The sequence below is a fragment of the Haliotis cracherodii genome, unplaced genomic scaffold (assembly GCF_022045235.1).
Source record: "Haliotis cracherodii isolate W230 unplaced genomic scaffold, xgHalCrac1.p SCAF_2, whole genome shotgun sequence".
NCBI lineage: Eukaryota > Metazoa > Mollusca > Gastropoda > Lepetellida > Haliotidae > Haliotis > Haliotis cracherodii.
Genome location: NW_027266275.1, coordinates 26,625,271 through 26,913,628, shown reverse-complemented (window position 1 = coordinate 26,913,628; position 288,358 = coordinate 26,625,271). Strand labels below are relative to the sequence as shown.

The following is a 288,358-nucleotide window of genomic DNA, read 5'->3' as shown; positions in this document are numbered from 1 at the left end:
TGTATCGTTACAATGGGCGAATCGTGACGTCCCTCCTGTATTCAAATACCATGGAAGCAAGCCCAGAGGATCCCTGGTCTGAGGATGCCCTTTTACAGTAAACTACGGTTATAACAAACACGCATATAACGAACTGACCGATATAACAAACTTATTTTTTAGTCCCGGCCATTTGTTGTATATATGCTGTATCTATGCTTATAACGAACTACGGTTATAACGAACTTTGAGTTTGTTATAACCGTAGTTTACTGTATTTCGAAAACTACCATAACATTGGGGTAAAATTTGGAGTTGTATCATATTCATAAGTAAATCATTGGACTCCTGCAATATTAAATCAAGAAAGTATTGGACCATGACTTTTCATTAATCAGTATGTTGGGCATTGTGATTTTGCAGTTGACAGCCGTAGGGACACAATCTTACTGGGAAGCTGAGCTCAAGCAGAAAATGTTTTTATACATGTATTCAATTAAGGATATTCATAATAATTCCTTCACCAGCTACTCGAGCATGTTAAGTGCATGTATAACCCAGAACTATTTACTGAGACTGCCAGGGTGGATTTAATTGTATACGTCTCGTTCGAACAGGACTAGACACAAACTTGGAGGACTAGTGAAATCAGGTTTACATATGTCCACTGGTCTAAGTCTAAGTCTTGAAATAACCTGAATTTCTACGGCTGCATCTGTCTCTCCTTGTGGGGCTGCATGGGCCGAAAATGTCCCAAGAACTGTATGCTTCGTGGTGGTGACCGGGGTTAGATGTTAATTAATATTTTCACTTGTCCTCAAAACTGATCTGCTAATGGTAAAAGTGGTACTCCTCAAGGAATGTCACCACTTCCTGAATTATGTAAGTCATGGACTAGCCACTACGGTAAGTTCGATCTCTGCAATGTTCTGGTGGCCACAGTGACAAATCCTTGTGAATGTGTATCTTCAAGTGACATTTGGAAGCTGTATTTTCAATGACATAGCAGCATTTTGATACAGATGCTAGTACTTTATCAAGCAAGCATCCTCATGTATCTGTGCCAGCTCCTGTACCAAAATCTGTGACGTGCTTGATGATGGTACTTTCACTTCACCTAAATATTGCATCCTTGTCAAACCTTTTCTTCACCTATGGATGTGGGGACACAGATGGCCTTGTCTAAAGCACGGGTTTCCCTGTGCATCGTTGCTACCTGTTGAACCCCGGTTCACCATCAGCACCATACCCCTGCTTGTGGCTTTCACCAAAGTGCTAAACAATTAAGACCTGCATGACTTTGGGCTTGTTTCCCACATTAAGCTGACATGCCATGATATGACTGAAATACTGTGCAAAGCTGGGTTAAAATGCTGTTCAAAGGAGCTTAGCTGCATTAAATTCACTCACTTTTGGATTTGGTGCAAGGCGCAGTTGAATGTTTCAGTGTATTGGAAATTTGTTTCACAATATCATACACAATATTAAAGCCTAGTTGTTAAAACTCTCTCTCGTTGTACCACAGTACAGAGTTCGATTCCCCACATGGGTGCAATGGTGAAGCTCATTCTGGTGTCCTCTGCCTTGCTATTGCTGGAATATTGCTAACAGCAGCATAAAACCATACTCATTCACATGTTTGGAAGCCATAAGCCATTTATTCGGGAGGAGGAGAGAGATTTAAATGATAGAAGAAAATCAACCACCGACGCTCTGAACTGAACTGAGGATATTTGTTCCTGGTTATTACGGTATATGTAATTTTGCTTTAGATTTATGATTCAGATAGACCTAGTCCTCCGCTTCCTCCAGGATCGTAATGTTTATTGTTTGCTTTATTCTCAGTTTGTGTGTGTATAGGACGTGATACTCTTTTGTCCAGTAAAACCGTGTCAGGTGGTGAAATTGGTCCAATTCCCCTCATGGGAATTCTGAAACTCTGGGTATCCCCAGTGATGATGTGACACAACTCTACTTGATCCCTCCGGCTATTTATGGAGACTGCTCAGAGGCCAGTTATGATTCAAACCCAAGTCTGCTGCACATGGGAGTCCAACTTCCCAAACTGGAAGTCAAACATTCCTAATTCATGTCAGCTGTATATGATGTGAAGGTTTGGTCAGGTTGACTTGTAGACAGTTGATATCAGGACCAATCAAGACGAAAAGGCATTAATGATGAGTTTTACATTATTGAATGTATTGTGAGTATTCAATGTTCAAAGACCTCTGAATTTAAGAAAATAGGAAATGTAGATGATAGTAACCTCTATACTTTAGCATGGGTTTACGATGGTCGTAGTGTTGACATGGCTTTGTGTGATGGGATCACTACCTGATCTCTGTTTCCCAGAGAATATAATAAAAAAGGAATCCAACTCAAGTCTAGAAACATTTGGCAAATCTAGATTGCCTCAGCTCCTGAAATTAAGCATTGTCCTGTGCTCCATTTGGATCTTATTTTTTATTTTGTAGATATATATTTTTGAAAAAGTCTATATTAGTCTATACCTGACTGTGGTATATGAGATAGAAGGCAGCCCATCTCCAAGTGAGAACCAGCTCACTATGTTGAGATCACCTTATTATTGTGATGATGTAATCTGATCCCAGCGCCACACTGGACTTGGTGGGATGTAGACTTGGGTTGTGATTGGGCATACAGCGTGAAATAGTTAATGGTTAGATTGTGGAGATTATTGGACAGGAGTCAAGTTGTAGTTGTGTAAGTTCAGTGTGGTTGTCACATTCCTTGTTATATGTCCTGATGCCTTGCACTTCCTGAGCCAAGAGTTCCGATTACAACATGATGCACGCAGATTAACATTCTGCTAATTTAAGTTGATTGATTGACAGACTATCTATAACCGTAGGTGTTGTGTTGTTTCAGTAATCTGGCTGTGGTAGACATGCAGATGATAAGAATGGGGAGAGGTGAAATGGGGTGTTTTGTTGTTCAAGATTATTTCACTTATATAGCGAAGTGCATGCACATGTGCGTGGATGTGTGCATGCGTGCGTCTGTGTGTCTGTGCGTCTGCGTGTCTGTGTGGCTGCTTGTAGTAGTCCGGACTAATGTTGTTTGTATAGTGCTAGCCCACTGAGATACCATGCTGCAGTTTAACATGGATACCCCACTCTGACCCAGTACACTGACTCTGAGCTGACCAGTCTTTGATTAAATCCCATAATGTTGAGCGCCAGGCAGGGTAAAGCAAGTACCATCTTTCGACATCATTTGGTATGACATGGCCATGGATAGAACCACTGACCTTCTACTCTCTGAACAGATGCTCTACCACTAGCGATTCGCTGTGTCTGTCCCTTGGGCACACCAGAAACCTATGATTATGGGTTCGAATCCTGGTCCCACTCGATGATGTTTCTAGGTTTGTCAGCACCATACCCATGCTCGAAGGTTTCACCGAAGTGGTAAACGTCTGAGACGTGCATCACTTCAGGCTTTCCTCACACATTAAGCTGACATGCAGCGATATAACTAATACAGTCAAAAATGGCGTTAAACCCAACTCACTCACTCTGTAAACTTCCCATTGTCACCTAGCTGCCATGACTGGAATAATGCTGATCTTGTTAAAGGTTGCACAAACCCCAGCCTGCTCACTGTTCGGGGAAACTGTTGGATGAAGTTGTGGATGTTCTACACTTTGCAGGGACCTGGTTTAACTTAAGATTCCATGAATTGAAATCAAGTGTGTCCTGGAGTCTTTGAGGTGTGCACCTGTAGTATTTTATTCTGGGGACTCCCCTCAGTCTTGTAACATTAGGGCTATGACAAGGACCCCTTGACCCTTGTCAGGACTCAATGTTAGAAATGAAATATGTAAGAGGTCAGCAAACATGAAGGAACCAAGAATTCCCTTAATGTCTAAAAGAGGTCTGGTTATTGCGTCAAACATATAATTACATTGTCTTAGCTGAAAGGTTCATTCTTCAGCGAACATGTAGATATGTACTTGACTATTCCAAGAAATTTAGCTGTGAATGATGTGTATGTGTGTTCCTAATCATTTTAATCCTTGTAATGGCTATTTTCCTCCCAAACCTGACTTTTCAATTTCCTCTCTAGTGCATGTGACAACTGATTATTGTGCTTTATGCAGGCCTGTGATAGGTTTCAATAAATCTGATCAGTTTCATGTCAATTTCTATGGCTGTCGTCCATTTCGGTCCAGACGAGACTCAGCACTGGCAAAGATAAGCATGTTTCATTGATTTCTGTGGCATTTGTGGATCAGCGGATGTTTGTTCGCCATTGTGATTTAGCATAAAGGGATTATTTTGTGATTATTGTAATCCATTAAGTCGACCGTTGTCTCAGGGATTATTATTTACTCTGGCTGGCGATGCTGATTACCTTGTTTGTCAAGAAGAAGAAATGTAGCAAATCTGCCTCATGGAGTGAGTATACTTTACATACAGACTGAGAGCGAAGAACATCTCTGCCCTGCTTCAAGCTGTGGTCAAGGTAAATGACATTTCAGTGCAACTTAGGGATGGATGTATTTGTATATCGTCATATCGATGTACCGATAAATTTGTAGTGTGGACATTGTATCTACACATTTTTATGATTATGAATACTAAGTTAATCACTGTGCTTTGAGCATACTGGTTGTGTGTGGAGTCTAGTTCTCTATGTGTCTGTGTTAATATTTATTATTAATATTACCACGATTTTGATGGACAATGAAAAGGCAGAAAATTCAATTTGAGACATATAATGGATCATCCAAGTTCATATGTGGCATTCAGTTTTATTAATTGCCATTCTATTGAGGTCATATCTTGTCTATTAACATACAGAATAATTAATGTTATTATTAATCAATATATCAGGATATTTTTGGGTTTACATATCGGTACTCAAATCAATGACACCCCTAGCACTTTACAATACCGGTACTTTGAATTATGTGAAAGATGTTCATAGCATTAACAAACTATATAATAATATAGTGTTAGGAATTATGTAATGGAACATGTCCATGTTGTCGTAATCCTAAGTTAAGACATTGTTTTATTTCTGGGGGTATGGGTTCTAGTCCACAGGCCTCAAAGTTGCAACTAAAACAGTAGCCAATGCGGCCTAAATTTCAGTTTGTCTACTGTCTAAAATTCAGATGTAGCCAAATGACTATCTAGAAATATATCTTGTGGCGACTAAATTCTATTGCTACACTTCTGTAGACACCAAAAATAAATAACAGCTGATATTGGAAAACACCTCTGCTAATAATTGTACTCGCAAATAATTCCTTCTAAAGTGGACAATGAACCAAAATACAAAACAAAATTTAATTGGTACTTTATTTTAGTTGACAATGCTCATTTGATAAGCGAGGATATACCTATATAGTTTATGGAAACATAAATTGCATCATTGTTGAAGTCACAAGTAACAAAATTCAAGTTCCGTTTCCATTAAGATACAATTTCAAGACTAGTGCTGTAACTTGTACATATCATAAATGATAAAGATCATTTCAAATGCTTTTGGCTGCCTACAATATTGGCTTGACTTCTTGATTTTACTATTGGCTACCTGGAAAAAAATACTTGTAGCCATATGTCTATTTGGTAAAAATTTAAACTTTGAGGCCTGGTCTGTAGATTAAAATGTCCTTTGAGGAAGATGTATGTTATTTCCATTCTATTAATTCCAGAGAAAAAGTGAGCAAAAGCAATGATTCATTCCTGTTGCCTGTGGCTTTGTTAAAATCGTTCAGATTTAATCCCATCTCTGCATTACGGGGACTGATTTGCTTGATATTAATTCCAGAGAAAAAGTGAGCAAAAGCAATGATTCATTCCCGTTGCCTGTGGCTTTGTTAAAATCGTTCAGATTTAATCCCATCTCTGCATTACGGGGACTGATTTGCTTGAGTGAGTGAGTGAGTGAGATTTTATGCCTCTTTTAGCAATATTCCAGCAATATCACGGTAGGGGACACCAGAAATTGGCTTCACACATTGTACCAATGTCGGGAATCCAACCTGGGTCTTCAGTGTTAACGAGTGACGAGTGAACGATCATGATTGAACATCGTTCACAACATTGGTAAACATCTACCGCCAGCATCACTTTGGGCTTACCTCCCACATTATGCTGTCATGCCATGGAATAATGGAAATCCTTGTGAAAGCATTGTCGAAGCAACTCACTCACTCACTCACTCACTCACTCACTCACTCACTCACTCACTCACCAGTAGGTGTTGTTCTTTGCCGCTACTCTAATTTCTGAGCCGCTAATGCTACCTATAAGCCGAGCTGCATTCCGAGCCACACCGCCACAAGTCAAACCAGTTGAAGTTCCTCTTCTGTAGATAAGACTGATTAATGCTATCTCATCATGTTCTTTATAGATTTTTTCAGCCCAAATTCAGTATCTTATTGCCCTATTGCATGATAGGGAAGTGATAAATCTGATTTCAGGGTGAGATCAGCTCTTGGTTTTGAGTGTGTGAAGCTTAATTGCAAATTCTGTTTGTTTTGTGTGAAAATATTTGTGAATTCAAATGAGATAGCTGTGAGTGTCTCAGATGGGTTGATCATGATGGCAACATTTAGAAAGTTTGTCTGTGTAGAAACAAGTGGTTGAATGTCCCAACTATTGTGATTACAGTTGTAAGGGTTGTAAATGTTTGTATAGATTAAAAGTTAAAGAGTGCTTCAGATTTGGTTAATGTCATTGGCAGAATTTCTTGATAATTAAAGAATTAAAGAAAATAAAGACGCATTCAGACAGTACAAATATTGAAAAAATTGGTAAATATAACAAACAAGTCACGTCTTGATTCAGTTGAAATAATGCTAACAATTACTTGAGAATCTACGAGGAGTTATAAAATTGTGTACATAATTTGGCTCAAAATTATCTGCCAGACAGTCGGGCAGGTAGACGAAAATTTCATGCATCCCGACAGAAAGGTTACCAGCTACGGTCAGATGGGCAGGAAGTTATTTCGGATAACTGGATCTACTCCTTGTGGTTTCATAATTTTCACAGGGTAGTGTTGTAGTCCCGTGATAAATGTGCTAGCTTTATGTGTCAAAGACCCGGGTTTGATTGTCCAGCCCACTTGTATCACGCCAGTCTGTAAATGATCAAGTCTCATCTGTAAATTATCCTTGTCTGGGCCTGATGAACCAGTGGTTGACAGCATGAGCAACAATTCTCATGAACTGGAGAATGATGACACACAGTGAGTAAGGTCGTACGTTCCCTGCAGTCACCATTTGTCATTCAGCTCTGAGAGAAGTTACAATGGACCTTTTCTGTTCCAGAATCTCCACAGGAGATAAGCATGGGGGTACTAGGGACCTTACCCCAAGGATAAGTCTCTGAAAATATATAATCTTGATAGAAACAATTAAATCCATTTAAACTGAATAGGACCTCAGTGAGATAGGAGATTCAGAACCTGAACCCTGACTAGTGAGGAAAATCTAGACTTGATTCATTAAGGGCTATATCATTGCAGTAAGGGCTGGGCAGAAGGGGGAAAACAATTGGTTCAGGGACTGTGAGCGAACTATAGGGACATATTCTGCCCCAGAATCCCCATACTAGAAAGCATGGGGTACAAGGGACCTGTTCTGCCCCAGAATCCCCACAGGGAGATACGCCTAGGGTAGTGAGGACCTATTCTGCCCTGAAATACCCAGCGGGTTACCAGAATCATGGTCTCATGAATGGCTGTTGGTTGTGGCTAGTTAACTTTCTTTCAGTTGTTCCTTCTGGCTACAGAATATCAGACAATACTAAGGCACTCACCACTACTTTATCATACAGATGGACCATTCCTGAAGAGAGCCGTCCCTACATTTCTATGATAGACCTGAACACCAGCCCACCAGCCTACCAGCCCTGCAGTTTCTTTTGTTACTGCTGCCTTGTGGGCCCAGGAAATGCTGGCTTTGGTAGTGTTGTTTGGATGCTTGTAAGGGAAGCTTGTGGGGGTTGAATCATGTCCCTGCAAAATATGTCAAATTTGTAAGTGTTTAAAATCTGGAGAAATCTGGTAGTTTTTTTTGTAAGGTTTAGAAAGTGATGAAGCTGAAATGTAAGCCTGAGGAAGCTGCGCCATTTTGCTGTCTTTTCTTGGTTAGATGTTGACATGGGAGTTGGCAGGGTTTCAATGCACACCAAGTTTTGATCGAAGGATTTTAAGTCTAGTTGAGCACCATTTGAAGTGGTAGCAGTGATGACATATATGAGAACGAAGGCTGCGAGCATTCAACAGATAGTGTTAGACAAGTAAGAATGAAAGGGTCGTTGCTGACAGTATCAATCACTGGTTTGTCTGGTCCAGATTTGATTTTTTTACAGGCCGTCATTATGTAGCAGTAATATTGCACTGCAGCATTAAGCTACAAATAAACAAAAGATGCTTTCAGACGCAGGTTTGTTCGGTTCAGATTTGATTGTTTGCAGGTCACTGTAGCAGAAATACTGACCGACTCACTCACTCCTGGCGTGTACTGTGGACATTGGTCAGTTACGGCCAAGTCCGACTACTGCTCACCACAAGAAGACATACACACACATTGCTCCCATTTCTAATTCTTAGTACATGTCAGCACTTACCTATGCTTAGCCTGGCTTTGCCAGTTGTTTGTATTGAGATAACCTTTTGCCATGTTGGATGTTTGGTATAAGGCTTCAGGCTCTCCCTGAGAGGATGGCTGTTGGAAGACGGAGCTGTCTGCGCCTTGACAGATGGTTGTGCTACAAGTCTTAGTTGTAGGATAAGTGATGTTGCCAGCAGTTAAGCTTGTTTGGAGGTCATACTAGAATGACTGTGGATATTGTTTCGGGTATGCTGATTTTCGCTGCATAGTATGTTTCTGTAAACATGGCGGTTGTAAGAATGGAATGTTGATGACACTGTGATGAAATATTGATGACCATAGTTATCAGCCATGAAGAAAACAACAAATGCAAATATTGATGGAAATATATGTTGGATATATATATATAGTGTGTTAACACGCATACTCTTTGAGGTTTGCTTTCGGGGTTCTTTTGACGACAGCTTGGTAGACCCTGCATTAATATTTTGTGTTTTCTGTGCAGTGATTCAGTTTATGAGATGTTTTTTGGAAAGAACAAATTTTTTGTGAAAAACTTGCTAAAGAGACCAGTAAGATTGGAAAAACAGCTGAGTATTTTTTTCACTAGTATGATAGATCCTTTAATCAGCCAGGTATTCTTAGGCTTTTTCTCAAATGGCCATTTAATATGAATAACTTAAATATTGTCCTTTGTACTGTTTGTTTAACTGTTGCCTGCTAAATATGTGTATTAATTAGCATTTCAATAAACAAACGATAACATACACGTGTGTGAGTGAAGGATTTGCGCTGGCCAATTAATGACTGTCCATCAGCTATCAGTTATTTCAGTTGACCAAACTAGCCCTTAGGTGTTTCACAAGACCTTATGATGTTTAGACACTGAAATGATTAAATGTGATATGTATGCCTGGAAGTAAGAAGTGTTGTATTTGTGATGGAATGCATAGCTATGGACCTGTGTAAATTCTTAATAAAAAAAGATTCAAATATTTGAAAGAAAGAATAACATTAGTAGTAATGTGATGAAGTTTGCAGATGGACAACACTGATAACATTGTACAAGCACTTCTTAATTTCGCTTGCCTCGGGCTAACATGGTAGCATATAGATTGTGTGAAGGAATTTCAGAAGAGAGTAAATTCTTGGTTCCTACTGCTTGTTAGAAATGGTGATTTGGTAGTCACAATTTCGAATGACTGGATAGAATTGATATGGTTTCCCAGTGAGGAACAGAGTTGGAATAGGTCTACAACACAGCCTTCATAATCTGTGCTAGTCTGCTAGTCCGGGACTGCTAAATTGTGCTGAGTACAATTAAAGATCCAATGATCATAGTCCTCATTGACCACATGGACTAGTGACTGCCTTGGTGGTCTAGTGGTAGAGTGTCTGCCTGGAGAGCAGAAGGTCGAGGGTTCAATCCCCATCCGCATCATACCAAGAGATTTTTAAATTGGTACTTGTTCTTCTGCCTGGCATTCATGATTAAGGGGCTAAAACAAGGAGTGCGATAATCTTGAATGCTACGTCAAACCCCATTTCAGCTCACCTCAATGACAAGTATCAGTTCTCAATTCTTTCATTTTGCTTCAAATTGGAACTGAATGAAACTGACAGAAAATGTGAATTTAGTGATACTTTTTGTCTTGTTCAAGCAGTACATATTCTGAAGACTAGTGAAACATTTCTTCTGGTCCTTAGTCTGGACTGATAAGGTGTCAGGGTCCTCTGGCCTAGTCATTAAGAAAACAAGTTTCTAAGCTGGTAACACATAATTGCTGTTTGTAAGAGGCAACTATGTTGAATCGTTGGTCAGCCTCTGGCATGGTTCCCAGATGTGCTTCAGTTCTCATTTGCCTGGTGAGGACTAGTATTTCAGGCCACCATCTAACTGCTGGTTGCAATGATCACTCACTCACTCACTCACTCTCTCTCTCTCTCTCTCTCTCTCTCACTCACTCACTCACTCACTCACTCACTCACTCACTCACTCACTCACTCACACTCACTCACTCACTCACTCACTCACTCACTCACTCACTGTGACCTATCTCACCATGTGTCATGTAGCCAGAGAGTTGGGATCAATTTAACGCTGTGTTGCTGCAGTGCATGTTCCAGGCTTAATTACATCCCATGCTGCTGTGATACAGATTAAAATGCCATTCTCTTCCTGACGCTTGTGTGTTTTGTAAAACTGAATCAATATTTGACTTTTGACAAGCCAATGGTAGTTTAAGTGAAAGATGTTTCAAGAATGTGACAAAATAATCTTGCACCACTCTGAAGGTAATGTGTTTAGAGTGACAGTTTTTACATCACGTTCATATATTTCATGATAATGTTATGTTAATGGACATTGTGTGAAGTGTTCCACTGGCTTGTCTCCTACATCATATATTGTATCTAACAAGGTGGAAGACGGTAGGTATGTTGAGAAACACGCTGACTGAAACCGATTTCCTGACAACCCAGTAGCGGTAAGCAGATCAACGGGCAATCTTGTATGTACTGCTAGGCTGCTCATACCTGCTGACAAGCACTGCTAAAAATTTCTCAGAATATCTGAAAATCAGGCAAATGTGTTTTGTATTTCTAGTTGGAAAATAATCTGGAAAATGTTTTAAAAGGAAAAAAGGAAATACCCAAAATGTACTGCGTGAATTATGGTTGTGTCTGAAATAATGCATAACATTTCCTAATTAAATTATTGTGCATCTATCCATTGATGGTTGTGTAGAGAATACTCTCCTAGCAACTTTGAAAAATCTGGGAAATATCAGGAACTGTTGCATTATGATAATGGGCACTGTGTAGACATATGCAGCTTTCACTGTAGTGGCGCAGTACTCTGGCCATTACCTGGGACAATCCTCCCTGGAGGAGAACATCGCCTCACGGGGAGACTACTTGCACTACACATACTCCTGCTTTAGGGCGACTCCCACGGACTTTCTAACACTTCCCCTTGCCAGATGGACATTTGAAACTCTCGGAACAATGCAGGAGTATTGAGATCCCTCAGTGGTGTAAATACCTGCCATCAGGAGGTAGCCTCCCCGCCACACGGAGGTTGGTAGTGTTGTTACTGATGCTGTTTGTTTGTATTCCTGTACATGCTGTACACTGAGGCAGCATTTCAAGGTAGGCTTTTACATTACGTTTGTTCCGTGGTGGTCGTGTGTGGAATTATTAGTTCAAGTCATCTTGTTTTTTTGATTGAAATTTTTTTATAAAATTATCTTGTCGAGACAGAGATTGTTAAATGGTAATCAGATAAAAATTGTTCTAAGTTTTTCAAGATTCAAACATGAATTATAAAAATATATCATTTATGATGAAGAAGTTTTATTTTCACTGAATATACATTTAATAAAAAGAGCAATTTAATTGTGAGTTCAGTGTCTGATTAAAAGGTTAATATCAAAAATTCTTTTAAGAATATTTGTTTTTATAAGTTTGATGGTTTTTTTCTAAATTATCTAATAATACCTGTTTTTATTTATCAGGTTATATTTTTCTTCTGCTAATGTTTCAAAAACTTCATCAGAATAGATAAAAGTAGTTTTTGCCTGAAATTTGGCAAAATCTTCCTTGTTACCAGGGTGTATCTGTAGTGTTAGCCATTCTGGAAGTTAAGAGTTGGAGTCTGAGAGTGTAGGTAGTGTTTAATTTAGCGTGGGAGGAGAGAATGCCACGCTCACGTGTGCTCCTTATACTTGTAAAGTTGTTCAACTGGTCACAAGGCCATGACTTAATGGATGGTAGAAGAAAACCACCCTTTTCTCCAAAGGATGTTGTTTTTGAAGAAGGCCAGATGGCTGCACATCCCTGCATGGATGAGATTGTTTAATTGATGTCTAGCAAGCTTGGCAACTTATTCCATGTCGCTGTTTTCCAGACATGCCTGTGCTATTTTCATGTTCAGGGAGAATCGTACGATGCACAGCTGGTGTTTATGGTCAGTGAGAGTACTTTCATATTCAGTTTGAAAATTAATGAGTGTGATGTAATATATCTTGTGACTAGACAATGACAATTAAAAATGTGGTGTCATCCTGTTCTCATTATATTTGCATTAGGTAGGACATCCCTTGTTGTATTTGATGTATTAAGCCTCTGTAGCCTTAATTGGAATGGGATGGTGGTGTTGGTGATTAAAATGCAGAATTTTACAGCTCCCTGATTATTCACTGCCTAAATTACCACTGATGCACTTTTAAAATCTTCTCATCCCATAGATGACTGTGATGATGCACTGAAAGTATTATGGTGACTATGCTTGTCGTAAAAGGCGACTAAGGGTATCGGGTGGTCAGGCTCGCTGACTTGGTTGATGCATGTCATCGATCCCAATTGCATGGATCGATGCTCATGACATTAATCACTGGATTGTCTGGTCCAGACTTGATTATTTACAGACCGCCGTCATATAGCTGGAATATTGCTGAGTGCGGCGTTAAACAACAAACCAACCAACCAACCAACCAACTGAAAGTATTATTTACAATATTATGGTGACTGTGAAAATGTGAAATTGATCCACTCGTACTGTACATGCTGTATGCGGACACTTTAAGTGTCAACAATGTTTATTTTCTGAACACAACTCTGGCATTATGACTGGAGGTTAAGTGAGCTGATGGAGTGGTGTATTGTCTTTTGTCAGGCCATCATTAACGTTTACATTTTTTACATCTCTGTCACTATAAGGTCTATGGAGATGAATGTTTGTATGAATGATCACAGCTGTCCAAAGTGTCCAAAGAAATCCTTACTTTAAACATGGCTGTCTTGGTGGCCATATTGAATTTTTAATGTAATTTCTGCCCATTACTCAAACATTTCTGCATGTATCATTATGAAATGTTTTTATGCAGCAATTATTTGTATGTGATTTTGGTATATATATCTTGGTATATTTCGACTTTTGATCAAGTTGCAACCTTTGACCTTCCTTTCCCCCTAGTTTTCTAGTGTTACCACATTTTCGACATCTCTCTGACTCTACACAGCTGAAACTTTGTATGTATCCCAGCTATTTAGTCTGTAGTTACATGTATTTAAGTGCACACGGAATTCCAATCTGACTTAAAACAAGGCCGTCAATATTTCTTCATAATTCTTGAAGGTACAAGTTCTTATGGCGCTATTTTTAGCAAAATAGCAAAAGAATAAACCAGTGCAACATATTTTATGAATAGGTCTGTTAATGATTTTTCAAGGTCTCGGGGTCAGAAATGGGGAATTGGTGGTAAGGATTTGTGACTTTATGGCTGTGTTGTGTCCAAAAAGCGTGGTTGGTTGCCCATACATTCTCTGGACCCATGTCTGACAACTCCTATCAGGCTTCTATTACCTGCAGTATATAGTATATCATATGCAGTGTACAGTGTCTCACATGCAATACAGTGTTCAAGTAGAAGTTGAAGCAAAAGATGTCATAGAGTGACTTTATGTATTTCTTTAGCAGTGGGGTAGCCTAGTGGTTAAGGTGTTTGCTCGTCATGCTGTAGACCCGGGTTTGATTCCTGACATTGTTACATTGTGTGAAGCCCATTCAGCGGTAGAAACTAACAGTTTAAAATCGCGCAACAAAATGAAATCCGGTTCATAAAGTGTCATGCAGATTTCGGGCGATTGCAGGATTTGCAAAGCACGTGCACCGCCAACTTGTTGTCAACAGATATTTTCCAAACCTTTTCATGTTTTTGATCAAGGTACTCATGTGATTTGATGTACTTTGCAATGTAAGACCCGTTTTATCACAATATAGATATTGATGATCGATCAGATCGTCTTGACTGGGCGCCAACATTTTGTTTGATGCAAATGCAAATGGATTGGTCCATAGGAGAGGCTTAGAAGGGACATAACCCGTAATAACCACTGGTGGCGCTGCGATTGAGCCGGCCCAGGAACTCCAGCCTAGTTCGGCAAGGGCGGGAACTGGACTTCCTCTGGAAGATGAGCATTTAGTTGTAAGATTCATGACTTTTACTGTGGATGAAGGATATAGTGGCATCTGTCCAATTCTCACTTGGTTGGGACTGGTCAAAAAGTCCAGTTTATGGTGAGGTCTGGAATACGCAGAGTGTAAAAAGTTGGACTGAAGACGAAAAAACCCCAATCATTCATCTTTATTAGCATCAAATATATTGTATGTTGTACTTGAATAACTGACTTGCATTAAATACACAATAAAACATACTTGAAAAAGTAATTGAGAATGAACTGCTTTTGTTTCTGAAGATTGTTTTTCAAAATTGTGTCCTCAGTCCAATTTTTGAGGTGAGTATGTGGTTCACCATCGAGGGATCATTCTCCGTGGCAATGACGGTGGCAATGACGGTGGCAATTTGTGTTTATTGTTATTTATAGACACACTCATGACACTGGGTTAATCTAAATTGGCGGAGTTTCTCATTAACAAGAGAGGACGTTGATCATGTTGATAATTGATGCCTCCCGCGTGGAGGATTACATGCAGGATTATCATTGTTGTTTTAGCTGACAATAACTGAGCTTACTTCATAGAGAGAGAACCTCTGGTCCAGTCCAATTTAGACAGCTTTTTTTCAATAGTAAATTGGTAGTTGGGAACGTAGTTTTAGTCCAAAGTGTGAAGTGTAAATTAGAAAGTTGTGTGTAAGTTTCAGTAATGATAATATATTAAGGAACTAAGGGGACCAGAGTAAAAGTCGGTTTTTCACCGAAATCCGAAATTTGTCAGAGTCTGATTTGGTCAGATTCCACTGTATATCGGTATCCAATAGAGCCCATGCAAGTCTATTACAGCTGGCAAATCTCCAAAAATGAATAAAGTCTGTGGGCTCCTTTTTATTTATGATTTATTCAAATAATTTAACAACTGTTTTTTTCTCGTTAAAATATTTTCATTTTAGAAAATAGATGTTTGTCTAAGCCAATTCATGAATGGTTACATATTGGAAATAAATTGATAACAATTAGCAAATGCTTAATAATTCAGAGTGAAAGGAAAATGACATGCGACACCCAGCATTTTTAGAAAATGTCAGTTTAACACAGCCAATTGTGTTAGATATTCTTGTTTGATTGCTTGTAAGTAGCCTAAATGGCGGATCTTCTAACATGTTTAATATAGTAACATATGTATATCCAGATATATTTAACATTAACAAATGTCAAAAATGATTACAGTATGATAGCCTCATAACCTTATAACTACATTATGTGAAAACCCATGAAGATCCCGGGAAGAACTGGGCATCGTTGTACAAAGCGATATTAGCGCTAAGGTAATTGTAATTCCAAAGCATTAACATAGACTTACGACAGTCTTAGGGCCAAAGTTGTTTGTTCAACGGCAGCCAGGAAATACGAGGCGACTAACGGGATCACATGGTCAGGCTCGCTGTCATTTTATCCCAATTGCATGGATTAATGCTCATGATGTCAATCACTGGATTGTCTGGTCCCGACTCGATTATTTACAGACCTCCGTCATATAGCTGGAATATTGCTGAGTGTGGCATTAAACAACAAACCAACCAACATTGTGTGAAATAGTGTTGAAAAGCTCTCACTTGCAGCATATTATTCAAATAATAAGGCATACTTTAAGGCATGTTTACTTTGGCAGGACAAGTGTCAGTGATGGAATGGCAGGTGAAATCTCCACAAAAACCTCTCTCAAACCATGCACTTTTTGTAAGATACCTACCAGTTCAGCTCTTTATACCTTGATAACTGTGGTCTTATATTTTTATATTTCAGGGTTGTATGGTTCTGTGATAATGATTAAGAAGAAATGTGATAGGGGAGGATTAGAATCATTCCAATAGTATGTGTGCATAATTCATGTATTGGAAGTGTTTTGTGTTCCTACTGAACATCAGGGGGCACGGGTGGCCAGCCGTCGAAGGCGCCGCAATTCCCTGTGCAGAGTTGCTTCCCTTCAGCATGCCAGAAACCTATGATTGTCGAATCCAGGTTCACCCCGATTATGTTTCTAGGTTTGTCAGTACCATACCCGTGCTCTTGGGTTTCACCGAAGTGGTAAACGTCTGAGACCTGCATCACTTTGGGCTTTCCTCCCACACTAAGCTGACACGCCGTGATATAGCTGGAATACTGTTAAATGCGGGGTTAAACCCAACTCGCTCCTACCGAACATCAGAGATGGGAGTATTATTTCATGTTGTATCAGAAATGTTTTGAAAAGTCATGTCATGTCAAGTTATTTCAACTGAATCAATTCGCAATTTAATTTGTCTCACGATATTTCAATATTCTTAATGCGGGCAGGTAACTTTGAAGATGGGCAGGCGACACTTGTGGGTCACCTGACTGACTGTCTTGTTGGGTTTAAAAAAAATTCAAACACTGCTTTCTACATGTTCTACACCTGTACTGTGTAGTGTTATGTTGATGATGATCCTTGTTTATTGTCAAGCCACTGATAGTTCATGTTCACTGATCAGACAGGTATTGTCATCTTTCACCACTTTCATCAAAAGCTAATTATGAAAGCAGTGAGATCCTTGTCCTCGTCCATGTTCTGAAGGAAACATATCATTGTTCATGTTGATTTGGGAGAAGATTCATAGGAGTGAACGTCATAATAAAATACATGTTATTTTTTGTCAAATGTTATGTTGTGTCTTATGATAAATTTTGTTTTTTTATGTACCTCTGTATTGTTCTCATGTGGATTATGTCTGAATGAAATTATATTTACAGGCCACTTGGTCTTCTTGACCAGAAAGGTGGGTGAGTGAGTATGGTTTTACGCCGCTTTTAGCAATATTCCAGCAATCATGATGGCAGTGGACACCAGAAATGGGCTTTACATATTGAACCAATGTGGGGATTTGAACCCGGGTCTTCGGCGTGACAAGCGAATGCTTAAACCAGTCCGCTACCTCAGCCCTGTCTAGAAAGGGACCATTTGGGTAGTCTTGTAGTTATGGGGGCAGTCGGGTAGCCTAGTGGTTAAAGCGTTTGCTCGTCACGCCGAAGACCCGGGTACGATTCCCCACATGGGTACAATGTGTGAAGCCCATTTCAGGTGTCCCCCGCCGTGATATTGCTGGAATATTGCTAAAAGCGGCGTAAAATCATACTCACTCACTCACTCACTCACTTGTAGTTATGGATTTGGTTCATCAAGCTTAAGATCTAGGTTTGAATCCCATGTAAGTACCATTGGCATAAGCAGTGTTATGGTGTTTAACTGCACCATGCACTGCTGTGGAGGCTCCGGTCTACTCCACCCTCCAGACAGTGTTGTAGTGTGTTGCTATATGACTGCACCATGCACTGCTGTGGAGGCTCCGGTCTCCTCCAACCACCAGACAGTGTTGTAGTGTGTATCTGTATGACTGCACCATGCACTGCTGTGGAGGCCCCAGTCTCCTCCACCCACCAGACAGTGTTGTAGTGTGTCTCTGTACGACTGCACCATGCACTGCTGTGGAGGCTCCGGTCTCCTCCACCCACCAGACAGTGTTGTAGTGTGTCTCTGTACGACTGCACCATGCACTGCTGTGGAGGCTCCGGTCTACTCCACCCTCCAGACAGTGTTGTAGTGTGTCTCTGTATGACTGCACCATACACTGCTGTGGAGGCTCCGGTCTACTCCACCCTCCAGACAGTGTTGTAGTGTGTTGCTGTATGACTGCACCATGCACTGCTGTGGAGGCTCCGGTCTACTCCACCCTCCAGACAGTGTTGTAGTGTGTCTCTGTATGACTGCACCATACACTGCTGTGGAGGCTCCGGTCTACTCCACCCTCCAGACAGTGTTGTAGTGTGTTGCTGTATGACTGCACCATGCACTGCTGTGGAGGCTCCAGTCTCCTCCACCCACCAGACAGTGTTGTAGTGCGTATCTGTATGACTGCACCATGCACTGCTGTGGAGGCTCCGGTCTCCTCCACCCACCAGACAGTGTTGTAGTGTGTTGCTGTATGACTGCACCATGCACTGCTGTGGAGGCTCCGGTCTACTCCACCCTCCAGACAGTGTTGTAGTGTGTCTCTGTATGACTGCACCATACACTGCTGTGGAGGCTCCGGTCTACTCCACCCTCCAGACAGTGTTGTAGTGTGTTGCTGTATGACTGCACCATGCACTGCTGTGGAGGCTCCGGTCTCCTCCACCCACCAGACAGTGTTGTAGTGTGTTGCTGTATGACTGCACCATGCACTGCTGTGGAGGCTCCGGTCTACTCCACCCTCCAGACAGTGTTGTAGTGTGTCTCTGTACGACTGCACCATGCACTGCTGTGGAGGCTCCGGTCTACTCCACCCTCCAGACAGTGTTGTAGTGTGTCTCTGTATGACTGCACCATGCACTGCTGTGGAGGCTCCGGTCTCCTCCACCCACCAGACAGTGTTGTAGTGTGTTGCTGTATGACTGCACCATGCACTGCTGTGGAGGCTCCGGTCTACTCCACCCTCCAGACAGTGTTGTAGTGTGTCTCTGTATGACTGCACCATGCACTGCTGTGGAGGCTCCGGTCTCCTCCACCCACCAGACAGTGTCGTAGTGTGTCTCTGTACGACTGCACCAGTGGAGGCTCTGATCTCCTCGACCATAAGGAGATAAACCACAAGTAGCTACAATGTCGGACCTGTCGGGTGAGAGCATGTCTTATTTCTGATTTATGCCCACTTCAGGTATGTTGGGAGTCAGGAACATCTCAAGATTACTTTCTAAACTATAACTTATATCCTACCTACATTCTCAAGGCTACTTATGACCAATCTCTCCTGTTGACTTTACCACAGTTGGACAATAAATGGATGCATGCCTATGAAAGTTCAACAACACTTTTAAGTCATCCAACGTCACAAGATTGCTCAAATGTTGTGAAGGAGCCCTTCTGAAGAACCATGGTTCATATTTTGAAATTATTGGTTTAGCTTCACATGACACTACAAGGGATTCTGAACCCAAGGCTTTTCAATCCATCATGATGATAATGACTGCTGTTTATGAAGAGTACTTGGAGGGGTAGCCACCAAGGAAGTTTGTGAGTTATTTTGTGATTTTGCAGGAGACAATTTGCATTAGGACATGTACTGTTTGCCTAATTTTCATTTTCATTTTACAATCTATCTATTGTAACATCAACCAACATTGATTCACTCACTTGAAAAAGATAATGTAACTGAAAATGATGTGATCTAAAGCCTTGGTTATTCACAGTGCTTCAACAGTTTGAGGTGTTGGTGCTCGTACTATTACCCATCAATTTAAGTGTCAGCTGATCACCAATATGTTACAATGATGTAGCTAAAATATAATGAAGAAAGTGTTAACACCATTCATAAATCAAGGCAGGTTTGGTTCCACAGTGTAACATTCTTGTCAACACAAATTGATTATTGCTTACAGCAAACTACTGCTGCCTTAACTTGTAGTGGAAATGCTGTCTCAGTGGGCAGTGTCATGATTGCAACTGTCAGATCTAACAGTGTTCCTTCCCTCTTAGCATGTTAAGTCACAAACTAGATATATTTTTTAAACCTGAGCCTCAGTCTTGATGTGAACTTTTAGTTAAAAGGCTTGACTCCTCTCAGACAGTCAGGGGGCATTGGTGGCCCAGTCATCTAAGGCGCTGCGATTTGCTGTGCAGAGTTGCATCCCTTGAACACGCCAGAAACCTATGATTGTGGGTTCGAATCCTGGTTCGCCCCGATTAGGTTTCTAGGTTTGTCAGCACCATACCCGTGCTCGTGAGTTTCACCGAAGTGGTAAACATCTGAGACTTGCATCACTTCGGGCTTTCCTCCAACATCAAGCTGACACGCCGTGATATAACTGGAATACTGTTGAAAGCGGCGTTAAACCAACTCACTCACTCACTCACTCTCAGACAGTCAGTCATTGCTTGTGTAGCCATCCTGAGATGTGGTTACCTTTCACAGTACAGGATTGCCAGTATGATTTATTTTATCTATTTTCAAGTACTGTATTAGGGTACCTACAAACATAAGACCTGTGAAGAGCTGGGTTAGAATTGGTCTTCAGCAACTCTGATAATGCTGGTTGTAAGAGGCAACTTTGCTTGTCAAAAGAGGTGACTAACAAGATCGGGTGGTCAGACTCGCTTACTTGGTTGATGCATGTCATTGTATCACAAATGTGTAGATCGATGCTCATGATGTCAATCATTGGATTGTCTGGTCCAGACTTGACTATTTAAAGACATAGCTGGAATATTCCTGAGTGCGGCTTTAACAACAAACAAACAAAACCAACATGATAAAATGCTAGAATATTCCTGATCATGCTGATTGCAGCACAGAACATCATTCACTCATTCACACTGACAATATTAATGGTTGTGTTCAGGATTAGGATCACTGATCCAGTTTTGTATCATGGCACGTAGATCTGAAATAATGGTTGGTGTTGTCATACATGCAAGCTGTCTTTCAATACAAGACAACAGTTTCCTCTGATGGTCAGCCAATTTCCTGTCAACCCTATTCACAGGCACCCCGTGGGTATTCTGGGCTAGAATTGGTCGCCATCAATCTGTGCTTGTTGTAAGAGGAATAATTTAATGCAGCCCTCTAAATAGCGACCAAAATGTATCTATTGTTTGCCACTTGGTTTCCTAAAACTACACACTTAACTGGCGACAATAATTATTTCGGATATGAATAATGTTGACACATGTAATATTGCATGTTAAATGTTCTGGGTATTTTGTATCCTGTTGAAAATTGCATTTCCACCAACTTAAATCATTATTAATGTACAAATGGGAAATATTGACATTATTATTCAATGTACAATTGAATGCCCAACTCTAAACTTCTCACAATGAAATCCCTGCGAACATATGTCCTATCTCAAACTCTAACAGAGTCAGACTCACTCATTGGAATATAAAGGTTGGCCCCTAAAACTTACATTTGGCTCCTAAAATATTCATGTTAGGAGACACTAGGCTTTCTGGTAAAAAAACGAACTTAGAGGGCTGTGATAGATCAGGTGGTCAGGCTCGCTGACTTAGTTGATTGCATCAGCCCTGATTGAGTGAGTTGTTGCTCACAATATCAATCACTGGATTGGCCCAGTCTCAATTATTTACAGGCTGCTACCATATAGCTTAAATATTACCCAGCGTGGCGGCGTTAAACAACAGACAGACTGGTAGCAAAATGTATTTTTGGTTTAAGAAAGATCTTTTGAGGCTATTTTTTATGTATAAATTGTACTTGTTGCTTGGAGTCTTCCAGCTGAATTTAGCTCTTATCATTATTTACACTGTTATATGGAATTTATAAGCTAGGCTTACTAGACAAACAGAAATTTACTAGACTCAGGCTTTGGATTAGTGACTAATGTTACAGTGTAAGGCGACATTTTTTTTATTTCTTGGTTTACGAATGTGCTGCTCTTTCAAAGTCCAAATGTTAAAACGAAAATATAAACGAAAATTACCCTTTTTTAATTACTGCCCAGAGATCCAGATAAGCTGCGTATCTGCGTAAAATATGCATCAGAAATGCAGAAATATGCAGTAAAATAAAATCCAAGCATATCAGATACGCAACGAACATTACAGATACGCTACGAAAAAACAAACTTGTGCGTATCATCAAAATATTGTGAAGTAACCCTGTGTGTTCGATTAGCTAATCAGCATCTTATTTTGAAATTATAAACGGGCATTCCGTCAACCTTGCCAAATTCCACGATGACAGTTACATCATGATCATTTGCCATCACACTTTCTTGTGGAAGTATTGTGGTATTTTTGAGTCCTATAAAGCTCTCAAACCCACATGACAGTTTGCAGGGACTAGATGAATAGTGTTTTTAAATATTTAATTAAATACCTGCATGTGTAAAAACTAGTTGGTAACAGAAATTTGAATACCCAGATAGAATTACTGATACCCAATGATTTTAAAATGCATGGTTAAAATACCCACAACACCAAAAGCTTATCTGGAGCTCTGACCGCTGATCTTTTCGTCAAAAAGTTCAAACAAAAAAAGATTTCATTTCCTCGTTGAGCGTAAAGCAAAGGGAAGTCACTCTGATATTTCTCGCTGGGATCCTTCCCTAATACCATCAAAGCTTGTCAACGCAAAGCGGAGTGGTGACCAGTTTAACTCGTTTAACACTTGGCCCGTACACCGGCCAAGAGGCCACGATCAAGTCACCAGACACCGCAGGGTAGACCATCTAAGTCACGTCAAAATAGTTTATATTTTTATTAACCTACTTACATTATTTTTTATTTAAAACTAACTTTATTAAGTTGCTAATGAATGATTTAAATAATGTAATACACATAACTTTCATATTTATAAACAATCGTATTAATTACACCTTTCAAATAGTGTATGGCCAAACATGTAGTAGCAAAGATGTTTTACAAGCAGATAATTTCTTTGAAAAATGTTGGCTTCATCTATCACACAAGATTCTCTGGGAACTTGGTGTCACAGCAGTAATCTTCTGGTTGGCTCAGGTGTTGAAAGAGTTAAACGGCGTTCATGCTGCCAAAATAGCAGTGTCTTTCATGCATTTCCGCCCATGACATGAATATTGTTATATTGCCATTTGTGCACAAGCTGAGTGCCAGGGATATGATAAAATGTTCTTGAAAAATTGAGTTGTTTTAATTTTGTTACTCCAGAATATTTCTTTTATACCTACCTAACTTTTTAGGACAAAATGCAAGTAAAAAAAATCTCAGTGGGTTTCTTTTTTCTTTTTTAAAAAAAAATTGGCCTACGTCATTTTTGAAATGAGTTTGATATCCATAAACCAAGAAATAAAAAAAATGTCGCCTAACAATATGACTGTAAAATCCAATTGACTTACGCTTCGGACAAGTGGTTAAAGTTACAGTGTAACAACATGACTGTAAAATCCACTTGACTTACGCTTCATACTAGTGAGGGGCGGTCGGGTAGGCTAGTGGTTAAAGCGTTCGCTCGTCACGCTGAAGACCCGGGTTCGATTCCCGACATGGGTACAATGTGTGAAGCGCATTTGTGGTGTCCCCCGCCATGATATTGCTGGAATATTGCTAAAAGCGGCATAAAACCTCACTTACTCACTCACTCATACTAGTGACTAATGTTACAGTGTAACAACATGACTGTAAAATCCACTAGACTTATGCTTCATACCAGTGACTAATGTTACAGTGTAACAACATGACTGTAAAATCCACTAGACTTACGCTTCATACTAGTGACTAATGTTACAGTGTAACAACATGACTGTAAAATCCACTAGACTTACGCTTCATACTAGTGACTAATGTTACAGTGTAACAACATGACTGTAAAATCCACTAGACTAACGCTTCATACTAGTGACTAATGTGACAGTGTAACAACATGACTGTAAAATCCACTTGACTTACACTTCATACTGGTGACTAATGTGACAGTGTAACAACATGACTGTAAAATCCACTCACACTTTATCATATGTCTTTGTCATATGTCTATTTGGAGGGGTACTGAACATTTAGCTATGAAGAGCAAGGTAGTGTGAGCTTCTGTAAGGACAAAAGCAGATTGGTGGCAGCAGGTCAGCTGATGTGCAATATTCCAGGTTGTGAGGGAGGTACTGGATTAGTAGGGTAGGAAGCACTAATTGCAAGAACTTTTAACTTGATTAACAGAAGGAGTTTCTGATGTTCTCAACCAAGTTAACTTAATCAGAAGCAGCTGATGTAAGTACTTGTCTTTAACATACTTCAGCTGACGTCATGAGACGTCACAGCTCACAATTGCTAATATAAACACCAGATACATTTGGGAAATTGGGGAATTATCTGCTAAGCTTTTGGGCACCATTTGGCTAGTCTATTGGTAAGAACATTTGCTCATTTTGCCTAAGAAATGGGTTCGCTGCTAAAATGTCAATTAAATGAAGCCCTTCTTTGCCAGTTCAGCATATTTTTAAGCCTGCTTAGCATAACACCTAACTGTCTCTCTGCTTTTTGTTCCTCTCTTATACATTTCATCACAGAGCGTTTCTTATTGCGCCGAGAGAACATAGAACTCTGCACCATCAAAATTGTTGTCGCCACAGATCAATTTGGGATATTTATTCTTTCTATCAACTCTTTTTTTCTTAGAAAGTGATCTTGTCCACAAAAAAAAGCATTGCTAACAACTGAAAGGCTTTTTAATCCCATTAAGAAAATTTACACAAAGGATTTGATGTTTGCTGTATTGATTTCTTCAGCCTAAAAAGTCTTGGGCCTCCTCTCTAACATAGAGTGGGAGGACAGTGTTGATTTTAATGTTGTCTGAACAAAGAGGCAAATACAAGAAGTGCCTTCTTAATTAACGAGCCTTTGCCCCCACTGATAGCAAGATGTCTTGTTTTTTAGGTTAGTTGTAATATTCTTTACACATTACTGAGATATCACAGTAATTGGTCTGCTTTGAGGCGGAATGTTTCTGTAAATGCATGGCTGTCATTGTTCAGCGTTGCATGAGAAGCTCTTCTCTCTTCAGTTAGGCTAAGAGGATGAAGGCAGTGATCCAGTGCTTACTGGAAATAATTGTTTTTCCTTTATAATGACACAAAATAGTTTCTTGCTCAACCTTGCATGATTGATGAATGTAGAGTAAGTACTTATGTTCCAGTGTTTTGTGTAGCCATGAAGGAGAACAGAATTTTGAAATACGCTTTGGAGTATACGATGAAATACTCCCAGCTGCTGTTCTTTGGGAAGAGGAATAAGGTTTCCTTTAACTTGTAGGCCATGTGCTGTTCAGTCTCCTGGTGTCTCTTGCCTTGTATGTCCTGTACTGGAGAGTTTCCCTTGTTTTGAAGGTCGTATAAGTGAAGGGTTTTCACTACCTTGTAGGTCATGTCGTGAAGGGTTTCCCCTACCTTGTAGGTCTTGTAGTGAAAGGTTTCCCATACCTTGTAGGTCTTGTAGTGAAGGGTTTCCCCTACCTTCTAGGTCTTGTAGTGAAGGGCTTCACCTACCTTGTAGGTCTTGTAGTGAAGGGTTTTCTCTACCTTTTTGGTCTTGTAGTGAAGGGTTTCACCTACCTTGTAGGTCTTTTAGTGAAGGGTTTCTCCTACTTTGTAGGTCATGTAGTGAAGGGTTTCCCCTACCTTGTAGGTCTTGTAGTGAAGGGTTTCCCCTACCTTGTAGGTCTTGTAGTGGAGGGTTTCCCATACCTTGTAGGTCATGTAGTGAAGGGTTTCCCCTACCTTGTAGGTCATGTAGTGAAGGGTTTCCCCTACCTTGTAGGTCTTGTAGTGGAGGGTTTCCCATACCTTGTAGGTCTTGTAGTGAAGGTAATTTCTCTACCTTGTTGGTCTTGTAGTGAAGGGTTTCCCCTACCTTGTAGGTCTTGTAGTGAAGGGCTTCACCTACCTTGTAGGTCTTGTAGTGAAGGGTTTTCTCTACCTTTTTGGTCTTGTAGTGAAGGGTTTCACCTACCTTGTAGGTCTTTTAGTGAAGGGTTTCTCCTACCTTGTAGGTCATGTAGTGAAGGGTTTCCCCTACCTTGTAGGTCTTGTAGTGAAGGGTTCCCCCACCTTGTAGGTCGTGTAGTGAAGGGTTCCCCCACCTTGTAGGTCGTGTAGTGAAGGGTTCCCCCACCTTGTAGGTCATTTAGTGAAGGGTTCCCCCACCTTGTAGGTCATGTAGTGAAGGGTTCCCCCACCTTGTAGGTCGTGTAGTGAAGGGTTCCCCCACCTTGTAGGTCGTGTGTAATAGGCCTTTAAAATCTGAGGTTACCTCTTAAGATTCCTCAGCAAATATATTGCTTGTCAAATTAGAATTTTAATAGTTGTTGTAAGTGCAGCTGAGTGAATGATATATTAAGTTTACTTGACGTGTGTACAGGTTGTATGAGGACACATGTTAAGCTGAGCTTCTATCCATAAATTGCTGACGTCTTTTCCAAATATCACAAGCCAAATGAACACCCACATACAGAAGAATTATATACTTGCATCAAATGAGACACTGGCAATGATTGTAGGAGTTGCCTTATTTTCTTGTCAGTGTCAACTCTTCAGGGCTCCTGTAGCAAGGAAGATCATAGGTCCCCAACTTAGCTGACATCACAGAATGATCTCAGGAGAAAGGCTATGTGTGCCGTACATCACAGATCTGGACAAGAACACTGCTATCTTAGCTACTCTAGTTCTTCAGAGAACTATTTCTAGGAAACATTTCCTGTTGGAATAGGAACTAGCTAGTTTCCTGGTCAATTTGTGTCAGGAAAGGATTTTAGGATTAGGGAAAACAAGTTTTCTTAGATATGAGGTTTGGTGAGGTGAAATTGGGTTTAACGTCGCGTCCAAGATTAATGCACTTATATAGCGACATGCATGCACGTGTGTGTGTGTGGCTGCTTGTACTAGTCCGGACTGATGCCAATTTATAGTGCTAGCCCACTGAGATACCATGCCGCAGTTTAACATGAATACCCCACTCAGACACAGGAAACTGACTCCGAGCCGACCAGTCCTTCTTTTAGCCCCTTAATGCCAAGCGTCAGACAGGGTAACAACAAGTACCATCTTTTAACGTCTTCTGGTATGACACGGCCGGGGATAGAACCCCGGACCTTCCGCTCTCCGGGCGGAGGCTTTACCTCTAGACCTCTAGGTGGTCTTCTTAGATATGAACAATCTAAATGTCACTATGCCTTTAATAACTTGATTTATCATATAATGGGTAGGTTTCTCGGCAGGATAAAGCCAATGTATAAAAACGATATCCGTTGGGGTCATATGCGGATAGAGATGCAAATATCAAAGGTCAAGTAGGGACTACTTTCACTGTTTATAAACAAACATGGCGTCGCCCTTGTCATTAGGCGATCGAGTCAGAATTAACCATCGAGAATCTGTGTAAACCACAGGGATAATTGCTATCATTATTAGAAGAACAGTCTAATATACTGAAAATCAGTGTCTAACTGTGACGTAGCGAAGGCATTTTATAAGTTTTGGCAACTTTGGAGAAACAATTTTGCGAGGGCACGAGGCCTAGCCAAGCGGGATCAGTAGCCATATCTGTGCTTGTAGACCTCTGCGGCTTGATCGAGACCTTCTCCACAAATTAAAATAGTTGGATTTGGCCGAAATATGTTTGAATTGTTACCTTGTTTTGTTTTGTCGCTGTGTGTACATCTGACTACACTGCTTAACGTTATGACAGGACAGACCGACTGTCAACAACGTCTGACTGTGGCCGTGACGTCTCGTAGACTAGGTTTAGAGTAGCTTCCCTTTGACAAAGGGCAGTTACTCTAGCGGGCAGACCGATGGATTGCCGCGAAAGGCAATTAAAAACAATTGTTGTTTTGCGTATATGTTGCTTCGCCACTGTATAAGAAACATATTTCAGTTGGAACTATATTGCCTACTGTCACTGTCCGACTGACACACCACTTACCCTGTGACGTAATAAATATTAAACCCTATGTATTTAGCTCGCCAAGGCTCGCTAAATAAAATGTTTATTCCTAATGCAGGATATTTACCATCCCCAAACACACTCGTGTGATAACCTCTATATACTTGCCATCGGCCAGGGGTTAGTGTTCATTCTTATATTGTTTAAGATCCATGTATGATTTGGGTGGTATTAGAGCAGATAGTCAGTGAGATTATCGTTTCTGTTGTTTATAGATAGCATAGGGAAAGAATGAAATTTGCTTTGTAAGCCTGCCCATGAAGATCCGGGGTAGAATAGGTCTTCAGCAACCCATGCTTGCCGTAAACGGCGACTATGCTTGTCGTAAAGGATCAGGTGGTCTGAGGCTCGCAGACTTGGTTGATGCATGTCATCGATCCCATGGATTGATGCTCATGTTGTCAATATCTGGATTGTCTGGTCCAGACTCAATTATTTACAGACCATCGTCATATAGCTGGAATATTGCTGAGTGCGGTGCTAAACAACAAACAAAAGCTTTGTAAGCCTCAACTCACAAGTTGTCCTAAAGAAGGTAATTCAAAATTGTGTTGGAAATTGTAAAAGATTCTGCTGTTGGGTAGGGACCCTCCAAACTTTTTTTGTAACATTAGGGTTATGAATTTTATCCATAATTTCTTGTTTCAAACGCTGAAAATGTAGAATGCGATGTCCAGCTGTCGTGATTTCATCGAGTAGTGAATGAAGGTGATATCCTGTGATGGAGAATTATGACGTTGATGCCACTTGTGTGCAGTAAACACCAGTCATGCTTGGCCATTGCTCGGGGGGGGCTGTCTGTGAAGATGGCACCACGATGATGCTCTCTTATTCGCTCCAGGCTCAGACATGATATCCTCAGGCATGGTGCACACTAATTGATTCTGGTTATGGCAATTTAAAGAGTTGAGGAGCTTTGGGAAAAATTGTTAATTCTGAAAGTCGAAAGAAATTGTTCTCCATCATGTGTAATGATGTTTGCACTGACCTGGCTGATAGTTCATTGATTATCATTGCTGCCAAAGGATAATATGTCATTTAATCAGATCAACCTTTGCATTTAAACATTTTGCCATTTGCCAGGTGTCAGTCTTTCATTATAGTGGCTCACGGCCTAGAGGGATTGCTATGTTTGTGTGTTAACACCCCATTCAGGGTCACAAGTGGTGTCCTGTACCTCCCACCTGCTTGAGGATGACAGCTGGAAAAATTGTCACTTTTGCATGGTATAAACGCTATTGTAACACTCTTGCACTTGTCTGACTATAACAGTAAAATGAGAAAGGATGTATTCATGTATTTTTTCCACAGTGCCTATTTCCAGCTACATATGTATATACATGTTCTAGTATTAGGAGGTTGTGTAGGGTAAATAAAAATGTTTAGTTAGAGGAAAAAGATTTTATATGCTTGCTAGAGTTGTGAATAATTGGTATTTTTCTCTTTTTTTCCCCTCTATTGAAACTAGTCTAACACAGATAATGTCTTACTGTTGGTTAAAATACTAACACAGTATGAAGATCTCATTTAGAAATGGTCCTCATTCTGCGTAAGAGTCAAACTAGCGGGATCGGTAGGTCAGGCTCGTTGACTTGCATGTCATCATATCTGAATTGCATAGGTCGATGCTCATAATGTGACTGGATTGTCTGGTACAGACTCTCTCTATTATTACCGATAGTTGTCATAGAGCTGAGTGCAACAAATATTGTCACCTATTGATGTTTGAATTTGTCACCTGTGTATTGTCATTGGGTCAGCATCAAATAGTTGTGCTGCATTGATAGTTGGATCGATCATTATATCTGTAAATACTTGGGTGGATGGTCAACAGGAACTTGGTCACAGGCTGGTCCAAGTTGCTGCAATTAGCTCTACAGAGTTGTGTCCCATAGCTGTGCTTGAATCCACTTGATGTGGGTTTGCCCTAATATTAGGTGAGGTGAAATGGAAACGTCGTGTTCAAGATTATTCCACTTGAATATATAGCGATATGTGTGTGTGTGTGTGTTTGTGTATGTGTATGTCTATGTGTGTTTGTGTGTCTGTGTGTCACTGGACTAATGCTAGTTTTATTGTGCTGAGCTGCATACCAGTTTAACATTGATACCCTAATCAGACCCACTAGAAACTCCTAGCCGACAAATCCTTGTTTTATCCCCTTGATATCGAGGGCAGCCAGGGTAACAACAAGTACCATTTTTTGATGTCTTTTGGTATGATACGACTGGGGAAAACAAAATGTGAAAAGTCTAAAATGGTTATCCATGCAGTAAAATAGATATATTACAATCATTTTGTTCTCAAATAATGACATTTGACAATCGATTTGTCTGTAACCCTATCAATATATAATATTGTAACATTGGTGTGTGGACTTATATAATATGTTGAATGTTTATTTCAATGTACAAATTGAGCTTTTCTGAAATTAGACAAAGTAAGATTATCTTAATAAATGAGGGTACTTACTGTTAGTGTTGAAAGTAGTTATTGCCTTGATAAGACCCCATGAAAGGCCATAAAAATGTCTCACATTTGGTGGCTCCAGTTTGGTATGCATCATGGTACTTGAGACAGCTAGTGCACACCATTGGATTGCCAAGTCCAGTCCTGGTGAAGTTGCAACCTCAAATGCATCAAATACACATGGACTTGATTAGAATGTAGATAAGATATAACATTGGTCTGAAGGAGATGACCAAGAACTCTAAGTAATATATTTTCTGCCAAAGTTTTAATGTGTGCCCCGACTACATGAATGAAATGTCAGTATCAGGGGTTTACAGTTTTGACTGGAAAGAAATTGTTTTATGTGTGATCAATATCTTATTTGATTTTGAGTTTTTGATGAAAATGTCTACACGGTTCAGTTCCAGAGCTTGGTTTCAAGATGGCCGTAATCCATCAGCAACTATTTTACATCGTTAATGTTTTTGTCGGTGAATATAAATCATCATCCTTATTGATAATATGCCAGGGTTTCATTTTACACTCTATGATCAAAGTTCTTTTCCTTATCAATGAACATTCAAACCAATTACTGTTTCTTGTTTCAGAGTCCAAGTGTTCATCCTGACTGCCTGTTGCCAGCGTGCTGAGCAGCTGTATCTGGCATCCCTTGGTCACCCTCCTCACCATCCTCGCCATCATCTTCACTGGTGACCACTCTCGTGGTCATCTCCTGTGGTGGCCACTACCTGTCCATGGTCGGTGGAGCAGCCAGGGTGTGAGTGGGACTGAATGTTGGGGCTGGCTATACTCTCGTGTAGGTGCCTCAAGCAGCCGTAGACAGATTGCAGAAAGAAGTGAGTCATGATGTTTGTCGCCTTGGTTGTTTGTTGTTTAACGCTGCACTCGGTTAAATAACGCGTCCTGTAAACATCCACTCAAGACCATACACACCAGTGATTCATATTGTTTGTTTGATGTTTTGAGCGCTGCACTTGTTAATATTCCAGCTGTATAACATGGCATGGAAACAATCCAGTCAAGACAAACAAACCTTTGATTGATGTTGTGAGCAACGTGCCGCATAGTGGTTACGACAACACGCCGTGAACCAAGTCTGTCCACCCAATCCATTATGTCAGCTGTTAGACCATCAGTGCTGAATATGGTATTATGAAGTGGTATTTGAAATGGTTTAGTTCCTGTGAATACCATAGATCTACCTCTGTTACATCATTGCCATTATCCTGTATTTTGGTTATCAATGTATATTTTGGATGGAAATAATTTGATGAATAATATAGAAATGTTTGTCTTAAGATAACAAGTGGTCGATTTGTTTGGTGTCATTTCATTTCTTTTCTGTTAAATTCAAAATTTTACATGTCTGACACTGACCATGCTGACCCAATTCGGAGATGTGACAATTATGTACCGAGTTGCATCACTGGATTTGGGAGGCAAAAGTGTGAAACTGAAGCATTGCTTCATCTTGTTGCAGGTGTGGCCCCTCTGAGTTGCTTGATGAGGGTGTCTGTGTGCCGAGTGTGTGTGTAGCTCTATCTAGGAAATGAAGTATACCTCTGTACCAGGACCTCCAACTGTCAATATGGCTGAATACAATGTAAGTAAAATATGTTTACTTGGCATGTTTGAGGATTGTTGAAAGATGTCACACTTATTTGCACACAGGTTGAATTCACCCTGGGCAAGTGACTTACCCAAATAAATTTAAACAATATTAAAAGGAATTTTGAATAAAATTAATCAAATAGGTTACAAACATAAGTCCAGATATGCAATGAACACTTTTATAACCGGACAGTGTAATTACAAGATTACATTGTATACTCCAGTACGGATTTGTTGACATGGTATTTCCAGTGTTACATGCTCAGGGTAATGTCTTTGCATTGGGGGAAAAAAACTTCAAATCTCATTATGGCGTGTTTAATGCACCCCCTTCTACACTGCTGTGTTGTTTTTTTAAAACAAAGTGTGCACTATACTCAAGAAGATATGGTAGTTCAATGTGCCTCTGTTCACCCAGGTGGATGTTAAAACCCTCTGGCGCCCGTTGGTAGCTTGGGTTGTATACTCCCCAGGGATTTGAGAATGACATCTGGAAGGCAAACATATCCACTGGTCGGGAACAAATAAACTGCATTTGAGCAAATCCTAGTACCTGGATAAGTAAGGTATAGAAATGTATAATATAATTATAATAAAAATTGGTAACAGGATCGAGTGGTCAGACTCGCCGACTTGGTTGCTTGCTTGCGTTTCCTTGTATTCTGAAGGCGTGGATCATTGTGGACAATATTGATCACTGGGTTGTCTGGACCAGACTTGATTATTTTCAGGCTGCCATCATATACTTTGAATATTAGTTTCACAATAATAGTTCACACTGCTCCTCCTGCGCTGCAGTTAACTGCTTTTTGTTATGGACCTGGGAATCCATTGATTGCTAAGCAGTGTAATGAGTATTGGGCTAATTCATTTAGATTAAAAGTACTTGGAACAGCTTATATTCAGCCAAATCTCCCTAATCAAGAAAGTTGTCAGTCATTTGCCCTAGCCTCATGTTTTATAAACTGCATTAACTTGTTAATACTTGGAAGGTTTCTGCCGTGTTGACAGCTATGAACTATAATACTGCGTTGATTTCTTCATCTTTACCTCGTGTAAATAAACGCTTTCCTGCAAGTACACGCTCGGAAGCTGCGCAATTTGAAACTTTTGTTCGAAAGTGACTTTGGTATTTATTATTGTCGTGACTTTCTTTATTTTGGGGCCAGATCTATACCAGTCTTATTTGCCACACAGTTTTACTGTAAAGACAGTACGTCCCTTGTAATCTGGAGGGTACCATTTTCTGTGAAATGAAAATTCCAGAGTAGTGTTTCATTGGTAGGTAGTAATGCACCTCTAGCTGTATGTATATATGTGCATATACATATTCCCAACTGTATTTGACCGGAAGAAGAGGTAGCAGTTTAACATAAGAGCAACAAAAACAGAGAGGAACATATTTTTTGAAGGGTTTTCAAATTTTAATATTTTTGTGTTTGAACTTTATTATGAGAGCTTTAAAGAAACAATAAGGTTCCCTTATTATCAGTTGAAATAAATTTGTATTATGATATGCTATGCTCCTAAGTTCTCAGTTTCTAATTTCCAGTAACTTTGTGTAGCTGAATTTTATTTTTGTTTCCTGCATCTTGTAATATATAATTGGTATAGATAATCTGTATTTTGTGAAATTAAGAATTGATCTTGTCTTATGAGAATAAATTCAATGGACTCATGCAAAAAAATTTTGTCAACAGAAATAAGGTCATTTTCTCATAAGAAATGAAGAAAGCTTGAGCGAACTGAAAACCTGACCTGCCGAGGAGAGTGTTAATACTTGCATATATACATTTAGTTTGGTATCATGTTTTGTCCGATTGTCCAGCCAGAGCTTGCAGCTCCAGACTTCTTCTTGTCGGCCAGCCTCACTTTCAGACTTGAGTAATGTGAGTCGTGCCACATAAGGCTCACAGGGGCTTAGTGTAAGCATATTGAGAAAAATCAATGTAATTTCCTTGCCTTGCATTTAATCACCTTGTAAGTATGGTAAGGAATAGGTCAGCAGCTCATTTACTGGAGGATTCTGAAGGTGGTGACGAGTGATTGGGACAAGTCCTACGTGTTGTGCCTGCAGATTTCACAGATTAGGGCTCAGATGGTACATAGGGGAAGTCGACTTTTGATTTCACAGATGATGGGGATAGCTAAAGTCATTGTTATTTCAAATAATAGGGATAGAGAGAGTCACCATTGCTGTAAGGAAAGGTAGAAGACAGAGGGCAGGGAGGGTAGAAGACTTGTTGTCCCAGAGGGTAGGCAGGGAAGAAGACTTGTCTCAGAGGGCAGGGAGGGTAGAAGACTTGTTGTTCCAGAGGCTAGACAGGGAAGAAGACTTGTCTCAGAGGGCAGGGAGGGTAGAACTTGTTGTCCCAGAGGGCAGGGAGGGTAGAAGACTTGTTGTCTCAGGGGGCAGGGAGGGTAGAAGACTTGTTTCAGAGGACAGGGAGGGGTGAAGACTTGTTTCAGAGGACAGGGAGGGTAGAAGACTTGTTGTCTCAGAGGGTAGGTAGGGAAGAAGACTTGTCTCATGGGGCAGGGAGGGTAGAAGACTTGTTGTCCCAGAGGGTAGGCAGGGAAGAAGACTTGTCTCATGGGGCAGGGAGGGTAGAAGACTTGTTGTCACAGAGGGTAGGCAGGGAAGAAGACTTGTCTCATGGGGCAGGGAGGGTAGAAGACTTCTTGTCACAGAGGGCAAGGAAGGTAGACTTCTTGTTTCAGAGGGCAGAGAGGGTAGAAGACTCCATTACTGTCTCAGAGGTCAGAGAGGGTGGAAGACTTGTTGTCACAGAGGGCAAGGAAGGTAGACTACTTGTTTCAGAGGGCAGAGAGGGTAGAAGACTCCATTACTGTCTCAGGGGTAGAGAGGGTAGAAGACTTGTTGGTACAGACAGTAGGACTGCAGTTCACTTTTCAAACTATACATATTGCAATATATTGTCTGTGTTCCTTTATATTGGGTAAAACAAGTTTCATTATTATTTATATCGTTTAACCTAAAATATGCACAGAAATTCATTGACAAATGATGTTTCCGCCTGAAATTGATTGTTAAAACTGGGGAAATGCAGAAGTGATTTAGCTCTCATGATGCTATCTCCCCTGTGTCCATGACTACAAAATGGGGGTGACTGACCATACTGTGTTTGAAATCATAATATTCACTTTTGTATGTAGCAAATGAATCTGCAGGTACAATCAGGCCAATCACTTTCAAACACTTTGGCTTCCAATATATTGCAATACGTATCGTAATACGGTACATTTCAATACGTAGCACAATACAGATACATGTTTAACAATATATTGCAATACAATTTTTGCCAATATACAGCCCTTGCATTCATCCACTCATTCCCTCACTGAAGACAAGAGGACATGTATGGCCATGTTGACAATGTAGAGTTGCCTCCCCTTTCGATGCAGGAAGCCATTGATTGTGGGTTCAGATCCGTGATAAGATATGGCTTGAGTATGATCCTTGCATCATCAGCCCCACCATGACCCATGCTTGTGGGTTTCAGGAAAGCAGGTAAATGTCAAATACCTGCATGACGTTGGCATTCCTTCTGCAGCAGCTGACAATGTCTGTAAAGCAAATTTTAATAAAAGTCTGGCCTAAGGAACTACCGTATTTTCTTGAGTATAGTGCGCACCCATGTATAATGCGCACCCCCCTCTAGCGGGTTTAATATTTTGGAAAAAAAGAAATTTGAATATTATGCGCAGAAAAAAAATTACACCGTACCCTTTCAGCGAAGTCTGGCAAACGAATGGGTGATGAGAAACTTCGTCAGTACAAATTCGAAATTTGAGATAAAAAATCACCAGACTTGTTTATTTACTGATTAAATAGTATTTATTGTTCTGCTAGGCATTGTTTTATATCTAGGGAAGTAGTATAGGTATATGCTGATCGCTATTCCCGGGTATTATTTTTTACATGGAACCAGTCTGACCAGTCACCGTCAAGGCTCAAGCTCAGGCTCGCGAGAATTTCATGTTGACATAGAACTGTCAAACAAAAACAAATATGACTTTTAACGAGTCAAAGTATGTCATTTATGATATATGTATCCATTCTCTGTCACCTAAAGTTTGTTTCAAGGCGTCAATAGCGGTATTCTGACCGTGGTTGCTGTTAATAACGGTGAGTTGTGCGATCTTACGGGGGACTTTCTGTGCTAGCAGTACCAGTACATATTTCTTGAAGCTTCTGACTTAGTTGAAAAGTTTGGCAAGCAATACCAGAATTGTAGAGTCACAATGGCTACTATAACAACTTCAAAGGTAATTTTGTAGGCATTGATGGCAATGTGCATCATTATGATATGTAAAGAGTATAAATATGTGTATTAGTTGATAAAAAAATATTTTGTTTTACATAGGAAAACCTTGACCTCATTGTTTTGTGTTTTTATGTCCGGCATTTTGATTTTCTCAAAATTGGCTGTCACTTACACAAACATTCATTGGCATCAACAGATAATTAAGTAACCTTGACTGGAACATAAGTTTGTGCGTCTACGACTGATACATTGTCAACATGATGAAGGGCAGGCTGCACTGCAGCAGTCTCAGGCCTGCCTATCTGTTTGATTGAAAAGAATCATTATTGGAATTAATGTAAGCAATATCATGTGTATAGCTACACATCTTCCCAAGGCAAGGGAGTTAACTGACAATAAAAGTCCAGTTTCCACCCTTTGGCTTTCCGAACTAGGCTGGTATTAAGGAGTTCCATTTTAGCATCGGCAAACAAACACATTTGGTCATATCCCTTAAATTTCGCATTATGCTGAACAACAATAACACTTACTGTTGCCACAGCATTTGAAACATGGCTGACAGGAGTGGAGAGAAACGGGAAAGTGTTTTAATCAGTGCTTGTTTCCAGAGAATGTAATTCTTATTAAGAAGTTAATGCACATTGAATGTAAAGTATAATTCCCCTTCGATACAGATTATTCATTTTCATCAAAAATGTATTTTGTATGCATTATCGATGTATATTGATGGGAGTCAAATGGAAAACTTATGAGTCATAGAGCTAGAGAAATTACTTCGCCCATAATTTCATTTGCTGTTAACGTTTTACTGCTAGATCTTGTATTTGCCCTATAATTGTTGATATGTAATAACAGGGCTGATAAAAAATTCTCTCAGTAAATATCAACAGTAAGGAATTTGTTTGTGGCTGAATGGCACTTAAACAATAATATTAATTTATATGTATTTTATTAACATATACCATTGCCAGATCCCAATGTTTGTGTTTTGGCTACCACTAAGTTACCAAGATTGTGGGCAACTGATTGGCAGATGGGCGAGATGTCGGACATCTTTCAGCGTGTTCGGGGACCATACCTGACTACTGCCCATTTATTTGCAGTAACTGATACCAGAATTCACGCCTCCCACTTAACAAAACAAATGCTGATGCATTTGAATACTTGCTCAATGCAATGGATTTTATGTTTTATAGTCAAAATTTTGAGTTGTTCTAACCTAAAGAAATTCCTTCGCGTGTCGCTTAGTTGTTTATCGCAGCCATTTCCAGCACGCTGTTTTTCCGGAAAAGGCGTTGTCATTTAACTATGATCGGCTTTTGACAGATACAGCCAAAGTTATTCCGCTGCATTTGACCGAGCTTCCCATTGCAGCTGTGCACATATTCCTCTAACAACCGCTGTCAGATCTGATAGTGTTTCTTTTCGTTCACATAATAAATACATTTGGTTCCAATGCGGTAGGTTTGCTACCAATATGCCTTCATTTTAAACTCATTCAACGCTTTTTATTCAAATAGATAGGAGGGCCTGAGTCTAAGCAGATATTTTGAAGTCATTAATATGTGTTGTCCATGCAATAACAAGGAGTTGGCACTGGTCCATCTTTGTAATAGTGAGGCTGTAAAACCCATGAAAAGTAAGTGAGGCATGGACACTCTAGTTTTCTTTGCCTTGTACAGTGGTAGTACTCGAGACTGGGAATCACATCTACAGTTTGGTTATAGCTTGGCTGAAGTACAACCAAACTGCATCAACAAACAATCTTGATCAGGTAGTGGAATCTCATCTTGAAGGTGTTTACAGTTAGAAAAAAATAATTACTCATCTACACATCTATTAGAGTCGCTGTGTTTCACAAAATATAACAAGTGCTGTTGAAACTGGCAGTGCTCATCCCTTTTGATGGACCTTTCCTAAAGAAGTGACTGGGCTTGAGCTAGTGCTGGTGCCAATTTCCAGTGCAGGTCTAGATGTTGTAGGGATGGGACGATATACCAACTGTGCGATTCGATACGTATCACGATACTTAGCTCACAATCCGATACTTGCATGTGCGCTTCTCTGTGTTGTGTAAGCAATCTTTTTTATAGACAGGATTGCCAAATACCTGGCACACTAATGATAAACAGTTGGCAGTGTCAGGTATGGTGCAATGGATGAAAATATTTGCGTTTTCACTACTCATTTTCACTAGTAATAAGTGTTTGGTGTAACATTTATTCAAGAAAACATATAAGATATGAATCGATACTTTTTACTTTATGTGCGACTGTGATCGATACTTGTATCGAGAAGTAAAAAATCGCAATCAGCTGATGCATCGGTGTTTGGTCCCACCACTTATTTGTTGTGATTAGTAGTACCTTCTGTGAAATGGAGTCACTGAATCTTGTCACACCTTATCAGCAGCTCCATGAAACTGGACTCACATTAAGTTTTTGTTGGGATTTGACAGACTGCCTCCACCACCGCCAGTGAGTTTTTGATTGACTACTACAAAAACATTATTGACATCAGAGGTTAGTCTTCAAAGGATCTGGGGGGCACGGGTGTCCCAGTTGCCTAAGGTGCTGCCATTCGCTGTGAAGAGTTAGTCCCTTGGACATGCCAGAAACCTATGATTTTGGAGTTGAATCCCCGTTCGCCCCGATTACTAGTATATTTCTAGGTTTGTCAGCGCCATACCCGTACTTGTGGGTTTCGCCAAAGTGTTTAATGTCTGGCACCTGCAGTACTTCGGGCTTTCCTCCCACATGAAGCTGACACGACGTGATATAACTGGAATAATGTTAAAAGCGGCTTTAAAACCACACTCACTCACTCACTCACTCACTCACTCACTCACTCACTCACTCACTCACTCACTCACTCACTCACTCACTCACTCACTTCCATGGACATCTTTCAATTGGTCCTGGGGATTTGTTTTGGCACTGATGAAAAGTCAAAGGTCAAGGCCATTATATCAAGGTTTAAAAAAAAACCCACCAAGAAAGTAGACCTTTAATATGGACAGAGGCTCTAATAAAAGCAGGCCTTCTATAAAAGCTGGTCTCCACTATGGGCCAAATCTACAAGTGACCGGAAATTAAAGAAGGGCCTTGGATAGTAATAGAGGAAATACAGTAATTTTGTATTCACATTGTTCTGATTTGTAAGTGTTTTTTAAAATGCCTGACTTCAATTTGGCCTGAGTGTAGTTTCTCCTCCCATGTCAAGTGAAGGGATGTGGTTCTTCTCAGACCTGGTAGCATCGGCAGATAACTGTTTACACTAATGATTCTGATCAAAACTAATCTGTTCCTCTTACCAAAGTTCAACTGTAATTGCCATTGATGTCATGTCATTTATGACAAGTGCCATCACGCCCACGCACGAGGTTGACAGCTGACGAGTTGTTGGTCATCTACTTCCAAAAGCTCAGTCTAAGCTTGAGTAGTTTGGAGTGACTACATCCGTATTGCATCCGGAAGGCTGACCACAGAAGAAGCTTTTCTCTACTTCTCCTTGTGCTGCTTTCTTAGACCAGGTTGCGTCTTTGGGGACTAAAGATCACATTCACAATAGACAGATCAACAGCGTGGGATGGTGAAATATGTTCATATGAAATGTTAGAATTAAGATGTTATGTGTGTTCTTGTGTTCGCAGGTTAAAAGTTAACGAAAGGACTACTTAGTTAAGGGTCAAAGACATACTTTCAAATGAACACAGTGTGATTCAAGTGCATATGTAGGAAATAAGATGTTTTGTTTTCTTTGACAAGATACACCTGTTTTCTTCTTTTATTGATTGTCTTGATCAGAAACCTAACATATGAAATTTATACATCCCCACCCCCAAAACAAGAACAAAAGCATGTTGGAATTTATTGACGTTACTTGAAATAAAAACTGTAACAAACAAGATATTTTAAATGAGCATATTTTCTGTTAAACACTGCCTTCCGTTATGAAATATGATTTATACAGTTACTAAATATAAGGTATCTTCATTTATTAATATGGGGGGAAAGTGGCCTGACAAAGTCGTTAAAACAGACATGAGTGTTGAAAAAACTTTTGTTTATTAGGTCGCTGCAAAAACATCAGTCATTAAACCTTTGTGATAACGATGCATATTTCTGTTTAAGACATTTAAGATAAAAGCTTCTGGCAATAGAAGTCCTATTGTATCAGTGAATTGGTTGTAATAGGGTAATTGTGTATGTATCGTGAGCTGACTACTTTCCCTATTGTGTGCAGATATATCCAACTTGCAGTTGTTATGAATGACGTGCTCTAGATAGCTAGATAGCAGTGGTCCTTTCACTGACATCAGCAGGTAGTACATGCATGCCTGTCTGCATCTCGTCTCCTCGGACAGTCCCGGGATGGGTATGTCAGGTCATCAGGATACGCAATGGTATGATGCTCGCCATGACCGGAGCTGGGTATGTTGTACAGCAGGATGTTTCAGTTGTTAACTGGATGCTGTTGATGATGCTGTTGTTAGAATTATGATGGATACACGTCCGGTAGCAGATGAAGGAGATAGATTGGGAGATATGTGTATGTCTGTCGCTGATGTGGTGATCGAGGAGGGATGGAGACGAGGAGAGGTTAGTTTTCATTAGAACATGGCTGTAAGTTGTATTTCATCAGATTCCTTGTCTTTGTAGTCATGTTGTAAAATATTAAGACAAAAAATTGAGTTTGATAATTTTTAAGAACTATTTGTGTCTCTCATGTTATTTTTGTAATGCATTTTTGAGAAAAACGGTCACAAAAATTCAAGGGGTTGTTATAGTCTTACTGTTAAAAGGTAAAGATTTCGGGTGTCCTTAGATTCAAATAATTTTGGAGCAAACCTGAAGGGCCCAATGACCCCCTTAATATCTCATAGGAAGTTATGTTGTGAATGATATGATCACAATAGCTCACACAGTGTATTACAGTAACATCTACACTTGCTCTTAATTTCAAAATATGTCATTATCTGAATATTTGAGTATGGTTAGTTGTAATTTATCATTGAACTGAAATTAACATTTGATTTGTTACCCTCATTGCACTGTAATTAAAAATAAACAACTTTTGAGTACATTTATTAGTCTTTAATGAAGTTGAATGATTAGTTAAATTTAAACATCAGTGTAGACTAAATTGAAGTTCCACAACCAGATGCTTCAGTGGTCAAGATTTTAACAAATAGAAACATTCATTCAGACCTTACTGGAGATAGTAATTTGAAACAGGTTTAACTTGATATATTTATGATCTTATTAAATTAAATAGAGATTGTCATCATGAAACCTTAGAAACTGATATCACACAGCCATGAAAAACAATCTCAATGCATTTTACTCAGTCTCATATGCCTGAAGCTAACAAGTGCCATGTGGTTCTCTATCTGTTCATCTGGAGAGATATAAAAGATTCTCTCAGATTTTAAATCATTTCATGCTGATTGAGACACTCAGCTCAGATGTTTGGGACATTCAATAATTTTAGTCGTCTGATATATTTTTACATCTCTGCTATGAAAATTGTTTAAAGCAGTGTTTCCTATGAGCCAGGCACACTGAATCATTAGTGTGAGTCACAAGGAGAGAGGTTGGACTGACACAGACAATTTCCCAGCTTGCAAACTACAGGTTTAATAATTTTATTCCAGCTTCCTGAAAAATTCTCATTTGTCATAATTTTATTTTAAGCTAGTTTCCAGGATGTCTCATTTAAAGCATGGCCCATCCTGATCACTGGTGCCGTAGCCTGGCTTCTGCTATATGAGGCTCTATGATTAGAAGGACTTCTTGTCTTAAGTGCTGTCATCATTTGTGATTTTATGTAAATGTTTGTGTTTATTTATGAGGAGTTTAGTGTGATACATGTAAGTATGTGATTTAAATTTAGACAGGTGTATGTATATCATTATGGCCCTACATGTAAATGGTGAATGTTTCATTTTTTTTATATTTATGGATATTTTATATTATTGAAATACTTTAATTTTATGATGATACAATTTGTGGAATATTATGGGCAGTGGAATATATGGGATGAGGAATGACCATGTTAAATATTGTTTTGGTGCCAATTTGTCCTCAACTAAATTACTATAAAACTAAAATAAAATAAGACTTGAAATGCCTAAATACAGTCCAGTTACATTCATTGGTTCACTTTTCACGAACTAACAGTGAGTACTAATAGATGAAAATTACAAACAGTTGAGACCCGTGAAGATCTGGGTTAGAATAGGTCTGCAGCAATCCATGCTTGCCATAAAAGGCGACTATGCTTGTCGTAAGAGGCAACTAACGGGATCAGACTCGCTGACTTGGTTGCATGTCATCTTATCCCAATTGCGTGGATCGATGCTCATTATCGGATATCAATCACTGGATTGTCTGGTCCAGATTATTTACAGACTGCCGTCATATAGCTGGAATATTGCTGAGTGCGGCGTTAAACAATAAGCAAACAAACAAACAGCAAACAGTTGAGCTAAAGAGCAGATTAGGACCTGCTGTGTCATTGTGAGGGAGCATTACAGTGAGAGGTTCTTAGATGGCACTTTTACTGCTTGCCGCCACATACTCAGTCCGGGAGGTAGAATGTGCTCTCTCAGAGGTTCTGTGGCTGTGAGCCTCAGTGACATCATTAAGCGACATGAATGCCAGACTCTGACAACAGTGTTTTGAATACCTTTCATTTCACATACGGGTCATATTTGACATTTTGCATTTCCCATGTCAGTTAGTTTGAATGAATGTTTAAAGGTGGCCGGCCTGTAATTGTCACCCCAGGGGACTCCCTCCTCTCCTCATGGTCTGCCCGTAATGGTGATATCCTGTTATGGACGTAGAGTCAGAAGTTGTTGGTCGAAAAATGGTTTATGAGGTAACAGTGTTTGGAAAGTTTTGGTTCATTGCTCTACGAAATAGAACCAAAATCTCACGAAAAGAAATTAGATGAAAATATTTATGATTTATGTTATTTCCCTGTCTTTTCTAGTGCTTGAAGGTGTACTCGAAAATAAAAACAATAAAAATAGTTTTTCACTGCATCATATTATATATTGTCTCTGGCGACTGCAAATAAAACACCTAATAAAGGTCCTTGTCTGACAGGAGGGTGTAACTTCTTGTTACAGTAAAAGTAGAAAACATTCTTAACTTGTATTAAATCTGTGGGTATATCGGCTTAGATATCCCCACCAGCCTATGCTGGTGAGAAGATCTGTGGTCAGGCTAGGTGATTTTATTGATTGTACAGCGATGGCATGTATTTTTGCTCATAATATCAATCACTTGTTTGTCTGGTCCAGACTAGATTATTTACAGGCTGCAATCATTGGGTTGGGTTATTGCAGAGTTAAGTATTTCAACATCATTTTGAAATATTGAGAAACAAATAGTATGATAAACAATTTCTCTTTTTTTGGGCACCTCCCCAAAACTATTTGTCAGTCAAAACTAGTTACCCATAAATTGTGGCCTGTCACAAATTGGATGTCATCATGGACAGTGTTTTGCGAATTCCAAACACTGACAGATTTCGTTGTGTCATTAGATCAAGTTCAGACAACTTTTTTGAGATGTTACTGTGATTACAGTGAACAGTAACATAAGCAGTTTTTCATGGATGTTTTGTGTTAATCCTTTACAATAGAATTTTGACTCAATTTACATTTACGATATTTTTTAATTGTTTACGCTAAATAATATGCCCATCATGATCCCCCAGACAGTCAAGTAATTGCATGTGACTGTGACTGTCCACATAGTAAACGTCATGCACCTGACAGAACAGGGCCCCGTTGTACAAGGCGATAGAAGCGCAATGACAGTCATAAGTCTATGTTAAAGTATAGGAGTTGCAATAACCTTAGCGCTACAACAGCTTTGTGGAATGGACCGTTTGCATTTGATATTTCCCACCAAACTAACTGACCCAAGCAAATTTATACCAAACAAATATAGATATTTAACTACCCAAATTTTGTTTTAAAATCGACGTAACCAAGTTATTTGTTTGGCCAAAAAAATATGTAACCCATACAAATATATAGTGTGGCCTTTCTGTCCTAGTTTTGATAACATGTAAGAAAAGTACCACCCTGAGAGTAGTAGTATCTGTTACTTGATTGCACTTAGCTAAAGAAGTTATGAATATGCACACTCCCTCTTCTTTCGGATGAAAGTTTCTGCAAACTGATATACATACATTCAGAACCTGTTATTCTATTATTAGAAGAGTTATAGTGTACAACATATATTTTGTAAAAAAGCTTCTCAAGCCATCACTCCCTTCAAATGACACAGAAAGCTCATATATTTTTATTTCATTTAAGAAATTTCGTGAAATAAAGCAGCTTCTCAGCTTCTGCTTGTTCATAAGTGTGTTGTATCGTGTATTGTATCATATGTTGTATCGTGTTTTATATCGTATATTGTAAAATGTGTCGTGTCCTGTATTGTATTGTGTCGTATCGTGTATTGTATCATGTGTCATATCGTGTATTGTATCATGTATCATATCGTGTATTGTATTATGTATCATCATGTATTGTAAATGGTATGTCAAATCGGATATTGTATCATCTGTCATTTAGTGTATTGTATCATAACCCTCACTGTCGAGATGTGTATTGATCGCTGCTTTGTGATCTGATTTATAATGAGATTGAACGTTGTGTGATAGGATAAGTATATATAAATGTACAATTTAATGTAAAATTTGCAAATATATACAACAGACTATGCCAGGGTGGTTTATAATTCTTTGACATCAGGCCCTTTAGGAGTTAAAAACTAATATCTCCCTCAAAGTGTAAACACTATCAATGTAAATTCAATGTTTTTTTGGCAGAGGTTGTACATCTCGTCTTGCTCAGGCTTTAGTTATTCTGTCAATTGAGAGTCATGGGGTATCAAATCACCATAACATGCCTCTTTACAAACAGCTGATATGAGAAACACTTTGTCGCCTTTGGCTGACTGCAAGCACTTAAATTATCATTTGACATGCTGGTGATGCATAGATTTCTCATTGAATTGAGCATCATCAATTCTATGGTTAATGTAGCCACAGCAGGTTGATTTCCCCGTTACAGTTAGTATACTGCTATTAGTGCTCAGTTGTGACAGGTTTGCTAACAATACAATACATACTCATAATACTTCATACATGCTGCATGAGTTACTGCACAGCTTGTATGTCAATAATGTATGTTATAACATAGCAGTGCTATAATGAATAACAATGAGAATTGAAGTACCGGGGTAGGCACAGTGAAAAGTGTGGGACAGACAGGGACTGCCTCAGGTTCAGATGAACATCTAGATCCTCTTCTGTAACCACAAGCTTTATAATTGCCCAGGCATCAATTAACTGTGGTAGGTTTATAGTGATGGAAAATGGCACTTGATATGTCCTGAGACATTAAAGTCCTACCATACTGTCCACTAGGTATATAATCATAAGGATTAGTAGAAATGTGCCATTTATAAAGGTTTTCATATATACATGTTATTCTACATGCTAGTGGACGAAAAATGTTAGTTTCCATCCCTGGGTCTTGTTTACAAAGGCTGAGATGAGTCAGATAGTCACTAATTCTGAGGATTACCACTCTCTGAGGTTGGGTGCTGCTGCTGCTCATGATTTTGATGATAAATCTCTTCAGCCTATGTTAAAATGGTGATGAAGTTTTAATGATGATGATGATGATGTGAAGTAATTATTATGGGTTGGAATAGGTTCCCTGAATGAGCAAGCTATGCCTGTCATAAGAGATGACTCAATACATCGGGCTGTCACTTATATGTCACATCATAACCTGATGGTGTGGGTCATGCTCACAATATCAATCACTGGTTTGTATGGGCCAGATTTGATTATTTATTGACCGACATCATAGAGCTGGAATATTACTGAGTGACCTGCTACAAGACAAACATTAAATGTAAAGTATTGTTCAGTGATGATGATGATGATGATGATGGTGGTGGTTTTAAATAATCTGGGGGTGATTATGTTTAGTGAGCTTTTTTAATGATGATGTTGATTTTTTTATGATTATTTTTTTATGATGATGATTGATGATGATGATGATGATGATGATGATTGATGACAATGGGTTGAAAAAATAATGATTCATAAGTGTATTTAGTGGAATAATTGATTTCATTCCTCTAGATTTTGTCATTCCATACCATATTTGCTAACAATGCTTATTTTATTTACCCAGTTGTTCCTTTAACCATGTGACACTGTTTTCATTTGATCTGATATTAACACATATCTACCCATGCATTTACCTGTGAAAATGGCTGGCACTGAGTGCTGTTGACATTGTGTGTGACTAACAGGCTAAATATTTCGTTTCAGATCATGTCATAATATTTCTAGCTTGTAGAGATCTCCCCATCATTACAGACAGGTTTGTTGATTTCCCATTGACCCTTTCGAACCCACTTGATGGTGGTGGCATGTCTAGTATATATATAGTGTATATTGCTTGGTGGTTAAGGTGGTAACTAATCGTCATGCAGTTGGAGAGGAGAGACATTCTGGTATGAAATGTTTCATTTTTCCATGCCGCTAGTTTGATTTAACTATCTTTTGAATGCTTGAGTATATGGGTGGGTGATTTGTTTGTGGATTTTTATAAGTTTAGACTGTCATATGATCAAGTTATGTTACTGACAATCTGTATGGCTGCTGACATTAATAAGGGGGCACGGGTGGCCCAGTCGTCTAAGGTGCCGCGATTCGCTGTGCAGAGTTGCGTCCCTTGGGCACGCCATAAACCTATGATTGTGGGTTCGAATCCCGGTTCATCCCGATTATGTTTCTAGGTTTGTCAGCACCATACCCATGCTCGTCGGTTTCACCAAAAGTGGTAAACGTCCAATACCTGCATCACTGGGGGCTTTCCTCCCACATTAAGCTGACACGCCGTGATATGACTGGAATACTGTTAAAAGCGGTGTTAACCCCAACTCACTCACTCACTGACATTAATGACACCCAGTGTCACTGACATGGTGGGAAAGTCTATGTTCACATGCTTTGTTTGTACTTCCTGACAGTTAAATCAAGTTCCATTAGCATATACAGAATGGCTAAAATCTCTCAGTATACTTGGAAATATTGGATGTTTGTTTATTTGGAGAAGCTGTGTGAAAATTAGAATTCTTTTAATGTAAGGTGAATACACTGTCTGATATATTTCTTAACAATTCTGCCAGAGATTTGAGGTGTTACACCAAAAGAATGTTCAGCCATTAACACCCATTGCACAGCCAGATTCAATTAAAACCAGAACAATTCTTCTCGACATTGAATTATTATTACATCAGAGAAGCATGTTGGCAACAGAGAGTAAGTAAAAAGAAAGTTCTGAGGTTAGTGGCTTGAACTAGAGCAGCTGTTGGCATACAGTTTCATTGCATAATGGGAGAGTTGACTAACCTGCTTCGATCCTGGCGATCACCAGGCACCCCTCATACCTCGGAACCACTTGTAAGGCAGAGGGTAGCCCGGTGCTTAAAACATGGCCCTGTCCAAAAAACAAAACTAATTTCAGTTCCCCTCATGGTTCAATCTTTGCACCCCACTCATGGTGTTTCTGGCCCTGATATTGCTGGGATAAAACCCCCACTCACTCACTAACTCACCTGAATGTTGGCTCAGTACCTGTATCTCAGACTTTGAGATAGAAAATCTCATGGTGTCTGTGAGCCACGTGTTGGTCCCAGTGTGTAGAAATGCTGCATAATTTAACCTTTGTCACTAAGGAGATATTAATGCCTCATAAGACATCTATTGATTGTGAAATAACTCTCACTATTTTGATTTGGGCATAAGTACGACAAACGCTCCTTAAGGTTCCCAGTTTTTTCTTTGATTGTGACATTTTACTGGATTCCGGGTCTTCGCTAACATTATATATTTAATCTATGAAATATTTTTTTACAAAAAATGTTTTTTTAATGTTAATGGAACATTGCTAGCTATGCTTGCTTATTTTTATCATCTTGATTTTGGACCTACTATTAAGTAAAATGCAGATATTTAAGATGAGACAACTGTCCTGTCATTCTGTGGTGGTAAACTAAATATAAAAACAGTTTTTTGAGGTTACGTATTTTTAGAGAACAGGCTGTGTGTGTAAATACAAGTAATATAACCCTGACATTGTTACCTTATTTGGAATAGTTTCTCTAGCGTGCATGTTGATCTCCGTGCCACCACCATCCCCCGTCTGTTTCAGTTAGTGTTGTTAACCATTGCTGTAGGTGCAAACTGTTGCCTGATGTTGTATGGCATGACGCATGCTGCTTGGTTCAGAGCTTGGCATTAGTTACTCTGAAGACATTATTAGATTTAATTCCTGCAAAATGTTTAGTTAGTGTTGCTGATTAAGGCTTGTTTATTACTTTTGGCATGCCTTACTTCATTTGCTTTTGTTTAAATTTAGAAACTTTCTTTGTTTTTATTTTTTGTTGTAAAGTGTTGCACTTGCACATGCAGAGTTAAGAAGGATGTCTTCTTATTTTTGCAGAAATACTGAGAGAAACTTTCATGATAGTCAATCTGATGCTAAGATTTATGTTGGTTATGGTAATTTATAATTAACAATATGTCTCTTCCATCCAGCATATGGTTATAATGTGCATACGACCAGTTGTTCCTCACAACTAATATTATATGCCACTGCATGGTCCATGCATGAAACTATATCAATGATAGATTTTCCAGTTGAGTATTTCATGCAATATTCGACAGATTGTCAGACTTTGTGTTTAAGATCACCATTTCTTTAATTTTAGTATCTGTGATTGGTTTCTTTATTATGTATTTCTATCAAATCATCTTTTACTAACACAATTGCATGATGCTAACCATCAAGTACCTCTGTTTATTTTATAACAATTATGTTTAATTATTTAAAGGGCAAGTAAAGTCTGCATAGCAACTTTGCAGATTTTAATACTTTAAGGCATACTTAATAACAAACTCTTGACGAACATTAAATTTAAAAAACGGAAAATAGCGTAAAACAGAGAATAAGAAACAACAATTGAAATCGTCCCAAAATGAAAAATTCCGCCACTGAGGGGATTCCCCTTTCTGGGGTTAAAATGGGTTCCCGGCGTTTGGCTCGTTGACACTAGGTTGGTCTCCATTATTTTGCTGTAATATTGCTGACTGGCATTCAACAACATTCACTATCTGAGATGTCTGTATAAACATCTTGTTACATTGATGCAGAGGACAGGAGAATATATATGTTTCTATTGCAGCTAATATAAGATAGGTACACGATGAATCACAAAGAACAATGAAGAACTAAGTGTGGTTTATTTTCCAATAAAGCAACTTTCTATCATGACGTCATTTCTGAAGATTCAAACATGCGCTCTCAATTTGATGACGTCCTAAAATGGATGGTGTTATTTTTTATAGGGAAGTGTCTAGTGAGTTGCTCCCCATAGATGTAGCTGGTCATTGCAGATAAACGCAATGGCAGAATGGTCACATCCCTAAATGGGAGAGATATGACAATCGGTATTGGGAGAAAATGTCCAGATAATCGACATGAATATTATGAGAACATTTGGAAAAAACAAAATTACTCCCCTGTTCATAAAATCGACAACTAATATTGCTGAGGTCTGATTCCTCTATTCAGGGAGTCATCATTATTTAAATTCGGCTAAATATGTTTTAAGCTTGTACATTGTATTAAAAGATCCTTAAAACGTCTGTACATAATATTGATATCTCATTTGAGGTTGCCCCTCATGTTTTATTCTCCTTGCAGTGTTTTATTGTATGGTAAACAAGTCCCACTTGTTGTTTATTTCTTAAAATGTTTTGTACATATGTTCAGAGCCTTAGTAACTCTAGTCTAATGATATTTAGTTCAGAGGGCCATCACTGCTATGATGATTGGTCTGTCTGGTGATAGTGTCATCATTGCACACTCTCGTTACGACCAGTTGCAAGTACAGAACAATCTGTTATTTAAAACCTTGTGAAACTAGGAATATCTGCGAGTTGATGCCTCGCAGGACTCTTTGAGACTTTGCCTGCTCATTTTCAGATGAAGGAAATTTGAGACAATGCTTTACATTTGAAGGCAATATGAATAGAATTAGTCTTTAAGACGCATTCAGAAGTTGGAAGAACATGAAGCCATGACGATTTTATGGATAATTACTTCTACATTATTTGTAATGAGGTTTCAGGGCTACTTCTTGCCCCATCATCAGGTGAATACTTAGTGAGAGTGTTGAGTTTTGTAGTGTATATGTTCTTCTTAAGACAAACTTACATCCAACACTGTCTGTGTGGTGATCTGTTACCAATGATCATCATCACAGTGTCTCCACAACAACATTGTTTTATTTAGCAGCTAGGAGGACAGAAGTATACATATTGTGCCAGTTGATAAAGAATTGTAATTGTTCTTTCAATGTTATTTTCCAAATTTCCAAGCAACAATTCTGATATTTGTCAAGATTTCACATAGGTGTATGATTAATGTTTTAAAAATGTGTTTTTTTTGGCTGTTACTCAAATGTAATTTTTTTAAATGAATGTATATATGACACGATTATAAGCAAGTACTATCCACTTTAACACTTTAAGGTAGTTTGTTTTAGGTGAATGGCAAATATTCTGTCTGTGATACAGGGCTTCATATTCCTAGCAAATATATCCTGGCCAACCGGTGTGGCGCACTATTAGAATCAACTTGCCAAGTTTCAATACAACCAGCCTTAATGAAAATGCACATAACATTGCAATATTTTCATCAGTGATATACTCTTTTTGGCATTGTCCTGTGTTTTTTTTATCATTTTACCATATATCTGAATAAATAAAAAACCTAGCTGGTCTAAATTATGTATTTACAGTTAACAGCTGTCAGAACTTATTATCGACTAGTCAAGTTGTTTTAGTCCTTAGCCCTTAGTCTAACGCAACACTTTCTAAAAGTAGTTTTCAGGTCAATGCCTTGTCCCAATAATAGCACTCGCCATCTGACCGCCTCAGTGGTGTAGTGGATAATGTGTCTGCCCGAAGAGTGGAATGTTGGGGGTTTGATCATACCAAAAGACATTAAAAGATGGTACTTGTTGTTACCCTATAGGTGCTACGACAATGGCATTATGGGAATAAGACAAGGGCTAACCAGAGTGGGTATCCACAGAGCTCCAGATAAGCTTTTGGTGTTGTGGGTATTTTACGCATGCATTTTAAAATCATTGGGTATCAGTAATTGTATCTGGGTATTCAAATTTCTGTTACCCACTAGTTTTTACACATGTGGGTATTTAAGTTAAATATTTAAAAACACCATTCATCTAGTCCATGCAAACTGGTGTCGTGTGGGTTCGAGAGCTTTATAGGACTCAAAACTACCACGATACTTCCACAAGAAAGTGTGATGGCAAATGATCATGATGTAACTGTCATCGTGGAGTTTGTCAAGGTTGACGAAATGTCCGTTTATAATTTCAAAATAAGTTGCTGATTTGCTAATCGAATACGCAGGGTTACTTCACAATATATTGATGATAGGCACAAGTTATATTTTTGTAGCGTACCTGTAATGTTCGTTGCGTATTTGATTCGCTTGGATTTTATTTTACTGCGTATTTCTGCATTTCTGATGCGTATTTTACGCAGATACGCAGCTTATCTGGAGCTCTGTATCCATGTTAAACTGCAGCAGTGGGCTAGCACTAGAGAACTGGCATACATCCGGACCAGAACAGGCATCCACACACGTGCATGCATGTCGTTACATAAGTGTTCATGAATGCGACGTGAAAGCCCATTTGACCTCACTCACTATCACGGCCAGTAGCAATATGAAGGTGGTGAACAGGATTGAAGTACACCAGCAGTTGTTGAGTCAGCCAGGATGTTTGACCACCCCTGCACTCAAAGGTTGTATTGTGTTATTCATAGTAAAACAAGGAATATAATCTACCTGAATTCAAGGTAGGTATGTTCTTTGTCTTCCAAAATCTTAATGAATTCAAAATTATTTTCTGTGCCCGAAACTGTAGCCCATATGCCTTTTAGTTTACATACAGATTACTGTGAGGTAGCCATGGCCAATCGCATGGCACATTGGTTATTCTACCATGACATTGATGAATGCTTGATTCTGATTGGTTAAAAAGAGGTTTCCTTTTTGCTACGGAAACCCCTTTCAAATATATTAAGCCTTTTCACACAAAAAACGTGCGTATGAATACAAAGATAGCCTACATATCGATTCACAGAAAATGGCTGCCGATCGATCACCCCTATATGAACTGTAAAACATATCTATATTTCCTCTAAAGCGCTCGGTTCAAAATGATAATAAAGAGGTATCTATTCTACAGTGGGACTACATCAAATTTCAAAACACAGTAGGTTTATCTCCTTAATGATTATCTACTTGTCCTTATTTATCTCGTGGGGATTCTAGGTAGGAATAGGTCCCCAGCAACCTATATTGGCCGTAAGAGGTGGTTGTACAGATGAGGGGATCTGGCTCAGTGGCTTTGCATGTCATTGTACCTACCTGTAGGTTGCTGCTGATAATATCAATCACTGGATTAATGGGTCAAGACTCAATTATTCACAACAGCGTTAGAAATTGGCACTAGTCCTGTAGTCCTTACCAAACTGGCCAATAGTAAAGGTATCCTAAGGACGAGTAGAAATTTGCCCATTTTAAGTGTTTTGCTATATGTTATCATTATAAGGACTAGTGGACAAAAACTGTTAGTTTCTAACCCTGCACAAGCCGCTGTTATATAGCTGGAATATTTCTGAGTGCAACGTTAAATTAGATGTAAGCTTAGATACACTTCCAATCAAAAGGTAAAGAATTGTTTGCCTAAATTTTGTTTTGATCAGCAGATGAGCAAATTAATTGTTCGGTATGAGTTTCCCAGTGTGGAAGTGAGAGAATCACTAATGCCCTCCTGAGCTGGGTCCCAGAGTCTGCTTGTACTGCCATTCATAACTTTGATCAGATAGATGTCTTTTGAAGGGCAACAAATTAATCATCAGGAATAATCACTCCTATTTTAGCCAAGATGCCCCACTCAGTGAGGCTCCCTGCCTTCATAAACTGTCCTGAGCTTCCAAGAGATACCATTAGACATAGCTATTTATGTAGCTGATGCTCCTTTGATGTGTGTTAGTTGCTTGTAACGTATTTATCCTGGTCTTGTGTGGACTGACTCGAGTGTGGAGACTCGCACTTGTCAAGGCTGCTGCCTGCCCGTCACAACAGCTTGTAGAAGGAGGTGGTCCAGGACTTGTGGAGTTGCTGCTGGAACATTGATCATGGCAGTTTTCAAGGTTTTACATGTGGAGCAGCTGTTGGTTCTGAATGTTTGCATATTATGCTCAAGTCTATTCTGTGGAATTTTAACGAATTTTCATGAATTATGGCTTATTAAGGTACTTTTTCTTGAATTTCCCTTTATTGTACAGAGTGATGTATAGACTCGATAAAATGTTGATTGATTTCAAATTTGGAAATAGCATGGCTTTTCAATTAGAGCTTATAATAATGCCAGGGATTACTATGACAACAGGGTGATTAATTTGGTTCGTGAAAAACCAGTCAAATGTCTATCTATACTAAAACTAAGCCAGTAATCACTCAACACAACAGAGTGTTTTTTGGGACATGTTTTGAAGTTGATGCCAAATGGCTTAGCAGATAAACATTAAAAAAAGTTTGATGACATAGGCTTTATCACTGACTGTAATTTGGAAATATTTACGTTGTTTATTATGCCTTGATTCTTTAAGGAAAACAATAGATATCAGGCATCTTTTTAGCTTTGTAAAACATGCACCAGTGTAACCTATTATTGATAAATGCAACTTAATATCTATGTCAACATGCACCCAGTGCATGTCAAAACATTTCAAATTTGTGTCTGCCTAATCTTTACTTGTCCACACAACAATGATCTTTGAACAGATTCAATGCCTCTAAGGTCCACCCCCGGGGTCTAGAGGTAGAGCGTCCGCCCGGAGAGCAGAAGGTCAGGGGTTCGATCCCCGGCGGCGTCATACCAAAAGACGTTAAAAGATGGTACTTGTTGTTACCCTGTCAGGCGCTTGGCATTAAGGGGCTAGAGCAAGGACTGGTTGGCTCGGGGTCAGTTTACTGTGTCTGAGTGGGGTATTCATGTTAAACTGCGGCATGGTATCTCAGTGTGCTAACACTATAAATCGGCATCAGTCCGGACTAATACAAGCAGCCACACACACACGTCGCTATATAAGTGCAATAATCTTGGACGCGACGTTAAACCCAATTTCACCTCACCTCAATGCCTCTAAGGTATTGATGCTTTCGTGGGCTTGACGTCATCACTCTTTGCGTACTTCAGTATTGTGTGCACATATTCTGATTATGTTTGATTACGTTTTACAACAATATGCCATTAATCAATGTGACAGTGGCAGCAACCGGCTTTTCAACTTCCAACTTTGATCAGTTTATGGGACCAGAGTGCAACATGGCTTTGGCTGGTGCAACTGGGTTTTCATAACAACATGCACCTGGGGCAAGTTAAATCAAGTTGCTTAAACCAATTCCTGGAATGAGTGAGTTTGGTTTTATGCCGCTTTTAGCAATATTCCAGCAATATCACGGTGGGGGACACTAGAAATGGGCTTCACACATTGTAGCCATGTCGGAAATCGAACCCGGGTCTTCGGCATGACGTGCGAACGCTTTAACCACTAGGCTACCCGACCGCCCCACCAAGCCCTGGATATTCTTAAGATGCTTCTGTTTTTGTCTTCAGAGTGTTCAAAATTAAGAATTGAAATCATGGGGTCTTCATTATCAAATTTGAAAAATCAAATAGAATGTGGGTCACTGTACATTAAAAAATTGTCAAGAATGTTTAAAGAACCCTAAGTACCCCACTTAATAACTCTTAGTCGGCTTCAGATGACTTGTTAAGCGGATGTCAACCCTCCAGCATTTGCCGCCTTGGGGATACACTATTGTGATGAGCACTTCCGTGGCATCTGATAACATTTTGTGTCAAGTCAAGTATAAGACTTTCTTCACAAAACTTGCACACAGCATTCCAAGGAAGCAATTTGACCCCCAACAAACTTAGAGGATTGTTTCCAGAAATTGTCCCAAACCAGGTCCACAACAGAGTGTTATAAGGGTGATCTGTCATCTCATGGTGAGTCAGAGCAAGAAGTTGCAACGGAATAGGAGGAAATTAACTGTTGATCAGTGCTGAATATTATACACAACACCTTGACATCTGAGGCATGGACCAGGTCAATGAATAGGTATATACAGGCCTGCCAAAGAACACCCCCAGAGAGCAACCAAACTATGAAACGTACACACTTTAAATAGAAATAGCCACGCAAATTACAAACAAGAGGCAATCCCCATAAAGTGTGCATCATCATGATTGAAACTCACTACATTTCCAATGGAGACCGCAACAAACTGAACTGAATGCATGCATGGTGCAGGAAGATTGGTAGCAGGTGATAGTGAAGGGAATGGGAATTAGGGACGAAGAGGCCACAGATATTGAGTGAGTGAGTGAGTTGGGTTCAACGCCGCTTTTAACAGTATTCCAGTTGTATCGCGGCGTGTCAGCTTAATATGGAAGCAAAGCCCGATGTAAAATCCACGAGCATGGGTATGGTGCTGACAAACCTAGAAAGATAATCGGGGCGAACCAGGATTCGAACCCACAATCATAGGTTTCTGGCGTGCCCAAGGGACGCAACACTGCACAGCAAATCATGGCGCCTTAGACAACTGGGATTATGAATTAGGGAAGAAAAGCACAAGGGATTGAGTGATGCAGGTAGATTGGTGGCAGGTGATTGTGAAGGGAGTGGGAATTAGGGAAGAAGAGGCGCAAGGGATTGAGTTGCAGGTAGATTGGTGGCCGGCGATATTGAAGGGAGTGGGAATTAGGGAAGAAGAGGCGCAACGGATTGAGTGATGCAGGTAGATTGGTGGCCAGCGATTGTGAAGGGAGTGGGAATTAGGGAAGAAGAGGCACAAGGGATTGAGTTGCAGGTAGATAGATTGGTGGCAGGTGATTGTGAAGGGAGTGGGAATTAGGGAAGAAGAGGCCCAAGGGATTGAGTGATGCAGGTAGATTGGTGGCAGGCGATAGTGAAGGGAGTGGGAATTAGGGAAGAAGAGGCCCAAGGGATTGAGTTGCAGGTAGATTGGTGGCCTCCGATATACCTGCTCCCTCCCTATTGGCTTTCTTCACTTATGGTGTTTCCTTTTAATCTCTATATGTTTTACACATTTTAAAGACTTTATTCACACTGGCCAGGCATTGTACATACCTATCCGAACTACATAACACTTTTTGTGCTGTACAATGCGTGACACTTAGATATAAATTTTCTTCCTAATCTCTACACCATCACGTGCCTCAAATCTCAATGCTTTGGGGCTTCTTGTAGAAGAGCTCCTTCACCTACTCCTCCAACCATCATCTCATTTTTAATTCTTCCTCAAATTCTTGGACTAATTTGACTAATTGCTGTTAAAATGTCATTTTGATGGTGAAAGTCTGTTTGGAAACTGATATACTGGTTGAGGATATCCTACTGCCTGTTGTCTTGAGATAAATCCCTTCTGTATCCCCCTCATCATGGACGACCCTGAGTGTACTCCCTGTCCCACTCTCATCCACACATCTCCCTTGCTTCATCTGCGGGGGTTCCCCTCCCAACACCTCGCTGTTCCTTACCGTTCCTCCTTCCCATCACCTTACCAACAAATTCCTCTGATGAAGGTCACTCCGTTGACTGGAGGTGTGAAGGAGGAATGTGAGACTCAGTGGGGCACCTGTAGATTAGGGAGGGGGATCGAGAGGGAGGGAGGAAGGATGGAGGAGGAGAGGGGATATATACCGATATAGGAAAGGAATATATCTCTGCGTGGTTTGTATCAACAAAAGTATTTGTGATGAGTTGGGGGTGGGGGTGGGGGATATCTAGAAAGAGGTGTGTATATCCCTTGTGGTTATTTATCAGATTACATTGTATGATTATCCGAGCGACTGTCTTGGAAGGTCCAGTTCAGAAATAGTGTTCTTAAAGCAAGTTTTAACACATATCCCCAGGAACAGTGATTACCGATCAGACATTCTGATATTGATAATGGTGTTGAGGGGATATACGACTATAGTTATTAAATGAAATATGAACAGACAGATCTTGCAGTCAGTTCTGTCTAAGATGATTGTGGTTGGTTGGCAACATTCCCACCCTTAACGAGCTTAATGAATGCTTGCTTAATGGGGCATCAAAGCCTTACTTCAGCCGCGCTAATTCTGTTAACTGTATTGTTTACAGAACTTAGAGACGATTGAGAAAAAAGTTTGACCCCAATTAGCATGGAGTGGGCGTTAGCATTGTTTTGATGTGAGCAGAATGGGGTTGTAGTTGGATGCTTTGTGAAGTTTAGAAGTGATATGCAGTTGTGAGGTTTGGTAAAGAGATTACGCAGCTCTTAGAACAGGAAACCTTACCAATAGATGGAAAGGCTGGCTTGGTGGAAATACTAATGAGATTACGCCAGAAATTTCAGGTAAGAAATTTGTGACTATAATGAAAACATTTTGGTGGATTCACATTTGTGAATGTCAGCTTGACACATTCCTTCGGGCTAGAGATTTGGGAAATATAAAGATATCTGGTTTCTGGAGGGTTCTTGATGATACATCCTTGCTTGTAACAATCTATTAAACATACATGCCTTTTGAAAATGTTTACATGATGTTAATTGTCTGTAATCACATAGGGCATTTTGTTCCCAGTGCGTGGAATGTTCCCAGAATTGTTTATGTATTTACAGAATTAAAAACAAGACCTCTTCATTGACTGCCCAGCTATCAGATTACTTGCATCTTTGATATTTATTTCTGGCTTATGTGAGTGCCCTGCAAAAGTACACTGCTTCAAGTCGGATGCACAGAAGTAGAGCAGAGGGTGGTTATATTTCTTCCTTGCCAGTCTTCCATGTTATTTTGTTCCCATCAACACTCATTCAATCTTTCCATTTCTGCTTTCCCATCCTTCTATCTTCCCTGAAGTGTATTTTGCCATGTCCATGACCCAGCAATTTATCATTTGAACAGTGTGACTTTGGCCACAAATCCACCAAGCCTTGGTCAAGTCAAATGTATTTCAGGTTGAGCAACAAAGGTTCACAGATTAACACAAAAATCTGCTGGAAAGGAATATTCAGTGACAAGTCCTTGCTATGTCTTTGAAAGGCCATTTAGGAGTGATACACATAAGGAAGAGAATTTGTGGATGTCAACTTCTTTATTATGAGGAACACAACGCTTCGGAGTATATGCTTACTCCTTCATCAGGTGAATGAATTACTCTGAAACATTGTGTTCCTCATTATATAGAAGTTGACATCCACAAATTCTCTTCCTTAAGTCCTTGTTAGTACACACACACAGTTTAAATTTAATTTCACCACCCATCCTTTATTTTATTTTATAATTCATTTTCATTGTCTAACAGACACATGTCGAAGTATCTTCCTGCACGTGGGGGCACGGGTGGCCCAGTCGTCTAAGGCGCCGCAATTCGCTGTGCAGAGTTGCGTCCCTTGGGCACGCCAGAAACCTATGATTGTGGGTTCGAATCCCGGTTCGCCCCGATTATGTTTCTAGGTTTGTCAGCACCATACCCGTGCTCGTGGGTTTCACCGAAGTGGTAAACGTCTAAGACCTGCATCACTTGGGGCTTTCCTCTCACATTCAGCTGACACGCCGTGATATAACTGGAATACTGTTAAAAGCGGCGTTAAACCCAACTCACTCACTCACTTACTCTTCCTGCACGTAGAACCTGTTTACTTGTTATTTGGAAACAGGTAGACCTAATACTCTTAAACACTTGTGCATAGGAAAACAACATGTGCAGTTCTTATGATCCACACTGATTGGTGAGCTTCACAGCCTCCAATAACTGCACTTCTCTGCACCGTTGCCTGTATGGAAGTGACCCGACCTTAGAATACCTTCACCGAATTTTTCCTTGTCATTTCAAGGATATCTAAGAAGAAATTGGCTGCACTGTGAATAGATTTTAGGTGTATTTCCAGAGGCCCGTTATCTATCCATGTCCCAGTGTGTGATAGTAGTTAGCAGGGCTAGCTTGTAATGGGAGGCGGAAATATCGGGTTGTCTGCCGTGGGCTGTGGGAGCTAAATGTTAGGATGACATTGCCCAACTTGTTATTTATGGCTGTATCTGATATATTGTCTGTTACTTCTGTGTTCATTTATCATATTTTATGTATTGAATAGAAATGAGTTGCCATGTGTTACATGAAATAATGAGAGCTTTATTAATACTTCAATTATTCATAAACAAATAGTACTTTGTTTAGTAATGGAATGAACAAGATAATATCCGAAAAGGAAAATTTCAAATCTAAATATGAGATGAGACTGATGCAATTATGGATATTCTCATCAAATGTTGACATGTATGCTTTGAACTTACAGGGTTTTACATGCGTATTTGACGCTAAAGTTTCCTGAAATACTTGTAAAAGTATTTCATATGAGTCATAACTGACTCAATAAATTTGCTGAGGAAATCTAAATTCTAACTTCAGTATTTACAGTGTTTAAACAATATACTGACCGCTACTCCGCTAGTTGTTTAAAATAAAACAAGTCTATAAACTTTCAGAATTAAATGAGACTGCAATTTCTTTCATATAATAGAAAAATTTGGAATTTCTAGAAAGTCTATAGTTCCCCAATTTATACAATGACCCCCCCCCCCCCCCCCCCCCCCCAAAAAAAAATTTTTTTTTTATTAAAATGAAATGAAATGAATAAAAAATAAAATTAAATAAATAAAATGTGGCGAGTTATCATGACTCCCATTTTTCAACATTTATTTCTTCAGCTTGTTGCATACAACTCTGATATATACTATTATTCAATTGAATTTGAGTGTTGTAACATGATTTATTAATGGTATGAACATTTATTTCTAAATGTGGTTCAAAGATTATCCAATTTTAGTTTGAGATCCGTTATGAAAGTTTTTATAGATCTTGCATGTCATAAATAATTGTTTCAAGTGGTGTAAAAGGCTATTAGAATTACAGGAAATATTTATGTTTTTCAGTTTGCCATTTTAGACAGCACCCACACATTCAATATCCACAACCACCACAAACGTCACACAGCGCCAGAAGGCATGGTTTGAATTAAGGTTTATTTACATAACCATCCCTCATAATAAGTTAAATCATGTGGTGATTCTGTGTTAACATATCCTCTTCTGTTGGGCCTTTGAAGTTGGCATATAGGTACATGAGAAGTCTCCAAGCCTCCTCCCCTTTAGACAAAGGAAGTCTTAATCTCCTAATTTCCCACTAATCCCTTAATCCTGCTAATCCGCTTATCCTTCTCAATGCCTCCCTTGGTAATGAAGCTATTGTCTGGATTGGGAAATTCAAATGAGCTGCATCAAGTGGTTCTGCTTTTGCTGCCTTGGCAAATAAAATGTGAAAATGACTTTTCTTTTCTGAATGTGTAAACTGATATTGGGATGTGATGTGTGTAAATAATACATTTTGTTGCCTCTGTATGTTTTCTGTCTGTGTGAATTCTCTTAAAATATTCATATAAAACTAAAGTGGTGTGGTTAATTGGTTGATCATGTGGGTTCGTCACCAAACCATATCTGATAAACCAGGAGATATAAGTTATCATATACTTTATAAATATTTCATTTTCATAACAGATGCTAGTTTTCATTTGGTTTTGAAGGAAATTGAAATGGTTCATGGGTTGGCTTTGCCTGCATCATAGGTGGGGAAACATTGGAATGTAAAAGTGAATGAGTGAGTGAGTGAGTATTGGCACCAAGACAAGAAATATGACAAACAAGCAGTTTTCCTGTTAACATTATTTTTACTTTTCTCCAACTAGTCTGTACACTGTAACTTCTGAATGTTATATTACATTGCTTGACCATTAGGTTATTAAAGTACTTTCTATATGGTCAGTGTAAATGAAAAAGTACAATTTATTTTTTGGTTACAAAAATATTGAACAGATAAACGTTATCCAGGTGAATTAAATTGTAATGAAGAAAGATTGAGACAGCTGTTGGACTCATTAAATTGTCATAATTATTAATTGAATGCACATGAGCCCCCAGAACCAAGTTATGAGAGATTGTGTTAAGAATTGAGTCATGAGAAATTGTGTTAAGAATTGAATCATGAGAAATTGTGTTAAGAATTGAATCATGAGAAATTGTGTTAAGAATTGAGTCATGAGAAATTGTGTTAAGAATTGAGTCATGAGAAATTGTGTTAAGAATTGAGCCATGAGAAAATGTGTTAAAAATTGAGTCATGAGAAAATGTGTTATGAATTGAGTTATGGGAAATTAGAACAGTGCAGATGCAACAGTGAAATTAAGTTTATGAATAAGTTGAAGTTAAGTCACTGAAGCAGAGACACTTGTGTATAATGAAACAATTAATCATCTGTAATCCCTTCAATTAGCTGTTGCTCTGTGAGTGACCCTTGCAGTTACCACATAGAGAACATGCACAGTACTTACCATCCTCGACCCATCATCTCCCACCCCTGCTCCCCGTCCCCATCCCCTGCCTCTCCAACTTCCCTAACTCCCCTTCCAAATACCCCCTTGTCTAACACTCACTCCCTCTCCGTCTTCCCTGCTCCCCGTTCCCACACCCCCTGCCTCTCCGTCTTCCCTACTCCCCGTCCCCACACCCCCTCGTCTAACACCCCGTCTCTCCATCTTCCCTGCTCCCCTTCCCTGCTCCCCTTCCCAACACCCCTTGTCTCCCATCCCCTGCTTCTCCATCTTCCCTACTCCCCGTCCCCACACCCCCTTGTCTAACACCCCCTGTCTCTCCATCTTCCCTGCTCCCCTTCCCTACTCCCCTTCCCAACACCCCTTGTCTCCCGTCCCCTGCCTCTCCATCTTCCCTGTTCCCCGTCCCAACAACCCTTGTCTCCCACCCCAGCTTCTCCATCTTGCCCCTACTCACCCTCAAGAGAGCAGTCCTTCCTTTCCCAAGATGTTTATTCAACACTTTTCAGTTAAAAAAAACCTTGTAGGAAGTTAATTGTGAGCTTGTTATTATAACGGCCATTATATCTTATGTCAAGGAGGGCTTCCTGTCTGTGGGTCTGGTGAGAAGTGAGTAGATCGTGGTTATGTAACAACAACAGTTAAGCATATATTAAACACGGTCTGGCATTGGAACGACTGCTGTCTTGTCACTGGCCACAGACATTATGAAGTTCATTATACCTGATAAGTTTTTGGCCTGTGCTCCCCTCTGGAACAGCTATCGTAGGATAAAGGTGAATGCTTTTTACTGATAATTTTGGCATATCGAAAGCAAGGTGCAAACATTTCCTTTTATCCTTTGATAAAATGATGTTCAGCAAGTGTCGGTCTAATAATTTCATTGATCTCCTTTATATCAACAATAAACTATTGGAAGAAGGTTGTAATGTGTTATTTTCAAGATAAAAAGATGGGAAAAAAACCTGTTTTCATCCACTTAGTGTATTAGTGTAGGTTTGTTGGTTTGGTGTCTTAAGATATTCAGAGGTTGTTGTGCATGTTAACCTCTGTGTTACGGTAGTTGGAATATGATTTGCGAAGGCTCCATGGGAGAAAAAGACAACATCTATTTTGATCTGTCATCTTAAAAATATATGTCATTACAAAATTTGTTATGTTTTCATCAGTAGTGATTTCTCATTTTCTAACTTTGAAATTTAATATTACCGTTTTCGACATAATAAGCGCCCAGGGCGCTCTCAAAATTAGAATAAGGGGGCTCTTATTAGAATATTATTTTGGTGAAAAACAACAGAGTTGAAAGATCGTAAATTTCGTGGTTTATGCTGACAGCCTGAAATGTTTATATACGACAGATATATTTTTCCAAAATTTAATTGCCCATAATTAAGGGTGCATATAACAAACGTATTATGCACGAATAAATATGTCTTGTGTACATTGATCAATCGGAAGGGTAGCAATTAGGATTGTTCACTAGCAAGTATATTGGCAAATAGAGCAGAGCGTTTATTACGTCTAATACGGTATGGCTTTGTATTGCTTTATATTATGTAGCCACGGTGATTCGGGGTAACCGTGAAGTTATAGTGTTCACTCGTCACACCCATTGCCTGTGTTTTATTCCTCACATGGGTAAAGTGAGTGAAACCCAAATTTTGATAAAACAATACTTGCTCACTGTATATATGTGTAGCCAATGTTATTTCTCTGTAAACTTGGGCAGTCATTATATTAGGTGGAGCCTCGTGGTTAAAGCGTTAGATTGTCTTGCCCAAGACCCATGTTTATACCTGCATCGGTAAATTGTGTGAAGCCATTCTGGTGTCCCACCACCTTGATGTCGCTGGAATATTGCTAAAAGCATCGTAAAACCATTCTCCCTCACTCGGCAAAAGGTCAGTGTAGTATTTGGTGTTTTCATTGTAACTGGGCAATTTGGATAAGAAAAAGTATGTCTTTGAAATTCTGTCATAAGTTGTTTTTTAATGTTCTTTGTGGTTAAGATGAAAGCATTATCATCTTCATATTTTTGCTGAGGACTTTGACATTTGAGTACTTTCTAATCTAAACATAATTGCAAATGCCAAATCTTTGCTTACGGTTGAAACAAGTGTGGCAGTTATTATGGTGAGGAAAGTTTTTCGTTTTCATACTTTACTTGGCAGTGTTGAGGTTGTTACCCAGGAGCCAAATAGAGTAGAAGTTATGGCATGAATATGGGAAAATAAAATATTTTGTACAGACTAAGATGAGTGGGAGGTTGGACAGTTACACAGTTGTAGGATGTTGATAACTGCATGGAAGCACAATGAAAAACCAAGCAGTCTGGTGTCCAGTTCTGGTACAACATTCTTGGCACTTAGGGTTCGTCCTCAAACGAGGATTTCATCAGTCTAGACTCACCTAGGTTTGAGTCAAGGCCCTCCTACATCCCCACCCTCAGTCCAGACCACCTACATCCCCAACCTCAGTCCAGACCACCTATATCTTCACCCTCTGTCCAGACCACCTACATCCCCACCCTCTGTCCAGAGCCATCTTTGTCCCCACCCTCAGTCCAGATCCATCTAGGTACCCACCCTCAGTCCAGACCTATCTAGGTCCCCACCCTCAGTCCAGACCTATCTAGGTCCCCACCCTAAGTCCAGAGCCATCTATGTCCCCACCCTCTGTCCAGATCCACCTACGTCCCCACCCTCAGTCCAGATCCATCTAGGTACCCACCCTCAGTCCAGACCCATCTAGGTCCCCACCCTCAGTCCAGACCTATCTAGGTCCCCACCCTAAGTCCAGAGCCATCTATGTCCCCACCCTCAGTCCAGACCACCTATGTCCCCACCCTCTGTCCAGATCCACCTACGTCCCCACCCTCTGTCCAGATCCATCTAGGTACCCACCCTCAGTCCAGACCCATCTAGGTCCCCACCCTAAGTCCAGACCCATCGAGGCCCCCACCCTCTGTCCAGATCCCCCTACGTCCCCACCCTCAGTCCAGATCCATCTAGATACCCACCCTCAGTCCAGACCATCTAGCCTCCCCCCCCCTCTGTCCAGATCCACCTACGTCCCAAACCTCAGTACGTCCCAAACCTCAGTCCAGACCCATCTAGGTACCCACCCTCAGTCCAGACCCATCTACGTACCCACCTTCAGTCCAGACCCATCGAGGCCCCCACCCTCTGTCCAGATCCCCCTACGTCCCCACCCTCAGTCCAGATCCATCTAGATACCCACCCTCAGTCCAGACCCATCTACGTACCCACCCTCAGTCCAGACCATCTAGCCTCCCCCCCCCCTCTGTCCAGATCCACCTACGTCCCAAACCTCAGTACGTCCCAAACCTCAGTTCAGACCCATCTATGTCCCCACCCTCTGTCCAGATCCACCTACGTCCCCACCCTCTGTCCAGATCCATCTAGGTACCCACCCTCAGTCCAGACCCATCTAGGTCCCCACCCTAAGTCCAGAGCCATCTATGTCCCCACCTTCAGTCCAGACCCATCGAGGCCCCCACCCTCTGTCCAGATCCCCCTACGTCCCCACCCTCAGTCCAGATCCATCTAGATACCCACCCTCAGTCCAGACCATCTAGCCTCCCCCCCCCTCTGTCCAGATCCACCTACGTCCCAAACCTCAGTACGTCCCAAACCTCAGTCCAGACCCATCTAGGTACCCACCCTCAGTCCAGACCCATCTACGTACCCACCCTCAGTCCAGACCATCCATCTAGCCCCCCCCCCCCCCCTGTCCAGATCCACCTACGTCCCAAACCTCAGTCCAGACCCATCTAGGCCCCCACCCTCAGCCTGTGGCCCGCTCCTAAACACCGGCTGTTTACTGAAGGACCTGTCTGTTGATAGTGATGTTACATGGCTGTTTCCCTAGTACTGAGTCAGTGGTTGTCTTGCCTCAAAATATTGACATTAGATAATCATAGTGTCAAGCAATACATTGTAAATAAGCAAATAGTTGAGTAAAGGCAGATATTTGATGCTTGACTTTTTATCTGGGAACCATATTTCCTAGCAGGCTTGCTCTTGATTCTCACTTATGTTTGGATGACCAAAAAGCTGATGATATTTATCAATGTGTACTGTTTAGTTTGAAAACAATATTTGTCCTAAGTTGGACTCTTTATTATCCCCCCTTCATCCCTAACACTGCTTGACTTTGTATGTCCCTGTCTGAGTGATAGGAACTATGAGCTGGTCTCTTCGCTCCTCATGCCTTGGCCCATGGGTAGGACCCCATTTTCCAAAGCAATCTTAAGGCTACGCCAAGCATAAATTTGTGTTAGTGTATAGAAGATGGTCATAATGCAAAATACAGATCAATATATTCTTGCAGGTTTCATTGTTCAACCTTGATTTCATTCATTGTATGCCAGATTACCTGTTCATTCATATGTACCTGGTTATTCATGAATGTACCAGCTACTATCTGGTACAAACATGTATGTTAGCTGTGATTGCACTGCTTCGCACATTTTGTCATTGTTGTCCTCGTGAGCCAGATAATGTAAACACTGTGAGTATCTGTTGTCCTTCATTTGCTTACATTTGTTGAAGGAGCTAGCTCTTGGGTGTATGTACACTGAGCTTCAGCTACAAGCTAACCCTTCTTGAAGTAAAATAGTGGATACTAACACTTCAGAAATATGCTGGTATTAATGATATTAACACTATATGTTCCTTACAAGCTGGACATGGGTGGTCCAGTCGTCTTAGGTGTCACAATTTGATGTGCAGAGTTGCGTCCCTTTGGCATGACAGGAACTTGTAATCGTGGGTTCGAATCCTGCCTGATTATGTTTTAGGTTTGTCAGTATGATACTCATGCTCGTGGGTTTCACCAAATGGTAAATGTCTGAGACCTGCATGAATTTGGGCTCTCCTCCCACATCAAGTTTGCACGCTCTGATATAACTAGAATACTGTTCAAAGCAATGTTGACCAGTAACCTCACTATTATCGTATACAATTCTACATGTTTACAGTACATTGTACATTGTATATGGGTGGTGGGGTAGCCTATTCGTTAAAACATTCCATCTTCATGCCCAGTTACTGGTGGCCTTCCATTGACAATGCTAGAATATTAAAAAAAGGTGCAAGTTATTTGTGTGTATTATATAGTGTTGGACTTAACAGGGATTTGTATTGATGTTGCAGGTAACTCCAAAGGGGCCCGATGCAACTGGTGTCCCGATGGATCGCGTCAAGAAACTTTTGAGCCCAGCATCCAGGAGAAAGCTGGTACCAAGCAACAATGTCAACAAGACATTTGGTGCCCCGCTTGACGTTCTCGTCAAGAGGTCTCCTAACTGTCTTATTCCTTCCATTGTGAAGAAGACATGCGACTTTATCTCCAGATATGGTAAGCTATGTGTTATCTGAAGACCTGGATAATGCCCAGGTCAGAACAAGATGTCGGGTTCTTAAATTTTAGAATCTTCATTGTCCTGATTTCAAGATATGCAACATATCTCTAGATATGATAGGCTAGGTCTTATCTGCAGACATGTATAATATCCAGGGGCATGTCAGCATAGTGACTGTCGTCCAATACTTCACACAGCCTGATGATGGTTGTACTGCTAATATTTCTTTGTGGAACAAGGCCCTGGCCAAAAAAGAATGTTTGATGTTCAAGTTGGTCACAGCATAATTCATAAGACTTGAATATTTAAGATGGGGTAACACTGTTAGAGTTCATGCAGTAGCACAACTTTCAAGAGACTGACGATCCAAGGAAGCCCTGGTCACTTTTGCCAGTGGGGACATTGGATTAGAATGGGTCCCAAGCCACCTATGCTGGTCGTGAGATCAAATAGATTGAGAGGTCAGGCTCAATGACTTGGTTGATAGTGTGTCATAGTACTTGGAGGGTCATGGATTGATGCTCACAATATCAATCACTGGATTGTGTTGCCCAGACATGACTTACTTACCTGGCTGTCATATAGCTGGAATATGGTTGAGTGAGGTGTTGAACAACAAAACAAATCTGTTCACTATCCTGCAAGCTTACAAGCTCAACTGCGCTAAATTTGCCACTGAGCAACTCATTTTGCAACAACAGGAAAATCTTTATTTCAAAACCAAAACTATTTTCTGCCCATTGATTTGCAAATTTAAATCATTAATAAAATCTGAAAAAGTTATATCTCAGTGATCTTCATTGACTCTTTTCGTTTTCTGTTTAGGTATGGACCAGGAGGGTATTTTCCGTGTCAATGGAAACTCTCGTGTCCTGGAGAAGCTCCGGTACTCGTTCGACCAGCACTGGGACACAGATATTGAGGAAGACTGCGATGTGATGGCTGTGGCTGGTCTGTTAAAACTGTTCCTGCGGGAACTACCTGACACTGTCATACCTTTACACATGACGCAGGACTTCCTGGATATACAGGAAGGTAACACACTTCAGTATTTACCTTAGTGCCATACCAGTTAGTTGGTTTGGAGTGGTCAGTTGGAACTAGATGGATGATTAGATGCAAATGGGGGCATAAGGATGTGTAGTTTTGGAGAAGAGTTTTCATAAAAGGTTCTGTGTAGTCTGGCTACTCTTGACTACTACGACCCGTGAAGATTCCGGGGTAGAACAGGTCTTCAGCAACACATGCTTGCCATCAAAGGTGACTATGCTTGTCGTAAAAGGCGACTAACGGGATCGGGTGGTCAGGCTCGCTGACTTGGTTGATGCATGTCATCAATCCCAATTGCGTGGATCGATGCTCATGATATCAATCACTGGATTGTCTGGTTCAGACTCGATTATTTACAGACCGCCATCATATAGCTGGAATATTGCTGAGTGCAGCGTTAAACAACAAACAAAACAAACAAAAACCAAAAAAACTCTTGACTACAGCTTTGGCTGCTACAGTTTTCTGCATACATTTTTCAGACAGTTGGATAGCCTAGTGGTTAAAGCATTCACTCGTTTTGTTGAAGACCTGGTTCTATTACCCACTCTCTCTCTCCAGGCAACAAGGACCAGGTGGTCCAGCAACTGAAGTCGAAGCTACAACAGCTGCCCAATGAGAACTACGACCTCCTGAAGTACCTGTGTCAGTTCCTTGTGGTTGTGACACACCATGAGAAAGACAACAAGATGTCCGCTATGGCTCTGGCCATTGTGTTTGGACCAAACCTTTTCAAGTAAGTCTCATGTTATTCTATGATAGTGAATCCACAAATTATTTTGATGACTAAAGCAATCAAGCTTTATTTGCTTGATGTTAGTGTAAGTAAAAAGTGTCGTAGATATTATATAAGCGAAAGTTTAGCAATTAGATACTTGTGAAAGGAATGGTTCCTGCACAAATTTCCTCATTTCAGGTGTGGTGATGGCATATCTGGGCTTCGCGACCAAGGTACCACAAACCAGATTGTGTTCAAGTTAATCGCAGAGTACGACACAATCTTTAAGCAGTCTCATGAAGATGCTCCTATTGTGTCATGGGTACGTACATTATGTCATTGTAACTGCTAGCCGGTCGGTCCGAGGTGTCCCTTATCTCAGTGCTTCACAGCTCTGTGTGTGTGAACTGGGACAGATATCTGTGATTGGTTGTAATCAAACATGTCAAGGGTAACGGATAAGTTGGACAAAGCTTGATAAAGAGATCTAAAGCATTTGAAAAGAATGGTCTACATTGTCAAGCGTTAATGTTTTCATGTCTTGGGTTTGTATTTATGGTTATATATGTTGGCATATTATACCTAAAGAATACAATTCTCCAAACTTTACAGACAAAACTGGTCCACCTGCATTCAACAAGGCATGCAATAAATCAGTTTATCACACGTGGCCTTAAGTAGGGCTGGTATGCTTGGGGACAGCAAAGATTAATTTCATGGCTGTTTCCTTGTGTATAATTGTTCTTTCATTATTAAGACTCTTTAACTTCTGATAAATTGGATCATTGAGGGAATATGTTGCTAAGAAATTGTCTTCTATAAGAATTGCTGCTTTTGTGATGCTGTGATGTGGTTCTCATTCACTCACTCACACATGCTGTTGTGTTCCAGGAGAAACGGTACAAGATGTCTGCTCCACCTCGGCCGCCTCCTCCCAAGATATCTGCATCTGCTGATGATTCTCTCAACTTGTCTTCCCCTAGAAATGTAAGAGTGCTTCCGTATTCACCGTAATATGCACCCCGGGCCTTAAGATAATGAACAAATGGGATGCATATATAATCCAACAAACCCTAATGAAAGAACTTAGTTCAAACATCAATAAAACCAAAACAGTTTTGATAATAGTTATTAGACCATTATACACCCTTCAGCTCTGCTGTTTACTGTAAACTGTACTGTACACAAGAAAATGTGGGATTTTCATGTCAATTTCGGTCTTATTCGGGGTGCTAATAAAGATAATTTATTGATTGGTCTAGAAGTTGTCAGGGGGCTCTTATTGAAGATGGGCACTTAATATGGCAACATACTACCGTATATCGCTGTGTATAAGGCGACCCCACGTATAAGACGACCCCCCTGTACACGCCTTAAAAATCAACCCAAAATCCTATACTCCGTGTATAAGGCGACCGGGAATGAAACACATCACAAGTCTGACTGATACAGAAGATTTAACGTGCGCTTTCAGACTGTAGCGTATTTCGCACACGGACATCACAAGTTAGTTAGTTAGTTACTTTGGAGATTTAACGTGCGCTTTCTGACTGATGCGTATTTCGCACACATCACAAGTGCGCACACAAACCTTATATATGCAATAAAAATATGTTTATCTTGCGTTGTTTTTTTTCTACAATGATAGGTCGCGTTTGTAACTCCAGCATACGTCGCCATTTTGTGTTTACACGGTACGACACCAAATTGGTGCCCGTAAAATAATATTCATTTATGAAATAATAACATATAAGAGACAATGGTGAGTAATTTAATAGCCAATTAACTATGTTGTAACTACAGCTGTAACTAGGCTAATGTTTGCTTCACGTTAGGGGTGACCCAGTCGCCAGAATGTCGCAAATCATCATGTTCATTGCGGCTCCTTTGATCAAGGCTTTGATTCCAAGATTTGCCCTGATTATGTTTCGTGGTTTGTCAGCACCATACCCAAAATGGAATATGTCTTACTGCAGCGTAACAACATTCACACTCTCCGATCCTGTACGTAGGCGTTCTTAATGAACTCTGCAGGAACTCTGTGTGAGCAGAAAGAACATGTTGTTGAGGAATATCATTGATGTCCCTGATTTGCAGGTTAGTATGAGGAGTTACGACAGCAGTCAGTACCATGATATGGAGGAGATGGACCACAGCGACACCTCCCTCATCATCCCCCACTCGGGGGGCCGATCTCACCTGTCGGGTATACAGGGGCCGTATGTCCATGATGCCGAGGACTACCCAGACAGGAGCGCCTCACCCTTCATCACAGACAGGTACACCAAAAGACGTTAAAAAATGCTACTTCTTTCTTACCCTGTCAGACGCTCAGCATTAAGGTGATAAAACAAGTACAGGTTGACTTGACGTGATTAAGTGGGGTATCCGTACTAACCTGTGGCATGGTATCTCAGTGGGCTAGCACCATAAAATCGGCATACATCCAGACCAGTACAAGCAGCCACACACCTGCATGCATGTTGCTACATAAGTGCAATATTCATGAATGCGACGTGACAGCCCATTTGACTTCACTTGCCATCTGGGAAAGTAGCAATATGAAGGTGGTGAACAGGATTGAAGTACACCAGCAGATGTTGAGTCTGCCAGCATGTTTGTCCTTCCCTGCAATCAAAGGTTGTATTGTCATCCATCTTTACATCCAGTGCATTGTGCAGTTTTATGGAGTTGTTGCCTGGTCCTATGAATCCATTTGATCAAGATATCATTTCAAGTTTTGATAAGATTGGTATTTTTGTGAAACTGTGTCTTCTCTGTTGCAGTGAGGGTCACAGCATTATTGAATCTCCAGTAGTTACAGCTCGGACACATGAGTGAGTACTGGAAACATCAAACTCAATCTATTGATATGTATAGTGTAATGAAGCAAACTTTGTACTGGATCCAAGGACACCTGTGCAGTGCAGGTTGGGAATATTGGTCCCTAGCTTCCCAAGCTTGTCTAGGAGATCAGAGAGGATTGAGTGGTGACTTTGTGTCATTGTGCCAGGATGGCTTTGAGGAATGTTCATGCTTTCAGTCACTGGTTTGTGTGACTGCTGTGACATTGGTGGCACAGTGCTAACCTTGGCGTTTAACAACTATCACGCATTCTCTGTGTATTGAGTTTAGGCAGTTTATTATTTTGCCAGGATTTTGAAAGTGTCCTACAGTTGATATCCTTCATTTAGGATTCGAAAATAACATTGGTCCGCTTGTCCTAGAATAGGACAATTCAGGAAGGACTAGTGACATTAATTGTGGACTACCACTTTCGCCATGAGGTAGATATTGAACTAGTGAAAATAAAAGTTAATTTCTAACCCCGATTTCTTTGTCAGCCTGCTATTATTATTATTAATCAGGCCTCCGTGATAATGTGACTGTTGAGAAGGTAAGTTGTTCAAGTACCAGCCACAGTGATGTGTGTTCCTTTTGCAGGCTGGTGGATAAGACTATCATTCAGAGCATCACCCAGCACATCTTCGGAGACCGTCTCAGTGTCAGCCCCGAGAAGGAGGCCAACTCCCACAGCACAAGTGGCTCCACAGGTAATGCTGATGCTGCTACTGCTGCTGCTGTGCTCATTAGGCCATTTTGTATTTTTCGTTTCATGGGCCCACTGCCCCTACTGGAAAGCATCTGGTAAAGAAATAAATTAATCATAAAAATATGTCTGCCTAGTAATATAGACCCTCTTATGCAATAAAAAATGTTATGTGTAAATTCTATGTCGTCCTCACTATCAGTGATTCAAGAGGCCACCTGCAGTTTTAGCTCCACTGCAGAATGACTTTCATATAAATATAGATATGATTGACATATATCTGTTTATTAACCGACTGTATAAAAAAGCTCGAATAAATCTGTGAAACACAAAATTTAATAATAATGGTCTTAGCAGGAAGGATATGATGTTATCAGTTTAATATTCTCACTGATTGGCCACCCCACACCCAAAGCCAGTGACACATGTAACATGTTACTTGTTCATGAGTGGAACTCTTATGTTCGTAGGAAAAGTATGGAACCTCAGTGTTGGAAGTGGAATGTATGCTTGTTACTGCCCACCAGCTTGGGTCAACATAGAAATGTCAGCGAGATATAGCAAGGCGATATATATTCCGCTTAGGCATTGTGTTTTTGTAACCACATGAACTATCTTTTATGGAACTATGAACTACTTCATTGACATTTCAGGATCTGATGGCAATGTGGCTAACAGTGACAACTCTGAGAGGTTAGTTCTAGATATGACTAGTGACATTATGCCCAGAATAACTAGTGTCTATGCAGCCACTATTCCTAACATGGAAGCAGCAACATTGTTGATGACAATTTGAATATTGTTCGTGAGACAATTTTCCATGTAGTCAAAAAAAAAGATTGTTGCACTGCTGTTTTTCTTTTATGAGTATGTATATACCTGTGCACTGACATGTATGATACTCCTGAGTATCCTAACCTTGTTCCACTCACAGCAGATCTGACAGTGAGCCTGCGGCGGCTGTCAAGGACAGGATCTCTGTGTTTGAGGCCCATATTAAGGAGGATGGAGTCGACGGATCCCAGACACGCCCGAGCAAACAGAGGCCAACGTCTGCGGCGTTTGACTTCTTTGAAAACAAGAGCATTATCATTTCCAAGGTAAGCTATGAAACAGCTTGCTGCCTAGGCCTTTGTGATATGGCTGCAATATTGCTGACATATTCACTCAATCTCTGTTACACAAGAAGACCAGTGGGTATTTCTGGTTAAAATTGCTCCCCAGCAAGCTATGCAGGGCCTACATGCACAAAGCCATCTTAACACTAAGATGATCGTAACTCCCATACTCTCACATAGACTTAGGATAGTTGTAGTGCTAAGATGGCTTTGTACGAGTGGTTCCAGGGTGCCGTTGTACAAAGTGATCTTAGCACTAAGGTGATCATAACTCCCATACCTTAACATAGACTTACGGCAGTCTTAGCGCTAAGGTTGTTTTGTACAATGGCACCCTGGTCATCAGAGGCAACATAATGGATCGCGTGGTCTAGCTCGTTGATTTGGTTTATTGCGTGTCATCGTAGTCTGACGGTGTGGATTGTTGCTTGCAATACCAATCATCGGATTGTCTGGTCCAGACTCTATTGTTTACAGCTGACATCTGGAATATGGCTCAATGTGGCTTTAAATGTTTGCTGATCATGATACTGAGGCTATTCTGTTTCTGTTCACAGGCCCCTAAGTCAACTGAGCTGAGGCAAGAGGAGTCACCTGACAGGTACTGTACTGTCTTGTACTGTCTAGTAATGTCCTGTAATACATTGCCTACTTCTAATGTTGTGGTTTACCTTGTGAGTGAGTGAGTAAGTTTGGTTTTATGCTGCTTTTAGCAATATTCCAGCAATATCACGGTGGGGGACCCCAGAAATGGGCTTCACACATTGTACCCATGTCGGGAATCAAACCCGGGTCTTCGGCGTAACGAGCGAATGCTTTAACCACTAGGCTACCGACCGCCCCCGGTTTACCTTGTGACATCTTGGAGAGGCATTTAGGAGTTGGAGAACTAAGTAAGGATAAGACACATCACAAGTAACTTGCTCGAGTGTTAGAACCTACACCGAAACGTCGCTCCTAATTGTAATAAAGAAGTTGTTCATCCATATATGTTATCCTTACTGTTTACCTTGTGATCGTGTTTCAGGGATTCTGACAGCTCAGACATGGGTGTGGAGCGGGATACGGAAGTCCTATCTTCAGTAAGTCTATTTTTTGTATTATATGTCCATCTGAACACCATCATTATATATTATCTTACCATCTAAACTAATCTAATATTTTAGTGTGTCATGAAGAATCATGAAGATACGGGTTAGAATAGATCTTTAGCGAACCATGCTTGCCGTAAGAGGCAACTAACCGGATCGGGTTGTCAGACTTGGTTGATATATGTCATCGTATCCCAATTGTGTAGATCGATGCTCATGATGTCAGTCATTGGATTGTCTGGTCCAGACTTGATTATTTGCGAACCGCAGTCAAACAGCTGAAATATTGCTGAGTGTGGTGTAAAACAACACACCGACAACAAGTGTTTCATGAGCCTAGCCTTTAAACCGGAACATTTTCAGTTCAAGAAGCCAGTGGGACCTCCAAGACGATCACCAAGTAGGAAGTTCCGCCAGAGTGTGGAAGGCTCTGACCTTATCGTCCTTGATGCACAGATTGGTGAGCTGTTACAGGATACAGAGCCCAATCTTGATGAACCACCCCAACTGATTCCCCATCCCGCATTGGATCTCCAGCCTCAACAAACAGCGGAGCCTCGTCCCCAGCCTGTGCCCAGGAAGCAGCCTCTCAAGCCTCGACAGGAGGCCAGCTCCTCATCAGATGATGACGAAGACATGAATCACAACAATGAGTTTAAGTCAAGGATAGCCTTCCTCGACATCCACCAGGACAAGCAGTTGAAGGCCAGTCAGGCCAACTCACCTGACCACTCACCGGTCAATGTCAGGAAGCCCTTTGTCCCACCACTAGATCTCACCATCCTGCATGAACATGTCGACAGCTCAGGTGAGGGGACCCTTGATACCATCATCTGTCAAATTCTACAGCATATGGGGGTACGAGTGACCTAGTTCAAGTGCTGCAATTCGCTGTACAGAGTTGCATCCCATTGGCATGCCAGAAACCTAAGATTGTTGGTTTAAATCCCAGTTCTCCCTGATGATGTTTCTTGGATTATATGCTTGTGGGTTCACCAAAGTGGTAAATGTCTGAGACCTGCGTCACTTTGGGCTTTCCATTCACTTTTAGGGGCATGAGTGGCCCAGTCATCTTAGACGCCTGATTCACTGTGCAGAGTTGCATCCCTTAGGCATGCCAGTAACCTATGTGGGTTCGAATCCCGGTTTGCCCCGTTTCTAGGTTTGTCAGCACCATACCCGTGCTCGTGGGTTTCACCAAAGTTGTAAAGGCTGAGACTTGCATCACTTCGGGCTTTCCTCCCACATTAAGCTGACATGCCGTGATATAACTGGAATACTGTTAAATGTGGTGTTAAACCCAACTTACTGACTTACTCACTTTTCTCACATTTAGCTGACATGCAGTGATCTAACTGGAATACTCTTCCAAGCAAGTGTTAAACACTCACTCACTCTAAAGCGTGTTCAAATGGCTGACTTGATTTGATGTCAGAGAAGCTTTACAATTAATGAATTCAGATAATTATAGTTAGTTTCCTCTATGGAAAGGCTGACCAACCAAGGATGCCATTTGGATGTTAAATGTTTCTGTCCTGGAAAACAAAGAATTTACTTATCACAAACATCTTGTTATAGTGAATTTATTTACTATTTGATTCAACTGACGATATTAGGTATATGCCTGTCAGTAAGAATGTTTTAACTCCAGATCCGATCCCAGCCCGGGCCACTCAGTCCGCCATCTACATGATGAGGAAGCCCGTGCCACAGGACCCAACAGAAGATCTGGAAAACGCTGTCATCGTCTCGCCGAGATCCGTCAAACTCAAGAAGAAAAATGGGTGAGTTAGTTGAACCGCCATTGTTGATGCATCATGATGGGCCGCGTAGCTTTCAGCGTTGTGTGGACTGGGTCAGGACATCGGAATGATAACAACTGGTATGCAGAGATTTATCCCAATGCTTCGCTGAGACGGGTGTAGTTGTGCTAACTCATGCATGCACTACTGGAAAGCCATGTTTTATCCATAATGATTTGATGTTTCGATCATTTTTAAGCAGGTTTGAGGCTGAATTAATTAAGGGTTTGGGGCACATGGTACTATTTGTGGAGTCCATTCATGCAGATGTTGCCAATCATGATATTCCTGTTACTGAAAGTCATGAAATTAATTCGAGCATGAAATTAATACGAAATATGTGAGTGTCCCTTGCTTACAGGAAGTTATTCATTTTTATCTGAATATGAGTTTGTTGTCATGTCTGGAAACAATGACATATATATAACACAGCTCACAATAAACAATGTAACTGACTGCTAGATTTAGTGCTTCTGACCAAGTTCAAAGGTGGTCAGTTCAGTGTCAGGTTGATCATGCAATTATAACAGTCTTTGTCTCTGGGGTCTTTGTTCTAAGTAATTTTGTGAAATTATCTACAAGCAAAACACTGCTCACTCATTCCGTGAAATGTCCAGTAGAGCAACAAGCAGTTGTGTTGAGTACGTAGACTGCTCATATACGTTCAAAGGAATGTGCTAATTTGTGAAACAATGCACTTTTGGAACCTGTACAATCTTGGCGGTGAACCTGACTTACATAACATTTTCCCCTATTTCATGGGAGTTCAATAACATGTTAAGCATTTGAAATTAAGTTTGAGATCAATGGACTGCTGTCATGCCATACTACATCAAGCCTTGAGTCTTCGTGCTATCGTTGCTGATTGGTTCAAAGATGGGGCTACTTGCATTAATTTCATTGTACATTTTAAGCCAAGGGTCGAAACTCACATAAATATGGCAACATATTAATGTCATGACTTACAGCATCCACTCAATACCTTGCTCATGGGTGAAGGTCACCAGCTGGCTAACTTGATGTGTGCGGGAGTTCCATCTCTCAGCTGCGTAGATCTGTGGACCAGGGGTCCAGGGGTCCAGATCCACATGTACACCCATTGTTTGGCTTATTTGCTATGTCAGCACCATACCACTAGGTTCCTCTTACATCCACGACTTGTCTAAGGCACCGCGATTTGCAGAGTTGCATCCCTTGGGCACGCCAGAAACCTGATAAATAACTGAGGGGGTTGGATTACAAGCTATTGTGAAAGAAACAGGCATTGATAAATTAAATTGATATTGAATTCATCTTGCAATATATTGATCTACAGAACTTGGTTATATATGGGCCATTATTCACTAAGTTGACATTCCACTATGGGATGGAATTTGGCTTTGAAATAGAAACGGTTTGTTACAACCTTCAACCAGCAAAGTATCATTTGATAAAATATGTGTCTGCAATATACCGATATAATAAAAGTTTAATAATAGTTTACAAGAAAATATAATGTTGAATACATAGACCTGAACAAAACAAGTACCGGGTAACCACATGTCCGTGATGTACCATGCTGTTGGTATCGTACCAAAGTTGGAAGATGCCGCTCCAGGACACATTGTATACCCAGGCTTTAGACGAATGCAGTTCTTCCACTTCCAGTTGTCTGACGTTGCTTCAATTAGTCATGACTGTCAGTTGAACGGTTGCTAAAAGGCAACCTTTGGAACCGAGAACACCCACTTTTAAAAGCCTATACATGACTGAACCCAGCATATGAAGCCACAAATCAAAACCAGCAGACAGTGGGTAGTACTCGGTTCATGAGTCACTCCAAACACAGAAAACAAATGCCAGGTTGCATTCAGGACCCACAGACTTTTGAAGCTGCAGGCTATGACTAAATTCTTCAGACCTTCATTTAGGCAAACTGGGACAAATAAATCGACATATAAATTTACTGCAGGCCATAAGGCCCCATACAAATTTGAAACTACGTGCCAGACACGAGATGTACCTACCACAGGCCAACGGGCAGGTGCTTATTTCGAACTATGACTTCACAGCCGAACATCTTTGTGTACAGGTGGAATCGTAGCCATCGAAAGTTCATACTAGTGAGGGGCGGTCGGGTAGCCTAGTGGTTAAAGCGTTCGCTCGACACGCCGAAGACCCGGGTTTGATTCCCAACATGGGTACAATGTGTGAAGCCCATTTCTGGTGTCCCCCTGATTCATCATTTTTTTGTATTTTTCAGTATTTATGAATTGAATTTTTGAGTGATATCTTTCTATGTTTGCCAACACCCTACACTATGTTTACAGATAAAGTTTACAGATAAAGCCTGTACCCCAGACCCTATAACTAGTCTGTACCCCAGACCCTAGAATAAGTCTGTACCCCAGACCCTAGAATAAGTCTGTGCCCTAAACCCTAGAATAAGTCTGTACTACTGGCACTAGAATAAGTCTGTATCCCATGCCCTTGAGCTAGTCTGTACCCCATACCCAAGAACTAGTCTGTACCCTAGAACCTAAAGAATATATTCCAAAGTCTAGAATGATTTGGCAAGTCTGGATTGCCTCGGCTCCTGACCTCCATTTTGATTTGAATTTGTATATTGTAGATATTTATTTTTAACTCTATTTCTGGACTAAATGTTAGCCTACCGTGTCTACTGTGTAACTACTGACATCTTTGTGGCATTCAAGAAGCTGTGTAACAGTGAAGATGGTTTACTTATGGGTTTCAACTTCTATATTCTTTCAATGTGAAGTTTCAGTCCAGATGCCAGCAATTGCTTGATAAAGTTACTGGTATCTGTACCAAAATGTTGATTATGAAAGAAAAAGAAGTTGACCTGTTGTCTAATCTGTCCTCACTGACCCCTGTTGTACCATCAAGCACCAGCTAACCCATGTTTCACTACTGTAGCTAGAGACCTGTGTATTCCATACTCTTCTATGATTGCACAGCTGGGCATCTAGCGACGAAGAGGACGCTAAAAACGAAGCGCCTCCTTCTCCCAGCGCCAGAATGTCCTTCCCGGACGAGAGGTGATCACTGACTCAGGTGGAGTGGACAGCTGACCACTTCACTCTTAGTAATGTAGAGCATTTATTAGGATTTTATGGCCTCATCGAACAATTTTCAATGTAGTCTTCAAACTTGTGTAACAGAAATTCAAGTGGATTGTTATCTATTTTAGGCTATTAATAGTAGTGATGCTTCAGATTTTTTATGTTAGCCTTAAATCTTAGCATAGAACACACTTTCGTATGTAACAATTTCATCAAAATTCAAAACAAAGTATATAAAAAAATATTATTATACAAGATATTTAGATTGACTTTATTTTGCTGGAAACAAGTTTTCCTTCTACTGGAAACAAGTTTTCCTTCAAGAAACAATGAACAGACACACTTATCACTGTGGTATGATTAGAAAACAAGTGTGAAAGAGATTTTTGTAGTTTGTAGACTTGTTAGTTTTTGCAGGCTTACACAAGTACAAATGTTGAAGTGGTCAGTTTGTGCTGTACTGCCCTCCCAACACTACCTCTCCTACTTGCTTTGTCTTTAGCACCTGTACTGCCTCTTCACCTCTGATTGGTCAATACTCTCACATTGACACATCTGACTGGTTTATATATTAGGCTTGTCATATCTGATTGGTTAATTATCACATCTTGTTCAGGCTGGATGTAGAATGCAATAATGGGTATGATGTAGCTCATTATAGACATGTAGTTATTGCACAGCATTTGCAAGTAACAATTAGCACTGTGCTACACTTACGTTGAATTTCATTGTGTGGTTTAACTAATAATATTACTGAGTGTTTTGTTATTTAAAAGCTCTGACACTATTCAGCACTTGATACCCTTGTTTGACAACCTTCTTCCGATGAGTGACTTTTTCGCATATTTAAATGCTTTTACCCGAAATGGAAGGTTCTTCCTGTGACCAGTACTTAGTATGAGTGAACTAGTGGCCAGCTTGTAAGCTAGCAGCTCAATGCATATGATGGTGTGACATTTCTATGGTGTAGGATTTGTGAGTGGCGTAGTACATTGGTTCTCTTGCTTGACTTGCTTCTAAAATGTACTTACTACATCTCAATTTACAAATAAACAAGCTTTATCTGCAGTTGTCTTTAAAACAGTATCGCGATCAGGGTCATTTATAATGGTAGATTTGGTACCAAATCATGGCCCAACAATTTTATGTATTTTTGAATTTATGTAGTGTTATAGGATGTATTTTCTTAAAAATACATGTTATTTGAAAATGTATTGAAAAACATCAGTGTCGAAAGCAGTTCAGTAGAATAGGTCTTCAGCAACCCATGCTTGCCGTAAAAGGTGACTATGCTTGTCGTAAGAGGCGACTATAACGGGATCGGGTGGTCAGGCTCACTGACTCGGTTGATGCATATCATCAGATCTCAATTGCGTGAATTGATGCTCATGATATCAATCACTGGATTGTCTGGTCCAGACTTGATTATTTACAGACCACGGTCATAAAGCTGGAATAGTGCTGAGTGCGGCGTAAAACAACAAACAAACAAACAAACTTCATGAAAGCTGCATCTGTTTGGAAGCTCTACAGCGTGGAAACTGAAGTTGATCCCCTTGGCATGTTGGTACCCTCACCTCCACCCTGTAATGCATGTGATCTAGACACTGCCTGTATGGATGAGGGTTCACTTGCAGTGTCAGGCCCTGGTCCTTTGTCTTGTTTGGCTGTCCTACTACCTTAGTTTAATATGGACGTTGATGAAATGTGCTTTATGATCAAGCTTCTAGTTTCATACTGTATAGCAGTGATACAAGGTTCTAACACTAGTCTGTCATTTGCGCTTGACAACATGTATAGATAGAGCCGAAGTGGTTTGAGGTAAGGCAAAAAAAACCTAGAGTGTTAATTGGCAAGAAAATGAGGAATTTTCTAATTTTATAATGAGAACTTTTGTACCCAAAAATTGTTATTTCAGAATTGCATAATAAGCATACTTATACCGAGAACGAAGAATTTCAGAATTATGTGATCATGTTTGTACCAAATTTCAGAATTACATAATGAATATTCTTATTCCAAAGTTTAGGAGGATCAGAATTGTATAATCATTTTTATACCGAAAATTAAGAATTTCAGAATTATGTAATGAGTATTCCTTTGTACAAGTTAGGAATTTTACCATTATTTTGGACTTTCTTATACCAAAAGACTGTAAAGATACTGATAATGGCATTGTCGTGAAAAGAATGTGTTGGAAGAAGTTGTGATGATAGAAGCCATGCATGTTGACATGTTTCTGTGTGCACATTGGTAAGATGTATACACTGAGCTGGCTCCTAGCTCGATCCGCTGCATGTACAGGGTTGCTTCACTGGTGGATGGTTTGTGCCAGGGTGGTGTGGTGGTAGTTTGTGGTTGAATAATGGAACATATCATAGCTTATGTACAACATGTCACAATGTTTAGACAAAAGTATAAGTTTTTAAATGAAAAAAGTTTTCACGCAAATAGAGGTTTTTGATATCATCACTTTGATAGGGAGAATATTCTATTTTCACGTTGTTCATGGTACTTCCATATTAAATTTGAATTGTTAGGTATAATTTGTTTCCTCCCGATGTACTTTGTACAATGTTTCTCTGTATTGTTCCAGTGTGGCCGTCAACACGGACATTCCCCCTTCCCCCCCGGTGGAGCAGGATCAGTACAAGAAACACGGGTATGTTACCTGTCCTGAGTGAGTGAGTGAGTGTGTTAAAATTTAACCTCACATTGGCAATATTTCAGCCACATTGTGACGACACAGAATTATTCATTGATAAGACATATATTTAGATTGAATAAAAACCTGTCATTGATGGACAGTAAAATAACTAGATTATCACAGTTTCAATTTTTAAACTAGCTGATCACATTTAAAAGAAGAAAATATCTTTCAACAATATAAAAAATGGGTTTTGGATCGCCAGCAGCCAAAGTAAGGTCACCAAACTAGGGACCATGGGTACTGACGATACTTCTGCTACCTTCAGGGTTCCCCAGCGGGATTTACACCATCCCTTCAGCCACTGGCAACGGTACGCAATTTAGACATCACTTAGAATAAACAAATATACTGTGTTTAAAACTGTAGTATGAATAAAAATACTTTGAATGAAGTGCTATTACACTATCCACAGGGGTGGCTTATCCCACAGTTACTTGTCTGAGGTATCTGTGGAAAGAGAATGGGCAGAATACACCAGCCACTATGCTTGTTTCTAGATAAACAAACTTGACAAAAAACATAACCTGATGTGTTAACATAACCATGTGCACCTTGTCACACTCCGCTACAGTCCCTGGGTGCCATTGTACATAGTCATCTTAGCGCTAAGGTGATCGTAACTCCCATACCTTAACATAGACTTACGACAGTCGTAGCACTAAGGTTGTTTTGTACAACGGCATCCTGATCAATGGAAAGGTATCTCCCAACTATCCAACACGTGGTGTTCACACCAATGTTTCTTAAGTTAGTTCAGCAGTTCAGCTGACCAGATTGATCCTATGATCGCAATGTATGACTGACCACACGGAGTGTTGCCAACCTGGTTTGCCTGGCACCGCCTCCACGTTCCAGTGGGTAGAGGAGAGAGAAGGGTCGGTTGTTTCACTGCCTGGTGCTCTGCATTTATGTCTGAGTGGGGCGTCCAGGTGGCATGGCATCTCATGAGCTAGATTGATGCTCATGATGTCAAACACTGGAATGTCTGGTCTGGACTCGATTATTTTCAGACTGCCATCATGTGTTAAACAACAAACAAACCTACAAATAGAATTTGACAGACAGGTGTGAATGAAATATGATTGTTGATTTGGGATGTAATTTATTGCAGACCTGATGATGAATCCAGTCAGAAGCTCAGACAACTTACAAAAAGAATACAATGTAAGTAGTGCAGACCAAGAAATTTTAAATATTTATGTTTTTGTCAGTTATCAGATGATACCCTGTTTTCAATGTATTTGTTTGTTTATTTCAGTGTTGAAGAAGAGAATCAAAATATTTGACGAGAACTTTGAGAAGGAGCATGGCTACAGGGTGAGATGTTGTCCATTTTACCTTCGTTATTATAGATAAATACAAACTGCAAAAGCATTAAGGTGTCGACAATCATTTATGCCCACCTTTTTCACAGGAACACAAATCTGCTTGTCCGAGACTGGTATAATTTAGGAAGGACAAGTGACATTTCCTGATGGACAACCATTTTTACCATTACTCTGTTAGGGATCACTTTTCTGGACTAGCGAAATGAAAACCTAATTTCTAACTGGGATTTTCACAGACATCTAGCGTTACTTCATGTTGCCAGCTGTGAAGATGTTTTGCTTCTTGCTTCTGTGTATGCCTGACAACATCTTTTAATGGTCGCTGAAGAGAAACATAAAATTAGAATAATAAAATGCCTGCTGCTCACTTTAGTAAACAATTTATATGAAAATGTAACAAATAATTGATCATGTCATTAGACTGTATATTGCTATTTCAGCCATCTCACCATGACAAAGCCGCCCACACGGAGATTAAGAAATACATGACAGAGTTGTCACGTGCCAGGAAGGAACTGAAAAGTACGCACACACACTCTTTAACATTTACACCTTATAAGTTGTATGTGATGATCATGCTGCAACGAAGCTGTTATATGTGCTGACATTAATGGAAATGTTCCATGTCGTTATGAAACATGAACAAGATCCTACTATGTAACAGTCTCCCTTAGCAATGGTGGAGCAATTCTTCACATTTCAAATGGCTGATAAAATGCCTGGGCTACATCTGTCGTCACTACCATACCCAAAAATAGTCTTATGGGAGTTGTAGCCCTACAATTGCTTGGAGAAGTGGGGCTCAGCATCACACACTGAGTCTTGACATGGTATACCATATTCAACGTAATAAGCGCCCAGGGCGCTCTCAAAATTAGGAATAGGGAGCCCTTATTAGAATATTATTTGATGAGAAAAAAAACAGTTTTGAAAGATCGTAAATTTTGTGGTTAATGATGACATACAAAAGAAAAGCCTGTGCATATTATACACGACAGATATATTTTCTAGAATTTAATTGCCCATAATTAAGGGTTCATATAACACACGAGTGCATATTATACATGTATATAAATGAGTCTTGTGTACATTGATCAATCGGAAGGGGTGCTAATTGGGATTGTTCAATAGCCAATATATTAGCAAATATCGCCATGGGCGCTTATTACGTTGAATACGGTAATCCATTTGAACCAATGTGCAAGATGATTATTTATTACTTCCCGTGAAGAGATCAACCGTTTAACAAACGTACAGCTCTATTACACATTGTGTAATACCAAAGTATGTGCTTTTGTACTGCGGGAACAAGCTTCTCTAACATTTTGAGACTCCCAACATCCCTGGGCTTTTTCAGTGACATTTCGTGTAGACATGATAGATCTTGATGACCGCTGCAACCCTGTTACTAGGCTGACGTTACATTGCATTATTTCGCCGGTGGATCTTGCTACAAAATTCCACAAATTTCGTCATAGGGCATTGTGACTTGATTGTAAACCTGTAGGGCAGGGCCCTGTTCCACAGGGCAACCATAATGTAATGACAGTCGTAAGTCTATGTTAAAGTGTGGGAATTCCAAAGGTGGGCTGTATCAACCTGTGACGTGTATGAAATATTATTCTGTTAAACTTAATTAAAGTAAGCTGTGGATCACATAGATGTCTGCCTGTTCACACACGATAGGGAAATTAAAAAAATAATAGTAATAAATAAAATACTAAATGAGCTCCTGTGTAAGACCATTCTATGAAACAAGTGAATAGTTCTGGTATCTGAGGATACTATGCGCTAGTCTATGAGATCAGTGTTATTCTTTTGATATAGAATTGATTCCTATGGTACGTTTTTATTTGCAGAATTGAAAGAAGAGGCTGAGATGGGAAGTCGAAGTCGCCATGGTAGTGGGGCATCCTCATCCGGGGAACGTAGCGACATTATTCCAACGATGCCCCCATCGATAGAAGACACCCTTGATGTCATCCTGAAAAATCTGCAAGAGAAGAGGCGTGAGATGAAGCGACCTCGGGAGATCTCTGTGAGTCAATCTGTGTTATAGACTGAATTTCTGCGTAACACTGATCTGAGGGTTGATATATGTCCAGGATAGCACTGATACCAGTCCTGTTATACGATATAAAGAGGCAAGGGTTGTCAAATAACTACTGCCATAGACAATACAATACATGACTTTAGATAACCCAATTTCGTTTTCTATATTCGATATGAGCCACAATATAAGCATAAATAAAATAATTCTTTCGAATACCCTACCTCTATGACATTAAAGCCTTTAATTTCCTGAGTACCACACTAAAAAAAGGTAAAATGTTCAACAAACGTTGAAACGTTGCCAAGATATCTTTTAGTTGTGAGAAAAAAACAATTATTTTGTCATAAAATTAATGGCTTCACACATTGTACCTATGTGGGGAATTGAACCTGGGTCTTCGGTGTGACAAGCGAATGCTTAACCATTAGGCTACCCCACCGCCCCCATAAAATTAAGCACAGATGTGATTTAGGAAAATGACTAGTTTATATGGACGTCTTTAGCAAGTGTTTATCTTATGTCATTGTGTATAATTATTAGCAGTATAAAAGTGATGAGGGGAATTATGATGATAAATGGTTTTGCAGATGATGAGCTATGAGCAGGTGCTGGAAGAAAAGCTGGCTGTCCAGAAGGCCTTACTTCACTTTGAGAGCATTCATGGTCGGCCGGTGAGTTTGCAAGAACAATACAACTGTTAACAACAAATGGTCTCTAATCAAGTCTTTAATATGCATATAGAAGTTGAAAAAACGTGAAGAGATCAGGCATCCCTGAAACATTGTTACAAACTATAAGGATGCTTTCATCAAAGTACCATGCCTTCAAATGATCTCTGTTGTTTGAAATCTGCATTTCCTGTTCTCACATACTAACGTTGATATTTTGTTTCAGAGTTCGAAAATTGAGAAAGATCTGATGCGTCCCCTGTACGACCGGTACAGATCCATCAAGAGGCTGCTCGCCAAGCCCACTTCGGTGAGTAGTCTGATACTGGTGTTGTATAGGGATAAGGCCCACTTCAGTGAGTAGTAGTCTGATACTGGTGTTGTATAGGGGGTAAGGCCCACTTCAGTGAGTAGTAGTCTGATACTGGTGTTGTATAGGGGGTAAGGCCCACTTCAGTGAGTAGTAGTCTGATACTGGTGTTGTATAGGGGGTAAGGCCCACTTCGGTGAGTAGTAGTCTGATACTGGTGTTGTATAGGGGGTAAGGCCCACTTCAGTGAGTAGTAGTCTGATACTGGTGTTGTATAGTAGGTAAGGCCAACTTCAGTGAGTAGTAGTCTGATACTGGTGTTGTATGGGGGATAAGGCCCACTTTGGTGAGTAGTAGTCTGATACTGGTGTTGTATAGGGGGTAAGGCCCACTTCAGTGAGTAGTAGTCTGATACTGGTGTTGTATGGGAGGTAAGGCCCACTTTAGTGAGTAGTAGTCTGATACTGGTGTTGTATGGGAGGGGGTGATGTTAAAGCTGGTCCGATGGAATTACCATCTATATGTTACTCCATACACCTAGAAGTATTTCCTGTCAGTAAAGCATGCAGTACAACACAGGAATCTGAAGGTCTAATTAACGCAATGAAACATGCAGTCATTGTTGTGCCATGTATTTAGGGAGTAGCAAGTAATGCTGTGTTTCTCCTCCAGCCTCGCAATACAATTGACCTGGAGACTGTGCCTGAAGATCAGCCTATGCAGATTACTGCAGCAACAACATCCACCTCCAAGTTTGTAAGTACATCACATTGCTGCTAGAGTGCATAAGGCGTGCAGTAGATAGTGAGTTGGGTTTGATGCCGCTTTGAACAATGTTCCAGTTATATCACGGCGTGTCAGCTTCCTGTGGGAAGAAAGCCCGAAGTAGTAGTGGTAAAACCCACAAGCAAGGGTATAGCGCTGACAATCCTAGCACATGAGTGAACCAGGATTCGAACCCACAATCATCTGTTAAAATTATTTATGTCTTATGTATTGTTTGCACTTATGTTTGCTTGTAGAATAGGAGTGATTTATTGATTATTGGAATGGATAGGTAGCATGTTGTTCAGTTCTACAAACTGCTTCAGATTGTTTATTTTGGAATAAAAGCCAAAGGGTTGGTATGCCACTGAGTGTAATGCTGGTTTTTGAGTCTTCTCACGACAATGAGCCATATTCTGATGATTAACAAAGCGGAGATTTCTATCATTTCAGAGAAATGCTATTCGAGTGCCAACAGGGAGCCCTGACTCGGATGAGATGGGTGACCTGGGAACAATGGAGTTTGCCGTAACACGGGACTTCTCCATCTTACGGGAGACGGGTCGACACGGAGGCTACAACAAGAACAAGCTCTCCACTGCCAATAAAAAGAGTGACTCTGATGATGAAGACGACACACAAACAACAGACTTCAATGTCAACGACTTGTCCATGTAAGGAAGTTACTTGACATACATAATTATTTTTTTCAGGGACAACATTCCTAAAAGACTTAAATTTCCAATCCTCAACTGATTTAACAAAGAAATAATCAGACAAGCTTCAACAAAAAAAAATGTGGGTTCGTGTAGAGATCCGATCCTGCCTGTGTTTTGGTGAACTTTACTGTGTTCATCAGCTGAATGAAGGTGTAAGAATCTACATGCAATACATGCAATACAGTTGTATGTTTTCTCATTGACTCAACTTCTAGAATGCCAATCAAACAGTCACCTGTGTTTGCTGATGGGAAGATATATATACTACATTGGTCTTCTCTATAGATGTGAGATCTATACACTGTGTATTGTTTTTTTGTAGACCTGAATTGCAGGATGAAGTTCAGAGAGCAAAAATGGAAAAAAAGAGATTACGGAAAGTGTTGCGGACATTCGAAGAGGACTTTGTTACTCAGCAAGGGAGGTAAGTGGTCTGTGCAAATAGCACAAGATTGTATACATAGGACGTAAGGACCGATAAGTTCATCAGTATGCAGGTTGACTTTCTGACTGATTCTTTATTTATTATTATTGCAGAAGAGTGCAGAAGGAAGATAGATCACCAATGCAAGGAGAATATAGCCAATATAAGGTGTGTATGACAATCTGCAATCATGTCGACTAATGAGTATTGGGTGGTTGCAATATTCGACCTGTACATAAATGTGTGTCATCGTGACCTGACATCAAGGGTTGTTGCACATGCGGTCGACCACTTGTTCAGTTTTATGCAGATGTGATAAGATGGTATGTAAAATACATGATACATCCGGCATTCATTTGGCTCTATGTCTTGTTATACGGAAGGGGAGGAAGATGGTTATTTGTTTTCTAATCTGAGGGCAAGTGCAATCTCAACAATAAACACCTTTTGGGCTGCTTCACTTAACCGGCCATGTTATGATGTTGGTAAAGCCTCAGAATTTTTTAATTTTACATTTCAAGACTATTCCAGAAGACTAATGGAAGTTTATTTGCCAGTCTTCTTAGTTTGTAGCTCTTCCTGCTTGACTGAGACAAAAATGTTTACTATATTTACATTTTATGTCAGTTTTGTTCAGTTTCGATTTCTACCAAAATTAAAGCACAGTTTAATAGTCACAGCTTGTGGACTTGTGTGAATTTCCAAGTCTGAATGCAGCAATAATCTTGAAGAAAAACATCAATGCAAAACTTACAAGTGTTTTCCTTTTCAGCAAATAAAAGCAAAGTTACGTCTGTTAGAAGCCCTGCTAACAAAACATCACCAGGGGTTTACAGATCGTGTTTAACACACAACACCAAGTACTCGTAATACCAGCACTGAGGGTAGAACCACTTGAATGGGACAACACAAGACCACAGCTCCCTTCTTGGAGATGATAGTCAAGGGAGGTAACCAGTGTGGACGAGGATGTGACTTGGTCGTCTCCGGGCATCATGGTGACAGATTGTGATTGTTCATATGTGTTAATGTGTCTTCAGAAACAGGAGAGCCCAAACAAGATTTTTGACATTTTGTGGTTTCTGTTCGTCTGTTAAAATCAAAGCTGTTGGATGTGATTTCGGCAGTGCCATACTGTTGTGTGTAAAGTGCGATATGACATGAACATGGTTGTGATGTCACACAAGATGTGTGTGATGGTGTGGGATCAAGTGCACAGAAAGGACTGTTGCAGCATGCTGGGAAGCTGGAGTTTACTGGCCACCCAGTGTGGAGTATGAGACTGATGATGAAGTGTCCTTCTTGTTTGTTATGATATGACAGTCTCTGGATGGTTTGAACTATTTTATATAAAGCTGACAAATCAGTATTTTTTGAGTGCCATAGCCGAGTGATAGCTCATTAACAATGTCTGAAAAGTTTTGAATTTGCTTTTGAAGTGTTAATGTAAAGGAAAGAAGGAAAGGGTTTACAAACTCTCTATGATAATCTCCGGTTATACAGTGACACCTTGTTAGTCCAGAGCCGAATGCCCAGCTTCAGGATGGTTACTGTGTGGAATAACTATTTATCATTAGAGGGACATTACTTCAATGATTTGTTGAAATGGAAATTTGTTATCTGGACAGTTTCACCAGGAAAGTAGCATCCGGATGAACAGGGTATCACTGTATTGACAGTCCTGTACAGTGAGGAAATGTGTGAGTCATTGACTAGTCAGGACGAATATGTTTTGAAGAATTACAGTTGACTCTCATTAAGTGGACCAGAAAGAAAATAGGGATAAATATTAATAAAATATCCCCAGGGTGTAATTGTTCACAGATGTATCAATGCATTGTGTGTTTACTAGATACAAGATACATCTACTTCATGTTTTAAGGCAGTATAAATTTTCAAAAATAATATTTGCAAAGTTTTTCACTAATCCAGTCTGATAACTGGTTGGGATAGCATTACCTTTCAGGCCATCATGAACAAAACGCTAAGTTAGCCCTGATTGCATAATGCAGAGATGTATCTAGGACTCGAAACAGAGCAAATTTGGTCTTTTTGCTTGTTGCTTTCAAATTGGAATTTTTCAAGTTTAATTTTCTTTAATTCAGAGGTCTTTTAACATTGTATATGAACCTTACATCCAGTTATGTAGACCTAAACATGAAAGCCTCTTACGCGTTATTGGTCCTGATATCAGAGAAATACAAGTTGACTCAACCCATCCGTCACATTTCATGGAACTATATCAACATTAAGTTGGCGTGTTTGTATTCCAATTTAGGAATATTTACTGATATTTGCTGCTGACTTGGAGCTGAATACCGGACTCGGAACAGGTGGAGACACATCCCTGTAATACTGTAACAAGGCTAAAGTTACCAGTCATTTGAATTCAAAACAAATTGGTTGACAGCAACATACCATACATAGAGAAGTTCATACACAAATTGTATTGCAAAATGTGTCTTATTGCCACTCCAGTATTGTATCGAAGTGTGAGGTAGGCAAATCGGGACAGCATTAAATTATACATTTCTAGCCCTGCTATATTTTTTGTCATTTGACACAAGAATCAATTAAGGAAAAATTCTGGAAATGTGGAAACACTTATCTTAGACAATTTAATATTTGAATTGTAGAGAATATTGTTGTAAAAGTAATTAGGTGGGAAACCGTTGATCACTTGCAGGAACCCTCTGACGAACTTAAGATGAATGAGACCATCCCAGTTTGATCTATGTACATTTTGACTGAATTATTGTTTTGAACCTAACATTCATGAATAAATCTTGATCATTTTGATAGCAATTGCAATTATTAGATATTCAGTCCGTTAATCACCTTATGGCTGTGTGATTGATTATTTGACGTATTGTTTGTGTTGAATAAGGTTGGAATCCAGCAGTGGGTTAAGATACTGAATAAGTAGACACCTTAGCTTGGTCCGTTCAATGAGAGTTGACTGTAGTTGGCAGAAATGTGCTGTAGCCATTGAATATGGCTGTGAAAAATCAGTTTGGGTATGGTGAGAGTTTTAGTTTGTAATTGTCTTAATATCTAGGGATGCACTGAACATATACATGGAACTATTACTTGGTATCATGTGATCACTGTTTGAAATCAGATCAACCTGCTATAGTTTTATGTCAGAGGCACTGATGATTTTGTGGCAATAATTTTAAGAAATTGTTAATAATTTCTGTTACTGTCAGATGTTACTTTATTTCTGAATGGTTGTGAATATTTGAGAATGTTAAGTTTTGCTTTATGGTGTTTTTAGCTTTGTGTAGCCAAGTGTATTTTGTGTAAAATATAGGTGCTTATGGGGGACCTACCGTTTAGGAGGGGGAATGGGGAGTTGGAGGGAGGAACAATTTAAATATTTTCACATTGGTCAGGATATCCATCATGTCCAACACTTTATTTTTCCCCCATTATTTCTGGAATAATTTTTTTCAAATGATCCCATCCCAACTCTTTTACCCCCCACCCGCCCCCAATATCAAATGGTTGGTCCCTAGGGTTTCAAAAGACACAGCATGTATACTGTGTGTATGCTGCATGTTTCAGCACAAACTACCTTCAAAACCATTCGAGTATTTCCCAGTGCCGACTCCCCATGCATGACACTGCTTGCTGCTAATCAAACATGCTTCACACAAATACTGCCACGTTACGATACAGCTAAGGAATTCTGTTGCAGAATTACAGATGCTCATACGTAGACAGGCATTCAAGGATGCAGCTGTGCTTATAGTGAAAGGATGAAACACATGCCCCCAAAACAGAATGGCTGCATATGAACTAAGGCCACTATTAGTTGTTAGTAGGATTCCTGATCTAAATGTTTTTAGTGGAATTATTAATTAATAAGGTTTAGTATCGAGATGAAACTTTTGCTCTCATTCTTCCAGGGTGCATGGGTGCCCAGTTGGCTCAGATAGGCAATTAGCTGCGCTGAATATGTGCGGCAGAAAACTAGGCTTCTGGCATTGTCAGCACTAAACCCATGCAGTTGATTTCACCAAAGTGATGAATGTCAACTAGCATCACTTTGGGCTTTCCTCTCAATCAAGCTGACACACCACGATATGACTGAAATACTGTTCAAAGCGGTGTCAAACCCAGCTCACTCACTCATTCCCTTCAGATGAGGCCAAGTATCGTCCTTTTGGATTCCCAGATAGAAGTTTATTTACAATAGAACATTCCCTATTCCCACATCATAGTTCAGCAGGAGGGCTATGTACTTTTGGTGTGTCACAGTATCATTGTGTAGCTCAGCACATGGCGTGAGTGACTACCTTATTTGACCATGGTGCAGTTAGATATTTGGGTTGACATCACACGTTTCAGATTTGTAACATAGGATTTGCAGCTACAGGTTTACAAATGTGTTAAAATCTTGCTATAATTGTGTTATTTTTTGTTATTAATTTTGAGCTATGGTAAAATAAAGTCTTCATTCAAACAGAGCTTCCTGCATCTCTGCTGACCTGCAAAACTGTCATACAATAGAGGTGAAGAGGTGTCTGTATTTGGCTCAATACTTCAAATTTATTAATGATGTTATCAGTGCTGGTCAGGACAACTTGCATAATAAGTAGTTTGTACATTACCTTGATATTACACAAAGGGTTTTACAGTTTCATCTCAGGTTACTCTTTGCAGAAACAGCTGATCTAAACATGAGGTAATGTTTGCAGAAACAGCTTATCTAAACATGAGGTAATGTTTGCAGAAACAGCTGATCTAAACAAGAGGTAATGTTTGCAGAAACAGCTGATCTAAACATGAGGTAATGTTTGCAGAAACAGCTGATCTAAACATGAGGTAATGTTTGCAGAAACAACTGATCTAAACATGAGTTAATGTTTACAGAAACGGCTGATCTAAACAACAATTACTGTTTTCAGAACAGCTCATCTAAACATGAATTAATGTTTACAGAAACGGCTGATCTAAACAACAATTACTGTTTTCAGAACAGCTCATCTAAACAAATTAACGAAACCCTTAACAGTCAGTGTTTATCAGGTATTATCGCCTCAAGACCCATAAATGACAGTTATTGATTATTAAAGTTGTTGATTTTGAAACAATGTATATAGATTGTAAATTTGCGTATATATTTCCACGTGGATGGATGTGATATACTTATATATACATGCCAGGCAGCTAATTGTGTTTGTTAATGCCAGACAGCTTCGTTTGTTGAGAACCTTTGTATGATGGAGATATTTTGTAGACTTTATATTATTGATAGTTTCTTCAGATACCTTGAACAGGCTCAGGTTCTTAGAATGGGCTGTAGGATGACCTATTTGAAGTAGATTGAAATTAGAAACATTGTGAAAATAAGTAAGGATCATATAATGTATCCAAACTCAATTGTATCTTTATCACTTGTGATACGAGAAATGTAACTGAATGACATGTGGCTTATGTGAAAACTGAACAGTTGATGGTAGATTTGCCAGAGAAAGGGTCAATTTTGAAATATGGTTCATGGCCAATTGCTCTTAAAAAACCCCAGTGGTTTTTATTTTATTTTGAAAAAGTGCTACCCACGTCATTATTATAGCACCGTTGTTCACCAAAGTTTCCTGAACACTGCTGAACAAGATCTGTATCAATATGTCACTTGTTTTGCTCCCAAAGTGGCATATTCATAGGTGACTGGAAAAGAAATTGGATTTATAATTCTATTATTAGAATTTTGTGAGAGCATGCAGAGTAGACAAAGATACTAAATGTACCAGCTTTGCGTTATGCAATCAATAACCTTATGTATATTTTACTGTTGATTATTTATAGCAATGGTAGTTTAGTTTGTTCTGCCAGTGATGACATCTACACAATTGTTGTTCGTGAATATCTCGTCTCTTAGTGTATGCAAAGATTGTAGGTACCTTGTGATCACTCTAAATGTGTTGGTGATTACTGTTTCATAATTCAATAATGTTTGTTGGACTTGAATCTGTGATGTGTTTACGTTCATCTGTGTATGGCATTTTAGTACATTATGGTTTGCGGATGTATGTTTCCCAAACCATTGTGATAGGTTGATAAGAATATTTGTTGATTTTTGTGATCTCTCAAAGGTAATGTGGATACGGTGATACAGAGAAAACATTAAATGGAAGAAAAGCGTCTGTTATAATGACACATAGCGTCACATCCATTCCCTTCATTGACCTTTAGATTTTTAGGGTTTTTTTATTATTGAAATTAATCTGCTATGTGTCAGAAAGAAAAAAAATGTTTTCAATGTTTTGAAATAAGACATTGATGACTTTTCTGCCATCACATCCAAAAATAGAATGCATAACTTGAAATTCTTGATCAAGTTGGTTATTTCATAGGTAGCAGTACCTTATTTCATGTAATGCCTCCCTATGGTATATGTCATATGACACCTATTTAATAATGTAGGAGGCTATTTATGATGATGATAATGATGATGATGATGTTGACAGTTACATGACTATAATGACTATGAAATTGCATTAAGTTTCTTGCATGCAATGTATCAAAATTGATCCATTTTTTGCAATTGATTCATTACTTAGTTGTGCACTTTAGTTTGCAACTTATATTTTGAAACATATTGTGTATTTTTAATTGAAGAATCTTTGTTCTAAACAAAAATGCCTTTTTGTATATCAGATTTATTTTTGTGTTACGATGGGTGTACTTTAAGTATGATGTGGCGATACACTAGGCTAGTAGTGGAGTGCCTGTCATGCACATGTATATAACAAATACTTATATTGATGTGAGCAAGGGGCTCTGAATATTGACCTTATTTATATACACTGGCTTTGTCAATATTGTCTGTACATAGGAGATCTTGTCAAAACTGATATTTTCATAGAGAGCATTACTGACAGTGAACCAATCATTGTTGATTTTCAATAAGTTAATATGACTGTCATTAAATTGTTTCAGTCTAGAACACTCTTTGTTTTTATTGTCTGATGACATTGCTGCTTTTAGCATTTTTCCACATTTGGTTTGTTTGAACAGAAATGGCAACTATCATTTGTAGGAACACATCTCAGAACTTCAGAACAGTTTCCTTATTTCGAAAATGAGCACTTGGCACTGACTTCTACCCCCTTTCTGAGACTGTCGGCAAGGCTAATCATCTGCAGGGGCGATCGGGTAGCCTAGTGGTTAAAGCGTTTGCTTGTCATGCTGAAGACCCGGGATCGATTCCCGACATGGGTACAATGTGTGAAGCCCATTTCTGGTGTCCCCGCTGTGATATTGCTGGAATATTGCTAAAAGCAGCGTACAAAAACCACACACACACACACACACACTCCACGGTGCTGGAATATTGCTAAAAGCAGCCTAAAACCACACACACACATTCTCCAAATCTACCTCTGCAGCGTCTTCCTCTCTCCTTTATGACAACTGATGTTCTGAGTTAATCCAGTGGCGACGTCACCTCACCATCCCCATGGTTGAGGACTTTCTCCTACATCTCCGCCAGGATAACCATTTTCGTCAGGTGACAGTTTATCGATCGGCAACAATACTATCTTGAATCAGCTTGTGCGTTCGTTTTTCCTAGAAGAAATCCGCATTGCTCGTACCTTCCCGAAATGGAACCTCTCACCTCTAGCAATTAAGATATCTACTGTATTATATTTGCTTTTGAATAAAATGATGGAATAGTTCAAAGCAATGGAACGGGATGTGTATTGAAAGGTTTTTTTTGTGTTTTTTTAAAAATCAAGAATTGTTTGTTGTTCTACAGATGATTTCTTTAGCCAGCACCTGACTCACTTGAGCTTACAATGTATGACTGGCGTTCGTAAGACAAGGTGGCCGTGTTGTACCGCCAGGACATCTATCTTGAACTTAATTGGTTTCTTATTCAGTTCAATTTTCGCCATGAGTTGATGGCCTGAAGTCGACATTGCAAGATGTCAGAGTACTCATGGTTGGCGCGATAGTATCTGGTTCCCGGCCGTTATGAAAAATGGAGTCATCAAGGACAACGCCACTGAGGTTGTTTAGATGGGGCAGAAGCTGATGTTCCAACCAGTCAATGAAAACACCACCATTCATTTCCTTATGTTTGTTTGTTTGTTGTTTAACGCTGCACTGAGCAATATTCCAGCTATATGACGGCAGTTTGTAAATAATCGAGTCTGGACCAGACAATCCAGTGATTGACAGCATGAACACCGATCCACGCAATTGGGATCGATGACATGTATCAACCAAGTCAGCGAGCCTGACCGCCTGATACCGTTAGTCGCCTTTTACGACAAGCATAGTCGACTTTTACGGCAAGTATGGGTTGCTGAAGACCTATTCTACCCCGGATCTTCACGGGTCTCATTCCTTATGATAATCATCAGTTTTCTTTTTCGTCTCGAAAACTAGCTCACATTCATCAATAAGCTGGGGATCCCGGGTTCAGGCGTGCAAAACAATGGCGCGATTACCTTCACCTGATGGTGCCATGGATGCTTTTCGTCCATCTGACTTAAGACACACGTACTCGGCGGAATGATTCTTATTCAACCAGGTTTCATCAAGATTAATGGTCTGGAAGCCCTGACTGCGATAGTCATGAATGGTGCTGAGATAATGTGACCTCATAGACAGGATGGAATATATTCCCCTGAAAGCTGGTCTGTCACCGCCAGTGTGTCGAAATTCTATCTCGTGCATGGAGAGCATATACAGTCAGGTCTCATTAATCCGACAATCGGCTTTATCCGACACTAATGATTGGAACCGATTAAATCAGTGCTATTTAGACCCGTTAATCCGACAGTCTCAAACTCCGACTCCGACATACCTAATTTGCAACGAATTACCGAAATCACTCATTAATCAGTCTCGTTAATCCGACACAGTGATCAGCGTACTCCATGGTCATATGCCCGCGAGTACACAGCCCGTGTTTTGATGCGAGACGAATCGGCTGGTAGATGCATATTACAACAGCTGCAGAGATAAACTTATTTAACAATAAACAATTAATGCTTTTAAATAAAGAAAACAGGATAATTCACATGCTTATATTACCTAGTATTACTGTAGTCCGGGAAGTGGTAATTGTGCCTTTAATTTCCTCCGGAATTCTGCTTCATCTCCTGTTAACATGTATGTTTCATAAAGCTGTACGCCTAATCACCCCTGTATCAAAGTCGTCTAATATAACTTTTCGTCCCAGGTTTTGGTTTTTGAGACGACCCCTACCTTCTTCGTTATTTATTATACGGTAGACTTGGTACTCCAGACTCCATGTCGTGCACCGTGGTTGTGGCTATGCAAATGTAATGTAACATGCATCATACGGAGAGCAGTGTTGACAAAAGAAATGCAGCGTCATTTTGTTATTTTATATGATGCACATCTAGAATTTTCTCCTATTGACTTTTTTGTGTGTGGATAAGTTGTTTATGAAGACTACATTATTATTATAACTGAGTCATGCGAATGTTTCTATAGTCCGTTTCAGACTTCCCTCATTGGAATAAATATGAACTTGCTGTTTTCGTTCGGTTTCTTTTCCTGTAAAATGTCGATAGGACTCCTTGTGGTTGAAATACTTCAAACCACAGGTAGATCGGTAGTTGCTCTATATTTAAATGGCAAGTCTGGGAAAAATTCTATCCTCCTTCAACGGGCAAAAAGCATGTTCTAGCATTTCCGACAGTACTTTAGCACTTTTAAACCGGCATTAGTCGAGATCAGCTGGACCACACACACGCACGCACGCACGTACACGCACACACCACACACACAAGTCGCTATATAATCGGTTTCGAAGTTCGAAACATCTACATTGAGAACACACAAGTTCATCTTCATTCTACCATGACACAACGACAAAGCAAACGTGAACTCTTCGGGTACAGTGGAAATGATCAGTGATGTGACAAGGGTTGAGCCTAAATTTTACGAGGCTGAAAGGCGGAATTCAGGGATCAGTGAAGACCAACTCAAGACACGCTAGGGGGAGACATTCTTCTTGTATTGGAGGAATAGAAAGAGAATGTAATGCAACAAGCAGATACAAGCTGGATATAATGACAAGTCTTCTGTGGGCGTTTGCTGTTTCTTCAGGCTCACGTTTCCAAAAGGTCAAACAGGTTATCGTCAAGGCACGTACAGTTTGTGACATGTACACAAACAAGCATGTAGGTCACCCAGAGGGTCCGAAAGGGTCACTATGCGCCGCAAGTCTCTGAGCAGATTAACCCTAGGCATGCCGGCACCCGATGATCATGAGTTCGATTCCCAGATACACCATGATTATGATTCTAGGTTTGTCTGCACCATATGCGTGCTCGTGGAGTGAGTGAGTGAGTGAGTTGGGTTTAACGCAGCTTTTAACAGTATTCCAGTTATATCACGGCGTGTCAGCTCAATGTGTGAGGAGAGCCCGAAGTGATGCTGGTCTCAGACGTTTACCTCTTCGGTGAAACCCACGAGCACGGGTATAGTGCTGACAAACCTAGAAACATAATCGGGGCGAACCGGGATTCGAACCCACAATCATAGGTGTCTGGCGTGCCCAAGGGACGCAACTCTGCACAGCGAATCGCGGCGCCTTTGACGACTGGGCCACCCGTGCCCCCGCGTGCTCGTGGATTTCACTAAAGTTGTAAACATCTAAAACCTGCATCACCTCGGACTTTCCTCCACCATCAAGCTGACACGCCGCGATACAACGGAAATTATGTTTAAACATTTAAAGCAGTGTTTAACATACTGTCCCACATTGTATGTATAAGAGTATCTCCATTCTTTTACATACATTACATACACACACCATGAATCAATGTTCCCAAGACAACCACTCCTTTCACATAACACAACCCTTATAACCCACTCTGGAAATATACCCTTAGAAAAAAAGAAGCGCAGGACGGATGTAACAAATGTTATATTTGGGATAACACTTTTTTAGTAAAGTACATATACTTTGTTTTCGTATCCCGGACGGGACTCAACCCCAAAAAGTACGAGAATCTGTACTTTACTAAGAAAAGGTTATCCCAAATATAACATTTGTTACATTTGATCACTTTCAAAATGGTATTGTGAATTCAACGCAATATGGATTGTTTTTGCCATAAAACAAAAATTGCGGACCAAGAGCTTCAAAATGAAGAGGTTTAATGTGTTATAGTGACAGTGACAAATTTCCCGGATCAAAATGATCACAACAAGGACATGCAAACCATTAGTCGGGAAACACGTATGATCCGAAAAACCCCGCACCCAGTGCATTAACATAAGGGCCATGGAGCTACACGTACTGCACGTGCAGCAGCAGTCAGAACGGTATTAAAGTACAGGGTTTTTGATTGCCTGGCATCTGCGTCAATCGAACAGTGACAGTTCAATAACATGCAAAAATTAACAGTAGTGCAAAAGAAACAACGTCATAGGCCGCTGGCAGGCAGGGGAATCCCGATCAGCTGTAGCAAGGGTTGTCAATGTAGCGCCCAGCGCCATCACAAGGCTATAGGATCGGTTTCAACAGCACGTCAATACGTGATCGGCCAAGGTCGGGACGAGCAAGAGTAACCAACCCCACCCAAGCTCGCTACATCCGACTGCGCCACCTACGTGAAAGGACGACCACGGCCACCTCAACCGCATCCCAAATACCCGGACTGCGCAGAATCTCCGACCAGAGCGTACGAAACCGTTTGAGAGCAGCAGGTCTACGAGCAAGAGGCCCTGTTCGACGCGTCATATTGAGTCGACAACATCGTCAACGACGACTGCATTGGTGTCGTCAACACAGGGTATGACCTCAACTGCGATGGAGAGATATCTGGTGCAGCGACGAATATTTTTCCTCCGTCGAGGGGATGGAAGAGCACGGGTCAACATACGTCGGGGAGAACGCAACGCCGGAAACTGCGTACAGCAAGTGGACAGGTTTGGTGGGGGTAGCGTTATGATGTGGGCGGATATCTCTCATCATGACAGGACAGGTTTGGTCCATATCCAGGGCAATCTTCCGGCTCAACGATACATCAACGAAATTCTCTTACCACACGTCCTCCCAATTGCAGCCAACGGCAACGGTGTATTCCAGTAGGACAACGCTGGACCGCGTACAACACGTATCGCAAGAGCCCGTTAATACAACAACAACGTTGATGTTCTCCCCTGGCCATCCAGATCCCCGAATTTGAACCCGATAGAGCACCTGTGGGATGATTTGGATAGAGGACTACGTCGACGTCAACCACAACCCCAGACGTTGCAGCAGTTGGCTTTTGCGTTGCAGGCCGAGTGGGCTACCATTCCCCACGATGTGATTCGCATACTCGTCTCTTCCATGGGCAGGAGATGTCAGGCCGCTATCGATTCCAACGGGGGACATACGCGTTATTGATGGTAGCTGACCTTCATGTTGGACTTTTCCTATAGATGTACCGATAACTGAGATGACTACAATCAACAAGTGTTCTCTCTACAACATTTTGGCTCAATACCTTGTACGATTCCTCGTATAAATGTATATTCCTACCTCACACAAGTCTTGCTTTGCGTTTCTTTTTTTAGGTGTATATTTACATATAAATATATACTGAACCAAATTAAAAACTTCAAAATCCTAAAATTTTAACATTTTGACCAGTTATCATTGTAGGCCCTTATTCTGTATTTAAACAGTAATGGCCACGTATTGTCTTCAGATAACACCCGTTTTTCTGCAGGTGAATTGATCAAAATCATGTGCACAGCACTATAGTGGCAAAAGTGGTTTTACACGTGCAACTGGTCACGTGGCCATAATACCGCACGTGTTTTCAGCCATACTTGTTAGCAGTCATTAATAAAAAAAGAAGAAAAACACAAGAAAACAAAAGTCTTTACGGCCATTTGTCATGCCACGCCTTTCAAATGTGCAAAGTGAACGTGCTATCGGCATGTTGCAGACGGGAACGTCCGTAGCTGAAGTCGCAAGGACGATGGGTTGTAGTCGACGGACTGTTTATGATTTACAGACGCGTCTACAGCAAACGGGTACCACCGTTGATCGCCCTCGGCCAGGTCGACCACGTATGACGTCACATGCAGAGGATCGTCAGATTGTCTAAAGTCACCTCCGTAACCGATTTGTGACGGCTCCATGAACCAGAAATGAACTGTTTAGGGGTAGACTGAGTGCGCAAACTGGTCGAAACCGTCTGAGAACTGCTCACCTTCAAGCACCACGGCCATACTGCGGGCCGATTCTGACTTTATTACACAGACGTCAACGTCAATTGTGGGCACAGCGACACTTACGATGGACTCAAGTCGTCTTCAGTGATGAATCCCGATTTAATCTTCGATTTGCTGATGGTAGGGCGAGGGTGTGGAGGCGCCGTCACGAACGTTACGCCCAGTGTTGTGTACAGGAAGTTGACAGATTTCGAGGCGGAAGTGTCATGATTATGGGGTCTTTTCTGTGGCAATGCACGTTCCAGGCTTCTTGTCATCCGTGGCAACCTCAACGCTGCTGCTTACCGCGACCAGGTACTGGCACCAGAACTTCTGCCTTTTATGGCAGCACATGGACCCGGATTGATCTCCCAACACGACAATGCCAGACCCCACACAGCAATTTTGACAAGGAATTTCCTTCAGAATGCGGGAGTCAACGTCACTGACTGGCCGTCAAAGTCTGCCGACCTCAATCCCATCGAACACGTCTGGGATGCTCTTGGCAGAAGTCTGCACGCTCTCCAGAACCAACCACAGAATTTGCAAGATCATGGCACCATTTTGCAGCAACAATGACGTCGTCTTCCCAATCATGTGTTCACAAGCATCACAAGGTCCATGTGGAGGCGTTGTGTGGCAGTTGTCAACAAACATGGTGGCCATACACGCTACTGAAGTTGTGTGCCATCAGATTCTCGTGCTTGGGACTTATGATTTAAACTGTTAATGTTATTACCGAATACCGTAGGTGCTTGGAACAAATTATGGTTACCACCGTTAATTAAAATTCTTCTTTGGACATTAATGATTAAAAATTACCTTCTCTGAAACATTTGTCCGTTGTATATCATATATGGGATTACTTTTAAAAATGTGAAGTTTTTAATTTGACTCAGTATATATCATTTGACGAATTTCAATTTTTTTTACCTATTGATTGCTTTATAATTGCTTCGTGCTCGATGTAACAATGTTTCATTGTCAAATGATTGCTTATCAATGACAGCTCTTGTTTCACATTTCATAAATCACATTATCGGAGCATGGTCATTGCAATGTAAACAACACGTAAAACAAAACACAATACATATTATTTAAATGTAATGACTACTCTCTTCACCACGTTAGTCATCCAAACCCTACACCTTCTGTCAATATGGACTGGACAGATTGACGCGTATTCAAATCGAGGCTACACTCTTGTATAACTCGCGTATAACTCTCGTGTAACACATATCAAGAGCTCCCGAGTCAAGGTAGGTGTGTAGAAGTCTGCTAGTCAAACTGCACAGGACGATAATATGTTGGCGCACACAGGCACTACATAACGATATTGGGTAGGCTGTGAAAAACGAATCACTAGAGGTGAAGGCACAAATCATATACATTGCCTGCACAGGTTGTGGCTTGAGAAATAGGAGTCTCCTGTTGCTAACCTAACATACAGGTTACAACAACTTGTAAGGTGAGAGCAAGGCCCTAAGGGTGTAGAGTACTCAGACAGCCTATACTTCGCGGTCTGGTGCTCCAGTTTAGGCAAATAAGTAGTTGCTGAAATGGCTTCGTATCACTAAGGGGCGTCGAGGAGTGGCGTCACAAGATAACGCGAGTCCCACCCGGTCTGTCTGTTGGCGATCAAGCACATTCAGCCCGGATCTACCCAAATTCACCTGACAACGAGACAGAGGACCCAAGGACATATATATAACCAAGTTTGTGTAACAAGGGCATAGCTGTCTTATAAACATGTCAACCGAAACAATGAAATATATCTCGTGATATATCGAGTCCGACGTTATGATTTTAAAACCCATCACGATGTTACGATATTGTTGTCGAAGCTGATACTACGCCAGGAACTCATTGGTCTTTCTGATCGAGCATGTAAACTAGTAAAACTGGCGTTATATGTCCATTATGCAGAATTATCGAGAAATCATATATCAACCATAACACGGTTTTAAGTCGGAGAAATCACACGAATCTAGTTCATGATTGAACTATGTGTGAAGTTGTCAGTCGGAGAAATCACATGAATCTAGTTCATGATTGAACTATGTGTGAAGTTGTCAGTCGGAGAAATCACATGAATCTAGTTCATGATTGAACTATGTGTGAAGTTGTCAGTCGGAGAAATCACATGAATCTAGTTCATGATTGAACTATGTGTGAAGTTGTCAGTCGGAGAAATCACATGAATCTAGTTCATGATTGAACTATGTGTGAAGTTGTCAGTCGGAGAAATCACATGAATCTAGTTTACATCCGGAATCAACAACTTCTAGTGATTTCTCCATTACAGGTTCAACTGCGATCGAGGGAATGTAGGTTATGACAAGTAGCACACTAAGTGCAGCCAGCGTGTCCGTCCAACACTAACCGAGGTATACCGTCACTCTGGTTTATTGTTGTAAGACAGTCACCATCACCACCTTGTGCTGTCTCTACGGAAGACTAAACACGTGTGAGAGAGGGAGAGAGTTAAGCACAGGCTAACGCTAAGTCGCTGAACAAATATAATATGTATAGACACAAGTAGCCCCACTGGATGGGAGTTTCAGAAACTGGAAAATCTAGACTTGCTTCATTTAGGGATACAGCAATACAATAAGGGGTGGGAGGAAGGGAATATTTAGAGGTTACTTAATGACAGTTGTCATATCATACCCTCTTATCAACTCGAGATCCCCATGTCTCGAAATGGGGGTCGAGGATTTATGGGGTATGATTTGAAAACTGCCTTATTGTTTATCGCGTTTATCGGTATTCTAGCCTTGTCGCGGCTTAGGAAACTCAAAACAGGCTTTGCACATCGTACCCAGAACCCATCTGTCGACACTCGATATGTCATGCCGACCTCTTAATAATCAAGAATGGGAAGGGCACAGAAGTGGTTGACCTCTTGGGTAATGGCCGACACACATATTTGAAGTGATCCATTCCTATGTATTTCAATTTCAACGACAATGGTATTTTCTGTACGCTGAAGGAACACGTGAAAATTGTATTTTCTGTACGCTGAATGAACACGTGACAATGAAGTTGTCAGTCCGCTGAAGGAACACGTGACAATGGTATTTTCTGTACGCTGTATGAACATGTGACAATTGTATTTTCTGTACGCTGAATGTACACGTGACAATTGTATTTTCGGTACGCTGAAGGAACACGTGACAATAGTGTTTTCTGTACGGTGAAGGAACACGTGACATTGGTATTTTCTGTACGCCGAAGGAACACGTGACAGTGATGTTTTCGGTACGCTGAAGGAACACGTGACAATGGTATTTTCTGTACGCCGAAGGAACACATGATAATGGTATTTTCTGTACAACGTGACAATCATGTTTTTCTGTGCGCTGAAGGAACAGGTGACAATGATGTTTCCTGTGCATTGCATGAACCCGTGACACTGATTTTTTTAAGGAGAATATATGTGAGGAACTGACGGTTCGTGAATATCAATCGCCGAGCCCCGCAGATATGTTATCGACACTTCAAACTAATCCCAACGTTTTCAAACTGGAAATACATCCCTACATTTCGACTTTGACAAAACATTCTTTCGTGTAAATATTTAAAAACTAAACCAGCGCTCTTTGTAGTCTGTATGTATACTGTGTACGTCGCGTGTGGGCAATCATAATGCACCTGCAACTCTGCGATCTTTACGATGCATGGTCCATGACTCTGTACTATGTCATGGGGCCAAACGAGTATTTTATCAGTTGCGTTTTAGAACTTGTTGACGGGGGAAGCGGATAATGGAACGTTCAGAGAACAATAACATATCTACTTCTCCTGGTTATATTTTTCTCATCAAAAGGTTATCTAATGGTTTACTGTGTCAAAATACATAATAGTTCCTTCAACTCCAAGCGTACACTTAATTGAAATACAGATTGAACATAACTAAGTTATGACTATAATTGACAAGCACCTTCCCAGTCAAGATGTATAATCGATCGTTTAAACAATAATGACGTCACAGATATGTTGTCTGTGCACTGAATGAACACGTGAAAATGATGTTTTTTGTGCATTGAATGAACACGTGAGTATGATGTTTACTGTGCAGTAAATGAAAACTTGACAATAATGCTGTCTATGCACTGAATGCACACGTGACAATAAAATAATTTCAGCACAATATGTCAACTTCTCTTCCTGAATGAACACGTGACAATGATGATGTTTTCTGTGCGCTGAATGAACCTGTGACAATGAACGATTTCTGAGCGCTTAATAAAAGTGTGACGATGTTTCTGTGCGTTGTTTAAAACACGTGCCAATGCTGTTTTCTTTGTGCTTTTAATGAACGTGTGACGATGTTTCTGTGCGGTGAATGACCACGTGATAATGATGGTTTCTGTGCTTGTTTCAGCATGAAGGTTTTACTTGTTGTTACGAACCATGACCAGCTTGGAAACACCGGCAAGAAGACCGGGTGGTATCTACCGGAAGTGGCTCACCCATATCACGTGTTCAAGACCGCTGGACATGACATCGTGTTTGTCAGCCCTAATGGTGGCAAGGCACCCATGGTGAGTCAAGCCGTTTATGTAAAACTGAATTCTACTTTTGAGATAATGTGTCGAGGTTTATGCTATGTTGTATATATGCTGTTCAACGTCGCAAATAGTCCAGCTATGTGACGGTAGCCTGTAAATAAAGGGGTCAGACAAATCAATAATTGACATCAGGAGCATCGATCCACACAATTGGGATACGATAACATGCAATCAACACGGTGCTGCGCCTGTCCACCCGATACATTAAGTCTCCTCATACGGCAAGCACATGTTGCTGGAGACTTACAGTAAACTACGGTTATAACGAACACCCTTATAACGAACTAACGGATATAACGAACCAACTTTTTAGTCCCGACTATATGCCGTAGCTATGCTGTATACATGATTGTTACGAATTACAGTTATAACGAACTAAAATCAGTGGTCCCTTTGAGTTCGTTATAACCGTAGTTTACTGCATATTCATACCCGGGCGCTCTTCATCACACAGATTAACCCGCTTTTGAATCGAATCATCCATAGCGATAACAGACTTCCCCGGGAACATAATGAGTGACATTGCAGCCATATCACGACGTCCTGCAAATAACATATCCTGGCGAGACAAACACACGCCGTTGTATTATCTGCAAACATATGTTTTCAGTATCAGAAGCATCACGTTTTGAAAATTGCACATGCATATACAGGCGATTGGTTATGAAAATATACGTAAATCAACCTTTATCTTTGTAATTGTAGGACCCCGGCAGTTACGAACCAAGCAAAGACGACCCTGTTTGCAACAACTTACTGGAAGATAAAAATATCATGTCCCAACTGGATAATACTAAATCTCCTTCCCAGGTGAATGCAAGGTAAGTGTAGAGTCATCCTGGCACATGGTATATGCTAGAGACTAGGTCACTGTATATTCGGATTTATCTAAGGTAAATGTAGGTGTGTGACGATTTGAATCAAAGGAGCAGATCTTTGACATCACCAATAGACGTGTGTATACTGCCAAGAAGGTGTACATGTGATTTCCTCAAAGCCCGAAGTCTCGGGTTCGAAGCCTGAATTGTTCATAGACTTGTTCATAGACTTGTTAATAGACTTGTTCATAGACTTGTTCATAAATAGTCGTTTTATTAATTCTCAATTTAACTAAAACCAGTTCTATACCTTTTCTAATGTCAATTTCTGTACCTTTAAGTAAAATTCCTTCTACTAGAACGATTATGGTAACCGTGAAATCGTCCGTATTAATCATTTTCTGGATTAACGAATCACAAGAACGACCAACGTTCCTCAACTACAACATAAATCCTTTCCAACAGTAATCCTCCAGAAAGCCGGCGTTATAACGAGCTTCTGATTAACGGGATTCTTATATCGGTGTTTACAGTGATTTCAAGGTTATATTTTACGCTGGTGGTCACGGCCCGATGTTTGACCTCCCTAAATGTGCAGCTCTGGGGAAGCTGGGGGCGCAGATCTACCAGAGCGGAGGCATAGTCAGCGCTGTGTGCCACGGAACCGTCGGTGAGTTCACGATATACTTGTATGTTAGTGTACACGTCTGGGTGATTGGTAGCTTTGTGCTTGATACGACATCGAGATTAGCTTGAAGACAGGAAGCCCAGCATCTTCTCGAGGCAAGGGAGTTACCTGACTATAAAAGTCCAATTTCGACCCTTGCCGAACTAAGCTGGAATAACGGAGTTACATTTTGGCTCGACTAACGAGTCTATACATTGTACAATAAAAATGAAATCGATATTCGGTTCATAAACAAAATGGCGACTGCCGTGTCGATTGCAGGATTTGCAGAGTATGTGTACCGTCAAATGGGCGTCAACAGATGTTCACCAAAGCTGTTCACATCTTTAATCAAGGTTCTCAAGTTATTTGATGTACTTCGCAAGGTAACAACCATTTTATTACAAAAAAAAGATCTTGCTGATCGATCTGATTATCTTGACTTGGCGCCGGCATTTTGTTTGAATCAAATGCAAGTGATATGAGAGTGATCTGATTGGTCAATGGGGAGGACATAGAAGGGACATAACCCGTAATCTCCACTGGCGGCCCTACGATCGAACCACGAAATTGCAGCCTAGTTCGGCAAGGGTGTAAACTGGACTTTTATAGTCAGTTAACTCCCTTGCCTCGGGAAAACAGGAGGCCCAGTGGATCAAGGTGTAGCCCAGAGAAATGATACACGTCTTAGCCGTGCCAGGATCCGTTAGTCGTGTGTTCGAATCCCAGATACTACACCTGTCAGTACTATAATGGTGCTCGTGGTTTTCACAACGACCTTTTTTATAATTGTATATTTTGTGAAAAAATATGTATTTTAAAGTAGATAAAGACTACTCCCCAAAACATGTTTCTTTTCTTTTTGTTTTGAATGTATTGACAACCGTCAAGAGAATAAAGGACTCATTTAACAGAATAGCATTAAACATATTTGAAAAACCTATGGTTATGGAGTAATGATCCGTAAAACTACTAGTTAAAGTCGCATGTGTCTTAAGTCAGGTTACACTGAATAGTACATTCCTCTACCCATTTTCAGTATAGTTCTAGGTGCATTGTGCCTGATCAGTTAGTGTGTTCATCACAATCGGAACCTTCTGACGGTGATGTTGCCGCACTCTCTCTAAGCCTCTAACGCTAGAGTTGCCACTCTCCCTCTAACCCTCTAACGCTAGAGTTGACACTCGCTCTCTCTCTCTCTCTCTCTCTCTCTCTCTCTCTCTCTCTCTCTCTCTAACCCTCTAACGCTAGAGTTGCCGCACTCTCTCTAACCCTCTAACGCTAGAGTCACCACTCGCTCTCTCTCTCTAACCCTCTAACGCTAGAGTTGCCACTCTCCCTCTAACCCTCTAACGCTAGAGTTGCCTCTCTCTCTCTAACCCTATAACGCTAGAGTTGCCACTCTCCCTCTAACCCTCTAACGCTAGAGTTGCCCCTCTCCCTCTAACCCTCTAACGCTAGAGTTGCCCCTCTCCCTCTAACCCTGTAACGCTAGAGTTACCGCTCTCCCTCTAACCCTCTAACGCTAGAGTTGCCCCTCTCCCTCTAACGCTAGAGTTGCCACTCTCCCTCTAACCCTCTAACGCTAGAGTTGCCCCTCTCCCTCTAACCCTCTAACGCTAGAGTTGCCACTCTCCCTCTAACCCTCTAACGCTAGTGTTGCCACTCTCCCTCTAACACTCTAACGCTAGTTTTGCCACTCTCCCTCTAAACCTCTAACGCTAGAGTTGCCACTCTCTCTCTAACCCTCTAACGCTAGAGTTGCCCCTCTCCCTCTAACCCTCTTACGCTAGTGTTGCCCCTCTCCCTCTAACCTTCTAACGCTAGAGTTGCCACTCTCCCACTAACCCTCTAACGCTAGAGTTGCCCCTCTCCCTCTAACCCTCTAACGCTAGAGTTGCCCCTCTCCCTCTAACGCTACTGTTGCCCCTCTCCCTCTAACCCTCTAACGCTAGTGTTGCCCCTCTCCCTCCAACCCTCTAACGCTGGAGTTGCCACTCTCCCTCTTACCCTCTAACGCTAGAGTTGACACTCTCTCTCTTTAAACCTCTAACGTTAAAGTTGCCGCTCTCTCTCCAGGCCTGATTCCAATACAGCTGGACAACGGGGACTGTATCCTGAAGGGCCAGACAGTGACAAGCTTCACCAATGCTGAGGAGGCCGCGGTCAACCTGACAGAGGCTATGCCGTTTCCATTGGAGACCAGGTTGAAAGAAAGTGGGGCTAAGTTTGTTGGAGGGGCCAATTTCGCTTCAAACGTTCAGGTACGCAACATGGTGATATTGAATAAAATAAACAAGGAAAGGGCTAAGGGCTGACCAGTGGTACTGTAACATGTATGTTGCTCCAGAAGATCCGTGTTTGTTGTTTAACGCCGCACTCATCAATAGTCCAGCTACGACTACTTGTAAATAGTCGAGTCTAAACCAGACCAACAAGACCAGACACTCCACTGATTGATATTAGCACAAACAAACAGTCTACGACATCAGGGTACGGTGACAGGCTAGGAACCAACTCACCGGGCCTGACCACCCGATCAATTTGGTCGCCCCGTAATCCTATTGGGGTTGTATGTACATTCGCACTGCATGTGAATCATAATGAAGATCCGATCTTTACACTTTTCAGGTGAGCGGAAGAATAGTGACAGGTCAGAACCCAGCCTCGGCCTCGCCCACTGCTGAAGCCGTCATCAAATTACTTAGCTAACTCTGGCGGGACGCCGCCCCGGAGGGAGATGTACCAAACGTCAGCTATGACAACCCCCATCATATGCTAATCCGCGATGAAATGATTAGTAATTAATGTCATTCCTCACGCTCAAAGCGGCTTTCGGCTATAAGGAGTTCTTGACACAAAGAAATCTTTGGAATCACTTTTTCATTTTGACTTTTATTCTTTGACTCACAAATATAGATGTCCGGACTAGCGACTCGTTGGTGCATTGTGCCATTCTTCTTAACAGCAGAATAGACTTCCTTCCAGTAGTTGTCGTGGAGGCAAGGTTTCCAGATTAACCTGGTTTCACTGTACCGGTCTTGAGTTAACTACTTATAATGATGACTGGGATGGTATTTTCAAGCAGACAATGAGATGGACAGATTGTGTCAATAAAAAGTCACCAGCACGATTGCAATCATTGAATCTTATTGTTTTCTGCATACAAAGAGTTCTGTTGAACCACAGTTGTAGCCTCTGTACTTTGTTTTGTTTTGTTTAACGCCGCACTATTCCTGCTATGTGACATCGGTTTGTAAATAATCGAGTCTGGATCAGACAATCCTGTGATTGCCATCACTTGCATCGATCTCCGCAGTTGGTGTATGATGACATGCATCAACCAAGTCAGCGGGCCTGACCACCCGATCCCGTTCAGCGCCTCTTGCGACCGATTCTAGCCCGGGTCTTTACGTGGGTGATATTATGAGGTGAGATGAAATGGGGTTTATCACCTCGTTCAAGATTGTAGCACTTATATGGAAACGTGCACGCTCGTGTGTTTTATAGTTCAGCCCACTGAGTGCCATACCTCTCATGCCCACTGAGACTCCGAGCCGACCAGTCCTTGTTTTGTCCCCTTAAAGGCGAGTGCCAGGCAAGGAAACAACAAGTACCCTCTTACAACGTATTATGGCATGACGCGGCCGGGGATCGAACCCCCGATCTTCCGCTCTCCGATCACGGAGGCTGTCGTTGAGATCATGAGCAACGATCCTAACTGTAGAGGTGTGTTGACACGCCATCATCCACTCCACCAAGCCTTACCAACCGACATTTCCATGTCTAAATCACAAAACAACGAATGCGCAAAGTTAAACTCATGCAAGTGTTACATGGTTTGCTTTCCTTCCACACCTCAAAATAAATAATTATTCATCACGATGATATATTTGTACAGATAAATGTTTGTTTCAGTGATATCCATTTTAAACAGATAAAGGCATTTGCTTAATTCAATTAACAACAATATTATTATGAGATTATCTCCCAAACGAAAGATACATCAATATCTGAGCAATGTAACTCCCCCCCCAAAAAACAGTGCGAGGAACTAAACAAGGGAATCAACACAGTTAAGACAAGACCCTTCTTTGTGGCCCAATTCACTGTATTGACGAAACATCCAACCCCTGCCGTGGACACATCCACTGTCATGTTCCTGGCATTAGCAGATATTTCGTAAGATAAAGGAAATGGTTTTATAGCTTTTATATTAATTACCCGTTACAGCAACATTTGGCTATTTCGGCTTCGGCTTCTGCTTCTGTGATGATGTGGCCTTCTTAACGCCAGAGAATAATCAGTCCCGATTATCTGCCGAAATAAATTCCATTCCAAAGCAGTGATTTGAATGTAACGTAAATAAATATATGCATGAGGTATTGTTATTTATTTATGATGTAGTTTTAGACATTGTTTATGGCACAATCCGTATACAAATAGAAGCTTCGTGGAATTAGGTAAAAACAACAAACATGTATTGTCGACTGAACGTGTTGCGGTTTATATGTTAAATGACAAACTTTTGATTATTGTAATTACTCTTTTGAATGCATGCTGGGTTAGTACAAAATCTCTCATGAAAGAAAACCAACGTGCCCCTCGTGCTTCAATGAAATTGTGTGAGAGTTAAGATTTAACGTCGCATCTGCAATAATTCAGCCATGTCATGACGAGATAAAAGTAAAACACTGACAACAAATACATTTAGACTGATTAAAACCTGTCGCTGAAGGACAGTACAAATAACTAGATTATCGCATACTGTATTTAAAACTAGTTTGAGAGCATGCAAAAGTATAAACTATGATTCAACAACACAATATAAAAACGTGCTAGAGATCGCCATCAACCACAGTTAGGCCACCATGCTAGGGACCGTGGGTACTAACGATACTTCTGCTACCTGCACGGTTCCCCAGCAGGATTTAAACCACCCCTTGAGCCGATGGCGATTGAAGTCTATTTTAGCCATCAATTAAAACTATCAACTATACAACGATTAAAAATGTGATAGTTCTAAATTTACTTTGAAAGATGCGGAACGTATGTATCCTCTCAGGGGCAATAATTGTACACTACTTTAACTGACATCAGTACTCGGGATTTTACGAGGGGACTTTCGTTGATTCAGGGATCGTCTATATTATGTACGAGCAGCCGTCAGATAGGTGGAATATTGCTTAGTGCGACGTTTAACAACAAACAAGCTTCAATATTCAAAGCTCGTTCAAGTGTAAGGTGCTCAGAGACAGAATTACAATCTTATCATCTAATGTACTAACGTGTAGCTGCGTACAGTATATGTGCTGGATATAACATAAATGGCTTTGGTAAAGTTGGTATTTAACTGTTTAAATTGTGTGGGAGTATCCTATGGTCTCTTACAGGTTTAATATACCTAAGTTCTGATCGTTTCATCGAGTGTTTTCTTATACTAATTTCGAAATAATTTATACGAATCTCATATTTGTCTTTATTTTTTGTTTAACACCGCACTCCGCAATACCCCAGCTATACGACGAGGGTCTGTAAATAATCGAGTCTGGACCAGACAATCCATTGATTGACACCATGAGCATCTATCCACGCAGTTGGGATAGAATGGCATGCATTAACCAAGTCAGCGAGCCTGATCCCCCGATCCCGTCAGTCGCCTCTTAGGACAAACACGGAATCTTCACGGGACGAATCTCATATATCTTTGCGTTTATGATTTGTGGCATACAAACCATTTTGTTGTGAGTGTTTATTGAGGAATCGATTTTTTTCCAGGAACAAGTAATTTGTTTCAGTATCGCTGACATGTCACAGATGTGTGTTTGTGTATGTCTTAGCAAATCATATAATCACCAATATATATTTGTAGCAATAAAATCCGTTTTAAATATATTATAACTTCTCCAATATTGATATTCATAATCCATCTACACAAAATCAACCGTTAATATCTAATAAAACAAAGATAAACATCAATGTTATAGCACTAGTTATAGACGTGAGTTGTCTCTTTATATGTCAGTGCCAGCAGGTGTACATTACATTTGTACCCCAGAGTAATGTCTGACGAAGTCATGTATAGATACATGTAGTTAATAAAGCTATCATTTGGTACACATGTTAGGCTGACATAGACTTTGATTATGTCCTACCTCAACAACTAATATCTATGATTGAACTTTGTCATATATGCTTAGATAAAGCGATGATCATGGTGTACAGTAAATGCAAAATGTAATACTGTAATGGTATGTTTGTTTAAGTATATATTCTCGTAATTGTATACTTGTATTTTAACCTTACTATATTATGTTTTGAGGTATATCATCATTTCTCCATATTTCTTGTGTTAGAATCTTCATATCCTCGATTGAGCTACAGACAGAATAAATCCCACGAAACCTCTACAAGTATTCGTCGTTCTCCCAACCTTGACGTTATAATATACATAGGCTACATACTTCAGACATGGTCCATGACTACCATCAGCAAATTCAGGCATCTCTGTATAGTTACATGTCCGCTTTACAAATTCTACTATTTTAGTACAACTTGTATTTTATTAATCTGTATGAAAGTTTCTTTTGTTTTTAATGTCTTTAGTGGAGCATTGGCAACCTCGGTCTGTTACAATCACATTTGTAAAAACATCGTCAGTGGCCAAAATATCTGCAACACAATATCACAATGTGAGTTTGATAGGTACGTGAAAATACAGCTCAAACGTATAGAAGACAAACTATGTAGGCTTAACCCAGACTTTCCTGATACGCTACAGTTTGGTTTTAGAAAATAACATGGAGCTATTATGTCAGTATTTACTTTGATCGAAGGCATTCAGTATTACATACAAAGGCACTCTGCAGTCTATGCAGCTTTCTTAGATAATGAAACAGCATTCGATAGGATATGGCACGATGGATTATTTTACAAACTTCATAGACCGGGCATTAGAGGTAATACATGGAAATTACTACATCATTGTTATACAAATAGTTCTGCTTATATCACCCACCAAAGTGAACAATCAGACAGATATAGGGTTAAACAAGGTGTTGGCCAAAGCAGAGTAATCTCTGCTTGGCTTTTTCTTGTTTTTATTAATTATCTCATTACAGCCCTTAGACAAGCACAATGTAGCATTCGTGCATATGGTATGGATATTCCCACAGTCTTGCTTGCCGACGATGCTACACTTGTGTGCGTACCATTCATTGATATTGTACATACATATGCCTCAAGGTGGCGCCTAACATATAATCCATCAAAAAGTGCAATAATTGTGTTCACCGAAGCAAAACGCAAGGGGTATAACCTTCATTGTATAATTGGTGATACACACATTATTACAACTGTCTCTAAGGTATATGGGTGGAATACTTTGATCGTATAACCTGTCTTGTAAAACAAGAATTGAAAAGTACTGTCAGAAAGCAAGACAAAATATCAACTCCCTAAGATCTTTAGGATCAAATAGTTACGATCTTCATCCAATTTCAAGCGTGAAGATATGGCTCAGAATGATACTCAAAACCAGCCTTTATGGATGTGAATTACTTATGACATCAAGGGTAACCATGCAGTTCCTTTGGAAGGCACGCAAAGATATTTTGCACGCATTGTACTGGGTCTTGATAAAATATCTCCTTCAGAATCCACTATTGCGAACCTTGGACTTTTGACAATTACTGCATATATTGATAAATGCAAACTTTTATTGGTCGTTTATGCAATCTGAACTGTTATAACTTTGCAAAAAATATTTTTTCTGCGTCCATTGCAAGCCCTGTCAATTCAAAGACAATCTGTGGAGAACTTAAATCAACACTTGATAAATACAATCTGGGTACCTACCTTCGTACATATACTCAGTACGGTATTTCCCTCCAAAATTGAAATGGAGAAATCGTGTTAATGAATCTATCGGGAAAGAGAAACAGCAATCCTCGAAGCTCGTTAGTTATTTTTATAACAGCAACAGAATAATTAAAATCGTTACATCAGTATGTAGCATACAAATCTGAATTCGATAATGAAGTTGAGACATCTGTCCAAATGTTATTTTCTGTTTTGGTATAATTGAAGGAATTACAGTCAGTGTCCTTACATATCTAATATATAGAATTTCAATATGAATAGCAACTCGCAACTGGCTGATGGTATGGAACGACTTTCAAATACTAACTTACCCTATGATGATTAAACTCGCAACTGGCAGATGGCGTGATCTATTCCCCAAAAAAGTAATAACTAACTTGGCTGTGATGTGTGTGCCACCAGTGGCAATGCTTGAACAGAATAAAACTTCATTCAGGGTTTATTTCTCAACATCGGGCAAATAAGGCTTGATATTTCGTAGGTGTGACTTCATGTTTACACTGACAGCCATATAACAACCAACTGTATCGCGGAATAAAATATTTCCTCAAAAAGTAGAGAGCGGCATGACCGTATGTATGTTCAAATTGCTTTTAAGTAACATATTTTACAGTTTGTTTTCAAAAATAGATTAAAATAATATCATCATTAACTGAGGAAGGTCTTTTAAGAAAACCCCCAGAAAGTCAGTCACAGTGACAATGCGTCGCAATGCAGTAACATCACTTTTTGGGTGTGGGGGATGGGTGGAGGTGTGGGGGTTGGTGTTGGGTGGGGGAGGAGTAGTGATTGTTTGGTCCAGCAATAAAGGAACGACCATTTGGTGTTCGGAAAGGGTGGAGGGCATGTTATCGAAATACATAAAATACATACTGGTAAATACTTTAAAAATCTAGTTGTCTGGCGGTTCATTGGGATTCCGGGTTAGAACATAGGCCCTCAGCAGCCTACGTGTATGCTTGTCGCAAGAGGCGACTTAATCGACCGGGTGGTCAGACTTCTTTGACTCACATGTTTTTTCAAATATTGATTTGATCGATGCTCATGATGTTAATCACTCGATTGCCTGGTCATAAAATTTAGTTTGATTATTTACAGATCATCGTCTTATAACTAAAATATTACTGAGTGTGGCGTTAAACAACAAACAAGCGAAGTAATCTGGGGACTAGGGTTTAGGTTTCCGGCCTTCCACCACTTGTCATAGATGTCCAAGCTAGATCGGGTTGCCAAGCTTGCTGATTTGTGTTTATCAGTTATATTCAGAAATATTAAAAAGATATCACTGCAGCGTGTACCTAATCGACTCTCTTGTCGTAACCACAGGATGAGAACCTTCTGTTTATAGCAACCATTGTTTATTTTCCGGCAAAGGTCCGAATTTTGATAAGCGGCCAAACAAAAGATTTCAGAATGTTCGAGTTTAATGTGTGAACAAAGCACCTTATATTGATCACTCTATATCTATTTTTCCTAATATTATCACATCTATGCCCCGCAATATAAAATGATTGCCATTTGGATTATATAAACGACAATGACACGCCCTCTTTGTTTACTTGTCGTTATGGAATATTTTCTGTGTATAGGTACCAGTTCCAACTTTATGCCAGTAGGTGAACTGTCAACATAATGTTTATGTACAGTCCCATTAAACCATAATTACACGCATTGTTAAAACAATCTGCAGGAACGGATATACGCAGTGATTGTCCTTTAGTCTATTTACTTTAACTAATTCCCTAAACATTGTGCACTGCACTGCACTTTGTGATCGATATCTACCTTCTGTGTACAGACTCTACATAAATATTTAACGAGATACTCTGATTGGTGAAGATATTGTTCATGGTTTATAAAAGGAATTCGTCTTGTTGAGCGTTATTTGCCTGGCACAAGACGATGTTTGCATACCGAGCTGCTGTTTTCTGTATCCTCGAGATCTGGATGGGGCGTAACACTGCATGTGAAGCTGCAGGTACGTTTCAAAGTTAGCCTACTATGGACCCTGTATACGTATTTCATGATCATTATGATCTTTTTTACAATGCTAACTTATGATATACTTTTCCATATCTGCGTGTGTGTGTTTATTGCTTTTCGGCAATATTCCAACAATAGAACGGCGGCCTATAAATAATCGAGACTGGATCAGACAATACAATGATTGATATTATCAGCAACGCTCCATGCCGTCGGAGGATGTCAAGCAATCAACCAGGCCACCCGGCCTATTTATATACTGATCAAAGTTTGCTAAGGATCAAGGTTTGATGATATCACAAAAATCATCAAAAGTAAATTTAAATATTTCGGTGCAGTGAGAAAGATTGGGTTCACCTCTAAGGAACCTCAGTTTCATGATGAACGGCAAAGGCATGCAGTCATGGGCACAATGTGCACAAGGTGCTTGCATACTGTGTTTAAATGTATCGTGACGGAATCGTTGCACCATATCAGAAAGCACAACAACATTTGCTTCTAAGGATTGCAACAACCGAATGCACTTATGTCCCCTCAGCGTCGAAGACGTCGATTGACGACCGAAGAATTAGGCATAGGCATGCTTGAAACTGGGTCAACAACGTGTGATCAGCAGGGATCAATACCAGACGTTTGGATCAGCTACCCAGCGACATGCTGGTGGTCGACAGCGTTCCACCACATAGCAGACAGGTTTCTTCTGATTGCACTTCGTGACTGCCACCATACTCAGAAATGGCCTGCTGAACGCCAGTGGCGTTTACGTTTCTACTCAGACAGTGCGTTATCGTCCCCGTGACGCTGGGCAGGCACGTTTGGATTGGGCTGAAGTTCACGTCAATTGGACAGACTGGGACTGGGTTCCAATACTTTTCATTGATGAATAGGGATAGTGCCTGGTGACTTCACAGATAGGAGTGACCGAGTGTGGCGATGTCAGGAGTCCAACGTAGCCGAACATGACCGCTGTGGAGGGAGCTCAATCATGATTTGGGGTGGGATCAGTAGATCTAGAAGAACCTATCTCCATGTCCTACAGCGGGGCACAACGACAGGTTGATTTGATTCGAGGTATATTTTTGTTTGTTTGTAAATAGGGGCTTGTTTCAAGAAATGATCCCACAACCTGCGCCCCGAGAATCAAATGGTTGTACCCTTGTGGCGTCCGTATTCTGTCCGTTAACCATCCATTTACCCAGTGTATCGGTAGGTGGGACGGACCTGAAACTTTATGAGCATCGATCGTGGATCGTTCCTCGATCATCAACCTATGGGCTGCGGGATGACATAGCTCACTCACAAGCAGAAAGGAGGCACGGGTGGCCCAGTCGTTTAGGCGCCGCGATTCGCTGTGCAGAGTTGCGTCCCTTGGGCACGCCAGAAACCTATGATTGTGGGTTCGAATCCCAGTTCGCCCCAATTATGTTTCTAGGTTTGTCAGCACCATACCCGTACCGGTAGGTTTCACCGAAGTGGTAAACGTCTGAGACCTGCATCACTTCGGGCTTTCCTCCCACATGAAGCTGACACGCCGCGATACAACTGTAATACTGTTAAAAACGTCGTTAAACCCAACTCACTCACTCACTCACAAGCAAAAAGACCAAAATTCCGTTAACTTTTGGGGAATATAAAAAACAGAATATCAAGAATCAGAGTTAGTATATAAAATGTACAGGAATTCTTGACGTCAACAAACGTAGCCATTGACTCTATAAGCGATCAGTATGTTTCAGATGATATGAAAGCCTTTGTGAACTTACCGCCATATTGGATAGTGCTTGTAAACCACGTTTCGTGTATGTCTTTATAGCAGAACAACTTTCATGTCAGTCAATAGCTTGTGTGACCGCGATTGGCCCCCATACACGAAGGCAGCGTAGAAAACACTGACAGAGACGTCTCATGGTGGCAACGGGAACGTCCCTCCAGCCATGCTGCAATGCCTCGCTTCTTTTCCACGTTGTGGCATTTTGACATGTGAGGGATATAGTGCCATATGTCACACATGAGGCCGGTTTCTTAGCTCTGGAACACATCAGTACTGTAAACTTTTGGCTTGGCTCCAGAACATGTGGCCATGTCCATTCCTCGTTTGTACTTAATTTCAAAGCTCCATAAAATCCATACAAACAGAGAGATAATGCTAGGTCCAGCAAATGTACCTGGTCCATCAAATCCCAGTTTCAAAACCATAATCCTTACAATCAAGGAGGGGCTTTCTTCATATTCACAGAAAAGAACCAATTTCAATGACGTCAAAACTTAATTTTTCAGTTTTGTTCACCACTAGCAGACTATCCACTGACACTACCCCACTATCCACTGACAAACTTTGGAAACTACTTTATCCCTGGACTCACGAGGTATTTGCCACTTAACGTGATGCCCATCTCTTTGTTTAAAGGTTCGGGGCAATTTGTCAAAAATGATTGCAAATGTCATCGGTAGTTTACTGAGAAAACTTCCTTGTAGAGAACAGCTTTGTGAAATTTTGGGATAGAACACTTAGGCAAGAAGTGGGCATGGACACTCCTCGATGATCTGTTTCACGTCACTTTATTCAGTACTTGTAGGCCACAGGCCTTTTTGTACGAAATACAATAATAAGGAGCTAACAGTACAAGATATAATTATACATTTCTTTGCTTTTTAACAAAAACTCTTTTAACATAATTGCCTATTATTCATATTGGAGTATTTGTGTTCTTACAGCATTGGCATAAAACAAGTACTTTGCTGCATTCACAAAGATAATAGGGTCTTGCGATGACAGAAGTGTATTAAACTCCAGAATATTTGGAAAGATGTAATTTTTTTATTCTGTTTCTTTTTGCATACTAGTCAGAAGTTCTGCTAAGATTGAAAAATCAAAACAGGCTAATTTGGTTATGGAATTTAATTTACGCTTATGTATATCGAAGATCTGATATCCGTTCATTGTACAATATCCGACATAATTTCCTCTGATGTTTTCATGGCGATCAATGCCATACTCGAAAACAGGCCCTGATATAAGAGATTTCAGATATGTTGTGTCTGAAATGTCACCACACTTCACAATCAGGAGAAAAAACAAGATATACATGCTTATTTTGACGTTTTACGGATTTCCGATGATTTGATTGGTTTATTGGTATACAAACTTTAAAAAGTGACGTTTACAAAGTATAAACTTCACCTTTTGACATTCAAAGGATTTTTGACCGGAACTACTCTTCATTGGGATCCCCAAGTGGAACAATTCTCTAATCTCTCCCCTGCTTACCACGATCGTGAGGATATGCAATGTCGTACAATATATTAACATTTCTTCTTAACTCAAGGTTTCATTTAACACTTATTTACATATGCGTACTACCTGGCTGCCACAGGGGCAAGTATATCCTTCCATGCTACTCTTCTACCCTCACTTTGAAGTCGAATACTATTCAAAATACATGACGCACACAATTACTCTTCAAGGTTTTCAATTCCGTGGCAAAATCCCTGTTCTGTGATATCCTCTAATCTCATTTAAGGCAAAGGAAACTTACCGAAAATTACCTCTGAAAATTAGGAACATCGTAAGTCTAACAATTTATGACACATTACTGAATCACCATCCACGGCGTTATTTAGTGTATGTTTTAAAATCAAAATATAGGATATTTTCTCGGAGAACTGAATTTCAAAAATGGCATATCGGTAATCTCGGGTATATATTTTTTATTTCTTTGTTATCAGATGACCAATGATCATTGTGAAACGTCGCCAATAACCCTAAAATTGTTCAGAACGTTTTGGAAAAAACGCACGAACGCCGAAGTAAGTTTCCACCACATTTGACAGTGTTTACAAAATCACGCCGGGTATAAGACACGTATCAGTCACGTATTTTTTAAACTCTGCGATATATATATCCCTTAATTCCTCATAGATATTAGAATCAAATGATAACTGGTCTTTGTCACCAAAACAAACTGTCTTGTTGAAATCCAGCGAAATAAATTAGGTGTGATAAAGAACGCTGTGCTCGGAAAACAGCACTTGTTTGAAATGTAAACAAAGCAAAATTCAGATTTTAAACTGTGTAGCATTTTCTCCTGATTTGAATGATTTGGCTTTTATTTTTAGAATATGCATGGGAAGGGTATCGTAGCAAGAATTAGGGAATTAGAAAATAGATAAATTTCAATGATTTCGTAAATTCAACAGAAATTGTCACAGTTTCCGCCCTGTGTGACGCAAAATCACGCACAACAACGTTTTTTCCCGTCATTTCTGATTATTTCTCTTGGTTACAATGAAAAACATTAAAACAAATAAGAAAACGCAGATTGTCAGAATGTTTCCGAACACTTCCATGGCACATTTATGTATGCATGATCCCTGTTTCAAAGTGTACATTACCGCATACTGATGTCAGTGGACACACCATTTTGTAAAAGTCTACAGCATTCTATGAATTTACCTTAGTGTCTATTTGACACATCTTTGATCACGTTTCAATGATCGGCCAATTGATCAATGATGACTAAAATATGTAACCGTTACAGGTTCATTGGCCTGACAACTTTCGAAATCTCTCTCTCGTCACGTTTATCGAGTCGGCCATTTTGACATCTTGTATTTAATGTAAATGGATAACGGCGTGGCGTCATTGTGACTGACTTACTAAGGTTTGAACAGACCTTTCTAATCTAATGGTGATATTATTTGAATATATCTGTTGTGTCAGATGTCTCTGAAGGACAAGTAGTACACAAGTACGCTCATGCCTCCTCTCTTTTTTAGAAACTATTCTATTCTGGATACAGCTGGTTGTTGTATGGCTGTCAGTGTAAACATGACGTCTCACGTACTAAACAAAATTGTGCTTAGATCCAGACCTACATCCTTTTGAGGTAAAACAGTTCTGATAAAAAGTTATAAGAATTGACTCTCACTTTGTGTGTGTGTTCATTGGAGTATGAACCTTCATAGTTTGAGGGCGCCAATGACCTCACACAAAGTGAAAGTCAATTTTAAGTAACCGGTAACGTAAATCGTCTAAAATGTGCGTCATAGTAAAATTGGCATCCCTTGAAATTAAAAAAAACCTTCCCAAGCTCCGGCGTTTCACTCGGCAGTGTGTACAAAATATCCGTGAACCATCGCACGACTCGTGTCATCAAAACGGTCAAACAGCCAGTTCCCTTCAACTGATTTATCTTAATCTTAATAAGTGAAACCACCAAATCTGTAAAATATCTAGATTTATTCACACATATTCAGAGTGACACAAATCTATCCACGAGTCTGTATAACCAAAGGGATATTCAAAAGCAATATTCCAGAAGTTTCATCCTTTGGTGTCTCTTTCCTTTGCTCAAAAGTTATTTGATCAGGGTTAAAACATTCAATGCCTCAGTAAAGCTTTCAAAACGTTTAATGGTAGAGAACATTTCCAAATTTGACGCTTCAGTGACCAACATGATATCCGAAGCAATTCACTATTTTGACTTGTACCATATGTTCCCGTGTTTTTCGGGTGAAATATTGACTTACTTTGCATGTGTTTGTGACGGGTCCCGCCAGCGACGCAGGATACGCTCACCTTTTCGCGAACACGTGGTATCATCCTGTTTGATAGTGATTCATAAACATATGCAAATGATATAGTGGTACAATGGATTCGTATCAAATATTCTTTAGTGGTATTTTTAAAAAGTATATTTTTTGTGTTTCCTTGGCAACAAACTTGGGTTAGACTCAGCAATACTATTTTCTTTATGAATCGACCTTTCAGCTGTCGTGATGATACCTCCAAGACAATGGTTTCAATATTGTTATTTGTGTTCTTCGTGCGTGAATAAACCTGTCCGTCATGGTCAGATACCATGTGATTTCACTGTTAAGAGCAACTTAGAAGCGAACACCGTTATACACAACCATTATATCATTGTCGTTCAAATATCAGGCAGTATTTCGGTGATCGCTTACAGTTTATGTTCAACTGTCGAATATAAAAGAAAAGCATCGCACATGTATGAGTGTACAACTGAAATTGGTTCCGAAATCTCGGAAAACACTAAGCGCTGTCTCTTATAATCAATCTCTTTTCAATTAATTTGACACCCTCAGTTACGAAATAGTATTTTGTACCTCAGTTTGTAACTAATTGTATAGTTAGAGGAAATTAAATATAAAGGTTCGTTGGAAAATGTAGTAGCTTTTGCACACTGGTGTTTCAATTCATATATCAATGAACCGAAACAAATACAGTCAATCCTCAACTGAGACTTACCTCAAACGGACTCGGTCCCGTGCCATTGCTCACTGTGTTAGTGTGCAATGATTCCAGACTGGTCTACAAATAGTGTGAAACGTTATGAAGAATGTAAAAGAATGCATAAGAAGTATAAAATATTTCTGTAATGTAGCATTTCAAATATCATACTCAACAACCAGTTTCCTTAATACCAGTTTTCTGCGATGATTTGTATGAAAGTATATTTACGGGGGCCAAACCCGATGTGAAATGTATGAAACATGGTGCGTAAACACATCAAATGCAATGATAGGAGATGGGATTGAAAATCTCTTGCTGCAGATGATAATCATGAAATTGCTGAAGATGTCTTGACGATTTACAACTTTGTTTGTTTTCACATATTGGGGGCAAATCAGAGAAAAAACACACAGTTTGTCCAATACAGTAATGCCTGAGGATGCCAAGCTTGAATCGGGAACGTTACAACATCTGGTGGCATGTCAGTTCAGTTGTCACAGAAATACATTCTGGAACCTTTGGCAACGATGGCAGCAGGGGAATCACACAAGGGACATGCCCTGTACCCTGCTCCTGTTACTGCCAACACAATCCCAGGACATAGCATTGTTGCTAGGGGACAAGCAACGCGACGACTTTTGACCCATAATCACCGTCGACTGCGTTTACAGTGGTGCAGGCAACGTTGGATGTTAATTATAATAGTGGAGGCATGTGTGTTTACAGTTGGTTTTCTCGGTTTCTCCTGCACCGATCTCATGGACATAAGTGAACGATAACGATGGCAATAAGTGTGCCATGGAAGAAGATCGCTTCGGTAGAGGCAGGGAGGGATAACAGCAATGCAAAGATCCCATTTGGTGGCTATTGGTGGAAATGTCAATGACAACGTTACCGCCATGAGATCATCCAGCTACCCTTCCTTCACCAACATGGCCAACAAGACAACGCCAGACCGTATTTGACACGACTTGTACAGCTACATGGGACGAGATGGATTGACGTCCACTGCTCTCACCAACCTCAGGACATGCGGAACACACTTGTTCGGATCTGGAATGCGATTTCACAGGCCTATATGTCACGTTTGGTCGGTTCAATGCAACGCAAGTGCCCTGCGTTCATTCAAGCACATGGGGGACACACAAGTTATTGACTTGTGAAATGACATACTTGGTCTTTCATCTTTATGGCGTCATTTGCACTTGCATTAACATTAACTTATGTGCTACCCACGCCGACTTTTAAAGGATAATCTGTTTCTGTGCATCGCATGCAGTGGTTTGTATATTGTCGTAAAACATGCGTGTACTACTGACATACTATCAGAAATTATATTTTGAAAGTTTCAAAGTTCTAGTTTCTGAGATCAGCCGACATGCCTTCAAAGAAAAAACTATATTTATTGTATCATCAATCAGGCATATTATTTAAACATATTATCCAAGTGGCATCATTGCTTGGGGTGCAATGTGTCTTATGCGCTGAATGCCTGAAACACGCGAGTGAAAAGCAGTCTCAGTGACTGTATTGATTATCATTTCATCGTTTACCATGTTTGGACATGCCGTATATCATCACTAATTGGTCGTTAACGCAACCATCGTTCTGCTCGTTAACGGGTATTGCAATCGACTGAAACATCATTATGTTTGCAGAGCAAGTAACAAAAAAGAAATATGTTTCGGTTTTGCCCACTTGAAATGTCAAATTGTATTGTCACTGATAACGTTATGAACACAGGACATACTTGATTGATTCTCTCATCACAAGGGATACTTTCACAATGAGTTTAAAGTTTTTCTCCATTTTGTAAATTATGCACCTCCCGTTGGACAAAAATGGTCCTCAGCATACCTTGTCCTCTAAGCATTCAAAATACTTTCAGTACTCTGACAGACAGACAGACAGACAAATTTATTCAGGTAAGGCCATCGGCCCACAATCCTTACTTATAATATCCTGCATATATGATATTTTTTACCAAATATATGTTTTCTCATTTATCATTGTAAAAGTTTCAGCTAAGTATAGACCAATGTGAAATATATCAAGTCTCTCTGTAGATCTAATAAGGTTGATTTATTTATCAGTTGTTGGATAATCTGTATAATATCAATGTATATGTTGCTTTCTTCGTAGCGTTTCTTATGAGTAGTGCTCACATATTATCATCACATGGTGTTCATGTTCTACAAACTTCTTATTTTTCTTCAAACAGAATTTGCAATTCTTTCATTATTGTGTCTTAAAATCTAAATATATAATCCAAAATTATTACATCTAAATTCTGATGAATGCCCTTGATACATTGAAGTATGTTTGTTGTTAGATATATTTAATGTAACAAATGATATATTTGGGATAACACTTTCTCGTACCTTTTGGGGTCCCATCCTACAGAGTGAGACAACAAATCGCCAGCACACAAAGTCAGCGATCTAACCCACTCATCCACCGAGGCTTCCACAGAAATGAAAGCCTGACAACTGGTAGTCTAGATCACGTACTTCGAGTACCCCTCTGACAAGTGTAAATTGGCACGGCTCCCATGGCTGAAAGCAATGAACATACAATGACATTTAGAAAGTGGCCAAATGTAACAAATGTTATATTTGGGATAACACTTTCTTAGTAAAGTACAGATTCTCGTTCTGTTTGACGCCGCACTCAGCAATATTCCAGCTATATGACGGCGGTATGTAAACAATCGGGTCTGGACCAGCCAATTCAGTGATTGACATCATGAGCATCGATCCACGCAATTGGGATCGATGACATGCATCAACCAAGTCAGCGAGCCTGACCACCCGATCCCGTTAGTCGCCTCTTACGACAAGCATAGTCGCCTTTTTCGGCAAGCATGGGTTGCTGAAGACCTATTCTACCCCGGATCTTCACGGGTCCCATGGAGATGGAAGATTTCTGTGAATGTAGGGTTGTATAACAATGTTGATATACTCTGGTGATTCGTGCAGCATGCAGACATGGGGAGATTTGGAGAAACAATATGTGAGATGTAATTCACACAGGAACAGGACGACACCCGTTAAGACTAGTGGGTGGCAATATTCCAGCTATATGGCGGCGTATTGCAATGACACCTGCAGGGAAGTGGTTTGTCCTATTGTTCGATTTACCCTCCAAAGTATGTGCACTGGGAATCATCGACCTACATATCATCAATGAGGCGCGTGTCTTTAGAGCCATACAGTTAGACGCCATGCGTGTTTACAGGTGTACGCTAATTAACTAAAACTCGATATGCCAGCCTGAAAGACAAAGGATCGTCATTAGGCAAATAGAAGGCACTATTGAGTCTATTTTCATCATACAAAAATATTCAATATATTAGATTTTTTTTAATTTCTTACTCTTGCTTCGAATTCATATTCAAAAGGATTCACGCACATAGAAAGTTTAAAAGAATGTTTTGATTCTTAAATTAAGTGTGCCATTCACTGTGTAGGGTATCCTCAAATGTTATTTTTTGTGACAGGTGCATCTCTAGATCTTTTTACTCACCTTTTCGCGAACAACTGGTGTCATCACATTTTGATAGTGATTCACATGCTCATGATATAGTCGACTCTGTTTTTGGCAGATATTTCTTATGAATATGAAAGGGTTTTGTCGCTTTTATTAACATCTTCTGTGTGCTAAATACTGGTATATGAGAAGGTGACGCAAAGTGGACGTGTTGACATTGAAATACAAGACACTTTTGGCTTAACTGGACGTAATCCAATTGCGACAACCTGTGTTTCAGATGAGCCGTGTGTCCCACTTGAAGTTCAACGTCCTTCACACCTTGTTTTGCTGACCAGGGATTCTGATCACAGGGTGATAATATACGATGCCGCCTATGGTAATAACAATCATCTTGAAAGGCTACTACAACTGCATGCTTGTTGTTAAGCACCGCACTCTGCAATAGTCCATTCATATGAGGGCGGTCTGTAAAGTGATTGATACAATGGCACGATGAAATGCAAGTAACAAATTCACCGTGTATAGATTGCTAACTCGAACTCTCTACTGGTTGTAAATAACTAAGATCGAATAGTTTGGGATCTGGTCATCTTCTAATGTGCTATGTTTAGGTAAGGAGGTAAGGTGATTCTTCCTTTAGTGGTAGGGGGTACGGGTGGCCAAGTCGTTTAAGGCGCCGCAATTCGCTGTGTATGGTTGCGTCCCTTGGGCACGCCAGAAACCTATGATTGTGGGTTCGAATCCTGGTTCGCCCCGATTATGTTTCTAGGTTTGTCAGCACTATACCCGTGCTGGTGGGTTTCACCGAAGTGGTAAACGTCTGAGACCTGCATATCTTTGGGCTTTCCTCCCTGTGTAAGCTGACACCCCGCGATATAACTGTAATACTGTTAAAAGCGACTTTAAACCCAACTCACTCACTCACTCTCTTGGTGGTATGTGATGAAAAGCAAAAGTTACGTCCACGCACGTGGGGCCATGCAGGACATTACGAACGTGACCACCCGATATAAATATGTGCGTGTGTGTGTGTGTGTGTGTGTGTGCGTGTGCGTGTGCGTGTGCGTGTGTTTTACTTCATTCTGTGTTGTCTGGATTACACTGAATATATATTTGCCTTATTGTTTTGACTTAAAATTTTATCTTGTATTTATATGTTCCAATATAACTACCAACCATCACACCCTTACCAAACACATCCACTTACCCACATGCTTGTCGTAAGAGGCAACTGACGAGATCGGGAGATCAGACTCGGTATCTTGGTTGATACATAGCATCGTATCCCAATTGCGTAGATCGACGTTCATAACGTCAATCACTGGATTGTCAAGACTCGATTATTCACAGACGCCGTCACATAGTTCAGCTGAAACATTGCTGAGTGCGACGTTGAACAACAAACAAAGAAACAAACAAAACAAGAATTGAAGTGTTTCCAAATCTTTGACTTCTCATTCCAGGTACTTTGGCAAACGAATTTATTAAAGAAATGGAATATCAAGAATATCCAGTTCTGCAGTGGGACATCCAGACTTTTTATGCCCTCATTGATGACTATATCATTGGGGTAAAACGCAATGTAAATTCGAATCGTGTGATCCTCAAGTATTCTTTTCTTCTGTTATGCAACATCTATCATGCCCAAAAGATACTTTCCTATGTAAGTATTTTATGCGTTCTTAATGTATACATTTTGTCATTACTCGTTAAAAATCTAACGTCAGCGCCTGAGAATAATCAATTTCGATAATCTGCAGAAAGTTTCTATGAGGCGTAAGTGGCAAAAATAGCGGTGAAAATTATGTGGATGGATCACTGAAAATCAGTGATGACACAATATGTTCGCGAAGAGTATAAGCATGTTCTGCTCTACCAGAAGCTCAGAAAAAGTAAGTGTATGTCGCATGACGCCGCCGTAGTACTCCTGTCATGCAACGACGGCCTGTAAACATCCAGTTTTGACCAGACAATAACGTGATGGTCCAGACAATCAAGCGACACCATAGAGCATTTACTGATATTGGTGAAAAAAGGAATACGTTAATTTTTAATTACATCTGCTGTGTACTTGCACAGAGAATCTGTTGCTTACAAGTAAACTTTTTTGTCCGTTTTGCAACACGGTTCTTTTCTCGTTGACTCAGCATAATTAGGTGCGGTCGGGTAGCCTAGTGGTTAAAGCGTTCGCTCGTCACGCCGAAGACCCAGGTTCGATTCCCGACATGGGTACATTGTGTGAAACCCGTTTCTGGTGTCCCCCACCGTGATTTTGCTGGAATATTGCTAAAAGCGGCGTAGAACCATACTGACGTCACATGAACACGCGTCTTTGTGAACTCGTAATGACTTGTATCACTGACGTGGAACGCGGCGTTTTCCCGGATGAACGTTCATGTACACCATTATCATGGTCTGGAGGTAATATATTCATCTATATGAAAACAGGTTCTGCTTTTACTCTTGTCTTGCATTAACATACCAATAACACTTGCTGATAACGACGTCACATTTCTTGCCGATCAATTAACGATACTTTTCGCGCACTTTTTTTGTTTGATTTTTTGCGTCGCACTCGGCAGTGAGGATACACGATAGAGATAAAGCTCCCCTGCAACCTGTGCTGGTCGTATAAGGCGAATAGGCGTCCAAGATTATTGCCACTTGCATGTACGTGGGTATGTTTGTGTGGCTGCTTGTACTAGTCCGGACTGATGCCGATTTATAGTGCTAGCTCACTGAGATACCATGTCGCAGTTTAAGGTGAATACCCCATTCAGACACAGTATACTGACTCCGAGCGGACCAGTCCTTGTTTTAGCCCCTTAATGCCGAGCGACAGACAGGGTAACAACAAGTACCACCTTTTAACGTCTTTTGGTATGACGTGGCCGGGGATCAAACCCCGGACCTTCCGCTCTCCGGGCGGACGCTCTACCACTAGACCACGGAGGCGGTCGTATGAGGCGAATAAATAGATTAGGTGGTGAGACTTAGTGACTGGCTCATTGCTTGTCAGACGATCCTAATTGCAGAGATTGATGCTCGTAATATCAATCACTGAATCATCTGGTCAAGATTTGATTATTTACAGGCCGCCATCATATCGATCAATGCAAACAAAATTTATGAAGTATTTGATTTTATGTATTCATATATTTTCCCTCCTTGGCTCAGGTTGGTCATCTCGACAACACAGTTGGAACTCGATCATTTTTGCGACATTTCTCCAAATGGTTGATCATTTCTCTTGATGATGGTGGTGTGATTCCAACGATGAACGTGACCTTTGATAACATCGCCGTGGTAACAACAAAGAACTACGATAACCAAACAGGCACTGATATACAGGCATGTACATGTGGTGGATATAGACATTCTCTTTTAATACCCGTGAAGATTACGGGGTAGAATAGGTCTTCAACAACCCATGCTTGCCGTAAAATGTTACTATGCTTGTCGTAAAAGGCGACTAACGGGATCGGCTGGTCATGCTCGCTGACTTGGTTGATACATGTCATCGACCCCAATGGCGTGGATCGAAGCTCATGATATCAATCACTGGAGAAAGTAAGTATTTAATCATTGCAAAAAGTTCAGTATGAACTAGCGTCTCGTATTAGTTACACGTGTTACCCAGCTTAGTGTAGTATGTTATACAACAGAACTTGGTATTATTTTCAGCTTAATATCTCGCCTCAACAGCTTCTGTTAAACGACACAGAAATAGTGACTCTTCTCTGGCGCGCTGGAGGACGTGCATGGTCTCCAATCAAGTTGTCCGATGAATGCCAAAGCAGTTGGTCATCTACTATTTTCCCAAACACTGCAAGAGGTCTCAACGGGAGAAAGCTGATAATTGCTGCATTAGAGGTTAAGTATTGACTCTTCCTTTCAGATCACACTAACATTGCAACAGTTCTCCGTTCCTTTACAACTTCAGTCAACCAGCCATAATTCGCGACCTCCAGACTTCTATTTACAATCCAATGATGGACTGAATGATTTTTAGCAGCAACAATATTCCAGCTACATGATGGCGGCCTATACATGCTCGAGTCTGGACCAAATAAACCTATGGTTGATATTATGAACAGTCTACCACGCCGTCGGGGTAGGATAACAACAAAAAAAGCAAGTCAAGGAGATTGACCATCAACCATTTATATCGCCTCTTACACCAAATATATTACTTAGTCACCCACTGACATACACTGTTGCTTTTATGCGATGTCTCCAGTGGCTGGCGACCGTTAAGAAGGAGATTGTGGATGGGAAGATAACATACGTTGGTTTTGGAATGGACGTTGTGAATCACCTTGCTGGCGTTTTCAATTTCAGGTACATACCGTTTGTTTAATTATGCTTTTATTACACTTGTAAAGTACTGAAGCCATTTACAACAAATTAAAGTAACAAAACTCTTTCCGTCAACACATGAGAGTCCATTGTACCATTCCGACTATATCAAACGTCTGTGTACAAATACTATATATGAATACAATATGGAAAGGTGTTGACACAAGGTGAAAAGGCGTATCCTGCGACACCGGTGGCACACGTCACAAATACAGACAAAGACAAGTCAGAGGCACATCTGAACAAACAAGATGCATTAATGTCAGATATGACAATTCAGTTTCTTTATGGGGCCTTTACACAGGATGGCGACCTTTGTGCCTCCCGTGTGAGACCATAGAATTTACCAGGTAGTCGTTGGAGGCTCAAAGGAGCAAGAATGGTCGTTCCAAGGTGGTACACAGGAGGTTCAGCCATCGCCATGGACGCCATGGTCGCCGTGAAATTTTGAACATGTTCAAAACAGTCGCACAAAGGTCGCCGAGGAGGTTGGTTGCTCAAAGGTGGCTCAAAGGAGGCAGAAGGGAGGCACAAACATTGCCGTTGTTGAAGAATGAAGGCACGGTGGTCGCCCAATGGTCGCCAGGTAATAGATACGTTCTACTGAAATATTGTCCCGTAAATCTGGGCGATGCTTCTGCCTCCCTTGTGCCTTCTTTGGGCGACCAACAGCGTGCATTGAACGATGAGTATGGCGATCGCCGTGCCTCCTTTCGGCGATCACGGCAACACTTGAGACACCATGGCAGTGCTTCTGCCTCTTTTCTGCCTCCTTTGAGCTACCTGTAGTGCCTCCTAAGCCTGCCTATAAATAGAGGGCTTGTACCTGCAGTGTTTCATTGTGGTTGCAGACGTTGAACAACTCGAGCAGTTAGTGCTGAACTACTGCTGGAGCAGTTACATAGAAACATGATTTTCTGGGTTTAGGCGACCATTGAGCGTCCTGGCCAGTTTGTGATCGCTCGAAGGTGGCACAAAGGTCGCAGCCCTGTGTAATGGGGCCTTTAGAGACAATAAATGATTTCTTGCATTTTGTCTTCAGTTACGAAGTTGTGGAACCTGCAGATCAACTGTGGGGAACTGAACTGCCAAATGAAACCTGGACAGGAATAATAGGAATGCTTCAACGACAGGTAATACAGAACATCTGACAGATGATATACACCACCTGCCTTCAAGGCAAATCTGCTGTTAACATATGTGACAACGAGTTGTCATTCACTGAATCAGATTAACGATGGTAATAATGGTTTATCACTCGAAACTACCTTACACAGGATATGGCTTGGGTGAGATCAAGTGATATATCCCAGGAGATATCGCTACAATGAAATTACAGCTCACTGTTTTGCAAACCATTGTGACATTATCGGTTACCATGACGTCATAATCAATTGCGTCATTATTCTCTCTGCTACTGAAGCTGGTTAACTGTACGTTTAACATCCACTGGTTATTACTGATCAAAAGTTGGAAAAAGGATGTTGCATGATAATTTAAATCTCTTCCTCGTGTCCTTTATATCACATATATCAACACTAATTGATAAATGTATAAATTCCTCGGCAAGCTCAGAGTTTTATATCTTACTTACTCGTGTTAATACATTTGATATCAAAAGACACGAGGGTATAATTCTCTATATCTTCACAGCAAATGGAAGTACAATTATTTTGAAGAAATAATATCAGATTGATTTCATACTGCCTCTGTAGGGTTGGAAATCGACACACTTGTTGACAGAATTATTTATTATATCGTACCATTTTGCATATTATTATGTCCAATTATACAATGTTACAGAATGCAGATATGTGTCCCATTCCGTACTTCATCAACTACAGACGAGGGCTCGTTGTAGACTTTTCGTTTCCAATCGCAACAACTGAAGGTGTTGCCATATACAACAATTTAAACAGTGGGAATGTTGAATGGAAATCCGTGTTAATAGGTTTTAAGTGGGAGGTGTACCTTTGCTTGTGTTTATCAATTCTGGCAATAAGTATACTTGCCTATGTCATGGAATATGCTAATAAGAGGAAGAAATGGGCCCTAAAAGAAGCGGTAACAGCAGCAATTGAAATCGGAGTACATGTACCACTACGGCAAGGTAACAAGCAGTCTACTTTGTTTAGATTTGATCTATTTGATTTCATGCAGACTCTCTCTTTATCTAAGAATATATCAATAGGGGTTATCACGCGAGCGTGTTTGGGGATGGTAAATATCCTGCATTAGGCATAAACATTCTATTTAGCAAGCCTTGGCGAGCTAAATACATAGTGTTTATTTCTAATATATATTTACCATCCCCAAACACACAAGCGTGGTAACCTCTTTATCATATAATGTTATCTTAAATTCTCTGCTTGAAAATCGTTTTCCGTCTCTCACAAACATTACCTAAACATTGCAAGTTTTCCTGGAATGCGCGCATTAATATTTATTACGTCACAGGGTAAGTGATGTGTCAGTCGGACAGTGGCAGTAGGCAATATAGTTATAACTGAAATCTGTTTCTTATACAGTGGCGAAGCAACATATTCGCAAAACAACAATTGTTTTTACTTGCATTTTGTGGCAATCCATCGGTCTGTCCGCTAGAGTAGCTGCCCTTTGTAAAAAGGGAAGCTACTCTAACCCTAGTCTATGAGACGTCACGGCCACGTTCAGACGTTGTAGACAGTCGGCCTGTCCTGTCATAACGTTTAGAAGTGTAGTCAGATGTACACACAGTGACAAAACGAAACAAGGTAACAATTCAGACATATTTCGGCCAAATCCAACTATTTTAATTTGTGAGTAAAGGTTTCAAGCCGCAAAGGTCAACAAGCACAGGTATGGCTACTGATCCCGCTTGGCTAGGCCTAGTGCCCTCGCAAAATCGTTTCGAAATTTATATCTCCAAAGTTGCCAAAACTTATAAAATGCCTTAGCCACGTCACAGTTAGACACTGATTTTCAGTATATTAGACTGTTCTTTTGATAATGATAGCAATTATCCCTGTAGTTTATCAAGATTCCCGATGTTTAATTCTGATTCGATTGCCGAATGACAAGGGCGACGCCATGTTTGTTTATAAACACTGAAAATAGTCCCTAATTGACCTTTGAAATTTGTATCTCTGTCCGCATATGACCCCAACGGATATCGTTTTTATCCGTTGGCTTTATCCTGCCGAGAAACCTACCCATTATATGATAAATATCTATACGTAACCTTTGTTGTGCATAAATATAGTCCCAATATTTTACTCAGAACACGCGTTTCTTTGTTGTACTGATACCTAGAAAATCGAGCCTTATTTATACATCCAGAACTCGGTATTCAAAACACATGTGCTTAAGTTGCACATGTACATCGATATACTCCAATGACTTTAGTTGTACATCAATATAGTGCTAGGACCTGGTACTCGGAGCACACGTGGCTTAGTTGTACTTCGATATAGTGCCAGGACTTAGTACTCAGAACACACGTGGTTTAGTTGCACCTCGATATAGTGCTAGGACCTGGTACTCGGAGCAAACGTGGCTTGGTTGTACCTCGATATGGAGCTAGGACTTAGTACTCATAGCGCACGTGTCTCAGTTATACTTCGATATAGTGCCAGGACTTGGTACTCAGAACACGTGTCTCAGTAATACTTTGATATAGTGCCTAGACTTCGTACTCAGAACACGTGTATCAGTTATACTTCGATATAGTGCTAGGAAGTAATACTCAGAACACGTGCCTTAGTTGTATTCTGATCTGCATCCAGTTATGACATGTGTATTCTTTACAAAACAACATCTCTTTTCAGGATTGATCCACTTGCCCCAACACCAATCAAGCCGCATCCTGTTCAGCCTATGGTGCATCTTCTGTGTGATGATTTCAGCTGTATTCACGGGCAACCTGGTTGCATTGGTTTCAGTTTCCAAGGAAACGGTTCTTTTCAGTACCCTATCTCAAATGGCGCAACAAGATGACTTCAAAATTGCTTCTATCCCAGGAAGCTATTCCCAAATCATGTTTAAGGTAAACACCGACTGCGCGAATACTACGCGTGAGGATCCGGGGTAAAATAGGCCATGCTAACCGTAAGAGGCGGTGATGCTTGTCGTAAGATGCTGAGTCGCTGACTTGGTTGATGCATGTTATCAATTCCCAATTGAGGAGCTTGATGCTCTTGATGTCAATGATTGTCTGGTCCCGACACATAGCTGGAATATAGCTGAGTGCGTCGTTAAGCAACAAACAAACAAACAAACAAATTACGCGAATACAAACACACTATTAAGTACATACTAACACTGCATACGGAATCATTATCAAAACATGACAATTTAACAATTGATAGCCAATGTAATCAAAATCTCGGGTAAGGGGGTGTTCACAGATGACAGGCAACAGATCGGGATATATGTTATGGTGGCTATTATTTGCTCGAACTAAATGCATATTTCACCTTCCACCATAATGAGAGTGTGAATGATATTAACATTCATCAATGTTCTAGCAATATAACGGCGTAGCTCACCTGAAAGTTTCCTGAATTTATATTAGTCCAGAAAGACCATACAATGGAAAAGAAGAAAAAGCAAAGAGATTCCTCTCAACACACATGGCTACGCCTTATTCATGTTATTACATATTGATACTTGTTTAACTATATACGCAGAGGGGCCTAACCTACACGTTAATCATGGACAAATAGTATGTAGTGATAGTTGTATACAAAAGGATTCAGTTTATATGTAAATTTTATTTCATTTATAGCATTCCAAGGACCACGTGTTCCGGACTTTATCTAAAAAGATAGAGGAAACATTAGAGGGACAAGACGAAGCACGGGCACAAAGTATAGAGTATCAGAAAGAACAAATCTCTCATGGCAAATACGTCTTAATAACTAACGCCTGGGTCTGGGACACCATCACATCCGACACATGCCACGTTGTGAAAATCAAAGAAATATTTCTATCCAACTATTTGGCTTTCCTCTTTCCTCGGAATTCTCCATTGGTGGATTTATTCAACGAAGAGTAAGTTTTATTACTGTCATTTCCTCTCAAAGAAAACGAAATTATCTTTAGCAAAGAACATGTTCTGTCACATATATTCATGAACTTAATTAATGTGAACATTTGGGAGGCAAATGACAGTCGTGGGAAAATTAAAGTCCCTCAAATTCCCTTTCTTCTTTAACTCTTTAATATACAGATGCGTATCAATAGATCTACATTAAAGAGAAACATGTCTCATATTGACACACGACACTCATTACAATGTCTAGACACAGACAGTTTTCAGTCAATTAATTATATGAATGTCACCCAACACGCAGTGAATACGCATATTGTAACATGCGGATTTCATTTGCAGGTTAATGTATCTAGTAGAGAGTGGGATCATGGACCGGCTCGTAACAAAATGGAAACCGAGGAGAAAACTATGTTTTCAACAAGAACATATGAACTCGATTTATTTTCAGCATCTGTGGAGTATTGTAGTTGCCTGTGCACTTGGAGTGGCTTCCGCTACATGTGTCCTAATTATTGAGATTATTCTAAACCAATCAAAAATGCGTACTCATTGACAAACAACACTTTTTATTCAAATTGAACCTACTACAATTGGGGAGGACCGGCTTGCTGTCTGAGAGTGTGTGATGAAGCCTTTCTCTAAGTGTATTATGCTGGGTTTATCTCTATACTATCATTAGGCATATTATCAAGGTTTTTACTGGCTGCTCAGCATGAAAGTTTGTATTTGTTCCCAATCACAGGACCTCAAATGACATAAATATTTATTCATATATATACATCACTACGTTATTTCTTTGATCAAATTTTAAAGAACTTAGTATACGTGACATGATAAAAAAATGAGTGATTGAGTTTTGTTTAACGCCGCTTTTAACAGTATTCCAGTTATATCGCGGCGCGTCAGCTTAATGTGGGAGGAAAGCCTGAAGTGATGCAGGTCTCAGACGTTAACCACTTCGGTGAAACCCTCGAGCACGGGTATGGTGCTGACAATCCTAGAAACATAATCGGGGCAAACCGGGATTCGAACCCACAATCATAGGTTTTTGGCGTGCCCAAGGGACGCAACTCTACACAGCGAATCGCGGCGCCTTAGACTACTGGACCATCCGTGCCCCCTCAAAGAATGAAGACTTTATTATTTTTATTGGACTGTGGGGTGTGTATTTAAATGCGTTTATGTACATGAACATATTCACCTATAATTCGATATTACTTCAGTCGTGGCTTCATATATTCACAATTTCATGAATACACCATGATTTTTAGAATGTAGTAATATGTAACAAATGTTGTATTTGGGATTACTCTTAGTACACTTCTTAGTAAAGTACAAATTTTACTACTTTTTGGGGTTGCATCCAATCTGGGATTCGAACAAACTCTCTCAGGTTGAGGCAACTAATCAACGCCAAGTCAATGATCCGTGCCAATGTACACTCGCTCATTTGATGCCTTTTACGGCGAGCATGGGTTGCTGAAGATCGGATCTTCACGGGTGTTTTCCAAATGAAGTAAAATATGTACAGCTGGTAGTAGGACTCTATACATATTTGCTTTCCATGTAGATAGATAGTTGCAAGCTGTTGAATAAAATATACGGACTTTTTCAAGTTTTTTTGCATTTTCCTGTTCCCAGAAAAAGGCTTAACGCATTGTATCAATGAGGTAATTCGAACCACGAGGTTACCCCCGCCCCCACCCCCCGAATATGGAAAGACTGTCTTGACAATTTCAACTTCATTGAATGTAAAAGTATTGCCACCCTGCAAAATATTGTTATAATTTTTCTGTGTTATGGTATAAATATAATAAATCTTCGACATTCATTATGTGTCTATTTATTTCATTTCATAAGTGTTTCCCATTGTGCGTAAATGATTTCATTCAATATGCTTATCTCCTATTACAGGTGACACAGGTAACAGCCTTGTTCTCTCATGCAGCACTTTCACAAATTTACTGTAGGTACATTGAGAAAACACCCTACACTAAAGAGGTGAAAATCAACATACTCAAGTCCTTTTGCATGTTTTGTCACTGGCAGCTTCAAACGAAGGGCAAGGTCGCCATCAGAATAAGAAACAACCGCGAACTGCACACAGTGATTAACGCCAGAGTGAGTGAGTGAGTGAGTTTGGTTTAACGCCGCTTTTAACAGTATTCCAGTTATATCGCGGCATGTCAGCTTAATGTGTGAGAAAAGCCCGAAATGATGCAGGTTTCAGACGTTTACCACTTCGGTGAAACCCACGGGCACGGATATTGTGCTGACAAACCTAGAAACATAATCGGGGCGAACCGGGATTCGAACCCACAATCATAGGTTTCTGGCGTGCCCAAGGGACGCAACTCTGCACAGCGAATCGCGACGCCTTAGACGACTGGGCCACCCGTGCCCCCGATTAACGCCAGAGACCAATACCGGAAGTATTGTTCACATTTGGTATGTGTTGGTACATAAAACCAGAAGTCAGGCACACATGCACGGGGTCTTCGTACAATTTCGTATCTGGACTGTTCAATTTGAGTGATCTGATCTCGGAGCCTTGTACGTTCATTCTAAAAGAAACAGTTTCGGAAACAGTGCCACATGATACACATCGAAGGGGACACCCATGACAGTTGGAACATTTGACTCTAGATATCTGTCCAAATTGTTTAAACTGACTACATTTCGCTACGCTGAACTTTTTGCATTATATTAAATTGAAAGTCGAAAGTTGTCAGTTGCATCATGCCCATAGGACTAAGATCTATCAGTAGTTGTACGTGGAAAATGGATACAGTTCGATTACATAATTTCTGCATAAGATCAATGTATAATTAGTATAGAATGCAAAGAGAATTTGTTGCGTGTTTGGTTGGTTGAAAATATTGTTAATATCGAAAAAGTCTCGTTATTGTTTATGAATGACATTTCATGCGTGACCTTAGGTATGTCATTTAAGTAACTGTTCCCGTTCTCATATGCCCCTAACTAACTTAAATAAATGGGGGTGGTGTATTGTCTGTTAGGGAAGTGACATACGGGGTGTGAACCGTGGAGGGATCCCAGGTCACGGTTATCGAATCAAAACGAAAAAAAGCCAGGTCACGGTTTTCGAATCAAAACGAATAAAATGAGGTTAAAAAAACAACAGGTGTGACGTAATAATTTATTCACGTGACATCACAGTACATGATAATTATCATCAAAATTTAATCAACAATCAAGTTTCCACTTATGAAAGCAAAACTGACCTTGACAAAACCTCTTTCACAGATCTGTGTTTTTCGTTATGACATTTATATGCGTCACAAGAAACGAATATAATATAACACAAAAAACTTTGTCATTTAATGCCATATATAAGGCCAGTAAGTTAACTAAGACAGATATATGCCAAAATCACTTATCAGCACTATCAACTTTTGAGTTGACTATAAAACCTGAAGACACGTCCATCCCTGTTTTGTCCTGGAGCACGTCCCAATATGTCTTCTGCGTGCTGAGGGGATGTTAGCCATTGAGTCCTTCGTTAACATTTCGTTTGTATGTTGAATGTATATATGTATGTGTGTATGTATGTATATATATATATATATATATATATATGTGTGTGTGTGTGTGTGTGTGTGTGTGTGTGTGTGTGTGTGTTATTGTATCTTGAATAATCGCTATACATTATTCGTGTTGACAGAGCAAAGAAACTCGGTAGTTTAGGGTACATACTATTTTACTTGATATAAGTAGATATGAAAATTGACAGTGTTAAGTCAGACATATCAACCGCCTTAACAATAAAGAAGGACATAGCTGACAAACTTGTTTGTGGCATTTTACACTAATCACCAACCAAATGCAAAATGTATAAACACGCTGTGTTGGTCACGTATTCATGTAGGTTAGGGTGTCACATAACGAGAGTGAGTGAATGAGGTTAACGCCGCTTTGAACAGTATTTCAGCTATATCACAGCGAGTTAGAGTAATATGGTGGAAAAAGCCCCATCGCTTTGGTAAAACAATATATTACAAGCGCTGACAAAGCAAGAATAGTATAATACCCAATATGATTGCAAACGTACTGAGGATACAATATAGATAATATGTTATTATTTGTTACAGAACTGTGTGGTACTTGGTAAATTTCAAAGCACAACATTATCACAAATGAGAACTTAAAAGTCTAGAATCAAGTTGTTAATATTCGATCAATGTAACGGCATCTATAAAACATTGAAACAACAATTAATAATGAAATTGAATTCAATGTTCTTTTTATAGGGAGCCAATCAAGCTACCTATACACAATTCATACATATATGTAAAACCTCATGAAACTTTGATCATGGTTGGGATCTAAACGCTATACAATCTCTATTAGTGTAAAAAAACAAACATTGTAAACGAACTTTGATTTGAGACAGAATATGGCGTAAACCAAGCAGCTTGAATGTATCATAATGACTCATTACACAGGAAACCAATATGACTGCAACACGGCACAAATCAAACAGAACTTATAAGAACAGATGTGGGTTCAACACATTAGTACAAACACACAAAGCACTGTTACATATGACTGTTCTAGGTTTGATGCCGTCAAAGAAATACCGAGACACATGTATCACTCCTAACACATGGTGCGGAAACATCACTCATTTCGCACTTTACAAGCGGTGTGTGAGAGTCCTGACTGTTACAACACAAAACCCTATATCCATGCACGCGTTCATTTAACAACCGCTTCCGCGTACTAGTGGATAGAACCTGACGCTGTAGAAAGTAGTTGGATCGATCCTCTGGCCGCGCCACACCAAAATACGTTAAAACGATTTTACTTGCTGTTACCCTGCAATTATGGGATAAAGAAAGGACTGGCCAGCTTGGAATCAGTGTACTCGTAGTTGTCTGAATCAGAAACTTAAGCATGGTATCCTATGGTACCTCATTAAATATGGACCAAACAGCCACCGGTATCCTTCATTTAAACACATCACTGGGAAGGGGATGGGTAGGCATTATTCATTAACTCATTTGCAAGATATAGCTATGCCAAAAACATCTTTTACCTACTGAAAGGCTAAAGGTTGCAGGTTATGTTTTTTTCTTGGAGATTATTTTATACAAAATCATATACAGTGAAACATTCGTTAATGTGGATTGTAGCATCTTTTACTAATTTCGTCCGAGCTAAAACAATTCGAGAATAAGGAACACTGTGTACTCCTGTAACCGTCGCAAGAGGCAAACGGATTAAAGGCGTCCGGACTAACAATATTTGTTTGTTTGTTGTTAACGCCGAACTCACCAATATTCCGGCTATGTGACGGCGGTCTGTAAATAATCGAGTCCAGTGATTGATGTCATGAGCATCGGTCCACGCAGTTGGTATACGATGACATGCATCAACCAAGTCAGCGAGCCTGACTACCCGATCCCGTTAGTCGCCTCTTACGACAAGCATAGTCGCCTTTTACGGCAAGCATGGGTTGCTGAAGACCTATTCTACCCCGGATCTACCAACAATGTTTTACTGTAATCTAAATTGTGTGCTTCACAACTATCTATTCTAAACCTTAATAACGTAGATAGGGTAATCACGGTTTCAAATAACATGTCGGCAGTCTCACGGAGGTGGTTTGGTTAAGTTTGTACATTGAGCATTAACGTCTTATGTTTTCTGTTTGAATGTAGAAATCAGCATTTGTTCTTTCAAATTCATCCAATGGATCTTCTTGGTCGCTTTCATCGAGGCAGAAGTCGTCATCACTTGATGTGAAGTTCAGATCGGATTCATCGAAATCAAACGATGATAGAGACAGGTTAAGGTCTTTAAAGAAATCGGAAAACAAGGATTGTGGTGAGTTCATGTGTTACTTCAAGGTGCTACGTCATCATCTGCATTTAAAGATCCTATAACTTGGATACCACTCGTGTGCAAAGATACTTCACCCCACTTAGGTATAATGACACGGTCGGCGAGGTTGCCATTGAAGTATGGTATTTAGTGATCATCATTAAGGTCATCTATCCAGCCATTCTGACAAGTGCCATTTAATCGAAAACATTGGACTTGAGGTATTACAATGGTTGTCCAGAACTTTAAATGCGTGTACTTCATCGAAGATGAATTTTTAAAAAGCTCAAAGATATATTACAATCATTACACAGTCTGTTTTAACAGTACTTCTCAGTGTTCACAGTTTGTATATTCAAATCATACCTACCGTCGTAATCAAGACCCCATGTGTCCTCTTCAGATGAAAGATAAACGACTTGTTGTTTATATGATATACATAGTCATTCTAATACAAATAGTGGTAATCACGCTGAGTGTGCTTTGTGAGCTCGGGCGAACTGCTGGTTTCTTAACAGATTTTCAGTGATCGTTTTATATAATTTTCACTGCAATTTTGCCTTTTAAGCCCATGGAATCTGTTTGGGCAGATAATCGAGATTTATCATTCTCTGTCGTTCATGTTTAAGATTTATCCTTACACAGGATATTGAAAAAACACACACGCGTAAAACCTCTTTATCATTATGTCATTCTCAAATTCTCAAACATCGAGTGAGTGAGTTTGATTTTACGCCGCTTTTGCAATATTCCAGCAATATCACAGCGGGGTACACCAGAAATGAGCTTCAAACATTGTACCCATGTCGGGAATCGAACCCGGGTCTTCGGCGTGCCGAGCGAACGCTTTAACCACTAGGCTACCCTACCGCCCCTCATCGAAAAAGATTCCTGCAATATGCACATTAACTTATCACATCTATAGTTCAATGAATTGTAATTTGGACAGTTACAACAGGCACTATTGATCCAACTGAAACAGTGACGTAGCTATTATATAGGAAAACCTTAACATACTTCATTATTCTATATATCATGCACAAATACCCACGTCATTCTGAGACTGCAATGATGTTAGAGGAAAATGCCGACAGTCATCATTTTGAATCTGAAATAGTTAAACTGTCATTGATAAACACTTTACCGTTTTCATCATCTGCTTCATCGAAGACCAAGCTGTTAACATCCTCATGACTTGCCTCTCCAGCAACAGGTTCTTCCGCAACAGGTTCTTCATCATGAGGTTCTTCCGCAACGGGTTCTTCAGCATCAGGTTCTTCCGCAACAGGTTCTTCAGCATCAGGTTCTTCCGCAACAGGTTCTGTAGAAGGGGCATCAGTTTCTGCTTCCGATCCGTTAGAAGTAGCATCTTGCTCCGCATTGACGGCAACATCGTCTCCAGTATCGATATCTGTAATGCACGTGGCAGGTCTCGTCAATTGCAACTAGAACAATGCAACTCTCCAGTTTTATAATTGACAGATGAACGCAAAGTGTTAAAACTCCACAAATGATACACACATAATGATGTCAGTTCTTAATAAATACATCATCAATGATACCTTCACAGACTATCAGATTACAGTACTCTGTTAATTTGTGGCCTTTTTCGGTTTATGTAGACACAAACTCAAAATAAATAGCTTGGTTAGCCAAACTAATGCTACGGGGTCACCTGCAATCATTTTTTATTAAATATTGCCCTGATTTCAGACTTTATGGATATATATTTGAAGGTGAGGTTGTTTTGTTTTAAAAGAAACATGGCTGCTGCATCGGGTTTCCCGAAGATATCAGCAGAATGAGACTCATGAAAGGTAAGCACAAATGTGCTTACTATAATAGTCGTTTCATAACAATGAAAATATAGATATTTCTTTTGTGGAAGTTTTGTGGATTAACTTGATACACTTCAGATACGTTTGTGTTGATTTCACAACAAACATGCATTAAACGCATCAACGCATTCACGACATATTTAGATTCAGATCGTGATAAAAATTCTACATGTGTTCTCTATCACTTACCTGGAACGTCAGGAAGAACCATTGTGTTCGTTGGTTCTTCAGGTGCAGAACGATCGTCCCCAGGACGTCCTACAAACGGTAACAAAAATAGTTTAAAAATGCAAAGTCATGCAATGTTGTCACTCCTGATTAGGAACCAATTCACAGCAAAAAAAATGCAGTTTCCGGTATCCGGATACCTGCCGGATACCACCGGACACTTACCCAAAACGCGTCCGGGTATCCGGTGGCAGAAACCTTGCCGGATACCAGATCCGTGGTATCCGGCATGGACACCTCACCTGAAAGTATGTCACCTGGAATCCGGGTATCCGGCACCGGATACCTCACCGGATACCTCAATCTGGGTGTCCAGGGATCCGGCACCGGATACCTCATTCTGAGTTTCCCAAAACATGTCACAATTTGGGGGGTGCATTTTGTTCAATTAAGTGTGAAACACCTAAAAATATATTGGAAACCAACCATGAAAATTGAACATTGCTGAAGGTATCCGGCAGGTATCCGGCAGGTATCCGGATGCAATTTTTCGAGATGTCTTTCTCCTAGTAAATAATGTTAGACTGGGCATAGCAGATAGCTGTAGTAATATTCTGTGTTATTTTGGTTGTAAATATCCCCTTAAAGTTGAGATCTATGGGCAGGTACTTTTGGTGAAAACATTTTTCAAATTCATATATATTTCATTTTAGATGTTCAGCGTATTAAATGAAAAGCATTCAGTCCTGGTATGATGGTATCCTTACATTTCATCTTCATATTCCCAGTTTGTTCTAGCTTCTCGTGGTTGAAGCGCTCGATTCACCACATCGGTACATTGCTTGGTGTCACCCATCATTATATTGTTGGAATTTTGCTCATAAAGTGACATAACACCATATTCACTCTGACAAAACAAATGAAAGTCATTGGCTATGTGCTCACTTGGGCCTTTGTTCCTGGTGAGATTAAAAGATTATTTTGGAACTGTATCAGTACTTGTTACATCTTGACAGACGAGTTTCATTGAAGTTTGAAACAGAATATCATTAACCCAAATGGGTGCATCCACAGAAAACACCTAATAAAGTACCGGTACATAAAAATATCAATGTAATTTTTCTACTGACATGGAACTAAAAACTTCATTCAGTGAGCTGTATTAATTGTAGGAAAACATTCAGGGCATTAGTATATTTGATATATGTTAGCACCTATGTTATGAATGATCAATATCATATTTCTTTAAAGAAGCAAAACAAAATAAGTTGTTAAGATAACAAATCATATTTATTGATTTTATGACATTTCATTGGTTCAGTAACCAAAGGTGTTTGCAAGAACATTCAAAAACAGAAACAGATGCTTCAATGCCATTTTCTAAATAAACAAATCGGTCAAATCTCAGAAGAATTTCAAGGGAGAAGAATATCTAAAGTCAATTATGTTTGTGCAGTAAACCACAAAAGTCATTCAGATTTGTATAGTCAGCGTCAGTGTACACCACATAAACATAGTCTCACTGCTGTGGTATTAATTCCTTTAGACTTGATTAATGTCGTAATAAAACAACCTACAGAATCACACTGATGTGGCATTATTCATTCAGAATCATCACTTTCTGAGGTGAACCTGCTAGTTGTTCTGGGGAGGATTATTCATCACCCTGAGAGTCCTTTGTATGACTTGTCTGATCTGGTGTCATTGTGAAATCCAGGTGCCTGAAACAATTTATAACATCTTTAAAATCTTGTTATCAAAAATATAAGAAACACACATATATTGACAAAGGGTAAAAAGTTGGTTTCTCAATGAGTAAGGTAATGACAGTTTATCAAGCAACTGTTAACCAAACCATGTTAACCAATGTAAAAAAGCCATAGCAAACAGTAAATTTTACAGAAAATACAAAATTGTAATTGATCTTCTGAAAACAATTCCTGTAGTGCCATAAGGCAGGCTCACCTGAATTTTTCTCAAATGTTTGCATTACCTCAAAACATAAGGAAGGGTAAACAAGGCAATGCAAATTGCATAAAATAGGTTCTTATACATAAAAACAGAACTACCGTATTTGATGTAATAAGTGCCTCGCTCTAATAAGCGCCCACGGGAATATTTGCTAATATATTGGCTAGTTAACAATCCCAATTAGCACCCTTTCCAATTGATCAATGTATACAACGCTTATTTATTTGCATTTAATACACATTCGTGTGTGATATGCACCCTTAATTATGGGGAATTTCATTCTGGAAAAATATATTTGTCGTACATTAACATTTCAGGCTGCTAGCATAAAGCACAAAATTTTGAGAGCGCCCTGGGCGTTTATTCTGTCGAATACGGTATTCATAATTATCAAAACTTTCAATCACACAAGTCATGTAAGTGATCTCAAAATATTATATAATGAGTGTGCAAGTTAGTATAGTTCCACACAGCTTTTAGCAATATTCCAGCAATATATCTGCGGGGACACCAGAAATGGGCTTTTCACACAGTACCCATGTGGGGAACAGAACCCAGTGCTTCGGAGAACGCATTACCCACTAGGCTACCAAATACAAATATCATCTCAAATACAAAAGTAAGTAACATTAGGATTTCATACAACAGATATTTTCACCAAATATCAAGTCACTATACAACTGATTGAATTACTGATTAGAGAAGCAAGAACATATAAATGTAGCAGCTGAATCAGGCTTAATTTGAATCGTTCCTTGCTTCAGTTGCAATGGGAGCCACATTGAAAATAATTATCTCACTTATTATTGATAATTAATATCTACCATTAATTGGTAGCCCAAAGTAGACACTGATACAAAAAAATCAACTGAAAAGAACCACCTGAACAATCGACTAAAAACTATGTATATTACATTTTGGGGGCCTTGCTGGCAATAGCATGGGCGGATACAGAGGGGGGGTGCTGTGGTGCGCACCCCCCTTTTTATTTCGAAAATAAATCTTTATTTCTGTATAAATTACCACCAAGGACAATAAATACTGTAGCTGTAAAAAAAGCTGTATCCGCCCATGATTAGTCATGAGTAAAATCATTATCATATTTTTATCATTTATCCTATCTTTAATTAAGATTAACAATAACGGGAAAAACTGCCAAATATATTGGTCAAGTGTAATCATTATTTAAGTAGTTCTATTTGGTTTTGGAACTTTTCAAGGGTCATTGTAAAAATATGTGTATTCCTATTTGAATACTCGTTTGATTGTTATAAAGTTACACAGTATTGCATCTATCGTCTGTTTCTAAATACAGTGGAACCCATCTTTGACTTGTGTGACATAATTGAATCATACCCCAATTGAATCATACCCCAAGTGCATTGTTATGCATCTGCACAGAGTGGTCAAAGTCCTTGTCACACACATAGTTTGCTACTAGGCAGAATCCAATAAGTACAGTTGAGACATCAGGTTGTATCCAGACAAACTGTCTGATAATCTCAAGTATGGTCTTGGTAGGATCAAGGGATGTAGCTAATCCTAAATAAACATTAAACAAATGACATAATCTCTTCTACAGAACACTTGATCAAAGCCTGCCCCACCTTTGATGTTTATCATCTTGTTACGCTCACAACAGCTCATTAGCAAGATGAACTCAATGTCAACTCATGGTGGATTAGGAATTAACAGGGCAATTAGTGTCAGGTGGGTATTATCACTTGCAATTATCTGTTAATCACTTAATTGAGTAGTGACAGCTTAGTTAGTTTCCAACCACACTGACAAGTCAGTTTACAGTTTACTAGTAACATGTTTCTGTGGACCAAGGAAATGTATCTTGCCAGATACTTAAAAAGTTCTACTCATAAGTAATAAAATAATGTCAGTTTTGATATGCAATTCTCCCTACAAAGACATTTAACATTTGATATACATAAACTGTCTGTTGAAACTATGATGATGCTAATATACAAGTCGCACAAAACAACTAATTCATATACTGGTACCTAGCCAAACATACATATTTTTTATACGCGTTTGCACATGCTTGTACATATATACCTCTACTGGCACATCACACATACAAACAATCATTAGATGGATGTAATGGTTCAAAAAACTTTTACATACACAAACAAGTGAACAGATTCTGTAATAGCATGGTTAATATTGGGAGATGTTTAAGCATTTCCATTTTCACAGAATCGAAGGCATATCCTTTCAGGACTCAGATCAGCTTGTAGTGATTTAAATTCACATAAAAATGATTCATGTGAAATGACCTATCCCGCATGTGTGGCACCTGTTATAAAAATACCATTCATTACTTATTTGTGTGTCCAAATTATGCTATTATTAGAAATAATAGGTATTATTATTATACAGCATGGATATAAGAAAGCTTTATATGGAATTGTTGAAAATTATGTACAGGAAAACATTGAAATAAATCAATCAATACGTGCATTTATCTCAGAATCTGGTAGATTTAATCAATATGGACTTCTCTTCATTATCAGATGATTACATTATTGCTCAACTGATAGTTGGCAATAATATAGAATTAGTATTATATTATTAATTATTTTGTATTTGAGCATCATTTAGATAAGCCAATGAAAAAAATATATGTTTAAAACACATGTAGTAGAACATATTGCAATAGTTAAGACCCGAAAAGAAGTTATGTGTAGGATCCTCAAAATGGTATCCACAAGAGCAGGTTGTAGAATCATGTTGGTGTTTGTTGTTTAACTCTGCACTCAGCCATATTCCAGCTAAATGACGGCGGTCTGTAAATAATCAAGTCTGGACCAGACTATCCAGTGATTGACATCATGAGCATCCATCCACACAATTGGGATACAATGACATGGATCAACCAAGTCAGCGAGCCTGATCAGCCGATCCATTAAGTTATCTCTTACAACTAGCATAGGTTGATCATGTTGATGGGGACTAACTTCAACCTGGAATCCCCATGTGAGTATGTATGCGGCTGTTAGCTTTGTTTGATGTTTAACGCCACACTCCGCAATATCGCAGCTATGTGGCAGGAATCAAACCTGCATGGGTCTTCAGCACGAAGAGTGAACGCTTCAACCACTAGGCTACCCCACCACCCAAAATTCCCCCATGATAAAGTTGTCATCATGGTTATTGTTCAGCTAGTTCCAGTGAAAATGTTCATACCCTTAAAATGTCTTATCTTCCACTTCACGATGATCTCTGATGCAAAACGTCCCTGTCATTAAAGCTGTTCTTGATTCTTCACATCTGGAAAAATATGTTGAGGCTATTAATCATCTCACAGAGTAAAGGGAGTATATTAAATAAGACAGTGAGTCACATTAGCATACAAATTATCCAGTTAAAGTAAACATATTTCTTCATTATATACATAAGCAAATACTAACATATGATAGACAGGCTACTTGTTATATAAAAATATAATTATATCCTGATACATTTACTTACATGTTGGCTATGAAAGTTAATGTGTCACATGTGACAGGCTTACATGTGGTAAATTACTTTAATACGTGATCATTGTAATATTCACATATTCCTTACCTTAATGTGTCACTTCAGCTGCCAGCATTACCTCAGCTGCAATCTCAATATTTGGCCAATTTTGACGAAATGACCGATCGTGTTCAGTGTATAAGCTGGGCCTCGTCTCTAATATAACTTGGCGCAAGTTGACGACGCGCATAGAGAGCCGGGAACCAGCTTATGTCGTGTTAAACTGGTTCCGGGCTCCCTATGCGCATCGCCAACTTGCGCCAAACAATATTGTGATATTAGAGACGGGGGCCCAGCTTTGTGTTAACCCGGAACAAGCCAATTTACCCATAATCCCCTGCGGTCCAGGGCGCCATTTTAGAACATGGACGTAAACAAACCTCGTGTATCGATATACACTGTCATGCTTGATTACGATAAGCTTACCTCGTGTATCGATACATTGTTCTCATTCACCTCCACCACGGAAATGCCGGCCGAAGTTCCTCTGAGCCATCCACAACGCGGAAGTCAATAGTATTTGGAAAGGCGATTGGCAGCAAATGCGGATGCCAGGTACGTAGCAGGGCTTCGTGACCTTATGATTTCCGTGCAGAGATCTTATGGAACGGATTGATTTTGATATTTTCCTGCTCTACATACTTTACCGTAAACGCCAAGGGTCCTTTTTTTAGTATTATGGTCAACTGTTTGTTATGACGACAAGGATTTGCATAAGGGGCGAAAGGATTTGTGGTCAAAACAAGATGATCCAAATTAGATCCGCTTTTTATAGATAATTAAGAAATGTACAAAGATCTAAGAACGATTATTAACTCTAAACTTTTGTGGGATGCTAATACAGACTATAATTTACAATAATGGCCACCAAAGACTTTACTTTTTTTACGCTTAACATATTTTTATAATTACACTGTTATGTCCTTGTTTTGTATAAGCTTCATAACTAAATAATTCAATATTTCATGGAATCACTCTGACCTTGGCGAGGATCTTTTTTGCAACAAGTGATTCCCTATGTAAAGTGTATGTTGAATGACCCAATAATTGTTTGACAGTTGTTAAATATGGGATTATGTTTTATCTCTGAATGTTTGGTCTGAAATATTTTAATAAGGACAGTTCTAAGTTGGAAACTCAACTGGGGCCTTTTCAATTGAATTCAATGTACAGCATGTACAGTTTGGATATTTCTGTAATGTGAATGCTACTTATTTTTTGCAGAATGTCTGGATGAATGAATGAGTCAGTCATCTGCACAGCATCAATGGAAAAAGGGAAGCAATGAGGAACAAGAGAAGAGTAGCAGTGAGTGGTAAATATTTGAAATTATTCTGTTTGGTTCATCATGTTCATGTAGCTATTCTGCAAATATTTTTTCAGTTTGCTTGTTCTTTATCACCTGTTGGCATGGATGGCCTAATTATCAAAGGCACCACAACTTGCTGTGCATAGTTGCATCTCTTGGGCTTGACAGAAACCAATGGTCGTGGGTTTGAATCGAGGGTAGCATCATACACTTGCTTGTGGGTTTCATCAAAGTGGTAAACATGTAAGACCTGCATCACTTTCTTCCCATTTCACTCATTTAACACCACATCCAACAATAGTTCAGCTAAATGACAAGGATTATAAATAATCAAATCTCAAATCTCAACTAGGCAAACCAGTGATTAATGTTATGAGCTCGATCCAGACGCACCGATGATGACTGTTATGGACAACATCCCACATTATTGGGTACGATTTCGAGCGATCAATGAGCCCACTTGCTACCTCATCTATTACTTTGGCTTGTATGGGAAGCATTTTTAAGAGATGTCAGTTAATGATTGTTTCAACTCATCAGCATGGAACAATATATATCTCAAATGTTTGGTATATAACAAAACTCAAAGATGATAAATTAAGTGAATTTGCTGCCTTTTATCTGTAAGTACATGTTGCAACAATTCTTTTCTATTGCTACAATCTTTATACATAATTTTGCAGAAACTGAAGTCCAGCTTGAGATACCCGGATGACTGGTTGACAGTCTGGAAGGACCCTTCCAGATATCAGAAGTGATAGGCAGACAGTGATGAGGAGAATCCTGTTATTTCAATGGGGGCCTACCAAGAAGTTATATCCCAATTGACACTGGGACACACTCACAAAGGCTGGTCTGGCTAATGTGAGAAGACCAACCAATGCCAAGTCGGAGTGGGACCCTTCAAGGACGTTGAAGAAATTATTGTCTTTGGCCATGTGGTAATCACTTGAAAGGAATGATGTTTGCGACTACTTGTCTATAAATGTGGACCCAAACACCAAATAGAATGTTCACAATTCTACTAACACAATGCAACAGGGATAGAGCCGATCTGGCCTCCCCTCATCCTGGTTCCTGTTTTTCCATGGCAATATAGAAGGGAAAGGATATTTGAGGGCAAGTAACTCTGAACTGGTGAGCATGGTCTGCTTATGCTTTCAAGCGAACAGTTATCCCACTCTGTTATGAGTATTGAAGAATAGGAGGAAATTGCATACTGCATCAGGAACCATCATGTGAACAATGTTCAGTGTGTGATATAGGCATATAAATAAAAGAAATTGATAATTTGTTTGTTGTTTATGTTTCTTTAGCCAGGTGTGTAAATGGGGATTTTCCAATATTTTGCCTCAGTTTGATAGCCACAGTTATCGGATGGAACCATGCATTGCTTGGACATCTTTGGAATAACACATTGATCTGCTATGTCAAAGGTCAATGTCATAGCCAGACAAAAAAATTGTTAATGGCCAAACTCTTCCTTAGGGCAGGGATAGAAGTTGGCAACAGGTCATACACTTACTTTTTACCCCCCCCCCGGCATATAATACGGGGTGATATAGCGATCAGCCAGTCTGTCTGTCCGTCCGTCCATCCGCAATCATTTCCTTTTCCAGGGGAAGGATTCCCAAACCATTCAGTGTATTTGATCGAAACTTGGCAAATCTATCAGGCACATACTGAAATGGTGCCTTTTGATATTTTGGGATTTTTCTAAAAAAAAATTATTTTTTTTTTTTATGGAATGACGTTGGATATAGACTCAATTGGGGATGGGGTTCGTTTCCGGGGCAGAATTCAAAAACCATTCAGTGTATTTGATCGAAACTTGGCAAAGCTATCAGGCACATACTGAAGTGTTGCCTTTTGATATTTTGGGATTTTTCTAATTTTTATTTTTTTAAATTTTTATGGAATGAAGTTGGACATAGACTCAATTGGGGATGAGGTTCGTTTCTCCGGCAGAATTCGAAAACCATTCAATGTATTTGATCAAAACTTGGCATTCATATGGATCCGACCATGGTGGATCTTTTGTGGATAAACAATGTATGCTTCTTAAAGAACTTTAAACTGTTGACTCATTACATACGGAAATGCACATTTACTAGTGGTTACTTTACAGACATCTGCCGGGGGGTTATGTCATCTTTCTGATGACTCTTGTTCTCTAATGTGCCTTTTCCTGCAGAAGTCTAAATAACTCTTACTCATATAGTTGTATATCATTGTCATATGTTTGTCAATGTTATACTGAATGAAGCAATTTACAATTGTTTTTGAAATAGTCGCAACTGATATTGAAGGTCAAATTAGCTTTCAATGTCTTTCAGTAAAAATGTTCACAGTAACTGAGGAACAGCTCTCTGTAGTGTGATGAAATCTGGTACATGTCACCCTCAGAGTGAGGCATATTGTGTTTCAAACTTAAATGAAGCTGGTATGCTCGTAACAAGTACTTGTACCTTTACAAATAATCATATTATCATCTCACTAGGACCAAAGGCCCAAGTGAGCACACAGTCGATGAGTTTATACTTTCACTCAGAACAATCTGAAAGTCTGAACATGAAATTTAAGGATATCATCATACATGTATTAGAACTGATGTTTGTTCATTAAACAGCTTAACATCTAAAAAGATTGAAAAAATTGTCTTCTCCAAAAGTACATGCCCATAGATCTCAACTTTAAGGGGATATTTACAACTAAAATGACACAGAATGTTACTACAGCTATCTGATATGCCCAGGCTAACATCATTTACTAGGATTAAGACATCTCGAAAAATTGCATCCGGATACCTGCCAGATACCTGCCGGATTCCTTCAGCAATGTTCAATTTTCATGGCTAGTTTCCAATATATATTTAGGTGTTTCACACTTAATTGAACAAAATGCACACCCCAAATTGTGACATGTTTTGGGAAACTCAGAATGAGGTATCCGGTGCCGGATCCTTGGTATCCGGTGCCGGATCCTTGGACACCCAGATTGAGGTATCCGGTGAGGTATCCGGTGCCGGATACCCGGATTCCAGGTGGCATACTTTCAGGTGAGGTGTCCATGCCGGATACCACGGATCTGGTATCCGGCTTGGTATCTGCCACCGGATACCCGGACGCGTTTTGGGTAAGTGTCCGGTGGTATCCGGCAGGTATCCGGATACCGGAAACTGCATTTTTTTTGCTGTGATTGTTTTCACAAAACGGCAGTTACATGTAGTATTATAATCATATGACTACCACAATAAGAAGATTGTTTTGCTTTACCCTTCTTGCTCTGAGCTCTTTTGCAGGATCCACACAGTTTGAAAAGATTCCCAATTCTCCACAAGATTGTAAAGGGCAAGGGAAAGGGCGGTTTGCTCTCATATTCCACCATAAGTCGACATTTTTGCCAGGACCATATTTCATCAGCTTTCTGGCGAACATCTTCATAAATGTTGCTGAAAAGGATATAATGTTGTGTGTCACTCGAACACAAAAGTACATTGTACATGTATGTATCAATAGTGTTCTGAGCCCAAATCTTTAATTACTGCAGGATACGTATACAGCTATTAACGTAAGCTACAGTTATAACCGCATTTGACGTCATCTCATTGTTCTCCAAGGAAGTTATAACTAAAATAGCGTATGTTACAACATCCAAGGGATTCTATTTATTAAAGTCCCAGGTATTTTGTATATATAAAGACCCAAGGATTTATCTTCTCATTTTCTGCTGTGAACCCTTAATGCAACTCGCCATCAGTGCAGCTGCAGCTCGTGCATTTATATTCTGGTGTTGAGATATGAAAATATGTCCATAGATACTTATCTTTTTATAGTACACAAGCGGAATAAAATTCCTTTGCACCATAAAAAATCAAATGAAAATAGTATTAATTTTTCAGAATCATGCATGATAATCACAAGCATGACAATGTACAAGCACCTTGTCAGGAAAACCTATGATGACCTCACATTTCCAGGTCATAGCATGTATAAAATTCCACCGTGGGACTGAGTCATCTCAAACGTAGAGTAAATCGTCGACGTGCTTTAACTGTGAAAAGGAAACTGTGTTGACCTCCAAACATGTGCCACGTTATGCCATGCCTATTTAAAAATCAGTGGTGTGCATTGGAATGGTTGAAACCGAAATTGCACAAGACGTTGTTGCTAGATGTTTTGGTGTTCATCGATACACCATACAGTCATTCCGGGTCGTAACCAACAGACTGGCAACACCTAGGACCGACTGCGTTCTGGACGTCCACGAGTAAGTCACATAAGCATAATAATAATAACCGTCTGGTACACGTGCAAATTTGGCTTCAGGCCGCAACTTTAACAGTCCACAGCATCCCTGGCTGACATCCGTTTAGTGCAAGGACTGTGAGGAATCTATTACTCCCAGCTGTCCGTCCAGCATTGCTGCAACGACATCTTAGGTTCAGGTTACATAAATGGAGGTGGGTCCTCTTCACAGGTCAGTCCAGGTTTCATCTTGACAGCAGTGATGGCCGTCAGCGTTTTTTTCGACGTCACGTGTTGTTCAACGTTCTGGTGGTGAGAACGTAATAGTGTGGGAGGGCATCAATGCATATCACAGGACCCCTCTAGTGGTCATGGATGGCAAGTGGACAGGTGTACAGTACTGTGACAATCTTAACCGTTCTTCCGTCCTAACGTTCCTTAAAATCTATGGACGTCACATCACTTTACAACAGGACATTGCACGCCCTCGCGTTGCACGCGTGGGCACAGACTTCACTGGACGACATAACAGCTTTCCACTCCCTTAGCCTGCTTTTTCGTATGGGATGAAATGAAGCGTTGTTTACGTCGAAATCGAAACCAACCGACGTTGGTCTGACAGGCCTTGGTCCAGATCTGGAATGACATCAGCAAGCCTTCCTCAACCTTGTGTCATCAAGCTTGTCTCAATACGAATGGTTGCCATACCCGATACTGACTTGTGAACTGACAGCTGACCCTAGGATACTCTCAGTCAGTCATGAGTCATTGGTTGACGTTGCCATGAGGAATTCATGTTTCACTGATACCAATATGTCGTTCTGTTGCAAAACCGTTCTTTCTTTGTGTTTTTAGTAATAATTTCCAATGAAAGTCAGTGATCCACGGGAACTTTTTTCCGATTGTATATATTAAAGTGCATATAAAAAGCCTTGCCCTCGAGTTTTTACGAGATCGAACTTTTACTTCTTCCTTCACTTAACGTCTGCATTACATGTAATGTATATTTCTCTGCCATAAATAAAGGACCTGTGACAGTATTCTATCGGAACATAAGGGCCCACAAGGCGAGGATGTTGACATACATAAATAGGATGTTGAAAGGTGATATACGTGACTCAAATGATGAACTGTCATTGTATAAAAGCCTTTTACTGGGCTCTCAACTTTGGTAAGAGAGTGATATAATAATCTTATCTTTATAAGAGACAATCTCATAAGAATAACATACTTGAATAAAGCAATAAGAATATTCAACAATAGGACGTTGGTCATGAGAATGTAAATAGCCAGGAAATATGGAACCAAGGTCTTTCCTATCTCTGTTGGGCAGTTGGGAGCGATGCATGCATCACCTGTAATAAATAAACGTAACAAGCATCAATAGGAAATATATACGCAAATATGATGGTGTGCTGACCTTGTCAGTATGATGTAGAGATAAAAAGAACTAATTGTAAATTTTGACAGTTTAATTTTTGTATCTGAAAGACAGTATATCATAATCTCAATTATAAAATGTCCATAGCTAAATTTTAGTGCCTGCTCATACATATTAGATGTTTGTGTTTGCAATATTCCAACTATATGACGGGGGCGAGTAAATAATCGAGTCTGGACCAAACACGACTGTTACCGATACTGTGAGCAACGATCCACGCCCCCGGGTTAAGATGACACGCAATCAACTCTAAAAGTCGCCTATGTGTACACTATGAATGTGTAATGACTATGAACATCTGTAGCGCGATTTTTATAAAACTTGAAAGCCATACGATATTCCATTGGTACACTCTACGCACCTCCGATTTCTTCAAAGAAGAACTCTCCAAATATCTGCCAAAATGCCTTTTTCGGTATAGCCAGAACAAAGGAAATCGACCAGGATGCATTTGGGTAGAGTATTGCTTCAGTGGCAACAGCATAGGAACCAATGGCCACAAATATGATGACAAGGAATGGTACTAAATCTGCTACCTGTAGAAAAAAACCAAATGATATGATCAGAATACTTCAGATACTTATCACAAGTTTTCACCGAGAGCATGATCAAGTGCTTAATGTTTCAGAAAGTAGTACCGTTGGGAGTATTGTGTAAATATAATGATAAATGATACAATAATGTTTCCAACTGCCATACCATCCTGAAAACCATGTAAATCATTGGTCCTATGGTTTTGCTGGGTGTGCATGCTTGAAGTAGTCTCCAGAAGAAGCACATGAAGTTGATACTGAGGAACACACGCCCATAACTGTATGTGTCTTCAAACCACCGCAGCGTATATCCAATGATGAATCCTACAATGCACATGCTGTCGAGTATGTTCCACATGTCCTGGAAATATATCCCTGTATATTTTCGTACCAAATGCAGGCCCGAGTATAAACTTTCAAGGCACGTTTTACTCTTTTGACGTTTCTTTGTTCTTGTAATTTCTCTTCTCTCCACTGCAAATTGTAGGATCTGCAACAAATGCCTCCAATATGTCACAGTTGACGACACATTGTCATCATGAAACTGATTGTCTCATAACATAATAATGCAACTGGGTAACGCTACAATAAAACTCGATGTCAGATATGACAACCTTGAGCCACACATGTCACCACGCATTTGTAACTTTACTTGAGTTCAATAAAACGATGATTCCTTGGCATTAAAAGCGAGAAAGCCCTTCTATAATAAACACTTTTAAACACATATTTTGAAAACAATAAACATACTATGTTATTGGAAGTTGAACTGTCGAAAACCATAACATAGATAACCCATTTAATGTCATCTGAATCTAATTAATTCAGAAGGAGGTTACAATCTTTACCTGTATGAGTTCCTCGAGTGTGAACGCCACCATCCACACTAACAGTGGGATCTCCCAGTTCCACTTGTAATCAAACGTCAAGACCACAAGCAGCAAGTGACCATACAGTGCGAGAAAAACACAGAGGATGACCTGTCCAAAACACACATCATAAGTACTGCAAAACATTTCACTGACATGCCATTGCCTCAAAATTTGAGCGAACCTCATTACAACTTATTTATAATACTTTTTAGCTGATTATATAAATAATAAATAAATGCACAAACCAGACTTAAAATGTACTTCACAATTGGCGTTGAATAGAAGTTACCAAACCGCGTGAAGACTGCTTTGCAGTTGCCACAGCATGATTGTTTTCTGGAAGTCAACACGTTATTGATATTTCTAAGTGGGTCAACAATTTCTATGCAGAGCGACGTTATTGATATTAGGAAATACAAATACACTAGTAACATGATAAAGCCGGAGTACATGTAGCTACATGTACAGGTTCTTATAAAAAGTGATTTGACATCAGATTTGTAATATTAAAGGGATAAAAGTTTCATAAAATACAATTAACATTAATGGCATAATATGTACATAGTAACAACATGTAGCAAATGGGCAGTTGGGATAATGCATCGTATGAACCAACCAAACAAATGTTTTCCTACTTTGGAGCCTCGTCCTCTATTCCTTTCCCGTGTTGGTTCAGTTTTGAAGTTTTGTCCGTCTTTTTTCCAATGAGGATCCACATCAAGAATGGCAAGATTGTACATACAACAATCTGGAAAGACGATATTATCGGGAACTCAAACTTCAGATTAATTTCAGAATGAGCTGAACACGATATTGTCATGGTTATTATTAATAAAATCGTTACAGAGAATCGTGAATTTCAGGAATATCTTATACCAATCTGATTTTGAAGGTCACCTCATTTTGTCAACAAGCACCAAAAGCAAAACAGAGGTTGTATTCCTTCCCACGATACACGTATATTTAATTTACGAAATGAAAATAAAACTTATTGAAAGAAGTACGGTAATTGCGAAATGTAAATGTAAAACTAACTCTCCAATTCGAGGTTTTCTTTGGAATATCTCCCATCCACTTTGAAAACGTGTAGTATGTCATTCCTTCGCTCCTGAAGATACTGAGGTTTTGTTTTTCGAAGGCAAGGGCAAGGAAATCTACATTCCAGATGTTTCGCTCTGTGTTTCTGGCTAATAACTTCACAGTTTTATCTTTGTCATCTCTATAACACGAATCCATTAATCCAATCGTGTGTGCCTTGAACAAACTGTGAAAACAAGTTGATTAAAACTATTATTAGAAATATGTCTTCATAAACATGGACTTATCCGTAGCATACAATAAGTTGAATAATAGTGTTAAAAGGACAACCTGTCATTGAGGCAATATAAGTATATATCACCCTTTGTAAAGATTTGCAAACTTGTATCTTACTTGGCGCTCTCTTCTCGCATTGCTTTCTTTCTGTTGTTGAAAGTCTTCTGTGCAACTGAAGATAAGATGGTTCCTCCTACTAGTGCGGACACTACAATATCCTGTAAAAAAACGAAATCATTCACATTATATTCAACATATAATACGTTGTTCTCCCGCTTAGTCTGTGGTTCCTCTAGGGCAGGATATGCTTACCCTTTAACACCAGGTGTCATCATTGGTTTTCACTGGTCTATTCATATAATTGTTACAGTTATTTTGCATTCTGTTTCGGCAGATAATCTAGACTTGTTCTTCTCTTGCACTTACAATATTTATTTACATGACATTATTTAAACGATGTGAACTGTGTGTTCATCCTGTCTTTTCACCTTAATCATATTGTGCTAACGCTTCAGGTGTATCACAGTCTTTTCACAATAGGCATGAAAGTATTCTGGAAAGCGGATATACGGTAGAAAGTGTTCAAAGTGTTGAAATGATACGGAGTGTTGTAAGTCATTCATTGGCGTTACATGTCGATTACATTAAAACAAACCTATGAAGGAAATAATACAACTGAGTCATTGATTCAATCGTATTTTCAACCATCCCGCTCAGTTTGCGTCTGAAGGCAATATTTATTATTCAAAGATATTCTATCCTTTGTATCACACTACACATCATCAATTGACAAGGCAAGGCACGGCACGGCAATGAAAGGCAAGATTTTGCCCATTGTGGATTGGTGAGGTTGAAAAATCTCAATAAAAAGAGAACCAGTAAGCGGAACTATTACAATATGGACAGTATCTATTACTCTCCAAAATCCGTCATGTTACTTCTGTCCTGTTATCAGAAGACGATTAAACTTACCAAATATTAATAATATAGCAAATGTACACATTAAGACAATACTGATGCACAATAAACGTATACATTCCTACCTTCCCACGTTTCCAAAAGACCCGAGCTAGGTCATTTCTGTTAGTTAGAACTGCCCATAAGAACCACTGGCGATAAACATTTTGCATCTTCAGGGTCTCATCAGTCTAAACAATGAATATTAATATTTTACATATTATCAGTATATGATATGAGGAATTCAGGTTTAGGTCACACCAAATCCATGTCGTAACCATTCTGTACACGTTAATGTGTCTCAAACATGTATACTATTCATCACATTTCAAGGTACAAATAGGGACTGTCAGGTGAATTTCCTTACAGACATAATTACTAACTATATGTATGAAATGTAAACTAACAACATTGACAAATCCACATTTTATACTTAATATATACATATGTTTCTCTACGGTGAGAGTAATTGACGGCTGTGTGTGTCATACTGATTTTACGAGCGAGTGTCATACTTTTTTTTATTGCTTGCGAAAGAGCGAGTTTCTTAAAATCAGTAGCATATACATACTTTATAATTATTATCTGTAGCAGAGAAGACGTAATATCTTATGTATTGATATGGCATTACTGGATGATAAAACTACCTATAAAATGCACCTACCTCTTGATCATGTGCCTCGTCGCCTGCACTCAAAAGACAACTACGTGGAACAAATCTTTGTATGATCTTCTCAGAAAATGTTGCGAGGATCTCTTTCCGAGTGTCAGACGCCTGTTGAACAACACCGTTGATATAGTACGCCGTTCTAATACGGTAAACATGAATAATAATAATAACGAAAGTAAAGATTTAGTGGTTGAAAGTAGTAAGTGGATATCAATTGTCATTTTGTAAAAAAATAAAACACTATCTCAAACATAGTTCTTTGTGTATGTGTATGTGGAATAACTCACTCTGGAAAAGCTAGAGAACTCTTTTTTTTCCGTACCATCTGCACCATCTTCATCATTTCCCGCAGTCTTTGAATGGATCTTCTACAACATAAAGACACAGTTGGTGAAATCCCCTGTATTCATGTACACAGAGATCCTGACCCGAGTTTCCTTTGATTTCAAATATAACTCCGAGTCAATTAAAGTAGAAAAAGAGATGGGTGAGATGTTATTTGCATTTCAATACCATTCTCAATTAACTGCAATTTCTTTTATTGATTTGATGACCTAGTTCAGAAATTACTACCAAAAGAGACCAAATATTTATGAATAACTTCTTTGTCAAACAAATCTACCGAAATATTATATTTACATGATGGGTATACATACATTTCGTATCGCAAAGATAAACTAAAAGCATTTATTTGATCGAGTGGTAAGTTGGTAAGTAGTTGACTTTGTCCTCGGATCTTGCTAAGTTCCCTTATGACATCAAATTCAAAAAGTGACGTCACGTTGCAACGTTATTATGCTGAGACGTTGCAGCTACAGAACGTTTTGACCTTGCTCTCAGTCACATCCTCAAGTGGGGGCACGGGTGGCCCAGTCGTCTAAGGCGCCGCGATTGGCTGTGTCGAGTGGCGTCCCCTGGGGACGCCAGAAACCTATGATTGTGGGTTCAAATCCCGGTTCGACCCAATTATGTTCCTACGTTTGTCAGCACCATACCCGTGGGTGTCACCGAAGTGGTAAACATCTGAGACCTGCATCACTTCGGGCTTTCCAGCCACATTAAGCAAACACGCCGCGATATAACTGTAATACTGTTAAAAGCGGCGTTAAAACCCAACTCACTAAATCACTCACATCCTCACTTGCTAAAATGTCCGGTAAAATGACGTCATTGATTGAACGAAGTAAAAGAACACGTCTTAAGCAAAATATATATTTGAACATCTAAACCTCATGCTAATACTTATGTCATCTGACCAATGGGTGATAATTAAAAGGGAAAAATATCTCCAAGGAAATATGGTTTAATCTTACACAAGCGATAGAATTGGATAAATAATGTCTTTCAATATCTAATTACCAAAGTATGAAAATGAAATCTTCCATATTATGTATTCATGATAGGTTATTGGTCACATATGAGTGAGTGAGTGAGTGAGTGAGTGAGTGAGTGAGTGAGTGAGTGAGTGAGTGAGTGAGTGAGTGAGTGAGTATGGTTTTACGCCGCTTTTAGGAATATTCCAGAAATATCAAAGCGGGGGGACACCAGAAATGGTCTTCACACATTGTATCCATGTCGGGAATCGAACCCGGGTCTTCGGTGTGACGAGCGGACGCTTTAACTACTAGGCTACCCGACCGCCCAGGGTCACATATGAAACTACATATATGTTAACTATTATATTATCAAAGAAATCAGCGTATTACATGATATAACACAAAATCAAAACCGTTACTTCCTAAATGCAGAAGCACGTTACCTCGGAAGCTCCGGTTTCAAACTCTTTGGTGGCTTCTCTCTGTGTATACTGCATATGAAACATATATACATGAAATAATATGACATTACAATGTAAGTTGCTTCAATATCTAATTATCTTCCACAACAACATCAGAAAAGTCACTTGCAATATCTCAGTTATTACCAATATCAACTTTACATGAGTAAATACTCGCCCTGTAATACCCTCGAGTGATGGTACACTTTGTTTGATATCTAAAAACGCAGCTGTGATGCGTAATTTAAAACCTGGATTCGTTGAACGTAGGAAGATTTGACAATGAGCCATGGCCGACATTGAGGTTTCAAGTCGAAATATACGTAAACAGACAATTAGGGTCGTCGTAAAATCCATCTTACCCACCTTCTCAAACATGGTCGTCGTAAAATCCATCTTACTTACCTTTTCAAACATGATCGTCGTAAAATCCATCTTACTTAACTTCTCAAACATGGTCGTCGTAAAATCCATCTTTCTTACCTTCTCAAACAAGGTCGTCGTAAAATCCATCTTATTCACCTTCTCAAACATGGTCGTCGTAAAATCCATCTTACTCACCTTCTCAAACATGGCCGTCATAAAATCCATCTTACTCATCTTCTCAAACAAAGTCGTCGTAAAATCCATCGCACTCACCTTCTCAAACATGTAGGTTATCATACAACGCGTTTCCTTACCATTAAATCCAGAAGCCGTAGGTCCACCGTGAGCAAGTCGATCTGATCTGATTCCTGAAACGATACATCATGAAATATGTGAGTGAGTGAGTGAGTTGGGTTTAACGCCGCATTTAAAACAGTATTCCCTGACTGGAAGTCATATCGCGGCGTGTCAATGTGGGAGGAAAGCCCGAAGTGAGGCAGGTCTCTGACGTATACCGCTTGCGAAACCCACGAGCACGGGTATGGTACTGACAAACCTAGAAACAAAATCGGGGCGAACCGGGATTAGAACCCACATTCATAGGTTTCTGTCGTGCCCAAGGGACGCAACTCTGCATAGCGAATCGCGGCGCCTTAGACTACTGGGCCACCCGTGCCCCCGATATATATATATGAAATACCTATGCGCAATTCTACGTTATCAACACTGGATTCAGTACATTACTATTTCTCACCTGGCATTGTATTAGAATCGTTGTCACCTTTTTCCGAATGTCATCCTTGTTCTATAAATGTAGGAATTAGCAAAATATATGGAGGGTAACCAAGAAATATGTTGAAAAATGGTAACATCGTTGGATTTTTTATGGTCCATTCATATAATTTTCATTACTACTTTGTTTTTTTTACTACCAATGGAGTCCTTTTCGGCAAATTATCAAGACTGATATATTTACTTCTTCCATGTTGCTGCTGCTACAGCTGCATCTACATCTACATCTACTTTACATATAAGCTAGATATTTAAGATACATTTTTGTCAATCAGTGAGAATCAATAACATTAATTTCCATACCTTGCTCTCCTTGACAGTTGACACAAGTATTTTCTTCATCTTATCCTCAGGGCACTATGAACATATACGTGTAAAGTCATACAGCTGAAGTATCATCATCTGGTATCATCACTATTTGATAGTAATTCATAAACGCATGCTCAAGATTAGGGCTGGAACGAGTCAACATTTACTACACGGGTACCCACACCCCTATTACCCGACACAACCCGGGTACCCGCTGTTGGTGTCAAGAGATAGGTACAAAATGTCCGATTGGGAATAGTTTGCCAGTAGCCCTGGCTGAATGTATTTCGATACACGTATAAAACAATGTGGTCATGCATACACTGAAGTTGGCTGACGTTTTATCATGGTTCAAACATGTGTAAGTCAGAAGGAATGCGTTCATAGTCATGAAGAAAAGCGAACATTAGAGACTTAAAGTTGTTGTGTAACCATGTAGTTATATAGTGTCTTTTGTCATAAAACAATGTATCACGCGACTGACCACGGGTCCGGGTAGTCAGACCCGAGTACCCGAGTTACCCGCCCCAGCCCTACTCAAGATACAGTCAGAAACGTATATTCGGCTCTGGAAAGGGTAACACCTGGTATCATTATTTCATAGTGATTCATAAACACATGCTAATGATATAGTTGGAATCGTATACTGGACTCTGTCTCTCCTATGATTATGGAAAACATTTTGTCGCTTCTAATATGGTTTGAATTTTTGTGTGTTAATATACAAAAAAGGGATCAATATTTCTATAATTAGCATGCCTTTAAAAAGAGTAAAGTGGTTGATTTTCATTATAATTTTCCATAATTGCTGCGTACTATTTGCAAAACATATTCTTGAAAGAGTAGTTGTCTCGGAAAATTAAGCAGGGAAATGATACTTTTCAACAAACAAAACGCTATTTCAGTTTTGTTGAATGTGTGAAAGAACAATATTAAATGCACTTTCTTACCACAAAATTTGTAAATGGTAAACTAAACGTCTTGCTTTTCACTGATCTACTTGTTGAATAAAGTATCGGATGAGCAACATAAACGGCACATCTCTTGACTGGATGTTGGTTTTTGAATATACCCAATGGCGTACGAACTTTGTGTTATTATACTATTTGTCATTACCTTCAGTATTTCGATGCCACTCTTCTTTTTAGATTCTTCCAACATCTGAAATGACAAGTGCAACGGTCAGTTCTTCATCTTCAGTGTGTAGTGTGTGACACTCACAAAGAAATCAAATGACATGCACGTTACGAGTATGTGTAACGTAGTCTGTCGGGAAAGCGTTACATTAAGGAGAATAAACACATATAAGTTTTAAGTACGCATTAATAAATCCTCGGATGAAACCATGTGTTTTCTTCCATGAAGTACTGATTATTGCTTCAACTCTATAGCAAGAATAAGCGTCTTGCCTGTGTCAACTGTGTGCCAGGGCCTTGATGCAACCGGTTGGGCATGATATTGTGATCTTTGTCTGAACACCTGGTGTCATCAAATCCAGATTTGTGTCTCCCGTTTACATTTCATTTACAGAAACACAACTATATGGTTCCCATTAGGTTATTCGTTGTAGTTAAATGAGTATTTAAAACTCAGCTATATGATGTGCACACGACTACACTACTTCACAATTAAGTGACTGAAATACACTGATTCTATTTTAAAGCTAAACAACACTGTCACTGCAAATAGACATGTAATTGGTAATAGTGGAGGTACAGACAAACATCATGACGACTTTATCTGATATCAATAGTTAAAATTTTCTCAACAAGTCCGTTACTTACCTCTCGAAGTCTTTCCAGTAGTCCATATAGCCTATTGAAGATTCCCTTTCTCTGTAACAATCAGGATACTGGATATGAAGGCTTTTAAAACAATCGAGGTACGTACATATCTATGTAAGCACATTCATATCTATATACATTGTATGTACATGGATGTATAACTATTTACCTTCCTGTCAGTGTTTATATGTACATCATGAATGGAACACATACCTCATAATCCTTAAGGATGTAATCAAGGAAGAGTTTCTGCTCAAGCTCTCTCTGAAAGATCACATGGAGTAGGATCAGCAATTTTAGGACATTACTGGCTCAATATATCTTTCCTGGTAGTGAGTATGGGTGGAATGTCCTCAAGAAACCCACGATTGTCGAAAGATTTGGAGAATGGGTGGTTATAACCAGTATTGCGCCTTTACAGGCTGACGTTACGATGTAGTTTGGATACTCACTCAAGCTCTCACTCAGTTGATATTTACTAAGTGCGGACCTGTTATTCATTTCATGTCTCCGTGTTCAAATTTCTAAATGCCCAACAAAGACTTAACATACAATACGGTTCTATCATGAGCTGATATCTAAACGATATATATAACCTTTGTTTCCTTAAATGTTTTCCCGACAATCTTTTGAAGATCTCCACGGGTCTGAAACGTAAATATCATGAATTCAATATATTTTCAACATATATGAGTCGGGAAATACTATTTAAAATGATACATAAGTTATTGAAAACATGTATCATCCCAAACTGGCTTCCACGGGAGATATGGCCACAATGAAATTGCATCACAATGCTCTACAAAGACTTCTCAATCAGATTACATCACTAATCACCCTGCTACTGTAGCTCTACAATTTACAAACAGTCTGGTATTGCTGTTTACGAACAGAAAAGTTGGAAGAATGATTTTGGATAAATACATTCTCACCCTCGCGTCTTCCAGGATCAAACATATTCTGACTCGCTGAAAAAGTAAAAAACTCTTCGTCAAGCCTGGGGTATTTGTAACTTTTATCATCTCGTCTTGAAATGTGTGATTTCGGATGACATTCGGGTGAGAGTCTGTACACAACTGTCATTTGTGAGACTCATGCAAAAATGAAGTCAGATTTTCTGAACTTTCATAATTCAAACCTCGATATATTGGTCGACAAGGCAGATGTCCTCCAGATCTACAAGGCCATAGTCCAAAATGAACTCAACGCATTCTGTCTTTTCATGAACTAATGCTTCCCCGAGTATCTTCTGAATAAGGTCATCTGAGTCTGCAGCTGAATGTAAATGTTACAACAAAACATATGTAATTGTGTAAAAATGTAATTTCTCGGGGCAAACCTTAAAATGCTTAGACTAACCAGATTCGCTCTATTTCCGTTCCAAAGTAGTTTGAATACATTTGGTCGTATGAAAACTGGGTCATGTAAGATGTTTGTATTATGCTATGCTTCAATCCTGATCGACTATATATATTGGCCTCACTTTTTGTATGGCGTTAACAAATGAATATTCACAGCTCGCTAATGATATAGCTAACAATAATGAATGTATTTTGCCAATTGCATAGCAGACTCTTTAAAATCACATGTCTGATAAAACAAATCGATGAATCAGCAAATCAACACTTACTATCCGAATTATCTGACGATCTCTTCTTTGCTTCCGCATATTTTGCGAATTTTTCGTCAGTATTCCGACTGAAGACAGGGGATGGGAGGTACTCGTCCACAAGGGAAATCAAATCCGTATCCGATTTACCTGAAATATATGGTAAGCTATTGCCTTCAATGGAATTCTTAGTTTACAAATTGTGTATATAAATCAAACGTTTCAACTGCAAGTAGCAAATGCAATTTTCTATGGTGAGGTGCTTCATTTAGAGAATCTTCGGACCATGTGATTCGTTCCGATTATGAACCTGGGCCTGTCAACGATTACGACACCCAATTTAGACACTCACTCTAGGAAGGACTTTCAGCTACAATATTTTAAAGCAAACAATTAGTCACTTTTCGATGCATACTTTTGACAACTGCAGATAGTATTCCTCTAAGGAAATCCATATCTTTGTTGAGGTCAACGACAGTGATGAGGTCCCGTCTTTGAAGACACTGAATGATATCTTGAACTTGCTCGTCAGTCGATTCTGATTTGAATGTTCGATCAAGATCCGTTTTTATTTTCTTCTTTATTCTTTCATCAATCACCGTTCCTTGACTGAAAAAAAGAAACTTTAATTGCATACATACATACATGTATACCATGAACTATGGGACACGGAAGTTTTGAGGAGTACAATGCACATGTACATATTATTGTACCCAACTGCGACTTGTAGTCAATGTGTACACTGTCACTGCATCGGATATTGCCCTCACTGCATGATTTGGATAGAATGTTAACCGCAAGTATTTGTTGCATTTCAATTCCATCATAGTATAAATTGGTCGGTCTCTTAGATTACAGCTACAGTCCTACATGTATAAACACATTTTACCACTCCAATTGTGAGTCTATAAAATATGTAACTGTATAGATACCCTTCATTCTTGATTCTTTCAATTTTGTTGTGGGACACAGCTTTGGATTCTTCATAGGCAGAAGATAACACATCAGCCATTCCACCGGTGTTCTAGAAGAAAGTGATTGTAATATGACTATATCCCAAAAGAGAAACATATATTTGTGTATTCTGTAACATCGTTACAATGACATTGATGCAACAAATATAGACGAGCAACTTTAATTACATTAAATTTATAATACGTTTCTTTTTCATATTTCTTACATTTAGCTCTGAAGTTACTGAACGTTTTAGACAGTAGATCACACTGATTCGTTCAATAGAGTATCAGATAAGCCTTAATATGTATTTGTGATAAAAGGTCGGTGATTACGATATCGACTCTGTATTTGCACCAGTGATTGTCTTGAATTTGTTTTATTAAACGCAAACAAAAACAATTATTCAAAGGAATAACATATATCTATGAAATAATGAATACATCATGACAGTGTCAACATATATCCTCTGTAAACGTAATCTCAGGCTGAAAGTTGTGTGTGGTCAATTGTCAGTTCACAAGTACGTTTTGGATATGATCACCATCACACAAGCTTGCCAACGACGCCACACTGACGACACAATATGGCTGAGGAGGCCAGGAGGGGGATATTCCAGATAAGGGCCAAGGTCTGTCGTTGATGGACCAACGTCATCGGTTTGTTTGGAAGTCGGCGTAAACGACGTTCCATTTCATCCCACACATACACGATGGGCGACAGATCTGGCGAAACAGCAGGTCAAGGGAGTATGTGAGTGACGTCCATGCGTCTGAGTGAAGTTTCGTCACTGTACCGTACACCTGTCCAATTGCAATAGATATCGAACAGACGAGTCCTGCGATGTGCAGTGATGCCTCCTGATATCATTACCCTCCCACAACCGAATGCAGAACATTGAAAACAAATGCGTCAGCGTAAGTTCAATCCAATGTTGGTTAACACGCTGACTGCCGTCACTGCCGTCAAGATGAAACCTGGACTAATCTTATATAGTCATATAGCCTGGACCTCAGATGTCTTCTTGACTATGACATACGTGCAGTTCGATGTACAACTGGACGTCATGGTCGGATGTTATGCTCTCGTAATCAATTACTCATGGTCCTTGCACTAATCTGACGTAAGCCAGTGATGCTGGGGGATGCCAAAGTTGCAGCCTGAAACTATTTTTACAGGCAAACCATACGGATATGATTATCTTGCCGACGTGTGACGCTACTCGAGGACGTCCAGTATTCCAGTACCAACTACGGAGTGACTGTGTGACGTTTTGATGAACACCAAAACGCCTACCATCAACGTTTGGTGCAATTCTGGTTTTAAGCATTCCAATTGCACGCAGCTGCATATTTTCAAACATGCGTGGCATAAGCGGCTTTTCACACTTAATACTCTTCAATGGTTTTCTCTGTGTTTGAATTGACTCGGTCCCAGGTGCACTATTATTGTGTGAAGAATTTCTAACTAATGTGCTTCTATGCATGCAATGACCAAAATGAACGTGCAAATTCACCGACATCATGGGTCATCATCACAGAGTGTTTGTTCATGTGATGCATGATTCTGAAAAATTCATAGCAATTTCATTTTAATGCGATGTTTTATGGTGCACAGGATGTTTTTCGGCTAGTGTACGCTATGTGTAACTTGATTGTACTGAACAAAATATAAAACAATTAATGGAATATTTAAAAGAATGATAATATAGCTATAACAATCAGCTAATAAGCTGTTAATGTGAGAATATTAGAAAAAAGTTGAAATACCTTGGCAATGACAATTGGAACATTGTCTTTGATGAGATTTCTTACTCCTTCAAGATGAATAAGCTGACCACCATGAAGTATTGTCACTGTGGGAATCGCACTGGAACCTTCTTGAAAAAAACATTGATAACCTTAAATACAGACATATATAAGATCCTGCAATTCGCTGTACAGAGTTGTGTTGCTCAGTTCCAACCCCGAGCCATACAAGCCATACAAAGATATTCGATTGTTGGTTCGAATTCCATGTTTGTCATTATTATGGTCCTCAGTGTACACACACGAATCTATCGCAGCTTTGCCACTTACTCCCATATACGCCCACTGACTTACCGGGAATAAATAAAATATAGATCAAATACATATAAAAGGTCGACAGCAGAGAATAATAAGTCTCGATTATTTGTCGAAACAGATTCCATTGAGCGTAAAGGCAAAATAGTGAATTTTATATGAATGGATCAGCGTGATCACATCAGTCAGTGATGACACCTGTTGTGTGGGTAAGCATTTCCTGCCCTATCGGTAGCACCCGCCACTCACAACATATAAACACAACTGAATTTGATAACGTAGGCCGCCGTGATATTGATGGAATATTGCTAAAAGCGGTGTAAAACCCTATTCACTCACTAACTCATTCGATAACGTAGGATCGCATCATTTATCTTAAAATAGATCAATGCACCCAAACTCCTGTTTCATGAAAATATTTCTGAATCGTTCATTATGGTACCATTGTTAAACCATGCTGATTTTCGGGATCATCAAATGGTGCAGGGAGGATACAAAAATATGGATAGCGAAACTGTTACAGTCTCAACATGAAGTATATATGTACCTCTATATCGAAATCAGTATCTATATAGTACTTTGGCATGTGATCATGAATTACAAACGCCATGTCAAACGAAAAAAAGTCTTGTACTGATTGCGACTTGATTGAAAGCTCACTGAAAAATACCATGTCGCAAATTGATATGGGTAACAAGTACCATCTTTTAGCGTCTTTTGGTGTGTTGCGGCCTGAGGATCGAACCACCGACCGTCTGCTTTCCGGGCAGAAGCTCTATCCACAACACCACGGAGGCGGTCTCGTACCAAAATCGAATTCACACATATATGTTTTATAGGTATCTTCTCCAGATGTATCGCCTGATTTCAATACTGGGGGCCAGCTTCGGATACTGTATTACATAATCATACTTACAGTGCTTTCAACGATTTATCATATGTGGGCAAATGTTAATTGTAAATGAAACAGTGCATGTTTCACGCAAACAAATTGTAAGGATACATAGTAAGATTTCGTTATCACAAATCCAATGGGACCGATAAAAGAAAATGGGAATATGTTGATTGATATCAATATAATAGATATACCTTGGCAGAATTTACATAGTAAATCAAAGATTGTTACTTGTGAAAATGATCTGTCTTACCAATGCCCCCTGCTGCGAGATCAGCAATCAGTCGTGCTTGAAATGATAGGTTAGAGAGATCACACAGGTAGGATTCACGTGTTCCATTATCGGTCAGTAAGAAATTGGTTGTGGTCATCCCAAACTGTCGCAGGCCTGTTGAGTTCGTGTCATCCAGGTCATCTCTGAGCAAATAACCAACGTGTCTGTGGCCTTTCTCATCCACCTAGTATACGAATATAGATCGAAATGTGACAATACATTGACGTACAGGTAACACTTTGTCTCATTAGCTTCATGTACAGGTGTGTACTGTCTAATATTTGGAAGGGAAAAGATTCAAGGACGATGTATGATGTGCAGTGATTACAGCTTCATGCAGCTTTAAACAAAGATCTGGTTTTACACATTGTACCTACAACACAGCATTTACATATTTACACATATGTACATAGTAAAATACTAAAAACTGACATGCAGAAACTAGATCTAATAGAAAAAGCTGAAATAATTTCATTTAAGAAAGTGAAATGTTCAAACTATATTAATATAAATGCTTCAAAACAAAGATGGCAAATGTTGTTACAGCACGTTAATACTTAAAAAAGTATGTATCAAACGTTCTTGGAAACTTTATGATATGTGCTGTAAGTGATTCAACGATGCGCTTTACATTAACAATACCTGCATCGCCCCTAGGACGTCTTCAAAATTCCCCCAAGCACTACATCCAATAGAGGTAACACGCTCGTTTTCCTTCAGATCAGAGATGAATTCGGCGACACCATTATGCAGGCCATCAGATATTATCCATATATCTATATTTGACAAAAGACTTTTGGATGAACGCTGTATCTTAATACTTTACATGTTGATATCAATTAACATATTTCCTTCATACTCATATAGCATAAATAACGATGATAATTTGTTTTGAAATATATTTCAAACGTCTAAGATACATGTATTCAAAAAGAAGTCTTATAATCGTGATAAATCTGGTATGAGGCATTATTGTAAAATGATGTACAAATATCTACTCTGTTCAACAAACCTGATGTTCCTAGTAACGTTTCCAAGGCACTTTCAAGTTCATACTCCATGTTGAAATTAGTATCTTCGGGTTTGGAACCGAGCAAGGCAAAAATCCATTTTGGTCGAGTGAGGTGCCATATTTCGAACAGCAGATATTTGACATAGTCCATTGAAACGTCTTCATCGATCCGTATAAACTGCAATAAAGAATTGCGAACGTGTTTCATTAGTTCCAGGACACAACATTTAGATAGTTGCTGAGTTTATTGTGAGCTACATGTATGTGAGTATATTGAGATCAACCCTTCTCATGTAGATTTTTACCTGCACTTCATGTTTCTCACTGACGTCGTTATCGGTGTCTTCTTCACCTTCCATGATCTCTTGATCCGTGTCCGTTTTAACATAGATCGTTCCGTAGTTTTCCGTGGGTGTTGTTTTTGTGTTGACTTCCTTCTTCCATTTCGGACTGTCATTCTTGTCTGTGTGGTCGTCTTTGTAGTGGCCACATAAACAGACGTTGTCAGATAACCTTCAGAGAGAAAGGCATATGTCATAAGTCAGTATTCACTGTTAACGCCTTAGAAAACATCTCAGAAAGTCCAGAATTGCAGTGAATTGTAATAAAATAACGTGGAGTCTCTAGACAATAATATTTTTCAGATTTATATATATATATATATTAATATTAAGATAAACAAATACTACAGCACCAAGAACCAAGATGCCGTTGTTCGCGTTTGGCGACTGTCATAACAGCTTGATCAACTTGTGTAAACTGACCACACTTGAAACGGTACTTGGTGAGAAGCACTGTCTAAATCTAGTGCTCAGTTACTTTGTTTGTTGTGAGCTTTGTTTCCGCCATCTGCAGTGAACCTGACATGACAATATGTCCAGAGAAAATTGTGTCAAGGGACACTTGCACGATTTACAGTAGATATGTGTCTCGATTACCTTTTCAATAGAACTGATGAAAATATTTTCAACATCACTGATTTCTAATGCTTCGGCTATTAGGCCTTATTGGAACAATACACATACTTTGAAAACATGAAACATTTTCTCTGTTTGACATGTTCTTGAATCCAGGCGTCATGTTTCTTGTACCATGGTTCCTGAAATACAGACACAGTGAACACAAGAGACAAAATAGCGTTGTGCGATTCCGACTGTCAATAGCATGTGTTTATGAATCACTACCAATACCGCGTGATACCATGTGTTCACGAAAATGTGAGTGTTTCCTGTCCCACTAGTAACTCAACGCCAAGGAGACCATTGAACTTATATGGAGTCACGATGAATGCTGACGAAGGATTATGAACATGCTATTGGTTAAGATTCTGCCAGGTGTGTGAAGTGACATCGTTTTTACAATGTTAATGGAGTTTGAATGCATAAGTTTTGACGTCATATGCTGACCAGATACATGAAGATCCGGGGTAGAATAGGTCTTCAGCCACCCATGTTTGCCGTAAGAGGCGACTATGCTTGTCGTAAGAGGCGACTGATGGGATCGGGTGGTCATGTCATCGATCCCAATTGCATGGATGGATGCTCATGATGTCAATCACTCGATTGTCTGGTCCAGACTCGATCATTTTTAGACCGCCGTCATATAGCTGGAATATTGCTGAGTGCGGCGTTAAACAACAAACAAACAAACAAACATGCTATTCATATGGGATTATTTCACACAACGGTGTGTTATATCCATTGTCCGACTACAGAATATAGTATTTCAGCTATTTGACGGCGGTCTGTAAATAATCGAATCTGGACCAAACAATCCAGTGATTGGCATTACGAGCGCCGATATACACAATAAGGATACGATGACATGCATCAACCAAAGCAGTGAGACTGACTACCCGATCCCGTTAGTCGCCTGTTACGACAGGTATGGATTATTGAAGACCAGTTCAGAACGGGATCCTCAGCCTGCATGTGTCCAGGTTGGACGATTCAGTGATCAAACCAATGCTGTGAAGGACCTTCGCGGTCAGGACGACCTGCTGTTACGTCACAGTATGCAGACAGAACACAGCTTTGATTAGTACGACGGCAGCCATTTGCAAATAATACCGTCCTGAAGCGACAATGGCTACCCCATCGACGTTGGTCCACCAGAACCATGGGGAACCGCTTATGAACAGCAGGAATGGCGCCCAGCAGAGTCATCAAACGCCCGCCCCAAACACCTGCAGATCGCCCTCAGAGGTTCCGTTCGGCATGTGTGTGCTGTAGTACGAAATGTAGCTCTATTCTGAGAACCTGTCGGAAACTCCATTGGTAAGACGAAAGCAGGTTCGTGCTCCATGTCACTTTTTGGGGACTGGGTGTTTAGATTCATAGGCCTATATACCCACGAACATCAGGCCAACTGATCTCCAACGATTACAAGCTGGCTCTGGTCACCATACAAGGCCATCTCACAGGTAATTATTACATCCGAGATGTCCTGGAACCATTTGATGGCCCCCATTTCGACAACCACACGTCCAGAATTTGCGTGAATTGGAAGCAGCTTTGCAACGGGAGCGGATGCAGTATCCCCTTGGTGGCCGTTATCCGGGCACGTGGAGGGTTTAGACGCTACTGAACTACGGGATTTGTCATCTAGGGACTCAAAGTGACACTTTTATCCAGATATAGACTCCGAAAATCATCACTGGTGATTGTGCTACATTATCGTGATAAAACTGACAATTTGTCAGGGGGTTGTTCTTACAGAACACATTCGATTATCAATGCTCATTTTGTCTGTAACTTCGGCTTGCCCTCATTTCGCCTACACCTCATTTCGCCTACAATAATTCAAATGCTTAATTGCCTCACCCCTATTATATGAATGGGCATTGTCCATCTCCGGCTGTTAACTAATCCAAGCAACTAATTCATTCCAGCAATTGTTTCATTAGTCATTAACATATTTTAGGGGTGCTAAACATATTTCAAATGTACAGCTGTATATGTTTTGTGTAAACGTGACTGATGACGCCTTAGTTATTTCAAGATTTGCTTCACTCTCAAACAGTACATGGATATGAATCTTTGAATGTATGAGGCATGTAGTGTATATATTTATTTGTTTCACTCATGATCTCTGTTAATAAACCTACAATTTACACCATATCCATTAAATGCATTGATCAACACGCTGACACAACAGTACATTGTATATATTGGTATCTTCTTGAATATGCTAAACTCATCCATAAATAGTATGTGCATGTTAGCTTCTAGAACAAGGCTACACATTTACACGTTTCAGTTTCTGAGAAAACATACTTCCTTACACAGGATAACATGACGGTGAGAACTTGTACTGAAAGATTGACGGGAAGTGCTGATATAAGTAAACAAATTGTAAGTTCAAGTGCGATGTTTTGCAGCCTTAATATATCTGTACGATTGTTGATAGGATCATACATACCACTTCCGCTGTATCGGACTCAATAGGATCTACGCCAATGGGTGAATCTGTCAGCAATGAAATTCTTATGTATTTTCAATAAGATCAGGATTTAAGGTCCTAAATACAATCATAATCGCCAAAAAATAAAACTGGATATTGATAAGTCGTCATATATGTTATGATATTATTTTTATTTCGATATGTCGTAGTTTTAAGATATATGTAAACATTAGCAAATAAATAGAAGTTGAACATAACAAAAATTAGTAAGATTGTCGTTAATAATTAAATATAATTCCTCTCAAAATTGCTTAATACAAACTTCATACCATTCATGCCGGCTGGCCTTTTGGCCCACGTGGAAACTCCTGAAAGAAATGTAAAGACATATTTAATCTACAAAAGAAGAGAGAAAATATATTTGAGAACCGTGGACATGTACATATATCTAGTAAGATTCTGATTTACAAAAGAACTGAGTCTGCTTAATAACGTCAATTAGATACACGTTAATTGTACGGAAATGAAACACGTAAATGTGGAAGCGTTGCAGAAAGAGATGCAGGAGTAGGAGCACTTAATATTATCACCTACCTTCGTGCTGTTTAGTTGGCAATTCCATTTCATCTCAGTATCAGCAACCTGTAAATACATGTACATCTACAGTGCTATTATAAACAGATGAAATGAAATTTATTTTGACACGGTAGTCATTTGCGATGCAAAAACGCTGTGCAGAAAAACTGTGCAGAAGTGATCACATGATCAGACAGGTCAACCTGTAGACATGTTTGTATGGAGGAGTAAATACAAACCGTCAAGGCCAATGAAAAATCAGTCAGATTCTACTGGGAGCAAAATAAAATTAGTGTCAGCGATTAAATGAATGGATCACTGAAGATCAGTGACGACACGCGGTGAAAAGTGTAATCATGTCCCGCTCTACCGGTAGCAAACTTTGCTATCCAGTACAGCGCATGTATCCCAGTAACTGACGATGTATATAAGTAAATATTTACAGTTCTTATACAAGTGAACATATACAGTTCACATCAAATCAGATCACAATTATTACTACATACACACACAATCGTTATTTTATCATGAAGATTAATATGCATATAGTGGCATTTCGGACAGAGTGAATCTGATACTAGTGTGTTAGGATCGCCAAGTATAACTACATGTACTCCCCCTTATACTATATTCATATATAGTTCATCTCATCTAATAACCTAGTTATCGCACGCTGGTTCCCTCTTTACATGATATATTCAGTCAGTTATTTCCTCTTGTCATATCAGTCCATTGGCTACAGTTGAGGTTGTGCCACGTTTTCCCTTTCACTTGAAACTGACATAAGTATAACTTAATCAATGTCAATAAAGAATGTCAATTTAAATTGATCCAGAATAGGGCCTGGCATAGAACAATATATTAATTGACAAGGTAGGATAAGGGCCCTTATAGTCCCAGTTTAAGAACTGAGCAAAACTGTTAGAGTCATGTAAGACAATTCTCCGATATCCTTATGTGATGAGAACTAGTAAAATTGTATTTATTCCAACAATTGCATGTTTGGGACTTATGACTACGCAGGGGCGGTCGGGTAACCTAGTGGTTAAAGCGTTCGCTCGTCACGCCGAAGACCCGGGTTCGATTCCCGACATGGTACAATGTGTGAAGCCCATTTCTAGAGTCCCCCGCCGTGATATTGCTGGAATATTGCTAAAAGCGGCGTAAAATCAAACTCACTCACTACTATAACTACACAACATGCACTGGTGAATGTATGATATTTCAAAAAGGCTACTTTAGAGGTTATCATGAAGTATTTTACTGCTACTTGAATGTGAGCAAATTGAAAAACACCTGTAGTGTCTGAAACGCAGTGAAGCTAAGTCATAATTCCAATTTGAAAGAGGCGAGAGGAGATTTACGTTCACAGTTAACTTTAAGTGCATTTACCGATAATGGTATTTGACACATCCTTGTTCATTGTCTATTTAGGGATCTCATACAGAAGGTTGTTTTATATATGTCGTGGGCAACACCCACTGTACCACTGCGTCACAACACCTACCCACACTTTGACCCGACACACGGCATACATTCATATACGCTTGCGCTTTAGTATCCTCACGTCACGCATGTTGATTCCATTTATACTGTATATCTTAAACGTCTGAAAAGAGAAAGGCTGTAGAAATCTATGACATTCCCATCGTAGGTTGACACGATTTGGGGTACGGACACTCGCCTAAGGCGTCGCAAGGAGATGTGTTGCGTCCATTAGGCGTGCCAGAAACCTAGGATCGTGGGTGAGGAAAAACCCATCGTTTCGCTGATAATGTATTTTGGGGATGTCAGTACCATACTCGTGCTTGAGGATTTCTCATGAGTGCTAATCGTCTAAAACCTGCATAAACATCGAGCTTTCCTCTCACATTAAGCTAACGTGCTGCGATGTAGCAGAAATACTGTTCAAAGCGGCGATACAAACATACTCACTCACAGAGACGTTCGCCTTGCCAGCAAAACATTTAATCAAATCAATATTGCATATGGCATTTAGTAACAACATGAATGCATGTCTTGGTTATAACCTATACAAGTTAAGTTACATCATATACTAGATCATTTCTAATTTCTAATTGGGGCGGTCGGGTAGCCCAGAGGTTAAAGCGTCCGCTCGTCACGCCGAAGACACGGGATCGATTCCCGACATGGGTACAATGTGTGAAGCCCATTTCTGGTGTCCCCCGCCATGATATTGCTGGAATATTGCTAAAAGCGGCGTAAAACCATACTCATTCACTCACTCACTAATTTCTAATTACATGTACTTAATAAAACTCATATATTAAATAGACAACATCTGTCTATTTAGAACAGTCTTGGTTACCTGTATAAAATGCCGAACACTTGTGAACACATGCTGTGTAGTAACAATTACATACTTGTAAATGTGATATTGATGATAACAGAATATTTTGCATACAAATCATGTGCAAAAATTAAAATATTCTAAATAGCAATAACATTACACTGAAAACATGTCATGTCCCAACCACATACATCTTGCTCTGGAGAAACTTATCAACTGTTTAATCTATTCTGATCGATCACTTTATAGATTAGTTATATTATATAATGAGTAAGTGAGTTTGCGTTAACACCACGCAACAGCCTAGTGTTGATGGAAATACCAATGTGACCGATAGTGATACTACTAATGACTAACTTGTTGAGCGACTGATTCAGTGAGTATGGTTTAACGCAGCTTTTAGCAACATTTCAGCAATATCACGGTGGGGGACACCAGAAATTGGCTTCACACATTGAACCCATGTCGGGAATCGAACCCGGGTCTTCAGCGTGGCGAGCGAACGCTTTAACCACTAGGCTACCCGACCGCCCCTATAACTTGATGAAACTAATTATCAGGGGTATGATGCTATGTAGGATTCGAGCCCACGATGAAGGAGGTCAAATATTTTTTTGTGGAACCACATGGATCAACAGTGGGGGATACCCAATAGGTTAAGGAAAACAATATCTTGCACTCAAATGTGTAGTCCAAAATGAGTCTATGGCGTAAATGATTAACATCGAATATCCGAAGAAACAGAACACATAGGCGTACAAATCAAAATAGAGGTGAAAATAATATGAATGGATCACTCAAAACCAGTGCTTAGAATAGTTTATATTCATAATCGGCATTGTGAAGAAATCATCAAACAGCAGGATCATTAACAATGGCGTAAGATGTTAAAGATACAGTATTCCAGGCAATAGAAATGATGCTTTGGGTTATTTTTACACATGTTTAGTAAACAGTAAACAGTAGAGTATGTTTAACTTACCAATACCTCAATTGCTAAGGTAAAACCTCCATGCGAGTCAAATCTTGGACTTATCCCACCGTTATACACGGAGGGATTCGATTACACTTAATTTCTCAACAATTTCATTTTCACCCATCTGCTATTGTTCGCAAAAGTACTACTTTACAAGCGAAGTAGGTCCTTGCTGTTATTACTTAAGACGCGAACTGCCAGTGCAAGTGTACATGTTTACTTCCATCAGCTGACAATGAAATCCATGGAACATGAACACAAATCCTGAAATAGGCAGCAGTGATAGCTGCAATGTTATGATGGTCGACGCATGTACGTAATCCATATATACAAAGAAGGCAGTGCGATCCCCAATTGTAGAACGTTAACACCTATCATGTTGCTACATATATCCGTGTGGCATATGAACTGTACGTATGTTAAATCAATCAACTGTCTTTTCTAGTGATACAAAGCGCACACACTCAAATGACAGGCTATTATAACACGAATTTCAATGTAGACAATTCTTGATGATATTGATTCATTGATTAGTGATGAGGCGTTAGTACAGTACAGTTGAATAGTACAAAGCAAACTTGTACATGTCTGTCTCTTTGCTAACATAACGAGTGAGTCAATTGATGTGTCAATGACAATAAAGCAAGCTGTTTCATGTGATAACCCTGTCAAAGGGAGGTAACTGTGATACTTATATAATTAGTATTCACCCAACGTGTATTGTGGAATGGTTGTTTTAGTGTTGATAAATGAGAAGATTTTCTATGATCCATTCGCATAATTTTCAATGCTATTTTGCCTTTTACGCCCAATGGAATCTGTTTGAGATAATCGAGACTAAATATTCTGTCGCTGACTTTTTATATATATTTGAATTTTAGTTATTGTATCAGGAATGTCAGTAGGCGTATGACGATGAAAATCTCACAATTGCGCGTGTTTTCCAGTATGTCACGTATCTCATGGTGTGACTAAGGACAGTCCTACAGATTTACCACTGTGGTAACTATGGTTTATTTGTTTGTTTGAACAACTCAGCAATATTCAAGCTATATGACGTCGATCTGTAAATAATCGAGTCTGAATCAGACAATCCAGTGATTGACATCATGATTGACATCATGCAAATGGGATACGATAACATGCATCAACCAAGACAGCGTGCCTAACCACCCGATCCCTTTAGTCACCTCTTACGACAAGCATAGTCTCCTTTTACGGCAAGTGAGGATTCAAAACAGACGAAAAAAGCTTGTAATATCGATCTATTGTAAAAATCGTGCAACCATAACAGCGTGGCCAGGGTACTTGGTGTCCTCACTGTTTGATAGTCATTCATAAACACATGCGTATAATATAGTCGGAATCGTAAAAATAATAAATTAAGAGAAATAAACCTTAACATAGGTGTAACAACATATAAACAGGAAAACAAAATCATTAAAGCATAGTATATTACTATTTACATGATACGATTAAATTGCACAAATTGGATTTAATTTGATTTCTTTTGATTTGCATACATACCATGTACACTTTCAATAGAATGTCTGATATACCCTAACAAAATAGACTATAAGAATGCTAAACATAATTATCTATTTCGTTTATTATCGTAAAGTATTGTGCTGGGAAATGTCTCAGTGAAACATCGTAATGGACAAAAAACATAATAACCTCTTTTGTTTATCATCGTAAGGTATTGTGCTGGGAAATGTCCTAGTGAAACATCGTAATGGACATAAGACTCCACTCCTTATAGTTTGGTATTGGTCTTGTCATCAACAAGCATGCCAACTCTTGAAGGTATGTTCCACCCCAAAGCTAAAATCATCATAAGAATGAAACCATGATCCAGCAGACAATGAGTAGTAACTACAATAACAGAATATCTAGAATATCTTATTTTACAAACATCCAAGGTTCTTTTAAAAGATCATTTCATATCACAATTGTAAGCATATGGTATTTGTGTTAACTGTCCTCACGGAATCACTTGAAAAACAGACGCCTGAAGCCATACACATACATTTATGCCAACGCAACATGTGAGAAAAATGTTTTTAAAGTGTAAGCTATAAGAGGAAATAAAGTTAAAAAAACAAAAGATAGATTTCAAACGTCAAGTATATATCCAACTGCCCAATATATTTACATTCACCGGATAAAACAGAAACAGTAAACGAAAAAACAATGACAAAACAAATGGATTGTACTGGTAAAATAATGTGCTGCGTAGGCTATGTAAATATTAATTGAAATTATGAACACCAGTCTTAAAATTTAGTCACTCAGCTTGTCACTCACAGCTTACAGGACCGCCTCCGTGGTCTAATGGTAGAGCGTCCGCCCGGAGAGCGGAAGGTCAGGGGTTCGAACCCCAGCCGTGTCATAACAAAAGACGTTAAAAGATGGTAATTGTTGTTATCCTGTTGACTGCGGCAAGGTATCTCAGTGTGCTAGCACTATAAATCGATATCAGTCCGGACTAGTACAAGCAGCCACACACACACACATACACACACATAAGTGCAATAATCTTGGACGCGACGTTAAACCCCTTTTCACCTCACCACAGCTTACAGAGGTTACACGTTGCTTCGTGGAGGATGACGTCACAGAGCATTGTCGCGGTTGTAATCCCAACTTACGTCATAGAATTACATGAAATATGTGTGTACGCCGCATCTGATGTCGCGGATCTTAATTTCCATTCATAAAATGCATGAGCGTGGCAAAATACAAGTTTTGTTGTCGTTCGTTTGAAATTCAATCAGAGCTTCCTTCAAAACGTGTTTCTCGTCAATATTCGCGAATTCAGTTATTGACCATCAGAAATGTCATTTACAAACATTACAAAAGATGTCAGCTTACATTATTACATGAAATTTTGCTTTTTAGCTTGATCCCTACGTTTAAAATCTTTTCTTATTTCTCGTTTAACCCAGGAAAGTCATTTGTCCTATATACACATCCGGGTAAGCTTTTGAGCTCACTTCGTGCGAGACGAACTTCGTCCATCGCTACAAGGTTGAATTCAGAATCGTTGCAGTCGATGTTTATATATATATACATATATATATATACACATATATCTATCTATATATATATATCTATATCTATATATATATATATATATATATATATATATATATATATATATATATATGACGTCACGGTTGTAATTTGTGACGTCATCATACTGATATTTAGTTTATATTTTGTTTATAGTTTATATTTGTCAAACGAATCGACTAGAGGGGAATCGACACCCTAAACCTAACTAACAAACACTGTCCCTGATGATAAACAGCAGTACTGGTTAACTGTAAAGGGAAAAACAAGTTGAATCCACAACATATACCGGGCTTCATGTATAATATAATTGTTTTAACGTTTATGTTATTTGTTAAGTGTATGAATTAGCCAAAGGATAAAACCGGAACAACTTACCTACATGTGCATGTCTTACAGTCTTTTCCCACGAGTGACAATGTCTGAATGAAACACACAGGTACCTTCGTGCAGTGGGAGTAACTATGATATCCCGTTCGGTGTTCCTATTGATCAGTGGGGGTGGTAGTTTTGTCATGAGGAACATTATAGTAAGATAGACAACTCGACCTGAGCTTGAATGCAATTCGCGATTTACGCTTGAATGCAGTATTATGCACTGACCTCGTTATTCCGTGAGAGCGGGTATGTACACATGTACAAGTTGCTTGGCCCTCCCATGAACTGATATGTTGGCTGTGTCTCCTTTCATAGTTATTGTAGCTCGCATTCATGTCTGACTTGAGTCTGTCCTCGTTATCATTGTCCTGAATATCTTACTTTAGGTTGACCTTTCGAGACTGTACAGTCACCTCCGTGGTGGAGTGATATTGATGTAAGCCATTGTGCCCTTCGTTCACATGCAACATGTAAACATTTCTTTCGTTTATGTATGTTTTGCTTTTTTCTTTGTTGTTTAACGTCGCACTCAGCAATATTCCAGCTATATGAAGACGATCTGTAAATAATCGAGTCTGGACCAGACAATCCAGTAATTGACATCATGAACATCGATCCACGCAGTTGGGATACGATGATATGCATCAACCAAGTCCGATCCCCTGATCCCGTTAGTCGCGTCTTACGACAAGCGTAGTAGCCATTCAAGACTTATTCTACCCCGGATCGTTACATCACGTTTATGTATGTACATGTATGTATGCGTGCGTGCGTGCGTGCGTGCGTGCGTGCGTGCGTGCGTGCGTGCGTGCGTGCAGATTGGTTAGATTCAAGTGTGCCAGCTGGATGTTCTTTCACATCATGAGGGCAATGATGTAGCAGGATTCATAAAAGACAAGACAACTGACTTTTCAAGAAAGAGAAACGTTCTGAGCGCCGTTGTCGGGGCCAAGGCCATCACCGAAGACGTCATTCTGAATAACATTATTTCCCACCAGACTGGAAAATCGTTAACCCCAAAAGGAAAGCAAGCACCTAAACCACGTATATCTTCGAAAAAAACTACTGTAATTGCGACGAACGCAAGTACTTCTGTAACATCAAGGACAAAGGCGCATCAGGACGATAGTTTTGATTCGTACGATAGTGATGAAGAACTCGACGTTTAACCCATTTGTACGTGATGAGGTTCGAGCTAGTGTCTCATTAATAATTACAATCTGGGCACAATGTACCCACCCTACATGTCAGCACAGGACATATTTAAATTTTCGCGCGCGGGTTCGTGTTCTTGTGTCGATATTCTGAGTTTTGGTGCCCCTGTCTCGACGAGCTTGAAGAATAACTCCCTGCAATAAGCTGGATATTTGTGACTTTTGGTCGCTTGTTCAATATTAAAATATAACATGGACGTTCCAGGGACAAAAATATAAAACCTCTGTGGAATGCTCTGATTAGGAGTTGGACACAAGAGATCGTCCATACATGTCATCCCTGTTACGTGACAAGCCAGCCAATCAAATGATCGAACTTGTGTGACGTCGCTTTCTGGGTCACTTCTGTTATGCCGTGGGTGTCAGTTGAAATAGCTAGATTTCGGAAATGTTTGACATAAATAAACAACTTGAGAGGTAAGATATTTGAAAATTATATCATATTATATATCATATATTACTATGAATAGTCAGCGATTTTTTGTGAGTGATTGAACTTCCATGACACGAGGGGGCACGGGTGGGCCCAGTCGTCTAAGGCGCCGCGATTAGCTGTGCAGAGTTGCGTCCCTTGCACACGCTAGAAATCTATGATTGTGGGTTCGGATCCCGGTTCGCCCCGATTATGTTTCTAGGTTTGTCAGCACCATACCCGTGCTCGTGGGTTTCACCGAAATGGTAAACGTATGAGACCTGCATCACTTCGGGCTTTCCTCCCACATTAAACTGACACGCAGTGATATAAATGGAATACTGTTAAAAGCGGCGTTAAGCCCAACTCACTCACTCACTCATCCAGAATAGGGCCTGGCATAGAACAATATATTAACTGACAAGGTAGGATAAGGGCCCTTTTAGTCCCAGTTTAAGAACTGAGCAAAACTGTTAGAGTCATGTCAGACAATTCTCCGATATCCTCATGTGATGACAACTAGTAAAATTGTATTTATTCCAACAATTCCAACAAGCAGCAGAATAAATACATGATTTTTTTTTTCACAATATAACATAATATAATCACAAGGTGGGACAAGCGGTCCAAAACCTATGCCATTGTATTTAATTCATGCCTTAAGATATTGCTGACACGTGATTTCACTATGGGCGGACCGTGGTGAAGTAGAGAGAACCATTGGCCAGAGATTGAAAGGTCGGTGGTTCAATCCCTGTGCCCCGTCATACCAAGAAGACGTTACATAATCGTAGTTGTGTTACCGTTAAAGGGGTTAAAACAAGGATTGGCCATTTCCACAATGTGGAAACCAGAACAACAAACCAGACCTGGCATTCGAGCTTCAACCGTCGGGACGCCAGCTATTCAAACCACTTCAAGTTTATATACGAGATAATAACAGAGTAAAACACAACGGAAATATGCAAAAGTAATGCATCTGAATGATGGACGTCACTTGCGAGCAAAGAGGAGAATAGACAAGGAGCTAGATAACGCCCTGCAGACCGCAGGCTCTTGACTGGGGAGATTGTGCCTATAAAACATATGAATGTAAACCGTGTCATACCTGTGCCATTTAGTATTGTTTTACATGAGTACTATTGTATAATGTACACATATTCTTTGTGTGGTATTTATCTTGCTTACATCGGTGTTATTATTGATGTATTGGAAATATAATAACATACTCATTAAACATCATTTCTGGAACTGTATTTTAGCTATCCGGGAATAAATGACTGCAGTAACCTGGCGTCTACCCCTGTTAAATTCGTATTTACAATTTCGCTCCTTGACACGACCCCCATGCTTTTGTCAGCTGTTGTCGGGTTGAGATTCAGTGAAGTCACGATCTGTAGGCTCAACTCAACAATACAATATAAAGCCTTTGACGTTGTGCTCAACGAAGCGAAGCATCATTTACTACATTGTAAATGGAGGTTGACGATACCATGGTGTGCCACATACCAGTCATGTGCAACCAGTAAAATGATCTTAAAAGAAATATTAATGCATCTCAACGTACATCTTACCTTAACATAGGTCAGCCTAATGTATATGAATGCTTGGAATATAAGGTTAGGTGAAATGGGGTTTAACGTCGCGTCCAAGATTATGGAACTTATATAGCGACGTGCATGCACGTGTGGTGTGTGTGGCTGCTTGTGTTAGGCCGGACTGATGTCGATTTATAGTGCTAGCTCACTGAGATACCTTGCCGCAGTTTAACGTGAATACCCCACTCAGGCACAGTATAGTGGATCCGGGCCGACCAGTCCTTGCTTTAGCCCCTTAATGCCGAGCGCCAGACAGGGTAACAAGTACCATCTTTTAATCCATTTCTTAGAGTTGGCCCTGACCCATACTGAAGCACATGTAGCAAATGTTGTGTCTCCTTAGACAAGTATCTGTTTTTGCAAACACGCCTCTGTCTAAGCAGCACAGAATGGCTACTCTGGTAGGATGAGATGGTAATGTGACTGTTAACAGCTTGAGTTGTATACTTCCCAAGGCGCTGAGAATGAAATTCGAGTGCACAATGATCCATTGACCGGGGTAATGATGTAGTCCTTTAAGCGTGCTTTGGGCTGTGGATTTGGTGCATAAAAAATATGCACATGATAAATACCATGCCGCAGTTAAACATCGATACCCAACTCAGGTACATCATGCTGACTCCGAGACGACAAATCCTTGCTTTATCCCCTTACTACAGAGCGCCAGGCAGGGTAACAAAGTGTATGGTAAGATGCGACCAGTTGACTCAACAAAGGGGGTATATTTAAGACATGCTTTCGATCTTGCCCAACCATGTCCCACCAGTGCCTGCGATAATAGTCTCATTGTAGGCATTTGGCGTAAATCGATCCTAAAAAACTTAAAACCTGTTTGATGTGTTACAAAAACGCAGACTGTAATATAATAGTCGAAATCCGATTCCTGGCGACCAGAGAAGCAGTTTTACTCATCCGGGGTTTGACGCATTGAACTCTACCTTATTACCGTCTGACCAAGCTATCAGACAACAAAAACGCAAAGGTACCACTTCGTGCATAAGGAAGGGAATATATGGATGTCAACTTCTTTATTATGAGGTACACAACGTTTCGGAGTATTTTCTTATTCCTTCAACAGGTGAATGATTTAGTGCATCCGTAGGTGTATAATCTGTCGATTGTCTCGCTTATCTGCCGAAACAAATTCTATTGGATGTGAAAGACAAAATAGTGTTATATTATATGAATGGATCACTGAAGTCAGTGATGACACCAGGTGTTCGCGAATAGGGAAAGCATGGCACCCGCACTCCTGCCATACGACGGCGTCCTGTAGACAACCAATTCGTAACTAAGTGATCGTGAGACAGACACACCAGTGACACGATAGCGCTTTTACCGATTTTGTTGTAACTAAAAACGATTTTGGAAGTTTGATTTACGTCTAGTGAGTAGAGTGCAGAGGAAATCCTACTTACAAGTAAATACCATCAAGACTACCAACAATGAATAAAACATGACAATGTCTCGAAAACCAAAAGTACTCAAATGATACCATATGGATACATATTGACATCTCTGACTTTCTTTCAATCAATCTAGATATTGAAGAAAATGAAAGGCGATATAACTGGATGATATATATTGCTTTTTTAGGTTGGTTAAAATCAATAAAATTCTGTATTGCTGAATGCTGTATTTTGTCATTTTTAACAAACAGACTGAAAGGTTTGGTATCATCATTGATAATTAGTTTGTTAAATCTTGAGCATATTTTTGCAGTGTCATATTCGTTGGAGTAGCCTCCTACCCTACCATCTGCCTATACATATCAAGTACTACGCTGACGTAGGTCTCAGGCAGACATTCGAAATAGGGTATCGGTAACATGATCTCAAATGAATCAAGAAAATAACCTAAATATTTGCGCCATACAATCCGATTTTTGTTTCATGTTTTTCTCCAACTAAAGCAATTTAGTCATGCAGTTTACATAAATATATGGGCAAACATTAGCATTTCTTTTGCATTCTGCTTCAGTATCTACAAGGGATAATTGTAACATTCTTGTTCATGCCGTCTCTTTTATGTTTTCACAATCAATATGTAGTTCTTTCGCATTGATGCGTGTGGGTGTTGAGGTTCTTGATACATGGACATTAAGCCCTTTTACCTGACGTTGACGTTGTCTTGTATTCGTCAATACCTACAATGTAACTTTCCTATCAACGATAGGTTACCTGACCTGAACATGTGGTACCACTGTGTCACGTTACACAAAAGGCCAAATGAAGCCTACTCAATTCTCACGTACACATGAAATCAAAGGTTTTCATTGTGTTTGTCAAGTTTTATTTCAACTTCACGCTTACGAGAGTCAGACATATAACTTTGTATTTCATCTGTCAGTTTATTTCTATAACTTGTACTAAAGCATCGTGCAGCAAATGAACAAATCAGATATTTTTTTACATCAAGCATTATTTACAGGATGACATGAGAAACATCAACACGCACGTCGAAATAAAATTAAAAATATAATAATAATATTAATAATAATAATAATAATAATAATAATAATGTACATTTATAAAGCGCTAGCATCCATGTAGAGAACATGCTCAAAGCGCTACATTCAAATGTCACTCTGGAAAGCTTTTTTAAACAAATGTGTCTTTAGTTTTGCTTTGAATGTCTGAAATGTTGAGGAAAGTCTACTCTCAAGTGGAAGATCATTCCATAACTTTGGGCAGCCACATTGAAAGTATTTAATCCATAGCTGGAAAGTCTATACTGAGGAACAGATAGCAGGTGTTGAATTGCTGATCGAAGAGTTCTTGGTGGATTATGAAGCTTGAGCAGAGTGGAGAGTGTAATTTCAACATTGACTTTTCTTGTCAGAATCAAGAGTGAGTTATGTAATTATTACTGAGGTTCACATGTCTATATCTCTGTAATCTAAATATACACAGTCAAATATCAACTGGAAATAAAACATAAGTAATTCTTACATACTTTAACTGGCGTATATGTCAAGCTTGGCTACTTAATTATGAAAATGTAAATTTTTCTATTATAACTATTCTAATGCAAAGCATGATCATGAAAACAGTACACATGTTGTGTGAGCTCTATGTATGGTAAACATCCTTGGTTATGGATATGGTTCGATTTTCTATTTGGACGTATCCCTTCACATAAAGGATGTAATTACTGTATTGACTAAACGATGCATTTTCCGCAACCACCAACGCAGATGAACCAAGCTCATACATATTCAATAAATGCGGTAAAACCCTTTCTATAATCACCAGAAATCATTAATAAGATATGAATAAACAGTGTTGCCTGTTGTTAAATAATGTTTGATGAGTAGGATACCAGCTTTGGTGCTCTTTAAATGAATAGTTTGAAAAGGGAATTGACAATCTGACTTCACAGAAATTGAAGACACTAGCTTGTTTTCATAGAATGCCAGAGAATATCAGCCTCGATGATCTGCAGAAACAGATTCCACTGGGCGTAAAAGGCAAAACAATAGCGTTGCAAAGCATATGACTGAATCACTTAAAATCAGTGGTAACACCAGGTGTTCGCGAAAAGGTGAGCATATCCTGCCCCACCAAGATCAATCCTTTGACTGCTCTGTTTGCATGTAGAATTCTGCGTTCGCTCTCTCGAATACATCTAGTGAATCTTCAAGTTGTTGCTCCCCTTCAGCGAATATATCATCATTGGATTCAATCTCACAATTAGCAGAAAGGTACTGATATGGGTCTTCGTAACCACTGACTGTGTCGTTAGATATGACAGTTCCACCCCCATCTGCAAAATGAATATATTGTGCAGCTTATCAATATTAGAAAAGATTTTAATACCATATTTCAATGACCATCTAGTTGTACCCATTGCAGCCGACATAATATTTACGCATACCATTGTGGGATTTGCACAACACATTCTCAGGTCAGCCATATCCATGTGATTAAGGATATATGTCTGCGTCAAGCTGATCAGGTAAGACTCTTATGTGGAGTAATGGCAGACAATCCTTCATTATTTTGACAAGTATATTTTTGATATAGCTACGTATCTCAAGTTAACATCTCGTTGGCAAGACAGCTTCCAAAACATATATCATATAACGGTGGACCTATGATTATTAGTAATAATGATCTGATTACCTTCATATGGATCACCATAACCCTCTTCATCATATGAAAATAAAGAAAAGTATTTAGATTCATAACACGATTGATTATTACAAGAAGACATTTATTGCATTTAATGAATCTCTGAAATAAATCAAAAGGTTCAAAGTGTCAGCAGACATCGAACGTATTAACGAATGGGCCGTTAAACCGTTAACATACACGCGTTGATGCAGAACGTTTCCTATCCAAAAACGAGATCAGTAATATTGCTGGGAATAGTTTCATACCTGGATCTTCTTCTATTTCATCCCAGATGTTTTCATAATAATAATATTCTGGAAGAGAAAGCGTATTACTTGCCATTACAAAACACTGACTACCATGTCCAAAGTACATGGAAATAAAGAAAAAAAAGAATCTGTATTTAACCATGAATTTAATTTGAACATAGAAACCGCACAATTACTGATATGTAATTCAGTAAGTGGAGTACAATTGAGCAAGTTTTAATTGGGTTGCGCTTTCAACTAGTACCACGTGCGAGTCTCATCAGGTCACAACTGATGAATGGACATGTTATAGTTACTTGATATCATGACAATTGGGGAATACCATGATGTCACAAGACCAAGGTGACAATCGACAAATAACTTACGCCTTTACATTTAACTTCGGCGCAATTCATGATTGAAATGTTGCTCATTTTGAAACAATGTAGGTTCATCATGAAAATAACTATACGTTACAACTTCATGTCTGTTAATCATTAATGGCCCGATGAGACTCGTATGTGGTACGAGTTGAAATCCCTTTGTAAGGTAGCTGCATGTTTGAGCATATCCTTAATAACCATTTTTTTAAACTGAGAGTATGCACTTCTACCTTCTGTGATATTCATTGCAACAGAGCTCTTAGATCTTTTACCCTATCAAGTATCCGTCTCTTAAATGATTGTAAATTTCTGAAATGTTTTCGTCGCTCTGTTTGTCATGTGATTATATATTTAAAATCTGAGAGCACTTTCATATGCAATTCGTCCTTTAAAGTTTGGTCACTGTCATGGTCATTACGTACCGTGACTTTCGCCATCCTGTTTATCTTCACCTTATGAGAGGAAATATGTATATTTCATATCAATATGTTAACGAAACAAAGACATTTGAAAAAAATGTAAAGCATATTGGAAAACTAAACATTTGAATGTAAAAGCCAACATTACACTCATCGTAGTTTTATAAGTTACATGTGACGTGCATCTAAACGAATGAAGTTTTGTACACTGTTATGAAGAAGATGAATGAATGGAAACTTAAACAAAGCAGTGCATGAAATTCGTGGTGCTAAACATGGTCATGTTACGCATAGATGCTCCTGATTGATCCGTGTTAAAGTCAGATGAACATACCATTCGTTATATGATATGAATGTAAAAGTTCAGACTTGCACGATTTGATATGAAATAGCATGGTTCGTCTTGATTGGGAAATACATTCGAAAACATCACATTTATTAAGCTGTACGAAGACATCAATAAAATCAATATCAACAGATTCCTTGACAAATATTAAAAAAAAGAAATAATTATTTGGCATTACAAAGATTGAGAGGAAAACGCGAATCATAGGCGCAATTAAGCCATTCTCTTTAATTGCTCGCCAAATATAAGGTAATTCTTGTTCTTAAATGAATTCAAAGCTGATCACAAGGATTGGAACGCCTCAGCGCATACCTTCAGCTATATACACGGGCATACACGATTCAATTATTGTTGTTTTTAATGGGTTTTGATTCATCCCACTTTCAACAGATTTTCAGTGATTCTCATGTTGGGTTAGATATGCCTTCACTAGGCGGCAATAATGCATCCGTTATGCAATAAATGATTCGTTCGAAATAATATAAGTTGCACAGTGTTATGAACGTCTGTTTGAAACGCGTTCCCGTTACTAAACGCATTTACGCAAAATAAAAGGGTTAGTACTATAAACACTGACGTATTGTGAACGGGTTCAATACTCTTTCAGACGTCACCTATATGATATCTATGTTTGCGCAATACTTTACATATAACGTCATGCTGCTTACCTGTTGTGTCTATATGCTGTCTAATTTCCCCGAAGATGGACACTATTATCCTCCTCCGGGCCTTTTCCTGCACAGGTAACAAAAGACACATAACAGAGATATTTCTAGATAACCCGAACTTGCTTCGTTAGATAAGCCGAACATTTAACACCTCACGCTCCGATTTTAAATTCAATTTAGCCCGGTTAAATCTGTAGGTAACCAAGCTCAACATAGAAAACACAGTGTGTTTCTCTCCAATCTACCATGACAAAATCTGACTCCAACTCATTGATGTTTCACGGAAATATATATTGACTCCAATGTTTTGAGTGGGTTGTGGGTCTGAATAAAATAAAACCCGATACTACCCTTTAAACAAACTAGGACGTTTTCGTATGATAACATATTGTTTGTTTACATCAATATACTGGCATATATGACAAGCACTGAAAGGGCGTAGCACAGATACATGACATTATACATGAACTTCGTTAACCAAAATGAAGGCAACCCTTGAAAGGTTTAGCCCTGCGTCACTATCATGACGTCACGCTCCTCACTATGACACAAAAATCAAGCACTCTGTTGTCCCTCAGACTTGAAAGAAACTAAGTTGAAAAGCGTTTTGGCACACGTACTTTGAATATTGTAGTAGCCTAGAGTTTGCATGTTGTAACCTATAATGTTTTTACAAGGTGTTTTTTGTGCAACCTCTGATTCACCAGAGTCGAGTATTTTCCTAATTTGCTGTATCCGTTTAATCCATGGCTATATATATTATTGACCTAAAATACAAATACATTTTAGGTTGGACCAAATATCTATTTTATAAGCCTGTATGGAAAACACATCTTGGTACTGAAGCATAACAGCAGTCATGACTTCACCAAACACAAAACCTGCCAAAGGGATCAATGTGCAATTAATAAAAAGGAAATTTATTTCTGCACTGATCGTGATAAGAAAATCCACTTTATAATCAATGTTTTCCTCAATTCTGATTCATGAACTACTTACGCTTGTCCTTTCTCTTTATGCATAGGATGCAAAACGTGAGTTTCTTTGCCAAACTTCCAAGTCTCCACAGGATCGAAAACGGTAAAGGAAGTGGCGGTTTTCTGTCATACTCAACCATTAAACGACACTTTTGCCAGGCCCATATTTCATCAGCTTTCTGTCTAACATCTTCAAAGATGTGGCTGAAAAAGAGGTTCAAAGACGTAGAATTGTTTGAATGATTCAAAGGGTGCAATATAGTGTCAGTATAGTTTTCGGGCTCATTTTTATTACTTAACTTTTTCAACTGTTCTACTTCAAGAATCTCATCGGGCACCTTACAGTATGAACATTAAGACATAAAGGAAAACTAATGCCCATGACATGAGCGATCACAGCATCAGTAATATAAAGGCTATTAAGGAATTTATATATAACATACTTGAAATGTCTCAATATATCGAGATTGATCAAAAACACAAAACAAAGAAGTGGAAGGCAAGTTCTGGTACTACGAGTATCATGAGTCATAGGGATTGCAAATGTAAGAGACACAACTCTTTCCATGATCTAAAGAAATCCATTGTACGATTCCGACTAAATCATAAGCATGTGTTCGCGAAAGGGTGAGGGTATCCTGACCCACTGTTCGCACTCGCGTGATTATTGCAATGTGGCCAATGGAACACCAGGTGACAGAAGTTTAACTCGCACACCAATACACATTTAACCAATGTATCATTATCAGTCCACAAGTAACCATGTCACAAACTGAAACGTTTGTGTGACAAAACAGATCTACCATGTGCCACACAAGGGACTTTCAGTGTGGTTACTAAAGTGCAAAAAATGTCAGTGACTAACGAATCTGATAGCTAGGTTGTTTGATGAGTAAATATGAGTCTTAACCGACCTATCGGTATCAACTTGTAAATAATACATACTTGAACAGTGCAATCACAATGTTCAAGAGCAAAACGTGCGTCATGATCATGTATACTGCGAGCATTAATGGCACCCATATTCTTCCAGCGTTAGGTATGCAGCTCCCATCGCATTTCTCGCCGACGCCTGGAAAATAAAAAATATATCACACAACTACACTTTCTGGTATTATTGGAATTGTTAGAGTTTCGTCTTATCATGCTTATTCAGTAACTGGACTTACAATCTGGTAGCGTCTACTTTCGTATTATCAGATGGTCACATTCATATTCCATTCAGTTCTCAGCGTAGTTTCTTCACCTTCGTTAATAAGGCGATGACAAACATTATGTCAAAATGGGAAGATCAATCTTCCAGAAACGTGGAATGACCATTCTGTTCATACTTAAACCAACATTTAACTAAAACATAACGATAATTATTTTACCAATAGGAATGAACAGTTATCAAGAGAAAACAAACACACCCTCGATTTCATCCAAAAAGAGCTCTCCGAATATCTGCCAAAATCCCTTGCCAAAGTCAAAGACGAACGATGGGCTGTCAAATATATTTCGGCCGGGTGGGTGAAGGATCGCTTCAGAGGCAACGGCATAGGAACATATGGCCACGAAGAAGATCACAAGGAAAGGGATGAGATCCGTAACCTGGATAGGTTGTGAGAGGGGTTTAATATGTACAATGTTTATTGAATTGTTTTATTTTGTTTGTTTGTTTGTTGTTTAACGCCGAACTCAGCAATATTCCAGCTTTATGACGGCGTTCTGTAAATAATCGAATCTGGACCAGACAATCCAGTTTCTGACCTCATGAGCATCGAACAACGCAACTGGGATTCGATGACATGCATCAACCAAGTCAGCGAGCCTGACCACCCGATCTCGTTTGTCGCCTCTTACGACAAGCATAGTCTCCTTTTACGGCAAGCATTGGTTGCTGAAGACCTATTCTACCCCGGATCTTCACGGGTCATTGAATTGTAACCCTTTGAATAAGATGTAACCCTTGGAATAAGACAGTATTACGTGGTCCACCGAAAACGTAATTAACATGTCAGGAGTATAATTAATCTAAAGTAATGAGTACTTTTGCCTAATATATGGCAAATCTTAGAATGAATGAAACGTAGCAATAAGGCATACTTTCAAGCGACTTGTTTTCACATAAATACAACGTGTATGCTTTACGTTGTTTTTGCATGAAGGACAATATTGATAATTTCAATACTGTGAATAGAGAAAAACAAATGTTAATTACACTAATGTCCATAAAAAGGTCACTTCGTGGCATCATCTCAACCGCCTATTGCCAAGAATTTAGGATCAAACCTGTTATCATTGTTAATCATTGTTAATTTGAATGATAACAGGATGCAAATGAAATTTAAAGAAAAAAACCCATTGACTAATGACTAAAGAGGGACTATGCTCCAAGCAAATATTGTTATTAGTGATGTGTCAAACTAAGACATTATCTATGTGTAATCAAGGCATTGAAGACCAGATAATCTGATACACATAATCAAATCAAATAAAGAGGGTTTTGAATAATTTGAAGCAAATTGTCAGATACTGACTTGCACGAGACTAGTCCCCCTTTAAGGACTTGCATTAAAAGAAAGTATTTTTCAAAACGTGATATAGTACCATTCTGAAGACCATGTACAGCATGGGTCCGATTGACTTGCTGGGCGTACAGGCTTGAAGCAATCTCCAGAAGAAGAACATGAAATTGATGCTGAGGCAAAGCCTCCCGTAACCAAACAGGTGCATTTCCTTGTACTCATTGAAAAACACAGGCAACATACGTAACGTGTACCCAATGATAAACCCAATAATACACAAGCTGTCAAGCATGTTCCATTTGTCCTGGTAATATATTTTAATGTGTTTGTTTAGCAACCACACTGCTGACTTGAGACGGTTCAAACACCCTGAGTTTGGTCCACGGTTCAAGGCTATGAATTCGTTTCTTTCTACTGCAAACTGCAAAACCTGCAACATATGAGATGACAAAATCGTAACCAAAGTTAATAACTTCGCAAGTAAATTATAGTACGATGAGAGACAACAAAAATTATGTCTATAATATCAATAAAACATATCATGTTGAATGTTGATTTTGCTTTGTGGCGCATTTTAATTTGTCTGCAATGCATTTTAAGTTTTTGAATGAATCTAGCAGAATAATTTTTGATTTGTTGTGACAACAAAGTCATGACAGGTACAAATATTTGACAACTGTTTATGCACCAATCAGAAGCCATGTAGGGTTGTAAAATATTGCAATAATTGGAATGTTAGAGTCAAAACCCTTTCCATATTCAAAAGAAATCTCTGCTGAAAAGAGTCGATTTATGATTCTGACTATATCATGACCATGTGTTTATGAATCACTATCAAATAGTAATGACTTATTGTGAGGAAGAAATACTGGTATACAATAAGCAAAATACTTACGGTTGTGTTCATTATTTATCAATGTATTATTGTATGGTTGTATTGTTTTCTAAGGAATATGTAAAAACACAAGCAAATATCAGATAGTAATCTTAAATTTCAGCACTAAATATTACATTGATATATACTTGTATAGCAACTTTGAATTAATTGATATTAGCTATAAGGACCAGAGTTCCCATGTACAATAAGAGCTATATCTTGACATTTTACTTGCTCAGATAAAATGGCCAAAGGAGAAATGGTTATGACATAATAGCAATGCTTATGATACTAGTTAAGTCGTTTATAGTATGAAGAAGGAAATACCAGTACCTGAATCATCTCTTCAAGAAGGAAGGCAGACATCCAGATAAGAAGAGGTATTTCCCACCTTCGCTTGTAGTCCTCCTCCAGCTTGTTCAACAGCAAGTGCGCATACAGGCCGAGGAATACACAGTACACGATCTGAAGTACAATTAAGCCAACACACTTTCAGTCCACAACAAACAAATGTACATATATGTTTTCGAAACTGAGGGTAATTGATGTTTTTTGGCTTCTTGGTCGGGTGAACGGTGAGTGATTAAGTGAGTTGATCAGGGAGTGAGTGCGTGAATGAGTGAGCATGCTTACACCTTTCATAAAATCCCCTAAACATGTGTATGGTGCTGAGAGATCATGGATTATAATCCTATACTAGCAGAAGTGGGATTGAAAGCTGATCCTGGTATGACGGAACATTGTATAACACCTTTTGTGTAACATCATATCAACTTAAATATTCTTCAATTTTGCCGAAACACATGTTGCGGTTTTTGGTTACAGTTGGAATGTCAATAAATGGATGTTGTTGATTCTTCATGTTATGTTTCTATTTGTACTCTGCGTAGTATTTTCATATTTGTCCCCCTTCTGAGTGGAAAGTCAGTTCACGATAAAGCCTAAACCACATATATATATTAGACTAACCAGATTCAAAATGACCTTGACAATTGGTGTACTGTAAAACCTTCCAAGTCGTCCGCAGATTCCGACCCTGGGCGAGCTGCAAAGTGCATATTTTTAACACATTAAATAATAAATAGAAGCGCCCATATATTGACATACTTTGTTTTACAACCAACAAATTAATGAACAACCTCCTTAGCAACAGAGAATATAAAAGAGACAAATAAATGTATAACCTTTCTCTTTCCACAGGGTCCGAACTGTATTTTCCTCCAATCGTTGTCGGGTTCGGAGTCTTCTTCAAGGGTTGTGTCCCGATGAGGATCCACATCAGAAAGGGAAGAATGGCGCAAACAACAATCTGAAAAAAACGAGACTTCTTTCTAACACTTATTTAAAATTGATAAAACATTGTAAATGTACCATATACAGTAATACACATATGCTATAATGCACTGATCTAGTAACTATTCACATTGAAAACATGCTTCTGTTAATTAGTATTCCCCTAAAAGAATGTCCAATTAGGATTATATTACTTACTCTCCGTATCCCAATTGCGTAGATCGAAGCTCATGATATCAATCACTGGATTGTCTGGTTCAGACTCGATTATTTTCAAACCGCCGTCATAGAGCTGGAATATTGCTGAGAAAAAAGAAACAACCTTACTCTCCATGTTGATGTTTTCTTTGGAATATCTCCCATCCACTTTGAGTACGTGTAGTATGCCATCCCTTCACTTATGAAGATGCTGTTATTCTGTTTTTCAAAGGCAAGGGCAAGAAAATCTATGTTCCAACAATTCGTTGATATGTTTCTCTCCACCAAATGAACAGTTTTCTCCTTGTCATCTCTGTAGCATGCATCCAGTGTCCCGGTGGCATGCGACCTATAGAATCTAGAACAAAAACATTTGTTACAATTATTAATCATCTCGTATTTAAGGAATCCTCATACGGTCGAATATAATTATCAAATCTATGGCAGAGGTGTTCCATTCCCAGTACCATGAGTGTGAAATAAAAGCTCATTATACATGCAGTACATGGAAAGTGAAGTTTATAATTACTATGACGACATGAATATGACTTACTTGGAACTTTCCTCTCTCAGAGCTTTCTTTTTGTTATTGAAAGTCCCTTGTGCAATAGTGTCCATGATAGTTCCTGCAGCCAGTGACGCGGTCACAAGATCCTTACAAACGTAAAAACACGTAAGATGAGAAAACTCGCGGTTCTCTAAATTTGTACTCGTTCCCATCCATACTATTCATATAAAATGTACTTTTTACTGATCTCCAAAATCTATCTTAACTATTTTAGAAAGGAATAGCGCTTGAAGTATTTTAAAAAACCAACACGATACAATGTAGAACATGTGGCCTTCAAAATGCAATTTTCATTACATACTCTCAAAGGATCGATGAATGTTACTCAAATGTTTCAAAGGGTATTGCATCTTGGAGATTCACATTTGTCACCTACCTTGCCCCGTTTCCAAAAGGCCAGGGCCAGAGAGTTCCTGTTTGAGAGGACTGCCCACACGAATAACCTTCGATACGCCTCCTCAACTTCCAAATCATCATCAATCTGGAAAAAAAACCCAAACATTCATAATCATAAGAAATCCATTGGACGATTCCGACTTTATCATGTGATTATCACTTTCAATAGTGATGATACCAGGTGTTCGTGAAAACGTGATCGGATTCTGCCCCATCAATTGCACCAATCATAAACACATGCAAAGACAAGGCATTCGTTACACAGGATCATATGAGACAGAGGTAATAGGGGAATGTAATTTGTCAACGAAGTATGATTATGAAACCAATATGTGTACAGCAAACACTAGTACATAGAAATAAAGTGAAATTCTCAGCAGGGGCAACACCTAATGTGTTTAAACACTTACATTGTGTTTCATGTGTCCATCGTCGATGAAACAGCTGAACGGCAGGTAGGCATATATAATTCTTCGCATCAAAACTGCAATGGGATCGTAGAGACGTTTCTCTGTTTCTGAGGCCTGATGACAAGAAAAAGAAAACTCTCTGGAATTACAGTGACTACCTTACATTACAAATTACTATTGTTTTCATGTGAATAAATATATATAGGCCTGTATTGTATGATGACCATGTGTTACGTCCACGCATTTTAACTAATCTTAATACGCCTGCAAATCTACATTTAAGTGCTCATAAACTTATGTGGAACAATAGCGTATGTCACATCTCAAGTCCCATTGATTTAGGCACTGAAAGGTTCCTGGTAGTTTTACGGCGATTATCACCCTGACGTGTAATGTGTCCAAGCCTTTCCACGCCTTTGACGGGATCTCCTGTAAGAAATATAACGAGAAAGTGAAATCACATGAGTCATGCAGAGCATGAGTTTTCTATTCAGTCTTATATCTATTGTGCATTTGTCACTCAACGTGATGACCATAGATATAACAGTTTTGTCTCTGTCTTTTAGAGGTTTGCCAATAGAAAATTAAAGCATATGTCATCTGAAGTTTACTGAGAAAACAATATGTTAAACGCCTGACTTCCTCATTGATATCATATGTGAAATTTGGAGATATGACCGTTAGAAGTATGCATCCATATGGGCACCAATTGTGGTCCCCTCCTTGCTGATCTGAAATTTGGCCAAGGAGTTTAGCTTCACCTTTAGATATATCGATAATCTAATATAGTTTAATAATGGTCAAACAGTCCATTCCACTAATCAACACACAAGAGCTAGAAATAGAATAAACGAGTGAAATATTTACCTCTATGTCAAAAGATTCAGTGTGACAAAACACCCTTCACCAGATTGTATGACAAGAGAGATTACTTCAGCTTTCCAATAGTCAACTTTTCGTTTATGTCCAGTGATATTCCAGCAGCTCTAGCCTGTAGTGTCACAACTTTTGAGGTACATTCAAGCATGTTTCTTCTACGTCATATGCTTCATTCTCAAAAAGTTGTTTGATCAGTTTTAAAACTTTCAAGGCCTCGATATACCTTCCGATATGTTTAATAGTAGACATTTGGATGTCTGATACAGTTCCCTAATTTGACTTGTACCATACGTTTAGTTCCCGTGTTTTTCAGGTGAACAATTTACTTGCCTTTGCATGTGTTTGTTACGATGCTATCGGTGGTGCATTATACGCTCACCTTTTGGTGAACACCTGGTATGAAAACTATTTGATAGTGATTCATAAATATTTGCTTATGGGGGCACGGATGGCCCAGTCGTCTAAAGGCGCCGCTGTTCGCTGTGTAGAGATATGTCTTTTGGGCAGGCCAGAAATATATGGTCGTTTGTTCGAATCCTGGTTCGCCCGAAATATGTTTCTAGGTTTGTCAGCACCATGCCCATGCTCATGAGTATAACCAAAGTGGTAAACGTCTGAGACCTGCATCATTTTGGGCTTTCCACCCACATGGAGCTGACACGCCGTGATATTACTGGAATATTGTTCAATTCACTCACTACATGTTTTGGTTATTGTAGGAATCGTACAATGGACTCTGCTATGAGCAGAGTTTTCTTATGATAATGGAAATGGCTTATCACTTTAATTTGTATTAGTTTTAATGAAGTAATGCTAATTTTGGGCGTGTAAATCGTATGTGTTTCGTAGGATGCGATCCCTACCTGTGTTGATGTCTCTAACTCTGTTGCCTCTTCATGACCACTTTCCTGTAAAATGAACATTTTGCTTGTAAATAGAAATGCTTTGCGCGAAATTGGCATTAAGTTGGCTGGTTGTTTAACGCCGCACTCAGCAATATGGCATTAAGTATTGAATATACCTGGATGCACCTTAAACGCCACTAAGTAGAAATTTGTAATGTGTCTTAAACAATGTAACATCTTTAGTCTTTAAATCCAAATAATATTTAAAAATCAGATTTAACTCATTAGTAGATCATTATCGTTACATCTGATCAACGCTTTCATTTCCATATTCGAGAAGATTCTACACACCTCATTTACAAAGCGAAATGCCTTCGACAGCTCAGTCTGGGCCTGAAATATGGATATCAAAATATTTTCACTTCACAATGTCCTATATCTGTCTAGAAACATCAAATATTCTGCAGGTCATGTGGTTTTACTCAATATGTAAAATATATATATTAGTACAAAGCTCATGAATGAGATAATATGAAACATAAAAATTACACCAAAATATTGTGAGGTACTTATCAAATATGTAAATGCGTTTTATATTTCTAGTGTTTCCACAACTTCATAAAAACATCGACATTTCCGATATATAACATATGTCTTAAGAATTACTTTCTATCATCCACGGTTTAATGATGCCTCTAAGTCGCACGTCTCACTTTGAACACACTCAAATTATTTCCTAGATGTTGATGGTTTTAATATATTTGTCTGAGGCCATCTGTATAGAGATCTTGACGTTCACGCAAGAGGTGTTCTTTCAATAGGGTAGGGCATGCTTACACATGTACCTGTTTCATAAACACCTGTGGGCATCATTTCTGAATTTTAATATGATTTGAGAGTCATTTTATAATGTATTTGTTGCACTACCTAATGGGTGAGTGAGTTGGGTTTAACGTCATTTTCAACGGTATTTCTGTTATGACACGGCATGTCAGGTTAATGTGGGAGGAAAGCGCGATGGGTATGGTGCTGACAAATCTAGTGAGTGAGTTGGGTTTAACGCCGCTTTTAACAGTATTCACGTTATGTCACGGTGTGTGGGTGGAAAGCCCGAAGTGATGCAGGTCTCAGACGTTTACCACATCGGTGAATCCCACGAGCACGTTATGGTGCTGACAAACCTAGATAAACATAATCGGGGCGAACCGGGATTCGAACCCACGATCATAGGTTTCTGGCGTGCCAAAGACCCGCAACTCGACACAGAGAATCGCGGCGCCTTAGTCGGCAGGGCCACCCGTGTCCCCTGCACTAATTAATTTGACAGACATTCCAGGTATTAATAGATACCCATATACATGTAGGTTGAGTGAGTGAGTATGGTTTTACGCCGCTTTTAGCAATTTTCCACCAATATCACGGCGGGAGACACCAGAAATGGGATTCACACATTGTACCCATGTCGGGAATCGCACCCGGGTTCTCGGCGTGACGAGCGAACGCTTTAACCACTAGGCTACCCGACAGCCCCTTTACCCATCTGGAAATGGACAATGGAACTACTACTATATTTTTAGCCCGGTGTAAAGGGACTTGTCTGCCAGTTCCTAAGGTCCTGGGACAGTGGTTTCAGGGATACATTGTTCTAACCGGAAATCCAGGCCTGGTATACATGCGACGAGGGCAATAAGTACAGAAGGCATGATCTGTCCTTTAACAATAGCCAGTGTCTGATAAGGGAACACAATCCGTGCAATATTTACATAATGATGAGATATATTAGTGTATCTCATGTTCAGGATGTACGGGATTTCCCGCAGCATCCCCGTGGTCTAGAGGTATCGTGAAGACGATTAAGGAGTCCAGAGAACTGACAGTAAGTTATGAGGTGAAACTTTGAGTTCGAATACCACAAGTGTGAAAATGAAAAGAACATACACATTTTTATTTGACTATAAATGCGCACTGAATGTTTCATGGTCTCATGTGTTATAAAATATGTCTTGCTTTTTCTGTAGTATAAAGGTCATAAAGAGCGATATTCACGCAAACCGCATTTCTCAACTACTTGTATATCGATACAATGGTGGAGAGGCAAGGTGTACAATAATTGGCCACCTATTTTACCCATGCCACTGACACGCAATATCAGAGAAAAGCGGCTCTTATTACTTGGGAAAAGTATATGCATAATATTGTGTGTATGCCAATGTTTTACATATGTATGCAATTGTTTATTTGTTCATCAATTCATTCATATGAAGAATTGTTTTGTGACACACTTATTGTTTTATCTATTGATTGAGCATGGTGCTTTTTAGATTCTACATCTTCGATGACCGATAAATTTACATTTAGATTTTGGAATTAGAATTATTATTATTCCCTGGATACTCCAATATCTTACCATGTTTTCATCATATACAAAGTGATTATCAGTAATAATGCACAAATGTAATTATACGCATATAATTTACATTATATACTGTTGAACATACCAAACTGAAGATAATAAATTACCTGACATTCTTTTAGGATCTTTGTAATCTTACTGGTTACTTGGGCCTTGGTCTGCAATAAGAAGAGGTTGACTTTGTGAATCTCCCTATCATGTTACGTCCTATAAATAAATCAAATGACTGGCTTAGCCCAACCGTCATTTGAAGCCATTTTGAAAAATAACAGGATAACCGTCCGTTATTAGGCTGAGGGTCGTAAGAGTAATGCGACCCTATTTAATCGATTCAGCACTTACCTGGTTCAACATTTTGTCAAATTAATTGAAATCAGATGATAATACTAACGCGTTGTTGATACCTACCGAGGAATCTTTGACAATGTCAACAACGGTCTTCTTCATATCTTCATCTGGCAGCTGTAACATATCCTCACACATGTATACATACTTTTCACAAACATATTCACATTATAAAACACAATAAGTAGATGCTGTTGGCGCTTTCATTTATACTGCCTAAGAAAGTCATAACCCCAAAATGATATTTTCAGTCTCTACATTGTCTCGCCCTCCCTCTTTTCAACATGTATGCAAATTATTCGTAATTCACAAGAAAACTATGCATAATTGTGAATACTGTGTATGCATAATAAATTCAAACATGTTCTGGTATATATGTACATTATTTGAACCAAATTTTCCTTATTTATTACCGGTAGTTTACATCAATCACACACATACCTGGAATATCCAAAGTTTGTTTAGTCTTTTGATGTCCATTGTCTACAACAACAAAATCAGGTACTGCAAGAATGTCTATTGAAACTCCTCACTTCATGATACAGATTTCTTATAAAAGAGCTTTGAAAAGCCATTCAGGTCTAAAAATGAAAACAATAATTGAAAACAGTATCCTTAATAAAAAAAAATCAACGATGGCTTCATACAGTGTTTCTTGGGAAAAGTACTGTAGAGTAGAAACTGTGTATAATTTAATGAAAAAATGTATTGTGGTTTACTCTTAAGATTAAATGGCATCTCTTTGGTTACATACAAACTTCAGGCAGTGGAGAAATCCGTAAAATCTCTTGAGGACCCCCTTTCTCTGAAAAATGGCATTGTTGGTGATAATATGAACATGACATGACGACGATGAATAATTGTACACACTCATAATGAGTAAACAAACCACATAGAAAACCCTCAAGAAGTATCATACGACAGAATGCTACATAAGGCCTTAGCCTTTAGAATGGAATCTTAAATGTACATAAAATCACATCAAGACAACAATGCTTTGTGTTTATTAAAATATAATGTCACGTGAATAGTAGGTTTGGCACTTAAACTTCCACCAATAAAGACATATTATATACATACCTCCCAACCTTTAAAGATGTACTCAACAATCAGTCTGAGTTCCATGTCATCCTAAACAGTAGAAAGAAATGCAGTGTATTTCCATTCTCTAATGTCTGCTTGAAAATCCAATTGATATTTCCTTTAGATCAGTACTAACACATTTAGTACGTTCATGACAAAAATTGCTTGGTTTTGTTGGATGACAGATACATTTAACTGAATGCTGTAAGAACACATATAGAAACGTTACCTTGGTTTCTGTGAACATCCGAGCAACATTCTTTGGAAGATCTGCAATTGTCTGAAAGATTCATAGAAATAGTCATTACAGCTACCTTTTGTGTGTGTTACACAGGGTACTGCTATATAAGTCATTCTTGTTATCCTCGCCTAGGTTAGTGATATTACTTACATTTTAAAAAATATAGCGTGTGTTAATAAATGAAAAGTGAGTTGAATATTCTACCTTGGAGTACAGTCCAGTGAGGTCGACACTCGTAATGTCAACGAGGCCATAATCAAGCAAGAACTCCACACACTCGGTCTTTTCGTGAACCATGGCTTCCACAAGGATTTCTTGGACTGTCTCAAAATCTGAGAAGAAAATAAATTAATAGTCTTTTTTGTCCAGGTTGTTCTCAATAGATAAGACCAATGTTGATATATCATGACGTCAATGTGGCATGTTATTTTCAATACATTGGAACAGTTGGAACATATGGGGCTAAATGCTCCACTGATAAAGTCTTTATTTGGAAATCTAGGATCTAGTTTTAAAGAAGATATCAGAAGATCGCTTGTTGGAAAAGTTTTTGCAAAATTCAACTTCTTGAGAAAACATAAGCAGACCCATACAGAAATAAAAATACAAAATCTTAAAACATCCCCATTTACAAAGGGGTGCTTAAATATAGCCCATAACATATTTCTTATGCACAGTTTGCAATATTTAGTTCAGAGCAAATGACAGTTTATGTTTCCAATACGTCAATCTTAACGTAAGACAACCTGTGACATTTTGGTGCATTCTTGTCTTTGAGTCGACAAATTTCTCAATTTTGTCCTTCGTGTGGCGGTTGTAGACAGGCGAAGGAAGGTATTCATCAACTAAGGCGATAAGGTCTTCGTTTGACTTGCCTGCAATCAAAGACTTTCCTTAACTTTATTTCAAAATAGTTAGTTGTTACTAGTCTATAAGACAAAATGGCACAACATATTTGTAACATGGCACTTTTATGTCTCATGTGGTGCATTTTATTCAGTCGCTGCAGCGACACATGGGGGATTTCATCAGGACCAGGTCATGACATCAAACATAGTTCAAGTTGAGTCCCGAATTTAAGGCTTCAGATCAGAACAATGATAGGATCCTGATCACTTGGTTTTCACTCATGGATGTGTCGCATCAAGATCAGTTAGGGGTATATAGACCAGCTTTACTTTAAACGGGACAAAGAACGCCTACGTTATTTGTTGGATAACACATAGAGAATGCATATATTTCAAAACTATCTGTTTGGGATCTGTATGGCGACAGCTACCTCTGTCTCGATTTGCTTTAAATGGAAAAACAATCTTATTATTTGTTTTTAACCTTGTCAAGGGGAGATGATCCCTTCTGGGAGTGTTGTAGTGTAACCTGTAATAAGGGGAGACAATTCCGGATGGACAAGCCCTTCCATTTTGTGTATGGTACAAGGGTCACTGTCATTTGTATATTTCTTGAAGGTGGCATCATGTTAAAAACCACTAAATTTGCAGTTGTCAGAATGTGCTTGAAGTATTTCTATACCAACGCTTTCTTTCCCGAGGGACCTGTTTGTCATAATCTTAAGTTCATGTCAATTAATAAACTTGTTACCGCCAACGTATCTATTGTATTACGTTATTTAAGTTGATAGCTATGGCAACAATTGGTAACCAGTAACAACAAAGGTTTAAAAGGGGTCCTTAAGTTTGCTGCTGTTATTTTTAGTATATGCTAGCATATGTTTACGTACTCTTAGTCATGGCGGAGATAATTCCCTGAAAGAGATTAAAGACCCCTTCAACAACTGTGATGAGATCTCTTCTAAGGAGGCACTGGATGACGATCTGGACATGCTCGTCAGTTGTGTCTCGCCCGCCAAACTGCTTCACGAGTCCCTCTTTTATTTTCTTCTTGATTGTGTCGTCAATAACGGTTCCATTGCTTGAAAACCATGACACCATATACATGATTACACTCCTATAAGTGATTATTAATCATAATAACACGTAGATGAACACAGCGCCAGCAATGAAGAGCATTGTGCATTTACTCATATATTAGCATTGTATGTGGTATAATAAGATTTTAACAAACGTTCTTTTATGGTGCGATATACATAGTTTGTATTACATAATTGCGTTGATATGATTATCCATACCCTCCACTGGTTCTTCCTCTCTTTCCATGAGCCATTGGTTTAGATTCTTCAAATGCAGTACAAATCACGTCAGCTATGCCCCCTCTTTCCTACAACACACTCATCCGATTTCAATATGTAATAATGGTCGTATTTCATTCAGAAAAGCAAGACAATATATTTCATTCTAATTTACCTTGATAATCACAACAGGGATATTTTCCTGGATGTGATTTTTTAGTCCTTCCAGATGACACAATTCTCCCCCATGTAGGATGGCTACTGCAGGAATGGTGCCAGAACCTGAAGATGACAAAAAGTCAAAATGGGCATTTTCAGACACATTTAGTGTAACGTACTTTGGTATCCATGTCTCCTTAAATGTTTCTGCAAGCAAAACATGTAAAATGTCAACCAAAGTCAGGATATGAACAAATTCAATAAACACATTGTCAAATATTTGAGACTCCAGAGATGACAGCAAAATATTTTCAAGAATAAATTCTCCCGAGTTGATACACCTTTAAGGTACATATCCTTACAGTGTCACGTTTTCGAAAATATACGTACCCATTTCCACTTCTGTCCCAGCCTCAGATGCTGCCAGACTTGCAACCAGTCTCGCGCGGAACGACATGGTGGACAAATCACAAAGATATGGCTGACGTGTTCCATTATCAACCAGAAACATGTGAGACACATTTGTCCCAATCTGTTTTGGTCCTGTAATCGCCTCTGTTCCTTGTTTGAGAAAGTACGTCATCTTCCTGTACCCATCCTCGTCCTCCTACACCATACCAGGTATACATTGATGTGGCAGTTATACAACATGTGGCCACATCTTGCACGTAAAACCATTGTCAAACTTGAAATGGTAAGGCAAACCTTGTTGTGAGATTAAACTATGTATTTTTAATATAAGATATTGGATATGACATGTAAATGATAGTTTTTATGCGTGGTTTGCATAGAACAAATAAGTTTTTGTAGAAAATATAAATTAGTTCAGCTACATTAAGCAAAAGGGCGATTACAGTGTCTTGCGCATACGTTTGTTTCATTAAGATCCCTGAATTCGGTAAAACTCTTGACATACCTGCATGCCTTTGAAAACATCATGGTCACCCAAGATACCCCAAGATGAACATCCTATGGATGTAATACGTTCCAGCGACCTTGCCCCAACAAGGTGCTCTGAGACTCCATTGTGTAAGCCGTCAGATACGATGCAGAGGTCTGTTGCGAATTCATACTCAGATAAATAAACACTCCTTAGTAGAACCAATAAAACAGAACTACCTTCAGTAATACAGTATATATGCTGTGCGCAAAAATTGTAAAAATTATATATCTTATACAATTACAAACTAATGAAATGATATTATTATAAATTAAAGGCGACAAGCCCCTTTCAATATTCATAAGAAATCCCTGCCAAAAGTAGAATCGATTGTATCATTCCGACTATGTCACGAGCATGTGTTTATGAATCAATATCAAATAGTAATGATGCCAGGTGTTCGCGGAAGAATTGGCAAGTGCAGACATGGTTTTAGAAATGTTTCGATGGCAGTTGAAGTGCCCAGAAACATCCTGTTGTGATCTTCAAACAGTGGCTTTATTAGAGTCAGCGTTTGACAGACACGCTCTGTTCAATGTCGTATGGTGCCCGGGCGGTGGGGTAGCCTTGGTGTTAAAGCTTTCGCTTGGGCCCGGGTTCGATTCTCCACATAGGGTAAAATATGCGAAGCCCATTTCGCCGTCTTATTGCTGGAATATTGCTAAAAAGCGGCGTAAAACTATACTCACTCTTTATGATGACGATTGAATACACCCACTATCAACTTGTAAAATCAATGACAAATGCATTTGCATTGTCAGCATGATCATACATGACATTCACGTGCATAATGCGTCGAGTGGGTCACGTGACTTACCGCAGCACGTGTGTAGGTGGTGCATTGGCCGTGCATTGGCCGTGCATTTGAGTTTGTGCTTGCTCCAGTGTTTTGTTCCCACAGATCCAAAAGATCAAATCCTAAGTTATAACGCAAAATTATATGCACAGTTTCTTTTGGTGTCTAGTATATTTATGAAAAACAAACCTGCTCTGTCCCATAGTTTCTTCAGTGCCCTTTTGACCACAGCCTTTGACAATCGTGTGAATAGTTCATCTTGTGTTCCCATCAGTGAGATTATCCACTTCGGCCTGCTAACGTTCCACACATTGAACAATAAAGATTTGATGTCCCCCATTGGCATATCTTCATCTACGCGCAAGAACTGCAATTTGGAATACAGACATAGTAAATAAGATAAGGTATCAACATTATATCATAACCAAAGTAACCATAGTTCAAAACATCATTGAACTTTTACAAAATCGTGAACATTACCTCCAATGCATGGCCCGATTCTTCTGTCGGAACCCTATTCGGGGCTTTGGCGAGGCTACTGTTATTTCCTGCCTCATCATTTGTACTCCTCACTAGTTGTTTGATAAGCAGTGTTCCATAGTATTCGGAAGGGTCCGTCGATGTATTGACTTCCTTCTTCCATTTCTTATTGTTGTCCTCTTCATCGTGTTCAGCTTTCAAGTGCCCACATACGCAACGTTCCTCATCTTCTTCTGTAAATCTGTAATAACGTTTACCGTTTGTGTACTCATGCACAGTATACTCCAGGTACTCCCTGTGAAGATGCAGGTTTGAATTAGTCAACATAATCAGCAGCCCGTGCTTGCCGTTAGAAGCGGCTAACGGGATCGGGTGGTCAAGTTTGCTGACTTGGTTGATACATGTAATCGTATGCCAATTGAGTAGATCGATGCCTCAAGGCGTCAATCACTGGATTGTCTATCCACAGACCGTTGTAAATAGCTGAAATGTTGCCGAGTGCGGCGTTAAACAACACACAACAAACAATATACTCAGTCGTGTTATTTAATTGATAAATACCAGCACTTATACTAGCTCAGATAGGTCGGTATTTAACTCACGTAGATATCTTTGTAATGATTTTGGTTCACATCTGTGCTGTACAATGAAATGCATTAAACCATCAAGTGACTGTTGCGGAGGGAGTAGTCCAGGACATCTGCCTTATTGTTCAGTGACATTAATATAATATTCCTTCTGAAATATTTCTGATAATGTAACTGTCCCTTAACAAGCATCCAAAGAGTTCACAGGAGGGTCATTGCTAGTGTATTATTCCCACCGAGTTACAATTTGTTCATGCATTCATTACCATGTCTCTATTTAAAGTCTACTCATGACTCGAGCTAAAAAATGCATCTGTGTTGTACTTCAAACTCTTTTTTTATGATCTAAATTGTATCACAGGGTTGGCAACTCTTGAACTCGTACATTTATGCATGAATGCGACGTGTAAATAACCACTATTTAGGTAGGGTCAAATACCTCGAATACACGGAACATTTCCTCTGTTGAACGTGTTTCTTGATCCATTCAGCATGCCGTTCATACCAGGGCACCTACAAAGATGATCAAAACATATCCCACCACTTACCATAATGATTGCTATATACTATTAGTTAGGTACATACTTTTAGAAATTGATTGAGATTTGTGCAATAGCATGTACATATTCTTTCGCACAAGATGACAAAGGGATGCAAACTCGTTGAGATTCCGGGTTAATAGTTTTTTGGTCCCCAGTAACCTATGCTTGTCTTCATAGAATTAATAGGCCACGTATATCAAATGTATATTGTGGTCAGGATCGGTGACTTGGTTTATTGCGTGCCATCGTTAACCGGAGGCGAGGGTGTTGCTCATAAGATGAACAACTGATTGGTTTGATCCAGACCCCATTCTTTTCAGGCCATCATGATAATGCTGAAATATTTCTGACTGTGGCGTATGGCAACAAAGACAACGATGTGATACATCGGTTTAGATGACTGCACTAGGAAGGTAGTATATCCACGAACGCAGGTGACGCAGCTGTACACAAGATATTAAAATCTATAACATCTGGACTGATACATTTATCCCACATGAACCTGTTTGAGTGTTCAGAACTTGTAAATGGCAATTTACACCGACGTTGGACCACATACCCTTTGACGGTTAAGGTTTGTATGGATATCCGAGTTGATATTATTAAGTTGTACTTACTTCGCTGTTCGATCGAATAAGTCTTCCTGTCACGTCAAATGTTAGGGCTGATAACAAATAAAAAATCAAATAGAAAATAACACAATTATGGTACAGTATATTATTAAGTTACATAGTTAGATAAAGGTACAATCAAAAGTCTTAATCTGATGTGTCCATTTAGTTTCTTTTAGCGAATAAAGTGTAAATATGCATACGAATAAATACACACGATGGACATAACTTCTTCTATATCCTTACAATTATAGAATATATGGTCATTAAAATTAATGCAAGTGGCCTCTTTTTCTTTTGTAATCTACAATGGCATAATAGACACTTTAGTAGAAAGAAATTCCGTGACATTCTTGGTGAGAATTGATTTTCAGCAACCTACATTCAACACAATCAAACTCTGTGAAGATTCGGGGTAGAATTGCTCTACATGATCAGTAACACCTGTGTGTGGAAAGAGGTGACCAACGGGATCGGGTGGTCAAGCTCGCTGACTTGGTTAATGCATGTCATCGTATCTCAATATCAATTGCGCAGATCGATGCTCATGCTGTTTATCACTGGATTTTCCAGACTCTATTATTTACAGACCGCCGTCATATAGCTGTAATATTGCTGCGTGCGGCTTCAAACAACAAACAAATATTAGAAAGAAAAAGTATTTCCTTCTGTTTGATTAACGTGCAAATTCACCAACAAACATGCCTGCTCTTACATCATGTGAATTAGTCTTCGGTTAAGTTAAAGAAAAATTGAAATTCGTAAAATGTTGTTCAGTTTTCGGCAGGCTGGCTTGAAAGCGTACAACTTAAATATTGATATTGACTAACTTCAACAACAGTAATCATACCATGTAAAGAGCCTGGCTTTGGGACCCAAACACCTCCACCAGGACGTGCTGAAACGAGTTATTAATACATGTATGTTGAATATGTGGTAGATGTCAGTTTCGGGGCCTATGACATAGCATTAGTCTTCCACGATGAAACCACAAGATGACCACAGGAGGACGTCATGAACTATCAATAACGAGTGTGTCTAGATATGGCACCATCTCAGAAAATCGGATTGTCGATGGATAACATGCCAATAATTAGAGTTTTATCTGAGTTCAACATATACAACAGACTACCTACAATGAATTACTTTCTCATTTGTCGTCATTGTGTAGGTAGATGAGTGAATGTTAGTCGGCTGTGTCAACTGTCTGACATAAAGTTGAAAACGATTGCTTGCAATGACTGCACTGAAACCTAAAACCAACATACTTGAAATATAACCTGTCCTTACCACGTTTGGGGGCGTCTTGAGACGAGTCTGCACCCTCTGGATCGGACATAGCGGCCATCAGTACCTTAACATTGATGTTATTAATAGAATGATATTGAGGAGGTGAGATGAAATGGGATTTAACGTCGCGTCCAAGATTGTTGCACTTATATAGCGAGGTGCTTGCACGTGTGTGTGTGTGTTTGGCTGCTTGTACTAGTCCGGACTGATGCCGATTTATTGTGCTGGCACACTGAGATACCATGCTGCAGTTTAACATGAATACCCCACTCAGACACAGTATACTGACTCCGAGCCGACCAGTCCTTGTTATAGCCCCTTAATGCCGAGCGCCAGACATCGTAACTTCTAACGTCTTTTGGTATGACGCGGCCGGGGATAGAACCCCGGACCTTCCGCTCTCCGGGCGGACGCTCTACCACTAGATCACGGAGGCGGTCTGATATTGAGAAGGGTTGGGTAGGTGGGATATAATTAGATGAAAGGAGACACAATAATGTGTTTTCTGAAGATAGTATTACTCTAGGTGTGCGTCGCCCCTGTGATATAGCTGGAATATCGCTGACTTCTATGATAACGTCACACAATCAGATTGATCATTGTAACCACCACATACCAATTATAGTAATTAAAATGTCACTACACCAAACCCACACTGGGGTACGCCATATTCATGCAGTTTTATGTGCCATGTGTATATTTCAAGAGTTCTGAAAATAATATCGTGTAAGTTAAAGACGTTAATTGTGGTCATGTTGGTGACTCCCTCGAACACGAGGTGTTGTCAGATGAATAATCATAATTGGACGGATCATATCAGTCAAGGGGAACAACTATGAATGTATACGTGTAGTTGCGGTCTCGTAGACGTTGTACGGGCCCTTACCGCGAGACCAATGATAATAAGTCGGATTTGAACCCACAACCCTTGTTTAGAACTCCTTATGTTCCAATTATGATGATAGAAAGAGAACATCGTATAACTCGCGACATATATTTTTCTCAGGTGTAGGGTGAAAACACATTTTAGATAATGCCATAAAGATATACGCCTTCTACTGACGAGACTATTAATCCTCAATGTGCTGTAGCCAATGAAACTATTGTTGTTCAAAATGAGGTTGCACCATATGTATCATACAGGTATTTTATTTTATGTTTACAGTCAGTTGGTTTATAAACTGGAAAAAATAAATGAATAAAAAATACATTTGACCTGATAGTGATTAATAAACACATGCTTTTCATTCATTCGGAATCGTACAATGGACTCTGCTTACGGTAGAGATTTCTTAGAATCTTTTGTCGTTTTTATTTTATATGATGTTATTGGGGGCTATGGGGGCAGAACATTGTTAGATATTCCTTTTTCGTTCATCAATGCATCATCAATAACATCAATGCACAATTAACTCATATAACGGCACATATATTTCATTCATGAATCCTTACCACATGATTACACTCCCCGTAGTTTGTAAACATAATGTAAAGGGTAGGCATTCGATCAAACGTCAAGCTCATCAGAGGTGAGGTGGAACAGGGTTTAACGCCGCGTCCAAGATTATTGCACTCACATAGCGACGTGCATGCACGTGTGTGTGTGTGTGTGTGTGTGTGTGTGTGTGTGTGTGTGTGCATCTGTATACCATATCATTTTCAGAGGTACATGTTGCTTTGTTGTCCAAGGCGTGGGCTCCAATCCCGTTCGCCTTGATTAAGTCTGTTCCAACCATGAACGCACTTGTTGGTTGTATCAAAGTGGTAAACGTCTAACACATGCAATGGTGTAACTGAAATACTGTTTAAAGCTGCGGTAAAATCAAATAATTCACTCAGTCATCCATATAATCTTATTTATGTTTCGTATGAAAGCTGGTTTATTCATCATGTGCATTTAAAGCATACCTATTCACATCGCTATATGGTGTTTGTATTATACCATGTGTCTGTGTCTGTTTGTGTATGTGTGGTGGGGGCGGGGTTAGGGTAGGGTGTGTATGTAGGGGAGTGATTGAAGTCGAGAGTATAGAATGTAGGTGTCGTGTTTCATTTGAACAAAGACAGCAAATGGACATGGGGTCCTTTGACAACGTCTTTCAAGACAGACTACAAAGCCTTGTTTACAACTAAGCAATAGGTTCATGTTACTGTTATGCTAAGAGATCTTACGGTGAGGGATTTCCCAGTGTACAATACTGGTAGTTGTTTAGCGTTGCGAAATTTATTTCGTAAATACGATTGTACACAATGTCATTCAACCTCCATAACCCGTTTAGTGACATTAAAAGTCTTGATTCAATGTAAAAACAACACTTTTAGTAAGTTTTATGTCTTAATAGATTTTTACTAAAACGCATCTATTTTCCTACCAGGCAAAGCCTTGTTCCATGTTGTTATATGACGCATTTGTTTTACCCTGCTCCGAACAGTAGTTCACAGATTGTGTCACAGTTCAATGTCACTGGTTAGAGTGATTTACTGACACTCCGTTTGGATAAGGTATAGCTTCTGAACGACTCAATTTCTGTACAGTTTTGAGTTACATACCACTAAGGAAATTTAGACTATTTCACATGCTGTAATCTATCTAATCTCAATTGAGCCATTGTACAACACAGCAATTCATTACGTAGTATTAGGACATTTAGAGCCTCTATCAATTAGACAGTTATCTCGTGGGTCGTATCGATTATCACATCCATAGTATACATCTATACTGTTAGTCGGTACTATTGTTATAGTGTGCCATTTGCTCTAGTATTCCTTAAAATACATTTTGATATTTGATTATTACAACTAACATACAGCTGTTAATATTACATAAAAAGAAAGGAGAGCTACGAGGCTCTTGTGCTCTTTCAATCGTTATCATCGGAACAAGCATGTGAAATTTCAGTTCATGTTGGTCCAGTGGTGTCTTCGGAGACGATGTATACAGATGTCGACGATGCCGGACATAAGGCCATGACAATAGCTCTAGCTCTCTCTCTCTCTCTCTCTCTCTCTCTCTCTCTCTCTCTCTCTCTCTCTCTCTCTCTCTCCGTCAACGTATATAGTGTTTGTTATTTGCATAAAGTTGTAGACAAGCCATATGACCATATAAAGGATTCAAAATAAACCGCATTAACTCACCTACATCTGGATTTGTTGTGGTAGATTCCCATGAATGTGAATGACTGGGTGAAATACGCCACGTAAATGTTGTAGTAAGAAATGCAAAGACGACCATGCATTCAAGTCACACAGTTGTCAGTGGCTTTGGTTCTTCTGTGGTAAAGGGGTTAAGGGTAAGATCAAAGTACGGAACGAACTCGAGATTCAATGAAAGTGCGTGTGTTGATACATATACATATACAATGTTCTTGGCCTGCCGATGAATTGATATCTTAGGTGCGGCAAGTTTTCTTTCTATGGCAATTTTAAAAGAATTCATCTCTGACTTAATCACGTCTCTGAGAATACTTTCTTGAATGTCGTGTATTAGTCATGTAAGTGCATGCTGTAGTGTTAATGGAATGACAAAACCTTTTGGGAATGTTTTCTTTCCTAAACTCAAAGGGCACATGATAAACATAAATGCAGTTTCAAATAGTCTGCATGCACCTGTCTTTGAAGTGTTACCACACAATAACACAATATGATAATAATAGACAAAAATCTTTAGCAAAAAAATAGGTACAGTTTGGCAGTCTGACATAATTCTCATCAATTCGTTCAGAAAGCTGGCAATGGTTTCACAGTCAACCAATATCCTCTACCTGTGTATCAGTGGGTGGTTCGCACACAACCATACATATCCTGTTTGCATGTGTATGGAATCAGCACAGGGGAAAATGTATAGAGGATATTATATGAGTGTTCATGTCATACTATGTTTACAACACGAGTGACTAAATTCCAGTATTTCCCGAGCGAGAGCAACAATCTTTAGCTATGGCCTCGTTTCTAGTGTAACGTCATTCCGACCTCACTTCACAATAAGATTCGAACGACGTCAACAATGCCTCCCGGATTACGGAAACAATACACTGTTGTCTCGTGACGTGATATGACCCTAGGGCACATATGAATTTTGTGAACCCCGATATGTTTGCCCTCGTAGGTAATAAAAATTATTATTATGATTCTTATATAATCTTCATATGCATACAGATACATTGGCAGTCCGATTATCTCTATATAGATATAAGTGCAAAGTATTTATACTTAAGTTCCTTACACAGTGTATACACCTACATCCCACTCTTTGTTGCTATGTTCAAAAGTTTGTTTTCGTTTTTTTATTGTTTAACGCCGTACTATTCCAGTTATGACGGCGGTCTGCAAATAATGGAATCACAAGCATCGATCTACACAATTGGGATGCGTTGACATGTATCAACAAAGTCAGCGAGTCTGACCACCCGATCCCGTTAGTCGCCTCTTACGACACGCATGGGTTGCTGAACATCAGTTCAGTTAGTTGATGAACTAATATGAATACCGACTCGTGAAGATTTCGGGGTAGAATAGGTCTTCAGCAACCCATGCTTGCCGTAAAAGGTGACTATGCTTGTCGTAAAAGGCGACTAACGGGATCGGGTGGTCAGGCTCGCTGACTTGGTTGATGCATGTCATCGATCCCAATTGGGTGGATCGATGCTCATGATATAAATCACTGGATTATCTGGTCCAAACTCGATTATTTACAGACCGCCGTCATATGGCTGGACAAACCAACCAACCAACCAATATGAATACCGAAGTAAGACGAGTTCTATGGATGAACAACTTCTTTATTACAATTAGTGCATTAGTGTTGTTCATCCATAGAACTCGTCTTGCTTCATCACTCCAACTTCTAAATGCCACTGAAAGAAGTAATATGAATACCAGTAAGAAGGAAAAGAGAAAAAAATGAGACATGAGTTCCATCAGGTAATTGATATGTTGTGACCCTTTGTTTCCCTTTATGTCGAGCAATATACCAGTGTCTACTTTTTACAGCTTTTGGGGTACAATGCTCTTTCATACGACTCATACCACTCTTGCTCAAATGTTATTTGATCAAGGTTACAACATTCAAGGCCTCAGTAAAGCTTTTGAAAGGCTTTATGGTTGATATTTTAGATTTGGAGTTGGACGTTTCCATAATTTGACGGATCAGTGACAAAAATGTTGTCCGATGCATTTCCCTATTTTGACCACGTTCCCTTGTTTTTTTAGGTGAACAATCGACTTTCCTTCGTATGTGTGTATGCCGTCTGCCACACTTGGGGCAGGATACACCGTTTCACGATCACTTGGTATCATCACTCTTTGATAGTGATTCACAAACACATGTTCATGGCTTGAACAATGGTCTATGGAGTTTTGTCGCCTGTATTTTTATGTACAATGTCATTTGAGCATCAGTCTGATATGTTGATTTCATTGTTGTAATGTTGGGAAATTTAATGGTTGTTGTATATTTTAGTATTACCATATGGCAATGCGTATTTTATTATTTGTGGTATGCGAGGACGAGTTATGGCCCTTTGAACGGAAGTCAGGGCGAGAGCACAATGTAATGAATGGAAGAAGCGATGCGGTGACATGTGCGGGATTTGCGAACGATTGCGTTACACACTGAACTTGTCAAGTGAAAGTGTATATTTTCGACGATGTATTATGCTCTCCCGAATCCTAACAATGTTTTTTACCTGGCCAACGATGAAGGGTTTCAGCAATAAATCCATAAAAATCATGAAGTGTGTTGCGTCTCATGGTTACATCACGAAAAGCATGGAACATCAACTAGATACGTGGAATAAGCTTAAACCACCAAATCAAGAACCGTTACAATTCTCTTTTCAGTAATTATGTTCGTCGTGTCTGTCTGCAGTGGATAATTTGTTGCTCTCTCAGCTAGAACAATAGCTACATGTCCAAACATATTCTTCACTTGGTTGCCGATTTCTGAAATGCATTTCACCATTATCACCTATGAGATTGTTATACACATGATTGTTATATATGTGGCAGATATGAATTTCCATGTATATAGGTTGTCATTTCAGGTTGCTAGAATTGTGATTGTTTATAGTTTTATCTCTAATAGTATCATCTTCAAGCGTTAGCCTATAGTTATTTTTAGATCTTTGTCACGTCTATTACGGGTATAAGGGGTGACAGGTTGTGTTGTGTCATTGCCTGTCTCATGTTCTTTGTCTTGCGCGGCCCCTTGTGTGGATTGGCTTGTTTTTAAAATACTAAAAGCTACTTGCATGTCAGCCATTGCACTTCACAACAATCAGAGCACGTCAGCGATCGCATCTCCGAGCACTTAGGACTAAACAACAAATCTAAAGGTTAGTATAATGTTTTAAGGATTGTATATATGTTATGTACTTAGTAGTAATGGTATTGGTGTAAATTGATTATCCTAGTGCATCATAATGTTTGCTAAAATGTATAATCGTGTAGTTGTGTATATTTTGTACAATGGCGTTTACACATAAGTTTAATACTGTTCAGCATTATTTACATAACGCCTATGCTTTAAAATGTTAGTTAAGGTGTATAAATAGTTGAATGTAAGAGTGAATAAATGAACGAATGATATGACCTGATATATCAAATACTTTATTATCATGCAGTTTTTTAGTAATTTATACAATTCCATAAGTAATTGTATTTCTATATATGTGCGCATTTAGAATATTCTGAATGTGGTTTGTTTATTTTTATAGCAGCGCTATATTCCTCCAAAGGACGTGGAATATCTACACCCCAGTGTCACCCACAGGGTACGAAACTTATTATTGTGTGCCTATATTGCAATTGTATAAGAAACATAGTTTCTCTATATTTAGCATTCAATTTGTTTAACGTTCATCGCAACCTGTACGTTAGTATGACGTATTTGTCTTGTGTTCGTCGTATCAAAGAGTTATCGTTCTTGCATGGTTGCTTCAACGAAATGTGTTAATGATAATGTCATTATTTCTGTATGGTATTATTTATTGCGGATGTTTTCTGAGGAACGATATTATAATTATTCCTATTGTAATATAAATGATTTGTGATATTAATTTGTTGTATTTAATTACATATGTGTACATGTTTATCCTGAATTGGTATGTATTCCCTATACATGTGTTTCAGGGTGTCTGTCTGTCAACATACAAAGAAAATAAAGTCTCACACCCGTAGCCTGTGTCTGGTCTTCCTATATACCTACACGATCCCGGCTACATAATGGTGCCCCCAGTGAGGACTTTGCAGATTATTGTTGACAGAGCCACCACAAGCTTACAAGGAAGAACCTGCTGAAGTTGTGTCCGGATCCGGCAGCTAGTTGAACTGGTCAGTGTTCAGTTTTCTTGCATAGGACTGTTTGGAACACCAGCGACTTGTGCTGAGCTTAGTCAGACATCAGTGACTTGTGCTGAGATTAGTCAGACACCAGAGACTTGTGCTGACATTTATATGTGTGCTATGAACTTCTGCTCATGATTTGGGACTTTATTGAACTCTGGATTAAATGCGTCAGATGACTTCCACCTGAACTTATACACATCTGATACAATATAAACTGTTCTGTGATTTACTTAACCCTGTTTCCACGTACTTGTAACAATACAGATCTTTGTATTGTCATTCATCATGTACCATAGATCAATTTTGTTTGAACAATGCATTAGTGAGTTTTGATTTCATTACTTAAGTTAATAGCCGGCCATATTTTGTATATGTTCTCTTGATTACGTTGGTACCAACATGTTTAGTTAGTTTGTGGATCCACACTTTGTATTACAAGTTAGATAATTTCAATTCTCATTAGTACTTTGGTATTTCATTTATAGAATTTCTGACTTTGGTTCATAAGTGACTACTTAGTATTGGACAAATATCTATTTCTTATGTTCAGGTCAGTGTGTAAGTGTGTGAGTGTGACATTTCCTTTTCAGGTCTCGTCTATTACCTTTAGTGGTAGTTAAACTTAAATGACACTTTAACTAGGGCCTTAAGTTCAGTAATAAAGTATAGTTGAGTCATAGTCACATCAGAGTCACACACTTCACTGCACTGCACTGCACTGCACTGCACTGCACTGCACTGTTGCTACGCTGTTTACTAACTCTAATTGTCTCCCCTACCTGTCCACTTCTTGTGGAGATACAGCTGTCTAGGTCAGTGAAAGAGTTCACATTCTCATGTTTCATACGGTTGTGTCAAACTCTTAGTTGTGTAACCTGTAGGACATTCATACATATAGTTGTATATTGATATGCTGGTTCTGGTTACAGTTACTGTTGGGTTCTTGGGCTTGGCCTTGTTTTGAATTTTTATTGTGGTATCTAGACTGGTATTATTCCGCAAGATTAACACGGTTATCAACTAGATCAGAAGGTGTTTTTTTTAAAAGTTTTTTTGCTTGAACTTATGTTCTTTTCTTCTTTATTGTTTAACCTACGATCTGCTCACCCACATGCCTCATAGACAAGTTTGATTGAGCTTGTTCAAGATTTTTTTATTTATTTAGAGAGCTTATCTACTGAAGGATCAATCCAATGTGTTTGTCACTTGAAACACATTAGTGCATTGGCAACGTCACACTTATCCATTTACATTTGGACTTTGTTTCTACTTTAGTGACTTCTGTTTACTTTTCTCTGCATTTCTCGACAACAATGGAACTTGATCCTGATGGATGGGAAAGCCTACTTACAGTGTTTGAGAGGTTAGGAATGTCTCCCAAAGTCGACACAGGCAAAGACTTCAATGAATGGATTCAAGGGGTGGCACAAAAGGAAGGGCCCTTGATTAAGATGGAGGAAGACACAGCCCATGAGATGTCCACTGAGAGCAAGCCCCCCACAGATCCTGGGATAACCTCTACTACGAGTTACCACCACTTCCCTAGGCTGCCCATATTCAGTGGAGAGACAGACAAGGATACCACTTATGATTTGTGGAGATATGAAGTTGACTGCCTTCTCCAGTCCAAGACTCATACACCTGACGTTGCCCTACAAGCTATAAGGAAGTCGCTGAAGGGAGAAGCAGCTCTAATATCCATGAAGCTTGGACATAAAGCCAGAATTGAGGATCTTTTATCTAAAATCAGGAGTGCTTTTGGTACACTAAGGAGGAAGGAGTCTCTTATGTCTCAGTTTTATGGTGCATCTCAGAAGGAGGAGGAGGATGTTTCAACATGGGGATGTCGTCTTGAGAATCTTATGTATCAGATATCGGAGCAGCGCAACCTAACCTTAGAAGAGCAGGATGAGATGCTAAGGAGCAAAATGTGGGATGGGCTCAAACCTGGACTGAAGAGCTTGGCTGCACACAAGTATGAAGTTATTTCCAATTTTGATGAATTGCGACTTTGTCTAAGAGAAGTGGAATTTGACATTAACAGGGGCAAGCCCATGATAGAGAAGAAGAAGTCGGCTACAGCTAAAATGGCGACTGTTTCAGATAGCTCTGCTGCAGCTTCCAAGGAAGAAGTTCTTGACCTGAAGGAAATGATGAAGGAGATGAGAGCTGAGATTGCTGAGCTCAGGAATCAACATCATGGTCAGGTTTACCAGCAGCAGACTTCGAATATACCACTTCAAGCACGCTCCAATTATTCTTCCCTCAAACCAGCGAATCCCTGTCAGACAGAGAGAAGAGGATCAATTGGAGGCAAGGGGAGAGCTTCAGCATACACTGGTGCACGATCACAGCCTGTTCCATCTGCCCATCCAGCTTATGGTGCCAATACCGAACAGCCATATGGTATTCATCCACAAGCAACAGGTATTCATCCTTACCCAACTCAGGGAGCTACTGGATTTGTTTCTCCAATAGAGAGAAGAGCACAATGGAACAACAATAATGAAGAGGAGCCGAGATGTTTTAGGTGTGGCTACACGGGTCATATTGCACGGGGATGCAGAGTCAGACTGGATCACCTACGGCATCCTTTAAACTGTCCCAGGCCTATGGGAAGGGGCCACCCCTAGGCTGGTCATCACGCCCTAAAGTACCAGATGGATTAGTTGGCAGTGCTAACAAAGTTGAGATTGTAATTGACGGAGTACCTGCACAAGCATTATTGGATACAGGAGCTACAGTGTCAATTGTCTCTGAGACATTCTATAAATCCCATTTGCAGCACATTGTGCTTGAGCCTCTTGGTGATATTTTGGATATCGAATGTACTGGAGGGGAGTCACTCCCTTATCAAGGATTTATACAGGTCAATGTCACCCTTACAGGTGGGGGTGTCAGCCCTCAAGATCCTGTTTCCTGTTTGCTCCTAGTTGTTCCTGAAACAAGGTATAATGTTCGAGTCCCTGCTTTGCTGGGTACGAATGTTTTGGAATGTCTTCTTGATGATTGTAGGCAGCTACATGGACCAAGATTTCTACAGAAGGCAGCTTTACATACCCCTTGGTACTTAGCCTACAGAAGCATTGTACTCCAGGAGAAGGAGTTAGCACGCAATGGATGGTGTCTTGGTCTCGTCAGAAGTACAGAGACCAAGAATATTACCATTCTTCCCAACAGTAATGTCATCATAAAGGGTCGGATCACAAAGGGATTGACATCACCAGGAATTTGTGCACTTCTTCAGCCTACTCTCAGGTCATCACTTCCGTCTGACATTGATGTTGCTCCAACACTCATCACTTACAATAGTTCAAGGCCAGAGATTGTTGATGTACACATCTCGAATGTAACCACACAGACCTTACGTATACCTCCAAAGGCCCTTCTCTGTGAGGTCCAGCCAGTTACCATACAGGATTCACCCTTATGCCTCCCTGTTGAAGCAGATGTGTTGACAGATCAGATAGAGATTGATAAGGGAGAATTAACAGAGAAGGAGATCAAACATGGATTGGATGTAATCATGAGATTTCAGGATATATTTTCAAAGAATGAGGAGGATATTGGGCAGTCTTCTATGGTACATCATCAAATAGAACTCATGGATAACAGACCATTTAAACAGAGGCACCGCCGCATACCACCTGCCATGTATGAGGAAGTCCGTAGTCACCTGCAACAGCTCTTATCTGCTGGTGTTATTAGAAAGTCACACAGCCCTTGGGCATCGAACGTTGTATTGGTTCGCAAAAAGGATGGACGACTCAGGATGTGTGTTGATTATCGCCAGCTGAATAATCGTACCATCAAAGACTCGTATGCTTTGCCAAGGATTGAAGAGCTCCTAGATTGTCTTGGTGGCATGAAATACTTTTCGGTGTTGGACATGAAAAGCGGATACCACCAGGTTGAAATTGAGGAAGGACACAAGTCACGCACAGCATTCACTGTTGGACCGCTAGGATTCTTCGAATACAACAGAATGCCATTTGGGCTATCCAATGCACCAGCTACATATCAGCGACTCATGGAAGAATGCCTAGAGGGTCTTCATCTCAACATATGCCTGATTTACCTCGATGACCTCATCATATTTTCCAGAACTTATGAGGAACATCTTGAGAGACTACAGCTCGTTTTTCGTCGTCTCCAAGAATGTGGCTTAAAGCTAGCACCGAAGAAATGTAAATTTTTCAAGCGAAAAGTCAGATATGTAGGGTACATTGTATCTGAAGCTGGGATTGAAGCTGATCCCGAGAAAGTGAACAAGATCAGAGCTTGGCCTACACCATCTAACCCAGAGGAATTCAGAAGATTCCTTGGATTTGCAGGCTATTACCGCAAATTCATCAAGGATTTCTCGAAAATCTCAAGGCCTTTATCTGAGCTGATGCCCAAGTCTTCCTCCAAGAAATCTCGAGGACCCTCTAAAGATGTAGGCTGGATCTGGGGTCCAAAACAGGATGAGGCTTTCAATGAGTTGAAGCTTCAACTGTGTTCTCCACCTGTACTGGGCTATGCAGACTATGCAAAGCCCTTCGAACTCCATACTGATGCCAGTACACAGGGATTGGGTGCAGTCTTATACCAACATCAAGATGGCCAGCTTCGAGTCATTGCCTATGCAAGTAGAGCATTGGGGCGATCTGAGAAGAACTATTCAGCACATAAACTTGAGTTTTTGTGCTTGAAGTGGTCCATCTCAGAAAAGTTCCATGACTATTTGTATGGGCATGATTTTGTTGTGGTTACCGATAACAACCCGTTAACCTATGTACTCACCAGTGCTCGTCTTGATGCAACTGGGCATAGGTGGTTGGCTGCACTAGCGAGCTACAACTTTAGTATCAAGTATCGACCAGGAAAGGCCAACATTGATGCTGATACGTTGTCTCGCTTATCAGATCATCACAATCAAGTTGAAGATGAACAAATATCAAAGGATTCTGTGAGAGCCATTTGCAATACTATCCATGTCTCAAGTTTGGTTGAAAGCCTGTGTCTCTCTACGGATGTAGTTGAATCAGATGATGAGCTGGGAGATGTCCAGTGCGAGCTCAATGCAAGGGAATGGAGGAGAGCTCAAGCCAAAGATTCATCCCTCCGAATAATTATGGAACACTTGAGGAATGGGACAACTCCGAACCGGATGCAGTTCATCGATGACCCTGACATGAAATTGCTATTGAAATGTTTTCACCAATTCCGGATGAAGAGAGGAGTCCTCTACAGAATAACAAGCATAGACGGAATGGACCGGGAGCAGTTGGTTCTACCAATGAGATGCCGTGTAGCAGCATTGCGTAGCTTACATGACAACGTTGGACATCCAGGCAGAGATAGAACTTTATCCCTTTTAAGGGATAGATTCTACTGGCCTGCGATGGCTAGAGATGTAGATGCACACTTGCAAGGATGTGAGCGTTGTCTGCGTAGGAAGACACCAACCAGCCGAGCACCAATGATAAGTATCCAGACATCAGCACCTTTGGAACTTGTATGTATGGATTTCCTCACATTGGAACCATCAAAAGGTGGATTGGAGCATGTCCTAGTGGTAACTGACCATTTTACCAGATACGCCCAGGCATATCCGACCAAGAACATGTCAGCCAAAACTACTGCTGAAGTTTTCTTTAACAATTTTGTTGTTAACTATGGACTACCAAGACGAATCCATTCAGATCAGGGAGCTAACTTTACAGGTAAATTGATGCAGGAATTGTGCCAGCTCCTGAAGATTGAGAAGTCACGAACAACACCGTATCATCCCATGGGTAATGGGATGTGCGAGCGTTTCAACCGAACACTCTGTGACATGCTAGGCACTCTGGATCCTGACCAGAAGAAGAATTGGAAGTCCTATATAGGTCCTTTGGTACATGCCTATAATTGTGTGCGACATGAAACAACGTCAACATCTCCGTTCTTTCTGATGTTTGGAAGACTTCCAAGATTACCTGTTGATTTGGCCTTTGGATTAGACTTAGAGCCAGAAAAGTCCAGGTCTGTTTCTGAGTACACCAGGTCTCTCAGAGAACGTTTGAAGCAGGCCTATGAGTTGGCATCAGCAGCAGCAAAGAAGGCCCAGTCCAAACAGAAGGCAGGCTACGACCAGAGAGCTCGGGCTGCAACCTTGGAGCTCGGGGACAGGGTCCTTGTTAAGATTGTAGCATTTGACGGGAGACACAAGCTGGCTAACAAATGGGAGGATGATATGTACATTGTTCTCAGTCAGCCGAATCCATCCATTCCCGTCTTTGTTGTTGGCAAAGAGAATGGTGAGGGAAGGAAGAGGACACTCCACAGAAACCTTCTTTTGCCAGTAGGCTACATTCCTACCTTGGAACAACCTGTTCCAACACCCAGAACTGTGGTCCCAACACCAAGAACTGTGGTCCCAACCCCCAGAAGAGCGGTCCCAACACCATAAAAACGACTGACATCACCATCCCTGACAGGTACATCAGAGAAATCGCACCAAGATGATGAGAGTTCTTCAGATGATGATCATCCAGATGTCTACTCCCATTCATATCATGCTCCAGTGTTCACTGATTCATCAGTGGACGGGCCAGCTGAAGCACAGACAGCGAGTGTGAGAAATGAAGAGGCTAGTACTGTCCATGATGAGAGGGAGGAAGGGACGTCTGAAGACTTCAGGCAGCCACATCAGACATCAGCTGCAGGTGGCGATTTCGACAGTGAAGCATCCGATGAAGAGAATTGGCCAAGACAGAGAGAAACACCAATTCCAGTTCCACGGCGATCGGGCCGAACCCGAACGCAACCGAGGTGGATGCAAAGTGGCGAATATGTTCTCTCTGCAGTAGCTACTCCAGACTGGTTGGTGAGAGCGGATTATCTGAATTCTCTTGCCACTGAGGCAATGTTTTCTCACCAACCACAAAGGCTAACTGAGGCCATTCTAGATGTTGTCACGGGTAAAATGAAATGATGAGGACATCATTTGTCAGGGTGGGGAAGTGTGTGGCAGATATGAATTTCCATGTATATAGGTTGTCATTTCAGGTTGCTAGAATTGTGATTGTTTATAGTTTTATCTCTAATAGTATTATCTTCAAGCGTTAGCCTATAGTTATTTTTAGATCTTTGTCACGTCTATTACGGGTATAAGGGGTGACAGGTTGTGTTGTGTCATTGCCTGTCTCATGTTCTTTGTCTTGCGCGGCCCCTTGTGTGGATTGGCTTGTTTTTAAAATACTAAAAGCTACTTGCATGTCAGCCATTGCACTTCACAACAATCAGAGCACGTCAGCGATCGCATCTCCGAGCACTTAGGACTAAACAACAAATCTAAAGGTTAGTATAATGTTTTAAGGATTGTATATATGTTATGTACTTAGTAGTAATGGTATTGGTGTAAATTGATTATCCTAGTGCATCATAATGTTTGCTAAAATGTATAATCGTGTAGTTGTGTATATTTTGTACAATGGCGTTTACACATAAGTTTAATACGGTTCAGCATTATTTACATAACGCCTATGCTTTAAAATGTTAGTTAAGGTGTATAAATAGTTGAATGTAAGAGTGAATAAATGAACGAATGATATGACCTGATATATCAAATACTTTATTATCATGAAGTTTCTTAGTAATTTATACAATTCCATATTTAATTGTATTTCTATATATGTGCGCATTTAGAATATTCTGATTGTGGTTTGTTTATTTTTATAGCAGCGCTATATTCCTCCAGAGGACGTGGAATATCTACACCCCAGTGTCACCCACAGGGTACGAAACTTATTATTGTGTGCCTATATTGCAATTGTATAAGAAACATAGTTTCTCTATATTTAGCATTCAATTTGTTTAACGTTCATCGCAACCTGTACGTTAGTATGACGTATTTGTCTTGTGTTCGTCGTATCAAAGAGTTATCGTTCTTGCATGGTTGCTTCAACGAAATGTGTTAATGATAATGTCATTATTTCTGTATGGTATTATTTATTGCGGATGTTTTCTGAGGAACGATATTATAATTATTCCTATTGTAATATAAATGATTTGTGATATTAATTTGTTGTATTTAATTACATATGTGTACATGTTTATCCTGAATTGGTATGTATTCCCTATACATGTGTTTCAGGGTGTCTGTCTGTCAACATACAAAGAAAATAAAGTCTCACACCCGTAGCCTGTGTCTGGTCTTCCTATATACCTACACGATCCCGGTTACATATATGAGTTAAACTATCCTTATCGATAACATATTTCTTGTTTTGTATATGTTATATTGTATCTAGAATTATATTTGAATTGTAACAATTTTATCTTCAACAAAGCGCGATTACTAAGTGAATATTTCTTTCGTTTGATTTGATTGTACGTCACGAGAATAAAAAGAATAGTTTGCTGTTCAACGGCGAAATAACATATATTCCAGCTATATGACGGCATTCTGTGAATGTTAGGATTTGGAACGGAGAATTCAGTGATTGACATCATGAGCATCAAATCTACCCAATTTGGAAACGATGACAAGCAATCCACTAAGTCACGGAACCTGACCTCTCGATTCATATAGTCGCCTTTTACGACAAGAAGTCTTTGAACTTGAACATTCCATATTAATTAACACTTTATCCTTGAGAGATTATGTCGTATTGATGGGCGATTTCAAAGCTGAAACGAGTAACCTATGTGACCACTGTACCATAGAGTAACATACCTGAAGCGTTGGATATAGACATACATAAATGATTTACCAAGGCCTTTGACAAAGTGTGGATAATAGGTTTTTGGCAAAAAATAATCAAAAGTGCCGTCACTGGTAAATTTCTAATTCTAATTAAAACATTGTACAGCGGTATTAAATCATATGTTTTAGCAAAAATGAAACATCAGATTTTTCTCAAGCCTTTCACGTGTTTGACAAAGAGAAAATGTATCCCCATTACTAATGTCATTGTATATAAATGAACTTGAGAAATCTCTATTGGAACATAACTGTCATGGTGTAAATGTTGATTACAATCTTGGTGATGATGCAACCCTATTATTACAATTTATAAATCTACTGTAATGCAGTCGTATTAGATACCAAGCTGATTTACAGAACACTCTTGACTGTTTAGAATATACTGCACTAAATGGAACTTATTATAACATTTCAGAAACAAAAAGAATGACACGATATGATAAGAATTAAAAACTCCAGTTCATGTTTGATCGAACTAGTTGACAGCCAAGTTTACCTGAGCTACATGTAACTTTCCACAGCAATCGAAGGATGGTAAGCGCAATTTAATGTTTTGCCTCTAATGCCAAGAAAGCCAGGTTGTCTTCTGAAGAGCGCCAGGAATATTTATTTACCTCTCGATTGAGTTATCTCGGTTATAAGGTTTAGAAATATGGGGTTACGAAAATCTACAAATTATTGAGAGTGTTCATTTCAAATTTCTATAATATGCCACTGGATAAAGAGCATCAACTCCACATTTTATGGTTTATGGGGAATTAGACAGGGTACATCTACACATAACTATCTCAAAACGGCTAAGTACATTCTGACATAATATCGCAACAACTACGTGTGATAAGACCCTTTCACAAATGACTTACCATTGTGCTGAACGGAATTATGATGTAATACGTGGCTAGTAACAATAGATTTAAACTATATTAAATAACTGTGTATTTTTCTACAACCCTTTGACCTGTTACCACATGGCTGGTTGCTAAGGTAAGCGAGGTACTACAGAATAGACAAGCAATATGGTATTCTGTATCAGACAGAGACGCCAACATTTGAACGATACCTTTTATTGACAAAAACAAATTATATTCCAGTCTATAAATTCAGAACATGTAACCATAATTTACCGATTGAAACCGGTCGTTGGAGTAATGTAAAAGAAGCAGATCCTGTGTGTGAACTGTGCAACTCTCCTTCAGTTACAGACGAATTTCATTATTTGTTTAGATACCAGGCTCTGTTAAAACATAGCCTTGTGTACTTACCAAATGCTTAACAGAATAAATGGACTAATATGTACACATTCAAGAGTTTAATGTCCAGTCACAACGCAAGAGATCACAAGACCCTATCGAGATTTATCGATGAAATATTTAAGGCTGTAAGAAAATACAAAACAGAAAAGATATATAATATACCCATGCTGTCATCTTGTCATATAACAATAATAATAATATGTGAACATGCTTATTTTTTTACCCTATGTACCACCGCCTGATGTTTGAAGAGAAAGAAAACCAAACAATAAACTGTTAAAAAATTTATACCGACTTTACCACATTGAAAACGGAATGTCCCAAATACAATAGATATTATCGAATCCAATTTATTGAAGAACAATACTCCCATCCGAAACAATGTACCACACTGCTTGATAATTGTGAAAAGCATGTATGAAGAGCAACATTTTTAGAACAACATGACCACAAGAGTTCGTGAAAGGTATATACAGTAGGCCACCATCAAAACTAGGTTGCATCGTGCATAGATGTAAAAGCACAACCGACCAATGCAGAGGCTGGCAGACGATCAGGTAAACGAGCCGTAGGGATGATACCGAAGGACACGATCTCACGCCCATGTAGCAAGGCCTTCGGCTGTTTCCGTCACAAACCTGATACATGCAGATAGGCTAGACAGGTTAGACATCAGAGAGGCCAAAAACGGGTACACCACGTGCCACAACACCCAACGGCGACTGGTGGATGCGGACAATTCCTCTCCGTAATGGCTGCCGGACAGTGACGTCATCAGCGGCAAATGAGTTTGATCAACCCATGAGGTTCTGTCGCTAAAAATATTTTTTATTTTACATTGAACGAGAGTAAGCAAGAATATGCACTAAAATCATGACACGAGTTTCTGAAGGCAACATGTATAACAACTGTATTTTACTTACATCTTTAACGTGAAACTGGTTGGTTGATGAATAGTTGGTTTGGTAAAAGGTCGATGAACAAAGTAAAATATCAAAATACACAACGACTCATAACACGAGTTATTGGGCTTAAAACATTTGAACAGCAGATTACACTCAACAACGATACTTGTAAAATTCAACCGATAGTGTGCCATTTGTTTAAAAATAAACCAGGTCCGAATTTTGTGACAGTTTAGTTTCTGAGGAGATAATGCTAAAATTTGTTCCAGAATTGAAGTATATATGTTCAATTTGAATAAAACAAATTTATGTATAGTACCATTACATAAGAAATCCACTTCACTGTATGGTCCTACATATCATGAAGGTTTATGTATCCAAAGAGTTTCAAAGATTGTGAACCTTTACCAATTATTTTAAAAGTTTATTCTATTTAAAATATATATTAAAAATATTCAGAATCCGATAATGTTGCTACACATCAAATCTGTATCAGAATTTCTAAACCATGTTGTATTTGATAAGGATACTTTTAAAATATTTCACAACTGGAATTTTGTATCATATCAAGTTTTAAAAAACCAAGTACTATTTTCATTTTACTAACATGAACAAATCTAAATGATATGTCATTCTAGGTGCCGCCCAATTAATCAATATGGTACATTCAAGTATCTTATCAACTGGACATCTACAATATACTAGTGCATAGTTTCGCGCTATACATATTGATCCCTTCACACTATGCGTGTCTATCCAGATAGTTCGTCTGAAACAATATTCGTGCATAGTGTTGGCCATACCAACATATATTTAAAACCAAGACCTTAATTACGCGTTACACACATTAACTCAATATCTAACAGAGTAAATAGTAAATCCGTGTAGTTGTTCGTCATATTTACATTCATCTTAAACAGTTGTAAAAACCATTGAGTCAATATTTAAACATTAAGAGGGACGGATGACCGTTTGCGCCACATTTGCATATATCTAAAGACGGAGAGAAGTACATATACATATCTAGATGAGTGTACAATTATGTCCCATATCTAAAATACAAGCGACGTACTTTAGATAAAAACTTATGAACAGGGACCAATTCCATTTTTGCATTGTATCAACTTTAAGAATCTTACATTGAGTTAGTATCTAGATGAGTGTACAATTATGTCCAATTTCTAAAATACAAGCGACGTACTTTGGATAAAAACTTATGAACAGGGCCCAATTCCATTTTTGCATGTATCAACTTTAAGAATCTTACATTGAGTTAGCATCTAGATGAGTGTACATGATTGCGTCAGACATATATAACAAGAAAAAAAATATTCAGATAAGTCAACATACAAGAACTACCATGACAGTTTGTATCTTATCTACAGTTACCTAACAAGATAGAAACGTACAATAAGTCAGTGTATAGTTGAGTGTACATTTATGCATCATACATGTATGTATATCTAGAGAAAAAGAAATATACATTAAATAAATATTCAGATAAGTCAACACACGAGAACTACCATGACAGTTTGCATCATATCTACAGTTACCTAACGAGATAGAAACGTACATTCAGTCAGTGTATAGTTGAGTGTACATTTATGCATCATACATGTATGTATATCTAAAGAAAAAGAAATATACATTCAATAAATATTCAGGTAAGTCAACATGCAAGAACTACCATGACAGTTTGCATCATATCTACAGTTACCTAACGAGATAGAAACGTACAATAAGTCAGTGTTTAGATGAGTGTACATTTATGTATCATACATGTTTGTATTTCTAAAGAACAAGACAAATACATTAAAATAAATATTTAGATAAGTCAACATACAAGAACTACCATGACAGTTTGTATCATATCTACAGTTACCTAACGAGATAGAAACGTACATTCAGTCAGTGTATAGATGAGTGTACATTTATGCATCATACATGTTTGTATATCTAAAGAAAAAGAAAAATACATTAAATAAATATTCAGGTAAGTCAACATGCAAGAACTACCATGACAGTTTGTATCATATCTACAGTTACCTAACGAGATAGAAACGTACATTCAGTCAGTGTATAGATGAGTGTACATTTATGCATCATACATGTTTGTATATCTAAAGAACAAGAAAAATACATTAAATAAATATTCAGGTAAGTCAACATGCAAGAACTACCATGACAGTTTGCATCATATCTACAGTTACCTAACGAGATAGAAACGTACATTCAGTCAGTGTATAGTTGAGTGTACATTTATGCATCATACATGTATGTATATCTAAAGAACAAGAAATATACATTAAATAAATATTCAGATAAGTCAACATGCAAGAACTACCATGACAGTTTGCATCATATCTACAGTTACCTAACGAGATAGAAACGTACATTCAGTCAGTGTATAGGTGAGTGTACATTTATGCATCATACATGTATGTATATCTAAAGAACAAGAAAAATACATTAAATAAATATTCAGGTAAGTCAACATACAAGAACTACCATGACAGTTTGTATCATATCTACAGTTACCTAACGAGATAGAAACGTACAATAAGTCAGCGTGTAGATGAATGTACATTTATGCATCATACATGTTTGTATATCTAAAGAACATGAAAATTACGTTAAATAAATATTCAGATAAGTCAACATACATGAACGACCAATGCCAGTTTTGCATCATCTCTACATATATCTCAAGATAAAGACACGCACATAAAGTCAGTATCTAGATAAGTTTACAGTCATGAGTCATAAGTATATGTGACGAACAATATTAAATAAAAATGTAATTGTGTGAACATACAAGAATGACCAATGACAGTTTTGCGTCTTGTTTACATATATCTAATATCAAAACAAAGACAATATCTAGAGGAGTGCACATTTATGCTTCATATCTAAATACAGAGGAAATACTAATATGTATAATTACTTTACATCAAGACAATTAAATGAAAGAAAATATAAGAAGAACCAATGGCAGTTTTGCGTCATATCTGCATATGTCTAAAATCAAAACAAAGTTACTATCTAAATGAGTGCACATAAGTGAACATTTTGTGAAGTGTCAGCACTGTTTTGCGTCACACGTTAAATCAACGTATAGATGATGGAACACTGAATTCGTCACTTGAGATCATGTATTTTTTATGTCATGTGCTGCTACAAATACACATATACATATACATGTTGTACTGGTTTTCAACATATATTCTGCGGAATCAACACATTATTAATTTGCAAGCTTAACTCTTTCGTGAAGGTATAGTTCAGCATTTGCCCTCTCGAATTCATCCAGATTTATTTCTCCCTTTCTTTTATTTTCATCATTTTGTGTTTCTGTTTCTTCTCGACTTGGATCGTATTCCATGTCCATGTCATCGTCAGAACAAACTTCCGAATCGTCATAGTAGTAACCATAGTAGTCTGAAAATAAATTTCGACTTTCGTGGATAAGGACAACTGATCAAGGTTGTCTAAAGATTATGTAGGAATGATCAGGCTCTGCGCTTTAGCTTACTGCCTGTGAACGTACCCCGATGGCATGGGTTGTTTCTCTTGCTTTCAGGCTTTATTATTTATAGGTCATCGTCACTGCGGTATTAAAAACATTCACTCAGTCATTCTCATTTCGCTCTTATCATGTTCATGTCAAGTTGTTTAATGGATGTTACACGTCACCATATTATGTCTATTCCGATGTTGATACCAACACTATCAATATTATTAAAATTCTCCAAATGTGTGCTTATATATAAGCTATGTAGTAGATCATGCGATTCAGAGTAGATGTAGATTAATTATTATTTTGTCACTTCCGAGATATATTCTACCTACTATTTGGGCGTATCCACTACTTCAATAAGCTTCATATCATATATACTAAGCTAAAGTAAGGGCGAAAGTGGGAATCGTCAAGACATATCTTACCCGTATGGTGTTAGCGACAGGAAATGGCATGATTATATCTGCTGGGGAGTAGGCGATCAGATCTAATGGGTTCTAATGATTGGTGTGATTAGATGGTGAGGGGTAAATTTCAAAATTTGCATTTTGCATCTAACGTCATTGATATCGGGTTAAAAACAAATCCTGTTGGCCAGACATGCACTAATTCTTCGAGGCATGCTTCTAATGAGTCGACCAATGTCAGCTTGACACATGCTGTTCCACTCATCAGTGAGAGTAACACCGAGTTCATTGAGAGTGGTGGGTGGATTTTGACGTTGGCGTACAGGTCAGGCAATAACGCCCCAGTCGTGGTCAGTGAGTGAAAGGTCAGGATTGAGTGCTGGCTATTGCATGACATAGGTGTTTTGCTGTTGGAGGAATTGGATCACAATAATAGCACGGTGAGCACGTGCATTGTCATCTCGAAAGATAAAAGGTTGCCCAACACGCTGTGCAAATGGCGCCACGAGTGATGCATTGATGTGATCCCGATAGTATTGACCTGTGACTCAGCCATGGACAATATGGGGCGCAGTTCACCAGTCATTGTGATTCCACCCCATACTATAACCCACACCCAAAACGATGTATTGTACGACGATGTCCATAAAACGCTCATTAAGACGTCTCCAACCTCGATTCCTTTGGTCATGGAAGTCGAGTGTTAACCTCGATTCGTCAAAAAACATGACATAAGCCCGACGTCGATTATCCCAGTGCTGACCTTCTCTACACCACTGACGCCTCTGATTCAAATATTCATCATGGGACAGATTTGTTAAAAATAGACACTAATAGAAATTGACTGTATCACTCCAAAACAAACATTATGGATGTATTTCTTTGTATCAGTAACAATGAACAGTATGGTTCATATCAAATCACACTTGGATTACATCAGACATACTATTTCATACCTTCCTCATCAGATTCTTCTTCAACCTGTGGATCTTCCAAATCCTCGCCTGTTTCTTCAGCTTCGGCTGTTTTTGCATCTACATGATAACCGCCAAATATGGATAGATTGTATTAAGTATGAAAACATTGAAACCTAGATTGTCCAGGTTTTCGGGATATTAAACAGCCTTTTCTACGACTGTTTACTTGTAACTGTGCTTGTGTTAACTGAGGAGGGTCAACTATGAATTTGACCAAGATGTACAGCATTTAATAATCTTCCGGATGCGTTTCCGTTAAAATAACTTTCACTCAGAATTAGGTTCCCACCATGTCTTTACGTGAGGGTCATCTGCTCTCTCTGGACGCTTAGAAGTAAGCTTCTTAACCAATACACATCACCTTGATTAACTGGGTATTATGCACTCATTATGTTGTATCCGTGCAAACAAACAGTATGGATTCACCAAACGTTTCATATCTGGAAGTGTTTTTAATGATTGTAAGACCAAATTTACCTGTTTTTGAACCTCTGTCAGTGACTCACCATTGTTACCCCCATAATCATAGTTTTCATCTTGCTGAGTCTCCGAGGTCTGCTGGTTAGAGTCATCTTCGTGATCCTCTTGAGCATCCACATCTTCGGCTGTGGCATCGGTTTCAGTAATTTGGGTATCTACAAGGTAACAAAAATCACACTTCAGGATTTTCACAAGCTGCGTATGGGATCGATTCTATTTAGAAAGTTAGAACATTAAAACCACGAATGTTCAAATTCATGAGGTATTACACAATTTCGAAAAACCTCATCACTGCAAATAAATATTTGACATGAGTTCATAATTAAGGATCAACGAAACATGATGTATATTGACGAACAGGTACAACATTTCTAGGTTCGTATTAGGAGTCGTCGCTCTGGACAAGCCTGTCGAAGTGACCATGAAGACCCTGCTTTTTTCCCACTGTATAGTATTTTGAAAACAAAAAAGATAAATATGGTTGAAAATTTATTCATTTGGAGTGTTGAAACTGTGTGCTTGGGGTGTGGGTGTTGGCGCACGAGGGACGCATTTCGCTGAGCAGAAACCTGTGATTGGGGGTTCGAATCGCGGTTCGCTCCGATTATGTTTCTAGGTTTGTCAACACGATCCCAAAGCTCGTGGGTTTCACCAATGTGTTAACCGTCTGCGACGTGCATCATTTCGGGACTTCATCCGAACTAAAGCTGACACGCCGTGATATAACAAGAATAATGTTCAAAGCGGCTTTAAACCCAACTCACTCACTCAATTTCAGGACATTCTGACGACCATTGAAATAAGCCTCATGCACATTATACCTGATTGCTCGCTGACGCCTTCCTCATTCAGTTGACTTTCCTCATCACCACCAACATCTGCAGCTTCCAGGTCTTGGTGGTAACCGCCAACACCATCTCCATCAGATGTCTCAGCTAGTACAATTATCCGACGTATTTGTTAAAAATAAACGTAGCAGTTGTCGATGACTTATTGGATTAAATATGAAAACTTTGATAAACATTCAGAATAAATTGTGCTGCGGTTTTATCTTTCTTCTCTACTGCTATATGTCCATTCCAGCCTCACTCTATTGTCACACTGAGCGACCTATCGCTAATTACGAGGTGCCTAGGACGATAAAAGCATGGACACATCATAAGCAAGACAACTTTGGGTGAAGGGTTATTAGATAATATTATTAATCATATTATTAAATACACTACATTTTAATTGTTTTATAAAACTAAATATAACATTTCTTGTCAAAATGCATAAATAAACAACATGAAGATATGATGATGAGAACGACCAAATGGAACGGGTTGTCAGGCTCGGTGCCTTTCTTTGAAGGCGTGGATAATTGCTCACAATATCAATCACTCGATTATTCACAGGCTGTCGCCATACGGCTTGAATACTGCTGAGTGCGGAGTTAACCAATGCAATACAATGGCACATATATATCTCTGACAATGCGCTTCAACATACATTGTGTTTGTGACATCCATAGTTTGGTTACTTACATATGTTGCACTGGCCTGGAAGTATTGTAACGGGTGGTTCAATTGGCCCTTCCCCCTCGCCATAGTATATACTGAGCTCTTCATCTGAAAAGAAAAGTGAGTGAGATGTCGTTTTCACCAATATTTGCGATATATCGTCATTTGTCACATTGAATTGAACCCACCTGCATTGGAAATGGTTGAAAACCAAGAAGCTATTCTCTGCTCAGCAGCAGCTAAGGTTCTACATCTGCCTACGTTGGTAAAAGTCCAAATACAAAGGATTTGAGTTTTTATGAATTGGCATTACTTTATACATATTCTTTCTTTGTATGTGCTGTGTTAATAATAAGTACCTACTGAAACGATATCTTGCACCTATGTGATAAGCAGCATGTCATTCTTGGAATGAGGAATTTCGAAAAGGACACAATCCCCTCTCTAAGCGTTAACCACGTAACTTGGCATTCATACATTCACCAGTTTGCCTGGATAACTATCTTCATGCATCTATGTTAACAGTAGATTCGTGTTCCCGTGGAACTTATGATATATGTTAATACTAAAAAAGGGATAGGGATATCAGTTCTTTGATCGGATCAATTCGGTGGCCATTTTGTAAGGGGAGGTAAGTATATTCTTGCAGTAAACAATACGTTTGACCCAACGGTTGGCGTTTACATTAATCTTACATATCAGAGACTTACAGAGAAATGTTTCAGATAAGAAGAAACAGTTTTGATTCGTTATTGTTATAATGTCGACCTTTCTCTGAACCATCAGGGATGAGTAAGTTCATCTTTTGTTGTTCCATACATTACACCAATCCTAGTGACATAATTAAAAGCACTGTCAGCGAACTTTCCTTTTACCGTGGGTACCTAACCACCGTGGTGAACACGCATTTAGGGCTGCATGAAGCAGCAAGGATGGACACTGACCTGAGAAGACGAACCAAAAGAATACGACTATGTTACACATTGCTATCTAGTTAATACATTCACGAATGATTTGGGTTTGAAGGCAAATGCATCTACACGTACTACCATGATCTGGAATGTTTAAATCTGTCGTCTGAGTGTCACAGTTGTCCTCGTTGTAATCCTCCTGCGAGGGGGTTACAGCAACATCCGTCTTATCGTCACCTGGGTGTTGTTTCATTTTCCCACCTGCAACATACCAGTTCTATATACCACAGTCACATGGTATCGAGGACAACATTGTTGTCGCTAGTAATGTCTGAGATATCATGAGAGAATTGAGTTTGAGGTCGTTTTAAACACTGTATAAAGTATTTCAGTCACACCATGGTCTGTCGATCGAAGTGAAGCCCTATGAGATGCAGCACATGGATATCCTCTTTGGAACATCATAAATTTATAGTATCTATCTAAGGCTTCTCTTTACTTATGATGGCGGTTTACCACCTTCGTTGTCTCGTGGTAGGGCATCCGCCCGGAGAGCGGAAGGTCCGGAGGTCGAGCCCAAGCTGCGTCATACCAAAAGACTTTAAAAGATGGTTGTTACCACTTGTTGCCTGGTGCTCGACAGTACGGGGCTAAAACCAGGACGTGTTGATGTCACACACAAACACACAAACAAACACACACGTGCATGGACGCGACGTTAAACCCCGTTTCACCTCACCTCTGATGGGCTTGACGTTTGATCGAATGCCTACCCTTTACCTTTTGTTTATAAACTACGGTTATAATCCGATCTTAATCATTTAAGCTATAGTAATCAGAAATTGTCTGCAATTTTCTTTCAGTTTTCCCACAACAACATTCACACAGAGAAATTATTGAGATATCGTATTATTAAAATATTCCGCATTTAACGTTTCAGAAACAACACCAGTTTGGATGAATGCACTTACGGTTGCATTTGCACCGACAAGAACAAAGGCGAGAAATCAGCCTCCACAAAATGGAGAAGGGAATAGGTACAGGTGGTTTACTTTCATATTCCAACATGAGACTGCACCTCTGTCTTGCCCATACTTCGTCCGTGTTTCCTCTTACTTCCTCGAAAATGTGGCTGAATGTAAAGAAAGACAAACACATAAGTATGCAACAATTTACTTGGTAATTCTTTGTATGAGATTAAGGTGAGTTATAAAAAGGAAATCCAGTAAACGTGTTCTATCCCGATGTTCACAAAATATATACCCACGCATATATAGTGATGCGTTAAAACAAGTGTCCCTGAATTGATTTCATGAAACTGGAAAGGCATATATTTTTCAACAACAACAAAATCCCAGTGACACATTATTGCCTACACTTCTCCATGTACATAGACAGAAAAATGAGTAGATTAGAAAGACATACCAAAGTATGTGTGTATGACAACACTGTGGTGAAAGCAACGAGAAATTGGCATGTCACTCATTGAAACGACAGGCCACGATGAATTGAGATAACGTAGCTACTTTTACTTTGTACAGTAATGGGTAACATATTTTCTAAGAGTAAGAGTAAATATGAATTTGTGATCAGCGTTTCAAACTAATCGCCAATAACATATCCTTGTTATGTGATATTTCAAAGCATTGTAGACTTAAAAAACACATACCAGCAAAGCTTTAAATCAGTCCCTTCTGATTTGTAAATGTATACTCACTTGAATCGTGCGATTATGAGGTTCAGTAACAAGACGTTGGTCATAATCATGTACACTGCCGTGAAATATGGAACCGCTCTTTTTCCAATGTACGAGGGACATATTGGTTTGGTACAGGCTGCAAATAGGGGGAATAAGTTATTCATTTTGAAGCAAATGGTCAATCATTTTTGTTTCGGTATATCTAAAAAAGAGTGATAGAAAATGTGAGATTCCACGATACACTTAGTCACACACAATTAACTAATCATACTTTCAAGTTCTCCCAAGAAGTCCAATTCTCCAAATATCAACCAGAATGCGGTTACGGGGATTTGAAGAACAAAGTCGATTGACCAAACTGAATTCGGGTAAAGGATAGCTTCCGTGCAAACTGCATAGGAAAATAGCGCCACACACAAGATAACCAGAAACGGCAGAAGGTCTTTCACCTGAAACATTTATGGTGCAGGTGATTAGTCAAATAATATTTATAGTGGGTATTTTGGGGTATTATATCTCTAAAAAAAACATGCTCCCTCTTTTAAGATGTTAAGTCGCGCTGTATGAACAATTGGTCACGTTGAACTGATAGTCGTTTGATGAATGCCTACCATTTTGAACATCATGTATAACATTGGACCGATCGTCTTGCTCAAAGTGAAGGCTTGAAGAAATCGCCAGATAAAACACATGCAGTTAATGCTGAGGAATAAACGTCCATAATCGTAGGTGGCTGGAATCCAACGCAAAGTGTAGCCAATGATGAATCCAACAACACAAACACAGTCCAGAATGTTCCATTTATCTTGGAAGTAGAGTCGAACAGTCTTGCCAAAGCGGCGAAATGATTTTTCTCTACGCTTTTTCCTTGATTTTTGCTGTTGTTCTTCCGTGAATTGTGCAACCTGTGAACAAGTATAACGCCAGACTCACCCAGAGTATTCAATAGTTAATGACATACGACAACTTACATTTCAGTGATTATTTTACTTGTGTAATCAACACTGGATGCACAGTGGGGACGCAACAAAGTTAAACGTTAAAGTTCACATCTTTTTAAGGAATAATTTACGAGCGTTACTGTGTGTAACATTGCGGAAATATCTGTGGAACATGTAGATTTGTGACGTAAGTTTGATCAAATCTTATTATTAATAGCAATTCAATGAGTGAGTATGGTTTTACGACGCTTTTAGAAATATTCCAGCATTATCACGACGGGGGACACCAGAAATGGGCTTTACACATAGATTGTACTCATCTCGAGAACCGAACCCGGGTCTTCGACGTGACGAGCGAAGGCTTTAACCGACCGCCCCTATAGCAATTATTAGTCATCTTGCATGCCATTAATTGTAAGATGTGTAGTTCACCATTGTATCATACAGAGGATATGGCTAAATGTCTAGAAAAGATAATATACTCTTGGTTTCATTTCAACTTAATTCATATTTAAGTGTATATATAATTGAATGGTAATGCTTATTGTCCGAAGCAACAAATCTAGATATCGTAAAATAAGTACATCCATACATACTTCTTTCCAAAAGGTTTAAACTAACGTGAGACTATAGATGCCGCTTATATATTAATTTTTCACTCATTACACCAAACCGCTGTCCATGCCCACTTGCTCTTGTTAACATATTTAGTTTATCATCATGTATTATTTTGTTGAATGTCTTCATGAATATAACTTGTACTGGAGAGGAATTAATATAAACCTTTTGGCTTGTTTACCGATCCAAATTCATTGAATAAAAATATGTTAAATCATAGTTAAGCGGCTATGAAAGTATCGTAATGGCTATATTTCAATGTCGTAAGCATACCTGTATGACTTCCTCCACAAGAAAAGCTGCCATCCAAAAGAGCAGTGGGATCTCCCAGTTCCATTTGAAATCCATTGTGAGTACAATCAGCATGAAATGGGCATACAGACCAAGGAAAATACAATAGATCAGCTGCAAAGCAATATACCTTTTATGTATTGTTCAAAATATTGTTTCAGGGGGTTAACATGTTGAGCTCCTGGAAATGGCAATATAGCTGGATGATATCTGTTACATTCATAATTGCTGCAGTTTAACAATAATTGTTCATTACCGTAGACAGGAAGTACTCGTAACTACACGTGTTATGCCATCCAAATGCGTACACCGTTATGGTATTACTCGCATGCTTATATGCAGGATGATATAGCTTGTAAACGCACGTTTGTTAACAAGACCTAAATTTGAGGGTGGGAACACGTTAAAGCCAAATCTTCACTATTGTGACAATGACATATCATTTATTTATATCATATAAAATGTTTGTAGGCGAAATCCATTAAAATCACCAGTTATGTATCACATATCACATACAGACAGAAACCATAGTTCGTCCTAAACAAGAAGCTAGTACTTTATTATGTTAAGTAGATAAAAAGTGACAAATCCCTTTCGACAATCAAAGGAAATCTCTGCTAAAAGCAGAGTCAATTGTGCGATTTTTTCTCGACCATAATGACTCCCTATTAAATAGCTCATGATATAATCGCAATCTGCTTTTGTATTTCGAATGTATATGATAATGTATTTGTCGCTCTTATCTTCGAGGAGATTGTCTCTTCAAGTTCGATTATTTATATAGGTAGAATATCGTTGGGTGCAGCGTTAAACAATATAACACACACACACACACACTTACAAGGTTCGATGTGTACTTGATCACTGGGGTCGAATAATATGCTCCGAGGCGAGAGCAGCCAACACTTGCTTTCTTCCTTGAACGTAAATAGCATATGTTATATATAAGAAGACATGCAAATACAGGGCAGGTAGATCTTCATTCACTTTACCAAGGTAAAACTATCATCAATTTCGAAAATGGTGACACTACTCCGCAGTTCACCTGTAAATGAAAGTTAGCAGTCAACAAGGACAGTCACCAGTTGCTGCCCACATTGATAATTTTCTACGCTATAACGAATGGACAAATATTGAATAAATGACATGTAGCAACGTTTCTAAACGAATGTTATGTGTAATATTGTTTGACATTGTTGCAATACGCAAGGGTTATATTTACTTCAAACATTCCATATCTTGGACTGAGGAGATGTGACTGACCTTGACAAAAGTAAAAAGTTATCAATCCTAGAAAACTGAAGTTGTTTCAAACAGACTTAACCAGTTATTGTCCTTTCCAATGACATCAAGTTTTGAAAACAGCACATGGTGTTATACATGTCATTAAACTTTGTTATGGTTATCTAAATTGATACAAATGTTTCTGTGCAACAACAGAATAACTATTTTAGCAAATAAAATAATCCCAACGCCTTGAAACAAAAGCAAGATGAGCGAAATATCAATTGTTTGGTGAACTTGGTTCAATGAGAGTACTCAAAAACAAATGTTAATCCTTGATGGATGCTTTTAGGCCTATTTGCAAACGTACGTGGTAGTAGTCTTCTCTGGCGCCCCGGGTTGGCCCTCATGGCTGTCATATTTTCTATCTGTGTCTGATTTCTTCTTCAGTAAGCAAAAAATGAAAGCTGGACACAACGTACATCCGATGAGCTGTAATATGATGAAAGCTATTTAATTATCAATGCTCAATGTGACAGAAATAATACACCTTTTAGACCTCATTCACGAGTACATTTCACAAAGAATCGAAATATCCAATACACTCTGTGCTCACATGGGCCACTGTATGGCCCGTAATATTTCGTCATATTATTTCACAAACTTATATTGTAAACATATAAAATTGTTTTAAGGCCAATTAATCAACTGTTTCTAGACTACATATAAAGCACATTGCGATGTTCTATATCCAACATGGTTCACTGTTCCGTTGAGAACCTCTAACGCTAAAGGCATTCAAGAAAAAAGCTGAACTAACCGTCAGTATATATGTAGATTTGGGAATGTCGCCATACCACTTTGATAAGGTATAGAACACAATGCCTTCACTTTTGAATATACTCGAGTTTTTACTTTCGAAGGCGAGGGCGAGAAAATCGATATTCCAGATGTTGTCTTTGATTCTCTTTTCGATAAGCTTCACTGAAGTCTTCTTGTTATCCCAATAACACGCATCCATTGTCCCGATTGTCAATGATCGGTAGAAACTATAAAATAGATGCGCACTGATTCATATGCACTCGTCATGATAAATGTTTAATCATACAATTGGACGTATACAATTACGAAGCACTGAAAGTACACACAACCACTATTTTATGGATAATATTCATCCGATTGTGGTGAATGTTGCTTCTGTATTACCAAATAGACATTAATTTAGTCAGTATGTTCACAGCTAATGCTATCGGTTGGTTAAAACAACTGACCAACAAATACACCATTAAAATACCGTATATGTGCAATCTCTGAAGCATGTGTATAACTGACATGTTTTTAAAAACCAATGGGTATATAGAGGTATTTATAGATTGCGTTAGGCCTGGAGAACATGATGAATGGTTGTATCAAATGGTCATGGTGAAACGATAGATCAGATAAAAAATAAAAACCGGAATTTACGCAACCTGTGAACCAGACAATGATTCGCTCTGATAATAAGTCTCTGTGTGACAGCACCAAACAGATGGTGCTCGAACATCATATAAATAGCTGACCTTGCATTTGCCTCCCGTACAGCTTTCTTCTTGCTGTTATATGTTTTCTCTGCAATGGCGCCCATGATGGTGCCAGCTATCAGAGCGGACACCATGAGGTCCTTGATACGACAAAATAAAATATCAACTTTGCACGATATGTCTGACCTAAGAATTGTTTTAAATGTTTTGTGACATATGGAATTTGAGATACGGTCTGAACCATGATGCAGCGTAAACTATTCATTTGATAAAGAATTTCATAAATTGATGTTGTGATCTATTTCTACCCGAAGACGATGAGATAGAATTAACATACAGAGATAACAATATAATGATGAAGCCAATAAGATTAACAGAAGAGAAGTAAACTGAAGGTACAGTGTTTGGGCTGGATGTAATAACGAGTTGGCTATGGTGACACAAGCAATAAAGCAATAAAATGTCCATTTGTGGTTGATGATGTGATTAACGCACAGTTGAGTACACGCTGGGTAGGTAGATAACATGGGGTCTGTGAACGGCGTGCTTCTTTCTTTGGAAATCAACGGTTCCTGAATGGTTGGAAGTTACTCATTTTCTTGTGTCTGATGTTTGTGTCGAGAATCTTGGTTTACAATCGTTCAATCGACTCTGCTTTTCCCACATATTTCTTGTATATGGAAAGGGTTTTGTCGCGCTTATTCACTAATATTAGCAATACACACTTGCGTTTACACTGATGCTTCGTTTATAGTCTATGTCACCAGATATCCTTATGAATAAGACGCAAGCGCCAAGACAATTTAGTTTAATTCACACAAAAACAACTTACAGACGAGATGAACCGCTAATATCAAAGTAGCCCATTCAGTATTTAGCATTTAAAGGTATTTCATTGCACAGCAAGTGCGCATCACGCTCTCATTAACATGGCAAAGCTCATGAGACTTTCAGGCTTGAAGTGATAGTGCAGTGAGCATGTATCAAGAAGTGATTAGATTGGGAGAATATATCCATTAAAGCCTTAATGAGGCTCACACTGGATTCTGAAATTACCAAAGAATCCATTTACTCGAGACAATTTAGTGACTACTAGATCTTTCTATAAGGTTCAACCTCAGAATGTAAATATCAATCCTTTATTATTTTGAGGTGAGAGGAAAACACACCCCAAAACATGAAACACTGTCAACAGATGTTATTATTTTAATCTTGAGGAAATGGTAGTAGTTGTTTTTAAAAGTGTTTGCAAATATCTTTCCCAATATATGTGAATGATTATGTTTTTGACTGCATTTATTAATATTCCAGCAACATTACGGTGGAGGACACCAGAATTGGGCTGCACCCATTTTATCAATAAGAGAAATCGAACCCGGGCCCTCGCAGTAATGAGCGAATACTTTAATCACTAGGCTACCCCTCCTTGTTAGCGTGTAGTTGAATTAATGTGAACTTAAGACAATACTGACCTGTCCTCGAGTCCAAAACTGTTGAGCCACGACTTTCCTGTTTGTTAAAACCGCCCACAAGAACAGCTGTGTGAATTTTTCTCTTCCGACTGTTTTCCCTTCCCTTCCATGATCAGTGTCAATTTCCGTTGTGCTCTGCAGAGAATTAAGATACAAGATATTATATTATCATAATTTTATGACGACACGTATCAGTTTACACTTCTATATCATCGATCTTAACAAGATACCTGACTGTTTATAATTGCTCTCAATCTCACTTGACTGGTATGTAGCATCATGCTTATCCGGTTGGGTCAAATACCTTTCGTGTGCTGTCGGTGTTCTGTTCGTTGTTAACAAAAGCGCTTGGTACAAACTGCTCGAGAAGTCTATCCGTGAATGAGTGTATTATCTATAAGAGACAAAAACAACACAGAAAATATAGGTCCGACAGTGACATAAAATAAACAACATATGACAAAATGTATAATTATTATTGATCAATTGACATCTGGGGATAAAATATATTTTGTAAACTTATATATTGTTGATTAATAACATTATATCCCACCTACAAACGTATATAAATAGACGTCAAGGCAAGAGTAATTTCAGTCTCGATTATCCGCCGAAACAGATTTCATTTGGCGTAAAAGGCAAAATAGCGGTTACAAATATCTGTAACACACCTCATCAGCTTCTTGCTGCCTTCTGCTGATCTCTGAAGGATCTACCTCTGTCTGAAACAAAAAATTGAAAATGTAAAACTTGGCACCACATTTTATCACTTTGGTAAAGATCTCAAAACACCTTCAGATGATATGTATGTGTAAGAGATATAACTTACTTCTTTTCCAATCAAACAAAATATGTTTAATGTTACAGGAACATATACTTTCTAATTATAATACATTTCCACTTAGTCTATATGTACGATTCCGACCATATCAGGGGCATGTGTTTATGAATTGACAACTTCATCAGCCTACGTCACATTCTATAAACGAAAATATTGACTATGAATCACCTGGTTATCTTTCATCTCTGACCCCTTCCTGTTTTCTTTCTTCTGTTTCTGTGAAAGACATTGCTCTATTAAATGAATGTTAAAAGAAGCAGAATTATTTAATATATTAGATATCATTTCTTATGAAATAAGAATTTCATGACATAAAATAATGCAACAAATAAACCGAGTATGTTAACTGAGAAAGAAATCTGCCAGACCCATGCATCTGTACTATCAAACTTTGGCGTGACTCTAAAACCTGTAAAAGTGTACATTCTTGTTTTGTACTGGATTCCAAAGCTTCATAAATCCGTACAAAGAGACATCTATGGGTCCAGCAAATATACCGCCCAATCCGTGCCAAATTAACTTACAATCGAGCATGCTCTTTCTATTAAGACTTCAATAAGCGTCAAACGACTCTTGCTCAAGCGTTGTTTGTTCAAGGTCACAACAAGACCAAGGCCTCGGAAAATCTAACTGTGTGATTGTCATTCTAGAAGTTGATGAGTTAATAAGAAAACGTACAACTATGTGGAGAACTGTGTGTTGGGGTGGGGTGGGGTGGGGGGGGGGGGGGGTGTTATTGCATTTAGCGATGTTTCGATGAAGATTCTTTCACCGATATTCAGCTGGAGTGACTTCAACCATGTAATGAGAAGTATATACATGATTTGTAGTCATAAACAGCACACTAATATTAACAACAACAGGTAATGGATAAAAAGTGTCACACAAATAATTGGAAGAAGTAAGAATAACAAATAGCACAAGGGAATAATGCCAGATATACAGTATGACTAAAAAGTTGAACAAGCTGATTGGATACAGATCGGAAGAGTATATTGCTTGAATCGATCTTCATAGGTAGACGTTATGTAATACTCTTGATTTCTGATGATCAAAGGTTTGTGAAGGCGGATTTCACTGGCTTCCATGATCTTTTTGTGAAGTCGTGATGTTTGTCAAACTTGCTTTTTGAAAGGAGAGTGACAGTCATCAGCTTAGAGGATGGTCTTGAGGAATGGGGAGCCAGCGAAGATGGTATCGGTGCCTGCTTGGTGCTTAAGTAATCTACTGATTCGATTCGAAATCTTGCCAATGTAGGGTAGACTGTTTCTGATTCTGGTCTGGTCGGTTTGGGGTTTGGTCTGGAGTGTGGTGGACATGGTCCTCTTGGCGAGCCTTGTAGGATACTGGTTAAGATTGGTGAAAACATGCTGCAGATGTTTAGGTTCATGAACAAGGTTGCTGAAACAGATGCTCTTGGCTCGTTTGGTCAGTGTGTAGATGATGCCAGACATAGTTTTAGGGGGATGGTTAGAGTTGAAGTGAATGTAGTGGTAAGAATGGGTAGGCTTCCTGTAGACGGTAGTTTTTGATCTTGTTGCTAGGGTCTCTGGATACCAGGACGTCTTGGAAGGGGAGTTGTTCATATCATCCATTTACCGAAGTCACTTATAGAAACAGTCACAGGTTTGTTTATTTAAAATTCATTTACCTACAAGTGATGATGTTATCATGAACCATGAATAGATTTCAGTTGAAGCAGTGATATGATCGTATACTAGTAGATGGAATTCATATACGATCAAGTGGTGTCTAATGCAGATTTTATTTGAAGCAGTGACACGTTTGTCTATTTAGAATCTATACACCAAGTGTTGATTTTGATAGGATTCAGATATCTAGCCATAGTGATAAGTTTATTTGAAATTCATACACCGACAAAACGATCCTCCATGGTTCCATCGTGGTTTAGATAAACTTTTTCGACAAAAAAGGGACAAGATACAATTACTAAGCAAAGAAATACACCATTACTTTAGGCAAAATTCCACCAATTAAGAAATTGAATATGTTTGCCTGGCTAAAGAGAACTTAAAAAAAAGAAAAAAATCGAAATATAACTTTTCCTATAGTTTTTCACCAAATTTGGGTACATTATCTTGTGAACATTAAAACCGGACACAATTGATTATGCTTGATAAATGACCACCAAGATACATCTTGTGTAATTATTTTGAATACACTTTCGATTGTACGATTCCGGATATATCACGAGCATGTGTTTATGAATCACTATCAAAAAGTGATGATACCAGGTGTTCGCAAAAAGGTGAGCGTATCCGGTGGTACCCGTCACAAACACATGCAAAGGCAAGGCAATTGTTCACATGCAAAAAGCCAGTCAGATGATAACTGCTTTTGACGTTTAAAATACTGCCTCTCCAGGAAAAGTCTAAAAATCATGTATAAATCATGTTCATCTCACCAATATTCCGCAGCTTCTATTCTTTGGAATAATTGTACTAAAGATAGATACCTGATACTTCAAAATTGTGCCTGGATGCTCTAAGAACCATATGTGGTACAACACGGGGCACAAAGCAAAAAAATGTATACAGAAACAAATCTTTATCTTTATTCTACAAAATGGTTAATGATTTAGCACCAGCTTATCTCTGCAACCTTATCCCAGGCCAAGTCAACGCTCGAAGTGATAACAGTCTCAGAAACTCCTCAGACCACAAACAATTAGACGAAATACTGAACATTATGCAAGATCTTTTATGCCTAATTCTACAAAATTATGGAATAAACGATATGTAGAAATTAAATCTACTGGCTGATATTCAAATTTTCGAAATGTATAATCATGCATTTACTATTACGAACATTTCTTTGATACAAAGTTTAGTACCATATTCTGTGAAACTATCCATTACCGCTTCAGACTCGGATGTGATGACTTAGACGGACATAAATTCGACAGATTCCAAACTGACAACCTAAGTTGTCCTTGTGGTCACTACAAGGAAGACCCGCTACACAATTTCTTTTTTTTTTTTTTGCAAATTAATTTTTTTTTTATCAAATTAGAAGCAATTGAGTATATTACATAAAAAGGATATATTGTTACAGTATTTTACGGATGTGAAAGCCTATCACATGAAACAAATCAAGAAATTCTTTTATCTGTCCATAAACTTAATTATAACTCTAAACACTCACATATAATATATCTGTATCTTGTGTACATTAAAACCGGACACTGTTGATTATGTTTGATAAATGACCACCAAGGCATATCATGAGTAGTTATTATGTATACACCTTGTTATCTGTTGTTACTTGATTTCTAAATAGGGAGAGGTATTAAAATATGCTTTGTCTTTTTTGTCGATCCCAATGTTCAGTTGAAATTAAATATGTTATAACTAACTTGACTCGGTGTTGTTGTGTGTTGATGTATTGGAGTAGTGAAATGCGGCCCTGGTCTTTTCTGCGGAGGACAAAGGAGTTGCCCACCTTCCTGTACAAGGAAAGGGGTTGGATTGGGGAAGTGGAGAAGGCTCTTCTTCAGTGTGGGTCATGTAGATTTATGTCGGGGAGAGGGGGGGTCCCGTGGGGTCTATTCAAAGATATCGTCTCCCCAGGTGAAGTAGGTTGAGAATATGCAGGATTTGGCGAGACTGATAATAGAGTCTACAGAGAGGTTGGTGTCAAGTGGTTGATCAAGGTTGAAGATGCGCTGAGGGAGGATTTGCCGGGCTTCGTCAGTAGGGCCGTTGGTGAATAGATCAACAACATCATAGGATTTAGCTGTCTTACCAAGATACGAGAAAGTATTTTGGTGAGGTGTTGAGCAGTGCTGTAGAATACTGTGTCTCTGGAACATACAACTAATCTGGCTTTGATTGGGTTTTTGTTGATCTTGATGGCATATGGAGGTTGTGGGTGTAAGACGGAAAGTTTGTACTGCTGCGGGGTGGTGAGCTCAAAGGTATGGACTTGTGTTGGCATTCTAGTCTGCTGGTTGGATCTTTCTTGATGCCCAGGCAGTGGAACTCCAGTCTGATAACAGTTTAAAAATCTACACCGGAACGTCGCTAAATGCAATAAACCAGAAGTTGTTATCCGCTGGTAGAATCATATCAGGCTCATGGGCTCATAGTTTTAAATTTAAAATATATATCTGGTTTTGTAGATTAAACTGAAAAATATATAAGCTCGATACAAAATACCCCCTGCCCTCCAGAATATCAAATGGTCGGCCCAAGAAGAAAAGAAATAATGAAAAAGGATTAATGTGGAAATGATTCCATTACATTTGATTATAAACTAAGGGAGTAAATGCAGAACAAGCTGAAGTGATGAAACAGTTCAAAGCTAAAAAACATTCGTGGTTGAAGATGGGATTTTTAATGACACATTGCAAACTCGATCATAACAGTGAAACCGAATCTGCACTCCATTATTGATCAAGTTGTAGCTAATAGTGGTACAGTACTGTACATGTGAAGCACCTGGATAAAATTTCAATTTTTTTACAGTGTCGATATACACATATCTTATCCTTAGCTATGGAGCTAAGACAGAAAAAACTAATTATCAAGAGAAAGATGTGTTATATTTTACAATGGCGATTTGCAGATGTAATCTTTTAAACTTTGTTGCAAAAAGTTCGAATATTCGAAGATCATGATTCACTACTACAAATTTACAAAACGCGAAAATTTCAATTCCATTCTTTCACATAACTAATCAAAACAAAGTAAATATGGGTCAGCTGTGTCTGAGAAACAAATGTAAATTCATACCAGAAATTTCATTCTGTTACAGCTTCAAATTATATAATTGTTATCTGACAGAGGCCATACAATATTGTGGGGAACCACAGCACATCTTTTTTCGGGGATTTGAGCAAGTTCAATAAACAATTATTCTCGGGGTTAACGCATGAGGCAAATGTATACTTTCCAACATTTTCTGAAGAAAATAATTAAAAAACATTTGATTCAAACCCATATATATGTGCGCAACTTTGCACAGCGGGGTACCTTAAACGACTCGGTCGACTTTGCCACCTGTCCAAACTAACGGGTAGGATCAGTCCTGTAATATCATGATCCTACTTAAGTCGCCTCCTACGCCAAGCAGGAGGTACAAATACAAAGGTTTAGGATAAAGAATTGAGGTACAATTCATTTCCATACAATGACGATTGCATGTGCTAGCCTACAACCTACCTTGCAATTGTTGAATATTGCTAACACGGACTTCTGCAGCCCTTTCTTTGTCTGTAATGATATCAACATGTGTTGACATATAGTCAATAACACAGCTCATAACCATAACCTATAAACATCTAAAAAGAACACAATGATTTGAATGTTCCAGTTACAATACTGTCACCATTTAGAAATAATGAAGCTATGGGCTGGTATTTCAGAAAATGTGATTTTAATGATTAACATTTATCTTTTAAAAATATTCATACGCTTGGAACATATTTATTCGGGAACAATTTGTGACGTCATAACAACGGATGGTATCATTTCGTTCAATGAGAAAGGCTTTTGAATTTTGGTTTAACTGTGGGTGTGTTTCTGGCGTCTGACCAAATTTCCAAATTTAACTGGCTATATATTTTAACCTGTCTTCATTTTTTATGTCGCTACCATTTTAAAACAAGTTTAAGTTATCATTCAGAAAGTTAATTCGAATAAGTCATTGGATTGTGATAAGATGTTTTGACTGTATTGACGCAAGAGTAGTATGAATCTAATCTGAATGTACTTGTTTCCATTTTACATTTTATCGTCAATACCGTCATAAATAAACGTTTCAAAATAGTCCTATGATGATTTCAGTCTTTACTATTTGACCATCAGCATGTTCAATAGTGACTGAATTGACCCATAGAGAGAAGAATCTTATTGCACAAACGTACAATTATCAACTTTGTCAGTATGAAGCAGTTTCATGAAACTATCATGAACGGCTCCTTTCGATTCAGCTCACGGAACCAGCATTTACTTTTGTTTCTGTCGAGAAAACAAAATTATTTAAAATGATCAATGACAACGGTATCATTTGATCGCTCAAATAACACATTCATACACGTGCACATGAATTGAATTATAGCCCTGAAATGAACTCGTTTATAAGAAGATTCATCGAACACATGCATGTATCCCTTAATCTTTCGCACATAAACTTTATTTACTCACCTCTTCGTACAGTTCCAACATGTCAAGATCTTCCACTGCAGAAACTCCACATTCAAGTAGGAATTCAACGCATTCCGACTTTTCTTGTAGAATTGCTTCTTTGAAAACCATGTTAACAATGTTTTCAGAATCTAATAAAACATAAATTAGACAGATATGTAATGAGTATCTGCTTTCCGATAATTAAACAGTGCACAGTCATCTAAATATGTTATGACAATGTCGTATAAGTGCCAACTTAATGCTATATCATACTTTGTCATTGAGAAAATATGATATATCTACCCAGAACAGTGACTTTATAGTTTGCAACAGATAGCAGTTGTGTTGTCATTTAGAGAGTTTTTTAGGACATAGATATGTGAAACAGAATTGGTCAACTACAGATATGTTAAGTGTTTGGCAACTCTTGGAACACTACTTAAGCATAACTGCAAATTGTGCAACATATGTCCCGAAGCCCATGCGCATAAGCTCACCATCGTCGTCTTTATAGGTGAACAAGTTCTGGTTTTCAATATGTTTCTCAGCTTTATCCTTTGACTTTCTACTGTACACGGGTGTTGGCAAATAATCATCCACCATTGATATTAACTCGGTACTTGTTTTCGCTGAAATCAAACGCGTGAACATAAGGTATTATTTAAAATAAGGAATAACATAGGACAGCCATGTTAAGTTAATGTATTGCACCATTTGGGAAAGCAATGTCACAGACTTAATACATAGTATGAGTGCAAAAGTTGAGTGCAGATTAGAGGGCCCAAAAGTAAATAAAAATAATTTTTATCTACACAAAGTTTAAAACTCGACCATTATCAAAACCTATTTTCATTTCAGTTAATAAGAGAAACAAGCATTTTCCTATATGATTAAATCTAAACTCAAAAGAAATAAATTCTAATGATTTCTGTGCATATGAAACTCAAACACTGACCACTATCGAAACATGTTTTTCATTTTGAAAGAGCAATAATTAGTGTGTTTTTTTTTCAGTTCCATGCAGCGATCGGGACCAAGTGCAAGTCATATTATTGCCTTGCTAAACGTAATAAATTAAAGTTTCAGCTCCCTGGACCTTGTGGTCTTTACTAATTTGAATTATTTTTTCGTAAATATGTGTCCCGTTTTACTGGAATGAACAATTATCAACCCCATTTTGTTGAATTAATGTTTCAAATTTCTAACCCAGTTGTTCCATGATAACAGACATCAGGGTTAATGAATGACACTAAATAATTTCCGAAAGTTTCAGTTGCATCCATTCAGTCGATTCATATCTCGACAGTCAACTGACGGCAGTCTGACTAAAGCACACATGCCATATGCAGCCGGACTTTAAAACATAAAACCCCCTTACTCCAATTACCTTAATAATAACGTTTTATGCACTTCCACTTTACTAACATCACTTTCGGTTTGAAAAAATATACTCAACAACAAAAGTTCCTGTGACACCAATATTTTACAAACAAGTAAAGTTTGGTTTTCAATATTGTAGTACATGTGTATGGAATCAAGTCACAAAAACGCAACTGCCACAGAAAAGCATGCATTCCATGCAAAAGATGACTTTTATGCAAGACTTTTCACCTCAGCCAAAGCAGTGGACGGATTCGAGTGTACCGAAGTCGAGGTGAACATCACGTCAATCATTGTGTCATGGAAGAAGATCGGTTCGGGGACGGCTGCGTTATGGTATGGGGTGGGATTACAACAAGACAGAGGACCCGTTTGATATTGGTAGAGGGAAATTTCAATGGACAGCGCTACCGCGACGAGATCATCGGCCCTGTTGTTCTACCGTTTTTGCGTCGTCATGGCCAAGGTATTACCTTTCAACATGACAACGCCCGACCTCATATTGCTCGATTTGTTCAGGATTCTCTTCAACAAAACAACGCGAATGTCATCCCCTGGCCGGCTCGCTCCCCTGATCTCTCACCAATCGAGCACATGTGGGATGAGATGGATCGGCGCCTTCGACGTCAACCACGTGTTCCACAGACACTCCAGGAACTTCAAAACATGCTCCAGCAGATATGGACAGATATCCCACAAGACTTTGTGCGACGCCTGGTCCATTCCATGAGACGAAGATGTGTTGCTTGCATCGCAACCAGAGGTGGACACTCACGCTATTAATTTGTTAATTGACATTTTGGCATGTTCATGTTTTTCATGAAGTCAGCATGGCAAATTAAACCACTTGAACACTTACAGGAGTCTTTTATCTGTGGCAAACCGAAATTGTTTCAGATTTGGTAAAAACATAACTTTGCATTAAATCTTATTCAATGTCACGGGAACTTTTGTTGTTCATTATATATGTCTGATAAAGTACAGCTTTAAACAGAAAAACCGTGCTGATTTGTTGTTTGTTGTTTACCGCCACACTCGGCCAAAAAAAGACCTTTCAATCTTTTCACTGAGCCAGAGCATGCAATCGCCCCATATATACGATAAGCATACGATGGGTGGCAGAAATGTTCTGAACCAGAGGATATATAGTACACCTCTAGTCCAACAGAATTGCATTTAACACAAACAATACTAATCAATCTACAGAGTGCATTTGAACCAAATTCACAACAAGGCAGCATGTCACTGCATGCATCAAAGTCACATGGTATTCTCTGTTGAGGAAAATGAACAAAAAATATCGACTGCTCTGTCATCAAGTAACTCCAGCTGAAAGGGCTCATTCAAACAGCCATCCATGAGGGGACGCCACTGTTCAAGTGGATTTCAAGAGGGGAAGAGATTGTCCCGAAGGTGATCTAATATCAGAAAGACCTTCATCTGCCACCACTAAGGAAAAAGGTTGGAAAGATTTTTGATATGATTGAGGATGATCAATACGTCACTACAATACAGGAAGCATCTCTTATGAGAGAGCGAAGAAGATTCTGAGGAACAAACTTGGTTCAACAAAGTTTTCAGCACGCTGGGTTCTGACGCTACTGACTCCTGATCGGAAAAGCTCCAGGTACATGATTTTGTTGAGCGATTTGTAATTACAGATGTATCTTGGGGTCACCACTATCAGTCAGCGACTACACAAGAGTCAAAAATGTGGAAACATCGATCATATCCTCCTCTGAAAAAAGCAAAATCTGTTCCATCAGCTGGCAAGGTGAATGGCTTCGTTTTTCTGGGGTTCTTAAGGAATCCTACAGGTAGACGACCTCCCGAAGGTCAGACGATTATTGGCCAATATCATATGAGTGAGTGAGCGAGCATTGTGTTTTGCTTCATTAAGCAATATTAAAGAAATATCATGGCGGGTGACACCAGAAATGGGCTTCACACATTGTGTCCATATGGGGGAAACGAACCCGTGTCTTCGGCGTGACGAGAGAATGTCTTAACCACTAATATACAGTTTAATTTTCGGCAACTGCATGAATATTAAGGCTAAACGATAGGGAAACCTACTAAACCATCAGGGCAAAGAATCCGAACAACAGTCTGTTGTCGTCACGGTTTGATGCCTGTCTGTGGCTTTGAACTATGAACATCCTCCATGTTCACCAGTTTGGGCACTGCCGGATTTCCACCTCTTACCAAACTTTAAGAAAGCATTTTTCAAATGGTGATTACGTCATTTCTGCTGAGGGGGACATTTTACACCACCCCGAGGAAGCCATCCACACAAGGGGGATCCAGGCACGCCGTCATCGTTGGCAGGAGTTGTGCATTTCGGATGGGATTATGTTCAAACATAATTCAATACACCATAGTCAGGCTCAGAATTTTTCGGTGGGTATCTTTTCTGAGAGTTTAGTTGTCTTAATAAGAAAGTTATCTGCAGTTCTGGTTAATGATCACCAATTTAAGCCAATCATATGCTTAAATATTTCTATTTGAAAACATGGATGATGGGTCTTACATACATGTCACAGAAAGAGAGGGGGTTTCCTTCACTTAATAAGAAGAGCAACATTACGATTGTCCTTTAGAGCGGCATGGAGCTTTTCCAATGACCCACAGGTCATGTGCAAGAACAATATAGAACAGAAAAGCCACACGACACAGTCAATCACAAGCTTAATCATATCTGTTTGAAAACATGGATGACTGCACTTACAAAAATCTCATACAATTCAAGGGGTTTGTTCAGTAAACGTAGAACTTCCTTCCAACCTAACATGCCAGGGACCTTGACCTCCTCTTTCTTACAACCCTAATGTTGATATGTACACACAGTGAACACTTCTTGATTTATTACTAAAACATTTTGAATATATGACCTTTGAATGAAAATTTAATCATCAATATCAGTATCAATATCAGTATAAAAGCGTGAGAGAGTTAAATTATAAGTCACGTTGGCAATATTTCAGCCATATTCATTTTTACAATTATGTTAAATTAAACTGTCATCGTATGATAGTAAAATGACTATCAATATATCCATTTGTCAACAGACAATATAAACATGGAGCTATAGATCGCCGGCAACCAACCAGAGACCATTACACCTCTGCAACCTTTATAATTCCCAGCAGGATTTACCCTTTCTCTTAGGTATGACGATTGTTGACAAGTATAGCCGGAGATCAGAACAAACAAATATTCTCTGATTATAATAGGCTTCACTCAGTGAGACAATACTTTATGCTTCTTCAACCCTCATTGAGGATACAGCCACTACCAATCTAATTTATTAAATCAATGATTAAAGAATTCACTTCATACAAAACATCAAAGTTTATCAAACATTCCAAATGATTAAATGAGAGCTATTATGTTGCCTGAGCTCACTACACTCATTTTACTGGAATTTAAACGTTATGAGTGAATGCTAAAGAAACATATTTTCGTTATTTGTCCTCTTTATTATTCTATCATGGTCATGGGAATCGGACATCTGTTATATGGCAGAGTAATTTAGTGTAACATATTGTTGTAATGGTATTACATTTTTTCTGTCAAACTTTGCAACAATAAACGTTATGCGATGTTGTAATTGTATTTCATTGTTTCTGTCGAGTCTAAATTGAAGTTCATAGCATTGTTTCTTGACAAGGGTTGCCAGGAATGCAAATGGTGAGGAAGTTGCTATGATTAGATGATTTTGAAGTCATGTGTGATCTGGAATCTTCTAGAACAGCTATTAATCCAGCATGTTACTGAACCTCCCAGAAGGTATTTAGAGGCCTCGCCTCTCTTACGTGACATTAGATGAGGACCAGCTGATATCCATGGCCTATTTTGGGACCTTGACCACTGTTGCTACCAGGTGAATATAATTATCACTAACTTTTTGCTATTAGCACTGCTATTGTATTTTATACTGCCATTGCAATTGTACTACCATTGAATGTACTCCCACTCGATTGTGTACTGCCATTGTAATTACTTTGCAATTTATATTGATTTGTAAACCTAGTTAATTTTATGATTGTTAATTTATAACATTTCTTTGGTGTTTGTTGGTTTCACACTTGATTCTTTAGCGTTTAGTTTTCTGGGTTAACGTGCTGTTTCAATTTGGAAGTCAGAACGTAACACATCGTAAACAATAACAGCTTTTAATTATTATCGACTTGTACTGTCTCTTCAAAGGTAGATTTGCAAATATTTGGCAAAATTGACTATATATGTTTATTTTGTAGTCAATATTTTACGATACGACAGACCAAACGCCATTGTAGAAACAATGCTAGAAAGGTAGACATAAAAAATTACATTTCTTTAAAAATTAAACATTTATGAGCTGAAATGTCATACTTCTGATAATTGCCGACATGATTCCTTGGAAAAGGGACCCGTTGAGTGACAGGTCAACGACAGAGAGGAGATCACGCCTTTGAAGACAATGCAGAATGACCTGCACGTATTCGTCAACTTGGCCTGAAGAACCCATTTGCAACAGCATCTCACTTAGTTGCTCCTTTGCATGTTGACTGATGACAATTCCGAAACTGGTGAAAGAAACAGTGATATACATGACCGTTAAAGAGCTGCATCATGCTGTGAAGTAAATTTAAGCAAAATATACAGGCAAATATACATATTGACCCTACATGTAATTCAGAGAATTAACTAACCGTTCATTTCTGTCATCTTTCATCTTTTGAGAAACACCTTTCGACTTTTCCAATGCAAAACAAAAGGCGTCTGCTATACCACTCGAATCCTGAAATCATAACCGTATTGCTTGTTGGCTGTTGCCCCTTGAAACTTTGGCCAGTTCATACACCATGCCAACTAAAATACTGTCGCCAATGCTGGAAAAATGTTTTGCTGACTTCATTTAATAGATTAGTCAAGGGGCTATGAAAATAGCATATATCAAAGTAACGGAAATCGCCCTAAAATAGCCTATCCTAAGTGACACTGTGATTAGCCTTAAAATGTAGTTTTACAGGTAAAATGATATAAATATTCGTGTGTCAACCATACACGTTTATGAAACGGCCTATAACTAGGGGTGATTACCTAACACCTGTCCCGAGGTTATGACCCTACACCCGTCCGTGCATTCTCACAAGTGCAAATGTATATTTGCTTGGAAATATAATGAAATAGTTAAAAACTATGAAACGGGATGAGTAATGTAAAGTTGCAGTTTTGGAATCAAAATGTATTCATTGTTCTACAGGTGATTTATTAGGTACCCTCTGACTGATGACGTATATTAATCTGTACTATCACCCAAAGGTATGATAACTGGATAAACAAGGCTGATATCTAGCAAAGACTGATCCTCCCTTTGTCATGTGTGAGTTTGAATGTCATGTCTTGCTAAGTACCCTTTACAGTTAGCCAATATAGACTCAACATGGCTGAGCTCATAATGTCTGATTGGCGTACGTGAAGCCTCAGTACGTAGGGAAAAGGCACCGTCACCCACCAAGAAATAAGGCATTGGCTCATCGTCTTTGGGGAGTGGATCATCTGGAGGAATGTTCCCATCATCTAGAGCTCCTTTGTGATCGGTTGAACACGCCACAGTCAGAGAACCATTGCCACCCACGTCAGCCCAGATGAACCTGTAATCAGCGTCCACGACACCGAGCAGGATGATGGAGAAGAACTCCTTATAGTTGTAGTAGAAGGATCCAGATTTACTGGGTGCTCTAATGGCGACATGCTTTCCATCCATGGCCCCTGCTGCATGTGTAAAGATCCATCTTGTTGTGATCATTGATCGATCGACAACTAGTCACCGCCCAGTCCCCGTTCAGTTGCAACAAGTCGCCGAAGATTCGCTGACTAGTCACAAATCGGTCACAATCAGTTGCAAATATTTCGCCGTAACTGCGGTGAACAGTTGCCGACCAATCACTGACAAGTTGCAACACCTATCGTTGACTGATCGGTGATCATACCCTAATTCCAAATATGGGCAGAAGTAGTTGCACGTTGAACCGGTCTCAACGATCGCCAGTCGGTCGCAAAGAAATCAGTCGCCAAGAGGTTGCATCGAGGTCGCATTGTCTGTGTGACTGTAGACTTAAGATAACGTGACCGTGTTGTGCCGCCAGAATATCTGTCTTGTACTTTACTGGTTTCTTATTCAGGCGAATTTTCTCCATGAGTTGAAGTTTAATTTCAGATGGTCTGAAGTCGACATTTCAAGATGTCATATATTCCTGCATGGTCGCCTTCAGACTATTCTGGCAACTTGGCATGACAATATCTGGTTCCTGATTCTTATTCACCCAGGTTTCGGTGCGGAGATAATGTGACCTCATAGACAGGATGGAATACATTTCCTAAAGTACTCATGGAAATGAAAAAAACCTGTTTTGCTGGATTTAATAATCGACACAAAGCATTACGTGGATGTAAATACGAAATAACAAAACAACTGGAAAAGTACTAGTCTGGATTTGCTAGTTTTATCCAAGTGCTCAATACAAAATGTACTTTACAGGAGGTAATTTGTAGGCACTTTCAACATTCAAAAATAAAACTAAGTCCAAATTGACATGGCAGAAACAGGCCATAGGCATTATGCAAATTAGCCTGGAAAAAACTTATAAAAACAACAATAAAAATAACAGCTATGTTTATGTACATAATAATAATGACATGTAAGTTGTTTGAGAAGGGAATATGTTACTTTTACGTTCTGATATTTTGACGATGATTCACTATCCCACAATGCCACTGACAAATCACTAACCACTGACAAATCACATGCACGTGGGTTTCAAGCACCTGTTTTCACCTGTCGTCAAGGTGTCATAGGGCATGGACATTCACCTTGATCTACTAACACCTGGTTATGCTCAGTTTCACAATAGTCTGTTTAGTTCATATTTTTACACACTTTTACGAGTAAAAAGACTTATAAAAACCTTTGATACGCTGTATTTGTGTCAAGGCCCAATTAGTACTAATTGAGTTGTTTGAATATTTATATATTTTGTATATCAACTGCATATATTTAATATCTGAGATCGAAAAAATGGTTGTTTTTTTCATTTCCGTGAGTACTTTAGTACAGACTCCATGTCGTGTACCATGGCTATGATTATGCAAGTGTAATGTAACATGCATCATTGGAGCAGTGTTGACAAAACAAATACAGTGTCGTTTTGTTATTTTAGAAGATGCACATCTAGAATTTTCTCCAAATGATTTTGTGTATGGATTAGATGTTTTATGAAGACTATATTATTATCATTATAACGGAGTCAAGTGCGTATTTAGACTGCCATTATTGGACTTAGAATAAATGTGAACTTTATGTTTTCGTTCGAATTTTTCTTCTGTAAAATTGTTCGTAGGACTCCTTGTGACTGAAATACTTTAAACTACAGGTAGGTCGATCAGTAGTTGCTCGATATTTCAATAGCAACAGTCTATCCTTTTTTAACGGGTAAAAAACATTTTCTAGCATTTCCGACTGTACTTTCATGTAAGTATTTTTTCCAACGTCAGTCTCTACCTGGACATGTCTCCGTATACATGTATACAGCTAAAATACCTATGAAATTTCCGTGATATCCGTATACGTTCAAGCTCACCAGTGTTCATGTTATATTTGTTTGATGTTTACCTTCACCCTCGGAAAGATACCGGCTAAAATGGCAGCAGTCTATATACAACTGAACCTGGACCAGAATGTCAAGTGACTAACATCATGAGCATCGATCTACGCAATTGGGATAAGATGTCATACATTAACTAAGTCAGAGTGCCCGACCACTCCATCGCGTGAAACATCGCTCAAACTTCGGATGAGTAGTATTAAACACAAAGAGCGTGAGTGCCCTGGCCAGCTGCTCTTAATTCTTATACCAATCAAGATCGCTAAATTGCCTTACCTTCACAATAATAACTGGAATGTTCTCTTTCACACAGTTTCTGATACTCTCTAATGAGTACAGTTCACCACCAAAATGGATCGCAACTGCAGGAATGGCACGAGATCCTGTTTAAAGAATGACATGCCACTTAAATTGAAACAAATTTATAAATTGATATATATAAATAGAAATGTATGTTGTTATTTTCAACAACATAATATCTATACCACTTGCTATGAAGCACAGGTAGTTTTCCCATAGTATATTACTCTTTCCTTTTCTTTTAGAACCCAAGTTATGAGTTATTTTTGAATGGCAACGAGCTTTAATAGAAATAGTCAGTTTTCCCATATTTTTCACAAATATCTTATATAATTACCATCTTCAGGGACTGATAATCCGGCAATTGTCTTCGTGAAAAAAGACGAGCTCGACAAGGTGCACAGATATTGGTCGACTGTTCCATTATCAACCAACATCAGATGGCTCATTGTACTTCCTATCTCTTCCCAGAGAGTACTGTATGTAAAACGGCCAGAATCATTTCCCTTTTAATGAAAATAAGAAGCAAGTGACTTTTATGCTAAGACGTAAAGAAGTTAAGTCGTATCTTTTGGGGGAATTCTACTGTGTTTTCATTGATATTTTCCCAGTATACACTCTTGAAAAAAAGAAACTCACAGGTAGTGCGTAGTTCATTGAACTTGTCTACACAAAAAATCCGGTATATAAATTGGATATGTTATTGGAAAAATGTTGGTGGCCTGATATTCGACAAACGGTGCGTCAAAACGCATCCATTGTCGTTTTGCAATGTTTTTAACGACATTGTTCAAAAATCTCATGAAGGAAAACAGTAAAGCAAAATGCACGTGCAAGTTATGGCATTCGTAACTCGTGGTTGTGGCTATAAAAAGGCAAAAATAAGCCAATATTTTGTCATTCAATTGTCAACATTTTTCAAGTTCGAACTGGCCGAGACTCCGCTGCCGATCGGAACATCACCATAAGACGTATCCAAAGAGGAGAATCGCAGTCTTCTGTTGCACGCCACTTCATCGTCCACCACGGCACCATTTGCCGCCTTTGTGACCGACACACACAGTTCATTTCCACTGCAGACCGTCCGAGAACCGGCCGACCAAAAGTTACCACCCCTGCACAGTATCGCTACATTCGACTGTTCCACCAACGTCATCGCAATGCCACAGCTACGGATACTGCAGGACGCATCCCTGGTTGAGGAGGATATCGAACCAGACTCCACGAGGCTGGAATCCGACCCAAAAGACCAGTTATCGTCCCTTTTTTGCAATATATCCATCGACATCGACGCTTGCGTTGGTGCCATACCTCACTGCCTTTGAATTTGAGAAATTGGAGTTTGGTTTAGCGATGAATCACGATTTCTACTTCAACGGCGAAATGGAAGACAACGTGTTTATCGTCGCCGAATGAGCGCTTTGCCCCATATTGTGGGGCCATATCCTACACCACGAGATCTGACTTGGTTGTGGTTCAGGGAAATTTGACAGCAAATCGCTACATGAATCAAACCCTTCAACGACACCTTTTTCCAATCATTGACCGCCAGAGGGAGCTGTTTCAACAGGACAACGCTCCACCGCACACAGCTCGTGTCACGGTAGACTACTTTCATAAGGCCAACAACAACCTCTTGCCCTGGCTGTCGAGATTTCCAGATCTCTACCCAATCGAACACCTCTGGGATGAACTCGATCGACGTTAACGTCAGCGTCAGAACACGCCGCAGACACTCCCACAAATGACCAATGCATTACAAGCAGAATGGCGCAGAATTCCGCAGGACAGAATTCGTACACGTATCCAGTCAGTGCCGAGGAGATGCAGAGCCACGATTGCTGCCCAGGGCGGTCACACGAGATACTGAGTTCAGCACAAGCTTTTGGCCTTATGTGACATGTCAATGAATAGTTTTCAATGCCTTTGTACAACGACAACATGTGACTATGGAGCACCAAAATTTCATATTTGTATCAATGGTATCAAATTAAATATATCGACTTTATTAGGTACAATAAATTTACTTAAAATCTACCTGTGCGTTTCTTTTTTTGAAGAGTGTATTTGACAGTGCTGAAAGAAAGATGAAATTAAACTGATGTTTCAACCGTTTCGCGCTGTCAAACATCCATGTATTACGTCTGTTTGATTGTTGTTGAACTCAGCAATATTCCAGCTATATGGCATCGGTCTGTCATTAAAAGAGTATGGATCTGACATTCAAGTGTCATGAGCATCGTTCTTACGATGACATGCAATAAACCAAATCACCGAGTCTGACAATCTATCTAGTCGCGTCTTATGACAAGCGTACTTGGATCTTGGGGCCTACATTCTCAGCCGGAATCGCATCAGGTAAAAGAGCGAAAACGACTAAAAGTCGTTTCCATCCAATGAAACCCCTCTTTAGCATGGAAAGCGGAAATAACCTGTGATATCATAAAGCAAGATACACATCGAGTTCTATAATGCTTCTCATCTTAATCAATGTTACGGAATTACCTTGCCATAGTTTAACAAAACACTATACAATGGACAACAGCACAATAATGTTATTGTAATGAATCTGGATCTCTAAAATGTAAAAATACACAGGGAGTTTGAAAACCGATTTGATAATTTTTCTTAACCTCTTCTTGAAATACGGATATTTGATATTATATATATATATATATAATTCTATTATTATATATTATTCTTGATGGAAAATATGAAGATGCCATCATCAACCAACAATTGAAATTACATTTTATGACGTTCATCAGCTGATCACGCGGACAAATTTACCTTAAAGTGCGTAGCTTATTGAAATGATATAACAAACACCAAGCTCTTAATCATATTTGTTAACAAACTAAAAAGAACTTTACATAATGCTGACGGTTACGTTGGTTATGACGTCATTCGATCGTGAGTGATCACTTCTTTACTGCCAGGTAACAAAGTGACCGTAACTTTACGCCCAAACGAATCAACTTGAGTTGGGTGAGTACGTGAGTGACTTGCGATCAATTCACCTTTTGACAGTATTGCAGGCATGAGGCCCCTTCAGTACTGAATAAAGGTCTGTTTGTCTATACATATTATATATGTCACAAACCTTTGGACTTTGGACCCTGTGTGTGTGTGTGTGTAAGTGTGTGTGTGTGTGTGTGTGTGTGTGTGTGTGTGTGTGTGTGTGTGTGTGTGTGTGTGTGTGTGTCTAACTGAGAGAAAAGTCAGTACAAGCTACCTTTTCCATGAGGCCTTCCGCCCAGGATGAAAGTCCGATTGAAGTGATCCTCTCTCCAAACACTTCATCGTCTGTTTTAGCATCTGCTATATACCCGGATAGCCCATCATGTAAGCCATCAGACAGAATCCACAACTCTGCCCAAAATGGTAAGAGTGACTTGCGATCAATTCACCAATTCAGCAGAATATACACAATACTGATAAATCATTTGACGTGTTTGAAGGGTGTTTGGGGGTCAAATTTGAAATGGAGACATCAAGATCAGGGTTATTTTGCTACAGGCATACACTTCCGAAACGAATGCAGTAAAAGGGTAATTTAAATTGATAGTGATCGTGTTCAGGTTTGTATTTCCACGGGCATATATATAGTTATACAAAATATTTCCAACTACAGTTTATGGAACATGTTATCACAAATGCTAAAAGGCGTTCATGACATTATTTCTCTAAATATAGATAGATAATCAACATTTAAGCTTGAATTTAAATTCAAACATAGTGCAATACAAGTACACCTGGTGGCATTATTTGCTAGGATGACATAAAACGTAAAGATTACCTGATACTGTCGAAAGTTTTTTAAACACAAACAAGATTGCCTCTTTCAGCTTTTCCTCCATTTCTAAATCATAAGCTTTGGTTCCAATCAGTGGTAAAATCCATTTCGGCTCGTTGATATTCCATACTTCTAATAGCAGATGCTTGATGTGTTTGAATGAAGTATCCTCATCTATCCTGACAAACTGAAAATAATAATATCTCAGGCTTCGTATCATCGAGTTTCAGCCTTGTTCAATGTACACGTCAAGCATGGGAGTACTTTTGTATGTTGGATAATGGCTTATTGTATGCATACTTTCTAACCTTACGTTGTGAATGTGGACTCAAGCAATACATTCATACCCATTCTGCTAACCTTAATTTCATGAGCATGTGGAGCATATACCACAGCACTTTCCAGTGCGATATAGTTATCTTCGGTTTGGGTTACTAAACACGTTAACCATGGTTTTCTTGGGTGATTTAAATGCTGATGTTTGTAAGGCCAATCTAACAGCACGGGATAAGCTACTTAGAAATGTTATAGAAAACAGACATCTATTACATGCAGTAAATATGGTACATTTCGGAGGACCAAAATATACATGCAGATCAAAAGAAAACACGTCACGAAGCCCCTCATAGACTATATTCTTGTACCGTCATGGCTACGGAACTTCATTACAGACTGTTACATTATAGCAAGCTGTCCTTATGAAATATCTGATCACTTTCCCTGTCATATTTCTATATCACAAGAAGGGCTAACTAGCCACGATAAAAATATGAAGCGAGTTATACCTAAGTGGGAAAAAAGCAAATAAGAGTAATATTTATATGTTTCAAGCAAAAGTTGATAGATATATCAAGTGTGCATATGATCGCAATCCAGATCCCCACTCCTTAGATCCACAAAATTTAGAAAACCAATCTGAGTCATAAATGAAATTCTTATACATGCAGGTAACAAATGTATCCCACAAAGTGTGTTTAAGCCCTTTCTAAAACCATTTTGGAGACAAGATAGTCTTGATAACGCGCACTATCGTATGAGGGTGGCTCGAAGAGGTTGGATTCAAAATGGTAGATCAAGAGAAAAAGATTCAAACGAACGTATATCTTACAAAAATGAAAAAAGGTGTTTTAGACGCCTTTATCGCAAATCCAAAAAAGGCAAAAGGAAGGAGGTCCTTACAGAAATTGAAAAATCATCTGAACTTGATATACATTCCTTTTACAAAACTGTAAGGAAGAAAAGGTCACAAACTACAAATATAACAAAACTCAACTATGACGGAGACAGTGTCACAACACCCGCGGACATTTGTAGATTGTGGGGAAAATATGAATCTGATCTAGCTCAGCCATATTGCTCAGACACTTTTGATGAAAATTTTCGAAAAGAAATATCTTCTTCCCTAGAACGTACTCACGAAGAGGTAGGGGCACATAATGAGGAACTAGAAAGACAATTTTCTACTGTAGAAATAAATGAAACTGTAAAAACACTGAGTAGAAACAAGTCCTCTGGGCCTGATAAAGTTACAAACGAGCATATAATTCTCCTAATGAATCCTTGATAAGATATCTGTGTGCCCTGTTTTAATACTATGTTAAGAGTACAATAGATTCCTTTAATTAACGACTAGGAATGGCCATTCCTATATACAAGGGTAAGAATGACAAATCGGATCCCCGAAACTATAAGGGTATAACCTTAACTTCATGCATTAGAAAGCTGTTTGAAAAACTTATTGTTAAGCGCATTGAACTAAAAATGATAACGACAAATCCTGATTTCCCTGACATGCTCCAGTTCGGCTTTAGGAAAGAACATGGGGCAAAACTGTCCGTTTTTACCCTTATTGAAAGCATTCAATTTTACATACAGCGAGATTCTACAGTATACGCTGCTTTCTTAGACAATGAAAAGGCTTTCGACAAAATAAGGTAGGACGGCCTTTTTATAAATTACATCAAATGGGTATCAGAGGAAATACATGGAAGTTATTACACCATAGCTATACAAATAGCCATGCTTTTGTTACTTATCAGGGTGAACAGTCAGATATATACCATGTAAGACAAGGTGTCGGACAAGGAAGCGTTCTCTCTGCTTGGTTCTTTTTAGTCTTTATTAATGACCTTATAACAGCTCTTAGACAAGCAAATAGTGGTATTTGTGTATTTGGTCTAGATATTCCAACTGTTTTGCTTGCAGACGACACATATCCTGTTAGCACCTCATCACGAGGGCTACAGAAGGCACTTGATACAGTACATTCATATGCCTCAAAGTGGCGACTGGCGTATAACCCTTCAAAAAGTAATGTTGTCTTCTCTACGACAAAACAAAAGGGGTTAGATATTAACTGCAAACTTGGTGATATATACACCTCGTCATAAATATCGCACCACCCACTTTTTTTCACTAAGTAAAACTGGATCTTCAACCTCATAAAAATGGTGCTTAGAAAAGCACATTAGACTGTTTATATGGCCTCATGTGAACCTTCAGTCAGAAAATTGACACAAGACCGAATTTGAGCACTTATTGGGGGTTTAATTGTAGCAAACTAAAGTTCACTAAAATCACCGTGAAATAAGGTGAAATAAGTATGGCTGCCGGAGTCGTTACAACAGACACACAACACAGTTCACATTTCATTAATGTCGAACACACTAGTAAGGTACACAATGACTGTCTAACTCTGTATCTGGTGTAACTTGGATAACATGTTCTACACTCCGTCTCATGCTGGTCACCAGACGTCTGAATCTCTGTCTGGATCTGCTGCCACTCATCATGCAATGCATGGGTCAATTCCTAAAGGTTCTGAACTGGAGGATCCCTTGCTCTCACCGTACGTCCCAAGATGTCCCACAAATGCTCAATAGGATTAATGTCTGGACTTCTGTCAGGCCAGGGTAGTGTCTCAGTGGCGTTGTGTTGGAGATGCTGAACAACAGCTCGAGCACGATGTGGTCTGGCATTATCGTCCATGAAGACTGGACGTGTGGCGAGAGAATGGTTATCGAAACGAGGCACAACAGCGCCGTCCAGGATCAAGTTCTGGTACCTCTGTCCATTCAGTGTTCCGGGAACTGTGATGAGGTCAAGTTTACATGACGGATCCACCCCCAAATGAAACATCAGCTTGAATATCCCTCTGATCATATGCTGTGCCTCTCTGCCTCCAAACTCGTGCCCTCCCGTTTGTATGTCAGCAAAAATCTGCTTTAATCGGACCAGTGGATCCTTCTCCATGTCCTCAGGTTCCAGCGAGCACGTGCTTGGCACCAGGCTAAACGGGCATGGCGGTCCTGATTTGTGAGGAGTGGACGTCTGATTGGTCGTCTTGCTCTCAATCCCGCAGATGGTTCTGATGGACACTTTGTTGTATGGATGCCATCCATGTCGCAGCTGTGTACAAGTAGACTTTGGGCTTCGTCCAGCTTGGCGTACGAGAGCACGATCTTCCCTGTCATCGGTTTTTCTGGGACGTCCAGACCTCGGTGCATCCTTCACTTCACCGGAAGCAGTATGGTTACGTATTAGCCTGCTGATGACAGTGTGATTAATGTTCAGCTCCAATAGCACGACATGACATACCAGTCTAGTGCATACCAATAATTTGCCATCTTTGGTTCAGAGGCACTGGACGCTAGGGCATTTCACTGGTTGGTCAAAATAAAGCTTAATTTATGCCTAAAACCAAATTTTAGCTGTGTCTGCCAACATAAAATACGCCAAAAGAGGCTATGTGCATACTGCATTTTTGGCAAACAGCCCCTGGTACAAGCATGCTCAACGCAAGCATGCACGTGCAGCTCGGAAAAGGGTGTGTTTGTGATATCATGTTCAGAGATGGTGTAGTATATGAAATATGTACTTGTAGTTTAAAAAAACGAAAATTATATTTTCTACTTTTACTTTAAAATGTGTGGTGCGATATTTATGACAAGGTGTATAAATATAACAACCTCTGACTCTGCCATGTATGGTGGCATACTACTAACACACAACCTGTCATGTAAATCAAGTATTGAAAAATGTTGACAAAAAGCAAGACAAAGTATTAATTCGCTAATATCTGTGGGACTCAACAGTTCTGAGCTACATCCAGCTACCAGTGTTAAAATCTGGTTAAGAATGATATAAAAACAAGTTTTCACGGCTGCGAACTGCTATTTGATATTTAGGGTCAAAATATTAATGTCATTGAAAATACTCAACGCTATTTCGCGCGAACTGTACAAGGACTTGATAAAAGATCTCCATCAGAATCCACTTTTGCTAATCTTGGGCTTTGGACAATGATCCGCTATATCGACAAGTGTAAACTTCAGCTGCTTGGCCGCTTATGTAACTTAACCTGTAACAATTTTGCTAAACATATTTTTTGTGCATACATTGCAAATCCAACTAATCCTAAATCTGTATGTGGAGACTTATTATCAGTTCTTAACAAGTATAACTTACGAAACAACCTTTGTACATATGAAAGCTGTGGTGTATTTCCTACAAAGAGAAACTGGAAGCAACTGGTTAATAAAACCATTTATGAATATGAAGAAAATATGTGGCGCAGAAAAGTTTCTGTCAATACAGGTCTTTCACACTTCATGCTTATACACACAAAGCTTAATCACCATATATTATGGCAACTAACATATCTGTACCCAGAACAGAGGTCAAGTTTAAAATTTTGTGTTAGAGTTTCATCACGAAACAAAATTTCCAGGGATTGTTTATTGTGTAACAAGCATGCCTTTGATTATGATAATTACATCATATTATATTGTGAAGCTCTACTGAAGGAAAGAAATGAACTGTTTTCAACTTTTATTGATCTGCTTGATGTTGAAACCTATGTCCAGTTGGAATTACAAGATGAAGAAGATATGTTGTCATTTTTTCTTTGGTGCTGATACTCACTTCTCACAATGTATTGATATAGTTACATGGGAATCTGTTATACTGATATTTTCTGCTTATGTACTTACACGAAAACCTTACCTTGATTATGTCATCTGATCTAACCTTTTGTACTGTGTGAATGGCATGACACTGTCTTTTATTGTATATATGTACAGGTAATATGAGTTTGTGTGAATACGTTTGATTAATTATGTATAATCTTCGGATTAACTTCTGAAAATAAAGAATCTCTCTCTCTCTCTTCTCTCTCTGTGTCTCTCTGTCTGTCTGTCTGTCTGTCTCTCTCTCTCTCTCTCTGTGCCAATACCAGGGTTGATTGCACGATTCCGTAAACGCCGTAATTCACGAACGCCCATGTCCAGGGTGTGGAAAATGATCCAAAAATCAAAGCTAAGGGCTTTAAATCTAGCATACACAATAGGGGCCAATTATTAACTAAAAAATCAGATATGTCTAATACAGCTGGTAAAAGTTTGGCTTAACTTTTATCCTCATCCAACTATGTACCTTAATTCCAAAATTATCAAAAGCAGCAAGATTTAATTTTAATTCAGATAATGGGAAAGATCATAATGAAATATTTTCTATTCATGAGCTCCATACTGCACTTGGACCAGCTTCCGATACCGCTACAGGAACTGATAACATACATTATCAACTCCTGAAACTCTAACCAGAATCATGTTTCCAAACACTATACAACATTTGTGATGACAATTGGACGTCATGGAAATTTCCTCCTTCGTGGCGTGATGCTATTGTTGTCCCAATATACACATGCCCGGGCGAGATCATACTGACCCTTCAAATTACCGACCAATATCACTGACAAGCTAAGTTTGCAAAACCATGGAACGCATGATAAATAATAGATCAGTTTGGTATTTCGAAATAAACAACCTTACTATTAATTTACAATGTGATTTTCAGAAAAACAGATGTACCCTAGATCATTTAGTTCGCTTAGAATTATTTGTTCAACATGACATAATAAATAAACAACATGAAGTGTCTTTCTTTTTCGACCTATAAGAAGCATATGACAGTACATGGGAACTTGTTATTTTAAAAGATTTACATGATTTTGGATTGCGAGACCGTTTGCCTCTATTTATAACGAGGTTTTTAAACTGACAGGCAATATCAATTCCACTTTTCCAACCAGTCTGGTCATTGAAATCAGGGTTAGGTTGTCCCAGAAGGCAGTATTTTTTCTGTCACGTTATTTGGCACAATGATTAGTTTTAAATAACTCAACTGATGGATCACTTTTTTTAGATGTTTCTAAATTTCGTTCTGCTAACTCCAATCCAACGTATGACTGTGTTTTTTATCCTCTGTTTAAAAAACTCGACACTAAAAAATAATCTCTTATTCCACCACTTGGAATAAGAATAGTGGAATAAGAATACAATCTGATATTTCTGCTGCTAAAATATATCTTGAATCCTCAACTCAGCTTTTGTCTTCCCCACCGTGGTAGTTGGTAAAGCCAGAGGCGGACCTAACATTAACTAAACTAAAACAAATCTTTAAACAATTCAACTAACTTATCAACAAGAATAATATGAATTAAGGAACACATATGACACTTACAAATCTATATTTACAGATGGACCCAATTGGATCCAATACTCTGTCATCCACATTACCTGATAACTGTTCCATTTTCAAAGCAGAAGCAAATGCCATTTTACCAGAATGTCGTGTTAGCCATAGCAGATATATTGAAAGGTGGAGATTCTCCATCCTGTATACCTTGTGATGAAAAAATTACTGTCAAGCATGTACTGATTGACTGTATTGATTTTCTATCACAAGGGATAACTATTTCGAAAGTTTCATCCTAAAAAGGAACTTTTTGATAACATAAGTTTTTATTTAATAATCATGTTTTAAAAAGAAATTGAACTTATTGATAAAGCCTGATGTACACAGTTGTTTCTTAAATCGGTAGGGTATAATTATTAACTGAGATTGTTTGTGACTGCCCTTTACGGGGATTGAAGTGCCGTATAATAATGGTCCCCCTGAGAGGGTATCGTAAGACTAAATTAAAAGTATATTATCCCTTCCTTATTTGACAGTATATTTGTAAATTTTAATTGATGGCTGAAATAGCGTACAATAGCCAGCAGCGGAATAGATGGTATAAATCCGGCTGTGGAACTGTGCAGGTGGTAGAAGTATCGAAAGACACCAGGGTCCCTAGTATGGTGGCCTAACTTTGGCTGCTGGCGATCTCGAGCCCATTTTTTATATTGTGTTGTTGAATCATATTTTATTGTTTTATATGCTATTACTAGTTTTAAATAACCTCCTTGATAATCTAAATATTTACTGTCATTTGTTGACCGGTTTTTATTTTGTCGAAATGTATATATTGTTAAAGTACAACTTTCTATAGTCACGATATGACTGAAATGCTTGTGATGTGACTGTCTATATAACTCACTCACACTCTCAATACTTTCTGAATGAAACTAATTACATTCATGTGTGACCTTGACATTTGACGCCCCCATGACAGGTAATGGGATAATTATTGAAAGTACAACATAAGTAACTGATAAGAAAATGCTAAAATATTTCATAAACAAAAACGGAATAAATTGTGAAATGTGTACCATATTTCCTAATTTGACCTCTAGTGACCTTGATCTTTCTTGGAGGTCACCCAAAAGTTGATGGGATTGAAACCCCCCAATTATAGATAAGTTATAGTACGTTTCATACAAATCTGTTCTGTTTCTTGGCGCATTGTTCATACTGAGTGACCTTGACCTTTAAACAAATACGCGGGGTTATAGAAGTCTAGATGGTATCTCAGGTTTGAAGTCTCTGCAAGGTCAAATTCATGCTATTATATTCAGTTCGTTAACAAAAATGTATACCCCTTGGTGGGATGTACATGTTGCATGTAAGCTGGTATGACCTGCTACTGATCAGTAGATTGTCATCACTTGTCTATAAAAAATATTCAAATGGTATAACCAGAGGTCCGGAAAATTTAAAATCCCAATCGGACATTTGCATTTAGGCCACGCCCCCTTCAAATAGCGGATTTTAGTACGACTTTTCACACACATTACGTATTGCTATAACGTAAGTTGTTACGTAGTCATCATATGATGAATTATTAATTGTTTAAATTTAAATTGTTTAATTCACCGGACAGTTAATAACAAATAATATCATTTTAGAATGACATGGAAAACATACGTTTATTTCTGTTATAATAACGATCTGTTAACGTACTGAACAGTCTAATTATTATTTATGAGTTGCATCTGCTCAAGTGTATGCATTGTAATATTTGGATCGAGACTATATCCCATATTTGGTTATCACGTGACCTCACGGGAAAAGAATTTTTTTTAAACTAAAGATTTTTTAAAAACAAGACAGATATAACTTATAACCGTAAGATATAACCATATAACTTCCACATGCATAAGCTATCGCACCGTAGCCCACCTGGGTATGTAGTCAAAAGTTTATAATGTCATCAAAAGACATGCACTTTACAAGAAAATTGCTCTCATCAGTGATAAGCATTGCTTGCTGCTGAGGACCAAATGCTAACACTTTAGCCCCAATGATTTGAACAAAATATGATATCATTAAAAGAAACATAGAGTTCAGTTTCCTTGCACAAGGGTCGAAACAAGGAACACTTGTGAAAAGTGGAACAGTTATGTTGAGTTCCACTGCAAACAACAAATATAATATTTTAACATATTTGGACACACATTAGCTAAATATTAATAAACATAAAATTGATTTTCAATATGAGCTGAGGGGAAAAATATGTGAAGTTGTAGCTTTATTGATGTGATGTCTGATGAGATGATGCTTACTGAGACTAGACAGATTTTGGGAAACTTTTCAAGAACGTTGTCGATTTACAAAGGTCAAAATTTAAGATACTGCAAAACAACGAAACGTGTAAAGCCCCACTGCTAGTTACATGTACATGTATAACACATTTCATTACATTTTAAGCGAAAATGGCCATAAAAATGTTCTCCATTGTGTGTTACATTGGCGGTCGTATCATTATTATTATTATTATCATTATTATGTGATTTATGGACGTTAAAGGTTTATGTTTAGGTTGGGGGTGAGTTTCAATCAAACACGAAATTGTTTACCTGTACTTCACCGCCGTCTCCGATCTCTGTGGTTCCATAAAATTGTGTGGCGCCTGTTTGTGTTCTAAGTTCTTTTTTCCATTTTCCTGGCTCTTGACACGTTTTATGTTCCTCTTTGGATTTTCCACACACACAGTCGAAGCCATTGAAATGATTGCTTTGTAGTGTATAAAACTAAGGATTATGTACTCATTTATTAATAAATATAGAGGGTTAAATCTATCTAGAACACACAAACCTATAGACATTTCCCTTTGACAAGAGCCATTTTAGTTCGATTTGTTTTACATAGATTTGTCATAAAAGTAAACAGCATTCTTACTTTGATTAGTGTCCTAATTCGTCATACCATTAATCTGCACAAAACGTATCTTTAATGCAGGACAAAATATATAAGCAACGCTTTATCTGCTTTAAACATCGATGCAATAAAAGTTGACACTTAGGCAATCAATGGCTATCTTGTATTCCTGTTCTTTTCGATGTACATGGTATTTCATGACTTTGCCTTATACATATTGTGTTACTGACCTTAAGTAAGTGTGGCAGTCTCGTTGTTTGATGTTTGTCTCAATCCAATCCCCGTGTTTCAAAAACCAGTCCTGTGAACCATCACCCTGGCGAGAAAGGCGTACTGATAATGCAAGTGTTAGGGCTTATGAAGAAATAATTCATTCTAGATACACCATACAGTCATTGCTTCGACTGTTATTGGATTAGACTGTTGTGTACATACTGATGCCATGACTAAGTAGAATGTGTTGGCTGTCTTTCTAAGCAACGAAATTCAAAGTCAATGTATTGAGTCTGAAAGATGCCGACACAGGGAAAGACGAGGGCAACAATGATGCGATTGAATTTGAAGATCTGTTGCCCCTCCTTCAGAAACCATTGGGACTGCACTGATTCAGCAAACTCCAGCAAGGTTCATCTTCTGGATTCATCTTTTAAAAGTAAGAACCAACAGTATCAGTTGGAGAGTACAGTTGTTGATGTTACTTTCGAACGTTTGGAGAAACTAAAAAGAGACTGAAAACAGGGGTATTGATGGATTCAACTTAATGTGCAAACGAATAAATAAAAACAGAAACGTATTGCAGAACGTGGACTTGAAGCTCATGATGTAAATTTCACCATTGTAACTGCAAGACTGCGAAGACTGCGAATACTGCTATATAATTACGGGTGAATGATCTATTGTTGACAATAACAACCCTTGACAAGTATTCAAATATGGACCAAATTATTGCGGGCAGCCTCCAACCAATTGGAAGCAAGACCTTAAATTCAATGGGGATGCCTAAACATGGGCCAATAGAATAGAAGTGCCTGTTGAATGTCTTTCAGAGTGGGTTTATTCAGTGTGTGATGTTGTCATAGAATACACAACTTTAAAAGGAGGAAACAGACTTAGAATAATCCCATTAGATTCCAGACAGCTTGTCATTCAGCGTCTACATGAGCAGTTTGTAGTTGTTCCCACTGATAAGGTGTAAAATAGCATAACTAGCATAAGTAAGCATCACTACTGCTAACCAACACTTCAAGACCTTAAGTGATATTTAATTGTTGGATCCATTGGGCATTTGTCAAGAAAAACAGTGACCATATATAATTATCAATCTCATTGCTGTATAATGCATAGAAACACAGAAACAAAAGAAACAAAGAAGCCGGAAAGAGTTATATTTCTTTATATATGCAATCAATGAAAATTGAAAGTATGCGAGACAGAACGGCCTGCACTTGTTACGGATGTCTGGAGAGACTTCTGTGTTGTCTTTGAAGTCGCCCTTTCCTGTGTTGTCTCTGAAGTCGCCCTTTCCTGTATTGTCTCTAAAGGCGCCCTTTCACAAATCGTCTGCTGACCAACATTTCTTTGATAAAGGCGGGTTGCTGCAATAGCCCTCGAAGAATGAATGCTCTTCACTCAACGCCTCGCTAAAAACGAAGCAGGAAACCGTCGTCGTTGTTGTCAGCTTCTTGGGGGTTTTCATTGACATTGAAAAAACTACTTTGAGCCAAACACAACTGGCAATCTATCTCCGAGCCGCCAATCCCGTCTTCTCCTAAGCATAAAGACATGTGCTCAAGTCAATTCCGCTGGGCCCGTGCACCTCGTGCAAGCAACTCAGTTATCAGTCACGTGGTATTAACACATTTGCTATACCACTGTCAGTTCGGTATCTCTTAGCGAAGATGGGAAGTTTTGATATCGATATAAATATCTTCCTGGAGCATCCAAAGATGGTTGATAAACTGGGGAAACCACCCTAGCACACCCCATTGACACAATTCTGCTCCCCTCTTTCCTAATCTGTTTTTTTATACATATGAATCGGAATGTCTGCTCGGATTGGAAAAAAATCATTTTACTTAAGTTTCAGGTATATCAATGATCTAGCATTTGTCAAATATCCATATCCATCTACTGCTTTACCCACACGTACGAGAAATAGAAAAGACCAGTCAACCCGCCTCACCTGTTTCATATTTAGATTCATATTTCAAGATTCAGTTTGACGAAAAACTATCCAAAAGATGGTATAACACGAGAGATGACTTTCCAATAGTTAACTTTCCCTTTATGTGGAGCAACATTTGAGCAGATCCAGCCTATGGTGTCTACATTTCACAATTTTTAGTACACCTTCAAATGAGATTTCAAAGAGAGTCAATGTGCAATGTCCAATGGAATTCCTGAATTTGACCGTATGTAAATCAGGTAAAATTATTGACTTGCCGTTGCACAACTTTTGGGGTACAATCGAGAAATGCTTTTCCAACGATTTCAAAGAACATCACACGCCACTCTTTCAAAAGCTGTTTTATCAAGGTTACAGCATTCATGGCATCAGAAGCTTCAAAACGTTTTGTGGCAGACATTGTGGATGACATTTCCAATTTTGTCTCATCAGTGACAAAAATGATGTCACATGCAAATTCCCTATTTGACTTGTACCAAATGTTGCCATGTTTTCTTTGGGTTAACAACTGATTTGCCATTGCATGTATTTGTGAAGTGTGCCACAGTAGGGGCAGGATATACTCTCCATGCCAACACCTGGTGTCATCACTAAGTGATTATAATTCATAAACGGATGCCTATGATATAGTCGGAATAGTACATTGGACTCACTTGACATTGGTTTCTTGAAATTATGGAATGATTTTGTCGCTTTTATTTGAAGTGACTCGCCTAGATCAAACATTTACGACCAGCTACAATTGTCAGGTGTAATAATTTATTTGCGTATCTTGAATATGGTCTATGAAAGAAAGCAAAACAGCCTTTGTAATGTTGTAATAAAATTATTCAGAGAATGTGTATTTTAAGACTCTTTCCTGAATTCGTCTCATATTTAACTGACAATATTGCAGGGAGAACATGTTCATACTACATGTATATGTATGACAACAATAGCACACCTGGGGATTTCACAAAGATGCTATTGATGAATAACATCTCAGCAAGACATATCAATGATGTACAGAAATGTGAAGTAATCAAAATGGTTATGTTTTGGCACAGAGCTTATCTCTTGGCTTTTAACTTTTGTAATTATGGTATGATCCACTCACAGAATGACAAAAGTTTTGCCTGAGCATTTAGCATTTGTTGGTCGTTATACATAAAAGGCATTAGTCCTAATACACTGAATTGACACCATAGTATACATTCTGAAGAATTTGGACATCATAGATCACTGGCAGTGTACAATTCAACCTAATTTAAGTAAATGTTCAACAGATTCTAGAAACTTTTCGGGACATTTCCCAACTGTTTCTTAAGTCTGGAGGGGCATCGCCAAAGTCCATCTGATTGACTTCCTGAAGTGTTCCTCAAATCTGTACACATTCGGATGCTGCTGCATAGATCGGTTTAGTCTTAACCGGAAATCTTCCAGGCTGTTGTTTGCCCTTGGTCCTATAGCAGAGTGGTGATTCCAGATGTCCATTGTAAAGCGATACGACGTTGGTGTTGGTGTGTGTCGTTCATGGCTTCGAGCCATGCATCTCGAACACTGCGAATGGGTAGTATTGGTAATCCAGCTGCTCCTCGGATCCATTTCTGAACTTGTGGATCTTCCTTGTAGTCAACAGCAAGTCCACATTCCTGCGTCTTTCTCAATATAGGTTTTGACTTCGTCTTGTGCAAACATTTCTGGGGCAGCTTGAATCACAGAAAGATAGTTGGACATTACATGGGTCTTTTAAGAAACTAAACAGTCTTGTGTACATTGTTCTCCGGCGGTCTGGAAGAAGCGCAAATACCAATGGATACATAGTAGTAACTGCATAGCATGAATTACGTAGTGGTGATTCCACAGCTGGGGGTAAATGAAAATAAGTGCCATCCTGTAGATTGCATCTGTATATAGTGCTGTAAACTGGTCATCTGGTGAAAATGCTAAGATCTTATCTTCTTGACAGTCAGGGAATAATAGGAGAGGTCTATCATCTTAGGTAGTAGGCCATTGGTTTTCGAGGTTGACGTCATCTCTTATCTAGTGAGGGTCTGGTAACAGTATAAGGAACTACTCATATTACGGAATGATGGAAGATGAGGAACAATGTCTTGGTCTTCGTGGTTGATTGCATCATTGTAGGTTTGCTGTATCGACGTGGTTTCTACTCTTGCATGTTTCCTCATTGTGCTGTTCTCTCAGCACGAGGAGGATGGTTGTGGTCAGATGTGATCCTACCATAGTTCCTAGTATACTTGCCTATGCACGTTCAATCAATGCATCGACAATATTTATATTTACATATGCACTGTTAAGGCAGATGGAGTTTAACAAGTCAACTCGGAAAGCGGTTTCAGCCAGTCACCCTGACAGCTTTGGCCACACCCGAATATGAATTAATATCTATACAAACACTCATCCAAGTATGTATGACGAATTACCACCAATGTGGTGCAAGCAGCGTGTTCGTTTGGTTACACGGGGATTACGCCAGACGATAAGACGGTAGAACACATGCTCACACGCGTACGTTGAGATGATGGAAACTCCTTGGTAAGGGACAAGTATCGCCATGGGGTTAAAGCGCTATTCTTGATATCCTGAACAGTGTACATTGATATTATATACCCCAGCCCGTTGTAATGGCATGCATCTGATTTCACGCCCTAATGACTGTTTCTGTCCTATCCGCAACAGAGTAACATCGATGTGTTTTCTTGTTTCCTCACTGGCAGGATCCCACACTCGGTGTCATTTGGATATTTGATGGGCCGACATTGACGCCGTCTTCCAAATATACCATCAGCACTGCAATAATTCGTCCTGCCCTTCCCGTAGAAGAGGCAACATCGCACCAGACTTCCGCGTTAGAACAGACACCCGGGAACTCATGCTTGTCTCGTTCGGCGACAAAACGGATAGGGTAACCAAGCTCGGTGATATGGTTGATTGCCTGTCATCAGACCTCTTTGGCATGGGGCGTGCTCTATATCTATCATCCCTTGTTTGTCTGATCCGTTATCTATTACATACAGGCCGCTGCCAGCTGTTGTGTAGCTAGAGTGGATAAAGACTGACTTGTCATGGATAGTCAAGGTCCAATTCCCCCTCAGGGCCACATACTAAGAAATAATATGTCATGTTCCTATATTAATTGGACAGTCAAGTGCAAACAGTGAAGGTCAAGGCCACTGAAATGACCGTTCGTAACTTAGTTCTTCATGTTTGTGTACTAAAGCAACACCCTGTTTTGGTAGACGTTTACTGGCAGCTTGTAGAGCTAACACGGATGTTTGCAAAAAGAAGTAAATATAAAATTAAATGCCGGAGAATAACCATTCTCGATTATCCAGATTAACATACAAGCTATTGGCTGAAACTGAGGGTCAATGTTATTGACCGGAAGCTCACTCAACTTATTCAAGGTCGTTATAGGTATCGTGCCCTGTGTAGAAAATATAGTGCTTTGGAAATGTGTATAATAATTGTATTTAGCAAGGTTTTTAGCAAGGTTGCAACTAGTTTTCCGTGATTGTTCAATTGATCCTCAATGACCACAGTCAGGCACAGTCAGCTACAAAGGCACAAGTAGAACTGACACATCCTAGCTTTGAATTTGAGAATAGTTTAAGAATGTACGGGAAACAAATTCGGATTTTGTATCCCACTATTCTGCATCACAACTGCCATGCTTGTGCGGACCATTTTAGGTGGAGTGTACAAAGTGTCGGTCGTCACTACGTGCAGAATAGAAAGGTGCATAAATGATCAAGTACATAATTCATTCATGTGTGTTTTGTGTATTTGTGACATAATGACAAACTTAACATGAAGTAAATACAATTGGTCTGAGATTTGGACTTACCTGTTGCGGGGACGAAGTGTTTTCTTCCGCCATTGCTTTACTCTTCGAGTCCGGGAGCCATACCTGTCATGCAGATGGATATAGATCTGAGTGAGAAGTGAGGTAATTGTATCTGTGCTCTGTCTGTCTATGCAAGGGCCGTGGTAGTGAAACAGGACACCTCAACAGTTCCTTTGACAAACAATACATAAATCAGTTTAATCTCAAAGCCTATGTGTCGCATGCTGTTCCCAGTGGTAACAAAGCGGACTCATTCAAATCGTTTAAAATATCTTCCTGGGGGCCAAGTCCACTCACAAACTGAGTTATATTTCAGTGCATATATGGACACGACAAAAGATCTGTGAAACTGAACTGAGTATTTCAATCGCGGTGATTGTCACTGTGGGACGCTTGACTACGCGATCGCATTGTAAATAGAAGACAACCTGGCTACGAGTCATTGGTGCGGCGTTTATGCAATGTATCTACGCTAGGATCAGCGTGCTGAGTACAGAATATAAGTGTCGTATGTTGAGTGTAACCAGGCACTGAATATTTTGGGGGTTTTTTCAGACGCCGTTTCAATGCATTGTGTAAGTGATATGTATTGGTGGATCGACAAATTGAAATTATTTGTAAACGACGTGTTTGTAAGATATGCAGTAAATTCCATTGAAAATAGCGAATGCAAAATTTTTCTTTGCATTCTCTGCCATAAACTGCAGCTGCCTTATACGATCAGTATGAGTTGTCATTGTTTCTCTATTTAATCGGGGGCTGTCGGGTAGTCTGCTGGTTCGCTCGTCACGCCGAAGACCCGGGTTCGATTCCCGACATGGGTACAATGTGTGAAGCCCATTTCTGGTATCCCCCGCCGTGATATTGCTGAAATATTGCTAAAAGTAGCATAAAACCAAACTCACTCACTCTATTTATTCGTATTGCTTACCCGTTGTTCACATTCTGTTGATCTTCACCTCTAGCTGTTGTATTTGTATTACCGACTCTTGAATGAAATCTTTGACTTTGAGCCAGAAGATAAATATTAATCATACTTATTTATTTCATATTTCTATCTTTGCAAATCATCCATGTGACGTGTTATGTGAAACACGCCCTGGGAGGCAATCCATGTATATCATCGACCCATACAGAAGAGGGGTCAACCACCACCTTCACGAATAGGGCGACATTTAAAATAAATACCATGTCAAAGCCAGAGAATAGCCTGAAAGCAATTCCATTGGGAGTTAAAGACCAATTGCGGTGAAAATGATCTGAATGGATCACAGGAAATCAGTGATGACACCAGGTGTTCGCGAAAAGGTTAGGCATGCCTTGCCCTACCGGTAGCACCCGCCATTCACACAATTTGTATAAAAAGTAAGTGTTTGTTCAGCAGTACAGCAGTACACCTGTCATGAAGACACTGAAACGTAACAGCAGACATGCGATTATACCACTGTCTGCCAATTACGCTACATCAATTAATATAGCATGCAGCTGATAGAAAGAATTTAGAGTGCAATTAGTAAGTGAAAATGAATATGTTCCCTTAAAACTGTTGAGTCAGGCTAGAGAAAAGAATCAAATATGTATTAGATTCGAAGTTTAAAATGATGTAAACTTGGTATCTTGCGAAATTTGAAAGTATATTAGGGGATATATAAACAAGTCTTTTGTGCTATAGAAAGTAGACCATTAGAAAAAACAAAACAACATTTGTCGTATTTCTTGGCGAAAACGTGACCGCTCCTTTGAATCTATGTTCAATGATCGAGGTATGAACATAATTAGGTTTATTCAGGTATTTGATATTACAATGTTCATATGCATTACGCTACGTTGATCCACCTAACCGTGAACATTCGCCCAGAAATACTGCATAGTGCGGGACATCTACACCCGACTTGACGGTTTTATACAGAGAGTTACTGTCAGCTCATACGACATGTTCGTCATTGTGATATATTGAACACGACCATGTATGGAACGTTATTCCAAGAACCGTCCGACCTGGCGGGAATGATGTTTTCTGAGAACAGTCAGTGAGGCGAAGGACTATTATGTCGCCCGTTACTTCGATCGGCGAATACTCACCGCCTGTTTTGCAATGTTGATATTTGTTAATACCATTGCCGTGTCTATTCAGGTAATTTCTTGACTTGACTTTGCAAGACGGCATCGAAAAGATTAAATGATTGGTATCATTAACAATATCCCACGCTGTCGTGTTAGGATGGCACCTCCTAAAGCTTCTATATACACCACAGAGTATGAGTGAATGGAATTAGATGAAACTCACAGCGGGACTCTATCGTACTATTTTGGGTGACCTCGGTATACATGGCATATGTCGTTGTTGTATCAAATGTCAAAGCAGCTTTGAAGGTCATTTATGTATTTTCATTCAGGCAGCATTGGTAGTGTGATATTGTTATTTCTTATATGTAACAGAATCTGTGTTTGCAGGAATCCACGGCACTAACGGCTGTTGACCGGTTCTCGTTGCTTTGTGTGTCATAACAACTTTTACTTTTGAGAATATATCAGAACAATGATGAATAGCTGTAAGACATACTCACTTTCTCACTCGTGTCTCTAACAATACATCAAGGACGAGGTATGATATGGCCCTTGTCATACTGTTCAGTTGTGGAAGTCATCAAATGTCTTCATATGAATGAGAGTGGACTTTGCTCTTTTCAACCCTTGCTTGTCTTCGACCTATCAGAACACTACAGAACATGCCTAAATGTAGGGGTTTGCAGGAAGTGCTTTCTAATATTGTACATGAGCAGGCCTGTGGACCAATCTCAATTAAAATCAGATCTTAGTTCTCGCTTATCGCTAAACAATATCTGAAGACATCCCATTACGGGTCACGTCAGAACGACCCTTCATCCGACCAATCAAAGCGTCGCTTACCAGATCATGAAAGTGACAGTCGGAATGTGTTTTCTAATCATGCGACCTTCAAAACGTTAACACGGTGTATTCCGAACGACAGTTACGGCCCGTACGACTGGTTCCGTCAAAATCATCGTCTGTCTCTCGCTTCCGCGGGATAAACATTTAAACGTAAGAGGCGTTTCGCAGTACGTGGGAAGCACTGCCATACAATCTCAACCATATATTAGACATTCCGGAATGGCTGTTTGTTCAGTTTTCAAAATTTTAATCGAGAACTGTGTCAACACATTTTGCAAGCGTAGACTAAAATGGAAGTCGCCAGGTTGAAACGAGAGTCGTAAAGCTCGAGAAAGCTGCTTTCTGATTGGCTGATGCCGACTTCTTGTCAGTCATTTCAGTGGTCGGTCAAAGTTCGCGAAAGGTCGTTCTGACGTGACCCGTATAAAATGTGTCATTTTCAGTGGGCCAGAAGCTTTATATAATTTCTGGTATAGTATACTTTGGTACATTATCAGTATCAAATCCATTTACAAGGGTTACGTCACATCAGTGCTTTTGTTGATTGATGGGTCTACAAACATCCACAGTATCCACGAGTGAGTATAGTTCTTGATATCGCTTTGAAACGTTTAGCTAAGCCAAAACAGACCCAACTAAATCAGACAATGGCCTCGTGTTCTTGTATTTAAAATTTGCAAACAAGGGAATTGATGCCTTAAATATAAGTAACATTCTCAGAAAAAAACAGCTTACCAAAATGTCCCACAATATTTCAAATTTCATTAACCACCAACAATTTCATTTTCCTATACGAACACAATTTCATACAGGTTGTTAAATTGTAGAAACTTGTTTGTGATTGGTTACTAAATTTCCATGTACCTCTCTAACAGATAAGGTATTCACTTCATATACCACGCTGGGATAAGTGGAACATCGTACCCATGCTTACACAATGATATGATCATAGTGTTTCGAACTGAACACCTTCAAATGGCAGTTAAGCGAACTCAACCGAGCATATCTGATTGCAGTGCATCTCTGGGTGTCTTTACGTTGTCTGCAAGCTGTCAAGATCTCCACGAAACTGTTATCTAGGCGTACTGATTAAGACACTGTAGAAAAACGGACGAAAATTATGCCTGTGAGATAAACCCGTGTCACGCGGTATCTCGGTGTATAAGGTGTGATGAGTCCTGTGTTCGAGTCTATGTACTTCTCTCGGGACTGGGTACACGGGGCCCATCATGTCCCCATCGAGACCGGTAAACAACTTATAATGTCCCTGCCGTCATAGTGCTTGAATATTACAAAAGGCGGCCTTAAGCAACACTCACTCACACGACAAAAGCTTTGGGGTTCATTTAATCGGAATTCCCTTGATTTCTATCCCATCAGCTGAAATATCTTGAAGCCGATCTCCAAGTAAATGGCGTTTGTTTGTAACAGATATCTGCAATAAACGTGTTGTCAAGTTAATGATTCTGATTTCAACATGTGCCCACAGCATCGGCACATAAAAGCTATAACACGATAATTCGCATATCCACTGACATTTCGTTCATAGTTACAGCACACATTTCACGCACGATTTTTTTTTAATTCCAGTTTTTTATCTCTGCCGAAATAAAAGGTAAATAACTTACTGACCACATAATCTGTTTTGTTTCGTTCAAATAGAATCGCAAACGTCTGCTTGTCGTTGAAAGGAAAGTCTTCAGACAGTTTCGATCGTTTTTTTCCATCAACAATGAAAATTCGGCACTTCGTACTCTTTGGCGTGTCCTTGATGTATCTCCATTCCATGTACCCAATGATACCCTT

At 39.2% G+C, this 288,358-nt stretch overlaps 4 protein-coding genes, 2 long non-coding RNA genes and 1 pseudogene across 21 annotated transcripts in view; 3 read left to right on the top strand and 4 right to left on the bottom strand.

Moving 5' to 3' along the window:
• LOC139467906 (protein FAM13A-like) overlaps window positions 1–90,510 on the top strand; it is a 95,498-nt gene extending 4,988 nt beyond the window's left edge. For 3 of the 16 annotated variants that reach the window (XM_071249451.1, XM_071249455.1, XM_071249454.1), the window contains exons 2-31: window positions 31,076–31,324; window positions 31,969–32,091; window positions 67,232–67,436; window positions 68,266–68,475; window positions 69,052–69,226; window positions 69,407–69,530; window positions 70,100–70,195; window positions 71,306–71,487; window positions 71,995–72,045; window positions 72,653–72,762; window positions 73,412–73,451; window positions 73,693–73,858; window positions 74,434–74,477; window positions 74,904–74,958; window positions 75,331–75,775; window positions 76,619–76,751; window positions 79,730–79,810; window positions 82,431–82,496; window positions 82,747–82,854; window positions 83,656–83,708; window positions 83,803–83,861; window positions 84,313–84,394; window positions 85,732–85,910; window positions 86,513–86,596; window positions 86,820–86,903; window positions 87,576–87,659; window positions 88,122–88,342; window positions 88,710–88,811; window positions 88,925–88,979; window positions 89,584–90,510. In XM_071249451.1, the coding sequence (XP_071105552.1) occupies window positions 32,038–32,091; window positions 67,232–67,436; window positions 68,266–68,475; window positions 69,052–69,226; window positions 69,407–69,530; window positions 70,100–70,195; window positions 71,306–71,487; window positions 71,995–72,045; window positions 72,653–72,762; window positions 73,412–73,451; window positions 73,693–73,858; window positions 74,434–74,477; window positions 74,904–74,958; window positions 75,331–75,775; window positions 76,619–76,751; window positions 79,730–79,810; window positions 82,431–82,496; window positions 82,747–82,854; window positions 83,656–83,708; window positions 83,803–83,861; window positions 84,313–84,394; window positions 85,732–85,910; window positions 86,513–86,596; window positions 86,820–86,903; window positions 87,576–87,659; window positions 88,122–88,342; window positions 88,710–88,811; window positions 88,925–88,979; window positions 89,584–89,658 (3,423 nt within the window). In that variant the 5' untranslated portion in view covers window positions 31,076–31,324; window positions 31,969–32,037 and the 3' untranslated portion in view covers window positions 89,659–90,510. Of the gene's footprint in view, window positions 1–11,452; window positions 11,726–12,523; window positions 12,543–31,075; window positions 31,325–31,968; window positions 32,092–40,820; window positions 40,990–46,765; window positions 46,818–57,722; window positions 58,026–67,231; window positions 67,437–68,265; window positions 68,476–69,051; window positions 69,227–69,406; window positions 69,531–70,099; window positions 70,196–71,305; window positions 71,488–71,994; window positions 72,046–72,652; window positions 72,763–73,411; window positions 73,452–73,692; window positions 73,859–74,433; window positions 74,478–74,903; window positions 74,959–75,330; window positions 75,776–76,618; window positions 76,752–79,729; window positions 79,811–82,430; window positions 82,497–82,746; window positions 82,855–83,655; window positions 83,709–83,802; window positions 83,862–84,312; window positions 84,395–85,731; window positions 85,911–86,512; window positions 86,597–86,819; window positions 86,904–87,575; window positions 87,660–88,121; window positions 88,343–88,709; window positions 88,812–88,924; window positions 88,980–89,583 lie in introns of those variants that run through there. The other 13 variants (XM_071249453.1, XM_071249452.1, XM_071249456.1 and 10 more) reach the window with 13 other exon arrangements.
• A 12,716-nt stretch (window positions 90,511–103,226) lies between these two features.
• LOC139468899 (uncharacterized) lies at window positions 103,227–111,203 on the top strand. Its single transcript, XM_071251030.1, has 6 exons — window positions 103,227–103,276; window positions 106,405–106,564; window positions 107,297–107,412; window positions 107,943–108,079; window positions 110,156–110,340; window positions 110,708–111,203. The coding sequence occupies exons 2-6, from the start codon at window positions 106,406–106,408 to the stop codon at window positions 110,786–110,788; spliced, it is 678 nt and encodes a 225-aa protein (XP_071107131.1). The 5' UTR covers window positions 103,227–103,276; window position 106,405; the 3' UTR covers window positions 110,789–111,203.
• A 29,052-nt stretch (window positions 111,204–140,255) lies between these two features.
• On the bottom strand, window positions 140,256–184,483 carry LOC139467905 (transient receptor potential cation channel subfamily M member 8-like). Its single transcript, XM_071249447.1, has 38 exons — window positions 184,328–184,483; window positions 177,606–177,653; window positions 177,341–177,379; window positions 177,030–177,076; window positions 174,635–174,708; window positions 173,915–174,122; window positions 173,610–173,787; window positions 173,240–173,373; window positions 172,577–172,781; window positions 171,135–171,244; window positions 169,344–169,435; window positions 168,827–169,020; window positions 168,433–168,561; window positions 167,941–168,077; window positions 167,399–167,449; window positions 167,016–167,066; window positions 166,803–166,853; window positions 166,135–166,179; window positions 165,013–165,066; window positions 164,672–164,722; window positions 164,232–164,285; window positions 163,534–163,581; window positions 162,062–162,142; window positions 161,769–161,879; window positions 161,191–161,295; window positions 160,265–160,365; window positions 159,869–160,097; window positions 159,469–159,581; window positions 159,079–159,169; window positions 158,810–158,941; window positions 158,128–158,451; window positions 157,790–157,964; window positions 157,219–157,342; window positions 155,016–155,191; window positions 144,951–145,019; window positions 144,068–144,334; window positions 143,294–143,320; window positions 140,256–142,896 (listed from the first exon to the last, which is right to left on the bottom strand). The coding sequence occupies exons 2-38, from the start codon at window positions 177,631–177,633 to the stop codon at window positions 142,730–142,732; spliced, it is 4,272 nt and encodes a 1,423-aa protein (XP_071105548.1). The 5' UTR covers window positions 177,634–177,653; window positions 184,328–184,483; the 3' UTR covers window positions 140,256–142,729.
• Window positions 146,237–150,606, bottom strand: LOC139469157 (uncharacterized). The gene is made up of 3 exons (XR_011653709.1): window positions 150,480–150,606; window positions 150,099–150,182; window positions 146,237–146,650 (listed from the first exon to the last, which is right to left on the bottom strand). It is a non-coding gene; the product is annotated as an uncharacterized lncRNA (long non-coding RNA).
• On the top strand, window positions 150,947–153,083 carry LOC139469028 (uncharacterized). The gene is made up of 3 exons (XR_011653703.1): window positions 150,947–150,986; window positions 151,656–151,746; window positions 152,424–153,083. It is a non-coding gene; the product is annotated as an uncharacterized lncRNA (long non-coding RNA).
• Window positions 184,484–189,903: 5,420 nt separating the features above from the next.
• LOC139467904 (transient receptor potential cation channel subfamily M member 5-like) lies at window positions 189,904–217,556 on the bottom strand (annotated as a pseudogene).
• Window positions 217,557–235,549: 17,993 nt separating this feature from the next.
• On the bottom strand, window positions 235,550–284,635 carry LOC139468896 (transient receptor potential cation channel subfamily M member 5-like). Its single transcript, XM_071251028.1, has 32 exons — window positions 284,571–284,635; window positions 283,640–283,702; window positions 277,838–277,923; window positions 277,307–277,463; window positions 268,230–268,413; window positions 267,666–267,802; window positions 264,768–264,936; window positions 264,407–264,513; window positions 261,176–261,264; window positions 260,856–261,049; window positions 255,599–255,730; window positions 255,120–255,250; window positions 254,136–254,186; window positions 249,121–249,183; window positions 248,783–248,833; window positions 248,416–248,505; window positions 248,112–248,246; window positions 246,679–246,779; window positions 245,940–246,168; window positions 245,490–245,611; window positions 244,737–244,812; window positions 243,878–244,009; window positions 242,657–242,950; window positions 242,317–242,494; window positions 242,064–242,181; window positions 241,318–241,478; window positions 240,482–240,607; window positions 239,460–239,543; window positions 238,755–238,868; window positions 237,960–238,088; window positions 237,433–237,510; window positions 235,550–235,990 (listed from the first exon to the last, which is right to left on the bottom strand). Exons 2-32 carry the CDS (start codon window positions 283,670–283,672, stop codon window positions 235,797–235,799), a joined length of 3,945 nt encoding a protein of 1,314 aa, XP_071107129.1. The 5' UTR covers window positions 283,673–283,702; window positions 284,571–284,635; the 3' UTR covers window positions 235,550–235,796.
• Window positions 284,636–288,358: the final 3,723 nt, after the last annotated feature.

What these genes read in the sequence shown, in the direction of transcription:
- LOC139468899 (XM_071251030.1), top strand. Translation starts at nt 106,406, where the DNA reads ATGAAGGTTTTACTTGTTGTTACGAACCATGACCAGCTTGGAAACACC. An exon ending in CCTTCCCAGGTGAATGCAAG is followed by an intron (nt 107,413 to 107,942) that starts GTAAGTGTAGAG and finishes CGGTGTTTACAG; the next exon opens with TGATTTCAAGGTTATATTTT. An exon ending in ATTTCGCTTCAAACGTTCAG is followed by an intron (nt 110,341 to 110,707) that starts GTACGCAACATG and finishes TACACTTTTCAG; the next exon opens with GTGAGCGGAAGAATAGTGAC.
- LOC139467905 (XM_071249447.1), bottom strand. Translation starts at nt 177,633, where the DNA reads ATGGAATTGCCAACTAAACAGCACGAAG. An exon ending in TTCCAATTGTCATTGCCAAG is followed by an intron (nt 169,436 to 171,134) that starts GTATTTCAACTT and finishes ACTTTCTTCTAG; the next exon opens with AACACCGGTGGAATGGCTGA. An exon ending in TGAAGTACATTTTAAGTCTG is followed by an intron (nt 158,942 to 159,078) that starts GTTTGTGCATTT and finishes TGTTTTGGACAG; the next exon opens with GTCATCCTCTGTGTTTTTCT.
- LOC139468896 (XM_071251028.1), bottom strand. Translation starts at nt 283,672, where the DNA reads ATGGCGGAAGAAAACACTTCGTCCCCGCAACAG. An exon ending in CAATATTCAACAATTGCAAG is followed by an intron (nt 249,184 to 254,135) that starts GTAGGTTGTAGG and finishes CATTTAATAGAG; the next exon opens with CAATGTCTTTCACAGAAACA. An exon ending in GTACGGGAGGCAAATGCAAG is followed by an intron (nt 246,169 to 246,678) that starts GTCAGCTATTTA and finishes TCTATTTTATAG; the next exon opens with TTTCTACCGATCATTGACAA.